General features: G+C 45.6%; 12 protein-coding genes across 24 annotated transcripts in view; 7 read left to right on the top strand and 5 right to left on the bottom strand.

Annotated features, from left to right (window-relative positions):
- Positions 1-6690, top strand: part of GTPBP2 (GTP binding protein 2) — a 10696-nt gene extending 4006 nt beyond the window's left edge. Inside the window, exons 5-13 of one of the 3 annotated variants that reach the window (XM_071576113.1) lie at positions 155-352; positions 637-811; positions 1450-1669; positions 2100-2235; positions 2636-2694; positions 3440-3611; positions 3890-4054; positions 4478-4681; positions 4782-6690. In XM_071576113.1, the coding sequence (XP_071432214.1) occupies positions 155-352; positions 637-811; positions 1450-1669; positions 2100-2235; positions 2636-2694; positions 3440-3611; positions 3890-4054; positions 4478-4675 (1323 nt within the window). In that variant the 3' untranslated portion in view covers positions 4676-4681; positions 4782-6690. Of the gene's footprint in view, positions 1-154; positions 353-636; positions 812-1449; positions 1670-2099; positions 2236-2635; positions 2695-3439; positions 3612-3889; positions 4055-4477 lie in introns of all 3 variants that reach the window. The other 2 variants (XM_071576103.1, XM_071576093.1) reach the window with 2 other exon arrangements.
- Positions 6691-8757: 2067 nt separating this feature from the next.
- On the bottom strand, positions 8758-18678 carry POLH (DNA polymerase eta). Of its 2 annotated transcripts, none has more exons than XM_071548013.1 (10): positions 18501-18678; positions 18279-18413; positions 17990-18201; positions 17433-17602; positions 13810-13913; positions 12800-12919; positions 12080-12203; positions 11381-11446; positions 10560-10723; positions 8758-9784 (listed from the first exon to the last, which is right to left on the bottom strand). In XM_071548013.1, the coding sequence occupies exons 1-10, from the start codon at positions 18635-18637 to the stop codon at positions 8935-8937; spliced, it is 2082 nt and encodes a 693-aa protein (XP_071404114.1). In that variant the 5' UTR covers positions 18638-18678; the 3' UTR covers positions 8758-8934. The 2 variants fall into 2 exon arrangements, with proteins under 2 accessions (XP_071404114.1, XP_071404115.1); XM_071548014.1 differs by having other exon boundaries at positions 18578-18595.
- A 216-nt stretch (positions 18679-18894) lies between these two features.
- On the top strand, positions 18895-48925 carry XPO5 (exportin 5). Of its 2 annotated transcripts, none has more exons than XM_071576056.1 (33): positions 18895-19068; positions 19310-19431; positions 20056-20128; positions 20718-20855; positions 21154-21336; positions 22285-22326; positions 23157-23180; positions 23468-23653; positions 24337-24413; positions 24854-24953; positions 26697-26780; positions 27182-27307; positions 27552-27642; positions 29061-29189; positions 29900-30015; positions 30960-31115; positions 31522-31563; positions 32135-32224; positions 33468-33667; positions 34291-34390; positions 35265-35446; positions 40245-40345; positions 41426-41522; positions 42056-42192; positions 42791-42888; positions 43356-43402; positions 43593-43687; positions 44560-44622; positions 45105-45187; positions 45948-46055; positions 46229-46366; positions 46526-46690; positions 47233-48925. In XM_071576056.1, the coding sequence occupies exons 1-33, from the start codon at positions 18964-18966 to the stop codon at positions 47371-47373; spliced, it is 3639 nt and encodes a 1212-aa protein (XP_071432157.1). In that variant the 5' UTR covers positions 18895-18963; the 3' UTR covers positions 47374-48925. The 2 variants fall into 2 exon arrangements, with proteins under 2 accessions (XP_071432157.1, XP_071432148.1); XM_071576047.1 differs by having other exon boundaries at positions 23154-23180.
- Positions 48926-50684: 1759 nt separating this feature from the next.
- Positions 50685-54449, bottom strand: POLR1C (RNA polymerase I and III subunit C). The gene is made up of 9 exons (XM_071576069.1): positions 54337-54449; positions 54183-54254; positions 53588-53695; positions 52917-53049; positions 52678-52797; positions 52315-52467; positions 51989-52138; positions 51339-51455; positions 50685-51005 (listed from the first exon to the last, which is right to left on the bottom strand). The coding sequence occupies exons 1-9, from the start codon at positions 54403-54405 to the stop codon at positions 50887-50889; spliced, it is 1041 nt and encodes a 346-aa protein (XP_071432170.1). The 5' UTR covers positions 54406-54449; the 3' UTR covers positions 50685-50886.
- A 6-nt stretch (positions 54450-54455) lies between these two features.
- On the top strand, positions 54456-59667 carry YIPF3 (Yip1 domain family member 3). The gene is made up of 9 exons (XM_071576080.1): positions 54456-54603; positions 54682-54888; positions 54971-55077; positions 55664-55709; positions 55996-56088; positions 56431-56562; positions 57079-57192; positions 57646-57769; positions 59162-59667. Exons 1-9 carry the CDS (start codon positions 54514-54516, stop codon positions 59281-59283), a joined length of 1035 nt encoding a protein of 344 aa, XP_071432181.1. The 5' UTR covers positions 54456-54513; the 3' UTR covers positions 59284-59667.
- A 4149-nt stretch (positions 59668-63816) lies between these two features.
- Positions 63817-70158, top strand: LRRC73 (leucine rich repeat containing 73). The gene is made up of 6 exons (XM_071548012.1): positions 63817-64426; positions 64852-65012; positions 66037-66159; positions 67327-67427; positions 68011-68194; positions 69741-70158. Exons 1-6 carry the CDS (start codon positions 64155-64157, stop codon positions 69809-69811), a joined length of 912 nt encoding a protein of 303 aa, XP_071404113.1. The 5' UTR covers positions 63817-64154; the 3' UTR covers positions 69812-70158.
- A 1278-nt stretch (positions 70159-71436) lies between these two features.
- On the bottom strand, positions 71437-112535 carry TJAP1 (tight junction associated protein 1). 3 transcript variants are annotated; one of them, XM_071576019.1, is made up of 12 exons: positions 112401-112535; positions 111321-111395; positions 88507-88601; positions 86369-86422; positions 84180-84338; positions 81692-81720; positions 80424-80585; positions 79719-79785; positions 79221-79250; positions 77869-77976; positions 77093-77176; positions 71437-75403 (listed from the first exon to the last, which is right to left on the bottom strand). In XM_071576019.1, the coding sequence occupies exons 5-12, from the start codon at positions 84303-84305 to the stop codon at positions 74087-74089; spliced, it is 1923 nt and encodes a 640-aa protein (XP_071432120.1). In that variant the 5' UTR covers positions 84306-84338; positions 86369-86422; positions 88507-88601; positions 111321-111395; positions 112401-112535; the 3' UTR covers positions 71437-74086. The 3 variants fall into 3 exon arrangements, with proteins under 3 accessions (XP_071432120.1, XP_071432135.1, XP_071432126.1); XM_071576034.1 differs by lacking the exon at positions 79221-79250; XM_071576025.1 differs by lacking the exon at positions 112401-112535 and having other exon boundaries at positions 111321-112376.
- Positions 112536-122573: 10038 nt separating this feature from the next.
- On the top strand, positions 122574-132875 carry DLK2 (delta like non-canonical Notch ligand 2). Of its 2 annotated transcripts, none has more exons than XM_071548011.1 (6): positions 122574-122665; positions 125190-125291; positions 126879-126942; positions 128762-128892; positions 129501-129645; positions 130166-132875. In XM_071548011.1, exons 2-6 carry the CDS (start codon positions 125219-125221, stop codon positions 130941-130943), a joined length of 1191 nt encoding a protein of 396 aa, XP_071404112.1. In that variant the 5' UTR covers positions 122574-122665; positions 125190-125218; the 3' UTR covers positions 130944-132875. The 2 variants fall into 2 exon arrangements, with proteins under 2 accessions (XP_071404112.1, XP_071404111.1); XM_071548010.1 differs by lacking the exon at positions 122574-122665 and adding an exon at positions 122941-123075.
- Positions 132876-133063: 188 nt separating this feature from the next.
- On the bottom strand, positions 133064-149979 carry ABCC10 (ATP binding cassette subfamily C member 10). Of its 2 annotated transcripts, none has more exons than XM_071576008.1 (22): positions 149955-149979; positions 148935-149131; positions 146630-147998; positions 145121-145348; positions 144754-144910; positions 143967-144106; positions 143427-143506; positions 143110-143281; positions 142030-142128; positions 141614-141803; positions 141161-141238; positions 140577-140768; positions 140015-140150; positions 139418-139613; positions 138325-138668; positions 137998-138167; positions 137539-137699; positions 136883-137136; positions 136431-136576; positions 135859-135956; positions 135563-135675; positions 133064-133562 (listed from the first exon to the last, which is right to left on the bottom strand). In XM_071576008.1, the coding sequence occupies exons 2-22, from the start codon at positions 149093-149095 to the stop codon at positions 133427-133429; spliced, it is 4620 nt and encodes a 1539-aa protein (XP_071432109.1). In that variant the 5' UTR covers positions 149096-149131; positions 149955-149979; the 3' UTR covers positions 133064-133426. The 2 variants fall into 2 exon arrangements, with proteins under 2 accessions (XP_071432109.1, XP_071432102.1); XM_071576001.1 differs by lacking the exon at positions 149955-149979 and adding an exon at positions 149672-149877.
- A 7833-nt stretch (positions 149980-157812) lies between these two features.
- On the top strand, positions 157813-185475 carry ZNF318 (zinc finger protein 318). 2 transcript variants are annotated; one of them, XR_011699592.1, is made up of 11 exons: positions 157813-158291; positions 162880-163025; positions 167717-168350; positions 169466-170890; positions 173337-173436; positions 174609-174898; positions 178743-178946; positions 179415-179514; positions 180530-180648; positions 181055-184374; positions 184490-185475. XR_011699592.1 is itself a non-coding variant. In XM_071575984.1 (10 exons), exons 1-10 carry the CDS (start codon positions 157926-157928, stop codon positions 183707-183709), a joined length of 6039 nt encoding a protein of 2012 aa, XP_071432085.1. In that variant the 5' UTR covers positions 157813-157925; the 3' UTR covers positions 183710-185475. The 2 variants fall into 2 exon arrangements, 1 of the variants encoding a protein (XP_071432085.1); XM_071575984.1 differs by having other exon boundaries at positions 181055-185475.
- Positions 185476-197605: 12130 nt separating this feature from the next.
- On the top strand, positions 197606-215958 carry FAM98A (family with sequence similarity 98 member A). Of its 2 annotated transcripts, none has more exons than XM_071575963.1 (9): positions 197606-197698; positions 198063-198141; positions 201218-201366; positions 202956-203090; positions 205903-206087; positions 208348-208428; positions 209742-209858; positions 212419-212586; positions 214087-215958. In XM_071575963.1, the coding sequence occupies exons 1-9, from the start codon at positions 197671-197673 to the stop codon at positions 214837-214839; spliced, it is 1695 nt and encodes a 564-aa protein (XP_071432064.1). In that variant the 5' UTR covers positions 197606-197670; the 3' UTR covers positions 214840-215958. The 2 variants fall into 2 exon arrangements, with proteins under 2 accessions (XP_071432064.1, XP_071432072.1); XM_071575971.1 differs by lacking the exon at positions 197606-197698 and adding an exon at positions 197811-197881.
- A 7338-nt stretch (positions 215959-223296) lies between these two features.
- On the bottom strand, positions 223297-280105 carry RASGRP3 (RAS guanyl releasing protein 3). 3 transcript variants are annotated; one of them, XM_071575938.1, is made up of 17 exons: positions 279940-280105; positions 251868-252059; positions 250463-250563; positions 249796-249860; positions 248511-248642; positions 247090-247237; positions 244907-245080; positions 244378-244494; positions 243796-244071; positions 238332-238409; positions 234237-234353; positions 231903-232018; positions 230985-231132; positions 227744-227780; positions 225341-225466; positions 224531-224895; positions 223297-224034 (listed from the first exon to the last, which is right to left on the bottom strand). In XM_071575938.1, the coding sequence occupies exons 2-17, from the start codon at positions 251935-251937 to the stop codon at positions 224026-224028; spliced, it is 2079 nt and encodes a 692-aa protein (XP_071432039.1). In that variant the 5' UTR covers positions 251938-252059; positions 279940-280105; the 3' UTR covers positions 223297-224025. The 3 variants fall into 3 exon arrangements, with proteins under 3 accessions (XP_071432039.1, XP_071432030.1, XP_071432049.1); XM_071575929.1 differs by lacking the exon at positions 279940-280105 and adding an exon at positions 269337-269420; XM_071575948.1 differs by lacking the exon at positions 279940-280105 and adding an exon at positions 269337-269420 and having other exon boundaries at positions 234237-234350.
- Between the last annotated feature and the right edge of the window lie 650 nt (positions 280106-280755).

The following is a 280755-nucleotide window of genomic DNA, read 5'->3' as shown; positions in this document are numbered from 1 at the left end:
GCTGTGAGAGAGAGCAGAATCTGAGCAAGATTACATTGCACAGTGTCCCTCATCTAGGGAAGCTCTTTGAGGTGCATCTCCACTGCCGTGAAGTGCTCATGCACACTCAGCACAGCAGTGGCTAAGTTTCATGATTTCTCTCTTTTTCCTGTAGTTCTTAGACCTTCGAGTAGCTGTGCTGGGGAATGTGGACTCAGGGAAGTCAACACTTTTGGGTGTCCTAACGCAAGGAGAGCTGGACAATGGGCGGGGCAGAGCACGCCTCAACCTCTTCCGGCATCTCCATGAAATCCAGTCAGGAAGAACATCAAGCATCAGCTTTGAGATCCTCGGCTTCAACAGTAAAGGAGAGGTGAGAGGAATGGGCTGCTGAACTCGGAAAGCTGGAGGAAAATAAGACTACCCTCCTATTACAACTGTGAGTGGGACACAAGAGAAGAGAGGTGGCACAGCTCTGTCTCTTTAGCTGAACCTAAGTGTTCAGCTAAAGACAAGAGTACTACTTGTCCATTTGCAACAGACATGGCAGATGAGCTCTCCTTACTGAATCTGAGATCAAAGTGGACAGATAAGAGCTGGGTTTTCTACACTTGCCTGCTGGGGCTGCCTCTCTCACCAAGTCTTTCTGTTCTGCAGGTGGTAAATTACAGTGACTCCAGGACAGCAGAAGAGATCTGTGAGAGTTCTTCCAAAATGATCACTTTCATTGACCTGGCTGGCCACCACAAATACCTGAAAACAACCATCTTTGGCCTCACCAGCTACTGCCCAGACTTTGCCATGCTGGTGGTTAGCGCCAACACTGGCATTGGTGAGTGTTGCCCTGCCTGCATGGGTGGACAGCAATATGTGAGGAGAAATGGAGAATGGGGGGAGTGCCTCCTTGTCTGCTGGGAACAGTTGTCAGAAAAAAATATTAGTCTGCAAAGTCTGTACTGATTTCTTGTAAGCCAGTGCCAATGAGTGCCTGGGAGGGGAGTAGATGCGGGATCATTTAACTAGCTGTAGACTTCATTAAACTTCACCCTGGACAGAGAGGCTTTGTTTGGAATTTGGGGCTGTGTTTGTCGGAAAAGAAAACAACTTTGAAGTATACTTAGGGGTGCTGAATCCCAAAGCCTTGTAAAAAGGCAGCAAGAGTTCTTCCACATCTATCTTTGACATTTTTGTGGCTATTTTCTGGCAAACTCTAGCCCAAGAATGAAAACTACTGCATCTTTCTGAAGCAAACAGATCAGTTATAAAATTCTTGGTGGTTCTTATTTTTCTGGACCGATGGGGTTTGTTTGTTTAAAAGAGTGATTTTGCTTTTTCTCTGCCTGATGTACCAAGCAGTTACAGGGAAATCCCTAGAGTGGGCCTGTGGGGTGGCCAGGAGACACAGCCGTCACATGAACAAGCAATAGTGATGACTGCTGCTGCACCTACACTCTCACTTGTTTCCTGCAGCGGGCACAACTCGAGAGCACTTGGGCTTGGCCATGGCCCTCAAGGTCCCCTTCTTCATCGTCATCAGCAAAGTTGACTTGTGTTCAAAGGCCACTGTGGAACGGACAGTGAAGCAGCTGGAGCGAATCCTGAAGCAGCCAGGCTGCAACAAGCTCCCCCTGCTTGTGAACTCAGACGACGATGCTGTTACAGCAGCACAACAGTTTGCACAATCTCCCAAGTAAGGGACTATTCCTTTCTTCTGGTGGGAGCAGGCGATTCAGGCTGGGCTACTGTGCGGAGCTGCAAGGGTGACCACAGGGGAGCTGACCGCATCTTAAACATGTCGGCTCCTTGTCAAGTTTCCTGCCTTTGCATTCCTCAAGAAGGCATTTTCCTTTCCCAGACCTTTTTCTGGGCTCTGGGAGTGGAAGGTGCCCAAGTCTGCATTAGAGTTACTTCTCCATGACTGATGTGTGGGCTGGCAGAGGATTGGTGCCTCAACCAACTATTTGAGGCAAGGGCTACTGCAAAGTTGTACCTAGCCCTCCTGTTTTAGCCACTTACCACTGTAGCCTCTGTCCTGCGGTCTCAGTAGATTCAGAATCCCAGAAACGTTCTGCAGCTTCTCTCTGGCCTTCTGCTTATTTCTGTCTATTTGTGTCTGACAGCATCACCCCAATCTTCACGCTGTCCAGTGTTTCTGGGGAGAACCTGGATCTGTTAAAAGTCTTCCTCAACATCCTCCCTCCACTGACCAACAGTAAAGAGCAGGAAGAGTTAATGCAACAACTTACAGAATTTCAGGTGCGTAAGGGGTCATTTCTGGTACTGCAGTCATTGCTGTGCCATGGGAGAAATTTCTGGGGAATATGGACACCATGGATAGAGATGTGGTGAATTCCTGGACTATTGGGAGACATTAAGGAAAGGATTTGGTCCTTGAGAAAAACCTGATAGGCTGGGCTCTGTTGTAACCGAGGGTTATCTGTCTCGGGGATAAGATCGTTTCTTCTGGTTGCTGCTTAAAAGGCAGATACTTCTCTAATGGGAAGGCAGTGGGAGCTGATGAAGCTCCTAGATGGTGTCTGATGACTAGCAGAGAGCTCACCTCCTTTCACACAAGGGGCAGGAACCTTGCCCTCATTCTGGAGTGCTATTTCACAGCTGTCTGTCTGAGCAACTTATTCCTGTTGCCTTGCTACAGGTTGATGAAATTTATACTGTGCCAGAGGTGGGAACTGTTGTGGGAGGAACTCTATCGAGGTAAGTGAGGCTAGGCAGACAAATGTGTATGTGAATGGTTGCTGGAGTTCCCTCAAGGTTAGACTCATCTGCTGCAGAAGTGGAAGCTGTGCAAGGCTCAGTCCTGACTGCTGCCAGATGACTGAGCCAAGTGAGGGTAGAGCCCTGCAGGGTGCTTGGAGGTGCCATGAGCAGACTATTGGTCATGTGGTGGCAAGCAGAGAGTGTTCCCTAAAGTTGTTAGCTTAGGAACATGTACTGTAGCATGCTGAAAGGTGTCCAGGGAGCCTGAGTTGACAGAGGTTAGCCATGATCCCAAGGTGTTGCTTTCCTCCTTCCTTAAGCAAGGGGAGGGAATGTAGAGGGCAAATCCTCTGATTCCAGCAGGGCTTAACTGCATGCTTCCCCATGAAAAGGCAGCTGTCCCCCCATGTTCAGGAGCAATTGGAGCAGTTTGGCTACCAGCACATCCACACAGAACAAGAGTGTTCTGAAGTATCTCCACCAGAAACAATGCGGTGTGGCAGAGCACTGGGGGCAGAATGGCCCCTGTCTGTACCCAGGATTCCTGGGAGTGATAGTATGGCTTTCACTCCTGCTGTAATCCGTGTTCTTGCCAGCTTTGTATCTCTCTTAGCTGGTTACAGATCATAGTCCAAAGGCACTCACCTCCTTGGCCCTGGGGAATTTGTGCAGGTTGATCTTGGAGGGTGAAATGTCTTTCTGTCTTCTGATCAACTGTGTCCTGCTCTTCTACCCTGGGCAGTGGGATCTGCCGAGAAGGGGAGAACTTGGTGGTTGGTCCCACTGATGATGGGAAGTTCCTCAGGCTAAAAGTGTGCAGTATCCAACGAAACCGCTCTGCCTGCCGCGTGCTCCGGGCTGGGCAGGCAGCCACTCTGGCCCTCGGACCCTTCGACCGCTCCCTGCTGCGCAAGGTGAGTCCTGCTGTTGACAGCTTGTTCACTGGTCCAGTGAGCAGGACTGGAGACTTCCCTGGAGATCCCCCATTGGTAGGGTGGGAATGAAGTGGAGATGTTTGCAGGAAACTTGCTGCAAGGGGAGAAAATGGACAGGCTACAAAGTAGGATGAGTACAAGGCTGAGAACGGGATGCAAGCCCAAGTCACAGAGTGAAGATGTGTCTGTGGATTTGCAGGCTGTTCAGAAGCAAGGGGACTGGCCCTGCCTGGTCTGAACCTTGGGTTGTTTTGCAGGGCATGGTCATGGTGAGCCCTGAAATGAACCCCACCATCTGCTCAGTGTTTGAAGCCGAGATTGTGCTGTTGTTCCATGCCACAACTTTCCGGAAGGGGTTTCAGGTGACAGTGCATGTGGGGAATGTGCGACAGACAGCTGTTGTAGAGAAGATCCACGGAAAGGTAGGCCATGGGAAGGAAGGGGAGAAAAATGAACCTGCCCTGTGGGATTTGTTGGGATTCTACCATGTCCTCTAGTAAAGTTAAGGGCTACTGTTACTTTGAGTAGCTGTGTCCTTTCCTAGGGGCACACTCCATCCCTTTATCCTGCCCCTTTGGTTGCTTTTCCTCCCAACATGTTAAAGAATTCCCTCCCACAAAATAAACAGCATGATGTACTACAGCAAGACTGTAAAGAGAGGTGAACTCTTCAGACCTTGTGTCTTCCTGTCTCTCCCTATACATACAGTAATGGGAAGGGCTCAAGTCATGCAGTATGAGGGAGGCAGTCTGCTCATTTGCTTCATCTTGTTACCATCCACATGCATCTCTCCTGCATGCGTTGGTTTGGAAGGCAGGTCTAAGATATCTTGTTTTTCTTTTCAGGACAAGCTTCGGACAGGAGAGAAGGCAGTTGTCTGTTTCAGGTTCATCAAGCATCCTGAATACTTGAAGATCGGAGCCAAACTGCTTTTCCGTGAAGGGGTCACCAAAGGTATTGGGCATGTCACTGACCTCCAAGCCATCACCACCAAAGAAAACGGCCTGGAGGAGTCTCTGGGGCCTGGACAGCTGAGCTTCTGACTACCAGTAGGTCAGAGAAATCTCTGCTCACCAGCACCTGGGGAGAAAGATGGGAGCTCCTGTGGCTTTCTGAGTGATGCCTGGAGCTGCTTCTGTCCCATTCTAGCATGGATGTCCCTCCTCTGCACTGTGAGATGGAGCCTGGGAGAGTTTCTCACATTCAGTGCCGTACATGGGACAAGTTAAGCACGTTCTCCAGATTGCCTGTGGCTCTCATTACCCTGCCCTCCTTCAGAATAGATCAGAGGCACCTGCAGACCTGAGCAGGCAAGTTCTGTCTTTGTTTACTCTTTGAAAATTGCTGGTTGGGAGGAGCAGAGCCCTTGGAGATGAATAGTGAAGGGACGTTTTTCCATCTCTGACTCAAGATCTGGTCCCATTTCTGCTCTCTGAGCGCTGAGTTGATAACAGTCCTCTCTCAAGTCATCCTGCAGCACATCCTTCTGGGCAGGGGATGGAAGAGGCCATGCTACCTGCAGCAAGGCCTTGGCTGAAACTCTCAGAATGTGTTCAGGACACTTTTTAACTGTTTGAATCTTGGTTGGCTTTAACCTTCTGTGTGTCCATTTGTGTGTTGGTTTTGCATTATTCCAATCTGAGTGTCTTACTGCTGGACAAATGTCCTGTTCCCACTTACATGTACACATTTCTTCAGCATCCCGCTTTCTGACTCCCAGGAAGCTGTGGCTGCTCTGAGTGGCACAACCCCCTGACATAATGTCATGAAGGCAGTTTGTACTTGCATCTGTTCCTTGCAGCAGCTGAATAAGAGGCCATTCTGTGTAGCAGATCAGGGACTGGGCCTATGCTGGTGTGAGCAGGTTGTTTCCATGGATGTTCACCTGGTGGTCATCTGCACATTAGTAGCAGTGGTTTGCAGTGGGCTCCCTGGTGTGGCTGTTCCCAAACTTGCTCCTCACACGCTGGCCTTAATGCATGAGAAGGACAGGCTGCATTACCTACACAAAACCAGGTGACTTCTATTGTTTAGATGTGATTTGACAGTGGCGTGATTTTATTTCTGCTTCTCCTGGAGGACAAATTCCTTTCTTTCACTTGCCACTGGGGTTTGTTGTCAGGGGAAAGCCAATGTTGCCAGCAAGGACTCTGTACATAAAAGTGGAGCACATTTGTCTCCCACTCCCTGTTATGCAGCTCTCCTCTGTAGCCTGGAGGGTTCAACAGGGTCTGTAAAGCTGTAAATAGGCTTTTGGTTTTATTGTTGACTGTTAAACCAAATGTGTCTGCTGTGAGCAACAGGCCTTCAACCAGCCCTGTAGCGTGGCGTGGTGGCTTGCTAGCCCTGCCTGAAGAGAAGGGTGAGGACCTGTGATAGCACTTGGACACACAAACAGCCCTTCTGCCATCCTGAGAGCGAGTTCTGCTTCTGGGCTGTTGGCACAGGCTATGCCTGTGGGGCTGTGCGGATCTGTGGGCATTGCAGAGCCCCACTCTGTGCTGGGATGGGCTCTGGCCCATGAGGAGGGGGCAGCTGCACTCTGCGAAGAGCCTGCCAAGGTGTGGGAAAGATGATGAAATTGTGGTATCAGTGAAGGGCAGGCAGCTCAGGAGTAACAGAAGCAACCTGTTCGTTGGAGGGAGAACTGATCCAGCTGAAAACTCTGCTGCATCCCCATCAAGCCAGCAGTGAGAAAGGAGGTGCTGGCTTAGGGTCACTGCTTAAGCAGGATCCCTTTTTTCCTGTTCTGGCAGCAGTCCCTTCCCTTTGGTGCTAGTGGGTCACAAAGCTGCCGGGGGTGTGGGGAGGGACTCCAGCTCTTTGCAGCAGCCCCTGGTGTTTTCTGCCCCAAAGTGGGCATGGGGTGCTGTGACCTTTTCTGAAACAGCCAATGGCTGGTCTCACCTCATCCCTGCCATCTGTGGCATGACTGTTCTTGGTGCCATGCTCTTCATAATTGCTGTTTTGTTGTCTTTAATTTTTCTAATGCTGGGGGGTTGTCCCTGTTCCCCAAGCACCTATACATAAATGTACAGAATAAAGATGTTTTATTGAACTTGCTGGCTGAGTTGTACAATAAGTGAGGGTGGAGCTGGGCTCCTACCCTGCTGCCCTTGGAGCTGAATCACAGTTGGAGATGGCTACCCTTCACCCATTCGTAAGCTTCCTGCATTCAGCCCTATAAATACCACTCTGTGGTGTGGAAAGAATGCACGCGCTCTGCTGTTTACAACCGTGCACTCCCGGCTTATCTGAGTAAGCCTGGGTGTGCAGCCTGAGGTGACAGGCAGCCACGTCACCCTGAGCACAGCACTTTGGGCTCCTGTGGGCGGAACAGCCTGTGGCGAGAGCTTCCTCGCAGTCACAAATTCCTCCAGAGCCTAATTAAAGGGATGCTTTCTAGGGCACACGTCTAACCAGTGGTTTGTTTTTAAAATAGCTTCAACCTTATCAAGGAGTTTCCGACTGCCTTCTCTCCATAAGAACAGGTTGTTCCCTTGGGACAAAGTAGAGGCAGAAAGGCTTCCCTGTGGAGGTGACTTGTGTCACTGAAGGGATTTGCCTCTTCTAAACTTGTTTTTGTGTCAGGTAGTGGCACCTGCAGAGTCCGGTCCTGCCAGACACTTAGGAAATGAGACGTGCCACTGTCACAGGAGCATGAGGCAATCTTGCCAGACTGGTTGCTGTTTCTCTTTATGTGAGGACTTAAGGAAACTTGTCACTTTGCAATGTTAGGACTGTCATTAATGGGAGTGACTCCATAATTCCTTCCTCTGATGATTACCAGCGGAGCTGCAGGCACCAGAATGAGCTTCTTGTGCTTCTTGAAATCTCACAATTGAGTTGTCAAGTATGGACCCCCCCCAGACAGCAACGTAACAGCTTCCCAGCGCAGGCTGTTAGCTGGAAGAACAGCTTAACGGTGGCAATTAGGGTAGTGCAGTTCAGAAAAGAGCACATGCAAATAGGGCTGAAGTTTGTATCATTATCTGCTGCCTCGAAGGCTCTCTCCCCTCTGCCCGAGGAAGGGAAGCCTGCAGCTGATGAAACTCCCTGCAATGTGTGTTTCCTAACCCCACCCCGTGCTGCCTTGACGTGGCACCTTCCTTCCCCCTGCCCTATGAGCCAAGTTCAAATTACTGGCAGCAATGCTTCTGGCAGCTCGTGGTGTAACACAGAGCTGAGCCCGGCCAAGCAGCTGAGAGCAAGCACTGCTCTTGCCCTGGAGCCTCTCACCATCGCTTGGTGCCTACTTGTCCATTCCACAATATTCTATTTTGTTGACTGTTTTAATTCGTGGAGTGCTGGGGCAGCCACTGTGATGTGTGCTGTGTCCCAGAGCTGAACAAGTCATTTGGCAGAGCACAATCAGAACAGGTACCTGTCAGCAAGTTGCATCTAGTATCACTTAGTCTGGGAAGGAGGAAAAATGTGGTTACATGTTTTCTGTGACAAACAAAAGCTTTCACAGTGGGCTCTGTGACTGGCATGTTTTCCACCCCTGCCATGAGGACTCTAGTAGACTGTTTACGTGTCAATAACAATTATTAGGAATTTAGAGCCAAGATTTCAAAAGGCCCACCAAAAATTATGCCCATGCAGCTACTGCTTCCTCAAATCTTACGACAGGACTAGTCTCTCTTGTGTGCTCCTGAGCTCGTGATAAGCATCACGCAATAGGCTGCTACACAGAGGGAATTGCCAAACTATAACAAAAATCTGGGGGGGCACGAGGAAGGGAATAAAAATCAGTGTCTTCCAGGTGGAGAGGCACAAGGAACCACAGGGCCAAACTACCATATACAAGTTATACAGTAAGGGCAAGGCCCGCAACTGCAGCCAGAGAAGAACTACTGTGAGGGCAAGGTTTCACACTGACTGGACAGGGGTTCAAGTCTACACTTGGCTGGAGGTTCCCTGGAATAAGGCATTGTGCTAACTGTGGCTGCCTTTTACAGGAGAACCAATTACTGAGCAGTGATGCTATGGAAATACCTATGGCAAGAGGTATAGCTGCGAGTACAATGCAGCTTGTAGTAGCACTAAGCAGGCAGAGGCAAGCTGACTGCCACCAGCTAAACTGGATACATCTAACATATCATACACAATTCATGAGTTCCAGTTCCCCTTAGACTTGGGGTAGAGATAATTTATTAGACTCTTCTGCATTAAAATCTGACAGGCAGTATAAAAATGTTTAACTGTGTTTAAAAACTGATTCTTTAGAAACACTGATTCTTTGAAAGCACTGGCTCCTTAAAAACACTGACTCCTTAAAAACACCTGATGTGGCTGTGAGTTAAGGAGGTAAGCGCTTAAAGAAAAAATCTAAAGTTCTTGTCACACTTTCTTTGGGTTGTTTTGCACTAGATCCTGATGGAGTCTTGGGCTTGTTCTTTGCCTTGGCAGGAGATCTGGAAGCTGCAGCCTTTGGGTTGGGAGCTGCTGCTAGATCCGTGGGAGCGCTGGGCTCTAGAAATGAGCTTTGCAACTCCAGAGCAAAGTGGTAGTCCATGTGCTCTGGGAATTCCCACATCAGCACAAGCTGGCCACACTTCTCACAGTGCTGCTGGTCCCCTGGAGAAGCAGGAGGCAGCGGGACAAGCTTAGGAGAGGGTGGCAAATTCTGCTCATTTCCCTCCATAGCTGGCTGTAATTTCAGGAGAGTCCTGAAGCCAGGTGGAGTTGGTGTTTGTGTGGCATCTGATGGCAACTTCTCGCAGGGAAGCCTCTTGTAAGAAGTAGGGCTGGCATCACTGGGGTTCTGCTTCACTGGGGACTCCAGGTCACACTGCACAGAGGCAAGTCCAATGCCAGCTCTCTCTTGGTGCTTTGGGGAGCTGGGCACAGGTGACTCTGCAGTGGTAGCAGTGGGCAGGCTGGTTGCTGCTGCTGCCTGTGACGGCTGCCGTTCTGCTGCCTTTTGGAAAAATGACTCGATGGCATTGGCTGGCTTTTGCCTAAGCTCTTTGCTTGGGCTTCTAAAGAACTTGACCTTGGCCCTCCCAGAAGATGTGGCATTTTGGCTGGCAGTGGCAGTGCCATCAGGCTGGGTATCACCCGTCAGGAAGGTGGCAATGCCTGCAGAGAGGGTGGCAGGCTCTGAGAACTTGCTTGCCGAGAGATGCACTGATATCAGTGGTGGAGACCTACAAAGGACAGACCAACATCAGCTCAAACACCAGCCTGGGAAGCAAGAAGTCTTTTGAGGTAAGACTTCAAGCAACATAAAATGCTCACAGACAGTGAACTGTAGTATCTGGCAAGGGGTGGGAAAAGACATTTCCTCTTGACAAAATGTTAGTATTGCTGCCTCCAAAATAGATATAGCAGTCTGAGCAGAGCAGAAGCCCTCTTCCCAGAACAGCAATTCCCAAAGGAAAGGGCACTAGAGCAGGAGCTGCCAGCCTGGACTTCCAGTCCACTACAGGCTGGAGCTGCTGTGAAATGAGGGGGCCCTAGGGGGAGCAGCAGCCTTGTCAGAGCCTAACAGATCAGACCTTCTTGCCTTCACTGAAGAGAAGGAAGGAAGTAATGTTGAAGATGGGAGCTGTGCACTTTCGTTTTCTTTTATGCCCCAATGACCTGCTCCCAAAAAGCATCTTTGTCCTTAGTGTAGGAGAACAAGGCTTCTCTGGCCCAGTAGGGCCAGGACAGCCTTACTCCAGCTGGACAACCCCCAGGCAGTAGCAATCATCAGCTCCAAGTACAGAAGTCAGAAGTGTCTCACCCCATGTGGGGCTACAAAGAGGCCAGGCTTTCACAGCTGTGCTCCTGATAGGAGGTTGCTGTGCTCCACTGTGAGGGTGCTGGGAATCACTTTTTCCACCTCTCAGCATAATCTCACAGTCTGGCTCATCCAGCACCTCCCATTGCAGAACCTGCCCCCTGACAGGGAAATGGCCCACGTTATCTCACACTCACCATGCTGACTGGTGCACTCCAGCTGCGTTGCAGTTCTGGATGAGGGCGAAGGCGTCATTGCACATTTTCTGTGCGTCGTAGCGGGACAGGGCACAGTAGCGCGATACGCGGGTGTCCCCTTGCTGGCGGACAACCACCATCAGCTGCCGGGCCACACGGTGGTTCTGCGGGGATAACAGAGAACTGAGCTGTGGTTCCAGCGACTCCTGCAGGAAGCGGCAGGAACGGCCACGGAGACCATCCCCTGCCTGGAGCCCTACGCCATCAGCGACTGCCTTCCCACAGTGCGGTGGGACAGCATGTCCTGCTCGGCCTGATGGCAGAGGGATGAGATACACAACAGCAAGTGCTTGCACAGCTGTGCCACACAGGATGGGAAGCAGTTGAGGGAAGCTTTGCTTTCCCTTAAAGGCAGCTGCACTGCTTTTCTTGGCGCTGCTGCAGCGTCAAAGCCGGCGGATTACTCTCTCCCTGGCCTGCAGCCCACCATCCAGCTTGGGGTGTATTGCTTCCTCCCACAGCCCACAGGCACAGCTGTGTCAGCAAAGGGCTTGCAAGGGAGCAGCAGTACACCAGGAGGAAGATGCAGTGGCTTTCAGGTCCCTGCATCCTCAAGTACAGGACAAGGCTTAAGCTTAGTCCTGCAGTGTTCTGGGACAAAGCCATCATTCCCAGCCACGTTCCTGCATGCCTCTTTGCTTGGGGCAGCTCAGTGCATGGGCACACATCTCTGGGCAAGCAGATTTCCTACCCTGCCACACACCACCCTCAGCCTCCTGCAAACCACTCACTGTGTTGGCTCCCTGCCTCTCCCCTCTTACCTGGCTCCGGTCCTTGTTCAGCCTGCATTCCAGCTCCAAGGCCAGCTGCAGGAGCCAGTGTTGCACCTGGACAAAACAAAACCAGTGGTAACAGACAGGTTGGGCCTCTGCTCACAGCATTGCCACAACACAAGAGCAACACTCCCCACACTGGGGAATGCTGGAGGGCGATCAGTCTGGAATGGACAGAGACTATCACAAGGCCCCCTATCTGTAGTACTCCTGAAGAAATCAGTTGAGGATTCAACACTGCAGGCAAGAGAACTAGAGATACCACACAAGCCTTGCGGCATTACTACTAGACTTTGCCAAGTAACCTCGAGGCTCCCTGCCCTGGATTTCTCTTTCCATCTTCCTGCAGCTCAGTGGGAACCTCGCTGCAGCCAACAGGTAAAGTCCATCCTCCCTCTTTCTTTGGCCTAGTTACCTTCTTTCCGACAACCATGCTCTTGAAGCTTGGCACTGTGAATACCCCCCGGTTTTGCTTGTGGAAATTACAAGGTTGGACCCATTTGTGCAGGAGTCTTTTGGTCCAAGAGGGATTTCTAGGGCCCAAACCACCTCCATCCACTGAGCCCCTAGGCTGAGTTTTAGGGCACAATTGTGCAGAAAAGAAGTTTTGCAAGCTAGTCTCAGTTTTAAGCAATTTCTTCTCCAGTAAAAAAGACAAGCCTTATGCTAGATGTAGGCTTCTCCTACCGCCTTCTGTGTAGCCAGGGCTGTCCTCCCAGGGAAGTTCTTGCTGCAGCCAATAGACTGGGGCAGGTACCGGTTTTTGACAGGTTCCTCTTCAATTCCTCTGCACAAGTCATAGAGCCATGACCTGAAAGCCACAGAGAAAGCATTCGATGAAGGCAGCTACAGCATCACTGAGCAGCACATCAACCTTCTGTGGAGTCATGCTTTCTGCCCTGTGTAAACTGTGATTCTGCCTCTCATCCCCAGCTCTGTAGCTGCAGCTACAGCTGAACAGGCAGGATTCCTTCAGGTCACAACTGCCTGTCAGCATGACTCCTCCAACTCTTCCTGAAGTGGCAACAGTTCACCAGTCTGCAGGGCACCCCAGCTGCTGCTCTGGATTCAGAAGTGGTGTTTCAGGCTCCAGTCCAGCCTTGTAATTTACTCTGTGATGTGACTGTCAAACCTGCCCTCTTCCCATCCTGTTGGGAGCCCTTCCACAGCTTTGCCCCTCCTTGGACATTATAGAGGAAGGCTGAGGAGCTGGCTGACAGGCAAAACATTATCCTGGAGAGGGTGCCTGGGAGAAGTGAGGTCGAAAATCTGTTGTGGACCTGCCAGACCATTGCTTCTCAAAGATGTCACTGGAGTTTTACCTTTCAACCTTACTAATCACAGCAGAACCCCCTGTGACCAAAAGAAGTCTCAGTTCCTGCCAAGAGCCAAGTTGTTCATCATTACCCGGTTTTATCTCCAAAGTGAGACTGGAGCTCAGTCTCACTGAACTGTGTCAGCTGCCCGATGTATTCTACTCCCAGGATGTCTGTGATAGCAGTCCCAAGCTTGCCTCCCAAGTTACGGCTATAGAAGAGAAAGGAAGAAAAAGAGAAAAGACAAATGAAGGATCATGTGGAGACTGTTGACAAGTCTTCTTGAAGCAGCTGTTCCTAGATTAGGACAGCAAGAAGCAGTCAGAAATTAGCAGGGCAAAAGGGGACACTTGGCACCTAACAGCTCTTCTGCTCATAGTAGAAGAACATACAGGAGTAGAGGTAGGAACTGCTCCTTGGATCACCCAATTTTAGTCCTTCTCCCTCAGCTCCATCTTCAAAATGTGATCCCAAACCATGCTCTGACAAATGCCTCACATGTGCCCTGCTTCCTCCTACACAGACAGGACCCTCCCTCGGACACAGCCCCCTCCATCCCCAGCACAACACTGAAGACAGAGAACAGCAGTGCAGGTCTAGAAACCAGGATTAGGGATCTATTCCTCTGGAGCAAGCGATGCTGGTAATGCCTCCCTACACCAGGACAAGCATTTGTGCACAGTGTGGGTGCTCATAACCAAATACATCTGCTCTCTGGGAGCACAGCTGTCACTCACACTGGGAAAGAGCTATGGCCTCCTTGCCCACAGTTGCTCCTGGTTTACAATTTGCACCACAGCAATTATTTTAAGCACAGTCCTGCCCGGGGAAAGAATGCCCACAGGCTAGTAATGACCTCTTGGCTTGTGGTCCCTTTATCACCATGGCTGCAACTCCCAAGCATGCTCCTCCTGGACTGTGGTTAACAGCCATGAGGGATTACTGGCAGGATTCCCTCTATTTGTTACAAGCATTGAAGAGCAGATACTGTGGAGTTCAAAGCCCTTGCTGGCTGCTGTCAGTGAGCATCAAATTGCTCTGTGCTGAGGTGGCCAGGAACAGCCCCAGGCTGCACAAAGCAGGCAGCTCCCCAGTACTTACATGCTGCTGACGGGCAGTTGGCTGAAGAGCTGCGGCACAAATCGTGCAGACACCAGAGTCTGGCGGTTGGGCTTGTTTAACCCACAGGCCAGTTTTGCCAGTGTCTGTAACAGAGAAGAGGGTGGAAACCCTGTTATTACACACCATGCACTGACTTAACAGCTTGTGCTGCATCACCTCTAAGAGCTACCATGAGAATAGCTGCTAGGAAGATGGACAGGTTGCACCATTCCTTGTTCCCAGGCAGTATCCACCTCAGGAGCTGACATGCACTGTCTGGGTACTCTGAAAGCAAAGCTGCTACCAGACTTCTATCTCTGCAAAAGGCTGGAGTCCTGCTCCAGGCAGCTTAGGGGATCTCAGTCTATCACCGGTTCTGGCTGGTTTAGTTTTCCATCAGGCAAGCATGCTAGAGCTTCCAGAGCATCCCCATAATCCTCCCCCAGGCTATGTCTCTCACTGTGTCTTGGTCCTTCATCTTCTTCGTTTGTCTTGCTTCTTCTCAATGTCACTACTTCCCCCTTCTCTCTGTGAGGTCCACAAAAGGAAATCTACAAAATGCAGAATTGCTAGCCTGAAGGGATGTTCTCCAGCCTATCTGCCACACAGCTCCCCTTCCAACTCTAAGCTACCACAGGATCAAGAATACACAGGCCAGCTTGAAATACATTTAGTTGGGTGTTGGGGCTATTTTCGAGCAAGTCTAGTAGTTTCCTCTTTCACTGCTTTGCCTATAAATAAGCAAAATTTCTTGCCTGTCTATTGAGCTATGACCTTTATTAATAGCCTGTTTTACATGTTTACATACAGTCAAACTCTTTTCTAAAGTAGAACCCTTTTTAGATGTCCAATTTGTTTTTTCATGTTTCACTTTAGACTCTTCCAAGTTTACCCACACTGTTCACAAAGTGAAGTGCTGCAAGCCAACCCAATCACTGAGACTTCACAGAAATAATTTGCTTTTTCTGACACCTTCTGTAAACCACACATGCTGAAACAGGATTTGCCATTTCTGCAGGAGTACTCCTATTACTGACTCATCCTGTTGCTTGTCCTCAATAACTCCAGGCTGCTTCCTGACTTACTGCGACTTAGCCAAAAACCTGATGGTTGTTTTTTTCTATAAACCACAAAAAGCCTGTGAGGAGCATAAGAAGCACTGTATGGTGTAATTTCACCTTTCAGGATTCTCACAGCACAGGCCCTGAGCCCCATCTATGCTTAGCATCACCTGAATTCATACAGCTGTTTCGTCTCTCTAGGCTTCAGTAAAAATACTGGCTCTTAGCAGACCTCGGACACAACTTCCCAGGATCCCATTTTAAATATCCCGATGGGAGTGCAACTCCCTGAACAGTGTCCTTTTAGGAAACAGTAAAATTCTCTTCAACTAGATACATGCCCTTCAGACAAGGCCAGTCAGGTTGTGTTTTGCTACAGTGTTATCATCAGCTTATGCAGCTCAGTGTAAGGTGTGTTAAAAACCTTAAGGTTAACACCTCACATTTGCAGTCTCCCCTGAACACTCAGCCACTTATGCTGTCAAAGAGAGAACATAAATGGTTTGGCACAAGTGATTCTTCATAAAACCCCACTGTTATCTTCCAGGTGCTTCCAAATAACTCAATTGTTTGGTCTCATGTATCAGCTGAGTTCCTGGAACAAGTTACCTCCCTGGAAAAAACCCTTGGCAGAGTTTTCTGGAAAAAGACCATTAAGATGAAGGAGATAATCTCCACCCTGAGTTTCAGATAACACTGGCCATAGCCAGAGAATGGTTTTTACTGACACAAATTCCCAGTGACACTACCAGTGTGGGGCACTGAGGTGGGTTGGGTTGCTTTTCCTCTTTCTGGTCACTCAGCCTTTACCCTGCTGGCTGCACTTTGGGTGATGCTCAGCCAGCTGCTGAGAGCAGCCACAGGAGCACTTGGTGCATGACAGCAGCTGCAGAAACAAACGGACTTGGATGCTGCAGCTACAGAGGGTTTCCTGCGGGGTGAAATGCAGGGTAGTTTACTGATAGCCCCTAGCACTCATTTTGTTTCACTCTGCAGGTTTGTTCTCTGTAGGTTTGTCCTGTGGTATAATGGTGAGCACTCCGGACTCTGATCACAAGGTCATGAGTTTGAGTGTCAGTGGAGACCGTACTGGGCAGTTAAATGCCTCCCTGCCATCCCATCCCGTCACATCTCGGATGCTCAGCAGGGTCAGCCCCGGTTAGTACCAGGTGCTGTGACAGTCCCGAGGACTTCCCTGTCACTGTCCAAGCTCGCTCAGCCGTGGCAGATGGACCTCAGGACTGAAACGGTGGGGTCAGTTCTGCGCACGCTGTGCCTCACCTAAAACATCCACTGCGCAGGCTGGAAGGGCACACCCACGTGGGGAGAGCCCTGCCCAAATCTGCGTTCGCCAAGTCTGGCCATACATACATGTGCCTACAGGGGTGAGCTGGCTGTGGAAGCACATTAGCATGTTCTGCACAGTCACCTGTAGGCTTTGGTAATGTTTGCATTGTGGTCGCTGCTACAGATACACAGTTCTTCAGGAATAGCACAGTACATCACAATTTCCTTACTCCCTTAAAAAAATAAAATTGCTGGCATAGAAAGTGGAAGCTGGAAGAAGCTGCTAGGAATATCTGTGATGTTCTCTGCTATTCTTGATTAAAGAGAGCAAATAAGAAAACTGAACATCCCTTCCACTGGAAATTTCACCGGTGATCTTCCGCAGCTAGCTTATTTCTGCCTCACAGTCTGCTGTAGTTTCAAAGCAAGCCAGTGCAGAACAAGCTACAGTACCTGTGTACAGCTGGGAACAGTTCCGGTTGTTTCTGCAGCAGTCTAGGATGAAATTTATCTTCCTTAAACAACAAATTATCAATTTAGTCTTTATTTGCTTGATTTTTTTTTTGGTCAGAGCCTGCATTTTTAAAGTCATAACTATATAGATAAGCCCCTTTTCTGCAGAGTGAAAGGGGTGGTCTCAGTAAACTACCATGCATTTCACCCCACAGGAAGCCCTCTGTAGCTGCAGCATCCAAGTCCGTTTGTTTCTGCAGCTGCTGTCATGCACTAAGTGCTCCTGTGGCTGCTCTCAGCAGCTGGCTGAGCATCACCCAAAGTGCCGCCAGCGGTGTAAAGACTGAGTGACCAGAAAGAGGAAAAGCAACCCAACCCACCTCAGTGCCCAAAGTGGTTGTGTTCTGCCTCTGAGTCGCTGGGCATTTGTGTCAGTAAAAACCATTCTCTCGCTACAGCCACTGTTGCCTGAAACTCAAGGTGCAGATTACCTGCTTTAAGCTTGTGGGTTTTTTATAAAAAACATTTCTGGGGGACTGAAACCCCTTTTGTTCCTAGTGAGTTCACTCATTGGGGTACATCAGGAATCCAGGCAGTAAATGAATGAAGTGCTGACTGCACAGGTCACATCTCTGGGAAAACAACTTCTCTCATTTCCAGATGTCCTATAATTTCCCTGAAGGTGTGATCACACACAGCTGCATTCCTCACTTGGCTCATCTTCTATATAGGAAACTTGTAAATGTGCATAGGAGACCATCTACAGCATTTTGCCACGACCACTCAGAAGAAAGAAACCAGGCTGATGTGCTGTGTCCATACCTTGTTGTGAGAGATGCCAGCTGAACACCTGAATCCGGTGGCTTCTTCTACAGCCACCCTAATTTCTTCCACAATCACTGCCCCCATGGTCAGCTGCAGGTCAGGACAATCAGGGTTATCGAAAGACAGCGATTCCAGCCACTCCTGCAAGCCACGCTGGCGCAGCTCCTCTACAAAACAGACACAAAGGGGATCACAAGGGGATGTAATGTGGGTGTTTCTTCCTGAGCCCAGCAAAGAGACCGGTAGCATCAGCCAGCCCCAGCCAGCAGCCACAGACTTCCCTAGCCGCATGCCAACCACAGGGAGGAAAAGCAGGCACTTTAAAAGCCATCCACTGGGGAAAAGAGAGACCCCATTTACCATGCTCTTGATTCAGAGGGAGTCAAAGCAGCCCTGCCTCTGCTCATGGCACAGGGAGCCTCACCCACGGAGCAGAAGAGGACAAGACGGGTGGAGGGCAGGGCTGTGGGGGGCACAAAGGGGCACTGGACTCCCTTCTCGCTGCGCTTTGCAGCCCCAAAGCAAAGCGGGTCCGGGTGCGGGTGGGTGCGTACCCTTCCCGCCGGGCTCGGGGCCGGGGTCTCCGGGCAGTCCCTGCACGAAGGTGCTGGGCAGCAGCGCTGCGGGCAGGGGCCCGCCCCGCAGGGCGCGCAGCCGGTCCCGGGCGCTGCCGGTCAGGTCCAGGTACGCCTCGTCGATGCTGGCGCGCTCGATGGCGGCGAACCGCGACAGCACCTGCATCACCTCCGCGCTGGCCTCTCGGTACCTGCCGGGCGGCGGGCACGGGCTCAGCCGCCGCCCCGCGCCGGGAGGAGCCCCCGCCGCCCCCGGCCCCGGTCTCACCGTGTGAGGTCCGCCTTGCCCCGCGCCTGCGGCACCCGCGCCAGCGCCAGCTCCGGGCACAGCGCCCGCGCCTCGGACGCCCACATCCCGCGGGACACGCCGAAGGCCCGCGCCTCGTAGCTCACGGCGATGATCCTGCCAAGACACGGAGGGGCGGTGCAGGGGCGGCGGCGGGGGCGGGAGAGGGAGCCGGGAGAGCCACGGCCGAGCCCGCCGACCTACCCGCCGCCCTGCCACTCAGTGTACTGCACCACGGCGCACGGACGGCCGCGCAGCTGTGGGTCGAGGCGCTGCTCCACCTGCATGAAGAAGCAGTCCATGTCCACCAGGGCCACCACGCGCTCACGGCCCCGCGCCATCCCTGTGCTGCCGCTGCCGCTGCCGCTGCTGCCGCCGCCGCCGCCGCCGCCTCCCGCCCGACCGAGTGAATGACTGAGCGACCGCCCCCAGTGGGGCGGAGAGCCCTGCCCCGCCCTGCCGCGACGCCTCGCGGCACCCGTAGTTCTCCGCGCGGGGCACGCTGGGAGTTGTAGTTCTAGGGAGTGCATGCGTGTCCCCGCCCTGGCGGCACCGGCGCGTCCCTCGCCGTGCCCTCCGTGCGCACGGCGCATGCGCGGAGCCGCGTCCCGGCCGCCCCGCTCGTCCGCCCGTGGGTGGCCGGTGGCGCGCGCCCGCCGCCGCCGCCATGTCCGCCGAGCAGGTGAGCGGCCTCTGCGAGCAGCTGGTGAAGGCCGTCACCGTCATCATGGACCCGGCCTCCACCCAGCGGTACCGCCTGGAGGCCCTCAAGGTACCGTCCGGCCGGGCAGGGGCGAGCGGACGGAGGGCGCCGGGCTCCGGCCACGCGGGCGCCGCGTCCCTGCGGCCCCGGGCTGGGCGGGAGCGGGGACGGGCCGGCCCTGGGCGGGCCCCGGGGTGCCGGAAGCCGTCGGCAGGCGGGGGCAGGTCGCGGGACGGTCGTGCTGCCCCAGGGACGGGGCTGTAGCTCTGCCCCGGTGTGTAACTGCGTGTGCCGGGTCTCCCTCCCGCAGTTCTGCGAGGAGTTCAAGGAGAAGTGCCCCATCTGCGTGCCCTGCGGGCTGAAGCTGGCGGAGAAGACGCAGACGGCCATCGTCCGGCACTTCGGCCTGCAGATCCTGGAGCATGTGGTCAAGTAAGGCAGCTCGTCCTCGCCGCCGGGGCAGGGCAGGGGCCGGGCCTGCCGCCACCCATCAGCAGTCGTGGGGTCTGTGCACATGCCGGTGTCTCCCGCCCTAGGGAGGCACTTCAGGGACGCGGGGAGTCTGTTCTGCATCAGAGGACAGTTTCTGTCCGGCTCTGATTCTTTTCTCCTCTGTTAAAGAAGGAGAGAAGAGACTGGCTTTCAGGCAGGTGGGGGAGGTTAATTCACAGAGCTCTAAGACACATTAACATCACAAGATGAAACTGAGCCCCCTTGGTTGGTTACCAGTAGGTTTTTTGCAGTGTTCTCTATCATTAGCCTTGTGCTAACAAAGAGGCTTTGTATTAGTTCAGTTCTGAGATTCCTTTCTCAGCTGCCTCTATAGACATGATGGTTTGTGCTTTGCTTTGTGCTTTTGCTGCTGCTTCTCGTGTTTCTTGACCTTGGTGGGACACGCCCATTTGCCAGCAGTTTTAACTCAGGGATTGGGTGCTGGCAGAAGCAGGGAGTTGTTGTGTCTCTAGTTTAGGTAAAGAAGCCATGGTTTGTTGAGAAACAAGTCAGAGATCTTTACAAATGTTTTGACTGGGTGCCCTGCTTGTTTGGTTTTATTAGATACCGCTGGAACAATATGCCTCGCCTAGAAAAAGTTTATCTAAAGAACAACGTCATGGGCCTCATATCCAGTGTAAGTACTTGCTATGCTAGGCTGTTTTCTGAAATCCGAATCTTTCACTTGGAGATAAAATGTGGGAGCAAAAGGAAAAAATACTCCAGTTAATTAGCATAGAAGACCTGAATTTAGTTCTGTGTTTCATTCCTTTTTTGCTGTGCATCTCTGGTTGTTTCAGTGCTTTTCTCTGTCTTGTCAGGTGAATAACCATGTCACCTCACATGGCAGGAAGTTGTGAGGCTTGTATAACTTACATAAGGTACTTTTTTCTTCCTTAGGAGGAAATTCGGTAACTTTGGATGTTTTTATTCTTTACAAGAATGCTAAAGTCATTATCTTAGTTTCTCTCTTGTTGTGATTGCTCTCATGACCAAGTGACCTTCTTTTGAGGAAAATCCTTCTGGTACCCAAAGTTCACTAGCTGTGGATACGTGGGAGTGTAGGAGTGTCATCTAAGGTAGCTGCAATGAAAAGCTGCCCAGTATTGTGTTTTGTTTTGTTGTTTTTAGTTTCCATGGTTTAGAAAATTGGCAAACACTGTGCTTCCCAAGTCAGAAATGCCTGATGTTTGCTGTTCTGTATAACTGCCCCCTTTCTGTCACAGGGAACTCAGAGTATCCTGGAGGAGGAAAGTCACATTAAGGATGTTCTGTCTCGCATTGTGGTGGAGATGATCAAGCGTGAGTGGCCTCAGCACTGGCCTGACATGCTCAAGGAGCTGGATACCCTCTCCACACAAGGGGTATGAGTCACAAGTGTCCGTTCTCTTTCCCTTGCTCACAGTATGTGGTTCAGTCTTCCATCATCCTGACTCACAGTCAGGATAGACAGGCTGATGATGGACTCAAAACTCACTATAAGATTAACCTAGTCTAAGAGGTGACTGTAACACAGACAGGTTCATCCTCGTGTCTTGTTTTCCCAAGATGTGACTTGTATCTTCGTGCATGCTCAGTTTCTCTCCACATCTTTGAGCTAGCCTTGACAGATTTTAATGTTTGGACTGTGCTAATGGAGCATATTTCATTTTGGGACCTTAGGAAACCCAGACAGAACTGGTGATGTTCATCCTCCTACGTTTGGCAGAGGATGTAGTGACTTTTCAAACTCTGCCTACCCAGCGGCGACGAGATATCCAGCAAACCCTCACCCAGAACATGGAGAAGATCTTCAGCTTCCTGGTAAATGCCCTGCAGCAGAACGTCAACACATACAGATGTGTGGTAAGTGTCTCCTTTCCTTGGGTTCAGTCAGTGCTGGTGGCATTTAGGAATTGGGGTACAACTCGCAAATTCTTGGGGAAGCAAGTGCAGAAACTGTCTGAAATCCATTGCTGTCACTCTGAGGTAGGGATATGTGCTGATCCTAGACTGAGCACACAAAGTTTACAGGGTTAGTGTTGATAGTTTGATATTGCTGTTGTGAATGGCTTGGATGGATGCGCGCTTCGTCCATACTGTTGGAATGCTCTGCTGACACTAGGAGTGTAGGGCTTAGCAAAATGAAGGTGTGGTTGTGGTCAAAACAGGTGGATTTGGTGTCATCCCGGACTTGTGTCTGCTCTCATGCTGCAGCAGTGTGTTTGAGGTGATGCACCAAAACACATGAGTTTCTGATGTCTCAGCATGCGTTGGGCCTCTGGTCTTTTTCTCTGTGAGGTCAAGTCAGGAAACCCCTTTTTTTGTCAAGTTGTAGTGAGGAATGTTCTTCCCTCTTGTGTAAAGAGAGTTTTTTCCTCAACTTTTACTTAGAGTTAGAGATGTGAAGATTGGTCATGATGGATGGCAAAGGAAGTCTCTACCCTAGTGTATTCCTGTGAGAAGGACATGGATTTAAGAGTGAAGCACAATTGAGAAACCAAACTAGCAAGAAGTTGCTTAGGTGTCCGTCTTGTGCTTTTTCTTTCATGATTTAAAATCCAGAGTTACACTAAATGTGAAACTGGGAGCCAAAGAAAAACCCTCTCCTACCTGACTTCTTTCATTTCCGTGATGCACTGACAGGCTGAACAGACCCACCTATAGAGCAGTGCAGTTCATGGTGGTGGGTGGGTGACTGCTGTGTTTTGTAGTCTGGTTGAAACGCATTTCCAGGTGAGGTTTGCATTGCAGTGCTTGAGACTGTGAAGTGTGGTTGCTTCTGCTAACAGTGGAATCTTTCTGATTGGCAAGGTTGGAGCACCCCAGGAACAAGAAGTCCTCACCACTCCACAGGTTAGCTGATCTTTGGGATGTTTATGCACAGTGTAAATTCTGAGGGTTGGGTGTTCACTTACTTGTCTGCACGCTGAGACTGGGGGAGATGATTGTCAACTCCTCAAGACCATAATAATCTGCCTATAAGTACAATGGATTAATAGATAAGCATGTTTATAAGATGGGTCATTTATTAAATGTTTGGGACAGAAGCTGATTAACTTAAAATCTCTGTAACAAATAGATTGATGGACAGAGTTTCCAAACCTAAACCTTCCTTGTGGTGTCTCTGTCTGAAAAGCAAATCAAACCTGAGTGTCTGAGTGACTCTTTTGCATTAGGCAAAACGGTGGTGCAAGCAGTGCGTTGTTGCTGTTAAGTGTCTGGGAGTCAGGCTGTAAGCTGTTGCCCCAGCAATCTCCAGCTGCCTTTCTGACCATGGACAAATCACCCTTTTCTGACCTGAATCTCAGCACATAAAAGCCACTCCAGCATCTTTCAGAATCTTGCTTTTGGATGTAAAAGTGGTAAATTTCTTCCATGGAAGGCTCCAGAAAGCACCAAAATGCCTTTCCTTCTTGTCCCCGATGTCTTTCTGGTGCCACCTGACTGGAGTGTTACCTTTTGGATGAGAAGGAAAGTGTGGCTTAACTTGCAGTTTAGAGTCCTATTGTCTTACCCATCAGGTCACTGTGGAGGTGGCTTTGTTGGCTGCAGCAGTGTCCTGAATGGGAAACTGTGATGCAGCCTCTTCCACTAGGGAGCTGTTCTGCTTGCCTGTCCAGCAGCAGCTGGGGGAAGTGTGTGCTGTAGCTGCTTATTTAAACTCTTGTTTTCTTTTTCAGAAGACTGATCTGGCTCAGGAGCCAAAGGTGAGTAGAGCTATACAGGAGTTAGTGCATTAGTCATTCTTAGGATGAAAGTTGCATAGAACTAGTCTTTTCTCAGGCTTTGGACTCCATTGCCTGCAGGTCTCATTTACAGATTGATTTTTTTTTACTCATAATACAAATGCATTGAGAAGTGAGGGTGGCAGTAGAAGAGTCCAAGTTTTTTGCTTTGTCAACGGAGTTCTTGGCACTGTTATTCCAGGGAGTGGATGGTTTTAGATGGGAGTTGGTGTTTTCTCTGGCTCTGACCTCTTCCTCTCTGTTCACAGGCCCAGGCAAACTGCCGTGTGGGGATAGCAGCACTCAACACTTTGGCTGGCTACATTGACTGGGTAGCCCTAAGCCATATCACAGCAGATAACTGCAAGCTCTTGGAGATGTTATGTCTGCTCCTAAATGATCCTGAGCTCCAAGTTGGAGCAGCAGAGTGTCTTCTGATTGCTGTCAGCAGGAAAGTGAGTCCTTCCTCCCCAGCTCCTGTAGCTCCCTTTTATTTTCCTCCTATTCTATGTAATTCTTCAGATTGAGCAATGATCTCTTTGCCCTTTTATTTAGAAGACAAAATTCAAATTTGGCTGATTATGTTAATCATATTTGGTGCGAATGTCATGCCAGCACAATACATACAGCAGCTGTTGGAACCCTCTCCAACTTCTGTGCTCGCCTCCACTTGGAGTTGGAAGCTGGAGGTCCCCACTGACTTTTTGCCCCCACTTCCTACCACTATGAAGTGGGAAATACTGCGATCAGCTGTGTCACCTGGCAGCTCAGAGAAATGACAGCAAGATCTACAAAGGTGATTTGACCCATACATGCACAAGCACCTTAGTGTCAAGGCTGAGTGTTTATCAGCTGTCTGTAAGTAACTAGCCAGTCTTCTGTGAAGAAGAGTTAATGTCTCCGGATCAGTTTTGTGGTTCAAAGTTCTGTGGTGAGATTGCAGAATTTTTTTAGATCAGAAATACCTTAGAATTTTTTGAAATTTTTACTTAAATCATATGTGGAGTGTAAGCCCCTCCCCAGATGGAAGGAAAACTGGGAATCTCCTAATTTTGCTTGCAGATGGAAATGAATAGTTACGTAGATGGGAATAAATACTTATGTTCTAATTGAGGCATTTGGTGTATTTTACATGTAGGGTAAGCTGGAGGATCGGAAGCCTCTAATGGTCTTGTTTGGAGATGTTGCCATGCACTGCATTCTCTCTGCTGCCCAGTGAGTACCATCCTGCTGCTGTGATTTCACACAAAACTGCATCCAAATGGCTTTGTAGGTGGAAAAGATACTGCTGTTTGACTGTGGGAAGCATAGACTGGATAGGAGAGAATGAAACCACCATTTCTTTTGCAAAACCTGAAAAACTGCACTTTTTTTCAAATCCCATAATTGAAGGACAAAGAGGTATAAACATCACAGCTTCCCTGACTTTCTCTTCTGTCCTGAAACCGATCAAGAGGAGGGACTCTTTCAGAGGGGCAGTTTCAGTGGTTTTAGATACCAATAAAGCAGTACTTGATAATAGCAAAGAAAATCCCACTGCAGTAAAATCAAATTGCTCTAATCCTCTTTTTATCTGCAAAATAGACAGTAGTGTGCCCATTACCTACAGCATGAGTGACTGTGATCCTGTTTTTCCCTCCTCTCCTCGTTCCCAGGACAGCAGATGGAGAAGGCCTGGTGGAGAAGCACTATGTTTTCTTGAAGAGACTTTGCCAAGTTTTGTGCGCGTTGGGCAGCCAGCTATGTGCGTTGCTAGTAAGTCTTTATGAATATCAACTGCAGCCCTGACAAGGCTGGTTTTTAGGGCTGGGGCTTGAGGCAGCCCTGATCTAAGGTATTTCCCACACATTTGAAAAAGGCAGAAAAGGCTCTGCTTTTAAGTGGAATAACTGTAGTCCTGCTAAGTCATAGGAATGTAGAGTGGAGGGACCCTGACTGATTCCAGGGCTTTGCTGTCATCAAGAACATTCTCCTATAACCTCTGTAAAATGCTAAAACTTCATTGAAAATTTGTCACATTTCCTGATGACTACTGCTACAGAAAATCTACTCCAGGAAATTACTCTTCTATTGAAAGCCTTTCAAGTATGGCCAAACTTCGCGAACGCAGATTTGGGCAGGGCTCTCCCCACGTGGGTGTGCCCTTCCAGCCTGCACAGTGGATCTTTTAGGTGAGGCACAGCGTGCACAGAACTGGCCCCACCATTTCAGTCCTGAGGTCCATCTGCCACAGCCGAGCGAGCTTGGACAGTGAAGTCCTTGTGACTGTCACAGCACCTGGTACTAACTGGGACTGACCCTGCTGAGCATCCGAGATGTGACGGGATGGGATGGCAGGGAGACATTGAACTGCCAGGGGACAGTCCCCACTGAGACTCGAACTCATGACCTTGTGATCCGGAGTGCTCACCAACTCCCCTATAAAAATAACTCAGAGTATACCTGTTTGTTCTTCTACAAAGATTCTCTGAAGCCAAAGGAAGAAACAGGTTTTGTTCCTGCTGTTCATCTTTGTGATGCTTTGTGTCAATGTTGAGGTGAAGATACAAATTCATGCTATTCATGCCTTGCTGGTTGCTGAATTCCCACTCCCTCCATTCAGCACAGTGCTTCTACAATACAGAGGGCAGGCACGTTGAGAGATGCTGTTTGAGGGGACATTGTGGCAGCCAGCCTGTAAAAGTTAGAGAGCCAAGTAAATTCTCAAAGGGAGAGAAAGAAAAAAACCAAAACCAACCTTTGAGAATTTATTTCTAAAAAGAATCAACAGCAAACAAAAGTGCATTATTTTTAGTGACTCCACTAGAAGTAGGAGCTGTCTATCCCTAATGAAGTAATGACAGGGAGATTTGAGTCCTCTCATCCAGATTCACTTGAGAGAGGCAGCACTGAGTTGTCCAGCTTCAGAACAGGGATTTTGATGGCACCAAGTCATGTTAGGATTAATGGGGAGCAGCAAAACCTTAAATTCGTGGCTCCAGGCAAAACTTATTTTCCTGACAAACTTTCCAGAAACTTACTGTTGTGAGTATCTATATGTTAAATACAGGAAACATTTAGAGAAATGGGAGTGAAGTTGTCTGCAGTATTTCACAGGCAAATACACCAGTTTGAATTGTTCCACTTGGTACCACTGGGTGAGCTTGACCCAATGGGAGTAAAATGGTGATTCATGGCAGCAGCAGTGGTCAATGGCAGCAGCAGCAGTGGTGGTTGTGAATTTGGTTTTAACAAAGCTCCACTGTCTGAGAAGTCACCCTTTACTCTGGCATGAGGGTGGTGTGGTGTCCTCAGCACTGCTAGGATAGTCAATAGAACTTGACGCTCCTTGGGCTATATTGGTTTCCAGAAAAAAGTTGCACAGTGTTTTTGTCTCTGCTCCTTTACCATCTATAGCCTGGGATGTAGTGCTCCTGCTTTGTCATGAAACATACCATCTGTGAGCCCAGCCTGCCACAGAGTCAATAGTTTGTCTGAAATTGTTCATCTTCCTCACAGGGCTCATGTTGTGATGTAGAAACACCAGCCAACTTTGGAAAATACCTTGAGTCATTTTTAGCCTTCACAACCCATCCCAGCCAGGTATGTAAAGGGCTGAAAGTGTCGTGTGTCTGTGTAAGGCTGTGTGAATGCATAAGTGAGCTAACTTACAGACAACTGCAGAATTTCAGCTGCCAAATAGTGTTCTCCATTTCAGCAGAAGACCCAAAAGGCAAAGTTGTTTCTACTTCATTACCATCCCATCAGGAACAGTGGTTGACACAGAAGTGTTGTGTAGAAAATGCAGAATTTGCAATCAGCCCTAGGATTTACTGAGAAATTTTTGGCATTCTGGAAATTTGCATTGTGCCTGCAGGGTGCCTTGGCCTCAACTGAATAGTCAATATAATTTGCTGATGCTTTCTGATAGCAATGCTTAATGTTAGCAGTTGAAATTCCAGCACTGAAATCCTTCTCTGTTCCTCTCTTTATTCTTTCTCCAGTTTCTGCGCTCTTCCACTCAGATCACATGGGGAGCCCTCTTCCGGCATGAAGTTCTGTCTCGTGACCCCTTGTTGTTGGCTATCATTCCCAGGTATCTCCATGCATCTATGACCAGCCTAGTGAAGGTATGTGGGAACTGTGACTGGTTGGGTGTGACAAGGTGCCTGGGTGAACTTGACCTGCGGGTTGTGGAGGAGAAACTACATTTTTGTTGTGTCTGCCAGAGACGATCTCCAGGCCCCTGAGCAGACAGTTCTGCTCAGCGTTTTACTGTCTGCTCATTGGCTCCAGCTTTTATCTCCTTGAAGCTGGTATTAGCTGTGATGGGTGACTTCTCTTCCTTCCTGACCTTGTCTGCTTTGTCTCCAGGTGGGCTTTCCCTCTAAAACAGACAGCCCCATTTGCGAATACTCCCGCTTTGATTTTGACAGTGATGAGGACTTCAATGCCTTCTTCAACGGTAAGTTGCCATCACCCTTTGTGTACTCTGTTGTCTGTGGCTTTCCTCCTACTGGCTGAGCTTGGAGCCTACCATACTGGTTTAGCAACTTTCATTTGTCTTGATTTTTTCAGCTTGGATCTTATAGTAAATTAATTTAGGATTTTCCTGTGACAGCTCATGCATTGAATTTTACTTACTTTTTGCTATTATTTCACTTGCTGGCCAGGCATATGGCCTAGCAGTACTTGATACCTCATGTTAAAGAAAATGTGCCTCTGGGTCACTTAGGGGAGGAAATGAAACAACCTGGGGTCATGCTCAGGTTAGCAGAGGAAGGCAGCTTACAAAAGACTTTAAATGCCATTCCAGAAAGAAAATCTGTCTTGGCCCTCATAAAAAGCTTCTGGTTCAGTACCAATAGCTAGAGTTGAACAGTTAAAATAGCCAAATTTAATCATGACCCTAAACCAACACTGGATATTAATAATTTTATTTTTTCTATTGTTTTGTATTTTACTTCCCAAAATATGTTGGTTCTCACTGACTGGTGTAGTTTGATAGTGGGTGCATGGGAGGATATACTTAATAAATTGCAGAAATTTTTACTTTTTCTATATATGTCTGAAGATTTCAAGTGTTGCATTTTTTATTGCTTATTAAGTAGTTTATTTTTTACTTACTGGAATAAATCTGTTTGGGTAGAAACCATAAAATAGCTAAATGCACAAAGCCAGAATTGGAAATAGTTTTAGGGAGTTAAATATATTGAAGGTATTATATGTATAAGAAAATATAACTGATTTGAAGCATAAACTAAAATTACTTGATGAAACAACTTCATTAAAAAATGCAAGTTGTATTTGTAGTCAGCAGAGCTGATTCTTTTGTGTGATCATGCACTGGAATATTTTTAAACAAAAAAAATTCCTGTTCTATACTTTGCTTTTAGTGTCATTGAAATGGAAAACAAGACGACTGGGGTTTTGAGTTTACATGAGTTTGTCATTAGGTGAATAATCCAGAGGAAGTGTGTTTAGCTGAAGGAAGTGGTAGTTACCTAATACTGGTTTTCTATCTCAGTATCCCAAGATAATTGTATGCAGCAAACGTTTAGAGTTTGAAGAATTTTTTAAATGAAAAATAGAGGGCTAATTGTAGTAAATCTGGGTTTAGCATAGATTTTCATAATTCATACTGCATTTTAATTTCACTGTTTTTTAGTATTAAACCATAATTTCTTTAGTCCACTTAAACCACTTCAAAAATTGCCCATCCTGTTGCACCTGGATTATTGACTGTGTGTCTGAGCTTACTACACATCTATTGCCAGAGCAACAGTCCATAATGTTCCCAGGCCTGCAAAGCTCCAGGTGGGCTTTTAGGGACGAAAATTTGTAACATCAGCTGGTTTCTTGGTGTGTGATTTTTCCCTGCAGCTTTCCGAGCCCAGCAAGGGGAGGTGGTGAGGATGGCTTGTCGTCTGGACCCTCGAACAGCCTTCCAAATGGCCGGCGAATGGCTGAAGTACCAGCTCACAGCTCCTGTTGATACTGGACCCACGAACTGTAGGTTACCTGGAAAAGAGTAGGGATATGGGATTTGTTGAAACTTCTTGGCCTTTTTTTTGTTGATGTTGTTGGGGTTTTTTTAAAAGAGGACCAAGACTCCATACTAGATTTTTAGGCTTTAAAAGTCTTTGCAAGTTAAAAGTAAAATTAAAGCAAACCCACCCTCCCCTAATTTAACCCTTTACTGTCTGCTATGGAATAGCTAATGTAAAGCCCCTGGCTTCTCCTTTCCTCCCTCCAAATCTCTCTGCAGAACAGATACAGCTATTCTATTAATTAGGCCATTTTCTCTCTATAACATACTGATTATTTTCGTTAGGGAAGCTGTGCCTGTCTGGCAAATCCCTCTGTTATCTTGCTTTCCTCCTGTGAAGGCAGGCTGCTTGATGCTCTGCACAGTCACACTGAGGGCAGTCTGGCCTTCAGCACTGAGTCTAGGCATGTGGTCTCCCTACTTTTCCTTTCTGTGGTTTGTTGATGTTGCTCTGTATAGTATCTCCAAGGTCAGACTTACGAATCAGGAGCCTTCACTTGAATGAAGCAAATCACGTGGGAGTATCTTAATTGCTCCCAGTGGATCTCTGCAAGACATATGCAGGGAGAGCTGTGTGCCCAAAATATTTGAGTGCTAAGATGTTACAGTGTGGGAGCTTATCAGGGTGCTGTTGAGGGGCATGGTGAGAGCTCTGATGTTCTCTTCCTTTCAGCTAAGACAGGCGAAGGTCTCTGCTCCATCTTCTCTCCATCCTTTGTGCAGTGGGATGCCATGACCTTCTTCTCAGAGAGCATCATCAGCCAGATGTTTCGAACCATGGATAAAGATGTATGTGTGGCCAACGCTCTTGCCTACTCCTGGCTTGTTCTGGGTTGACACAAGTGGGTTTTTTCAGCTGTGTTGTTCTTGAAAAGTTTGTAGCAACTGGTTATAGTAACTCCATGCAAAAACTCATATTATTTTGTGAGCTATTCTCATGAGGACCCTCCTTTAGATGGGACCAAACTCATACTAGCTTTTTCTCAGGTATGTTTTGGTTCTGGACATAATGCCATGAGAAATCAGAGGAGAATGTTCAGGTGACATGCTTTGGCATAGTGCCTTGCTAGAGGGGAAGAAGGCTGCCTAAGGAGAAATTTCATGAGTTCATTCTTTTTGATTATCCCCTCATTAGATTTTTTCAGTGTTTTTTTTTAACTTCTAACTAACAGAGAGAAACTCATGCCTAGGGAGTAGGATCAGAAGCATTTTGTCTCTGCTTTTTATTCAACAGAATAAATCAGAAGGAAAGAATTTTTTAGTCAGTCTGATGTAGACTGACTTGGTTTTTTTATTAGATAGTCTGCTCATGCACTTATAGTTCATCAGTTGAAACACAGTAGAATATTTATATGGGTGTATAGACTTGGTTAAGCATGGAATCTGTTGGACAGACTCAAGAGGAGAATTGGGAGCCAGAGAGAGGAAATTTGCCTTTCCCAGAAGTGCAAGCAATGTATGGGGACTAGAAACTGATGTCTCAGGACTGCCCTGCCATCAACGGCAGTGCTGCTGTCCTTCCTTCCTCAGCAAGTGCACATAGCACACAGTTGCACTGAGTTTTCTGCTACTTTTTCTGCTTTGAGAAAGATGTGTTCAGCTGAGAGGCCTGATAGGGTGGCAGCAGCTACATGGCCTAACCCTAGGTGTTGTAGGAAGTGTCCTGCAGGCTGAAGTATTGAGTCTTGCCTCCTTTTTTCTTTCCTTCTTCTTTATTTTTGCTACCTTTGTAGGAAATCCCAGTGAATGATGGCATAGAGCTGCTGCAGCTTGTCCTTAATTTTGAAACAAAAGATCCTCTCATCCTGTCCTGTGTGCTCACCAATGTCTCTGCTCTCTTTCCATTTGTCACTTACCGACAAGAATACCTACCCCAAGTGCTTTCCAAGGTAGGTACATGCAAAGCATGCTAAAATCGGGTGGGCGTTTTGTGGTGCAGCATTCTCGTAACTAAACATCAGGAGCTAATCGCCTTAGTGTTACTTGGTGTCAGGGAAGGACAGGTCGAAGATGGGAAAAACTGAAACTGAGGCTTTTTCAAGAACAATAATGTCGAATAACTGGAATTTCTTAGCCTTAAGTCTTAAAGCACGTGCTCTAGCCAGTAAACACCGTGTTTTATTTCAAGGTCTCACTGTAATGATGATTCGTCTTTCAACTTAGTCAAGGGGTCTTTACTGTCTTTGGTGAAATTGTGCTAAAATCTGATGATCTATCCTTGAGCTCAAACAGATGCAAGTGCTAGATATTAACAAATTATGTGAGTTTTTGGATTTTTCCTCCTTTTTCTTGCAGTTGTTTGCTTCGGTTACCTTTGAAGTTACAGAAGAAAGTAAGGTACGTCTGAATTGCTATCTGCTAATGAGCTGTAACAGTTGGATCAAATCATACTCTATTGTAGAGCGTACTGAGTCCGAAAAGACTGCTGTACTATGTTTCTTGAGTATTGTTCTGCTCCTGGAAAAGCTGGGGAGTCTAGATATTACTGATCTTTTCATGGTTGTCATAGCCTACCAAGCTTTGGCTCACAAACTTAGAAGGCCACAGATATGGTGTAAGGCCAGTACTCTTAGCTCCCTGGTCCTTCACTAGCTGTCAGTATTCTTCAGTAATTGGTATACATGGCTCTGAAGGATGCGAGTGCTTGGAGTCTTGAAATAGTAAGAGCCATGGCATCCTCACTCCTGAAGTACAACTTGTTTGAACATGAACTTCTTGAGCTGGCTACTGCTTGGCAGAGGAAATTTGATTGCTGCAGGATTATTTGGGGAAAGGACACATGGAAATGTTTTTTTGATCTGTTCTCAGTGGTGGAGAAAACAATATGTAATGCGTTTGTTTCTTGAAGATACCCTGCATTTATCAGAACTTCTGTTTCATTGCATTGATGTTTGTTATGTCTGTCCAGGCTCCTAGAACTCGAGCAGTGAAGAATGTGAGAAGGCATGCATGCTCCTCAATCATAAAGATGTGTCGGGATTACCCTCAGCTTGTCCTGGTATGTAAATGCAATTTTGTCATGAAGAGTCTTGCCTCAGTTTCAGTTGGATTTTGTGGGATCTTCACCTTCCTTGCCTGCAGTCTCTGCTTTTCTTGCAAAAAACATTCCTGCTGCACAAATGACAATGTTTTATTCCCCATACCTCCCTTCTTCCCCCCCGATAAATATCCTGCCTGAAGAGTTGAATTGTAACGTGATTAGTTAAATGTAAAAGGAATGAAGAGGAGGATGCAAGCAGCACTGCATTGCTTTTATAGGAATGTTTACCAAATTTCCATGTTGTCACCTGGGATGGTCTCAATTCATTCATTAGCTAAAGATGCATGACTAATCTTCCTAGACTTTCTTCTGTTACTTAAGAGAATGTAGGAAGAAGAGGAGAACAGTTGTTTTCTGAATGAGCTTGAGGAGATGAGAATTGACAAACATTCCAAACCCATGAGCCACCTTTTGTTTGTTTTGCCAAACTCAACAGCCCACATTCAGCATGAACTGCTTTTAGAGATGTTTGTTTTTGTGAAGGGGGCTCTAGAATTATTTTAAACAAATGTGTAGTTAAAGGATGCTAATTAAGGTTATTTAGGGGTTCTAGTCTGCATTCCGCTATAAGATGCTAAGAACTGGTGGGTTGGTCTTTGTTCCACTTTACTGGTCTTTGGGCTGTAGCTATCTTTTTCTCATGGCCAGCCAGACATCTGCACTGGAAAAGCCAAGAACCCAGGGCTGCCCCAAAAGATGTTAAGAGGACTTTGCTGAAGGGGAATGACTGCTAATGCCAAAATTATAGGTAGATGTGATTGCAACTAGAGAAGGTAGGGAACAAACTCAAGAATTCCTGTGGAGATAGTAGTATTCGTATGAGTTGTTACTTATGTCGTTGTGAGCAAAGAGATGGAAGAGTCCTAAGTCACTTTCTGTGAATAAAAGCAGCACAACTGTTTTGTGGTGTGACACTGCTTTAAGGGGTGTGACTGCCTAGAGAGAGATTTCCTTTTTCAGTCATTCTTGAGAGCGAAAGGAAACTGGATGCAGGATAATGATAGAAGGGCAGGGGAAAAAAATAGAAGTTCTCTTAGTCTGAACAATCAGAGAAACTTGAGTCTGAGGAGGAGATGACTATGTAGAGAAAAAGTAACAGACATGCTTTTCCAGCTGTACAGTACACCCCTTCTCTGCTTCCCCCACTGGCCCTCCTCCACACCAAATGCATGATGCTCTTCTACTTGGATATGTTTTCTAGCCAAACTTTGAGATGTTGTACAACCACGTGAAACAACTGCTCTCCAATGAGCTACTTCTGACGCAGATGGAGAAATGTGCTCTTATGGAGGCCCTTGTCCTCATCAGCAACCAGTTTAAGGACTATGAGCGACAGAAAGCTTTCCTGGAGGAGCTCATGGCTCCTGTTGCTGGCTTATGGCTCTCCCCAGAGATGCAGAGGTATGGGTCATTTTTCTGAGCTTTGAGCTGGAGATGTTCCAGAGGTAACATTATGCCTAATAAGGGAAGACACAAATGAAATGAAGGTGGTGGAGTGCCTGATGGCCTCCTATGCTCTGGGCAGTCATTGTGATAATAGCTCTCCTGCAGTTGAGAAGCTGCCAACAATCCAAATGCTGTTTGCTGAAAACTGCTAGGTGAGACTTGTTTAAGGTAATGGGGGAACATTCCTCAGCATGCCCCCAAAGCATTTGCAAAAAATAAGAAATTAAAGATGCCTTTGCTCATCCCTAGGAGAAGGTACAAAGCTGAGCTCTCCTTATTAAAGCTGAGGTGTCCTGCAGCCCTGTGTAGCTGGGCATGTACGAGAGTTTTCTCAGCAGGGCTGTCTTCATAAGAGATTCAGAGGTTTTTGATCCCCATGGCCCAAGAGAACTGGAGATGTTTGGAGAGTGTATACATCTCTGGTGCTTTTTAATCATGTCCCCTCACACAGGATGGAGCACTAGCTAGTCTCTCTAGCCTGCTTTTTGTTTGTTTAGATGTTTATTGCCAGTGCAAAGTTCCATGCAAATTCCCTGGTAGCAACAATAATCCCCACTGCTGTCTTTTGCTGCTACCAGAGTCCTCTCGGATCCTGAAGCCTTTATCTCCTATGTGGGTGCAGACAACAAAACTGCCAGTCCAGTCTTGGAAGACCCTAGTGGCCTGAACCGCTCTAGAGTGAGTATCATTACCAGGAGAGGTGTAATTGTTGGTGAGGTGAGACTTGCCTCCTTCCATCCCTCATTGCTGTTGTGATTACACACAAGGTCTCCTGATCATCTGCTTCTTTAGAATGCAGATCAGTAGTCTTGTCAGGTTGCAGAATAACAGGCTGACTTCTGCTCTTTGAGCTACAGGAAAGAGCATATAGATTATTCACCAAAATGAATTAAGCTGTTCCCTATTCTTTGTGTAGTAGAGTTTGGTTTTGGAGAAGCAATGGCTTTGTGGAGATACAGCTCGGTGAATTGTGCTTTTTGAGCCAGGCAGAATGGCAGACATACTGAGACTGCAGCATGGAATATAATTTCATCCAAGAAGATTCATGTTTGAGTTGTTAGTGGAAAGTCTTCACTTAGACTACAGATGGAGTTGCTGTCTTTAGGTCTGTAGAAGACACTGAAATGCAGTCCACAGACCTGTGCTTGCAATTTGAGGCTAATTCAGTTGGATCATTGTGTCATCATGGATCTCTGCATCTGTCCCAGCACATGAAGGAGATGAGGAACTGATGGTGTAGACCCTTGCTTTTAGAGGGCACCCTACCTAGCTGTTTGCATACTTGTGAGACTGTGTGCATTGATGCTTTGTCTAATAGTGAATTCCTAGGCCGTCCTGCCATGGCCAAGGCTCTCTGAAGATGATGGAATGGAGTATGATAATTTGCTACATTTTTTTGGCAGCAAACGCAACAAAGGTTGATTCTGCCACCAGGTTAGGCTCACTGTAGAGCATTGCCTTTGAGATAGGATGATGATGAGTTTCTCTGAAAACCTATTTATTCAGACTGTGCTCTCGCTAAGAAATGCTTTCTCCACATTTCTTGCTACAGATAAGCTTTTGTGTGACCACAATTATGGGAGTTGTGAAACGAGCTCGCTGGCCTGCTGCTCTTGAAGAGGCAAAAGCTGGAGGATTCTTTTTGGGATACCTACCCAGTGGAACTCCAATCTACCGCAATCCCTGCACAGAGCAGGTCCTGAAGCTTTTTGACAATTTACTTGCTCTCATAAGGTGGGTTAAGTTGACTTGAAATAATTTCTGTTGTCTTACCAATCTCTGAAAGCCAAACTGCGGTAAATACATGGAATGCTCGGAGCATGTTTTCCCAGAGAAGCCAGTGGGAACACAGGCTGGTGCAGGTGCCCCAAGTACTGTTCCTGACTGTTCTCAGTGGGGAATGGCACTGGGGAAACTGGAGCCTTCTAAATATCCATTGGCCTGGCCTACAAGAGTCCATCAAAGCCAATGGGAGCCTGGGCTGGGGTTGCCTCCCCCACCTCCACTGCTATAAATCTGCCAACCCACTTAATGATTTCTCAACTAACATCTCTGCTCTGCCCTCAGCCCCTACAAGGCCACCTCTCCGGTCACCACCAGGGCAGTCCCAGCTCTCATCGCATTGCGTTGTTCTCTCTTCAGTGTTAAATTAAGCTGGTTTTGCTGAACGTGAACAGCAGCCTCCTGAAGCACTGTCTGCTCTGGCAATCAGTGGATGCATACTCTCAGGCTGTTGCTACCATGCAGTGCCTCTCTGCGTGTCACTGGCATTATGTAGATCTGGGGCAGCCAGAGGAGGGAGCAAGAGAAGGCAGAAAAGGGAAATCCTGAATAACACAGTTCCCAGAATTATAAGGGAGGAATCTGTCTCAGGATAACTCCTGACACTGGGATTTTGCCAGACCAGTGGAAGAATTTTGTGCCATAACTCTGCATGTTACATACTTGAAAAGTTGAGGCTCTGTCCATGGCAACGGCCTGTTGGGAAAGAGCATTTTCAGAGATTTTTCATCTCGCAGGTGTGGGAGGAAAAAGGCCCTATTACTTGAGCTCTATTCAGTCAGGTATGTTCGGTAATCACTGAGCTCAGGAATGTGCTGCTTCAAGTGAGAAGCAACATGCTGGGCTGGTAGGACAAGCGCATGTTGCCTTGGCCCACCTGAGCGGTGGTTCTTATCACTAAGCTCTGTGTAGCACAGTGTGTGGTGCTTTGGCCAGTGAGCAGGTACAGCTGCAGAGTTGTGCTTGAAGTGTTTTTGCCTTTTTTCTGGAAGGCTGAAGATCCTGCTCATGAACATTTGGGAGAGGTTAGGTAGAGTTGCTTGAGTAGAGGTAGCCTCATGCCGTTTCTTTCAGAGCCTGCAACATGTTTCATAGTGTAAGACCAACACTTGCTAAGGTCTGAACAGACTGCAACAGACAGACTTTTTGTTCATGCAGTCACTGTTCTTGCCAGAAGCTTACACGTTAGTAACAACACTTGAGATCTCTGTTACAAGCAGCTTAGGAAATTATCATCCAACTTGTATCACTACTTGTGAAGAAGCAGAAACTCTGTGCCTACCTATTTACCACTTCCAAGAATACACAAGCTATGTTCTATAGCAAGTACCTCCCCATGTACATGAAGAAAGAGGCTCCCTGGCTGATTCGCATTTTTTTTTAGATAATATATCTGTGGTGTTCAGACTTCTCACCTGCAGGCCAAAATATTTTCTGAGTTTGAGGTAGTAACATACATGGAGCAGACTGTACTTTGACCAGAGTTATCCAGCTTTTCTTAAGGATAGATGCTCCAACAAGAACCAATGGATGATGTATTATGAGCAGTAGAACTTTATACTTCATATTTTTTTCTTTGCTGCTGCTGGATATAGAGGCCTCTTTATATGACAACTGCTAGCTCATAGTTGTTCGGTGCAAATGTTGATGACATGTCTTTTTGGAAATGTTGGATCTTGTGCTATGAGCTCTTGCTGTGTTCTTTGCTGACTTTTGGTGCCTTTTCCATGTACTGCTTCCTCAGGCCCTTTTCAATATGGATAACACAGGAGAATATGGAATCTCAGCAGGCAGGAAGTACAGGGATATGAGGAAAGCTTGCTGGCAGGAATGCTGCCTGTTTTGAGAATGCCTTTGGGGACATAATTTCATTACTGCTTGGGAATAGATGCTTCTCTTAGCTCTGTGCCGTTACGTAGCTCTTTGTAGGGATAGGCGATGTCCAGTGTTGCTCATGTGGGACAGAGATGTGGAAGTCCCTGCAGATTTGGTTTCTTTGTGAACAGGTCTGCAAGTGCCAGCAGCATGGGTCCTGCTGAGCAGCTAAACTGAGCACTAAGTCAGGCACCAGTGTGCAAAAAAGGGGCATTTTTCAGGCTGAACCAGGTGGGTCTGCTGCTCTCTGGGTAGTGTGTGGCATTCTTCTGCAGTGTTAGCAGACAGAAGCAGTGAAAGCCATTAAGCCACTGGGCCTTTTCTAGGGTCGTAAGTAGCCTGAAGTTAGGTCGTGCATGAGATCGAAGAATGACACACTCCAGGTAACAAGGAAAAAAAAGGTAGTTTTGAGTGGCATCTTTTTGTGCATACCTGTATTTGTCTCTGTAGTTTTATTTACTGAACTATTTTGAGGTTGTTTTGTTAATCTGCTTGCAGCTTTCAGAGTGATGATTCTCCTCTCCTCTGTGGTACCTTATTTCATCTAAGTGTCTTCTAGCTTCTGTCTTAAAATGTTCACTCTTGACTTTAAACTCAAATCATAATTTTCAGCCACCTTGAGAAAACGGTGCTTTTCTGCAGTCAGTAGCTGTGTGAACTGATTGGTCCAGTGCCTTTATTGTGCAGGGATTTGCTCCTGTTTTGTTACACATGGACTGGTCAGCCTCAGCAAACGCTTTGCATAGACAAAGGCTTTTTTGAACCTCCTGATGAGGAGATGCTGACATTACCAAAGCATTAATGCTGGTGGGTGAAAGAATTCTTGGATACACATGGATGCTTTAGGCATTTTCATTGTGTACAGCTCCAGCTTTGGAAAAAGATTCTTCACTTGTGGGCAGTCTTAAGGGACTCATCTTCTGGTCTTCAAGCCCATCCCTCTAGGCATCAGATGCTCTTTTTAGCAGAGCTGTGACCACTGAAAATTCTCCAAGTACTGCCATATCCTTGTCTTTTGCAAATCATAAATGTCCCTTGAATTTTTTTGTTTACATGTATCCTGTGTATGGGATGCCCAGGAGTGCTCAGAGTCTAACCTGGAACATGACTAGGGGCTACATCATCATCATCATCATGTATAAGGGCTGTTGGATGTTTTTTTAACTCCCTTAGGGAGCAGTTGGTTGGCCATTCTCTCTCTATTACCACTGGGAACTTGCTAAAGTATTAAGGGAGATCAGCCGGTGAGTGAACATCTCCCCTCTCAACTGTCAAACTTCAGAAAATGCTTCAAGGACTCTGAAACAACTAAGGAACGTGACCACACCTTTAGGATATGACTGGCCCATCCTGCTGGAGAACAGTGAGATTTCAAGGTTAACCACTGCAATTCGACAGTCCTTTGGTTTGCCCCACTGCCCAGCATGAAGCAAATCCAACATTGTCTTGGAGCTGGCAGGAGACATACAAGGGATTATTTCAGTAGCCAGGTTTCAGGATAGCATCAAGCAGAAACTCACAGTTTTCTGAGATAGTGGAATAACAGTAACCAAACTTCAGTGGTAGCTGGGCTGTTGCCTGGCTCTTCTTGGCAAAGTAGAATCAAGCTTGTGCCCCTTTGAGGCCTGTTGCATGGTGTTAGGTCCAGCCCAGAATGAGAGTATGAGTCATTAAGAACTCACTTGTGTAGCTCCTTCCAGTGAAGCTTACATACTTGCCTTCCTCACGTGCAGTGAACAAGAAAGTATTTAACACTTGCAGAGAGAAACAGGATAGTTGCTGTTTTGGAGCGAGCTTGGGCTTTCTGCAAAGGCAGGCAGACATCACTGCATCGGGGTTGCCAGGATTTTGAACATAGACCTTAAAAAAAACTAAAAACCAAACAATACATGAGTGAAAGCTGAGACTGGAAAACATACTGAAGTCTGTCCACACTCCCTTCCCCCAGCCATTCCCATGTACCCCCCTGCTTTGGGAAACGCTGCTTGAGGGGGAGATACTGAGTTGCCCTTGATCACCTCTAGCAGCAGGTACAATGGCATTGCAGTTTTGGAGGAGGCTGCAGGATTTGTGCTGTGTGCAGCTGGCGACACCCACAGTGGAGGTCTGAGGTCTCAAAGGAGAGAGGTAGGTGAGACAGACACCCCCTGCCAAGTCCAGCTCTGAGTGTCAGTACCCTGACTAAGAGGGGGGACCCGTTTTGGCCTGGATGGCAAGAAGCAGCCACCCATGGCTGAATTGGTGTCCCTTGCAGAGAGCTGACTGGGGCCACCTCCTGATGATGCGGAATTGTTCGCAGCTGGATGTGTTGTCCAGGGGGCACATGTGTCTGCCACGAGTAACATCTAATTGGACTGATGTTCTCACTAGTGTCCCTCCAGTGCCACCTGCCATTCTGGGGCTTGTGACCCATCCCTGAGGGGCAATGTGTGTATTTTGGAGCTGAAAGAGCTCTTCCCTCTGAAGGGACCTTAGGTGCAGAAGATGTTTTGAGATTATAGAATCCATGTCTTGTCAGTTTAAAAATAACATTCTCTGATCCCTTTGGCCAAGCTAATAAGCTGTTCCCAGCATCAACTGGAGAATTGCTGGGTGTTTTTACTGCCAGTGTTCGCAAGGGGTGGGAGGAACTGAAATAAGTGAAAGGGGCAGCCAAGAGATTCAGGACATGAGATGGAGTCACTCCATGTCTCTGTTGGGTCAGTTTCCCCAATATTTTTGCAGGTGGGGAAGGGGGATCCCATGCACATGTGCTTGGTCTCACCTTCCTCATCATCTGCCTCAGAAGAGCTGTCCACAAGCTGGAGAGGATCGCACTGTCAAGGGCAAAGGTATTGACTTACATGAGTATAAACCAAGTGCTCTTCTATTTCAGGACTCACAACAATCTCTACATGCCAGAGATAATGGCTAGGCTGGGGGATACATTTGCAAAGGCCTTAGACATGCTGGAGGTGGAGAAGAATACCCTTCTAGGTAAGAGCCCTCTCTTCGAGAGTAATGTCACAGATTCTTCAAGAGTAGTCCATCCATAGCAGTGGAAGTGAAAAGGAGCTGGAGAGCCATTTTTTCATAGTATATGCAGCTTGGCTATGATTTGAACCTGCCGAAATTAAGGTGTTAAGTTACTGGTCTCAGATAAATTCACTTCCTCTGCATGAAAAGGGTACCCTACCAAACTGCTTATCCCAGCTGGGTGGTGGTCTCTGCAACATGGCGTATCGGGTTGCAGGGCCTGGGGGTTGCTCCAGCTCTCTGCCTTTGAGCAGTATTAGTGCTCAGCAGAAGCCCCGAGTGCTTGTGCAGAGATCTGTTCTGGAGGGCACGAGCCAAGTTGTGCAGTATGGCCCTGTCATTTGTTTCCAGACAGAGCATTAGAAAGGAGGCTTTTGGAACCATCTTAAAACAGGTTTGTGCTTGTGAGCACAGAAGCTTTTCCAGCCAAGCAGAAGTAAGTGTGTGGTCTCGTGGATAAAGGGTGGATCATGACTTTGGAAATTAGGGTTTAATTTCAGGTTCTGACAGAGAAATATTTTGGGGAAGCTGCTTTGTCTTTCTTATTTCCATTTCATATCTGTAAAATGAAGACATGCTTCCTTTACGTGTTCTCTGTGATCTGAAAACTGTTTGTGAACACCTGCACATAAAGCAGCAGGGTCTTTATCTCTGCTCTAAACTTCTTAATGTCATAGTTCAACAGCAGCTTGTGTCCTGACAGAGACTACAAACCTGAAGGAATGAGGTGTTAGAGAAGCTGCACAACTGTCAGCTTTGCTGCTCACTGAGTTCTGATAGCTTAAGTTTTACTTTGGAAAAATGAGGTGGCTATAACAACCTTAGTGGAAACACCTCTGCTCTGAGTACAACTAACCTGAACTTGGCTGACCTCTGGTCAGTTCTGACCCAGGGTTGCTGGACCTCTTCCCATTTGGATGCATGTTGTACTTGCCAAGATCTTCCCTCCCTGCCATCAAGCTGGCCGGGGCCTGCCCAGGATGTCCTGAAGGTGCACCATGCTCTCTCATTAATGTAACTGAAGTCTATTCTTTACCACAGGTCTCCCTCAGCCTTTGCTGGAGCTTTATGACTCTCCTGTTTACAAAACAGTCTTAGAAAGGATGCAGGGCTTCTTTTGTACCCTCTACGACAACTGGTAAGAGCACCAGATTTCTCACACACAATCCAACATTGCACAGCTGGAGCAGTAGGCTCTCACTGAGTCCTGACTTCTTTTAGAGTTAGACTTCGGACGCAAACTGTATCCTGTAATATCCAAGTACAAGCTGCAGTGGTGGACTATACAGAATGGTTGTGCTGCTTACATATGGTACAGTCTCTGGAAAAAGTGCCTGAAAACGTGGATCTGCTTTTAGCTCTTCCTGCAGTTAGGTAGTTGGATTGGAGCACTTAAGTGATCTAGTTTGTCTCTTCTGTCACTTTTAATTACTTGTTGGGATACGTCAGCACTTGAAAGTACCTTGTGGTGCTTCAGTGCTTAATTCATTGTCCCTGTGCAGATATCCCAGAAAAAAAGAGATACAGTGCTAAAATTCCTCTATAGTATTTGTTTAGGAACATGGCAACAGTCTAATCTCGAGGTGATAGTACTTGTAGCTTTTGCAGGCCAGAGATATGGTACCTGTTACCTAGCAGATTTGCAACTAACTTGAGGTTCTTTTGTTGAAGTTTTCACATCCTGGGAAATGCAGGCCCCTCCATGCAACAGGATTTCTACACCGTTGAGGGTCTCGCCACCCAGCTCCTCAGCTCTGCTTTCAACAACCTCAACAACATTCCTGATTACAGACTGCGTCCCATGCTCCGTATCCTTCCAGCACTGTCTCAGGCTAGCTAGGGAGGCTTTGAATACATACACTGAAAACCTGCATTGCTTTCAGTATGGCTGGAGGCAAAGAAGGGTGATTGAGAAGGTAAACAAACAAGGATACACCTGGTATGGATGAGGCGTGAGCCCAGGAGGGTACAAGCAGAAACAGCAGTGCATGGGGTCAGAAACAATAAATGCAAAGGATTTGTGTGGTTCTGGAGGCACCGTGAGAGATGGGTGGTGCCTTCTGGTGGGCAAGGGAGTTTAGGTAATGAAGAGCTTGGCAGTAGGGTTGCCTGTGTGCGAGACCATGTGGGCTTCCCAACCCACTTTCCAGAGCTGTCTCACAGCAAGGAAATGGGTGCTAAGCATCCTCAGCTTTCTCAACTGAACTGTTGGGGGAAGTAGCTGAATACCTCATGTTCGTCCTGTATAGAGATGCCACTTGTTAATTCACAGCTGCAAGAAAATGGGCTTCAAGTTGTCTTTCCCTTGGCCTCTCATGGTGGAATGGGCTTGTTTGGGCAGTGTGCTACAGTCTTCCCTAGCAGCTGGCCTTATTAGCTAGATCTTCCTTAACTGGTTCTGTGCAGGTGTGTTTGTGAAGCCCTTGGTACTCTCCTGCCCTTCAGAATACTACGAAACCCTTGTCTGCCCCATCCTGGGACCACTCTTTACTTATTTGCACATGGTAAGAAAACTGTTTGATGCCTGTTCCTTGACAGCCCAGCTATTAAGCAGCTGACAGCAACATATGAGAATGTCTCTACAGAACAAGAAGAGACAAGGACAGAGCCTTGATGCTTAATGATTTTGATGATGTTTAGGGGAGCTTTTGATGTGGGTTGAACTCCGTCTGTTGCACAGCACCCCTTGCTGTGAATTCAAACCCATGGACACTGACTCCTGAACCTGCAGCCCTGAGAATTTCTGTGGGGGTTTTTTTGCCTGTCCCCTCCTATTTTCCTGACACCTTATTCACATTCCTGCAGCCAGCAGAGTTGGTGGCAGTTCTTTTGCCATTCAAAATGGGTCTTGGCATGAGAGCTGTGTTTAAAGCTTTTGTGCTTCTGTCAGCAGCTATTGCTTGGGTCTCCTTCCATTGTGTCCAGTATGGCTCCTAAGAAGGTATTGAATCTTTCCTTTTGTCTTGAACAGAGGCTGTCCCAGAAATGGCAGGTGATCAGTCAGCGAACCATGCTCTGGTAAGCTTCCTCCCCTTGGTACAAAGAGGGAAATGGGATGGAGGTTTGCTCTTTTATGTGGCCCTTTCCCCACGAACAGCCCTGCCAGCAGAGGGCTGGAAAACACTGGGGTGACTCATTCCCTTTACTTGGACAGAGGGGATATTTTAAGGCATTGGCTCCTTTCAAACTATATTTTTTTTCTCCCCAGTGAGGATGATGCTGCAGATGATAACCCTGAGTCTCAGGAAGTGCTTGAGGAACAGCTGGTCAGGCTGCTGACCCGAGAAGTCATGGATCTTGTCAGTAAGTGAAATTAGACTAGATCTCATGAAATATTTGGGAAGTTTACCCTGGAGAAGAGAACAGGAATTCCCAATGTGCAGTAAAATTTAACTTTAACAGTCAGTAGTGTTTAACATAGTCTGTAGAAGCCAGGAGTGTGACAGTTAGCCTTGCCAAAATCTTAGCTAAAACCAAGTAAGAGATAATTAAAAGCCTTCAGAAGGAAGTTTTTTCCTTTTGTTTTGTTAGCCTTTACAGTTTCATGGTTTTGGCACTGTCCCTGTAGGAGTAGGAGTCCAGTCCTTTGGAATCTGGGTTCTCTCTTTCTGTGCCCTGGAACCCAGTATGGGGCATGGATTTGTGGACAACTGAAGTGTAGAGTAGTTTTGTTGCTGGCAATTGCCATGTCTGTAGCCAGACAGAGGGAATAGTCCCCCTCCAGATCAGTCTCCCTTCTGTTTTCCCTTTCTCCAGCATTGTTTTTTCATCAGTGTGACTTTGAGCAGAGAAGCTGGGAAAATTGATTACAGATAGAGATTACAGATCCTCAGTCTTCTGTCTCCTTTTCTTGATTGGCCTTTTGCCTTAAAATGGTGTTCTTCTCGGGTTATGGACTTCAAATGGTTTTGCATGTTCCTTGTTCTCATTAGTTTGATGCAGCCACTGTGCAGCAGGTTCCACTGGGGGAAGGTGCTGTGGGTGGAGTGTTACAGCCTTCCAGGGAGTGCAGCATTTGGCTTTTATACTGGGCTTTCTGATTCGTCAGATTCTGTGTAACAGCTGGGGGAGCTTGAAGCACATGTGAGCCCATCAGAGTCTGTAGGATAATCTGTGCATGTTCTGAAGTAGTATTTTCCCTTTTCTACTTCTCTGACATGCAACTGTTTTTGCAGCTGTTTGCTGTGTTTCTAAGAAAAATGTTGAACATAACACTACTGCTGCTGTAGATGGAGATGGTGAGTAAATGCCTACATTTGCTTTTTCTGCCCTTGGTGTATACAAGCACTTTTCCTGTTTCTTAAGGGAGAGACTTGCCTGTTGATGGAAGTTCTGTGGAGGGTTATAGGCCTTCAGTTCTGTCCTGCCCACTGTGTCTGGGGGCCACAGAAAAACCCAGTCTTAGCCTAGAAACAAATGTGCTGTAGGGTTCACAGGTGTCATGCTGGAGCAGCTGATTGTTAAAGTTCTGAGAAGGGCTAAGGAGAAGAGGGAGCTCTACAGTCTTCCCAGGAGCTGAAGGGGGCTAGTTGGGTATCCTTCCTGCCCCACAAAGGGTAGGTGCTTTTTGTTTGAAAAGAGATATTCTGGGCAATCTTTGCCACCATTCTGGTTCTGTGTGCTGTCTCCTGACTCCCAGCTTAGGTCTTGCAGCCTCCCTGTGTCTCCCTCAATCCTTGGGAGGCCATGTTCACAGTGCTGCCTTTCTTCTTCTCTGCAGATGACGAGGCGATGGCCACAGAGGTGACCCCCTCTGCCAACGCAGAGCTCACTGAGCTTGGCAAGTGTCTGATGAAGCAAGAGGTAAGAGCACACTGTCTGACTTTCACCATGCTTTCTCTGTACTCTGTCATGCTTGTCTGTTGTGCAGCCAAGTGTTGCTGCAGAGATCTAGGCTGCTGGAGCGTTCCCCAGTGTGTGAATCATCTCTTGGGAACATGCATGATTTTTAAGGGCCTTGTGGAAGCCACAAAGCAAATGAGGGTTGGGATCCAGTATAACACTCAGCTAGAGTTTCAGTCCTTCTGGGGGAGAGACCCCTCAGCATTCAGCCCCCAGGGTGCTCCCTGGCTCTGCCTTTATCCTGGGCTCCAGTCTTCACAAGGAAGAACTTCATCCAGAAGCCTTTGTTTTTTTCTATAAAATCTGCCTGAGCTGGTACAGAAGCCACAGTGTTAACACCACCCACTGTGCAGAGTACCTTCATCCTGTTGCCTCTGTACTCCTCTGCTGTGGAAGCCTCAGAAGCTCTTGCAGAAGCTATTGCAGTGACTTGAGAGTAGCAGCTGATGGGAGAGTCCGTGAGTGCTTTGGGGCCTTTCCCTGGGAGATGAAGGGAGCAGGTTTGCTTGACATCGGTCCCTCATGGTTATGATGGTGCATACTGGCTGCCTTTGGGTGCCTTTGAGCACCTTCAGCTGGAGCAGCAGCAGGATGCAGAATTCTCAGAAGGTAGCCCTTAGGAGTTCTTGCAGGGTGTCTCGATTGCCTCTTGGCTCCCTGCAGGTTTGAACACTGGAAGTGGAAAGTAGTTCCTCTAACTGGTCCTCTCTGACTTTTTCAGGATGTTTGCACTGCAGTGCTGATCACTGCCTACACATCCCTTTCCTGGAAGGACACCTTGTCCTGCCAAAGAACCACAACACAGATTTGCTGGCCATTGCTCAAACAGGTACCTCTTGGGAGGAAAAAAGGGTTAGTTCTGGCAGGGTTGGGAGAGGAAGCTCTTCATGTTGTGAGAAGCATGACAACTGGGCACCTTCTCCCTCAGGAAGACCAAGCTGTTGCAGGAATGCAGCCATGTATCGGTATCTTGCTTCAGTGCTGACAGTGCCTCTTCCCCAGGTGCTTCCAGGAAACCTCCTGCCTGATGCCGTGTCCTGGTTTTTCACAAGTGTGCTGAGGGGCTTACAGGTACACGGGCAGCACGATGGCTGCATGGCAGCCCTTGTCAACTTGGCTTTCCAGATCTACGAGGCCTTGGTGAGAAGTTCTGTCCTTTATCCAAATGTGAGGTTGGCTGGGGAGTGGTGGAAAAGTAATCCTATGCCTGCTTGGGTAGGGGCAGAGGAGCTGTGCTCCCCCAAGGAGGGCAGGGCTGCTTGCCTAGCAGAGCTGCATTAATTGTACTTCTTCCTGCAGCGCCCTCGCTACACTGAGCTGAAGGCAGTGATGGAGCAGATCCCAGATATCCAGCTGGACTCTTTGGAGCAGTTTGATTCAAAGCTTCTCAACCCAACACTGCAGAAGGTGGCAGACAAGCGCCGGAAGGATCACTTCAAGCGCCTCATCACAGGTTGCATTGGGGTAGGTGATGTCCTGGAGGAAAATGAAATTGTTTCATTTCACACTGTATGCTGCAGAAGTGATGGGGTGTGGCCTGCCTCTCACCAACCATCCCCCTTCCCAGCCAGGAGGCTGTTGCAGCATGTTCTTAGTGTTTGTTCTGCCTCTCTTCAACATGGAGGTACAGCAGACATGCACAGACTGAGCAGCCCGTTTAGCAACAGCCATTGACTGAGAGGCAGTGGGTACCTTGCACAAGGGTGCCCAAGGGAACAGGGTGATAAAATGTTTCAGGGAGGCTGCTGTGTCATCTCTGGACTTTTGTGAGGATGGTGGTGTTGGAGCTTTTGGCATTGCATTAGAAGCTGGGGAACTGGTATGTTACCTCAGTGCCCTGGCACTTGGGAAAGGCCAGGCCTAAGACTCCTCAAAATGCAAGCACAGGGTCCAGGTCTAAGGGTTGCTCGGAACCTGGGATCTACCTTTGATCTGCAGGCTGCCCCTGAGCTGAGTGGTGGTATGAAGACAGTAGTGACTGATGCCTGTCTATCTGTCCTCTGCAGAAGCCCATTGGGGAGCAGTTCCGCAAGGAGGTTCATATCCGGAACCTTCCATCTCTCTTCAAAAAGGTGAAGCCATCATTGGAGACAGATGTGCTAGAAAATGAGGATGGAGAGAGCTTCAACATACTCTTTGAACCGTGAGCCTGGGATGCTGCAACCGTCTCCTCCCTGACCTTATATTTTGTCTCTCCTCCTAGTAAGCACATTAGATTCTCCTTGTCACACCTCCACAAGCATTCATTTGAATAAAGCCCCTTACGGGTCCTGTCCCGTTCTCTGCCCTACACTGGGGTGGGGCCTGCAGTGGCATTTGAACTGGTCTGTTAAGCTTTTCCCCTCATTTCTTTCCCTTCATTGGATGAGCATCTTTAGACCTCTGCTACTCTGCAAGGTGGGAGCTGAGCCTATAGTCTCCATGAGGTAAAGCCTGGTCATCTTACAGCCCTGGGTTGCTCTTGCTCCACCTCTTCATCCCTTGGGGTTTAGGATTAATGCAAAAGGCAGAGTAGTGTGCCATGTGAAAGGGGCTACCCTAATCTTCCTCTGGGTGCTAGTAGCCAGGCTTTGTAGGGAACACATCGTACACTCCTGTCATGCTTACCAGCTCTTGGCACTAGTGGACTGGTACTCTGGTGAATCAGTCTCCCTCCAGGATGCTGAGCCTTGGGCTGAGGGCTGTGTGCCAGGAAGCCCAGCAGTGCTCTAGGATCTCCCGCGAGATCAGCCTTTCTAAGGTGCAGCTGCTCTCTAGAAAGAGGCAGACACTGTCACACACATATGTATACATGTATATGTATAGATATGATCATACAGCTTGTTCTACCCAGAGACAGATGGAAGGCTTTTGCTTTGTGCCAGCCTTTCTTGGACATCTCTCAGGGGGAGCAGGACAATTTTTATTTTTTTTTCATTTTACCATGCCCTGTAGACTAGAACTTGGCTAGTGCAGGGTACACAAAATCTGGACCAATACCTGAAGCACCTGCAAACCAAAAGGGATCTCCTTGTCCTGGTGCAGTGGAGGTGACAGTAGCCCGGTTTTACCCAGTCTGGTCCTTCTTGGAGAATTTCATGCTGGGACAGGAGGGGTGGGATTTATACTGCAGTTCACAGGGGGGAGCCAGGTCAGAAACTGGGTTTTAAATGAGGTAGGACTCTATGAAGTCACTCCAGTCTGCAAAGCTGGTTCTTCTTACATGATGAATAGTTCACACAATCTATCCTAGTGTTAGCACAGCAGTTGGGAGGGTCTGTCCAGAGCACTACCTGGTAGTTTTGCCATCCAGGAGACAGAACAAGTAACAAACTCTAGTAGATGGAGAAGTAGTGTCTCCACAAGGACAGACTGGACAAAAAAGCTGGCGCTGGAAGGCATGGGAGCGCAGAGAGGAAGAGCAGGCCTTTGGAATCCATTCACCCTCCTGCCCCTGCTGTTCCACCAGCACTCTCCACTTTCCTTCTGGCCTCAAACTTTTTTAACCTCTGAGCTAACATGGCTCCTGGCTCTAGCAAAGGCTGGGTGTATTTATTGTGTTGGGATATTTTTAACATTCTGTGACTTCATGCTAGACACAAGGGAGTTTTTTAAAATGGATTTTAAACCTTTTTTGTAGGAATGTTTAAATCCGAAGCTGTCTCTGAACTGGTTGTGTTACACCTCTGAATGTCAGTAAAGCTATTCCAGTTTCATATACACAGTGTCATGTTTCATTGTTATTCTTTTATCTCTTTCAGTAAGATCTGAGGCCTCTGGTCTGCCCAGCCTGCCTGCCTAAGGATTGCTCAGCACTCCTTATTCCAGCTACCAAACAGGGGGCACCTTTGCTGGTAGTCAACATACATTATCAGGCAGGGGATGAACCATTCCAGACTACGTTAATTAAATTAGAAGGTGAGGGGAAAATTGCATTTTAAAGTACTTATATGTCACTCACAGCTAGTTTCTATTAATTCTGGGTCCCAGTTTGCAGCTTGAGGGGTACATGTTGCCAAAGCAAAATCCTTGGGCTATTCCAGGGTGTGTTCTATAAGCAGGATGGGACATATGTGAAGCAATAGCAGAGAGGTGCATATGCTATTGAAGTAGCCTGCAAACCCAACCCCAGCTATTGCTGGAAAGAGCAGTATATTGAGACACATATATACGTGGGTGTGTATATAAATATTAGTATCTTGTGTATCTATTTACATGCATATATATACATATATATATACACAGACACACACACACAAATAGCGGTAACTTGTGATACACAGACCCAACACATGCATGGGATTGCAGCAGTACAGTGACATGGGACAGGTTGGGACTGGCGCCAGGATGCCACCTGTACCTAACACCTGTAACGTTGTTTACAGTTTAAGTAATTGTATCCCAGTGAAACAAGTAGAGAAAAAGCACCATTTGCTATAGTGAATTCTGCCATGATAGTGTGGATTGACTTAAGCAACTGGGACGTACCACTACTCCCAGACATTTTCTGAAATTCCAGTCCCTTCATTAGCTTGTCGGGAGACTCACAGGCCAAGATCTATCTGGTGCTGAATAACATTAGTGCTCACCACTATCTTGCCAGTCCTTCCAGGGTGGAGAGGTGTTTGACTGTCACTTGCCCTCTGTTACCCAGTTCTGCTTCAAAGTCAGGCCTAAGAGTAGTCACTGAATGGATGAACGGAGTAGACAAATCTAGCACCTGGGATGAAACACCTTTCCTTGAGATATTTGAGAAGGGAGAGCCAGTCCTCACAGAGCCTGTTTTAAATTCCCACCTTTGCACAAAGAAGCCAGGTGCTGTATCATAGAATCAGACTTTTTTTCCCTGGAAAGGACTGTCAAGGATCATCTAGTGCAACCCCCCCTGCCCTGGAGAGGGATACATTCCACTAGACCAGGTTGCCTCATGCAACCTGTCCTTGAACACTTCCAAGGATGGGGTATCTACAACTCTGATCAACCTATTTGCCAACTTGCCTCCCACCCTCACTGTAAAAAATGTCCTATGTTCAATCTAAGTCTAGCCTCTTCCAGCTCAAAACTGTTGCCCCTTAGCCTGTCACTACAGGCCCTGGCAAAAAGTCTTTTCTCCACAATCCCTTTTATGTGTTGAAATGCCAGAATAAGGTCTCCCTGAAACTTTCTGTTCTCTGGGCTGAACAATCCAAACCTTCAGTTTCTTCACAGGAGAGGTTCTCCAGTCCTCTGACAGCACAGCCTTTTCTGTACCATATTAACTACCCCAGAGCTGGCCTGATAAACTCGCAAAACAGCCCTGCACAGATAACAACCTCTTAAATCTCACTGACCTGCTATGAAGTTCTTTACCCTTCGGCCATATCAGGCCTCTTTACATACTACATACAATCTAAAATAAATGCTATTACTCATCTTTAGACCTGCTGTCACTTTCTTCTCCATGGATTATGTTTCACAATTGTGAACAGCACAGAAGAAGACAGGTTTAAAGAAAAGCTTTTACTCCAACACATCTCACTGAGGCTCATTACCAACAGAAAACAAATCCAAAGAGATGGTTCTAGGACTCTTGGCAAGCCCCATTTCATGCTTCTTGCCTATGGAAGAGGAATGACCTCTACAGGCAGATGCAGGAAGTCCAGAACAGCAGGGCAGGGATATGCTTTCCAGCAACAGCCTGGTCACTCCATAGCCACAGAGTCCAGCTCGTTCAGGAAACGCTGACACTTTCCCATCAGGATCTTGATGGCTTCGCTCACCAGCACATCTGGAGGCAAGATACCTGTCGACTCCACTGAAACTGCACAGAAACACAGGTCAGCACAGCTTCAGACCACACTTGGTTCCATGTTTCTGTCCCTTGCCTTCCCTTACACCACATTTGTGACAAAAGGCAGATCCCCATAGCCAAATAGGTCACATTTCACAACAGGAAGCACAAAACAGATTCAACCCCAACCCCAACCCCAAAGCAACACCAAACCACAACCTCAGTAGTTACCCACTGGAACATGAATGTATGCATGCTGAAGGGGTAAGGTTGGGGGGAGGCAGAGACCCAGCCATACATGCTGGCCCATCTCTGCTTATTTATATAAACCAGGCAGGGCTCTGGGGGGAACAGGACACTTACAGATGTAATGGTTTCGTACTCTTGCCAGGCGCACAAGGTTTTTCAGACCCTCATGGCGGAAAACTTCTCTGCTGAATGTGTCCAACCGTGCATTGGCTACTCTTGCCACCTTTTTTCCTAAAGGGAAAAAGATGATATGAGCAAATTGCAGCAGATGGGTGCCCAGTGGTCACTGCCAGTGCTTACCCCTCAACAGGCACTCCCCCATCAGAAAAGGCAGGGAAGCCACTGACAGAAAGAATTAGCACATACCCAACGTGAAACTCCAGCATGGCAGAACTAACCCAAACACAAAGCCTGCACATACCCCAGGGAAGGACACAAGAAGTCTTCTCCACACTCAGCTACTGGAAGAAGTAAGCTCACTACCAAGCCTTACAACTGAACAGCACTGGAAGCTGCAGTCAGCTGCTGCAGAGCTCTGCAGACAGGTATCCAGTGTCAGCGTTTCAGGGAGATCCTAGTTCATCACCCAACACATGCATGTGGCAGCCACTCACCCACAGAACCAGGCTCAGAAGAGCATTAGCCATTGCTGACCAGCAAGGCAACACCACAATGTGGTTTTGTCTCTGTAATGTTTGGCTCTAATCTCCAATCAGTCTCCACTAAAGTTTGTAAGGAACAAACTCAGAGCAGGCAAAAAGTACCTTTGATATTCTGGATCTCAATGACTCCAGGGGAAAAGCACTTCTGCAACGTCTCAGCTGCTTCATCCTCAATAGGCTTCAGGAGGGTAATGTCAGGAAGCAGTCGATAACTGGCTGTGGCCACAGGAGAAAACTTGGCATGATCTTTACCTGCATGAAGAGTTAAGAGTCAAGGATGAGAGCAGGCTTCGGGGAACAAGAGTGGAAGGATGTCAGGGCCTAAAGTTCCAGGGAAAAAGCCAGTTCTCCACCCTTCCCCTTCACAGAGCAGTGCCCTAGTTCAAGCACTCATGTTCCTCCTTCCACTGCCCCAGGACTCAACTCACCTATACCCTTGACACAGTGCATAAGCACATCTATTTCCTGCCCAGGTCGCAGCAGTGCAATGAGGATGTCATCATGAACAGGTCGGAAGTCAGCATCTGGAAAAAGGTCTGTCTGATTCCCCAAGGGCACCCATGTCATATGTTTACTGTACACTGCAAAGAGAAGCCACAAGTGTCAGCCAGCTGCTGTCTCAAAGCAGGTCACTGATCTGTACAGGACTGGAGATGACAAAAAGCAAGTTTAGCAGAATGGAATCAGCTCTTTCCCAGTGCGCAGACAGGACAAAGAGAACAGCCCAAACCTTATCTTGCATGACCTAAAAAAAAGAAGAGAACAGCACCTATTTTTAGGAGAGATCTCACCTTTGTGATTGAAATACAGTTCATCAGGATCAGATGATTCCTTGGCTGCCTGAGGATTTCGACTGCATTTTATTTTCAGCTGAAACTGCAGAGTATCAATTTCTGTGCCTTCTTGATCTCCTGGGAAGGGAAGAAACCCATGAGCCTCTATGAGATCACACTTCTGCTCAGTCTACATGACCCTGACTTCCTACTTTGAAGGAAACCTTCAAAATGTCTATCCAGTCCAAGATTCTCACCTTGGTTTCTATACTCAAAGAGCCGAGGGTCAGCTCGGATAGGGATGAGGCCCAACCGATGAGCCAGAATTTCATCCTGCACAATGGATGTGTTGTTGTACACAAAGACCTTCTCTACAGCCATTGTTGGCACCTCAGGGAGACAAGAGATGAAGTCAGCATTAGACAACAGTTGAACTACATGCCAAGAGATTATCCAGATAGAGTGTCCCTCCTCTTCCACAAATAATTGCCATGCAGAGTATTTTCAGAGGTATTTCTATTTCTGCCAAAGCGGGGTACCCAATATACCCTTACACCCCCATATATCCCCTTCCCCATTTTTTAAGCAATGAATTACAAGAGGTGAAGGGCAAGAGAAAGGGCTTTGAGGCAACCTTAACCTTTTACTACTTGGCAGCATTATGTGGCTTCTGTTTCCTTTGCAACACAGCTGTGTCCAAAGGCCTGACCTGTAGACACTACCAACAGCACCCCTAAGCCAACAGGTGGTACTGCTAAGGCCCATGCTCTCCTTGGGCTCCTAGCACACATGTGGAATGAACATGTGCTTCTCTTCCAAACCCTGCAGCTGTCCGCAAGGGCTGACATCAGGCTGGAACTTCCCCGCTCCCCACCACGCGAGTCTTATGCCGGCATCCCCAGGCGAGCCTCGCCTCGAGCAGCGGTACCTCGGCGAGCAGGATGCGGCGGAAGGCGTTGGCGATGGCGGCGTCGATGCCCACCATGTCGAACTCCAGCGAGTCCCCCTCCTCGCGGATCACGTCCACGCGGAACGCCTGCAGGAGCCGCCCACTGCGTGTCACGCATCCCCACGCACCCCCGGCAGGCACCGCATCCCCCCGCACACCCACGCGCACTCCCGGCAGGCACCCGCATCCCCCCGCACACCCACGGAAACCCCGGCAGGCACCCGCATCCCCCCCGCACGCCCACGCAAATCCCGGCAGGCACCCGCACACCCCCCACATCCCTATGCACACCCACCCGCACCCCCGGCAGACACCCGCATCCCCCTCGCACACCCACCCGCACCCTCGGCCGGGCCCGCATCCCCCCGCACACCCACCCACACTCCTGGCCAGGGCTCGCATCCCCCCGCACACCCACCCACACTCCCGGCCAGGGCTCGCATCCCCCCGCACACCCACCCGCACCCCCGGCCGGGGCTCGCATCCCCACGCACACCCACCCGCACCCCCGGCAGGCACCCGCATCCTCCCGCACACCCACCCGCACCCGCGGCCGCCGGCGCAGCTCACCCACCTCCTCGAAGCGCCGCTGGTCCCAGGCGTCCTCGTAGCCGTGGTAGTTGCCGGGGAAGTCGGTGGTGTGGACCTGCGAGTAGAGGGCACAGGCGGGGCTGTGAGGGGGTCCGTGCTGCGGGCGCGCCCCGCCTGGCCCCGCCGCGCTCACTCACGTTGCGGACGCCGAACTCGCCCAGTACCACGCGGTCCCGCATCTCGTCCGCGCCCCGCGGGGCCGCCATCGCGCCGAGGGGGCGGCACTCGGCGGCACCGGGAGCGCCTCCGCGGCCTTCGCCGTCACATCCGCTCCCGCCCATCCGCGCCAGCGCGGCGGGGCCAGGCCGGGCACCATGGCCGCGCAGGGGACAGCGGGCGGCGGCGGCAGCGTCAGGAGCGGCGCCCCCGCGGCAGAGTGGGGCGGCTTCGAGGACAACATGCAGGTGGGGCCGGGCCGGGTCGGGCCGCGGGCGGCGGGGCTGATCCGAGCGGGCGCTGACGCTGTGTCTGCCCCGGCGCAGGGTGGCGGCTCCGCCGTCATCGACATGGAGAACATGGACGACACGTCGGGCTCCAGCTTTGAGGACATGGGGGAAATGCACCAGCGCATGAAAGAGGAGGAGGAGGAGGAGGCGGAGGGCGAGGCGGGCGCCGGCGAGGAGGAGGACGGGGAGTTCCTGGGCATGAAGGGGCTGCGGGGGCAGCTGGGCCGGCAGGTCGCTGACCAGGTGAGCGCGGCCCCTCGGCCCGACCCGGCCCCGGGCACCCCTTCTGCCGGCCCGGCCGCTGCCCGCCCCCTTCTCCCCGCAGATGTGGCAGGTGGGCAAGAGACAAGCCTCCAGGGCCTTCAGCCTCTATGCCAACATCGACATCCTGCGGCCCTACTTCGATGTGGAGCCCGTCCAAGTGCGAGCCAGGTGGGCAGGGCCCGGGGGCGGCAGGAGGCGGGCTGGGCCAGGCTGGGCTGGCCTGGGCTGTCTCGTCACCTCCAGGCCAGCGAGCAGGGCTGGGCTGGCAGCCCCTCGGGAAGGGGCACGGATGGGGAAACACTGTGCTAAAGAGGTCCCGCGGCTGTGCTGGCAGCCCTGTCGGTCGGCATTGCTGCCTGGGGCAGGAGAGGGGGCTCTGGGGCATCTGGCTCCATTGTGTGGCATCTGTTGGGTTTGCAACACAGCTGAGTCCAAGAGGGCAGTTTTCTGAGCCTTTGTGAAAAGTTGCCTTTCCGTCCTGCTGTGCTGTCAAAGATCTCTTAACCCTGGATGGATCCCTAAACATGTTCATCGAATCTATCCCCCCAGCAAAGTTGACTCACTGACAGTAGGGTTTTTCTTCTTTAGTGACTTCGTGTGACCCTTTAGAAAGAATCTTGTCCCCCAAGGCCTGTGAACAGAGCAGCAAATACTGATAATGGGTGTATAGGATATTTTAGTTATGAAGTATTTTGCTAACCATCCTATTGTCCTTCCTGCTGCTGCTGTCATTACCTGTGTTCCTGTGATGCAGGCTCCTGGAGTCCATGATTCCTGTGAAGATGATTAATTTCCCACAGGTGAGTTCCCTTTTGCTGAATCAGACTCCAGGGCCAAGTGACTGTCCCACCTTGTAAAACTGAAGTAGTCCATGTTGTTAATGACCTCAGTTTGTTAGGTGTTCATCTCTCTGAAAATGCTGGTGATCCCTTTCCTGTCATTCCAACCTCAATGTACTTTCACTTAAGCTGAGGTAATAACCTCGGTGATAAACTTCATCCAGGACATTTCTCACATCACTTTTGGTGGGGACCCTGGCATTCAGGAGCACTAACCAAACTTTCCCACATCTGTCTCCTCCTGCAGAAGATTGCAGGCGAGCTGTACGGACCCCTCATGCTGGTTTTCACACTGGTGGCAATTCTTTTGCATGGAATGAAGACCTCGGACACCGTCATTGTACGTCAAGTTTTGCTGATAAGTTGTGGTTTGACTGGGCTCTGGATTGCTATAATTACACTAAAAATGGAGAAGAAACCCCTTCCATAACTGAATAAGCATTTTGCTGAAAAACAGGTGATTTGAGGAAGAACTTTTTGGTTTGGGGGTAGGAGGAAGGACACACCACAAAGTCTTGACACTGTGCTGCTGGGAGAAGTAGTGTGTAGGTCATGTGGCCCCCTGAACACTGCTATCCAGCTATTTGATAATGCCTAAAAAGGCTCTGGGCTTCTAAGGTGCAGTTTGGGTGCTGGCAGGTCACTTCTTTGAGTTCTCCTCATCCTGATGCTCTCTCCACAGAGGGAAGGCACACTGATGGGCACAGCCATTGGCACCTGCTTTGGTTACTGGTTGGGCGTCTCATCCTTCATGTATTTCCTGGCATATCTGTGCAATGCGCAAATCACGATGGTGCAGATGCTGTCACTGTTGGTATGTACAGGTGAAACTGCCTTGAGATGCACATTGGCTGCATGGTGTTGTTGCAGCCCAAGCATGTCCCAAAGAACATGAAAAGTCCGTGTAGATCATTGATCCTAGGTAACTGCATTTGGACAACTTGGAATTCCAGAATGCTCTTCAGACCTGCCCCATTCCAGGCACAGCAATAGTGCACGGAGGCAGTTTCTTCACACATCCTGCTTTGCACTTCCTGATATGAGAGTTTGGTGGGAAAAACCCAGGAGACTCCAATTTCTCTGGAATCAGAGAATGTTTCCTGTTTCCCAAGTTGTTTCAATCTCTGACATGATAGTGAATCCTTCAGACAGACTATCTGAATGTGAGACGCTCTTAAAATTGTTTTCTGGTTGACTCTTTGATGTTGAATGAGTGGTTTGTGAGACTTTGTCTTGATGCAGTGTTGCAGGAATAGGCTGTATGTGCTCTTGATCAATGGCCCTTTGTGTGAGACTGACACTTGTAACATGGACATTTTTGTTTTGTCAGGGCTATGGCCTTTTTGGACACTGCATCACTCTCTTTGTCACCTATAATATCCACTTCCACTCCCTCTTCTATATCTTCTGGTTGGTTGTTGGAGGACTCTCCACACTACGAATGGTAAGGGACAGGCAGCCTGGGGTCCTCTTCCTGGGACAAAAAACATGAGGGAGGTGTTGCTTGGTTTCTGAAAGTTCCTTGGGCCTGGCAGTTCATTTCACAGCCAGTCAGGCTGCTGTGAAGGACAGCCTGATGCTCCCACATGATTCGGCCACCGGTGTATGGGGGCGCCACTTAGATTAATATCCTTATCCACTCTAAGAGCTGTGGGAGCTTTACTCCCTTGCAGCACCAAGCCTGGGCATCCTGCACTCTTGGCAAGACTGAGCAAGGTTCACCTACCCAACACAAAGTCCAATTACTCTAAATTTATTGGTGAAGTCTGTGAAAAACACTCAGATTAATGTTGCCACAGATTATCCCTACTTGGCCCATCCTCCTATGTGCTCCTGACTGCAGTGTGAGAGGCTCAGGTAGCAGCTACCCTGTCTCTGATCTCCACCTCTCTCCTAGGTTGCTGTGCTGATATCCCGCACCGTGGGACATACCCAGCGGCTCATCCTGTGTGGGACTCTTGCTGCTCTGCATATGCTTTTCCTCCTCTATCTGCACTTTGCTTACCACAAGGTGGTAGAAGGTAAGCAAAGGAGATATGAAGACATCCTGTTAAATGCAGGGAAAGAGATGTTGCTTTTTGCTCTCTCTGAGAGAAAGGATGGACAGTTTAGATCTGTACTTAGGGCATCTGTGCCAGTTCCCAGCTCAAGAATGATCAGCACTAAGTTTTTTAGAGGAAGTTGTTAAAAGCAGGGCAGCAGGTAGACAATGGGGTGCTGTCTGTGCCCTGAGTTTTAGCACTTACGACCCACGTTGTGAGGCAGGACCCTTATTATTTCCCAAATGAAATGACTGTTCTTGCACATAGATGTCCAGCCCCTTCCTGAATATTGCTGAAGTCAGGTTGCTTTTCTCTGATCAGGAAATGTGTGATAAGTACTTTTCCTTCTTTCTTTAACACCTTTTTTTATCTTGTGTTGTACAACACAGATTGCAGAAGCTGCCTCTTCCCCAGTTGGTACCATTCACCTGGCTATGCATGTTCAAATCCCTTTCTGTGGCTGTTTTCTCCTAACAAAGTCTCAACCTCCTTTAAAAAAAAAACCACAAAAGTCTTCTCCTACCTCATCTCTAGAGAGCTTCCACGTCCCTAAATATGTGATTCTGCAAGCCTCTTTATGAGCTTAGGTAGCCAGACCCATTGATGATATTTCAGATATACTTGCATAATTAGGGGTTATAGCATAGCATTCATTACAAGTCCTTCTAGATGTAAATCCGCTTTTTTCTTTGATCTGTTCTTATGGCCAAGGTTCTGAGCTCAGATCTTCAATTTTTTTGGCAGGTGAAATAGATTAAAATACACTCCAAGCAGTTTTCTTCAAGGCACTCCAAGACTGGTGATGAGTCTTGAGAGGCTAATTGACAGGAACTTGAGGCATCGGGACATGTATTTGCTGCCAAGAATGGTCTATGTTTGCATTGCAGTGATAAAAATTCCATATTGCAGCCCAGCTGCAGCTCCTGATGTGAGTCTGCAAGTGTGTCTCTGAATAAAAGGAAGCAGTTGGTCTAAGAGCAGGATCTGTGCTGGGATGAAGTAGGAACAGGATTTTATCAATCTGTCTCAGCAGAGCAACGTTTCTGGCAGTGGGATCCCAGGTCAGATGGCAGGGGACTGGATCTGACACCCTCAAAGCAAAAGGATCTGTGTTTCTCTTGGGAACATAGAGTTTTCCTACCCCAAGGACAAGCCCTGGTCTGTACCCTGTGGTTTTTGGATGGCAGTGTTTACTCTTGCTTAGTCTTTGGGGCTAGTGGTCTCCTCCCATGGTCTGCAAGCACTGTGCATATCCTGGGCCCTGCCACCATCAACCACTCCCTGGCCAGAGAGAAAAGCAAGACAAAATGTGCCATTTGCTGTTATCTGAACTAACTCTTTCCTCTCCCCACTGTTTTCTGTTCTCTGCAGGTATTCTGGACGCATTTGAAGGACCCAACATGCCACCCTTTCAGAGAGTTGCCCGAGACATTCCAGTTGTTTCCAATGCTGTACTGAACACAACAGCCAAAGCCATTGCATTGACCCTGTAGTTTCACAGACTTGGACTCGCTTCCTTCACTACTTTTGGGGCTGCATAGGGCCACAGTAACCTGCTGCCTCTTAGGAACAGAACAGAACAACAAGAAGATTACTTGGTTTTGTTTTCCTGGTCCTGTCCTTTGGGTTACAGTTTTGGGCGGCTGAGTGGACTCAGCTGAGGTGAGTCGCACCTCAGTGACTCAGAAGAACTACACTCTTCCCCCACCCAGGTCTGGGCTGTCATGAGAAGAGTGGTTCTGTTGCCTGCATGTTTAGCTGGGATTTCCCAGCGCAGTTTGTCCCTTAGCCCTCTTTCCACTTGCTGATGTAACTCCAGGAGTATCTGCCCTGTTCCTGTCCTGAAGAGGGAAGAATTAAATTGATGTTGGTGCTGAGTGATGTCTTATGTTTGAGCCTGCTTGTCTAATGGGAGAGTGATGTTGGGTCTCTACAACTTTCACTGTCCTGTTCTAGACTCAAAGCAGGATTCTTTGCAATTTTTTGCTGTCCTGCTTCAAATGCTCTGTGACATGAGGCCTGTCTTGGGCACCTTTCTGTAACCCAAAAGGCATAAGAACTTCACTTTCTTTGGAGATTTTCAGGACAGCACAATGTTTAACCACATGATCTTCCTTGTCATGTTCCAGATTGATCCCTCTCTCTTCATTTGGTCCAAGCTGCTATCTCGCCTCACCATCCCTTCTCCTGTATACATCAGAAATCTTTCTGTCCCTGTGCTTTCACAGCACTTTTTGTTCTTAACACCCTTCTGCCCATGTTGCTCTCTGGGCCATGCAGGGGCAGCATGTTTGTGCATAGTCTTCTGTGGGTATTTCTATTAAGAGGCTGGTTCAGCCCACCCTTGTGCTGCTTGCCCTTGGCCCTCCCAGCAATGGGACTGTCACCTCATTACTCAGAGCAGGAGTGGCATCCTGCTCCCCCAGACACCCCATCTGCTGTGTACTGCTTGGCTTTTCAAGCTGAGTCTAGGCCTTATTTCTCTGACTCCTGAGCCTTGAGGGTCTGGCAAACTTTTCTCCAGTGCATCCATCAAAGGGAGACGTAGGAGAGTGTGCCGTGGAGATGGAGTTGGCACATTTATCTCCAGCATACTGACACAAGAAAGCTCCAGTAAGGATGGGGAAGCAGAGCAGCCCAGGCTGGGCTTACATGTGCTGTAGTAACTCACAACGGAGCAGTTCAGCCTTCCCTCTCTGCTCTTAACTTTTACTGGTCTGAGAGTGGAAAGCTTGCGCCTTTTCTCTCCCTTTCTAGGAGAGAAGCCACCTCTCAGAGAAGCTCATCCTTAAACTCAGGCAGAGAAAAAAACACAAGATGTTGCCCTTTCTTGGCGTACCCACATACTAGCTGTGCACAAGGCAGAGAGCATGTCAGCACTGCTCTCTTTGGTCTCTTGTTTATATTAAGGGGAGAGGGTGCAGCTGTAGTGGCATTCAGACTAGTGCCAAGGTGCAATGAAAGAGTAATATAGTGCCAGTACTATCATCAGGCTGGTCATCTGCTTCAGTTAAAACAAAAATGTCTCTGGTTGTGAGCATTTTCAGTCACAGACCTACTTTCCACTGTTTGCTCATTCCCACATTCATAGTTTGTTCCCTTAGCAAGAACCTAACAATCACATGCATAATAGACATGTTCCCTCACTCTCTTCTCCCCTTTCTATCCTGCCTGCTCCTCCCCCTCTTTGGGGAAGAAGAACAGCAGTCAGAGCAAGTTATTTGGGGGAATTGTTAATTATTTGGGCTAGTAGTCTCCACAGGGTTTTTTGACCAGTAGAACCACTTTAAGCTCCTAGAATTTCTATTACTTTGAAACTTGAAAAAATGGAAGTGTTAGTTTGTAATGCTAATTCTGGTATTTCCCTCTTTATATCTCTGTGGGAGGTTGGTTTCTAATTCACCGTTCTTGCCCTGCCAGCCTACAATGGATGTTTGTCTTGGTCCAAACTCTGGAAGCACAGGCAGCGGGGGAAGAAACAGAGACAGTTGTCACTAGAGTTAGTCCAGCTGAGAAGAAAAATCATTCTGCACCAAACTATCACTGCTGATCTACAGAGAAAGTCAGAGAACAGCTGTACTCCCCTCCCACACTGAGCCACTTAGCTGAGCTAGGGGGGTGAAGCTGTGTCCTGCGTTTTCACTCAAAGCACAGAAGGGAGCAGCAAGTGAACTCCTCATTCTTCCCCTTGTGTGTCATGTCAGCCGGGGACACAAACAAGGTGACAACCAACCACTCTCTTGGAACATGTGGGGCTTGCTCTGCTCCAGTTCTTCAGCCCAGATTAATTCTCTCTGCAGCAGCAGCTGGAAGCTGAACTGCTCTGTACTGCCAGAAATTCAGTACTTGACTGAGAGCCTCAGCATTGCCTTTTGCTGACAGAGAAGGACGCATTTTTTCAGGGAAATGTGTGCATGTTGCAGTTCCAGGGAGCATGCTGAGCATGCAGCCTTAGTAAAGTCCTTGTGGGAGGGCATCTCAGCGCTTACCCAAGTTCTCTAGTTATCAGGACAAGCGTTGCAATCCTATCATGCAAGACTATCTCTGCCTTTATTTCCTGCCACACCTCTTGCAGCAAATCTAAAATAATTTTCTCCCTTCCTCCCTTGCAGAAAATTTAAAATAATCTCCCCCATCACCACACCCTTTTGAGTGAGGGTAGCTCTGTGAAATCTTAATGGCATCAGTCTTTGTGCTTCCAGGAGGTAAACAATAAGCAACCTTCTTAATACCTGCTGGGTAATTGCACATGACAAGGAAGCAGTATCTAGTTCTACACAAAATAGTGTTGCCAAAGTCCCCTCTGCATGGCCCTTAACTAGGTCTAGGGAACCAGAGCTTTGGACTGTTAGCTCCTGTGCCACTTTTTCCAATGTATTTGAGCATGAAGCAAGGTGGGATGCTTGTCTCCTGAATATGCTCTTGCTCCTGACAACAGGCAGTGAAGATGCCAGCACTAGGGCATCTCCATCAGTGTTTCAGGGCTGCTGCTGTCAGTGGAAGTGGGACAAGTCCCAGGGGCTCTCCTGAAGCACCTCTCTAATAATAGTCTGTTTAAAAAGGCATGGGTTGATTAGTGCCTGGAGGTAATTGAGAGGTGAGACTGAGCATAGTCTTCCAGTTGACCTGTATGCAGCAGCAGCTGGGATTTTCTTGGCCACCCCCTGCCCACCATTCTCAGATCCAGCCTTTGGCCCCCACTGCCCTTCAACATGTAGGATCCCATTCTCACCTGGGTCATTTGATGTGACCTGAGAGATCAGTTGCTCCTTTTGTGAAAGCCATCAGCTGTACCACAGCTGGATGCTCGCAGCTGCTGCTCATACACCAGCACAGAGGAGCTGCCAGGCCAGTGGTCTGTTCTTGGTGTATCTTGCAGGATCAAGGTCATGCATTGCAAAGAAAAAGGGGTGTGTAGATAGCTCTAGAGAACAGCAGCAGATTACTCCAAGAGCATGGTGATACCTACACTGGAAGTTAGATGCTGCAGCTAAATTCTAAAACCTGACATGAGTCCAGCTTCCTATCTGCCTCTCTCCTTGCCTCATTCAGGACCCAACTGCACTCTCAGCTCAGGTGATCTGGTCCTCCATTCCAATGGAGGAGAATCGATTCACATTCCCCACCACATCCTATTTTTCCCTTCACTTTCCATCCCCTCTCCCCCACCCTGGCCTTCAAACCAGGCAGAGGAACCTGGGTTTGTCCCAGTGTTATCCACTGGGCTGGAATTCACTTTAGCACTGCTATATGCAGCAGCCAGATTAGGTACGTGCAGAAAGCTGCCTACTTAGGCGGTTTAACCTAATTTCCACATCACTGGCTTCCTTTTACAGCTCAGTGGAGTTGAAAATTCAGGGGCCCTGCTTCCTATTTCTCTCCAAGTACAGGATTACCCAAGGAGAGGAGAGAAGTGAACAAATACCTACCCGTGCACGCGCAGGAGGCAGGATACGCCCCGCACACCCCAGGTCAGGCTGAGGGCACAGGCTGTGCTCAGGGAGAACGGAGCCTGTGACCCTTCCCAACTCTCCAAGCACGGCTCCGCGGCCATAAGGAGCAGCTGACACCGCCCTCGCCATTAAGCCGTGGGCACAGGTTCCAGGTGCAACGGGTTTAAGCATAAACGCCACGGAGGGCACGGAACACCGCAGTTCCTCAGACCAAGCACCCAGAGTGCGTCATGGTCCCTTTCCCAGGTGGGAGCGGGACTGGCAGGGGGAGCCCTTCCCTGGGAGGCTTCTCCCACCCTCGCTCCCCTCCTGTACTCCCTCTGCGCCGGGGCGAAGCCCCAGCAGCCCTGGCCCCGGCCCCGGCCCCTCCTCCGGGCAGCAGGCAGGTGCCATCGGGCGCTGCCTCCGCTGCTCGCAGGCTCCGAGTGGCGTCGGGACCGACGATGTCGGGGGATGCCGGGGTGGGATGGGGGCCCTGCGCGCCCCCCCGTTCCGCGGAGAGGCAGGGCCGGGCGGTGGGAGGGCGCGGAGCGGGGCCGGGAGGAGGCGGGGCGGTCCGGCAGGTGCGGGCGGAGCGGGGCGGGGACCCGTAGGCTGCCCGGCCCCCGCCCGGCGCTGCGGGGCGGTGCGACCCCGCGTCCCGGTGCGGATCAGCCCCCGCTGATGGCTGCCCTGGGTCCCGGCGCGCCGCCGGGCGGAGCGGGCCGGGGCGGCCGCCGGTGAAGGCAGCGCGGGGCCGCCCCCGGGACCGCGGTGGGCCGGGCCGGCACTGCCCGGCAGCGGCAGCGGCGGCGGCGGCGGCGGCGGCGGCGGCAGCGGCGCCCGCCCCGGCCCGCAGCGCCCAGCGCGGCTCCCCCCCGGCGGCCGGGCGGCGCGGCCCCGGGATCGGGAGCTCCCCGAGCCGGGGGAAGATGCTGCCGGGGTCCATTCAGATCTCCGGGGAGACGCTGTCGGGGGCGGAGATCCGGGACATCTGCGAGAGCCTGCGGGAGAACTCGGTGCGGCTGCTGTCGCTGCGGGGCTGCCAGCTCTCCGAGCGGGACTTCGGGCATGTCTGCCGCGGGGTGGCCGAGTCCCGCTCCCTCGCCCAGCTCAACCTTAACCTGGGCATCGTCTCCAACATCAACCGCGTCAAGCAGCTGGCCGAGGCCCTGAAGACGAACCGCTCCGTCCAGTCCCTCTTGTGAGTACAGCGGGGCGGGGACGGCTCTCTCAGGGACTTGCAGCTCCGGGCCAGCCCCTGAACTTGAGTCTTGTCGGAGGGAAAATGCCCTCGACACTGTCCAGGATAAGCCCCCGCCCGTCACCTGGCTGGGAGGGAGCCACCTCTGCCCCCACCGACTGGGCATGGCCCTGGCTTTCAGTCCCGGCCCTCCAGCCTGGCTGCCCCTGCCGCGCTGGCATCCCCTGCACCCCCTCGTCCCGGCCGGGAGAGGAGGGCCACCGTAGCGGCCAGCTGATCCTCGCAGCAGAGGCTTCCCAACACTTTTGGCCTGCTTAGGGTTAGTGTTTGTCATCCACCTCGTTTCGTCTGCTTCCCCCTCCCCGTCAGGTTAGTTAGCCCCCAGGAAGAAGGCTCCGTAGTAATTTTCCCTTTTACCTGCACAGCCTCCATGGGAGTCCCCTGACAGATGCAGGCTTGGCCCTCCTCAACCCTGCTCTCTCCATCCACCCCTCGCTGGTGGCTCTGGATCTAGGAGACTGCATGCTGGGTGATGAAGGCATCAACCTCATCTGTGGGCTCCTGCCGCCTGATGGGGCCAAGTCCGGTAAGCACCAGGGGCTGTGGGCTACACAATGACTGGTGGAGCTTTCACACAGATCAGATGCATTTGGCAGTATGTCCTCAGTCCCGGAGGAGGCAGGCCCTGTAGTTTGCCTCGGCTGAAAAATTTCTTTTTCCCAACTTAAGTAAAGCAGAAAAGCCAGGCAATAAAGAAGCTGTTCCCTTGGGCAGGCATGGGCTTTCTGCAATTGATCTGTTGCGCTGCCAGATTGGAGCTCAGAGACCAACAGGTTGCTTCTGGTTCATGTCAGGAGCATTTGAAACTGGAGGAGGTGACAGCTTGGACTTTGAATTTATTATTTTGCATTTGAGTGTTGATAGTGACTATAGATAAAATAAAGTGTGCCTCCACCTCAGCACTTGGCTTTATTGCCAGTGCATGGGAACGGTCCCTGCTTGTGGGTGCGCTGTGTGACTCTGTAGTTGCATGGTCATAGCCTTAGTGCCAAGACTCAGGTCTTTGCAGGGAATAATCTTTGGTGATGTGAGACCAGTGAAACAGTTAAGCTGAGAGCTGGCATTTGCTGAGGTAATATCACTCTGTTCTTCTGACTCTCTAAGTGCTTTCCACCGCTCCCCAGCACCTCTTCCTCTGTGTGCTTACAATGCCACTGATGCTGTTATCCCTGCTGGTCACCTTTTCCAGGTGCAGGCTTCAGAGCCTTCTGTCCTTCCTATTCTCTCTCCAGCCTGTCACCTCTTGCCACCTGCTTCACCCAATCACTTATCTCACACACCCCTTACCTGTTTCCATTGTGTTTGCTATTTAGGGTAAGCAGGACACGGGTTGGGAGAGCAAATAAATGAGGCAGTCATAGAATGGATAAATGAAGGGCTACTGCTGAAGGCAGAGAAATATTTCAGTGATCTCTGAAATATGTGATGACAGTTGTCAGAGTAAATCAAACCCTTAGGCCCCCAAACTCAAAACTGGTGAGCTGAAATAATTCTCTTGAGACTACTTTGGTGATCCTAAGGCTCTGGTTTGGATTCTCTCTCTTCTCCAGGCCTCAAAGAGCTAACACTGAGCGCCAACCCAGGCATCACAAGCAAAGGCTGGGGACGCCTGGCCATTGCTGTGGCTCACAGCTCACAGCTCCGTGTGCTGAACCTGGACTACAACCCTCTAGGTAAGCTGGGGGCCAGGGAGGAGGAGCAGGGGATGCTGCACTCCTCTCTCTCAGCGTTTGTGTGACTGGCACCATGGGTGGCTGGGGACCAAGCTCTAGAGGCAGTAGAGCATCAACAGTAGGATGGGGCAGTTCCTTGCCTTCTGATCTCCAGCAGCAAGTTCACCCTGCTGGGCACCTTCATCTGTAGGGAAAGCCACACTCACTGCTCTGCACCCTCTGGGTGCAGAGAGGTGCAGAAAGGAGCTTGTGCCTTGCCGGCTCCACTGCCTTTGTTGTCATGTTTGACCCTCCATGTCTCCCTTATTCCTGAAGAACTGTGCACCAAAGCTGGCTTGGCAGATGCAGTATGTCCCCGTGCTCCCTCTCTCATCTTCCTGGAGGAGCAGGGAGGAGGAGGAGAGCCTGGCACTCGTTGCCATAGAAACAAACTCTCTCCAGCTCTGCTGCAAGGTGGTGAGGAGGAGATCAGGCCATGCTTCTCTGAGCATCAGCATGGCACTTCCCTCCTCACCCCATCTGCAAACAGAGCCTCCGTCTAGGCCCTCTGTTTGACTAGGTGCCTCCTCTTGGGCAGGAAAGACTCCAGGGTGTTACCTGACAGCAGTCTGTGTTTTATTTCTGAAGGTGTCACAGCTGTATGACATCTTGGTACTCATGAGAGAAATGTCAGGAGAACACACTGAAGTCTTGTCTCTTCACCAGCATTTATCATTAATGCCCCTCATCCTGCTCCATCCAAAAGTTTACCCCCTTTCCAGGAAGACAGTCCTTCACCTGATGCAGATTCCTCTGTCTGGCTCCAGTCCTCCCCTATACTCAAGTATTTAGCCCCTATTCTGTGTCTGGGATGCCTTACAAGGACTCTTAAAGGCCCTTGCATCCTTGAGCAGGAAGGAGATTTGGGAAGATATGGTTCCTTAGGGAACAAAACCAATTTCACTCTGTTCCTTCGTGTTCCCCCTGACAATCCACAAAAATGGTGCACCTTTCCTTGTCTCTTTTCTTAGTTAACAGCTTTTTTCTCCCTGAGGAACAGATTCGGAGGTTGTCTGATGGGAGAAATACTCAGAGGAAGTCTCCATGACAGTCTCAGGCCCACGAGGGCATGTGGTATTACATGGGGAAAGGCAGGCACTGCTGACAGCCCTGGTTTGCTTCTCCCAGGTGACCAGGTAGCAGGGATGCTCGCCGTTGCTGTGGCCTCCAGTCGAACCCTTGAAGTTCTAGACTTGGAAGGAACAGGACTTACCAACCAGTCAGCCCAGGTATGAAAGCCCACAGTTACTCTACAGCATCACTGACATCTTGGAGGCAAAGGATGGGGATCTCTGTAGAGGCCCCAGGACCTACACCTGTCTCCACCCTCTGCCCTGAGTCCACAAGCACCCCCTTCCCTCCCAGTGTTGGGAGGGAACCCTGGACCCAGGCATGTTCTTGCTTTTCCCTGTCTGTTTTCTTGGAAGAAGTAAAAAGGGTTGGATTTTTGACTGAGGATCAGAGCTAAAGCTTTGTGAACATATGGGGGCCAAGGCTCAATAGCATAGGCTCTCCTCTCAGAGCCCCAGCTCCCAGTGTTAAGAGGGAATGAGGCTGGATATTTGGCAGCAACAGGGTGTACAGCAGTCCCTTTAGACAGAGCAGGAAATTCAAGCTCAGCTTTTCCTACAGAAAAGATGGGAAGTCCTAAGTCTCTCATAAAGCCTGACAAAGGGAGGTCAAGGCCAAGGGAAGGTAGAGGTAGAAGAGGAGAGCTGGAGTTTGCAGGGAGACAGAGCATTGATGTTCTTTCTGCTCAGCCTGGCTGCTGTTTGTGCTGCTAGTCAGCCTGTTATCTCACTCTCCAACCAGACCTTGCTGGACATGGTAGAGAACTACCCCACAGCCCTACGGACACTCATCCTGGCGGAGAACAACATTAGTCCCGAGCTGCAGCAGCAGATCTCTGACCTTCTCTCAGAGGGTGAGGAAGAGGAGGAGACGGAGGCTCACGAAGTCACAGCCAGGGAGAAGAACCCCTGGATCTGCCAGAACAGTAAGAGCTCTGGGAGCTGGGCTGTGGGCAGGAATTGGGGTGTCTGGGGTGTTTCCAATGTCACTGGTCTCTTGTGGTGGGGTTGGTGAATGGGATCTGTCTTTTCCCCTGTGAACTGGAATACATACAACCTCCAGGTGTGACCTTCATGTTAAACGGCATTGGGCTGAGCTGCTTGTGGAAAGGCAGCCTCCAAGGACAATGCAGCTGCTGCAAAGAGTGGAAACGGTACCTCTGAGGCATTTTCCCTGATGCTGCAGGAATGAAATCTTTATGCAAAGTCTTAAAGCTCAAGGGCAGGAGCGTTAAAGATCTTGGGGGCCTCTGCCAGATATTGTAGCCAAAACTTGTGTCATTCCTCACCGCTTCCAGAACCTCCCTGCACTCTGCACAGCATCAGCTATTCCTATCTCTGCATCCCAAATGTGTGAAGGGTTAGCCAGGTGCCACAGCCTGTCTGTTCCTTGTAATGGAAAAAAGGTATATTATGGAGATAGCAGTAGCCTATTTGGTATAGTTTGTATATATGATATTGTATATTGACATGTCTACCTTGTGATCCAGGTGGTTTGAGAGGATTCTTTTACATTCAGTTGTCCTTCCGCCTCACAATTCTTGTATCAGACCCACAGCAGACAAACACAACCACTCCATCAGCCTCAAAACATCTGGATCCTCAGTTGTTAAAGCCATAAAAATCGTTCAGTGACAGTTTTGTTCAAGTTTTCGATCCAGTTTCCAGAATTGATCCCCAAGATAGAGATCCCATGCAGCAGCTTTGAATGTTTAAGACTGCCACTAAACATCTCCTCACTCTCATTCAGAAAAAAGCAGATTTTTTTTTCTGTTTAAAAAGACTTCTGGATGTGAGGCTGGTACCCTGCTGAGTTTCTTACTTGCTATGCATGCCCATCCTCCTTGCATCTGATTCACTCGGTGTGGGGAGTCACAGTGTTCCTGGCTGGTGCTCCGTGCCATCACAGAGCCAGAAAGCTGCCCTCACCTCCCTGAGGCAGGCAGGGAAGGGCTGCACAAACCCTCCATTCATGCTATGCAGTAAGTCAGAATTTCCAGGCCTCTGCTGCTGGAACATGGCTGATTGCCCACTGCCTTCCCTGCTCTTGGGAAGGCAGCATTACCCCCCAGTGTGAGCTTGGTTTACTTGCAGCCTGACAGTCCGCCCTACCTGGACACTGTCTCTCTAGCTGAAAAGGCACTCCATAAGTGCAGATTTAAAGGTCTGCGCAGGGCTGGGTACAGGCACGACTGGGCCAGCACAACCAGTATCACCTGCATGTGGGGAGGGTTCAGAGCTGGTGTTGCTCTGGGCTCTTCCTGCTGCCTCTGCTTTCTCCCCCTCTCCAAGCATCGATTCTGTTCTGCTGCGTGGCCAGAGTAGGCCTAGTTACTACTTAATCTCATGCTTCTCTCAGCAGTTCTCTTCCCACATGCGGTTCTCTAATTCCTCATCCTCACCTCTGGAGCACGGCCCCGTCGTACTCTGGCAGCCCAAACGGCTCATGGTTTTCTCCTTCTCTCGACACAGATTCCAGCTCCCAGATGGTCCTGATGACGTCAGGTCTCGGTGACAGCCTCTTAGCAGAAACAGAGATGTAGCTGGGCTACCCTGCCTGCCTCCGCCGAGAGGAGCACCGTGCACCGAGAGGCTCCCCAGCCCACTGTCACACATTTCACCTCCTGCAGACGCCTCGCCCGGCTCTGAGCGCCGGAGCCTGGTCTGAGCAAATCTCTACACACGTCCCTGTGTTGTCACACGCCCGGTCGGCCGCTTGTGATTGTCCTGTCGCCGCATGTGTAGCTCACGCCGCCCCCCACGCCCGGCTGTGCCCGCAGGGCGCAGGCTGTATTTATTCAGATGTGTATAAGAGATGTCCTTTCTATCGCTTGCACTGCTATCGCGATGAGAGTTTTATAAAGGTCACAGAGGTGGTGGCCCACTCGAAGCAGCGTCCGCTTCCGTCACTGTGCGACCCCGGCGGGGCGGGGGCGGCAAGGACCGGAGGGACCGCCAGCAGCCGGTGGGTACTTGAAGGTATCGGCAGGTGCAGGCAGGCACGGGCGGTACGGGCAGCCAGCAGCAGGGACCAGCGGACAGGGTGGGACGAGGGAGACAGGTAGGGACCGGGGGGCCGGCAGGGGACAGGCAGGGACACGCTGCCCTCGGAGCAGGCGGCGCTGAGCTCCCGGAGCACCGGCAGGTGCCGCCAGCCCCTCGCTCCCTACTGAGGCTCCGCGACACGGGGACAGCGCAGTGACAGCCCAGTCCTCTGTTCCCCGGGCCCTCCCTCGGCCTAGAAGGGAGCGGGTTGAGCTAGGCTGCCTCTGCAGGGAGTTTGGCACCAACCGGGCACCCTCTGGGGAAGGCTAAACCCGCACCAGCACTGCGGGTTTCACTGCTCGGCCAAGCGTCCCTTGCTGGAGGAGGACAAGGAAGATCATGTTTCAAGGCTCAGATTAGGCTACAAGATCAAATTGTGGCCACAGCTGCTATGCTACTCAAGGGAACAAGGAACAAAATATTTAGAGGGACAAAGAAACAAAAAACTCTTCCAGTGTTACATTTTGCATACGTGTAGGTCAGAAAGGCACCAGCAGCATAACACTGGAGATGGAGGGAAATTCATCCCCGCTCTGCACCATTCAACCTGAAAAGGAAGCACTTCCACGTGTCCATAACAGCATCCTGTAGGAACTTCCTGTTTCATATGTGGATGACTTCCTGGCTGGGGTATGTTCAATCAATCCTGATACTCCCTCCCTACATGCAATACTGACCCTAGAATTAAAAACTCCTTAGAAACTCTGACACGATGGTATGTTACATGGACCTACATAACTCAGTTTTTGAAGTCAAGAACCGATCCTCTCAGCATTGATTCCAAGAGCTGGGGCTTCAAGAAGACCAGCAGCTATTAGCTACACCTCATCCTACTCTAGATCAGCATGTGGAGGTCTGCCAAGACACAGATCAGCCAGGACAGTCAGCAATATACTTGAAACAGGGTAGGCAGAGTCTTGTCAGTATCACTGAGGCTGCTTACAACACAAGCTTACAGGCCACAGGGTCGCGCTCCCTGTGAGAGCTAATGGGTGGCACACACAGTTCAGCAAATTTGGGACACTGTACCCTGAGTAGCTCTGCTCCCTCACATACTCAGAATTGTCCCTGTCAGGTCATAAGCAGCATCAAGGACATTATAGCCATTGCCATCTACTTTTAAAATAGTTTATTTCTGGTCTTAAAATATACATCAGTTTGAAAATCTCAGAAAAAAACACATTAGTTACAGATTAACAGTCTGGAGTTGGGACACTGGAAGGGGGTTGAGCTCAAGGTCCCAGAGCCAATACTGCTGGAGGTGGGCAAGGAGTGCAGAGGCCACGAGGCCCACAGGGAGAAGGCTCTGCTCCTTGAGGCACCACTTCCTCTCGACCTCTGCCAGCAGCCTAATGCTGCAAAGCCCAAGTGTATGGTGAGGCTCCAGGCACCCTTTTGCCACCCCTTCATTTCTCCACTGTTTTGCTTTGCAGTCTACCTTGACCCAAAGCAGAGGGAGGCTGGCTCTGCCCAGCACCATCAGCACCAGCTGCCTCAACAAGAGAGGGTTTTGTCTCCTGATCAGCATGCCAGGATTTGGGGGAGATGGGGCTAAGCCCTGAGGGCAATGCCTCCCCAACTGCAGGCCACCAGCAGCCTCAGAGCCAGAGCAGCTCACTTAGTGAGCATCCAACCCCAGGTGACATCCATGAGGCAGGATCTGGCAGCTGCTGCAGCTGCAAACCCTCAGCACTGCTGCAGAAGAACAGAAGAAATGCAGCAGTGGAGCAGGTGATGACAACAAACATGAGGACCCTGCCACAGCACCTAGGACAGGGGAAATGAACACTATGCAGGCTCAGAGGAGGCTCCTGCTCTCAGCACCAGCCTGTCCGCACAGGGACCCAGTGAAATACTGCAGTGAAATACGGAGTCCCACCTCCCCACCAGACGGTAGCATCCAGCTCCACAACTGTGCCAGGTGGGAAACAAGGTGAGTGTGTAGAGGCTGCAGCTCTAGCCAGGGTACATAAAGCAACCTACAGCTGCCAGAGAGGCCTGCAGCTCCCTTTCACTGGCCCTGGAGCCTCCAGGCTCGAGCTGAAGCCCTGGCTGGCCCCAGCTGCAAGCTGCAAGCCCTTTGCAGAGACAGGGGTTTAAAGGAGAGAGGAGCAGGGCCCCCAGGCAGCTCTTGGCTGCACATCTTGATGTATGCATATGAACAGAAGCTCCCCGATGGAGAAAGGGATGCTCTCCTCCAGCCCAGTGAAGAGCCCTCATTGCGTAGGTAGGAGAACAACACAAACCCAACTCAAAAACCAGAAAGTAGACTGAGGGCAGCTGGTGGGGTTTGAAGGAGGTGTGGTGCAGGGAACTGGGCTGTTCTCTGCCTCACACTCCTGGGGGAGCCAAGAAACACCAGACAGACAAGGGCACAGGACAAAATTAAAACAGGAGGTCTGGGCTTTATAAGCCCTCAAAAAATACCTACATCTACAGACTTCTCCCCTTCCCTCCCCCCGCAACAAGACACTGAGCACACAAGACTGAGAAGAAAAGTCACACAGTATCACTCTACACTAGGAAAAACACGTGGAGAACCCTATCCAGAAGGGATGGCTCCAGAGAGGCAACAGAGCCAGTCTGGAGCCCCCCAGAGAAGGGGGAGTTCAAGGAGACCCTGACAAAGGGATGCTGCTGAGCCGTGAGGTAGTGCGCCTACAGGGAGCAGCTCCTCTGCATGCTGCCCTCACATCCCTGCTGGCCCTGCACCAAGCCCTGCCCAGAAAAGCTGGTACCATCCTTCATGCCTTGCTTGCCCAGGGAAAGACCTTGTTCTTGAGCCTGGAGGGGTTTCTGCAGGCTAGAAGCCAGGATCAGAGGCAAGCGGACCTCTGATAGCTGAGCCTCCCCAACACACCCTCAACGCAGGTATCAGACTGGCTGCCAACAGCTGTGTCTGTTTATGAGGGGTGAGGAAGAAAAAAAAATACACCCCAAAACCAAAGGCTTGGAAAGAAGAAAGAAGCCCACCCAAGAGCAAAGCATCAGCACTGTTCAAACAAAACAACAGCACAGAGAGCGGAGGAGGAGGTGTGAAGGGAGGAGACACACAAACACAAACCCCAGCGCCCAGCAGGCAGTGCCTCCCCAAACCACCTCAGCAGGCAGCACCCGTGCATTGCCTCTGTGGGGACCAGGTGCTGAGACTAATGCTGGAGATCTGCAGAGGCAGATTCTGGAGAACCACCCGGGTGGAAGCTGGGGAAAACAAAACCGAGCCAGAAAAGGAGACACCAGCAATCCCAGCACATCCCCACGGCACTCAGCCTGCTGCTGGGAGAATCCTTGTGCCCCACTCATGGCCCCTGGGGCTCCCAGGGATTCAGACACCACCACACAGGCTCTTTGCCCTGTTGGCACAAGTTAAAAGAGAGCAGAGCGGCTGCGGGCAACCAGCACAAGATCACCCAGGGCCTCAGGTACCTGAGTGGGAAGGGGGAAGGAAGATGAGAGCGTAAAGAGGCACAGGCACCAGGACAAGGGGTACCAAGAACTAGCTCTGGTACAGGCACCAGTGTGAGGCTGTGGAGAGCACTGTGAGCATGTTGGGGCAGTGGGTGTGCTTCTGCACACTGTGTGCTAGTACTGCAGGTCTGAAATGCTGGGGAAGGGAAACCTCAGCTCTTCCAGGTAGCAAAAGGAAGAGAATAAATACAAAACTTCAGAGCAGACTTGCCCCAGGAGGAGGGTACTAAGGGAGGTTTGTCCTTCAGGTGGACTGATGGAGGCATCCTACAGCTCTGCAGCATATGGCTGCTTCTTGCTCTGCCTCAGCTGAGAAGGTTGCCTTGCTCCTGGGCCTGCGTCAGACTGTCCTTGCGATGTAAGTGATGGACCCCCATCCTCTTGGGACTGCGATGCAGCCGACTGAAGGGAGGCTTGACCCTGCCTTCTCCACTTTCCTCTTGGGCACTTCCTTGGTTGCACTCCTTGTTTTCCTGGAGTAGCATTTCTCTTTCCTCAGCTGGGCTGTCAGGCAAGACAAGGTCCACATAGTCCTTGTGCTTCTCTGGTGAGAGGCTTTCAGGCTCAGCGGTGCCTCCACTGCTTTCAAGCAACAGCTTCTGGGCTTCATCCTGGGAGAAATCTGTACCATAGTCTGAGGAGAAATGGCTCCTGCGAGCTCTGGACTCCGTGCTGTCTGTGTCCACGCTTGAGTCCCGGCTCATGGTCCAGCTGCAACTCTGTGCAGACTCCTCACCGTCTGAGTAAGCGGAGGCTGCCCTACCCAGCTCCTGCATGGAGCGGCTGAACCTCTTCTGGAGCTCGGGGGCCGTGTCACGGCTGAATGCAGTGCGGTTCATCAGCACGCGCTCTGAGGTGGGGGGTGCCTTGTCCACAAACATACGCTGCCAGTTGGCCAGCAGGTCCTCCTCAGAGCTGGCAGAGCTGGCAAAGGCGCTCGGGATCTGGGGAGGGCTGCTGAAGGGGCTGCTCTGGGAAGAGCCATGAGCTCTGGCTGCCTTAGGGGACTGCTGACAGGAACAGCTGGAGGCTGAGCGGCGCCCCTCTGAAGCAGGGCTGTTGGGGAGTGTCCGGTGCCTGTCACAGCTCTCATCTTCGCTCTGTACCAGGCTGAGGGAGATGGCCTGGCGTGTAGCATACGTACAGTTGGGCAAGGGGCTGTTTTTTGGGATCTTTACCTTGTCCTCAGAGAACTCAATCACTCTGCGCCCTGGGTACATAGGATGGGGAGGTGAGGGAGTAGGATACGGGCTTAACTTCTCAAATGCAGGCACATCCTCAGGCACGCTTTCCACACTACTCTGTGGCTTGCAGCCACCATTCTGCTGTTTCCCTGTATCATCTCCCTCTTTCCCCATCTGCCCTGAGCTGTTGCAGGCATCAGGAGGGGCTCCACTCATGTCCACATGCACAAAGACATCTTCAGCCATGGGACAGCTGCCACTGCTAGACTTGGCTGAATTCAGAACCAGAGATTCTGGTTTCTCCAAGACCCTGGCGATGACCGAGGTGGGCACAACATCAGATGGAGCCAAGGTGTGGGCTGCCTCTTGACCAGGGCCTGCAGACTCCTGAGTGCTGTGCAAATGCTTATTGACCATGTCCTGCAGCTCATAGGGAAGCTAGGGAGAAGGAAAAAGACATTAGAAGGGGGCTGCCGTGCAAGCCATTTACTTCCAAATAATCTGCCTTTTCTAACCAACCTTCACGTGTACTTTGTACTCCTTATCTTGACCCTAACATTCACCTCCTTTGCCTTGAGAAAGGTACCTCTTTTCAAATCAAATCAGCCTCATGAGGGACTACCAAGGCTCTATAGCTCAAGGCCCAGTTGTGTTTCCAGGCCATGGTTCACAGGCCCCATTTGGCAAAGAGAAAAGATGGCACATGTACTCAGTTCAACATGCCTGTGAGCAGAGACAAGGCCCAGCCAGTGCACGCTAGGAAGAAGTCTATTGATCTGTGGAAAATCAGTCGGTGGTTGCACTGCAGTGACTCTACAGCCCCCAGTGGTTGGATCCGCAGTGCGCCCTGAATGCATAATTGCAGCCATGCTGCCTTGGCAACTTGCCCACAGACCAAGATCGATGCTTTCCCTTGTTCCTACCAACTCCACCACATCATCCCACTTCCTCACTCTCTCCATTTCAGAGAGGCAAACAGGGGGTTTATTACTAAAGCTGCAAGACTTTGGTCTCACCATGGCATAAGCACCACCCCTTGTCCTGAAAATGGCCACTACTGCTCTCCCTATTACCCTACCAAGCTGCTCTCACCTTGGTCACCACATGCATGCACTGCCATCAGCTGGAGGGCAGAGGTCCTCAAGACACTCAGTGGCATAGCAAGGTCTGTCCCATCATAATCAGAAGGAAACTGCATCCAAAGCTGGGGACTCAGGGCACACTGCATGACAACAGCTGGCTGTGAGGTGGGCTGTCTGCACAGCTGCTCAGCACCAACCCCTCTCCAGTGGCAGTCACATGGGACATGACGGTCTGGGGCGCAGAATTCAAAGCTCCAGAGAGGGGAGACAGCTGGGAGAGAGGTCAAGGTTAGCCCTACGGTAACCGATACATTGACCTCAAGAGTGCTAATTTGAGACACAATGGGGGAGGGTGACATATTTGTCACCCGCTAAGTTAAAAAAGACAAGCATGTGGTTCTGCTGAGAGGAATATAAGAAGGGACAGAAGCTAGAGGTATGCCAAGGAGAGTGGGGTAAGGGCTTGAATGTTACTTTCAACCAAAAAAGTGATGCTACTAACATGAAAGTACTAAATCCCAACTTTGCTCATCCTGCAGGCAGGATATGCTGAACTCTCCCACAGACACCATTCCCCACCACAAGGGGGAGTATAAGTTGGTATGATCTGTTCAGAAGGCCTGGAAGACACCCTGAATGCTGCCTCACACATTTCTCCTCAAGGTAACAAGTCAAGCCAGGCTATACTACTGCTGCTTGACACCTTACGAGGCCCCTCCATGTGGCCAGGTGAGGAAGGGAAAAGGATGGAGGAGGGTAAGAGAGAGATCTGTCCTGCTGCCAGCTCCCAGCACACACCCAGTAGGATATCAAATTCAAGGTTATTGTTCTTTTTATAACAGCTCCTGCCTGAACTGTGAAATGGAGCTGTCATGAAAGAGGAGCTGGCAGAAGCTCTGTGCTCCCTTCTCAGTGGAAGTAGGAACAGGAGCCTCCCCCAACCTCTGAGGCTGAAGGATGAGAAGCCAGCAGCCCTGTGGAGGAAGTAAGATGCAGGCATAACCCATGAGCCCTTCTTCCCCACCTCAGCAGGATCTCTACTCACATCAGCAAACTTGTGGTTCCTGAAGTGAGACTTGTTACATTTGAGCAGCTGTACTGCAAGGTTACAGTCCTGTCGATAGCGTTCCTGCAAGAGAGGGCATAGGTGTGCAACAGTGTTAGACTGACCTGATCTCTTACCCAAAAAGGCCCCACCTGAACAGATGCTGCTTGAACAGAAGCCAGAGATGGCATCTGATGAACTGCTCATGAGGGCACCTGTCATTCCCTCCTCCCCACACCCCTGTGTATTTTCTTACAACTCAGCCAAGGTGCCCTTTTCAACTCCAGTCCTTGCTCCCACCATATACTCTGCATCAACCTGCTCTCCCTCTGGGGATTTTAATAATCTCCAAAAGTCCTACCAGATTTGCTTTCCCATTCCTCAGCTCTCAGCCATGCCTGATGATGCAGACAGACTGGAGGGAGTTGAGAGCAGTTAATGGAATTCAACACCAGATACAGGAATTTCTATATTAACGGTATAGAAAAGGCATCAGCTCTCTCCCAGCTCTAGAGTAAATGACACCTCTATCGGTACAGTCTGGACTCAGGTCAAACCCTAAGCTCAAAAGAGCAAATGTATCAAACTTGAATATGAGTTTTTCCCTGCTCAACCTCTCAGACCCTTTTCTGTTTGTCTCCCTACTGTTGTGTACAGCTCCCACCCTTTCATACACATTCAAGTAATTCACGTGCTCCTTTCCACTAATGACTTTGAACAAAAGGAAAAACCCTCGCCTCACACACTTCCACAGCCATTTGCAGACTCACACTTACATTGAGTTCCTCCAGCTTATTGATGGTGGTTTTGGCATCAAGCAATTTATTAGTGAGCTCTACAATCTCCCAGTCCAGCGTCTTGCGGTCCATTTCTGCCTTTTTAATCTGGGATGCAAGAACACCAGGTGTAAAACTCCCTAGCACAGAAGAACCTGGCTTCACCACCCACCTCGGTCCAAGTATAGCACAACGAATGTTCAGCTGGGACACAAAACACTTCCAGACAGACAGACAAGGGAGACAACCCTCTTCAAAGGGAGGGGATTCCAAAGGCCAAATGGAACCAGCCATTTTCCCAGCCACACAGACAGTATGGGTGAGTTTGAACCTTTTTATTGCAGTATCGCTTCCTGCACCAGCATGTTTCCCCTCTGGCCTAGTTCCCATGCTGCCTGGTATAAAACTTAGCAGTTTTTAACAATCAATCTCAACTTGCCACTGGTAGCAAAGACCTCTGAGCTTGCAACACCCAGCCATCTTCCTTTGGGCAAGAAAACAAGAATGCTGCACAAAAAGATCCAGCAGTCAATGCTGAATGGACAAAGAGGCTTTTTTGCAGGAGGAAGGCACCACCTTGAAAGAGTTTAAGCCTTGCTCTAGTAAGGAAAAGGATCTGTGTAGCATCACCTGGAATTCAGCTAATGCTGTTCCTAAAATAGGCAATCTTGCCTCTTTAGACTCTCTAACAGTTCAGGTACAGAGCAGACAGAGATTCAGATGCAACAGCAAAGAGGGGCAATAGCCCAGAATAACCAAGCCATTGCTGTCTCATGGAGTTCTTCCGGACTACCCAAGGGTGCTGTGAGGCTGTGACCACCAGGGCCCAGCTGTGTGTCAGGGGTACAGCTCAATGACACACAAGGGAGTAGGGGAGGACAGTACTTCCCAAATATGCAATCTCTTCAGGCACCAGTGCAATAAATAACTGGGGAATGAATATTAACCCAAGAAATTAGAGTGCTAGAACCAAAGAAATCTCATCCTGGGCTACACAGAGGCAATCACCATCTCAGCTATTTGACTTGCCTGCTCTCAGACCAGAAGGGGAAGGAAAGGGAGCAAATGAGGCTCACAGCCATCCACATCTCGTGCAGTGCTGCAGCTTATGGGCACCACTTCCCAACACGCCATGCTCCAGCTGGCTCAGAGTCAAATACTCTTAAGATGGAGCACTGCAAGCTAGGACCTGCTGCATTTGCGGGCAGCTGCTGGATACCAGGTGAGCCCTTGGCTGGACGAGGGCTGGGGCCCCTCCATCTGAGATGGTGTATGTGGGACTGACAATGAAACCAACAGGCTGAGACACGTAAAGAGGAAAAAGGAAAAACACACAAACGAAAAGACGCAACTGCAAAAATCCAGCTTTGGCTGAGAGAGGCCTGAGAGGTGAGTGCGCCCAGCGTGTGCCAGCGGCAGCATGGGGAGGAGAAAGAGAAAGGGGGGGAGGGAGAGAAAAGAAACAGCCATGAGTGTTATGAATGCACACATCAGACATACACGCACATTGGCTCTGCTCTGACTGCCCCCATCCTCCCAGATGACCACCCCAAGACTGGCTGACACATCCGTGGCATTTGAGAGGGACTGACTGAAGCAACATGACGGAATATCATGCAATTATGTTGTGAGGAACCAAAGCTCACGTGCACAACCAAGTAGGGGCTCAGTAAATCAAGAGAACAGTTCATGACACCAGCTAGAATGGGGAGTAGATGGTCATAGCCAGAATCTCACCCCTCACCCATTGCCACACCTGCTGCATAATGACAGGGCCCCTTTCCCCCATCCACTCCGAACAAATAGGTCTCTTCCACTCATCTCCATAGTGACTTAACAGGGACACTTACCAGGGCATGCAGCTTCTCCTCCAGATCTTGATTGGTTCTCTGGGAAGCAGTGTAGCTGTTCTGCAACCTGCAAAAACAAGATTGTGAGCATGGGAACAGATCTCAGGCACCTAGTCAAGTTGCCTTCATAGCTGCCAAGCAAACCACCAACTCCAGAACTCCAGAAAGACTGCTGTTAAGACAACCAGGCATATTAGCTATGCCTCACTTCCATACGGGCTTTCAGATCCCACATTACTGGAGGCAACATGAAGCTGGCTGGGTGAAAGGATCCTGCAGGAGAGGATGTAAACTACTTTGAAGGACTCCTCTGAACTACGTCATATCCAAGCACATGACCAGTGCTTGGCGCCGATTTTTAACTGAAGTACTTTTCAGGTGAAGCGGTGATGTACTTGTAGCCATCAATGGCTTCTTTTGCATATGTGGGTTAACCATCCAAGCTGGATCCTGCCTTACATCCAACAGTTGAAGAATTCCCCACTGTCAGCCTCTCATGCTGGCAGCACTCCTACGCTGTAGCCTGGAGAAAATAATGGCTGCGGAGCCTTTAGCTCCCCCCTTACAGTCTGGAGGTGCAATTTTCAAGGATGCAACGTGCCTTTGATTTATGCAACAGGGCACAGCCTGCTCACACCAGCTCAGGAAGTCCTCAGTGGGAGGGATATCTCTAACTCTACCCCTTTCTTGTTTTCTTTTTCATACCTACGGAATTTGTCCTTGAATTTCTCCAGCTCCTCACGGTTCTGACCCAGTTCCATCTCCAGGTAGTCCTGACCTGACTCCAGTTCCCTCTCCATCGCCTCCATTTTGTTAGTCACATATGTCAGCCGTCGACGAAGCTCCTCGTTCTCGTGCTGCAGTAGCCTGGGAATAGGAACAAGGTACTGCTGAGCTGCACAAGGGGTACTCCACACCAGCACCCTAACCCTGCTACCCTGCACTGAGGCCCAACACTCCACACAGGAGCCCCAGGAAGGCAGGATCTGAACTGTCAGGAGACTCCAGCACATGAAGCAAGAGGGGCACCTCTGTCAGGACAGAGGCACTCCAACTCTCTCAGAGCAGGGGCAAAGAAGCACATGCCAGCTGGCCAGCCATAGCTCCCAGCTCCCTCTCAGGTTACAGTGCTTGGATAAAGCCCACTAGACAGATGAGCTGTGCGGCTCCAGTATCCCTGAATGAAAAACACTCAATAATTTATCCCAGTCCAGGTTAGAAGAGTTGAAGGCAAAAACAGAAAAATCATCTTATCCTCCCCTTAGTCTGTTTAAAATCCCTCACACCTTTAATACATGGTGGAAAGAGAACTCCATAAAGCCTTAAGACCAGAAGTAGACGTGGTGGGGTGAATTTACAAATGGGATCATGGCTGCCAGTCAACCCCATTGCATCACAAACTGCTCCATTCCTCCCCAGCCAGGACATGTCTGTTGATCAAAAGGATTTCCTGTTGTTTTTCATTCCTTTGGCTCAGTTGCTTTGAAAAGCCCAAAAGCACAGCTTCTCTGGCAGTGCAGGTTTTCTCCTCACTATGGCCTGGAGCTCAGTGCTAGCAGCTGAGTCCCACAGTGCCACCAGCAAAGGGCTCAGCTCCTACCCTCAGTCAGCAGCACACCTCCGCATACTGCTTCTAGTGGCTTACACCAGAACAACATGAAGGATTAAAAAATGGCACTTCCATTTTCACCTGTATTAAAGACCTCATCTACTTTTCTTTCAGACCCACAGTTCCTCTCCTGCACCTGCACTGGAGGTCTGTGTTCCCTCCTCCAGGGGAACAGACATGCAAGGCAGCACTTGGCAAGGCACAAACCAAAGCTCTGCCCACATGGCCCCAAGATGACTGAAGATCTGAGAGGAGCCCACAGAGCCAGTCAGCTTTGCTGTGCAGGTGGCACAGGCAGGATGTGAGGAATCAGCACCCACACATTTGCAGTATGACAGGCATAAAGGGGGAGCAGGAGACTTACTTCATCCTTTCTGCATCCGTCAAGGGTTCCTGCACAGGGAAGAAAACATCTGTGAGATTATTTCAGAGGACGAGTTGGTCTCTCACACTATCTTAAAGGGCAGTCTTGGTTGCTAAACCTTAGCTGTGATTCTTCCTCACCTGCTCTGACAGGTCATACTAGGCAAGATTAGAGCTACAAGGATCTATAGACACCACTCAGCTGTCTGATACCAAACCAGGCTGTGTGTTCTGGATCAGAGCAGAAGAGACAGACTACAAACCACCACACAAGTTAGGTGACTTTATCCTCCCATGGTGCAATCTCAGCATCTCTTGTAAATCATCATCTTAGTTGGTGTTTCAGCTTCCTCCACATCCACAGTAAGTGGGTAGAGTAGGAATCTCACAGGCCAGCATACACAGGATTAAATTGTCAACACTGCAATCACTTGTGGGGCCCTTGGAGACCCACAAAGAGCGAGAGAGAGAATAATTTGTGAGATGAAAAATGTGGTTACCATTTACACCACCCAGATTGTGCTTTGAAAATGGTTTCTTTCTGCAGACCTGAAATCAGCCACTGTAACTATTCTATGACAGCAGAAAAAACATCAAAGGTCAGAAAAGCCTGTAAAAGTAATTAATGTTATGGGCAGGACCCCCGAGATGGCTGGAGCAGGGCTCTGCAGAACAAGGAGACATGAAGCAGTGACAAGAGCACACAGCTCAGCTACTTTCACTTCCTTTGCACTGTGTTAACTCATCACCTTAAACAGCCATCATTTGGTATCCCAAGACAGCCAGGCACAGGCCACAAAGCATCAGGAGCATTCCAGCACCACCTGACAACTGAGCTGCCTGCCTCTTGCACACGCCTACTGCTCTGCAGCCTGAAGGGCTTCCAACCAGCAAACACCTGGGAAGCCTGCAGAGGGGAGAACAGCACCAATTTCTACCTTCTGTAACTCCTGAGGCTACAGGGAAGCTGGTTACTCCCAGGAAGATATATCCAACCTGTAGCACACGTACGAGTGGCACCCCCACTAGAGAGCAGCTTCTGGTGATTAAGAACCCACAACACGAGGTCTGGGGCCCTGCTCTCACTCTCCTCACTGGCATCACAGACTAGATGAGATCCAGGTAGGGGCTTCCCCTGTCTGCAAGCTGGTGACCCTGGCACCTACCTTGTTTAGTGCCAGGCTGAAGGAAGGGGAGGATCTAGATGGGGTAGGCCCCTCCTCCCGACTCCAGCGTGTTGGAGTGGAGCAGGATCCTTTCTCTGGGTAGTTCGGCTCCACTGCACGCTTCTGCCCAAGCTTATCACACTGATGGTGTGGCTGTAATAGCTGTGAACAGGGACTGCTTTCATCCCTTCTGCCCTCTGCACTGATTTTCCATGAAGACAGTGAATGCTGCTGCCCAGAGGATGTCCCTGCCAGCCCCAGGTCTGCCAGCTGCTGCAGCTCATACTGACACAGATCTACTACCCTTCTCTCCAAGGAAAGTTTTCCCTTACTGTCCTTCCTCCCAAGGACAGGTTTCTTTCTTAGTCTGGAAACTCTCCCAGCTTCCTCAGCACACTTTCTCAGGCACGAAGCCATTCCCAGTCCCTCACATTTCTTTTCTGTTTTTCTTCTGCTTGGGCAAGGGGATCTTTCAGTTGCATGCTTGGTTTTGACCCCTTGCAGGTGACCTTCCCTTTGGCCTTCTGGCACAGAGCTTCTGGGGAAAAGGGGAGAGTTCTGGTCTTGTACTGCTCTCCTGGTCTCTCCCAGTGAGCGCAAGCGGCTGGGACTGAGCACCCGCTGGGTAATCTCATCCAGGAATTTGGAGAACTGCAGTTTTTCCTCTGTGATCTTCTCCCTGCGCTTGACAGAGTCAGCGGCACTGCTGCTGCTGTGCTCCAGGGAGCGCTTCTCCCTAGGGCTGAGGCAGAGCTGAGGATCACTGTATTTGCGTGAGCCATGGCCACGGCAAAGTGTCTCTACTGAGCAGGACTTGCATAAGCTCTCAGGACATGAGCCTGTCATGTTGGTCTGCTTCAGGATCCCTTTGAGAGGCAGGTGTGTAGATGAGACACGAAACTTCCTTGGTGTCAGGACTTCAGGAGGCTCTTTAAATATAAGTGAGCGTTCCAGGCTTCTGCTCTTAAAAGAGCAAGTGGGATGGTGTCTTTCATCTCCAGACACGAGAACTGTCTCCATGCTACGGCTCACAAATTTGCTGCGGTGCCCACGACTGTGGTTTGGGCACCGCTTCCCGCTTCGCTGCCCCATCTTCCCACTACGTGGAATTGCTGGTGAGACAGTCTGGCTCTTGATCTTCAGCTCTGCTCTGCACCCTGCCACTTCCTTCTCACTGCTGGACTCCAGGGACCACGATGAGGAGAAGTTCAGGTTGCAAACCTCGAACCCCTCTGCCTGCTTGAGCTCGCCTGCCTCGGTGTAACTAAACCCTGTTTGCTGGTGCAATGGTGTTAAGCCCTTTGTCACCCGGCAAGTTGTTACCTGACTCTGCTCAGCCAAGATCACTCCATCCTGGTCGTCACGAATGATGGGTACTTCATGGCGGATTTCGCGATGCTGCGGAGGCGCCTTGCGGTAAGGCTTCTTTGACGGAGCTGTGCTCGACATCCTCCCACCTGCGTGGCTCCGAAAGCGGGTTACCTACCAACAGCAGAAAGTGCACAGAAGGGACAGTCACGGGTGCTCCATCGAACCCTAGGAGTGACCCAGGAGGAATTCAGTTCCCCTGGAGTTCCAGGGCAGGTCCCCATGCAGAGTGCTAATAGAGCAGGGAAATGATGTAGCCACAAGCCTTGAGCAGCAGCTGCAGGAGAGGGAGCAAAGTAAGAGGTAGCTGTGTCCTTCTCCCAGCCAGTGAGAGCAGAGAGCTGGCACATCCTCTCCCCCCTCTACACACGCTCACTCACGTAGTTTGTGTGTGTCCGGATTATATATAGCAAATGAGAACAGACCTCACAGCACCATATTGATTAGGCTCTTTAGGAAAGGCCTTTTTCAATATGGAAACTGCAAGCCTTACAGGCAGCAGTGACAGCTGGAGCAGAGGTTATTGATCATGTCCTGTCCCTGTCAGCAGAGACTATGTGGGAGGAGAATTCAGCCATTAAAGAGCCCAAACCCAGAACCTTTTGGTTTACATTGGAACCCCAGTGCAGCAGACCCACAGAAGACTTGTCAGAAAGAGGTACCATAGAACTGCTCACTCTGTCAGAAAAGACAAAAACAACTCCCAAGTCAGAGGTGGTATCAAACCAAGGACCAAGGTCATTGATGTTGGTGCCTAAGGCCAGATTTTGTGACACACAACCACACAATGGCCTAAGTTGGAAGGGACTCCAAAGATCATCTGTTTCCAACTCCCTGCCATGGGCAGGGAACCTTCCAGTAGACCAGGTTACTCAGAGGTCCATCCACTCTGGCCTTGAATACCTCCATGAATGGGGAGTCACAACCTCTCTAGGTAACCTGTTCCAGTGCCTCACCACCCTTAGAGTGCCTAAGTGCACAGTATATAGACATGGAGGAAGATAAGTCCCTTTACCCCATGCTGGGCAGGATTCTTCCTACCACAGGAGCAGTACAGGAGCAAAAAATAGGGTAAACGAAAAGCAGCTATATTATACACATGGAAGAAAAACCTTCCTTTCCACCTTTTTGGGTCTGCAGTAAAGGGCAGGAAGATTTCCCTGCAAGCAGCCAAAATTTCAACCACCCCACTCTGCACAAGACAAGAAGTCTTGGAGATGTCAAGCAGATGCTGCAGAGCCTGATACCAGACTCGTGCCAATGATAACATGTGCCATCATTCATAGCTGCCTGATATTTGGAGTGAACTCCCAGTTCTCATTCCCCTTTCCCCTGCAGGAACCTAACACTGATCACGCCTAGCATCTCTGCAATCCTCAGCACCTGACCTGCAGCACTTCAAAGTGCAGGACCCACATGAACTCAGATCAACTCTGTCCCTTCTTCTACAAGCAGGGCCATGTGACTCCCACTCACACACCTGCAGTCTATGGATACCACTGGGCCAGCGACCTAGCAGACTTCACTTGCATTCCCCAAGAATTCTCTCCAATTCTTAACCACTCTCACCTAGCTGCATCTTCTTGACACTTTGAGTCCCCTGAGAGGACTGGAAAGTGTTAGGTGGCTGCACCAACATTGGATTGGCTTCAAGCCATACAAGGCTTTCCACTTCACAGGTACATTTGCAAACTATCCTTCACCCTGCTATAAATACAAGCTCACAAATGTTCTCGCACCTTTCCACAAACACAAACAATTTCTAGGATTAAGCTGTAAATCTCCCCCATAAAAATGCAGGAAACTTCCCCTTGCTGCAGTCATTCCCTCAAGGTCCCTCTTCCTGAAAAGGCTCAAGTAGGTGAAGAGGTCTTTAATACTGTAGAAAAATCACATCCAGCATACTGAATGCCCATTTCACTGCATTCCCAAGCAAACCAGATAAGGTCTGATTTGCTGGGAAGACATTTCACTTTTGTCAAAGAAATGCTGCAAACCTCACCAAAAGCAGGTTTGTAAACACCCCTCTATCTAAGGAACTCTTCTGTCAATTCCTAATAGGCTAAGGACAGCAGATGCACATGGAGATAACCCAAGCTGAAATCACAATCATTTCTCTAGTTCCTAAGGACGTGAGCACTTACCAGCCTGGGCTCAAATTCGAAGCCTCATGAAGCAGGGACACTCACTCAGATGCTCTGAAGAAGAGAAACAAATAGCTTCACATCTACCACAAAAAAACTTTGAAATATGTAAGGAATATGGAATATTTATAACCAAGGACAACTGGATGGCCACCTCACTCCAGGTATCTGCTCCAGCCTACATAAGATCTACTGAAAGTAAAGAAAATGAACTTAGAATAGTTGGCCAAATAGCCCAGCAGGAGCCAGAAAGGCACCTGGACAAGGACATGTCCAAGGCACAGAAGCAACTGGGATCACACAGACTCAAAATTCATGAAGCTTCAAGGGAAACTTGTTCCAGGAAGGACTGAACAAACCTCCTATAGAATGGGATGCGCTCCCAGCTAATCTTCCCCGCCACTGCAGAGAGATGCTAACTGTCAAGCTTTCAGTACTGAAGTTTGGTAATGTTAACAATTCCCTCACTCATTCTTTTAAGTCAGTGCTTCTCACTCACAAATGAGCTGGCAATTATTATGCTCTTGTTTGAACCAAAACATTATGTCCTCATGCCTACAGGTGAGATAATCCACACCTCCAGAAGAGGAGAAGCTACTCTTTGACTTCCATCAAGCACCTCATACTCTATCTAGCTGCTAACAGGCTTCTGTAAAATTGCATCCAGCCAACCAGGGACAAAACACACGTTTAGAAACAACTTTCTGCTCTGTTCAAAGCCCCTGCTTTTTTGTACTGGTTTTGAGCACTGTACTGGTTTTATTTGGGACAGAGTTATTTTTCTTCCTGGTGACTGGAACAGTGCTGTGCTTTGGATTTGGGATGAGAATAATGTTGATAACACACTGATGTTTTAGATGTTGCTAAGCAGTGTTTACACTAAGACAAGGATTTTTCAGCTTCTGGCACTACCCCACCAGTGAGTAGGCTGCAGGGCACAAGAAGCTGGGAAGGGACACAGGCAGGACAGCTGACCCCCACTGTCCAAAGGGATATTCCACAGCATATGGTGTCAGTATACTGAGCATATGCTCAGTATATAAACCAGGGGAAAAGCTGGCCAGGGGCCACTGCTTGGGAATTGGCTGGGCATTGGTCACCAGATGGTGAGCAATTGCACTGTGCATCACTTGCTTTGTACATTCTAATTCTTTCATTATTATCCATTCATTTTCTGTCTTACTAAATTGTAGCTCAACCAATAAATTTTACTTTTTTTCCCCAATTCTCTCCACATTCCACTGAGAGGTAGGAAGTGAGCAAACAGCTGTGTGGGGCTTAGTTGCCAGCTGGAATCAAATCATGACAGGTACCCAATCACCACAAGAGGAGAACTGGGTTAATCTGGGAGCCAGCTATGAGTGTAGCTCTGTGACCACCACTGTCACTGGCATGAAAAAATACTGCAGTAAAGCCTTCCCTTCCCTGACATACTTCTGCTATGCTACTTTTCTCTCATCCATGGCACCAAGCCCTGGGACGTGAGACAGGAACACAAGGTGTGGAGCAGTTGTACACACACAGGGAAAGCCAAACTGAAGGTGAATGGAATAGGCAGGCAACCAGGACCACACAAACTTGAGCTTTGCCAAAACAAACTGAAGAGGTGCCCTTGTGCTGGCCCTGTCCCAACAAGCTGTCTGGCCCCTTTCCTTACTATAATGCTACAGTCGGGTCTCAACTAGCACAGGGGAAAACAGCTTCACAACAGCATAACTGCTCTGTGGGGCAAACTGTAAAGGATGGGAGGAGAGACAGGGAGAACATGAACCTCCAGGAAAGACCAGGCCAGCATAGTTTGAATCTGCTTTTCCATCAACTTCCACCAGCCACACGGGCTGGCAGACAAACAGAGGCTTCCAGGAACAGCTGCACCCATGGGTACATGCATGCTTCCACTGCAGCTGTGCTAAGAAAGAACATGCCAAAGGTCTGTCTCTCAGCACACAGTTCCTCAGGCTCTAACAGGATTGTCCTGGTTCCTACTCTGGAGGCAGCAACTATGCCGCCTGCCATCTCGTCCCCACTTACCTGGAAAAGATACCTGGATGTGAATCCTACCCTCATAATCTGAGAATTTCCAAAGACTTAAAAACTCACAGTGCCTCCAGGCAACTTTCCCTCAAACAAGGACTTACAGATCCAAAGTGATGATGTGTCCAAACATTTCTGGTCGCTTGCCTCAGAATCGGCCTTCCCCTGTCAGCATCCAGCAGCATCTGGCCAATAGCTCCTGAAACATGAGAAAGGAAGCTTGGTGTCAGTCACCTGTCAGCACAAAACATGGAAACAACCAGGCATGCGCAGAGCAACCCACAGCCAGGTGCCAGGGCACAAGTCAACAGCAAACTGCTGCACCATCCGGCTACTACCTAATGGCAGGTTTCTTCACTGTAAAAGCTACATATCTTCACTGTATGCCAGAAAGGAAAGGTCTCCTAGCCATCTCTCCATTAAGCAAGATACCTGTGCAGACCAGCAACTAACCTCAGAAAGGCAGCCGTTTTTTCTAAAAGGCTCCAGGGGCCCCTGCTTTCCCACCTGCATTTCTGTCAAACAGCAAGAATCCAGTCTCTGTCATTCTGTTCCAATCACTCTGCCATACCAATCTGATTTTATTTTGCTGACATCCCTGCACTGAATAGCACAGTAAAGGCCTCCTTGTCTACAATACCTGAGCAACCCTTGCTACTGCAGAGAGAATCCTAAAACGGTTCAATTCACCACACCTCTGTTCAGAGAGGAGCAGATACTCTCTGCAAAACAGATGGACCTTGTGCTCCAAAGCAGAAATGGATATAGGTAATAGCCATAAATAGAAGGTGGCACCAATTCTGCTCATCATGCTATTCACAAGCCTCTCTCTGAAGGAGCTTGCTGTCAAGTCCATGTTATGACTACCCTGCAGAAGCTCAATTTTAGCCTGGACCTACAATAGGAGGCAGCTCTTCAGCTCTTCTAATTAGCACTGTAATACAAGATGAAACTCAACCTCCTGGTTCCTTTTATCTGTCTTTTCCACCTCTCAACAGTAATGCTCCTTAGCATTTACAGTCCTCTTTCTAGCAGCCTATCACCTGCAGTAGCTCCAATTCTACTCTTCTAGCTCACCCACTACTTGCCCACTGTCGTACTGACTGATTTCTAAGCTCACTGACAGTTACATCTTCACTGGAATGGCTCACTGAGGGCCACAAGGTTCACACTGATCAGCATGATCATTAGTCACACCTTACAGGCAGACACACAGGAACACACTAAGGGGCAGAAGTAGTACAAAGTAAACCTAACATTTTGCTTTGTTAATGCAAAAAGCTGAGGATTCCTTCATCCCCTCAGAAACACACACAACCTCTCTCCTCTTCACAGTGACAGAATGCAGTGACAGTGTGTCCTGGGTTTGGATGGCATAAAGTTAATTTTCTTCCTAGCCGCTGGCATTGTGCTGTGTTGCGGATTTGGGATGAGAATAATGTTAGCAATGACAATACACTGATGTTTTAGGTTTCTAAGCAGTGCTTACCTTACACTAACTCAAGGGTTATTGCTCATTTTCAGTTTCTCATGCTCTGCCAGTGAGGAGATGCACAAGAAGCTGGAGGACACACACTCAGGGCAGCTGATCTGAACCATCCCAAGGAATATTTTGTACCATATGGCGTCACGCTCAATGCCTCTCAAACTGAGAGACTGAGCTGGGAGGGGCTGATTGCTGCTCAGAACAGGCTGGGCATTGGTCAGCTGGTGGTAAGTAATTGCATTGTGCATCGTTTGTTTTTTCTTGCATTTTATTCCTCTCTCCCTCTCTCCATTAGATTTACGTTATTTCAATTATTAAACTGTTCTAATCTCAACCTACAAGTTTAACTTTTTTTCCAATTCTCCCCTTATCCCACTGGGAATCATAGAAACATAGAATTGATTGGGTTGGAAAAGACCTGAGATCATCAAGTCCAACCCTTGGTCCAACTCCAGTCACTTTACCAGATCATGGCACTCAGTGCCACGTCCAATCTCAGTTTAAAAAGCTCCAGGGATGGTGAATCCACCACCTCTCTGGGCAGCCCATTCCAATGCCTGATTACTCTCTCTGGAAAGAATTTTTTTCTGATCTCCAACTTAAATTTCCCCCGGCAGAGCTTGAGCCCGTGCCCCCTTGTCCTATTGCTGAGTGCCTGGGAGAAGAGACCAAGCCCCACCTGGCCAGAACTTCCCTTCAGGGAATGGGGGGGAGAGCAACCAAGCAGCTGTGTGGTATTGAGTTGCCAGCTGGAACTAAACCAGGACACAGTGGCAGAGTGCAGCTGCAGAGGCAACATCAAGCTTGACTCTGGTCCTTTTTATCAGAGAGCATCCCTCAGTGTAAAATCCACTTGCAGAGTAGCTATGTTTGCTGTGTGATCTGAGAATGGAAAAACCTTTACCACACACCACAAACAGATGTCATCCAGCACAGAATTGCTTGAGAGAGTTCTGTGGGCCCTGTACAGAGTAAGCTGTCACTTGGCATGCATACAAAACCACAACGCTACCCATGAGCATCACTTCATCTCCAGTAGCAAGAAAGAGCTTCACAGAAGAAAAACAAGGTCCAAAAAGGAATGCTTTGGACAAAAAGAGAAAGAACAAGAGAAAAAAATAAAAGGCACACCTACTGTCTTACAGATATTTAACAAATCCCTTGAGGCCTGAGGTAGATAATAGTTAACTTTGGTCTTAGGATGCACACAGCTTCTATCTGCTTGATGTTGCAGCAGCTGTGAATACTTCCTGCAAAGAGGCAGAGGACTTTTGACTGGATTTTTCTCACCATCACTTTCTCTTGTGTTGCCTCCTCTGACCTTATAAAACAGCCAGCTTGCCAGTGCAGTCCTTCCTTCTCAACAGAAATATGGTGATCATGGTCCAGAGAATGTTTCTTATTTCAGGCATTGTATCATCTTTCCAGTCTTTCTCTTACAAGCAGCATTTCTTTAACCCTGCCATTTATTCAGAAGGGTAAACTTGTGTGACTGAGAAAACACATTTCCTAACACAGTTGCAGTCACATTTGTTTCTAATGCAACACTACAGAAAGATTCTGCAGTGGCTATCACAGTGAATGAACTCCAAAAACCTGCAAGTGCAATACCCACAAGTAAAAAACCCAAATGTCATGTGCCACATACCTGAAGCCCACAGTTACCCCAGAATTTTCACTCTCTGTGGGCCAACCTACACTTTGTATGTATATCCAACATAGGATACTGGCACATCCTGATTTAGGAGACAATGTCTCCTCACAGGCATCAGAAGAAGCAAAAGCAGGAGAGGCTTGTCCAGCTATCATCCTGTGCTTATGGACAGAGGCAGCTTTAGCTTTCACAAGTCTCAAGACAGACTTAGTGTGAACCTCCTGCAAGAAGCCTGACCAACTAATCTGCGAGATGGATGATGTAATAACTGCATCAAGGGATGTCTGTCCAGGACAGAAAAGCAAGCTGGGGGAAGTTAAAAGCAGCACCTGTAGATTGGTGGTGTCGAGTACAATGGGACAGGCCTCTTTAACATTTAACAAGAGAGATCTTTTCATTTAGAGAAGGAATCTCAAAAGAATGTTCAGATCCATTTTGCTGCTGGCTACTTTGAAGCTCAGTTTAAAAGAAAAGGATGACAGCTCCTACTGCAGAGACTCACATGTCAGTTCTGCTTGTATGTTAATGCTCACAATTCAGATCTGAGTAATAGCATTACAGTGACTCTTGGATTAAAATCGAGTTTCAGAAGGATTACTGCTCATTCCTGCTTTTCCATACCAATTAACCTTGACTATTAGGCAGAAACCTCTGTTCCCTGCATGGGAACAATTCCAAGAGCTATCAAGAAAAAGGGATCAGGCCAGCTATTGAACAACAGTCCATGTAACAAGCCCTACTTAACACCTAACACATTTCCAAAGAAAATGAAATCCCTGGATTCCAGTTGTACATAGTTCTTGTTGAATGGAAATACCACAGGACATACCATGTATCTATCATATCCATTGCACTGTGCAGAATTCTCTTAGAAGTTATCATAATCTCACTTTTCTTACAGTCCTGTTCCCTCATTTCACAATACAGAGCTCTCAGTACCCCTAATTCAGTTGCACTCCGTACCCCTAAGCATGCAACTTATTATCTGCTCTCTGCTATGTTAGAGTAGCTTCGCTTCCCTAAACCCTCCATAAAAGCCAGGACAGGTCAACATTGCCCAAGAAACACTAACATCACTAACATGTAACTGGAATAGAATGCAACAGCTGATTAACATCTGAACAGGAACAGGACAGGAAGCAAAGGACCCGAATTCAATCCCCAGAAGGAATGTTAATGGAGAATAAAAATACCCTAGGGAGATTTTGACCAGGAAATGAACACCGGCTTTCTAATGCCTATAAAAGCATAGAAACATCTTTAATAGCTACACCTGAAATTGTACAGGAATCAGCTCAGCAAAAGGTCATTTACCAAGTTACCTTTAAGCAGGGACAGCTACATGGAGGGCTAATGACAGCTGCTCATTCAGAAACGCTGACAGACCAGAAGCCAGTTTAGTTTGTTCAGTGATTGTGTTAGCTTGATCTCTTTAGTTTGCTCAGTGATCCTTTCAACTCTATCAAGGTGGTTTAAGCCTACAAACTTTGAGAGTCTCTTCTTCTTTGCACCCTGGCTTTCATGTCCCTCCCCACTCTGTCTTCGTACTTGTGTTCTTTGAAGATTTCCATGGGAAGAATTCTGGAGTATATTGCTCAGATATTTAAAGAAATACCAGAACATTAGATAAAAACTCATGGAGATTAGGAGAACTCTCAAAAGTTTCTAAAAGTGTCTGGGCCAAGCTAGGAAAAGGAAATCTTGATACTCTAACAACATATTCCAGCAAAAAAGGAAATTTGGGAGTCAAGGCCTTAAACCTTCTCAAACAAACATGGGAATTACTACCACAAGTAAACATTTGAAGAGAAGGGAAAGAGGGAAATTCCTCTAGAAAATTAATATGCAGGAATACCCTTCCCAGACCTCTGGCATCTCCTGCACTGAGCAGGAGGGGAAGAAAAGAAGAAAAATCATACATTACCCTCCTAAAACATAAAATCAAAAGGCATTTAATAAGAACAAGGTAGAAACAGCTTAACATTTTCAACCACTGAGAGGCAGACTCTCAGCTCCTGTAAGTATTCCCTTAGTTTCACACAACCCCCAGCAATAAATATCAGCACTCCTCTTGTTTCAGCCTTTGGTTCAGAGGTTCTGTGAAAACTACAGTCCCCAGCTCTTCCGTGCCAGGGACTGAATGTCACTGAGTTGACCCTCTAGCCGGGACACAGAAATGCCAGAGAACGCTCCACTGCTGAAGCATTCAACTCTATACTTGCCTCAACCCGCTCTCCAAAACATCCCCTCTGTCTGTGAGTCTCAGATATGCACAGATGGCTGACACACTATGCAGTATCTACACAGCAGGACAATGGAGCAGAGCACATTATTTGCATTATTTACAGAGGACAGATGGACAAGTTGCTGCAGTGACCCAGCCCACAGAGCATCTGCAATGCTGAGGAGGCGTTAAGCCCGCCCTGATGCTTGCAGGTGCTGACAAAAGCAAATGTAAGAAAAATAAACAAGCCGTTTTCAGCAACCAGCTTTATTCTGAAATGTTATCACTAAAAACACTCTTGCAGAGTAATTCACGTGATGGTTCTGTTCCCATTGAGCAGAAAACACAAGATGCATTGACTAGATTTATCTTTACCAACAAGAAAGAAAACTGACATCTGCAGGACTTCTTCCTCAGCCGTAAGTTTTGTATGTGTGTAAGTCACCATATAGAGCACATACATAGATAGGCACAGACCAGGAAACAGCATTAAAATTGGGTGAAATTTCGTACAAGCTCTGCCTAGCTGTAGAAAAGTCCAGCTCAAATCTGCTCAGCCATCTGAATCTTTTGGAATCTTAAAGATTTGTGAAATGTTTAAGATATTGCTTTTGCTGTCTAAACAGCACACTAACCTAGTCTGAAGGCACTTTTCTTAGCAGGCTGAGGAGGAAACTTAAAATAACATTTCAGGGGTCTCGCATCTGTTCTAGACAGGAAAAAGCCTGATTTACAAGGAGGAGCAATCTACTTTAATCTACACTTTGGATAAGAATGACCAAGTAGTACAAATGCTTGCAATGATCAGTTTGCCCATCCTCCACCAACATGCACCACAACAGGCTCTTTCATTCCACGATCACATGGCTGCAGCAAAACATGACAGACTGTTCAGCAAGTAATAAAAAGGATCAGCTTTTTCCCCAAGGCCTTGTCAACATATACACTGTACTAAATTAAATTGACTTAGAAAGTAACATAAAGCAGAATAATGCTTCTGGACAAATGTTCTTAATTCAGTTTAAGAGCACTTTACATTAAAACAAGTTCAATAGATAAAGATACAAACTAAATTAAGGATGCCTATACAAGAACGCTGCACTAATATAATCACAGCTGTTTCTAATCTGATTAAGTTAAATCACTACAACATCCCTGCAATGGCAAAATCCTTACAGACACGGAAATTAACCCTTTTTTGCCCCTTTCTACTTTCAAAGCAGGTTTTTCTGGGTCTTGTGTTTGGTTTTGGCATTTTCCTTAAACAAAAACAAAAAAAAAAGCCACAACAGTGTGACAGCTCTCTCTCAGAATCAAAATAAGCTAACTACACTAGGCAAGGTTTATTAAGGTACTGAAGGTATTGACATTTATGTGGTTTGAAGGTTTTATTAATCCTATGCCAAATAAACATCATAACAATGCTCAGAAGCATAATATTTTCTTTACTTTCCCCAAGCAGGATGGGAAGGGTGATCACAAATCCTCGTGCTGTGCCCTACTTTCCATACACCCACACAGCTTTTGCTTGCTGATGACCAACGCACCTGGAGCAGTTCCGGGAAGACAATGCTCCCCACTTGCTCATTCCTGAGCATATGGCTCACCAACAGTTTATCTGAGCCAGCTGGAGTGTGGAGTTAGGGCACGTTATCTAACTGCCCCCAGGCATGGTCTTACTACTGACCCTCTCTTCCACAAAAATGTGAAGCTCTCCTGCTTACTGTGGGGTTAAGCACATACACAAACCAAGTCTGAGGTCACAGACCTAACATGCTATAAATCCACACTCTAAAATCACCTCTCATCTCCGCAGTTCCTACAGAATTTCCCCAGGAAACATACTTGTCAAAATCAAATTTCAACAATTCTAAAATTACTGGTGTTTTTCCCATTCCTCATTCAAAACTACTTGAACTCTTCCTCCTGAATATCAAGACTGAATTTAACCTCATTCTTTTGGTACTCTTTCATCTCTACCTGCTTCTTCAGGCTGGCCTCTTGAGCTTAATACAGTCTTTCTCACATCCCTGCCAGCAATGCAACCATCATCCCTCTCCTCAGGGCCACCTTCTACTGCTGCCTCTGAGCTACCATGTCCAGAATGAACTTCCTCTTCAGTACAAGTTTGCCATGTTTAGCACAGAAAGACAATAGCAAAAATTCTCTCACTGGCCTTCAGAAACTAAAGTGTGCCAACACTCTGAACAATGTGGTGAGCTGTCACTTCTGCTGAGTACCATCAGCAGCCCTGAAATCAACCAGAGTTTTAAGTTCCTTTTTTGTTTTTTTTAATGAAAGAGCTGTTTTGAAGTCCCAGTCACATGGCAACATGGATTGTACATACACAGAAGAGTTCAGTTGTTAAGGGAATCACACTTGCACATTTTCCATTTTACAAGATTTGAACTTCAACTCTCAAAGGGCGGCAGGCACATTTTTGCAATAAACTCTCTGGTCTTGAGTCTCAGATTCACACTGGCAGCTTGTGCAATTATAAAAGGTTATGTGGATCCACATCAACTCTAGGATTCATGCTCACCATCAATATATACAATGAAGAGGACAGGAACAATTTCCATTCCACAATGAAATTGAAGCACTAGGAGAAAAAAACCCCAGCTTTGTGCACTCTTATTTGCTTTAAATTGCAAGTTAAAGAAAATCAGACTCAGCTGTTGTAAGAAAGGAACTGCATAAAAACTCAGCAAGGCACTTCTTGCACCTAAAGCAAGAGTGATCTGAGATGGAAAAGAGAAGGAAAGTGTACATGAGCTAAACACCTACCTGACAGCAATTGAGTTGAATAGCCTGCAATTCTTTATAAGTACAAATAAAGATGCAATCCTGATCCAGTAGTAGTAGAACAATATTTGTACTATACTCAATTTTTTCTGCTGCTGGGTTTAATCTCAGCAAGAATCGTTTTGGTTTAATTAGCTTTGCCCTAGCAGATGGTTAGATGTGAGAGGCAGAGAATGGTACAGGCTTAACTGCTGGGTGATTGTGCAGCTGCATCTGTAGCTGAACAGTTAAGCATGTCCAGGGGTCCAGCTGTAGTTTGCACGACACAGTCCACCTACTCCATTAGCCAAATGCCAGCCTCCTCTTTCTACAGATTATGTATCAGTCAGAGGCATTATCCAAAGGTAGGCAAACAACTAACATGCAGTTTCACCACCATTCCCTTTCTCAGACAAAATCCTCAAATCTTAATCAACTGGAAGTCCCTCTTTCTTTGGTGACAGAAGCACATTCAGAAGCATTGCCATGGAAACTTGAGCCATCCTCTGTGCTATTCATCAGAGAAGATCTAGCACAGAAATATTTCATGAACTCTCTAACACTGAATACAGACAGTCAGTATAATGAAGTAAAATTAGAGACCCCAGCACAGTGTGAAGATAGCAGTGTGTCACTCCTCAACCTTCAAGCTGCCTGAACCTTGAATCACCTACAATGATGTTGTTATCAACTGGCAGAGAAAAGCAGTGTAGCATCGAGAGAAGCAGAAGTGATGTAGAGGAATAAACCTATCCAGACAGAGGGATAAAAGAGAAAGGGGGTCATCGCAGCCTTTTCTCAAAGCTGATTATATCCTATCCCTTTCCCTTCCCAGAGGTTACAAGTGATGTTACGCTACTGACTCCCTTGCAAAGCAGGATTCCAACCAGGCACAGGCACCTTCTGCTTAACCCAAGTCTCAGCCCTTGCCTACTCTGGAGACCACACCAAGTACTACCCATTGACTTCCACTCAATCCCTGCACCCAGGCAGGATGTAGAGTGTTAGATCACATCTCCTACACACTGTAGTAGTCATCTCAATGGGACACAAAGGCAGAACAAGAAGATGCCTTTCAAAACATGGTTTGGGCCTAGCAGATTCAGAGCCTGAGCCAAGGGCAGGAACAGGCACAGAACTTGTCTCAGCTTTGTAAACAACAGAGCAGAATGGCTCCTGAAGCAGCATGTAATCCTGGAGCACCTCTCTTTTTTGTGGTAGTAGTTAATCTGCCTCAGTTTGCCTCCTTCAGGGTTTTTGTGCTGTATTTTTTAAGCTTTTTCTAAAATTATTCTCTTAGTCTTCAGCAGCACTGAACTACTGAGAGATTTTATTCTGAGAGCTCAGTCATAAAAATATAATATGGCTTAATCCAGCTTAGGAAAAACAAACAGATCCACCCACCCATCTCATACTGGTGATCTGTGTACAGCACGCAACTGACTGTGGCTCCTCTCTCCCCCTTCACCTAGGCTCCAGTCAGTCCCTTCAAGAGCAGGACCCCCAACAGAGGGGACCCACAGAAGGGGGGGGGGGAACCCACAGCGGGGGGGGGGGGGGGGCACCCACAGCGGGGGGGGGGGGGGGGAACCCACAGGGGGAGGGGGCACCCACAGCGGGGGGGGGGGGGAACAACAGCAGAGGGGGGGGGGGAACAACAGCAGAGGGGGGGGGGGAACAACAGCAGAGGGGGGGGGGGGAACAACAGCAGAGGGGGGGGGGGAACAACAGCAGAGGGGGGGGGGGAACAACAGCAGAGGGGGGGGGGAACAACAGCAGAGGGGGGGGGGAACAACAGCAGAGGGGGGGGGGGAACAACAGCAGAGGGGGGGGGGGGAACAACAGCGGGGGGGGGGGAACAACAGCGGGGGGGGGGGAACAACAGCGGGGGGGGGGGAACAACAGCGGGGGGGGGGGGGGGAACAACAGCGGGGGGGGGGGGGAACAACAGCGGGGGGGGGGGGGGAACAACAGCGGGGGGGGGGGGGGAACAACAGCGGGGGGGGGGGGGAACAACAGCGGGGGGGGGGCTCGCCTCTGCCCCCTGCCCCACACAAGGAAGCTGCCTGTCACCTGCAGTCACAGGCTGCACCACTTGTCCTTCTGCACATGCTGTATTGCACCTCCTAGGCTCACCTTGCTCCTTTAGTGGGGTGGATAACCACAGGTGCCCCGCTTGACACTGAGCTGGGTTGCTTTAGCTCTTCCCTCAGACGCAACCTCTCTTTGTGGCAGAGTCAGAGCTCTCATCAACTATATCCTTCCACATCTTGTCATCACTGCTAGTACCAGTGTTGTTCTTCAGCTCAAGCTAGTAATGAGCATCAATTGTCCCAAGGGGCAACTGCAGTGAAGGCCCAGCACTTCAGTTTTACCACAAGGTCAGCCTGTCCAGACTAGCTCTACATGCCCTGCCTGGCACTGCTCTTGTAAAACTGAAATGCCTTCACTGCCATTATCCTCTGGGATAGCATAAGCCTGTTAATTAATCTAAGGTTAAGGAAAAACACCTTTTAAGTCATGTTAAAAAACAAGCTCTTCCCCTCCACAGGTCTCCTCCCTGCAGACCTCAGCCCCATAAGTAAACTCTATGCAGCTCTTCAGAGACCAAGCTGGGAATGAGAGACAGTCAAGCTGCAAGTGAAGCCACCTATCCTCAAAGGGGATCAATAATTGATGCCAGAAATCCTAAAGAAAGCAAGCCATTTTTTTTGTCAAGTATCAGATTCAACAACCCAAAGAGGTAGCAGCTTGCTGCACATCTAAGGGCTAAGACCATGGAGGAATTCCAGCGTATGGCCAGGCAGATGTTGCAAGGATAAGGTGTTTGCTCAGTACATCAAGCTGTTCACTCAGGCCTTCAGCTTCATGCAGCTGCGTGAGCTCAGCTCTACAGAATCTGTGACTCTGGCCTAAGGAATGTCTCAAATGGACAACCACCACTTCTGGTGCCAGCTCAAAATGCCCCAGGATCAGACCAAATCCCAGTTTTAGCACCCAGGTGTAGCTGTGCCTTCTGCTCCCTGTTCCAGCAGGGGGAGATGTAGCTACTTGGGAGAGTTACAGATCTAGTCAGAGGAATGCACTGCCTGGAGAGAAGTGTTTGGGACTGGACACAGGAGCACAGCGACCTGGATTCCTACAGTCTTGAAGACCAGCAGAGAAGTCCAAACAAGGAACTGGTAACTTTCTCTCCACAACACATTAAAACTCACTGACAGGATGGAAAAAGGCCAAGAATCACCCCTACTTCCTCCTTGGCCAAAGTCATCCATTTCATTCTGACTCTCTCACACCTTTCCTGGCAATTGGAAAGTGGCAGCAGAAGTGGTATGTAATCCTAAACAAGACCTCCATTTTTGCAGCCATAGCCCATATTGCATGACAAAGCTGAAACACCCACTGATTACAATGATTATACACACTTAAATGCTCTATCAGTAACATTCCACAAAACCTTTTCAGACTTACTTATATTTTGCTACACCTCCAATTGCCACAGGGCATATTTGTCCAGTTTGGTACTGCAGAACAGAGGATGGGAAATGAAGATTCAGGCAACCCACTTTCTCATCAACATCCAAGCCCTTATAGGCAGGTATGGAGTCAGAGGCAAGTAGTTAGAAATAAAATGCAGAGTTTACATGAAATCAAAGGAGAAGAGAGCCCAATATGAATAATTTCCATCTGTTTCACAGTGCTAAGAGTCTTGCAACAAGTAAGATTCCTTTAATCACCTGTCACTGAGATTCTGCTTTGAGAAGTGATACATCCTTCTGGAGAGAGCGTGGCATGGACCAGTCTGGTAATGGGAGCTCCGCAGTGACTCACCCAGAGACTGGATCAACGGCTAAAAAGCAAAAACTATTCTATAAAGCCAAAGCACTTTTGAGAGCCAATTCTTTCATTCCTGCTACTGGGTAAGGATGGCAATAGGGAGGACTTCTGCATAGACTAACTTCAATATGTAAACGACTGACAGGTCACAGAATTTCAGGCTACTAGACATTGCCAAAAGGGAACCTGCAAGTCTGAAAGATCCAAGCAAACAGTGTAATGGACAGCACAGGGCTTATCTGGAACACAGAAGATGGTCTGCTGTTGTTTCCACTAGCCTTGCCTATGAGCTGCCCATACCGACGCTGCCAAAAGGGATCACTTTTCGCTGCTCCAGGCACAGGAAAGACTTGCATAAAGAAGATAAGGATGGTTTGCATGGTACGAGCATAGGAAACTATGTAACCATTTTCACACACACCACGTCAAGGATCTCAAAATAATACACCTGCATCCTGATCCACCATCTTTCACCAGCCTCCCTGTCCTCAGCTTTTGAAGTTCCAGCCAGAAAAAGAAACATTTTCCAGAAGAAGCTGGAGGAGCTCAGCTTCAGCACAGAGGTATGAGAACATTTGCCCACCGACTGGAGAAGGACTCCTGACCGGGTTAAATCTGAAGTCATTCCATCTTCAGGCAGTCATTTTGTGCAGTTTGCACTGAGTAGAGCTTGATGGCACAAGCCACTCAATCATCTACTGATTGTCAGGAGCACACAGGCTGCAGGGGGGACGAGTCAACCTTAATTGGCCTTATCGGTGTAAATTAAACCGTACAACACACCCAAGCAAACAGTCAGTTCCTTTGCAGAAGCAGGCATGAGTTATTTTGCTGCAGCTATAAAGGAAACATTGCTGCTAGGACATGCCCCTGGAGTGACTGTGCCGCTCAGCTCTGCCGCTGCATTCCTGGGGTTGTTTAGCATGGACTCAGCTCCAGCCTTTCCACAAGCAAGAAGCCTGAACCCTGAATGCCATCTGCAAGCACAGCCAGACTCCACCTCCTGCATGCCTGCAGGCCACCAGGTGTGGCCAGGAATGGCACAAGCTACACACTAAACACACCTTTGATGTGGAGCTGAAAGCATGTAGCCACGGGGCATGAACAGCACGCCGCCCGCCGCCGTGCTGACTCCCACTGCAGGAATGTGGCTGCAACCACAGGCCAACGAAGGCAAACACACCGCATTCCTCACTAGGCAGCAAAGGAAAACAAGCAGCAAGCCCACACACCCACCTCGCTGACTCCCGCCGCGATCCCTCCACACGCCCCCACGCTACCTGCACCCCCGTTGCTGGATCCCAACAACAGCTCCAGCCCCAAACTCATCTGTGAGACAGTCCAAGTTATCCAAGCAACTTCTTGAGCCACTGGGCAAGAGAAACAAAGCAAGGCAGGAGAGTTCTCAGTTGGGAATGCAAGCCAGAGGGAGGAGAGCTGCCATGACGGCTGGGAAATAGCCACAGTCCAGGACAGGAACAGCTCTGTCTGGTAGCCTGGGACGGGAATTTCCCTGACTCTTCCTATAAGACAAAGGGCAAACATAACACCAAGACTTGTTGAGCTAAGGGAGCAGAGCTGAATAAGAAGCTGACTTTGAGCATCAGGGGTGCTTGGAAGGATCCAGGTATTCCATCCCCAGGAAACCATTCTACCTTAAGTAGCTTTTTTGAGATGCAGGCATTTCCTCATTACCCCAAAATTCTTCTGTAAACCTTGTGTCCACTGCCCACAGACTGATCTGAACTTCACTGTACATTATTCACCCTATACAGCACTGACACCGGGTCACTTCGGTGATCAAAAGAAGAAAAACTCAATGTACAAAAACCCAAGACCTAAGGTAACCTCTTGTCTCAGAATCTCACCACTTTAGAGTTGCAAAGAGAGTCTTATGCTCTAGTCAGAAAACCCCCACTACTTCTCCTTTATGCGCCACTCCTACAAATCCCAAAGCTTTCCAAAGAATTCACAGTTCCCAAATATAAAGCTACTCTGATTGGAAAACGATGATGATGCCTCAGGAGGTGAAACTGTCACCAGAATTCTCAAGTCTGTATTGTGACCCCCCACACACATTCTGAATCTGCACTTACTTTGTGCAATATAACTAAACACTATCCCACTCCTAAAAATTCCAAAAATCCATCACCCAGTGCTAAGGGCCAACTCTGAGACTTAATAGCCAATGCTCTCTTAGCACCAAGCAGGAAAGACAACACTCTCAGGAGCACTGCTGTGAGAAAATTTCCAACTTCAATCCAGCAGTGTCAGAAAATTCAGAGAGCACCAACTAAGGGCTGAAACAATGTAACCTCTGGGGAACCTGAAAGGGGAAAGGCCACTGTAGCCATAAGCTCTAGAAACATGCCTATCCATCTAGCAAGCTGCCACAGCAGGGATGGTTCCTAAGGCTTTGGCCCAGCTGCTCCACACCCCACATGTGCATTTCAAGGTCCTCACCGAGGGGAATTATCTGGTATTAAGTAACAAGAACAGACCAGACAAGGTCCAGTAGACTTTCCCATGCCTGTTAAAATTCAAGGCACCGGGCTATCTATTCACTTCTAAGCCAGCCAAGGTAAGCTGCTGCAGTAGCTCCAGTACTTGGAAGAAACAGGCATGAAAGACCAAATTTACCAATAGATTTATATCCGAAGATATAAATAGAAGCCTGGCAGGATTTACAAAAGCACCCAAACAGATCAGGTGTCTAAATCACTGCATGTGGAAGAAAGGGCTTCTCCCCTTCTAACCACTCCATACCTCTCCAACCCCAACCACCACAAAAAACCCATTTCAGAGAGGACAGAAGCCCCTACTGCTCCACACGTTGCCAAAGGCCATCCCTGTGCAATCCACTTCGATGGTGACGGCACCCAAACTCCCACAAGTCTCAACAGTGCAACCTGCAATGGCTGCAGCTCTCATAGAATGTAGGTCTGCCTGCTTCCCAGAATAGGAGCTGCCTCTTCAGCCTCTCCTCTCCCTTCCCCCACTCCATCTTTACTTTTCATAGACTTAATACTGTTTCAAGGTACCCTCATCCTGCCACTGGTGGGCGGGTGAGTGGGGGAAAGGGGCCCTTTATAATTGTAGTGTTGCAATCTGCCAGCCCAGCCAGGCAGCCTGTTCCCGCCTGCACTGTATTAAATACCTTATAACTGATTACACCCCCATGGGGCATGATTAGGAGTCTTCAGAGAACAAAGTCTACTTTCATAAGAATAAGAACAGACACGTACTGCTAACCTACTACACAGCTGGGCAGGTGAGGAAACAGGGAAGAAAGGAGGGTGTGTGGGGGGAAGAGTTAACAGTAGTGCTAACTCTATTCCGTCCTTCCCTATCCCAGCTAAGTTGAGACTTCCACTGCCCTGAATAGTGGTACCCTTCAGACCTACCCCATAAGGTTCAGGTAATGTAAGCTCATAAACAAACTGATGCCTGTGGAAGTCAGGCAAAGTCCTAACTTGGAGAGGTGAGGCCTTGAGGCAAGCAGAGTGAACTTTGCTCTGGGCGACAGCAATTCTTTCACACCAGTTCCCAGGAAGAGGGAAGGGTGAATTCCAACTGCAGCAACAAAACAAAGAGAAGGAGGGAAGGCTCAAAACATGATCACATCCCCATGCCCCTCTTTAACCTCTGTATACCTCTGGAAAATCTATATAAAGTAACAGCAAAACATCTAATTCAATCTGGAGGTTAACAGTTCCCCAGGTGATTATTTTTTTCTTGTGGGCAGAGAGGAGGCAACAAACAGAAGGAAAGCCCTCTCCATCTGAGATAGGTAACAGGGATCCCCAAACATTCACAGTCCATAAGTATTGCTGCAATAAAGAACCAGCCCAATGGAAACTTAGCCAATCTGACATGAAATGACCCACAGCTCATTAGCAAAGTGCCTTCCAAATCTCAAAATGCCCACACAAAAGGCCACAAATATATTTGCTGCTATCTGGCCTCCATCTCAGCAAAGCACAAAGAATCAGACTGCACAGCCTTCCATCAAAAGCAGTAAGAAAAATGGAGGTAACTCTGAGACTAAAACAAGCCTAGGACAAGCCCTTCCAGCTACTTTCCCCAAACCTACGAGAGGAGAGCAGAACAGAAAGCTCCGGGAAAATGGTCTTATTTGAGATGCCTCTGCAGCAGCTTCAACAAAATAGTAAGAACTCTCCTAACTCTGTTGTTTTAGAAACAAATTACCTGCTTTACCCAGAGATCTCTGGCTTTGCCCTTGGCTCCATGGATGCTCATGATACAGTCTGGAAGCACTTGTGTTCAGCTGATGCCTCTGGAACGGGGCACCTTGCTGACACATTCCACCTGGATTCTCACTCAACCCACCCAAGAAAGGATTTGTTATTGAGAAACCAACCTAGCTGAAAATGATCTACTTATATCTGCTTTACTCAGCAGCTGGTCCTTCAGGCAGCACACAGTAGATCTCTGAACTGTACTGTAGAGCAAAATCTGCCTATTTTTACTACAGAAAGACTTGGAGGCACCAACTGAGTTGAGGCTCTGATGTCCTTGCCACTGATGTAAAGCAGCAACACCTTCAGAGTTACCAAGGGGACTGTGCTCTCAGGGTTTGGATAAAAGGGAGCTTTCACCATAAACACAAGCTAGTCATTAGAAGCTCCAGGAGGTAATTTAAATTATCACAGCCAGCACAAAAATAGATTTATTTGGGGAGTTGAAGTTGCAAAGCTATAATAAATCCTAGTAGCACAGTAAAAGTTCTTATAAAAGCTTAAAATTAGTTGTGAAGCCCCAGATGGCCTTGCATATAATTTGATTCTACTACTGTGGGCTAGCAAAAGGGAAACGGCTCTTTACACTGTGAAAAAGGGACCCAAAAACTCTATCTTCCTTCAGCTCCTAGGAGACAGAAGAGGTAGGCTTACATTTTGAGTCTATATATGTGTAAAATACATACAAATGATAAATATAAAAATAAAATTTAAAAACCACAGTTAATGTCTTGTTCAGTTCCCCACTGCGCTGGGCAGCTATTTGTGACTCCAACTGGAGCACTGCAATCCAAAGCTCCCTCCTGGCTGCTGGACCCTCACAGACACCCTGCACCCACCCCCCACTCCCACAGTAAATTGCCTTCCCCTGCAGAGAAGCACTCCTGCTATTCTGATACCGGCATTCACCACCAGAGAAGGAGACCCTAATTTAGCCCCGCACGGGCCTTCTGCAAACTGCTAATCCCCGACACACACAGCTGTTTTTCAAATGCACGGGCATGAGCAAACCATAAACGATTTATGGCGCGTGGCAGGAAGGCTCCTGGCTCCCTGCGTAGGCGGGGTTTGGAGACAAGATCATGCTTGGACTAATGTTTATATTGCACACTGTCAGTCAGGTAGTAAATCATCTCTGGAGCTGCACAGCAACACAGCTCTCCCCATCCAGCTGAGGCCTCAGTGACATCAAATTCTGTTATGGCCGTTTCAGATACACCTGGGGACCTGTTTGCAAAGGCATCATCTAATCAAGGAAAAATGGATACACTTAAAAAGTAGATCCTACCAAAATGCTGCAGCCCAGCAAAAGTGATTTCAGGAATTGATCCAAATTGGTATGTTTGCCAAAAATGACACACTGTACTAGTCTTAAAAAAAATGGGACTGCGTGCCTAGACAGACATCTACTAACAGACTGTATGGCCAGCAAAATGCAGTTACCTGCAAAAACCCTTTTGAGCAAAGTTTTCACCTCCCAGTAGTCACATGACCACAGCGCAAGCAATGCTTAGAAATTAAATTCTAAAGGCAAGTAAATATATCTGCATACTTTTGTTCATCAGACACTTTCTGCTGAGAAAAATAAGGGCACTTAAAGAAAGGATGTAAACTTGAAGTCCGTTCTCAAGAAAAGTCACTTAACTCTAATTTTAAAAAAATATCCTGTCATTTTCCATTATTTTCTTTTCCCCCATTTGAGAGGAATTTTCACACAATACACTGGGTACTGATCTCACACAGATAAAAGGTAAGGGGGAAGAGTTCTCAATAAGGAAAAATTATAAATAAAAATGCACAAGAAAAACAGTAAAATTATCTGCAATCACTTTTCAGTTACGTGAGATACATCAGATTTCAAGTCATCTCCCTGGAATATTTTTAACCCTTCTGTCTGGCAGCTGAAGAGTCCTCACTAATGGACAGCAAAGCTGAAGGAAGAAATCTGATTTAGGAGACAGAGCAGCACAGCATCTTTCAAAACTTCAGAGAGCTTGTGCAGCAAGACATATGCAGGTCTAAAACCACTTACTCTGAGTAGCACATGCTATAACAATAGTTAAAAAACTTATAGCAACAATGATTATCTAATTATTATCTCGGGAAAATAACTTGCAGAAAAAAATGCCACGAAGTAAAGCTCACCTAAGGCTTTTTATGAACCTGTGTGTAATTCCTCAATAGTTAGAGAAACCAGCTCATCTGTCCCTTTTGATTACAGATCCATTTGTGCATGACTGTTACATTAATGCAGGTGGACAACTGAGACTTTAAATACAAGACCAAGAATATCCAGTTATGACTCCCACAACATTGCCAAAGCCAGCTTTATCACAGAGCCAAAACACAAAAATAGAACTCAACTGAACACAGAGCGGTGACTGTGGGGCTTCCAGTTCTGAATTTGCTGATTCTCAGAAATCAAAAATTTAAAGCAGTTCTCTCTTGCCACCAGCAGCTGGCCAGATTCTCTGTGTCTAAAAACCAGTCCAACTTTACTTTCCAATCCTGACCCATTTCACTTTCTTAGCAACACAAAACCTTTGTGAAAGTCAGTAACCCTTTACTCACAGCTGTTAGGCCTGCCACAAAAGGGTTAAGTGTTGCCCTAAAGCACACAGTTGTTTTCAGAAAAGATCATAGGGAGGGTATCCACTGAGGGATCTTGAGGTTTGCATGACTTGCTCCTAGCTCTGAAAAGCCACACACACACTCTTTCTTTCAGGAGTTCCCCTTGCATTCAGGCAAATATTACAAAATTACACCTTTTTATACACAGGCTATATGAATCAAACTGAATTTATACCTACTTGACCAAGCAGCACTGATGATTCTCCTGTTCCTCTACAGACTGGACATGAGCAGAGGACACAGGGTGTGTCTTCATGGACATTACTACATTGAGGCTCATGCTACAACTAACAAGAATTCACCTGAACAGCCTTAAAGCCCTGCCTTTCAGCCACCTTCCAGACTAAAGTCCACTACAAGACTGCAGCGTGGAGAGGCCAAACTCCACACATTCTTTTCCCTCTTACGAGCAAAGGCAAGAAGCACAAAGCACTTTGCCCGAGCACTCAACATGAAGAGACAATAGCTACATGTCTCCACATTTGACAGTAAGACAGTCTTCATCTATGGACTGATTGCACTATCGTTCCAAGGGTCCTGCTCTTTGGCAGCTTAAAATCCTCAACCACCAGGCCTAAACAGAGAAGCTGGAGTGCTTTGTGAGTTTTTTGTTTGGTTGGTGGGTTTTGGCTTCTTTTTCCCCCTAATGCAATTATCACAAAAGGCAAGGTCAGTGGACAAAACAACACAGCAAATAAGTGTGATTCAGTACCTTGTCCCCGACACAGGCCAAGACATTAAGGTGGTTTAGTAGATGGAGTGAGAAGCCTCAGCAAGAAATTATGCAACACACTGCCCTTTCCTCAAACCTTTACCTGTTAAGAGATTGGGCTGTGTCTGAAACAAGTTCTTTAGCTCAAGCAAGTCTGAACATTCCCACTCATAAGTGCTTGATCTTTTCTGAATCCCGCTCAGCTCTCAGCCTGAGTGCTATTATGTGGTAGTGAATTTCCACAGATTAGACATCATGTGAAAACACTTTAAAATGATTATTCAATTTGATGCCTATCAGTTTCACTGAATTGCATTTCACCTCAACTGAAGAACACATTCCAGCTCCTTCACCTCTGCACAGCAGTTTTCCTCAAGCTTGGCACCCAGCACTGTTGAAAAGCAGAGGAAAACTGAGCCCACCCAAGTGATGCTTATTCGGCATTCCAACCATTGCAATGCTATTCTCACACTCCTACACGGCCTTCCACGCCATTTCCTTCCTAAGCACAGCTCCCAGGAGGACACCCCAGAGGAGGCCTCATGTCATTCCAAATATGAAATAGCTTGCATTTGGCCCTCTCTGTGCATATTAACAATAAAACCATACATGAACTTCATGACAAGGAAGAGAACAGTTTCCGAATCTTGAACAAAGGAGCAAAAAAGAGAAAATATTAATTTAAGTAAAAAAGATTCAGTTAGACTAGGTGTAACTTGTGAGCAAAACAAGCAAACAGTTCCTAGGAAAGCAAAAATGGTGAGGTCTGAGAGTACTCACTTGCCTTAAACAAGGCAGGGCCTGACTTGCATTCCATACCGATTTTACCATGCTACAGAATAGACGGGACAGGGGATAGCATGGGGGTCTGCTTCATTCTGAAGTCATGGCTTGAAATATCTTTTTCATCTCTCCTCCACCAAGCTTTACTAAAGCATTCAACACCACAGTATCCAAGAGCCTATACACTTATAGATTCATCCTCAAATCCTCACTAAGATGGGCATTAATCATATCTCACAACCAGGGAATGAAGAGCGAGAAACAGTAACAACTTGAACACACTCACACAACAAGTATGTGGCAGAAATTAGGTGTCCTTCAGAGCACAGCTCATCCTTCCCCTCCAACCAGCTGGAAAGATATTTCAATTTAAAAAGTAACACTCTTCCTACTACAGTTACAGATCCAGCCAAACTATATCTAAGGAAAAGCCCTCAGGTAGAGGAACTAGCCGGGAAACAGGATGGAAGGTTTTATGCCCTAAGGCATTAGCCATTTGCAGAGATTACACACAGAGTTCCTTTGCAGTCCTGCGTAAAATGAATTTCAGAGAGGATCATATTTACCCAGGAACTAGTGATTTAAAGTACACATAAATGCAAATAAGCACTCAATCTTCACAAAGCTCAGGGTGTCATACAAAAAGGAGTTATCTCCCCAACCAAAGCCTTCAAGCAAGGAAATGAATATACCCACCTCCAGGACCTTAAATTTACTATCAAACCCCTAACCAAGTCTATCAGTTGAGAAAATCTGCTCTATTAAGACAATTCCAGATCCTGTCAAAAGAGCAGAGATAAGTCGAAAAGGTGTCAAGCCAGATCCTCATTCTTTAGTGTAAGAATCCAACCCTCAATCTGTATCACATGCAGGTTCATTTGAGACCCTTACATGTTGTATTTCTCCCAGCAACATGAAAGACAGAGCACTATTAGCCACCACTACATTACTGTTGTCAGTCTGTGCTGTAGAAGCAAAGCCCTTGATAACATATGCACACCATGGTTATTTCATCAGGATCAAACCTCCAGAACTACTTCTTGGGATGACACTGTGATATAGTGACAAATGGAAATCTTGGAGCCTAATTTTCAGTGGATCCTCCATAAAACATAGCAGATGTTTTGACAGGTTAGGGAGCTCACCTTCACAAAAATCATCAGCCTCCAGGATTCACAAGCACCAAATCCACTTCAAAAAACTGCCAAAAATACAGCTGCCTGTTATTTTGCTACTGTTCAAACAGTTTTCTTCAGATTTTTAAAAGCACTTTATATGCCTCACGAGCTGCTGCAAACCCTTTCTCCAAGCCAGCTCTGGTGTCGTTCAGGCCAGCACACTGACCAAAAGTTATTCATTCCATCTGACTTGATTTGTTCTGCTCTGGGACAGAAAGCAGGCAGACTTGCAAAGGACTACACCTCTTTCAAGGCTATAGCCTATTTCCCCTACATGCTACACCACAGGATTGTATTAAGAGTGGATGGCAGAGATAAGAATTCAGGGTTTGTTGGCTGCAAAGCAAGTGACTTAACAGCAGCCAAAAAACAACTTGAAACAGACTGGAAAAGCACACAAGGTCATCTTTAGTTCAGAAGGCTGGTTTGAAGAGGAAACAGGTCTTGGCATGTAACTCCTCCTGACCCAATGCCTTGTTAATATTAAAGATTAAGATAGCCATGGGCTGCACTTTGGAACTCCACTGGCCCTGCTAAAATGCATTCCCATGATTTCAAGAGCTCTGAGTGCCTGGGAAGGAATGAAAAGCCAAAAACACCTGATACCACAGCTAAGACCTGACAGCTTAAATGCTGATTTAACACCTGGAAGCTAAATCACACTGCATGCCAAGCACTGCTGAGATGTGTGTGCTTTTTGTAGTGATTCACTAGAAGGCAAAGGAAAGAAAAAGGAGTTGTATTAAAAGTGACTTGACAAGTAATTGAAAGGCATGAGCAAAAGAAGTGCTGCTGAGTACCAACAACTGCACCTCTAACCTGGATGTCAGCAGTGAGTCTGGGAGAGGACACAAAGGCCAGCAGTACACCTGCATCACCCAGCAGGGAAACATTTAAAACATGGGTGGATAAAACAATGTGGTGAAAGAAATAACCTGACAGAACAGAGGGTGACTAGAACCACTTAACTTTGACATCACAATTATTGCAAAAGCAGGTTCATCAGGGAGGATTTCATTTGGATTATGTCTGAGCAGACCTCCTGTGGATTATAGAGGGAGCACAGCTACTTCAGCACTCACAGAGCAGAATTCAGACTGCTTCTCCAAATGGCATGTAAAGAGCACTGGCTTACAACTTTCATTGAACTTTTCTTCCCAGGAACTCTTACTGAATTCCTCAGGGTCACTCCCATTTCACTGACACCCCTGCCTTTCAATTCTGTCAATGCTGGCCTACTATAATGAAGAGACCACCACAGAGAGGGACAGTTTTTCAGGTAAGTGGTTCACAGATTCTCAAAAAATTCCAGCAGTGGGACCAAAAGAACACAGTCTGACTCTGCATCAGTTCATTCCTGGCTTTCTTACCTGCTGTCTGATGCTTCAGTAAGGATTCACTGCTTCATCTCATGTAGGCCCTTTATTCCAGCTCCTTCTCTGAATCTGTAAGAGATGCATACCTCTGAAAAGCTTTCACTGGCACAGAACTATGTACATGTGAGGGATGATTCTGCTCAGTGGACAACATCCACCTGGCATCTCTCCGATCTGGGTCATTCTCAGCCTTGCCAGACTTGCACATCATTTGCACACCCTGATGCCTGCCAATGAAACCTCCTGCCCATCTAAAAATCTGTGTATTAGCACTCAGTCTTTTACTCTGCTCCATGCAGTATGCTCAAGCTCAGAGCCAGATGCAGGTCAGGATTTACCGTTCACCTGTTCCCAGAGGTTCCTCACTAGTTCTACAGTGGGAATCAACCCTTGCACTAGAGAGAATGTCCAGGCTAGTAGAGAATTTCCCACTAATCCCTGCTGACCCCGACACCAGAGAAGTGATGATTCTTCCCTTCCAACCCTGCCTCTGCCACTTATACTCTGGTTCTTCCAACACACGTGCTGGCCCAGACTTGTTCCACTTCGCAGCTCCTACTCCAGCACTGCTCCCTGCACAGATAGTGCCTTCTCATCCTTCACACCCCTTAACTCTCCATCACCCAGACACGGCTACATCCTGCGTGTTCCAGGTTCTGCTGCCCCTTCCACGCCTGTGCTGCTCCCCAACACCGGTCTGCCCCCGGGAAGGAGAGCTCCGTAATGCCCTGCTGGCGGAAGCAGTGGTACTAACACCCTTCCCCACACGGACCGTCCCTTCCCCGGGGCCGAGGCAGTGGCCCCAATGCCCTCCCTCACCCGGCCCCGGCCCCGGCCCCACGGGGCTGACCCCGCGATCCGCCCACGCTGCGACCCGCCGGAACCTGCAGTCCCCAGGGCACTGCACGATTCCCCGCCACACACGTGGGCAGGAAGGGTCCCCCACGCTCGCGGGGCTCCGCCCGAAGCCCGCCCGGGAAGGCCGGAGAGGCGCAGGGAGCCCCACCCGGGGCTCGGTACCCAGACGGTCGCATTCCCCGCTACCCGCCCCCGGAGCCCCAGCCCGGCTCTGACCCGGTCGGGCTCGGCTCCACCGGGGGTCCCAGTGACTTTACGACCGGTTCGGCACCGCCTCGGGCCCGCCCCAAACTTTGCCCCTGCCCGGCCCCGGCCCCGCTCTCTCGCCTCAGGCCGCCATTTTGCTGCGGGGCACGCCGGGTAATCCGGCGGAATCCCCACGCAGCGGCGCGGCTGCGTCATCGGGCGGCACGCGCGGGGGGCGGGGCCGGAGCGGGGCAGGGCGCGCGCAGGGCGGTCCCGGCGGCGCGAGGGGCGGAGCGAGCGGGGCCGCGCGCCTGGGCCGGGAACCGGGGTCGGCTCCGGCACCGCACACGGACACGGGTTCCAGTGCCGGGATCCGCCCATGACCCCGCACACGGACCCGGGTTCCAGTGCCGGGATCCGCCCGTGACCCCGCACACGGACACGGGTTCCACTGCTGGGATCGGCCCGTGACCCCACACACGGACACGGGTTGCAGTGCCGGGATCGGCTCCTGCATCTTCCCACTTGCCCCGCTTCCAGTGCCCAGGATCAGCTCCTGCAGCTTCCCACGTGCCCCGGTTCTGAGAAACACCCCGACAACCCTGGAGATATCCCAGCCTGTCAGTAGGGAAGTACAACCCCAACCATAGGGCCAGGTGGGGAGAGGAGGAGAGTAATAAATGGAAAATCCGCCCCAAACCCCCCAAAGACAGCTGTCTGCTTCTTAATGGAGAGGAGCTGAGGACAGCATGTACCAGGCAAAAATTAGTCAAACCCTGACACAATTTGGGAATGTGCTTTGGTATTTATTTTCAAAATCTTCCACTCTATTGTTCTAGACTTGGGACTTTGACAAGTCAGTACATTTAAATTTTGAATAAATTGACTCATTTATTCCACTCTGAGCTCAGATGGGTACTTTTTCCATTGCTTCTCATGCCTGGTGCATAGACTTACCCTCTGCTTCCCTTTCATGTTATCCTTTCTTTCACATACATCTCATGAATAGATTATACACACAGTAAATAATGGAGCCTGGTCCAGAGGAAATTTGCCTGGTTAAGGAAAGTCCTGACAGTATTTGCATGATGTCCTCCAATGTACTATTGCATGTGCAAAGCCTTCAGATTTGCATTCAGGTAGTACCAGTCTCACAGCACTGCAAACTGCCCAAATGGTGCCCTCTCTTACACAATAAAAGACAGGTGCTCAGCAGGACCCCACTTCCATGACCTTGGGAATATTGTGCAAAAATGTCTGCGGTGAGCCCAGCAAGTGCTGTCTGCACCACACCACGCGTCAGCCAGGGATATTTCAAGAAAGCCTTCGGTACTTGTGCCCCCATAAATTCTCCAAATCCTCCCTGTGCTGGAGTCAGATAACAAGCAGAAGGACAATAGCTCCAAGAATCCAGGCTGCCCATCTGCTCTGCACTTCCAGATTCTTGCTTCCACAGCACCAGCTGATGAAATTTTCATAGCCGATGGGGTTTCTCGTTTCCACCGGGTCTTGCTGCCTTGGAGCCTTCACAGTTGTGGCCTGTTCAGGTTTCCGTGGGTGCACACTGATGGCTGCAATGATGAGAGTACTTTGCTTTCTTTTGGTCACTTGTCAGAGTAGGATCATCAAGATTTTTGTAAGTCTAGGTGAAATAAGCTCTGCAGGAAGGAGAGAGTTTGATTTTCAGATGGCCTTGTCATTCACTGCTTCCACTAAACTCAACTCTTCTCAAAATCGGATCCCAAGATCAGACCCCCAAAGGGAGACAGGAATTGGACTTGGGCTGGCTGAGTACCAGTCACCTGCTCTGAGCACCGAAAAACACTCTCTCCTCAGATCCCAAAGGCCTTGATTCCCAATCCTTCTCCCTCTCCGCATATATCCACCCTGCCTTTCATCATATCTGATATGATTGTGAGCTGGACTCAGCACTGCCCTGAGCCCAGAGATGTGGCATGATGCGGAAGCATGACGTTAGGTTACATTATGTTCATTTATATAACACCATTAATACCAAAGTGCAGCTCCCTGCTAGAGCCAGTTGCTCGCTAAAGCCTCTGAAGTTCAATTAACAAGCACCAGGTAATCTAACACTTGACTCCCAATAATCCTTTTATTTTAAGGGGCCTCTGGCGGATGTAAAGCCCTCAGCAAACAGTCCGGGAAGTACATTTGAGATTCTCTCAAATACCAGCTGAATTTATAACCCTTAGTGGAGAGCAGGGAGGAATCTCTTCAAAATACTTTCCAGCTGGCAGCACTTTATATAGACCCTTGTAACTGAATAAAAGGAACCCCTGGAGGGGCAGGTGCCACCCTGTGGAGGGACAAATCCCTCTTAAGTGCCTGCAGTCTTGGCTCGTGAAAAAGCAGATGCCAAAAGTAATGTCTCCCCGCCAGAAGAAGGCAGTGCAGGCTTGGTCCTCTCAAGTTTCTCACCAAATCAGGTCAAGCAGGGAAGATTGTGGGTGCTGGACCACCCCTTGGGGGCTGAGTTGGAGGCTGTCACCTGCCAGAGAGTTGCATGAAGTCCCATTTTCTCCAGGTTGGATGCTGCAGTGCTGAAGAGATACACTTAGGAAACACTTGCCTCCTTCCCTAACTCCAGCTGCACAGGGTATTCCCCAGTAGACCTCAGCTGGGAAACCTTCAGAGGTTCCATGGATGGGCTGAGCCCACCAGAACCAAAAAACTTGAGACTTACTTTGAGCAGAATTTTCACTCAAAGATATGCCAGTACAAGAGATGCTCAGCACTCAAAAATAGCAGCACTTCAGGAACAATAAGATCAGTGAAACACAGCCAGCCTGGGACAGTCAAACAAGTCTGTGGATGCCGAATTGGACAGCCAAAACATCCTGCCAGTATGCCTGGAGCATACACCTACCAGAAAAATACACCCTGCCAATAAAACAGTTGCTAATAACATACCCACGTGTATAATTCAGTCCATCCCACTACATAAGAGTGAGGGTTGGGACTCACTTTGAACTCAATTGAGATGCCACACTCAAAACAAGCCTGGAGTCTTTTCACAAGCAAACACTTTGCTCTCAGGATCCTCAGTAGCAGTGGCTGAAGAACAGAAGTGCACTGATCCATCCCAACCCAAAGTGCTGTTTGTCTTATGGGACTGCCTAAAGGCAGCCATCACGGCTGAGATGTAATTGTGCTGGGCACTGCACTGAAAGACAAGCAGACACAATATCCTGCCCCCAAGGCTTGACTCTGAATCTCTTGAATCTCTCTCAAAGCCTTTCTGGTGATACAGAATGAAGGACAAAGGCAGAACTGAAGAACAATGACAGAAACCCACCATTGCAATATCGCAACACTTGGTGTGGCTGGGTGGTTTCATGCCATCACAGGGTTTGAGCAAACCACGATGCACAGCCTGCACCTCTATTTCAGACATATACGGGGCACTTTCCCCCAGCTCGTATACTTGGAAATTACACTGCACATCAACACTTGCCCATTACAGTTCCTGCCTCTGCATGTTTTGTATATTTGTAAATGCGTATGTATAAAAATAGAATAAAATAAATACATATCGGTGACCCCTACTGGCCATTTCTAGCTAGCCATAAAATTGTGCAGTAACAGCGAGCTCTTGCCTCTTGTCCCAGTGCAGTATTTCAGTGTGGGCAGGGAGTGCAGAGCCTGGCAGTGGTGGATTTGTACTCTTTGCACTGTGTGCTGGCTGCATCACTCCTGGGGGCAGGTAGCTGAAATTGGGATTTTCTGACCTCAAGTATTTGGTTGTGGCATCCCACTCATTTCTATGCTCACCACCAGCTCCACGTCACCATCCCAGCTCTTGCATTGAGCCCTGCACAGGTGCCTCCAGCTTTCACTCTGCATGGCTGTGACCTTATACAAGGTATTCTTCCAGAAAAATTCAGTTCCTACCTGGGACCCACATCACAGATGGCACTGCTCCTTGAGGTGAGCTCCCTACTGAAGGAGCTGCTACAACACTGCACAATTTCTCCTCCCAGCAACTTCACCTGAGCCCCACCAACATTCACTGTAAAGCCTTTGCCCCAGTGGGTGCTAAATCCAGCATGAGTGCTGCTGTGCAAGAGGAGGCTGAAGGGCCCTCTCATTCCGGTGATTTACCCTGGTGAAGGAGTGAATACCTGACAGGCAGGATGGCTGCTCCAATGCAAGGCAAAACCCCATGGAAAGCAAAGGCTGGAATCATGGTGTAAGCCTCAGACCAAGACTCAAGGGGCTCTGCCTCCCTTCCCCTTCGTTGAAACTTGTTTAGCTTGTCATGCTAATGAAGTGTTTGAAATGAACTGAGTTCAAAGTATGTGGAGAGAAAGGGGGAGGATGTCTCACTGGAGCATATGAGGAGGTGGTGGAGGGCTTAGGTGTGACACCAGCTCTCCAGATGTGCAGGCAAATGGGGTGTCGCCCAGGTTTGGGCAGAGTGTTCCCCTGCATGCCAAGGGGAGGATACCACACACTTGGGTGTTGGGGTTGGCACTTCACCACAGTACACGAATGGGGAGGGAGGTAGGTGATGCCCCAAGCCTTCTGAGGGCAGAGCAGGGACTCACAGACTCTTTCAGGTAGAGGCACATGGCTGTGTGTTGTATCCCAAGGAGCCCTTCTGCATGCCCAGCGCGTGCATCAAGCTCACAGAGACCTTTCTTTTTGGTGAAATCTGCAGCACTGCTCTCCTTGAGCAGCTCTGGTTGTTTATAGGGACGGGTCCAGGCAGGCTGGGGAGGAATTACCTTTCCCTAGGACACGCTTGGTTCTTGGCTGAGAACACTGCTTCTCTGCTTCACGGGAGCTGCTGAAGGCCAAGGAGACAGTCTGCAATTAACCTGCCCCCCAACACTCGTCCACATCCCCTGGAGCTTCTAATTACGGACTCCTCTGCAACCAGGGTTCAAGTCTTTCTAAGCATAGGCCACAGTTTCATAAAATGACCTTGAAATTCTCTGCAACAGGTTTGTCTGCCAGGTTTCACTGCAAGCACCAAACTACGCCAACATCTGTAAATATCCATGAGCAAGCTCAGAGGCAAGCACCAGGAAAGCTCAAAAAATTTGTTTTAAGATTTTCCCATTAAATGGTCATGTGCTCCCAGTAAGACTGGGAGGTTTTGTTGCTAGAGCTGCCAGCTGGAAAGGCAAAGGGAGACAGCATAGCTGAAGTCAGGCTTCGAGGCACCCACGAGTGTGTGCCAACAAGAGAAAGCCTGGCAGACGTCTCCTTCCCACTCCTGTCCTTCTAGGTGTCCTCTCAGCAGCAGGAAGCGGGTGGGGGGAATGGATACACCCCTGAAGTCAGTGCCCTTGGGAGAGCCCTAACATTAGCCATCACACATGCTTGTGGAGGGAAGCCAGAAATAACAGGGCAAAACAAGATCTCACACTGAGAAGGGATCTTTGAGGGGGTTGACTCAGCTTGTTGAGCTGTGGGGGCTCAGGCAAAATATCTTTTCTCTAATCACCCTCTGTACATACCTCCATCTCTTTCCTTCCCTCTTCAAGTCTAAGTCCTTTTGCCTTCAGTATTTAATCTTTTATTTTCTATTTTTATTTTATTCACAGGTGGCTTTGTCTTGTCTTTGATTGAAGTACTGAGGATGGACTCAGGGAATTTATATCTCAAAGGAAACTGTGACTTAAGTTTACATTTCCAGCTACTCACAGCAAGTTTGGAGGCTGTCAGGTACTGAGCTCAAGCCCATTGCAATGACACATTCATTCTCCCATATTCTGATTTTAGCTAGTCCAAACAAAGCAGATGCCTGAAGGCCAGAGCAGGCTGCAGACCACCCCTCAGGAAACAGCAGCCCTGATGATGAGGGACTCCCTGCAGCTGGCTCAGAAAGGAGGCGAGTCAAGCTGGTGATCAGAGGCTTGGCTCTGAACACCTGGGTATTGCCTCTCCTGGACATTTTGGGCACCACTGGAGCATCCTCACAGTCCATCCTGCCTTGGCCTTGGTGACAGAAGAAGGGGCTGGGCCACTCCTCTGTTCAGTGCATATGCATGTATGGTGCCTCCTTATGCCCAGCATCCATCCTCTCCCAGGACTGGGTCTACACAGCTCAGAGGAAGGTATGAGCATTGCCCTGCACAAACTTACTGCAGAACCTGCCCTTGTGGAAAGGTACTACTTATTCCATGGCCTAGAACTCATATTCAATGCCCTGGAGCAAGAGAGTTTATAGCTTTTTGGAGTTCATTCCTATTTATTCTTATTGTCTATATAAATGTCTAGTCAGGTTTTTTAATGAACATCTTTTCTTGTTACCCAGTGGCAATGAGTTGCCTGGATCATCAGCGTTTAGGATAAAAGCAATCCTACCTGTCATTCATTTTGATTGCACTTATTTCTCATTTTGCCTTATGTCTTGGCAGGTTGCAAAATAAGCAAAAAAAGAGGCTCATGCCAAGCCTAGGCAGTGTTCCCAGAGACTCTGGGGTCACAGGGAATATGACATTGGGTTTGGGCAGCATTCCTGGAGCCTTTGGGAAAACACAGTATACATCCTGGGGTAACCCAGTGTGGCTACCCCTTAATGCAATACTGAAACATAGGAAAGTGAATCCAAAGGCAGCTGCCATTCACTGAGTCACCCCTTGCAGAGCCACCAGGCCAAGGGAATTGGGTACTTCTCTCCACAATGGCATTTCTGGTGGCCTCAGTCACCAGACCAAGGAAGGTTTGAGGGGCTTTTGGAGGCTGAACTTTTCTACCAGAGAGCAAAACTTAGAGCATGATGACAGGATAGATTCACCAAGACCATAGCTTGTCCTTTTCTCCATCATTTTCCACATATGTCACCAGTTCCACTGTGGAGTGCATACACTGTTGCCTGCCAGCCCAGCCATGCTCCAGAGAGTGGCAGCTCATTGAGCTGATGCAGACTGGGAGAGAAGAGCCAGGAGGTTTTCCACCTTTGACCTTCACCCTCTCCCTACTTCTCTTTCGCCTGCCCCCTCCACTTCCCCACTGAAGGCACAAACACCTACTGCCCATGGAAGCTATTTCTAAGCAATCCCGGGCATCTGGGGAATGAGGCTCTGAACAAATATCAGAGCGTGTGTGTGCAGAGAGTGCACACACGCGCGCGCGCGCGCACACACACACACGCACAGCCACGGTGCTGCTGCAAAGTCAAATATAGACCTTGTGGAAGGGGAACAATGGCTGGGGTTGGGTTACATGGCTGTAGGGCCAGCGAGCTGCTGTTTGTTGTGGGCTGGGGTGGAATGGGAAAAGCACGGGGGGTGGGATGGGGGAGAACATTTGTTTTAACCTAGAGACCCCGAGCTGGTGTCGTGCGTAAGGCAGAGAGGGTGACACGGAGCAAGAGCTGAAGAGGATGATCATTTGAGTTGGCATCTCAGAGGTGTTTGCAGTCTTTCTCCATCTGGTTTGTGCTGCTTTTCTGCCTCTCTCAAGAGATTAGAGTGGGCAGGAAGGGCTGAATTTCTCTGGGATTCTGCATAAGGAAGAGGTCCTTTACCTCCCTGCTCTGGGAAAGGCTCCTCAGTGCAGGAGAAGAAGCAGTATCACCTGTTCCCTCAGCCCAGCGTCAGCTTCTTGCCCCCGATGTCTGGCTGCCTCCAAGGTGCAGGTTCCAGACGCTGGAAGAAAAGAAAGCAGCTCCAGCTGGTTTTGACAGGTAATTCCTCCCTCTGTCGTTGAGTGGTGATGGTGTGTTGAAAGGGCGGCAGGGGAGGGAGTCTGTGTCTGGCATGCATTGGAAGGGGAGAACAATGCAGAAGTGTCTCCAGTTCCCAATCTGGGTCCCTGCTTTGTGGGATTTTCTTCACCAGAGGGAAAAGCCATGGAGGGACTCTTATGGCTAGGAAAAAATCCTTCCTAATTCTGACCCAGCAGCTGTTCCATCCGAGACGCCTCTAGGGATGGCATAGCAGGGATCAGAGCCCAGTAGAGCAGGGTCTAAGCCAAGAACGGGAATCCCCTCCCCGACATCCTTTTCTTGGTTCTGCAATTAGAACTGCTACACTTGAATCATACTGGGAAGCCCAGGGTCTGACCTAGGAAGCCTAAGACTTGGGATTGTTCCTGGAGGTGGGACAGAACCCCTTCAGTGTGGAAGAAGGAATGCACCCAAGCTCCACATTGCTCAGGGTTTCCTTTTGGCCCCTTCTCCCTCCTCTGTACTCACCTTTTTTACTCCCATCCAGTCCTGCCTGCTTCTGTCTGTGATACTCACATGCAAAGCCAAACCACAAAAGCCATTTCCTCAGATATGCCCATATAACCTCTTTTGAAATCCCAGCCTGGTTTCTGTTCTTCATTCCCCTTCTTTGGCATTCAGATCTTCAGCAACAAACTGGACAGCCCTCACCCCATGCATGGCTCTCATCTCCAGGAGAAGTGGCACAGGGAGAGACACGTGTCCCAGTCCACTGACTGTAATCTAACCCCATCTCCCTCTGCCACAGCATTCATGCTGTGGACACAGATACTTATGAATATCAACATAAGCAGGGATTCCTCTGCAGGTGCCCTCCTCTCTGCCCCTTCAAATGCACACACAGTGTCCAGAATCCTTTCTTAGGCACATTTAACCAAGTGAGGTTTAAGAGCACCCAGGCATGGCTGTGCAATGACACTGCAGTACAGCACAGTCAGGACGGGGGCAGATCCCAGCAGAGGAGTGCAGGAGCAGGTGAGGATGTTGCAGGAGGTGGTGTTGTATCTGAGACAGTCAGTATAGGTAGTAGGATTTCAAGGAGCAGGTGAGGATGAGGCTGAGCAGTCTGCACTCAGCATTGGAGGTGTCACCAGTAAAACCTTGGCCTTCAGCCATGACTGGCAAAGAGTGCAAGGCAGGGTGCTATGGGGGCCAGGGGATAAAGGTGGATCCTCCCAGGTTCTAGAGCTGCAGTGACTTAAGCAGAGGCTGCCTGGTTGTAAACCAGGTACCAGGAGCTATGCTTTGTTCTCAGCCTCTCCCTCTCCTTTTTGCTGTAAATCCCAAATATGGTAGGAATCAGTGCTCAAAAGCGGGCTGAGCTGGCTGTGAAGGATCTGGGGCTGAGAATGGATGGAGAACCACAGGAAGCATCTCAGAACAAAGCTGGTGCACACCTGTCTCATAAGTACCTGAAGAGCTGATGGAGCAGCCTCAGCAGCAGGAGGTTTGAATCTGTCTGTCCCTCATGAAACAGTCAGGAGGGGTGATGGAGACAGGAGGAGGCAGCAAGGAAAGGAATGGTGCTTCTGGGCAACAGGAGAGCAGGAAAGAGGCAGGAAGAAGGCAGCTCCTACAGCAGTGGGCAGGGTGGTAGGCCCCCATTGTATTGCTCAGTCATGTTACATTGTCCAGACCTGCTGAGGATGGAGCAAGCAGGGGACCACAGTGAAAGCCAGCAGAGAGCTGGGCTTTGATGGGGCTGCTGGTTGTTGGGCTCTCCTAAGGTCCTGGGGCCCGCAGAGCCATCCACAGCTGCCACAGGGTGCATGGTGCTGGGGTTAGGAACTGCAGAGGGTGGGGAGAAGGGGGCGGGCTGGAGAAGGTGAAAGCAGGGATGGATTGAGCTTTGTCCAGTGAGATGAGATGGAATGTGGAATCATCCACTAAGTGCCTGTAGGACATAGTTCTTTCTTCCTGGTGGAAAACAGCAAATCTCGAGGGGTGCAGGTGTAGAAGAGGGCTAGCTGAGATGAACTTGTAATCTAATTAAGGATTGCTAGGACCTTTGAAGGCGACAGATATGATCTTGTCAAGTAGCAGAAAGGCCATGCAAGGTGAGAAGGAGAGTGGGCAGCTGTTCCCTCTGAAGATGTGACAGCCCAGACCTTCTCTCAGGGTTGTTTTATTGTTCACCGAGATGCTGGTGTCCATGGCTTGTGAGCAGCAGCGAGAGAAGTGCTGGGGACCACATCTTTCGCTGAATGGCTTCCTTCCTGTGGCACGACCATTCAACATGGCATCTTTAAGGACTGGGCTTCTTAACGCCAACAGTTTAGACAGTGTAGGTGTGTTAGTGGCCCCCGAAGTCATTCGGGGGGGGGTTGCAGGAAGCTTTGTTGCCTATTATTATTATTTCAGATAATCTGAGAGAAATTAAGGCTCAAATCATCGCGCACCTATTTCTGGGAGAGACATCAGGCTGGGAGGCGGAGTGCCCCGCGGGCGCCCGGCCGCGGCGGGACCGAGCCCTACCCAAGCCAGGGGGGCGAGCGCTGCAGCCGCCCCCGAGCCCCGGGCGGCGGTCTCCCCAGCAAGGCCAAGTCCGGGGGGGTGGGCCCGCCAGCCCGGCACACCCCTCCATCCACTGCGGGTCGGTACCGGTGAGCCCTCGCAGAGGCAGCCCCCCCGAGGCGGTGGGGGGCGGGCGGGCTCGCGTGGGGCTGTACCGGGAGCCCCCCGCCCCCGGCGGCGGGAACAGGGCAGGGGTGAGCGGGCAGGGGTGAGCGGGCAGGGCGGGCCGGGTCGGGGGCTGCCTGCGGTTTGGGGCGGCGGGAGGCGGGATGTCCCGGGGAGGGAGCGGGGATGTGCAGGCACACGCAGCCGCTGGCAGGCGGCCGGGGCTGCACGGCGGCGGCGGCGGCGGGCGGAGCGGCGCGGCACACGCGGCGGCAGCTCCCTCCGCAGCCCCGCGCCTCGCCAGCCCCGCCGCTGCCGCACCGGGCATGGCCGCCCCGCGCCGCCGCGCCCCGCGATAGCCCCACGACACGCCGCGTCGCCGAGGTGAGCAGGGGGATCGGCGGGGTTCAGCGCCGCAGGGACCGGCAGCCTCGCAATCCGGCCCCGCTTTCTCCGCCGCCGCTCCGGCCGCAGGGGAACCGGCGGGGCTCCGTGGGGACTGCTCTCCGGGGACGGCCGTGAGGTGGCGTGAAGAGCGAGGCACCCCCGCGGCCGTGCCCCTCCGCGGGGCACTGGGGCTTGGGGTGGTCCCAAAGCCGCGGGATGAGGGGGAAGGGCGGCGGGGGGGCTGGAGCTGCGAAACGCAGCGGCGCGGCATCCTCCGGGTTCGCAACCCTGTCCCCGGACACCCAGTCCGGAGAGGTCCCGATAGCTCTCAGACTAAAGACAAGGTCTGATACTCTCCGTCCTGGGGCTGTCCCTGGTAGCCCCCAATCGTACAGAGGTTTCAAATACCCCCGAGGGGGAGGTTAATAGACCCTGGAGGCATCCTCGCAGGCACTGGAGGGCTGGTGGCCCCCAACTTGCTGAGGCAAAGGAGTGGGACAGAGGGAGCTCCCTCTCTCTTTGGGTCCCTGCGTCCCAAAGCCAGGCCCGCCCAGGTGGGAGCTGCTTACACCTCTCTTGGGCACCAGCTGCCCCCAGGATGCCGGGGTCCGGGGCGGCCCCGCGGGGGAGTTGGGAGCAGCGCCCGTGGAGTGGCTACCTCAGGAGGATGTCTGAGAGGCTGTGCTTCGAGTGGGGAGCCATGAGGGAAAGTGCCTTTGCAATGACATGTGGTCAGAGGTTATGCTCCTCATAGTCCTGAAGGAACATGATACTGGTTTCAGCCCCAAATTGTTTTAGTAGTTTCATAGGAATTGCTTCACCCTTCCCTGAAATGCAGCAGCTGTTTGCCACTGCCCAGTGGTGACAAGGGAACTGTGGGGAGGGAGAATGCAGCAATCCATGATGGGATTTGGCTGGGACAGTGACAATAATGTCCTGTAGTCCCTCTGAAAATGCCGCATCCTTCATGGGTGATGGTTTTGTTTGCTGGAGAGATGCTTAGAGCAACATTCTTGCTTTTGAGAGCTATTTTATCTGGTTCACACAAGTGAAGCTCTTAGCAGGGACCCCAAAACCTCTTCCTGCAATGCATGTGTATGTGTAGGTGGGTGGGAGGACTTCTGTCCCCATCTGAAGAGTCTTTCAAGCAACTATGAACCCAGCACAACCTTCCAGAGCTGAAAGTGGAATGGCCCCTGTTCATCACACCCACGCAGCTGGATAGAGTCTGCTCCATACCTCCACCATCCTCCTAGCAGAACTGTTTAACTCCTCCCATCTCGTTACAGTAATATATTTATGATATCACTTTCGAATTTCCTGCCTTTAACAGCCCTAGAAGGCTGGGAGGGAATGAAGCATTTTTGGAAAGTATTTAATGTTACTTCAAGAGCGCAGGAGGCAGTCAGAAAATAGATGGGTACAGGAACCAAGCTTGGACCGACGGGGCTCTCTGCAGGACAGCTGAGGAAGAGGACTGCACCTAGTGAGAGGCGCGTGTTCACCTCTCCTGCCTCGGGCTGCAGCCCAGCTCTGGTGCCTGTCGCTTCACTCTTGCTTGAACAATGAAAGAGGGCTGCTGTTTACCACCTGCCCTTCTGCTAGATCTTACTTGACTCCCTGCTCTCCTACAGGGTTTGAAAAGCAGCCTAGGTGCTGTAAAAAAGATTCAACCCATCTATTCATTCAAACATGCGCAGGAGGGACCTTGTTTAACACAAAGCTGAAGCCTCCCAGATCTAGGGAGGGAAGATGAAGGTCTCCACAGCTGGGCTGGTATTTCTGAAGGTTTCTGCTCTCTTGACAGCAGCTAGGAGGGGCAGGTGCACCAAGATGTGGGGTAACAGCCTAAGCTACTATATGCTCAAGACTGAGTGTGCTCATTCAGTTCTCCTGTATATACATTTTTAAAGCCTTTTTGATTCTTAATCCTCCAACACTGCCTTAGAGAAAGGAGTCTGGAAGGACAGAGAAGAGTGTGGTGACACGCTTGTACAAAATGGGATGTTTCAACTCAAAACTCCCAGGCAGCAGAGAGGAAGGGATGTGTGAAGTGAAGCTGCAGTGTGAGCCAAGGGGTTTTGCTGAGCTTTCTCTTTTTCTCTCTGTAGGTGTTCAGCTCGGTGGGGCCACACTGACCATGCTCAGGAGCTTCTGTCTCCAGCTCATGTCCTTGATTTGGATCCTCTTGGCCCATCATCAGCTTGTGCAAGGTGAGCCTCTGTAGGCATGGGTCCTTCTCTTTTCCATCCATCTTTCCAAACCTGTCCTTAGCACTAATGAAGTCTCTTCAGTTTCCCATGCAAATAGAGCTGGCCTGACCTGGAATAGCAGAAAATGCTGCTTGGTCATCAATAACCTGGGGGTGACTGGTGGCAACTGTAGAAATCCTTGCCCGGGTATCCACAGGGGTGGCAGTGCCTGAGCAGACTGGTAGTGAGAGGTCCTACTGCTCTCTCACCGTGAATGGAGTCCTGAACCGTTCAGCCTGTTCAGGGAGGCAGGATGAGGGGAAAGAAGGTTCCAAAACTGGATCCAATGAGACAAAATCCCTTCCCAAATATTAGTTTACTCTCCCTCTACTCCAGATAAGCAATGAATTCCCAAAACCATCTGCGAGGGGAGATTGTTACAAACAGGAAAGATGAACGTACCCAGGCTTGGGGCTGAGCAATCCCAGGATGCTGCTCCAGCTCCACAGTGGCTTGTTTTGCAAGGCTGCTATCCTGAGCAGTGGGACCTGCTGCCTCACTGCAGGAAAATCACATGCACAATGGATTTCTTCCCCTGCTCACTTTTGTTGGCAGCACAAAATGCTGCTTGGGGAAAGCCTGAGCACTCCTCTTTCCACAGGAGCTTTAACCTGTCCCAGTCCAGGATAGAGGAGCTTAGCCAGGTGAGAGTGTTCATCTCCTGGACCTGGCCCGGGATTGCACTGGGCTTCTGGAGGAGCTCCCTGCTTCCTGACATTTGCTCATGTTTTACTGCTCATGGAGCCGAAGTGAACTAGCTCCCCTGTGGAGCTAAGATGCAAGCAAGTGATGGGAAGAGGGGAAGGTGGAGATGAAAGAGGACACCTGGCTGGTGAAAGCAGGCCAGCACCAAGCAGAAGATGAGAAGTAGCATAGCGAGACCACAGCTCAGTTACAGCTTTTGTGGCCTTTAAATAAATAAACAGAACTGGATACATGGCTCCATGTGATGGTCAGTCCTGCCTCTCATGCTGGAAGAGGAGTGCAGGTAGCTGGGTCTTGGGGGAGGGCAGGACCCCCAACCAGACTGTCCTGTGTCAATAGCTGCCCCTGGGGGTGGCAACATCCTAGGAGATAAAGAGGAAGCATTCCTTCCATTTTTATCCTCAGTCCCTTTGTGCTCCTTGCAGTACCTGGCCCTGAGCTTTCCCACCATACTTGCTGCATGACTTTGGAACTAAGGTCCTAGGTGGGTCAGCCCCTATTACACAAGTTGCCTTAATACACAGGCAATCCCAGCTCTTGCCTAGAAGGGCCCACAATCTAAGGGAAGAAGCAGAGAGAGGGTGGGGAAGACAACCAGAGACTGGTTAGTTTTGAAGCAGGGTCCCATTTCTCAGTAAAGACAGTGTTATCACTGCTTGGGTTAGTGTGAAATCCTCATCTCTTGTGTGGCATCCAGATGTTGAAAGGGAGGTCCCCCACCTTAGGAAGGGCAGGATGAACACTTAGGAAGGAAAAAGAAGCTGTGAGCCAGCAGGGCCACAGGCAGATCTGGAGTTATCTGTAGTCTCTGCTTAACCCAACCCCATCTTACCCGCTTTGTAGGTGATGACTGCAGTGAGCGCTGTAATCTCGCCCATGGCTGCTGTGACCAGGATGGGAAGTGCAGGTACGGCTTGTCTTTAGCTCTCTGCTGCTCCTGACTGTAACTGCTCTGCCTCCCTTGTTACTTTGTCCCTGGTACCTACACCCCTGCCCTCTTCCACTCACCCACACCTAAAATCGAGGACTCTGCTCTCTTCTTACCTGACACCCTCTAGAAGGGGCAATTTTGATCCCTTAGCCTCTTGCTGGTCCCATCCAGCCTTTGCTCCACTTTTTCCAGGTTCTCTACTTTCACACACTGACCAGTGTTGTTCTGCTGAGCCCTTTTCGTGTAGATGGGAGCCTAGAACAGCCCAGCCATGCCTGGGTGATTGGAGACAGCCTTCAGGTTAAGGTGCAATGGGGAAAGTCACTAGGCAGCAGGGCAGGCATGGGGGTTGCCCAGCTTGCTTGGCCTCCTCACTGGCTGAGGTGGAGATGCTCTCCCTGAGGGCATGGAAGAGAAGAGCTGCCAGCATGCACATAACTGAGGGCATCAGTGGTCCTCTCTCAGCAGCCTGGGCTGTGGTGAGGATCTCTGGATGTTTTCATAAAGGGCTTACCAGCAAGTTGGGGGCTACTGCAGCAGAAATATATGTGGGATCCCTGGCATGTCAGCTCCAGCTGGTGACCAGATCCCACAGGATCAAAGCTCAGGGAGACTTGGCTGTTTACCTGGCCCACTCCCTGACAATTTTTAGGTTGGTGATCTTCCTTTTAGAGAAGGGGAAGAGTTGATGACACCTCCTTCCTGCAGGTACTGAGGGGTAGGCGTTATCCTCAGCCCTGTGTAAGCTCAGGGCTGTCCACGTACAAGTGCATTTTCACAGACTCTATCAGGCACATGGTATCACCTCCATTCCCATCAAAAAGCCTCTAATTAACATACATATTTATTTTTTAACCATTTGCCTCATTCCTCATCTCTTTGGAACAACATGCAGTGACAACAGCCAGCCCAGGTGTGAAAGTGCAGCCTTGGGCCAGACTGACAAAGCTGCAGGCATCACACATGGCACTGAAATAAGCCACAGCCATGAAAATGAACCCCCTTCCTTACTCTAGAAACTGTGTTGGTTTTGTTAGGTTCAATTTCATGCTGGTTTGAGTATAGCTTTTGTTGTGGTTTGGTGCCACCTCCACTCAGTTTTAATCTTGTTATCATTTGATTTCCCCCTTGGAGCTGGCAGGTCTGAGGGATGCCTGCCACTGTAATTGCCACTACCCTACTCTCCTGGGACCAGAAGGCTCATGGTGTGCTGCAGGTTTTACCACTGTACTGCCCTTGTGAGCTGGCTAATAAGTCTGTTCTGTACACCAGCCATGGCAAGCAAGGTTTCACAGTTGGATTACAGTGCACTTTGGACAAAAAAATGACACACATTATAATGCAAAGGGGTGCAGTGAAACACGTGGATCTAAGGGGCCTCTTGTTGCTTTTCCTCAGGGAGTTCAGGGTTAGGGATAGGCTTTTCTGTGCCTGTCAGACTGGCTGCACAATGAGGGAGGTGCAGGAATTGCTGAGCTAATGCAGTGGTGTATACAGAGCAGCTGGCTGGAGGAAGGCAGAGGGACGTGGGCAGTAGAAGCTGTTGAGCTCTGTTTCTGGCCCCTCACCCTCCCTGGCTGCAGAGGAAGTCTGCTCCTGCTCTGTCTGTTTGCTTCCTTGGAAAAAGGAGGTGTCAGTGTTGACCTTCCCTGGAGGAGGGAGTCAGCAGGTCCACAGGGGCCTTTGGGAGGGTTTCTGAGCACTGCCGTATCTGCAGTGACCCTTCAGGGCACACAGGCAGCTTTTCCACAGCACCTGACTGGGTCTTATTGTGCTGCTATGTCCTGTTCCGCAGGTGCGATCCTGGCTGGGAGGGAGAGTACTGCGAGGAGTGTGTGCGTATGCCAGGGTGTCTCCATGGGACGTGCCACCAGCCTTGGCAGTGCATCTGTCACACCGGTTGGGCCGGCAAGTTCTGTGACAAAGGTGAGTCACAGGCTAGACATCCCAGCCTCTGGTGCTGAGGGCAGAAGCCCAGCACATACTGCATGGATGTGTGAGCCACCATAGCCAATATAGCCAGAATCCACCTGGGCGATGCCGCTTGGGCTGCCTGGGAGATAGGATATTGCCTGGCTGCCACAGCTGGAACCATTCCCTTCCTGCAGAAGAGGTCAGGCTGCCGGCACCTGCTCCCTGGCTGCATGACAAGAGCTAGCATAACACTGGTCAGCTTCAGGAAATGGAACAGATGAACTCATTGCATTTCTCATGCTGTGACAGGACTCCAGGCAGCTTCCCCTGCTTCCCCAGAGCTTCCTGCCCTCAGCAGGTAGCTGGTGGACTCCCCTTCTTCACCCTCAGAGATTCCTTTTCAGCATGGGGTCTCGACTGTCCAGAGAGATGGCATGCACAGCATCTTCCATGACCATGTGGGCACTGCACTGCTGTTGCTGCAGGTGCCCATTGGAGGGGAGGAGGGAGAAGCTCCTTTCATTTCTCCTTCCCCAGTGGGTTTGATGGGTTGTCTTCACACAGTTGGCCACATCAACCCTCTTTTTTGCCTAATTCTCACCTTTTTCTTTCCCCCTCAGACATACATATTTGCGAACACCAGTCCCCATGCCAGAATGGGGCTCAGTGCATCTATGATCGAGATGGGGAATATTCCTGCTTGTGTCCAGAAGGTTTCCATGGAAAAGACTGTGAGATGAAGACAGGGCCATGTGAGAAGGCAGGGTGAGATTACAGACAGCATTAACTTTGGGTCACACACTGCCAAGTGGAGGCCCAGCTTAGCTCATTATCTGTGGATTTCCATGCACCAATGGAGTTAAGTCAAAATCATCTTTGGCTTTGGTTTAGCAGTGTGTTCTGCATGGTCCCACTGGAACAAGGTCTTTGTTGCAATCTGAATAGACTCCTGTCCCTCACTGCTGTAGGTGTGATGAGCCGACACATGTGATGCCTTTGGGGAGCATCAGGAGAGTGTGTTTCCTCATCAGATCATTTGGCTGAAGACCTTCCCTGGTGGGTGGTGGACCCATGGAAGGCCACAGCCTTTAAGGAGGTCCCACAACCTCTCACTCAAGGCAACAAAAATTCCCACCTGGTCTTCTCCTTGAGATAGCTGCCCCCATGGAGAGACCTGGTGCTGGACACACTGACCATGCAAGCAGTACTATGTGCTTGCCTCCCTGGGGTGAGGGAAGTTGCTTGCTCTCCAGGGCGATAACCCATCCTTGCTTTCTTCATACAGATCTCCATGCAAGAATGGTGGACAATGTCAAGATGAAAATGGCTTTGCCAGCAACTTCACCTGCCGGTGTCTCGCGGGCTTTGTGGGGGCTCTCTGTGAGCATGACGTGGACGACTGCCTGATGCGCCCCTGTGCCAATGGTGCCACCTGCCACGACGGCATCAACCGCTTCTCCTGCCAGTGCCAGGTGGGCTTTGAAGGGCGTTTCTGCACAATCAACATCAATGACTGCGCCAGCCAGCCGTGCAAAAATGGAGCAAAGTGCTATGACCGCATCAATGACTATGACTGCTTGTGTCCTGACCGTTTCACTGGCAAAACGTGCGAGATCTCCGTCCCTGAGCCCACCTGGTCTCCTCCCTATCACTCTGTAAACCATGAGAATGGCGGGGCTGTGAAAAGCACCACCAGCGAGATGCCAGGGGTGACACAGCCGGAGCCTGTCAGGACCGTGGTCACAGGGCGGCGTGTGGCTAACCACAGTGAGAAAGAGCCGGGGGGAGGGTTGTTGAAAATCTCTGTGAAGGAGGTGGTGACCCAAAGGGACTCAGGGCTGAGCGAAGCCCAGCTGGTGACGGTGCTGGTGTTCGGAGTGCTGACAGCAGTGCTGGTCCTCATCACTGTCCTGCTAATGCTGAGGAACTGGCAGAGGGGCCGTCAGAGGTCAAACTGGTGCCAAAGCCCTTCTCAAGCTGCAAGGAAGCTCCAAGACCAGGAGTGCCAGGTGGGCATGCTCAACACCATCTTGATTGAGCCAAGGAAGACAACAGAGCTGTGAGCTGTGAGGACTCTGAACCAGGTGCTGGGAGGTCATCATGCTGGCTAACCCCTCAAACTGCATCCTGGGGAGCCACACTGTCACCAACCAGGCAGCGGGGAAGAGGTTCCAGGGCAGCGAACACATCAATGAAACCCTGGGTGTTAAGCATTGGTGTGATGGACCTGCTTGGGTCTGAGCTGTCTCCTGCCTGGCTGGCTCAGCTGGCATCCATGGGCATCTGAAAGGGCTGTGCTGGGCCAGACCTGCAAGGGAGCAGTGGCATGCCACTTGAGGCAGCCCATGCCATGCAGTGCAAGTATCATCAAACGTGAGTGCTCAGAAACAGGACAGGTAGTGCTGAGGAGGGCACAGCCCTCTTGCAAACCGAAATACTGCCAGGCCCTTTATAACTCCTCTCTGTGACTACTGGAAGGGGCTTGCGCTCTTTTCTGCTGGTGTTGGGGTGTTTCTTCTGGGGCCTTTGGGATAGTGGCCTCCCTGCCCCAGTACTGGATGGGGTAGTTCCTCACTGTTTCTGGAGGCTGTCATTTCAGATGCCATGGCCCCAGGGACCAAGCAAACATCCTTTCTTCCTGGCCTTGTGGTTCTGACCCAGTTCAAAGAGACTCTGAAGATCATCTGATATTTCCTCATGCCCTTTTGCCTTTGTTGATGCCCCTTCCTCTTGCTGTCAGACTTGGCATTACAAACACGTTCCATACTTTCCTCCTGATGATCCAGGGGTCTTTTTGACCCACTTACCAAGCCGTCCTAGCCATAAATGACCAAGCTCCTTCACCTCTGCAGTGTGCACTTCTGCCTCACTATTTGCTCCCCTCTGGGGTCCCCTGGGCCTGAGCTGGTCCTTTTCATATGTCCTCATAGGTGAAACTGGAGACAAGGCTGGAGCTGTGTTGTGACTCATTCAGGAGCAATACAAGATCCAGGTCCTCCTTTCCTCTCCAATTCACTCTGAGGCAGGCAGCTGGCACCAACCTTAAATCAGCCACTGTAGCATTTCTTGATAGAACAAAGGCTAAGCTCTCCACAGTGAATGTCAGGACAGGCTACCAAGCCTGGAATAACCACAGGAAGCAGGCATGATACTGCCTTTACCACTGTTGCTCAGGCATAGCTAAGAGGCAGTAGATGGTCAGGTCATTTAGCCTTTGTACTAGATCTGTTTCAGCCTGTGCTGGTCTGGTGTGCAGCCATAAGTGCCTCTCTGTCAGGGCCAGGGGTTTCTGTGCCTCCTCACAGGTACAGAGGACTAAGCAGTGGGGAAAAAAACCTCCCACAACCCAAACCCTACTACTGGCTTGTAGGGTTGCAGACCTGGGTTCATCACAGTGTGAAGAGAGCCGAGAAGTCAGCACTTAGGCAGGAGGGAGACCTGAGAGAGGGGACTGCAGCTTCATCAGAAAGATTATTTTTTTAATACATTGATGGATGATGTATCTTTATCCAATAAAACAAGTACAAGCCCAGAAACAGTGTCAGAGAATCATAAAATAATTCAGTTGGAAAAGGACCTCTAGACATCAACCTCCTGCTCTCAGCAGACCCAAGTAGAGCAGGTTGCTCGGCTACTTGTTCTTGATGAGTATCTCCATCACTTCCTTCAAGAATGCAAACCCAGACTGTGGCTGCAGGGGTGGAGATAGCTCCTGCAGCCTCAGGGAAAGGAATGGCACCTAACTCAGGACAGCATAGCAAAGGTGTGCATAGACTAGGCATTGCCATTAGAATGTTGGGAATAAGGGGAAAACCCAAGACTAATTAAAGGGTGCTGATGGGAAGCGCAATATCCTAAAACTGAAAGCAGCTGTGGGTTTGTGCAGCTGGGAGCAGGGCAGGAAGGACAGTGAGTTTCCCTTGAAGAAGTGGTCTTGAAATAAACTAGCCTTAGAAGCCTTTAATGTAATTTCATTCTGGTCCTTCAGGGGAAGGCTTTCTCCCCTGTAAACTGGAGGAAAAGCAGCAAGGTCCCTGGATGCAACCTTCTGGGCTTGGAAAGGTCAGTGCCATCTGAAAGCAGAAGGGAGCATGTCGGGTTCTTCGTGCAGAGTGGGTGGGCACTACTCCTGTATCTCACAAGGAAGCATGTGTCAGGAGAAGAAAAGGGACAAGGACCTGAATAACACAACTTTGCAAGGATGTTTCCACTTTATTTTATATTGCATATGTGAGACTAAGTCTCAAATGAGGAGTTACTGATTCTTCAGTGAGTCGAAAATCCCTCTGTAATCTCCAAGGGGAGCCTTAGAGGGGAGCCCTTTCATCCGCCAGGCTTGCATTACTCTAAACACCAGATTGTATCTTCCCTGTTAAGGGAAAGGCCACAGTCCATGCTCCTGTTCCTGAGGACACACATTGCTGTCTGCAGGTAGGAATAAGCCCTTCCTTCACCTCAGCGGCTCCTGGTCCTCCAGGGACAGGGCTGGTGGTTGAGGTGAAAGAAAAGCCTGGGAGGGCTGCTTGGGCTCAGCCCAGGAGGGAGGTCATTGCTGCCTGCTGTGCAGGAGGTGCTGGAACAAGGAGCCGTCTTTCTGGCTTAGGTGGGTGGGTGAATCCAGCTCTGCCACTCTGCCAGCTTGCATCACCAGCACGCGGTCTGAGTCCAAGATAGTGTTCAGCCTGTGGATAACAAATGTGAGGAGACACATTGGTGGATCTGAGGAGAAACTTGGGACACTGCTTCCCCTGCTGTTAAGGGTGGCCCAAAACATGCCCAGCATTAGGATCTGTGGAGGATCTCCCTCTGCACTCAAGGTCACAGTGCAGTTCAGCTCCCCAGAGAGCCTCTGCACACTGCTGAAGTGCATCACCTCTTCGGAGACCACAGTGATGCCTTCCCGTTGTTGGGCAGGGCAAGGCAGGGCACCAGGAACACAGAGAGTTCTGTGGGGGGAGAGCTCAGGTCATACCTGATTCTGGGGTTGCACAAAATGTCTCTAATACCACAGGAGTCAGTGAGTTGCTTCCGTTTGCCCCTACATGTCCTCCCCTACTAGCTCCTGAGAGCAGCAGAAAGATTTGTACATCAGCTGTTAATCCCCAGTAGTGTGGCATCTTTGCTTATGCCACCACCACCAGTGCCAGACTGCCAACTACAGGACCCACTGCGCACATATGTGCCCAGTTCTGCCCAGAGTGTTAGCAAGGCAGCAACCTCTGGCCTTGGGCAGGGAAGACAAGGCAGGAGGAATGCCTTTGCACAGTCATGCATTGTTCAGTGTGAAACTTCAGCCCTACAAAGCTGCAAGTCACAAGGAAGACACTGCACAGGATTTGAGCTGGTAAAAGGCTTTATGGAGTTTGGGACTCTGATTACACTTTCAACCCCTAGAGAGTGCAGACTGAAGCACTGGAAGTGACTCGGAAGGCTAAATGACAAGTAGAGAGTCACTTCCTACCCTAGATTTCCCCCATCCAATTAATAGTTCACCCAGAGCTGAACGGCATGGAAGACCCAGGGGTACAAAACAACCCCAACATGACCTCTCTCTCCTTACTGCTCTCCCTTATTGCCCTTCATCCCAGGGAAAGGGGCTGGAGCCATCTTCAACTCAGTCTTGCTGCCATGCTTTCTGCCACTCCTTCCTCTGCTGGTTCTCCTCTCTAATTACTCCTTCATTAGAGGTGGCCTTCCCACACCCAACCCAAACACACACCTCAGCCCACAGTGCCCTTGCACTTCTATTTATGTATCATATCTCTGGTGTAGGGACCGCATTCCCTTCACACCCCTCCTGCTTTCCTCCTACGTGATGTATTTAACAAGACCCATTTGATTCACTTGCCAGGCCCAGCCCACCCTGCCTGTCATCCATCACTCCCACTTCTGTGCAGCAGGACACCAGCCCCTACCACCTGCTCATTTGGTTTTTATTTTTGTGGTAACCTCTGCTTTGAAAAATCCCTCCATATAATTGCATAACTCTCCTCCAAATTCTCCACTTGGCAAAAGTAAGAGCAGAAAACCACCTAATGCTGATCCATCCCTTCTCTGCAGTATTCATGTTTTGCCCTCCTCCCTCCAGCTGCAATCATCTACTGACCCTACTCTTACACTAAAACTCTCAGATGTGGGATGATCACTGTTGCCCTGTGCTGCCTGGGCAGTGCCTATCTTACTGGCATCAGGTGCAGGCTGAGACCAAAACTCAGGATTTTGGAAAACAACTATCCAGAAGCTGGCTGCAGCCTTTGGCTGCCGCCTGTCCTGCAGTGCCCTCTACTGAGCCGGAGACACCTACCTGCTCCTCCCCAGTCCCCACACAGCTCTTTTCCATAGGATACATAGTTCTCCATTACTCCTCGCCCTAATCTGGCAGAACCACAAGGCCTAACTCACCCACTCCACTAAGCCCAGTAGGCAATGCTCAGGAAGAGCAATTTGTGATACAATGCAGCATTTTGCTCTTTGCTGACACTGATTTCTGGGTATGCTCTCACATCCAATCATTCCCAGCACCCAGTAGAAAAAGCAATAGGCAAGGTCCAGCTTCTGCATTTCAAAAACCTTATCACAGAGACCTCCCTGCTCAGTTCAAGGCTCAGGCACGGCATGTGCAGCCACCTCTACCCATGAGTGGTAGGATGAATTCAGGCACAGAGTGCTGCTTCCTCCATACCTGTGTGCAATCGTCAAAACAGTTTTGTCAGCGAAGCGCTGGCGGATGGTCTGCTGCAGCAGCTGGTCTGTCTTCTGATCCACACTGGCTGTGGCCTCATCAATGCACAGCACCTGCCAGGGACAGAGAGTGAAGGGAGCTGCCAAGCACCACAGCGAAGACCTAGAGACAGCCTGAGAAGTTAGCACAGGATGCTCCCATCACACCTCCAACTTCACAGCACTCTCCTCTGCTCTTCCCAGACAGTCAAGCACAGCTCACCCTTCCCCTTGCTCCGAAGGAGGCAAGACACTCACCTTGGCCTGTGTCAGGAGGGCTCTTGCCAGACACATCAACTGCCTCTGTCCCAGAGACAGACTTTTTCCCCGCTCTCCCACCTCGCTGTCTAGTCCACCTGCAGGCATTTAGAACAGCAGTCACCCCATGTGCACAGGGTGGGGGTGCACAGGGCCTCAAACAGCTCCCCCAGTCCAAGGTTTTCCCCGTAGAACACAAAATCCCAATTCTGCTCAGGCCCAGGCCTTGGGAACAGGAGCAACATTTGGCATGGAGATGCCATGCTCCCCCAGAACTAAGGCCTGGCTTACTTTTCAGGCACTGCTCTAACATTCACTGAAGCCTGGTTTCATCAGCACGATCTTACCACCCAATTCATCACCTGCCAGTCCCTTGCCACTAAATCTCAGGGAATGCCACTGGGTCCCATTGAGCTATTTCCATGCTGGTCCTGGGGTGACCTTTCCTAACCCATTGCTGATTGCATCCACCTGGCCCTTTTCCTCAGCTCCCTGAGTGCGCTGAGCCCTTCTCTCCTTTCCTCTCCCAGTACTAGTGCTCACCATCTGCTTCTCTCTGGGTTCCGACTCACCCATCTGAGTAACAGCATCCTGCAGATGGCACTGCTCTAGCACTTCGTGGAGCTCAGCATCTGTCCGCTTTCCCTGGGGGTCCAGGTTCTCTCGGATTGAGCCACTGAACAAAAATGGATCCTGGGGGATGATGGCCAGCCTAGATCTGCAAGCAAACATAAGCTGAGGGCTCATAGGATGGGTTCTGCAGAAAAGCAAAGGCCTATTTTTTTCATGGGGTGACTTAAAATTCTTAGAGGCACAGAGACATGGGTCACATATTCAGCCTGGTTTCCTTAGCACAGCTGTTCAGAAACAATAGAGAAACTCACAAGAAGCTGCCACAGTCAGACAAGAGGCTGCCACAAAGTGAGTCCTTTACTCCTCACTCTTCACTTTGGCAGCCAACCACTGACAGCTCTCAGCCTCTGTGCCCCATCAGCTCCCCTTCACTCTGCTCAGCCCTCCATACCTCAGCTCCTCCAACCCCACCAGCCGGCTGTCAACACCATCCAGGAGAATCTGGCCTGATTTCAGCTCCACCATACGGAAAAGGGCCAAGAAAAGGGTGGATTTTCCAGATCCTGTGCGACCCACAATCCCCAGCTTCTCTCCAGGGTAAACAGTGAAGGTCACACCATCAAGTGCATTAGGCAAGCCTTCTCTGTAGGCCAGGACCACATCCTGGAACTCCACAAGCCCTTGGCTTGGCCAGTCAGCAGCAACCTAAGAGGAATATCCAGGTGAGAAAGGGTATGATAGTGATTGACTGTCATCTTCTGCCTCACCTTCCCACAGACCAAGCCCCCTCCCTCCCTTCAGATGGCAGAACCAACAGACAGCCCAGTTCCAACTCCAGACTGCTCCTAGGCTTCTTTTCTCTCACAGCTTTTATCTAGCACCTGTTCTTCCCCTCTACTCCGTCCCATCATTCCAGCTTTCACCAACTCCTGCCAGAGATTCATCCTCCCCAAGGGATGTACTGGTAAAAGCTAAGCGATCACAGTGGTTTCTGTGGACAGGGACCCTCTGCTCATTCACTGGAACCCTGTGATCTCCACAGAAGGAAAGTGCAGGGAACAGAGCCAGAAGATGGGCCAGTCCCTGAGAACCCATTTGAGCTTTTACCTGGACCAGTTTATCCTGGGGCTCCATGGGGATGTCTGTGGTATATTCCTCTGTCCGCTCCACACTCACCATCATGATCTCTGTGTGAGTGAAGCTGGAAATGAGGATTGAAAGCAGGTTTGTGACAGACAGGGCATATGAGAGTGCCAGGCCCACAAGTCCTGTGAGGACAAAAGCATAAGCAAGAATGTTACCAGCAGGAAAGGAGCTGTAATCTTGGTGGCTGGACAAAAAGTGCAAAGAAAGGATCTGGAGTCTAGGATCTCACTTGAGGATGGGGATACACAGGAGCAGGGACAGGACCTGAAGCATCATACTGTGGGTGACTTGCAGAGGAACAGGGAGCAGGAGCTCTGGATCTTACCCCAGTGTAGGAAAATGTACAGCTCTGGGCTAGGAGGGGAGGAACCCCTAAGCTACAGCCAAGGAGTGGACATAGATCAATCCCTGGAAGTCTACCTGGATTTCCCAGTTGCTTCTGGTGCTGGATGATGGCAATTCCTGCAATAGCAGTAACCACAGCAACGCCAATCATCTGCAAGCGGATGTCCAGCCACTCCATTGCTGTGTTGCTGGCGAAGAGGCAGCGCTGGTTCTGCTCCAGGCGCAGCTGATTCTCCAACTCAAACCTGTCAGGCACAAACCAGAGGTTTGCTCTGCTCAATCTCCATTCCTGTTGTCCCAGACCAAGGGCAATCCAGCCATGCCATAACCAGCCCCACATCAGGAAGGCCATGGCTATAAAGCCAAAGCTCTGTCTCTTGGGCACTTGTACTTTCCACTCACCTCTGTGTTGCCCGCATGGCTCTGATGCTGCTCAGTCCTGAGAGGGTCTCTGAGAAGTGAGTGTAAATGGGAGACAGGGTGATGCTGTAAAGGCGCTTGAGCTCCCGGGACGTGCGTCGGTAATAGTGTTGAAGGGAGAAGTAGAGTACAGTCAGAGGGAGTAAGACCAGGCCAATCCAAGGGAGGCCATAAGTGATTATTACTAGCATGCCCAAGAGCTGGTATATGTTGGCCAGGAAGATGTTGAGGATAAACGGCAGGCTGCTATCCACGCAGTACAGGTCTGAGGAGAAGCGGTTCAGGATCCGGCCTGTTGGTGTGGTGTCAAAGAAGGTGACTGTGCCCTGACAATAAAGGGAACCAGAAAGAGCGAGCCAGTCAGCTGCAGTGAGATCCAGCCACAGAACAGTGTGCAGAACAGCAACACCAAGGGAAGCAGATAAGACCACAGAGGGGTGGCCACCACAACCCACCTCCTTTCCTCAGCTGGAGAAGAAACCTTAACCTCCAAAGCCAGCACCCACTGGCAGCCAAACAACTCACGCTGTTTGCATGGTAAAAGGTACAGCTCTTCTGAAGCAAATGGCAGACAGCTACCGAGCTAGCAGTCACTCAGATGCCGTACTGGCCCACCAGCAGCAAGTGAGGCAATTCTAGCCTCTTATCCAAACTTCCAGTAATTGAATCCTAAGTCTAGCCTGAGGACCCAAGGAAGCCCAAAACATAAAGAAAGTTAACTGGTATATGCCAGCATCAGCCCTAAATCTTGCTTAATAGCTCCTTCCAATCTCATCTGAACCTGAGCTCATGATCCCCCAAAAGCTACTTTGACTCAATTGGTCCTTATCTTGGCTAATGAGTGAACAGATGCAGGTGACAGTCATAGAACACCTCTCCATGGAGTGAACAGGGCACATTTTGAACCACACCTCACTAGCTGCTTGTGCTAGCTGTGGTGCAGCCCTTTTTGGATATAGTCTTACCAGCCAATACAAGCAGAAACCCTCATCTACCTCCCACACCCTTACTCCCAGATATGTGAAGAATGTCAGCTTGCAGGAGCCTCGCCTGCCCTGGAGTTTCTGCCCATTACCTTTAGAGCCCTCTGGAGCAGTCGGTTGTGAATGACAGTGGCAGCACGGAGAGTGCCATAAGCAAAGAGGAATGCACGAAGAATTGTGAAGAGGGAGTTGGCCCCTGCAATGCTCCCATAAACTATCAGGTAGAAATTCACATCCACTGAACCATTGGAAGGGACTGGAGTGGTGTCCAGAGCTTGAATGGGGGAGCTGGAATAAAGCAGGAGAAAGATTATGAATCTACCAAGGTTCCTTGACAGTAAACTCACAGACAGGGCAGGAGAACCCAGAAGCATACTCAAAGGGAAACTAGGATACTTTAAGCTGATATTCCTGTGATACCCCTTTGGTATGTTGGGACAAACACTCTGATTACTACGCAGCTAGGGGTCTTCCATCAGCTCCTGGCAGAAGCCCTTTGAGCACCTAATCAGGTCAGAGATTTTGATTCTCTTTGTCAAAGAGACACATCATTCCACAGTGTCCCCAGCAGCGAGGTGCTCAGCTTATCTATCCCTGCTCTCAACAAGGATCTTCACAGGGAATGCACTTAAGGGCAAGATGGATGTGTTTCCAGCTTCCTTTGGCACCTCCAGAGCAGATTCACTTACACAAGCCCAGCAGCAGAGAAGAGAAGTAGCTCTGGGGAAGGCGGGGAAGCTGAGCAGACCATCACAGAGGTATTTGCTGTCTGGGATATGCTGGAGATCCAGTATGACAGCCACCAATCTGAGATATTTCTGGATGCTACAGAGAAAAACAGACTACATAAAAAGGAATTCAACTTTTAATTCAGCAAATATGAAGCAGAAAAGCTGGAGGAGAAGCTGCTGGACAATTTTTGGATTGCCCAATCTACTCTTCCCACTGTTAGTAGGAGAGCAGGAACAAGGGAACAGCCTTAAGCTGCAGCAGTGACAGAGCACTGCTAGAGGTGTGATAATGCAACTGCAGCAGTAAGACACCAGATCCTGTTCCCACATGTGCCCCCTCCTTACTAATGTAGCCCCTTGAGCTACTTTAATTTGGAGAAGAGAAAAGGGGTCTTCCTGCTACAGGGAGAGTGATTAAATTCCCAGGCCCTTTCCTTCCTTGGACTCCATGCATCCAGAGAATGAGGCAAGAGGACAGGAATGTCAACAAATGTGCTGCTGGGCCACTCCCTCACCTCACCTTGCATCAGGAGCAGTGAGAAGAGGATCAATAATGCCAACCACGTGCCCACTGCCAGCCAATAAGCCTTGTACACCTGAAAAGCCACTGCCCCTTCTTTCTTTTCTTCCTCCTTGTACATGAGATTATTGTTTTGGGTTAATTCTTCTTTCTCTGTCTCCGTGGGCTCTTCTTGTCCCTGTTCATCAGGAGCTGTGGGAAAAGAGGCAAAAGCAAAGATCAGTGTGATATTAAGTTCTTCCTGCAACAGCTCCTTGCTGTGAACAGGGCAAGTCTAGGCTATAAAAGAGGCTTTTCTTCCCTCCGTTCTCTTTTAAGACAGGTACACTAATCCCAGCAATTCTTCATCCAAAGCTGGACTACAGGTGGAACAACAGGTTCAAATACAGCTCCAGATCAATACCCAATGATATGTGGGCCTTCTCTCCCTCTGTGTACACACCACCCACAGATCAGCATTGCCACAGCAGAGCAAGGTGATGGGAGCTGTACCCTAAGGCCAGCAGCCATCAGATACAGGTTCTGTCTGGATGGTCATCTGAGCTGTGGTGCCCCAGTCACCCTCAAGCTCGCCAGGAACAGACCTTTATCCTTCTGCCTCTTGTCCATATCCTTGAACTTGGGGAAGGCTTCAACAAGTGGCAGGATATCAGCTGGTGTGCCTGCAAAGACAGACATGCAAAGGCTTTAGCACCTGTGAGGAATAGGTGTTAGCTACTCACTGCCTCTTGCTCTGAAATTACCCAGTTGCATTCTCTCATAACATTCTCTACATTATGCAGCAACTGTACCCTTGAAGGTCCTGCTCCATTCAACCTGTTATGGCCTTCTGCCTTATCAGCTCCCCACATCTAGGGCTGTCCTGTTTTATCTGTGCAACTGCATGTTCTCTTCCACTCCATCTTTGCCCACATGCAGTGTCCTCAAGTTCTTTTATCACTGAGTGCACCACTAGTTCATCCTAATCCCACATGTCCACCTCTGCTCCAGCCATTCCAAAACACCAGTACAAATGAATGCCTGAGAAGACAGTGTACCTGTCTTAACCATCCTGCCATTGTCTATCAACAACAAGGCATCGGCCTTCTCTAAAAACTCCGTCCTGTGGGTGCAAAGGATCCTGGTCTTGTGTTTGAGAACTCCAAGAATGCATTTCTGCATAAGATGGTTGGCTACATCTGCATCAACAGCAGCCAGGGGATCATCAAGGAGGTAAAGCTCTTTCTCCTGAGAGGGAGACAAAAAAACAAGGATACAGTTCCTGGCCCTGCTGGAGCAGGCAGTGCTGTAAAGTGCAAATGCCTCCCTGTGGCACGCTGCCAGCACCTTTAGGCTAGCATGATGTGCTTTAAGACATGCTGCCAGAGCTCACTGTAAAGTTGGTGCTTCCAGACTCTACATCTGACTTGGCACTGAGTAGGATCTGCCACACAGTAACTCTTTTGTTATTTACCTGGTAAACGGCTCTGGCAAGGGCTATTCGAGCCTTCTGTCCCCCACTGAGTGTCACACCATTTTCACCCACCTCTGTCTGGTCACCTGCTGGTAAAATCTGAAACATTCAAGAAAATCCATTTAGAAAGGACAGGAAACTGCTGGGAACCCAAAACCAGGACTCAGGGGTCCCTCTCCAGCCTCTGGCAGTAATTTTTAAGGGTAACACCTTATCAACAATTAAATAATGCAAGAGACTACACACTGGTTCTACAAACTGGCAAGCTTAGCATTTATGCAATCAAAATCTCTTACACTCCAGAATAGGGAGGTCACATCTGAACTACCCATTGAGAGCAACTTCTGGTCCAACATAATCCACATGGTAATTTCCTGGGACAGCAAGAGCTGTTGCCTGCATCAAAATCATGCCAGGGTCCTTCCAAACAGTTTAGCAGTAAAAACTACAGAGTTTCAGTGGCTGGAAACAGTTGCCTCTTAATTTGGTAGCATAGGCATATTCTACTACATCTCAAATAAAAATCTTGCCTTTACAAAGTATTCATAACTCCTGACAAAGCCAAATGGAGTTGCTAGTGCTTGGAATTTCAGAAAATCAGACATTGGCTTATGAACTAGGAGAAGGTTAACTTCCTACCATATATACAGCCAAGTTTACTGGCTAATATAGATATAAGCCTCCAATATAGGATATGTGTATTACTGACAGGAGTAGCACAGACTTATCCCTTCCAGATCTCAAGGAAGTTGTTTCTGATCCAAAAAAAGCTGCTCATAGATTATGCCTCAAAAACCCAACAGCCATCAGCTCTGCAAGAACAAATTTCCTCAGGATCAAGTGCTTTTGGCTCAGCAGAAGAAGCAGCCATCCAAAGTGCTACCAGAGTGACTTCAAACCTTGAAAAAGTATGAGGATGCCAGGAATAGTCTAGGATTGGTAATCAGAGTAACACTGTGTGATTGGGACATTGGAAAAGCAGTCTATACCCTGAAAGAAAGAACTGCTCCCATTGAAGCTCAGTTTGGATGCAAAAGCTGGCCAAGAAGGCCCAGGCAGGTTGACAGTTTAGCCACTCACATTCAGGTCCTCGGAGAGGGCACAGGCCTCCACCACCTCCTCATACAGCCTGGCATCATATTCCCGCCCAAAAAGGATATTTTCCCGCACAGTGGTAAACTGTATCCAAGGCTCCTGTGTGGCCAGACCAAATCCTTGCTCCAGGTCACAAACATACACTCGCCCACCTTGTCTGCAAGCACACCGGAAATGGGTGAAAAGGGCAACAAAGGAAAGCCATTGGCAGATTAAAAGGTTCTACAAATAGGGATAGCATTGGACAGTCCCCTGCTGTGGCACGAAAGGACCAGGCAGGGAGAAGTCTCTAGGTTACTCACTTAAAAAGCTCTCCAGCGATGGCTGCAAGCAGAGAGCTTTTGCCAGAACCGACCTTCCCAACAACCCCCAGGAGCATCCCCTGCAAAGGGAAATGAAAAGAAGCAACCTGATGTGCTATTACAAGGTTAGCATGTCCATATTTCCTGAGCCACATGTGGCTTGTAAGGAAGCTGACTGCTAGGACTATCTCACAGGTTCAGCAGTGGAGCTGGGTACAGCTGGGTAAACCAGACTCCTGATCTGACAGGATACAAATTTGCAAGCAGTCTTAACTCTAGAGCCCTGCTCTGTTCCCTGTCCAGTCCTCTTCTGCAACAATAGCAGAAGGAAAGGGAACTAGTTTATCTCCTGTTTGTAAGCTATGCCTGGGTGCCCTCTAGCACCCTTCAGCTCTGAGATGTGATATGTCCCGAGCCCCTTGACCAAGAGATTTTGATGCATGGCTCCTAAGATGAGGAAAACATGCAAATATGCCATCTCTGCTCCATTATTTGGCTTCTTTACTATCATTCTGTGTTATCTCCCGTGTCCTTGCTCACCTTTCTCAGTGACAGGTTCTCAACGTGCAGCTGCAGAGTGCCTGTGGGTAAGGGCTGCCTGGCGCTTTCCTCCTCAACTGGCACCCACGAGAAGGCTGCACATCGCATCTCCACGGCAGTAGCAGTATCTGAAGGGCTATCTGCAAGTGAAAAGCAGAAGGCACCTGGCTTCACAAATAGTATCAGCTTTGTTCCCAAAAGCATGAGACCATGGACACTGCACTGCCATGATGTCGCCCCTGACCCAACCACAGAATGAGACCCTTGCCTATTGACTTGCCCTTACACTTTTGTCTCCCTTCCTCTAACCTGTCTGTCTCCAGCTTCCCCCAGACACACATGGCTGTGAGGGAGACACTGTAAGGATTTAACCTGGTTTTATTATTGCTGAAGGTAAAAGAATGTCAAGAAGCTGGCAAAAGGCAACAAAGGAAGGTAAGAGAGCTAAGATGGCTCAGGAGAGGGGCAGCCACTCAAGACTTTCTGCCAGGCTTCAATGTCAGAATAGCTTTGGTCAGAGGACAGAGCAGCTTCTTCTACTGGGATACTAATGGCAGGGCTCTGTGGGAACAAGCAGTGGCTTGTTGTTGGTAAAGTGGAATGCTATAGCCTTCTCTTCTGTTTTCCACAGAAATGAAGTGTATTCACTCTGCCTCTGACAATATTTTGAATTACAGGGGGACAGCCAGCTGCCTTCCAGTACTGCCCCTGGGCCTCACACCTCAGCTCTCTGCTCTGAATGTCTGCTGTGCAGGGTCCCAAGCCTGGCAGCTTCCTTCACTATTACCTATGGCATAATAAGCTTCCAGGTCCTGGTCCATAAGTTCAAGGAAATGCTGGATTCGATCCAGAGAAACTTTGGCTTCCAAGATCCCATTCAACACCCATGGGAAGCTGTTGAGAGGTAGAATAAGCATCCCAACAAGGGCCAATGCTGTGAACACCTGTATGGGTAAGCAAACAGCCATGAGTTGGAACGAGTACCGCCCTTGTCTATAGCATCCTCCCTACAGCTTCACCAGTGAGAGCCTGCAGAACCATGGGGATACACAAGCTCAGTTTATCTCCCAGAGAAGATGCCTCAGGACTGCAGCCTCACTGTACACTGTGCTCTTCACAAGAGAAGTTTGGAGCTCTCCCTGCTACCTACTCACCTTTGTGGCAGTGAGCTGGTGACCCAACTGAACATAGGTGATGAAGATGGCAATGGAGATAACAACAGGCAGTGCTGCCCACAGGTACACGCACACAGCATCCAGGTAATTCATGGCCCGTAACTTCTGCAGCTCTTTAGCTCGGCAGGCATTTATCCTGGTGCTGAAATGCTTCTCCCAGGTGTAATACTTGATCACACGAATGCCACATAGGAATTCTGTCATTAGCTGCAGACAGTGAGGAAAAGCACATCAAGCAAACATGAACCTACGCACCCAAACACCAGCCAGGCACCTGGACTGTGGCCAGGTGTGCAGTTGTTTCCTGCCAAGGGTCAAGCTGAGATACCAGGAACCATTTATTGCTTACAAAGACATATACTCAAGTAGCAGCTACTGGGAACTTTGTGCTCACTCATTCCATCAGCTTCTTCAGCCACCTGTGCTGTGTTCAACACAGGAAAAGGCAAAATATTACACCACTTTCCAATTGAAAGATGTGCAACGCAGGTGAAAGGATGTGTGGAATTACTAGCTCCAGCTGGATACTATTTACCTGTGTTGACCTGACACAGCCTTGAGATAATAACACCTGACTCTCAGGCCTGGTGCTGCCTGATACAGCTAGTCTGTACCCAGAGCCTGGCTGGCTCATTTCCAGCAACTCTGGTGCCCCTGTAGGATGCAGTCCTCTCATTTCTGCTCTCAGGTCAGCATGTGCAGAGCAAGCTGACACATGTTCGTGTCCAGCATGAAAGAAAACTACCAAGAAAGAGTTCACTCAGAAAGCCAGTCTTACAATATTTGAAGTCCAGCATAATCACATGCAACTCTATCACCTTCTGTTGTGAAAAGAAAATATTTTTAAAGCTCAGAACAGTTCTGACATGGAGTTGACTTATGTTTCATGCTTCCAAAGCATGACAGAAATTTCAGGTGAAACTGGTATCCCCTCAAATTAGAGATACAATGCTAAAAGGTGGGAATCAAATGCTTGACATGTGCTGAGGAGAGACATGGCAATACAAATATGTAAAAAGCAGTGGAAAAGATGACTTAGAGTGCCAAGCTCAGAGTGATATAAAATTACATCCGTGACCATTGCCTTTGTCCAGACTGCAAGCCACTTTACCATTCATGGCACTGCTGGAGCAACAGGATGGAACCATTTCTAGAGGAAGCACTTGGGAGTCCTACCTGAACTACTACACACACAGAAAAGAAACTTGCAAGGGAACCTGAATTAGCCCAAGGAGCAAGGTTATCAGAGGTTCACTTTTACGGATGGTGAAATGGCATCACCCTGAAACAGCTCTGAACAGTCTGTGTGCATGTGTGCGTGCGTGCATGCGTGTGTGTGTGTGTGTGTGTGTGTGTGCGCGTTTTTCCCAACAGCTGTGACTCAATTATTTGCTTAGGATCATGACAAGTGGCCAAAAAGCCAACATTTTGAGACAAATGGGGAAAAAATACAGCAACAAACTCATAGAACCACCAGCTGCCCCTCACCTTGACCCGTGTGTCCTTGTGTTTCAGCATCTCCTTGCTGTTCATCATGATGCGGTTAGCTAAGATCTTGTTGACGGGCACAAGCAGCAGTGCCAGGGCCAAACCTCCCAGAAAGGCTACCCCCACTTGCTGGTAGAGGAGATAGAGGGTAATGGCAAACTGGAAAGGCAGACTCCACAGTTCATGGAAGCTGAGGCAGAAGTTGACCAACCTACTGGTGTCTGTGCTCATGAAGTTGACAATTTCCCCTACGGTGAAGCGGGCGAGGCTGGCGCCGCTGACACGCAGAGCCTTGCGGTAGATGGCAGAGATGATGGCAGCCCGTACCATCAGTGCTACCTTGTTCATCTCGTAGCTGAACTGGTTCCGAAAGAGAGCAGCCAGGAAGGAGCCAGCAAAGAGCCCAAGGGCATAGAGCACCCCGTGGCTCAGGGGCTCCTGCCGCGACTCCATGAAATTCACCAGCAAATTCAGAAGCAGAGGACCTGAAAAACTCAGCAGCTTGCCAGCCAGATGGAGAAGTCCAAGCGAATAGAAACGAAACCCAAAGGCTGCATGAAGGACTGAGAAGAGTCGCACAGTCTCCTGGGCACAGTGCAAGCTGTCCGGAGCATCACTACTCCCATCACCTCCAGCAACCATTGGGCTGGTAAGAGACACTGCCTCCTCCTCTACTTGGTGCAGAGCTGCCTTCTTCTGCCAGCAAGAGTAAAACCGGTCGCAGACCCTGGCAGTCTGGAGCTGGCGAGGAAGCATACAGATATCCTGTGGCTGGTTCAGCTTCCCCTGATAGCCACGCTTCATAACAGGGTTCATCCAAATGTAAAAGAAGCGCGAGAGCCAGCTCTCACCATCTTCTGCCACTGCCAGCTCATCAGGTGCTGGGATCCCTGGCTCTGAGACAAGCTGGTCTTCTTGGCACGAGCTATTGATGGAGAGGAAGTCTTGTCTGCCAGCAGTGGGGAAGAGGTAGCCAACCACATAGGCAAGCAGAGAGGCCAGCTGCAGACAGAGAATGGCAAACCTGGAGGAGGTAGCAGGGTGGGCAGGGGACCAAGCTGTGCCACTTTGGCAGTACCACACCAGTGTGATGATGAAGGAAGGTAGGGGTAAGAGGGTAAGGAGTGCCAGGGCCACAGGGCCCCTGGTAAAGCCGTGAATGGATCTGCACAGCATGACAAGAGCAAGACTGTGCACAAGCCATGTCAAGGCAGCAGTGCCATTGGCCAGCACTTCCAGGTACACAGGGCCCAGCTCCTGCTGGGAAATGGTGACTGGGACGATATCAGCAAGGAATAGGCCAGCGAGTACAAAGGAGGTAGCAATTCTGCATCCCCAGCCTGACCTGCAAGGCACACGAGAGTCAGACCTTGAGGAAGAGAGAGCAGTGAAAAAAATTAGAGTTGAAATTCCACCACCTTTCAGTCAGTACTATCCTTTCTTTCCTTTTTGCCCCCATTTAATCATTCACGCTTCCCTAACCTCCTGGATTCACCTCCCTGGATTTGTAACTTTTTCTGACTGTAGGCATTGTTCAACTACATTAGGTCAATATAGCCCAGTCTCCAATCAATACTACAGATCCAGATGCTACCAAAGAATAGCATTTCTCTATGGAAATTTCTTCGCAAACTGTGATATTTTGTGGTCAAATCAGACTCCAACCCTTGAGGATTAACAGCAAAAATAAAATTCTATTTAGCCTCTTCAATACAAATTCTGGATGATCAAATTCTGTGTCACATCTTTGATCCTTGATTTCCTTGTCTATGCGATATTTTTGTCTACAAACATTACTTTATCACTGTTGGTTTCAGTGATGCTGTGTATGGGGAACTCTATAACCTGTTGACCAACAAAATATTTCATTACCACTTGAGTTATTATCATTTGTGGCCTTTCCATATCAGTGAACATTGCCATGCTTACTAATTTCAGAAAAGGGCAAACAGCAAAGCAATTTTTGGTTTCTCTGTGTCCCTTATTACCTTATATACTCCTTCTATACCATGTCACATGTATATCCTCTCTCAGAATACTCCAAATTTTCCCAAACCCCATTCACTGAAATTATTTTTAATTACTTTTTGTGATTTTATGCTCACTAACCCCTCTATTCTTTTTTGATTCCTTTCTGTACACCATGTTCTGTACTAGGACAGATGGTAACAAATATATCAGCATTATACTATCGTGCCTGTCTGTAATTACATATTCAGCACATTATAGAAAAATGTAATTTCCAGCTTTTCCACCCCACCCCAAGTCCCGCATAATAAAGTGCTAGAGAAGTCACTTGTCATACCTTGGAGTGCCAAGGAAGCAGGCACTGACCACTGCAAGGATCACATGAGGAATCACATTTAATGTCAGCTGGTTAAAGCAATGGCCAACGCTGCCATGAACCCACACAGGGAGTGGATCTTCTGGACTGGTCCCACACAAACCAGCCAGGATGCTCTCCATCCTTTGCTGGTAATTCAGTGTGAGACACAGGAGGTCCTAGGGTAAAGAAAAAACAGCATGAGGTACAGAATGAAGGAACTACAGCCCCGGTCCAAGAAGGACTGTGATGAGAAATTAACACAGAGCTGGAAGCAACTTCCTGGGTCATAGTCCAAGCCCTGCCATTGTGTACTTGCTATCATATAATCTATTTCACAAAACAATCAAGCTCCAATTTAAAATAAATTACATTGTTCATTCCACTGAGTCACCCTGGGATCTCAATGCTCTGTGAATTGAAGCTTTCTGCTTATTTTCAGGCTGATTTTTCCCATGGCAGGTTTATCCTTTGAAACTAGCATATGGAAATATGTGCCTTTCTATTGATCGATTTGAAGAATGCTTTGAGGTGCTTAAACAATAATTTATCCATTTCATCTCCCTGTGCACACCACGTCCCACAACGGTATTCCTTAACACAGCGTGTAACATTAAGGACCCTGCGGATGGCAGAGGAGGTTGCCGGTGTCCATCCTGAAGAGCATGGGCCTGAGTAACCGGCCCTCTTTGTGTGCCGCCCCGCGGACTGCAGCACACCTGCGAAAACCTCAGCTTTACAGTGATTTCTACTCGCCCAGCAAATCCCACGTCCAGCCCGGGCCCGTCTGAGCGCTACAGGCGGGGGGCACTGCAGCACCAGGGCTGGCGCACACGGCCCCGCAGCGCCAGACCCCCAGCGCAGCCCCGGCCCAGGACAAGCCCGGATACCAGCCGTGCCTTCCCGGGCCGGGCCGGGCACGGGCGGAGCGGCCACCACGTGGCGGGGCGGGCGCGCCCCCCGCCGCTCCCGCCAGCCCCCCGCGCGCCCGGCCCGCCCTACCTCGCGCCGTCCCAGCGGGACGCGCCCGCGGCCCTGCGCGCCCCCTGCGGGCCCGGAGGACGCGCCGCAGCCACCACCGCATCGGGCGGGGCAGGCGGGCAGCGACTCGGTCAGCAGCAACAGGCAGAGATGAGCAGGAGAAGCTAAGGAATCCAACAGGCACAGCTCGTCCAGACGTCTGTCTTCCGGTTAAAAAAATCCCCAAACTGAAAATCAGTCCCCAGTCATAAAAAAGGTGGGTTTTCACAAAATTCCCTTAGTGCCTTCCTGGTGATCTTATCCCTCCACTCCTTCTCCTATCATATTGGGTTTTTACACCAACAGACATTAGATGCACATTTCAGACTTGCAGTGTCACTGCGTTGACCAGCATAGGAGTATTTATGTACTGCTGTGGTATCCCAATGTCACCACAGCAGGTATAGCCCAGGCAGTGCTTTTACAGCTATAAATGTGCTTTTACAGGTACAGCATTCTCTGCTCGGGAGGGGCGTTCCCGTGGTGTAAAGGAGAGCACTCTGGACTCTGAATCCCAAGGTCCTGAGTTCGAGTCTCAGTGGGGACCGTCTCCTGGCAGTTCAATGCCTCCCTGCCATCACATCTCGGATGCTCAGCAGGGTCAGCCCCGGTTAGTACCGGGTGCTGTGACAGTCCCGAGGACTTCACTGTCACTGTCCAAGCTCGCTGGGCCGTGGCAGATGAACCTCAGGACTGAAACGGTGGGGCCAGTTCTGTGCACGCTGTGCCTCACCTAAAAAATCCACTGTGCAGGCTGGAAGGGCACACCCACATGGGGAAAGCCCTGCCCAAATCTGCGTTCGCAAAGTCTGGCCCTACATACATACATTCTCTGCTCGGGGCAGATGACGTTACCACAAGAGCACTTTGCCAACAACAGACTTGGCACTGTAATAGCTGTGCACAGTGAGACCACGATGTTACCCTAACACAATCATCTGAATAACACAACCTAAAAAAATCCATTCCATTTCACCTATGTTCAGTTACTATGTCTGTCTGGAACATAAAGACAAACATGCAAGAGCAATCCCAGACGTGACATTCAAGTCTTTACTGTAAGAGTATGTTGCACTGAGGGGGTGAGTCAATGCACAACTGAGAGAAAAAAAAGTCGCGAGGACATCCAGTCTCATCCCCTTTGGACAATAATACAAGAGCGTGCAGTAAACATTACCACATCACCTGGCAATTTTCACTGCTACTGGTGGTTTTTATAGCAGTTCTTAATGCTTCATTGTCCCAAACCTTTCCTCAGTACTCTCTTGCTAGGGGAGTGTATTACTGTAAATAACGTATGAGGGGACGTATGAGGCTGGAGCCTTCACAGAAGTGAAACTGATTTCAGATTTCATGGTTCTCGTATTTATTTCCAAAGGAAAACAAACCAGTAACAAAAATAAAACCGAAAACCCTCAAGCAAACCACCACTTTCCCTGTCTTAATAAGATACCAGAGAAGTTCTCACATATCAACAAAGACCATTCTTTCTCCCTTGAACTAATCACTCTAAGAGCTTCTCCATTCAGCCACATTGTGTTTGAGAATTCTCATTTTTCACATACTGCATTCTGCTTGCTCTGTCTCCTAACCTCTTCAGCTTCAAAACCATGAACTTTTCCATTTTAACAAAAAGATGGGCAGCTTTCTGATGTCACAGACTCCTTTGGGTCCAGACAGCATTTCCTACACTCTTACAGGAAAACAAACACAAAAGGAACCCTAGAATACCAATCCACCCTAACCACTCTGAAATCTGCCTGTTCTGCTTAAGTACATTTAAATAGGAGCATAGCAAGAGTTTAAATAGACATTCCTCCTTTTTGGCTTCCTTTTGGCTATATTCCCTCCTGAATATTGCTGCCCATGACATTTACAGCTATGTATTTGACTGATTTAAGATGTGTGCCATGTGGAGTACAGGCTTGTGGCTATATTGCTTACCAAGTGCCTTGTGCACTATAAATAATCATACACCTGACATTTATAAAAAAATCAGAGCATTCAAAACAGGAAAAAAACCCCACTATCATCAGGTTTAATTTAATCCACTTGCATAAGCTATGGAGGCCAGATTTATTAATTGTCTATTTTCCAGAGTTTGTTAATGCTCTAGATTGAAATACTCACAGTGAGGAACTGCTGTCTGGCAAAGGGAAACTGCCCCTCCTTCTCTTACAAGTTTGGTAACAGATTACTTACTATGCTTGGGAAGACTCAGGGAACCAGTGTAGGCTGTATGCCCATTCCACTTCCCCGCTAGAAGTAAATATTGAGCTGAAACAGAAGCCAGCTCAGGCAAGCCTTAAATTCAGAAATATCAACCTTGTCATTACAGATGTAAAATCTCTGAAAGCAATTGTCTGTTTGGATGTGTCTTCTGTGCTCCCAGCCAGGGCTCTGCTATCAGCTGAACCATCCTCAAATTCCCAGACGTTGTGGCCAAGGAAGGCTTGATTACTTGGCTCAGTCCAAAATTTTTCATGTACAGGCTGCATTGCCTGAACCTGATGACACAAGATACATATTGTGCCCTGTTTTCCAGGTAAAAATTAATGCTAAGTTCAGAAGACAGGAATATCTGTCATTGTATCTTCTTACAAGAACAAGAACTTTTGTCATAAAAACACAGGAATTGTCTTTGTTCTTACTCATAGTCTGTCCATTTAACATTTCAGGGAGTGCTGCATGGTTGTCTCATGCCCTTGGGTCTAGTCTTGACTCAGACATAAGAAGGTAAAAAATTATAATTAAGGTCTGACATTTTTCTCTGTTACTGTTCTGATTGTTAACCCAATGGTCCAGCCTGAATTAACTTCAATTCTGATTTCTGTTTACTCATTCATACTGCTAAACTTTCTCATTCTCTTCATTCTCAACGTCTTTTGCCCCCCAACTTTCTTATTTGAGGCCCTAATGAGACTTCAGAGACACCTTATTACCCCAGCATTGCCCTCAGCATCCAATTAGCTAAAATCTCACCAAGAGCAGCTAATTGCAAGTTCAACTCTGAGCTTTGGAATTCCAAAGAGGAGCTTGGGAGCTGAACTTATAGCAGAGCAGACTGACTGGCACCTCTTGTCCAATGAGAGTCTGAAGCACCAGTCACAGGAGTGGTAGAAAAACCTCCGCAAAGCAGGTAAGGACCTTGCCTGACTTTCAATCTCTGAGACAAACTTTACTGCTTGCTCTGCACCATTCAGCCTGGATTTCAATACTGATTTTAGGAATAATTTAACTGAATACTACTATGGATACTCAGTCCCTTTAAAAACTTAATAAGGCATTGCGGGGTGATGGTCCCTCTGATAAGGCCTGATGGGTTGAAGGAGATGTCTCAGCCCCTGAGGGGGTGCTCCAGCCGTGGACAAAGTCTTTCAAACTGATAAGATTAACATAGGGTGGAGTGTTGTTTAAGGAATGACATGGCCCCCTCTGCGATATCTTCCATAACTGCTCAAAGGAGCCACCTCACCTCAGGCATCTCCATCACCATCACCCTCCCAATAGATTGACTTAGCCACAAAAACCACATGGAAGGAAAAAAAAGGTATAAAGAGAGTTTGGAGTTTAAACTCCAGGAGGAGAGGGAGAAATGCCAATGTCTCTGTGAGGGTAACTGCTGCAGTTCCTCTTGGAACAATGTAGGGGTGAGGAGACCATGGGCTTTCTATTTTTTCTAACTTTACTTTCTTAACTTTCTTTCTTTCTTACTTTGATTCTTACTTTATAAGCATTTCCTTCACTAAATGTGTTTTGCTACCTTAATACTAATAACAGTAACTTGCTTCACACTTTGCTACTTTATATTATTTATTGCTTTTTGCTATTCCTACTTTTTAAGAACTTGCTTCACACTTTGCTACTTTACTTTCAAGGTGCTGTTTCTTTTTTCAACATGTATGTTGATAAGAAGCAGCTCTGCTCTTTCCTTTTGTGTTACAGAGAGAGTGGTGTGCAAGATATTTTATCGTCTTATGTTACTGAAAGAGTGTCTGGATAAATGTTTTAGGTGGCTGTGTTTTTAGTTAGTAGTTCTTTGTTGCTAGTTTCTGTCTGTTGTGAAAATGAGATACATTGCTGTATTGTAACTTGAGTTTAGTGTGTTTGCCTCTGTAGAATGTGTTTTGTGCTGGTTTCTTTTGGGGTCTTATTATCAATTAAATACAATCTTGCAGCTGAACGTTATCACTGGCAAAGCAGAACCCACAATAACTGTCACAGATTTGTATTAATAAATGTTATTTCGGAAGCTGTTGTGAGAAAAGTTCTTTTCTGGCATTAAGTGTGGCTTCATTTTAGAAATCAGAATCCCTTCCAACCTGTGGGCTGTCCGTGAGTTGACAGACAGTGTTGGGGAACATAGGGCTCTGATTGTCTAGAAGCGCTTATTGCTAATATTTCTCCCTGGTTGAAGTGAAGCTTCACATCAGAGGTCAGAACCATCCTGTGTGCTGTCAGTTAGAGGACAGACAGTGTTGGATACATAAGGATCTGATTGTCTGGAAGCACTTACGGCTAATAACTTTTAATTAATACAGTTAAGACTAGAAATCTTTGCATTTCTGTCTCCCTCTTCCCTTTCATGTGACAGGCATGTGATTGAAAAATGACACCACAGCTAGCTCAAAATGTGCTTATACATTGCAATTATAAATTGCAATTGTAAAGTGATGTTCAGTAAGATGACAGGGTGGCACAAGATGCTAATGAGCACTAGTCAATCTCCAACAGATGGAATTTTTCTCTTTGGAACTCTTTTAATACTACAAGATACAGGGTGTTTGCTTTCTTTTTACCATTTCTCCCTTGAGCAACTTACTCACTGGTATGTAGATAAGACATTTTAATGAACTTCTAGATTAGTTTTTGGTATCTGTATTCCTTCACCTTACAAATGCCACTTAAATCTATGACCAGAAACCATCTCCTGTAGATCTCCTTTGGACATAAGGCAAAAAGAAGTTAGGAAAAAAATCAAGTTCTGCCATTTTGCAAAGTTTTTAGATGTGTAACTTTTATGTAAAACTGATTAAAAAAAGAGAGAGAATTTGGTGAGTTTCTTGGGTTTGTGGCTTTTTACTCTTGACTGCTTTGAGCCCTAACTGTGGTTTAAAACTGACGTAAAGAAAGCAACAGCATGGAAGAGATGTCTAGAACCAAACAACTTCATTTTCTCACTCTTACTGGGCTATTTTTACTTACTTCGGTTGGTGAAACTGAACACTTGATGTGGACACCTGAAACTAAGGCATGAAAATGTGGTTTTCCTTTTAATGAAGAAACAGAACACATTTGGGATAACAGTATATTTCTTACAGCAATAAACTACTTGGATGGGATCTATAGCAAAAAAAACCAACAGAGGGGAAATCCCTATGTACACATCAGTTTTATATGCATATTAAAGCACAGCTTTGTGCCTCTCTAAGTGTCACTGAGCCTGCTGCTTAAGGTTGTTAACTGGAACAGGTTGAGCATCCATTGCCTCCACCTCCATTGTGATTTGCTCCCAGCAGAAGTAGATCCACAGTCTGCTGGGCATCATCAAAGGTAAAATTCTTATCCCAGGATTCTCATAATTGAATTAAGGTCACTGATAAACATTGTCAGCCTTAAGACAGAAGGGGAGGAGCGGATGATGGCAACAGAAAACAAGTGTCGTTATACAGCTCATGCTTATTTTGGCGATTGGTGTAACTGAGCGCATTTCCTGAGCCTGAGCAGCGAGGCACTCACTCAGAAAACCTCCAAGTGGGTCAGTTGGCCTTCGATTTGTGGAAAGAAGACTCTGTACCCAGTAAGGTTATAGAGACATACGTTTATTTGAGGCTTGGGTGCATGGGGGATGGCTCCTCCCAAAACATGCACACCTGGTTGAGTTAACAAATGGTTTAAGTTATACATATTTTTTATTTCTTCATGCATAAACATTATTACCTTAGAGAAGGCAGGGTTATTATAATGAGTTTCAAGAACTGATTTCCATTTTCTCCACCCTGTGCCATTCCTTCTTGCGCCTGCACCTTTCCTCCTGGTAATTCGGGGCAGGGGTCTTTGGTGGTCTTTGGGGATGAAGTCAGTACTCTTCCTCCCGTGAACTTTTTACCTTTGCTCAAAACTGCTTCAAACCAGATCTGTTGGCAACTGTAACTGGTCTAATTGGTGAATTTCTCTACTTATCTCATTGTTTTGACAAATCTTCTGATTTATCTTCGTTTCATAGGGTATCCTGGCTGTTTTAATTAGTCCAAGGGGCCTCTTGGTATGGCCTCTTCAAGGACAGGTCTGTACCTTGTGATTTTTGCCATATGCTACACAGTGAATTTCATAATAACTACTAAGCAAATTCTATGGTAAGTATATCGATTAATAACATTATCAGTTAATAACCATAAGTCCCCCCAATCACCTTAATACAATTGTGCTAAACCACTCCCTGCAGAAATACCTTATTACAGCATCAGACAGACCCCCACCCATCAGCCCACCGCTCTTTGTTGCCACTACTTAAAACCAGCATGCTTCAAATGCTGTGCTGTGTTCCAGCACACACATTCCCAAATGCATTTGCAAAATTTCATCCAAGCCTGGAAAAATTTGAGTGGGTCTTCAAACACATGCCTTCACATGTCATCTAGCTAAAAATAAATTACAAACCTAAGGCCTGAAACTTCTCCCCGTCTGTAAACAAGACCTTAAAACTCAGGAATTTTGGAAACGAGTTTTATGAGAGCCTGAATTTCTCTGCTTTCACTTCATTCCACTGCTAGCCTGCTTTAGTTAATTGGAGACATTTCTCCCCGACAGAGCATCCACAGGGTCCAGCAGGATAAATATTCATAGAATCATAGAATCAATTGGGTTGAAAAAGACCTCTGAGATCATCAAGTCCAACCCTTGGTCCAACTCCAGTCTGTTTACCAGATCATGGCACTCAGTGCCACGTCCAATCTGTTTAAAAACCTCCAGGGATGGGGAATCCACCACCTCTCTGGGCAGGCCATTTCAATGCCTGATTACTCTCTCTGGAAAGAAGATTTTTCTGATCTCCAACTTAAATTTCCCCTGTCAGAGCTTGAACCCGTGCCCCCTTGTCCTATTGCTGAGTGCCTGGGAGAAGAGACCAGCCCCCACCTGGCTACAACTTTCCTTCAGGTAGTTCTAGACAGTGCTGAGGTCACCTCTGAGCCTCCTCTTTTCCAGGCTAAACAACGCCAGCACCCTCAGCCTCTGCCCATAGGACTTAGGCTCCAGCCCCTTCACCAGCCTTGTAGCTCTTCTCTGGACCCGCTCCAGCCGTCAGACACGGGCCGAAGCTCCACAGCCCTTGGCCTCCCCCGAGCATGGCGGAAGCAAGTGGGGAGAGAGAGGGAAGGCGCGGGGAGCCATTCCTATCGTGTCACCCTCGCCCCCGGCGGACCGAGCTCGGAAACCTGCTCAGGAATTTTCTGAGCTGGAGGCTCAGCCTCGGCGCTGCCCCGTGGAGCGGCCAAGGCTTGCTCTTCAACACACTTCTGCTGGCAGGCAACACCCGTTCCAACCAGCTCCACAGCACAGAGCGGAGGAAAAAAAAAAACCCAACCTCGACCAACCCTATCCGAACGTGCCTCAGCCCTCGCCCCCGCCGCCGGGAGCCAAGAGCAGACACAGCAGGGCCAGACCGGCAGCAGTTCCTGCCCCACCCCCAACTGTGACGGGGGCGGTGCGGCCGCCATTTTGTGCGGGCGTCCCCGGGCACCGCCCCCGCCCGGCGCGCGCTCCCCCCGCCTCCCCCCTCCCTCCCCCCGCCTCGGGAGCGCGCGCGGGGCGGGCGGCGGCGCGCGCGCGGGCCTCGGGAGCGCGCGGGCCTCGGGAGCGCGCGGGGCGGGCGGCGGCGCGCACGCCCGGGCCGAGGCTGGGGGGGGGCCGGGTCGGAGGAGCCGCCGGGACCCCCGGACTGCCGGCGCCATCATGTACCGCTCCGGCAGCGGCCGCTCCGGCCCCTCGTCCTCGTCGTCCTCCCACCGGCTGAAGGAGGGCGGCTCGTCGGCGACCCGCATCTCCCGCTTCAGCACATCGTGGCCGGGGCCGGGCCACGGGCGGCCTCCGCCGCCGCCGCCGCCCGCCGCCGCTGCCGCCTCGCCGCCGCGCTCCGCTTCGCCCCGTCCGCCGCCGCCGCTTCGCCGGCACCGCTCCCCGTCGGGCCACCGCGGGCCCTGCCGCCGCTCGCCGTCGCCGCACCGCAGCAGGAGGCTGCCATCGCCGCCGGGAGCAGCGGGGCTCGGCGGGCCCCGGAGCCGCCGCGGCAGCGAGCACGGAGACAGCGGCAGCAGCCGGGTAAATAAAATACTGCGGAGGGGCCGCCGTGCGGGTCCTGCCCCTGCCCGGCGCGCTGTCACCTGGCCCGGCGTGGCCCTTGCAAAACTGCACCGGCCCCGCGCTCTCCCCGGGCGGAGAGAGAAGGGCGATTGACTCCCTGCTCCTTAGACAGCCAAATGGAAAATTAAAAAAAAAAGTATTTGATTCTCATTTTTAGCGATGTCTATCCTCTGATTTCCATTGCATTTTGATTTCTGTCTTACCGGCGAGAGCCGTTTTAGATAAAGCTCAGAGATGATGCTGTCGTTTGCTAAGGCAGAAGTTGTAACTAGTCACCTCCGTTTTACATCGGCTTGTGTTAGCGCTTAAGTATCATTTAACTAATGGAAATAGAACTTTTTAAATAGGATATTGAATGAGGAATTTGTGTGAATTCTTCCTGCTGTCATGGGCGTAGAAAGAAGACTCTTCCTGATTTATATCTTTGAGAGGTATTCTTTGATAGCCACTGATTTGTAGTTGGAGCTGTGCACAGGGTATTCCAGTCGATTCTTGGCAAAGTCTGATTTGGGCATGTGAAGCTGTTTTGGCATCTGAAATCATGCATTCTTGGATGCAGACACTTTCAGACTAAACCAAAATGTCAAGACAGATTTTACTTTTTAAGTGAGCGGCATTCACTCTGGTTTTCTCTTGTTGCTCCTTGGTTCAACGATTGTTTTGTCTGATAACTGTAAGCTGTGGGATGTAGTAGGTTAATTATGCGTTTGTATTGCACTGAAAGAAGAGATTTTCATGCTGGAGTAAATTAGGCAGTGGTTCTGTGGTCACTCAATCTGGCACACACAGAGTTGGGAAGAATGGTCTATTTGCTTTTTTCCTCTTGCTTTGTAATATATTCTTCCCTTGTGCTCACACTTGGCTTGTGAAGTTGTAGGGTGAGCTGATTTGAGGAAATGAGGTGGTTGAAAGTCAGCCCAACAAAAGTATATCGTGTCCTGATGGGACCCCAAGAGAGAATGTCCCTTTCTGATGTTGGTACAGGGTCTTACTGTGTTTCTTTGGAGCTGCAGCCATAGAAGAGGTCACAGCCTTGGAACACCTTACAAGTGATTGTAGTGGAGTTAAAATTCAGGTGTTGGTGTTGTTTCTTATGGAAAGGTGAACTGCTCTGAAGATACTGGAAGATAATTTTGTATTTGACAGCAGCTGAGCTAAGCCAGGCTAAGAAGCTTGCCTCTGGCCATTGGGTTTTGTGTGGTATTTCACCTTTATCAACATTCTCTAAGTTTCTTGTGGGGTAGCCCTGCAAATTGCATTACTATTAAGATCCAGGTTGAAAATAAGTAATTTTTTGAAAGGAAATACTTCTTTATCTGATTCACGTCGCGTGGTGGTGTGTGGCTTGATGGACAATTGCATGGTCACAACGGATGGGGTGGCAAAACTGGGACAGACAACAGAACTTTCTTTACCTTCACCATCAGTCTCCCATTTCACGGTATCCATGACAGGCTGTAAACTGGTGCTGACTGTAACAAAGCTTCAGTGCTGAATGTGTTGGTGGGTCAGACTTGGAGAAATTTGATCTAGGAGTTTTTCATTATAAGCCTCCTGCTCCTCCTTTGGTGTTGGGGGGGAAGGCACCAAAACACCAACTTTGCATAAATATTATTCTTGACAAACACTACAAAAGTTCGAAGATGCAAAGTGTGCAAATGTGGAAAGTTAGGCAAATGTGTTAGTGAGTGGGAATTTGGACACAGAAAGGACATGAATTCAGACAGAAGCCTGAGGAAGAGGAATTTAAGCTGCAGTAAGGAAAGAGGACTTGGAAGAGGGGAGTATATGCATAAGGGTGGAAGTATAGTGTATGGAATGAAGGCACTGGTGGGGTAAGGACTTGGGGTTGAAATACAGGAAAGATTTGAGTACCAGCTCTGGGTTAATGTCTCTATCCCTCATATGAACTGGAGTATGAAAGGAGCAGCCTTAGAGACTTCTGGCTCCGTTTTCTTGATTCTGGGAGTTGTTTGGGGGGTTTGTTTGTTTGCTTATGAGGTAGACTGTATGCATTTCCAGGGTCTTAGCATTGCTGCACGTTTTCTCACAGGTAGCTGGGATGCTGACTGCCAGTGGAGCTGTGTATTGGGCATTTTAAGTATGGATGGTTTTAGTTTCTTAGTAGTTGGCCAAAACTTTGTGGGGATTGAAAGAATGTGGAATGACAGGAAAGCTTTGGGGCAAGTATTGAAAAATGTAAGGGAGGAGAGGAAGGTCAGGGCTTTACAGTGAGAGATTTTGGTGGACTTTTGTTTGTTTTTGCAAGGCTTACACATGCTGCTTTTACTTATCCCTGCTGACCCGTGTACTTGTTCTTTTTATAGTTTCAACTTCTTTGCTTTCTTTTAAGAAAATTGGCTGAGATTAGAGGACTGGAGCACGTTGGGTCAACAGAGAATGGAGAATTAATGAGCAGGTATGCAACCTGTTCAATAATATGGCAGCGGTGACTGTGGTTTAGGTGACAGAACAGGAAGGGAGAAGAATGCAGTGCAGTGCATAGGTAGGAACGAGTAGTGGTGGTGTTCAGTGCTCCAAATCTTTTAAAACTGGAATTTCTCAAACTAGGGGGAAAAAAATGAAGTTCAAATATGTACTACTGTAACTGCTCTCTCTGTGCAACCTGTATGGCAGTCATAGGCAATCCTAACATCCCAAACTTTCTTAATGTAAACTATTTATTCCCTTTGTCCAGAGTTTGTTGTCAAATGTGATCATCACTTCTCTGTCTTCATTGGGACTGTTGTCATATATGTGCCAAACTTCCCAACAGGCTTGATGACAAGAAGATGCCCTTGAAGACAGTCACTTCTTGGGGCAGCCCTCAAAATTCAGTGTCATAGTGGGCCCAAGTGAGCCTTACAGAGTGTGTTTGCATGAGACAACTGCACTTGTGTATGTTGTATCTCAAGTCAGGCAGTTGCAGGACCATACTGTACTATACAGCACAGTTGGTCTTAAAAAGTAATTAAAATGTGTTCTGATAAATGGTGGGATTCAGATTAATGGAACAAAACAATAATCACTAATATGTTACCTTAGAATAAGATTATGTGCACAGTGGATTCTGGTGCAGATTTGTACTGCAAGTGACTTTTGTTCAGGCATGTGTGAGGGAGTTCTTTGCTTTCTTGTTGGAGATTATGTACGATTCTTTTGGTCTCTTGGAGGATTGAGCTGAATGTGCTGCATGTTCTCGGGGTGGATGCAGATGACACAGTGCACCTGCTGGTTGTTGCTGCAGTTTTCTGCAGTGAAAGCAAGATGCAGTGCACGACTGGTTTGGCGAAACTGAAGCCAGTGCGTTCCTTCCTGTTAAGCAGAATCTTAATTGTGTTGGTTTAAAAGCAAATCAAGTATCTGTCTTCAGGAAGTGTCATCTGTTTCTTATGGAACTCCCGTTACTTTGGTCATTCCTATATTCTAGTGCCATATTCTGGAATAATGTGAGGTGTCACTAGTTAACCAAAACTGACCGGTTGGTCTACTGAGCATGTGTCCAATGGAAGGTCAGTGCAGAAACAATTAGCTCAGGCCTTCTCTGCCTTAGATTTTTCAAAGACAACTTTACTTAGCTCTGGTTTATCTTTACTACTAATAAATAATGGTAATGAGAATTCTGTTACAGAAGGTATTTCTAGTGTCACTGGTGTGTTTAATATTTTGTTGTGCTTATCTGTTGAAAGCAACACAAGGTGAGGAAAACTGTTGAAAACATCACTGCTAGGAAAACCTTTGTTTACACTGGTTTATACTTTGGTTCATGTTCTTTATAAAGTTGGAAAGGACCAGAAATACAGACACTTTTATTAAGAAATTCCTGGCACTGATTTTTATGCAACATTTACTTAGCTGCTGCTTCTCTGCAAAGAAAGGAGGACAGCAGCAAATCTGGGACTTTGTGAACTTCTCTTTGTTTTCACAGTTCTGAAATGGTTCTTTATGAAATGTATTTTAAGTTGAAAATATCTCTTCTAGATAATTTAAATATAGATCATGTTATTAGCAGCTGGGATGAGAAATTAAACAGAGTCAATGCCCTCCCCTTTCTTTAGTAATTAAAGACAATGGAAATATTTGGAACAGTTGTTTTCTAGTTTGATTTTTTAGTTAGAATCATAGAATCGATTGGATTGGAAAAGACCTCTGAGATCATCAAGTCCAACCCTTGGTCCAACTCCAGTCCATTTACCAGATCATGGCACTCAGTGCCACGTCCAATCTCAGTTTAAAAACCTCCAGGGATGGGGGGAATCCACCACCTCTCTGGGCAGGCCATTCCAATGCCTGATTACTCTCTCTGGAAAGAATATTTTTCTGATCTCCAACTTAAATTTCCCCTGGCAGAGCTTGAGCCCGTGCCCCCTTGTCCTATTGCTGAGTGCCTGAGAGAAGGAACCAACCCCCACCTGGCTAGAACTTCCCTTACCTTGATCCTTCCACCCCAGGTCTCATTTGTTAAGCACAGCAGAGTCACTTGCCTTTCTGTAGCTGAGATTAAAATTCCCTGATTGATGGGCTTGCACTCTCTCTTCAATTACAGAGACGCTCACCGAGTCTCCGCTCTGAGTCTTCAGTGGAACACAGTTTGTGGATTACTGTTGGTAATGACCGGTATTGCACCGGCACACCGGAGCGGAGGAGGCTGCCAGATAGACTGGGCTCACCAATTGATAACCTGAGTGACAGGTATGGTGCTCCGCAGATGGGCATTCGAGTGGGTGAAACAGCGGGGGAGTGGCTCTGCTGGGTGAGCCCAAACGTCTCATTAGCCCAGGGAATGCCTAGGGAATGAGGGTAAGCATGTAGTGATGCTTCCTGGGAATACTCCCGCAGCCTCTGGCAAGTTGTGGTGCAGGCAATTCCTAAACAGAAGTCTCTGCCTGTGTTGATAGTAACTAAACAGATACTTCTTCTCTAACTTTTGTCAACTGCTTCTAAATCCCATATAAACTAAACGTGCACAGCATATATTGCAGGAGGGAGGGTGACGTTCAACTCCTGGGCACTTCGTTCCCCTTAAGGGGTGGGATGTCACAGGGAGATGCTTCATTTGACACTTCACTGCTTCAGCCACCTTCTAATTCTTACGAACTTACCTGGCCCATACTGAAATGAGGCTTGTTTCGTATAAGGAGAGTGTAAAGCTTCAACTTTCTCATTTATTGGGAGGAATCATTTACTTTCCTGATTTTTGAGGGTAGTCTATAAAAAAGTTCTAGAGCAACTCGAAGAAGATTATTATTTTGACTTTGAAAACTCTGCAGAAGAGAAGTGAATGTAGTCAAGACAGTCTTATACATAATAAAACATGTATTAGAATTCTTAGGGTCCTTTGACTGAAATTGGAGAGAAACAGTTAATGAAGAGTCTTCTTTTGTATTAAAAATACCTCTGTGAACAGTGAAGTATAAATATTAGTAAGTGCTGTTTGGAAATCTTTGCCTTCAGTAGTAGGAGAGGTACAATCTGACAAAAGAAATAAAATCAGAAAGCTTTGTGCAAGTAAAGTAATTCTCTTTGTCTTGAATTGTGAAGTTAAAGATGGCATAGTTTGTGCTCCAGAGCACACAAGTTGCAGTTTCAGGTCAGGGGTAAGAATCCAGCACAAAAACCCCCACTGTCACTTCCCTTTCTGGTACACATACCACCAACTGTTAGAAAAAAGATCAGGGAGAAGGAAGTGAGCAGAATAAGTGAATTTCCTGGCTTTCTCAGGTGTAAAGTTAGGTTTCAGCAGATGTAGAAAACCAAATGAGAGCTCAGTTTTTGGTACTGTCACTTTTATGCCTTTGCCTCAGTCCTCCTGGGATCAGTGTTCAATCTGTAAATCCCTTGTGCAGTGTGCAATCCTCTGAATGGAATGAGTTTATATGCCAGGGAGAGTACAGTGATTGGAAAGAGAAGGAAACAGTATGTAGTGTAGGAGAACTGGCACTTCTCTGGCAAGTGAACATGTGGGGGTGGGAAGTGGGGATGTTGTCCCATTGCTTCCTTTTCTCAGGTGAGGTATTACATTCGTGGTGCATGGTTAGAAGCAACATCAGATATAGTGGAGTTTATTTTAATGTGAGAGTGGAAGTCACAAAGAACTTTGACTTTACCTCTGTTACAGAACCCATAGATGTAAAAATCTTGGTTAGAATAGACTCCAGAGAAGGTATAAAAGTGACAGTTTAATCAGAATAACAAGAGAAAATGAGACCATGTAGACTTTAATTTTAAGTGACTTTTTGTGTATTTGTTGTGTAAGAATGCAAGAACTTCATGTTGTTACATTTACTTTTCTTTTCCCTGTCTAATCTGCCTGTTCTGGCTGCACTTGTCTGAGCAGTGCCCATTGTCAAGAAGCTTAAAGTATGTGACAAACTGGTCATCCATTAGCTTAGCCAAAATCATGTAGATACTGCTGCTGAATTTCCCATTTCCTCCCTGCTAGCCATTTTGGTTGTTTTCAAAAGACATTTGGTATTGGGTTGAAGACATTGCTTATCGTGTATTTTTCATCATGTACTTTTTTCCTCTTATCTGAGAGCCTGTCCTGGTACTGGGACACTGACTTTATATCTATTACTGGGTTTTAAATTGGTCCTTATTGTGAGTCATCATCGGATTAAATGCTGGTCATATCACATTCTTATTTGGCGTGTGGTATGTTCTCATTCTAATGAAAAAACAAAAAACAAAACAAAAAAACCCCCCAGAAACAAATAAGAAAATTAAAAATAGAGTGTTTTCTGAAGATGTGTCTTCAAATTTTGAAGTAATTGAAGCAAGTAATTCTGAATTTAGTTATTCTCAGCTATTTTTGCTAGCTCCTCTACTTAAGAGATTTCAAACAATCACTTTGACAAATTATTCTCTGTAAGTAGTAGGGCCTTGGGATGGTAGAGAGGTTCATTAGCCGATAAAAAAAAGAAAATACTATAGGATGGAAATCAGGGGTGCTTTTAGAGTCTCTTGCAGCAGTGGATTTTCAGGATGCCCAGGGTGAATTTCTCAGGGTATGTGTTCACATACAGGTCCATCCTGAAACATCTGTAAGAACTTGCCCCAAGTTTCCAGAGCAGCTGGCCTCCTGCACATGTGTAAGTAGGCATATTGTGTGCTGCTGGGCTGTGTCTTCAAGGTCATCTGAGCAGCTCCAGTCTGTAGGAAGATGCTGAAATGAATTCCAAAAGCAGCACTGGACAAACACCTTAAAAAACTCAGAGACTCAGCTGAAGTTTTAAAAAGCAGTTTCTGGTTCTGTTACCCTGCCTGCGTTTCAGTTGTGATGGGTCGTTGTCCACACCCTGCCAGTTCTCTTTGTGTCCAGAGGCCTTTTGTTCTGGTGATGGGCCAGCTATTGGGCAGTGCTCGTCCCCACTCCGGTGCTCTGGTGAGGGCTCCTTGGCCCTTCTTCCCTTTCTGTTCTGTTATCCGTCGTGGCTGGGGGGGGGGGGGGGGGGGGGGGCGGGCAGGCCAGGGCCCCAGCCAGCCCTGCCCCTTTCCAGTTCTATTGGATAATGGACCTTTGACCCTTCCTTTCCCTCAGTTTTTACCCAATCCTGCCAAACCTGGGGGCCGCCCCGAGGACTGGACATTACCTTGTAATAAACAGATTGTTCTCTGCCTTGCAACTACCTGGAACTCTTGTCTCTCCCTCCCTTCTCTGCCGGCATGGAACAAAGGGGATAGCAGGGAAACCCTTCTCCCTTTCCCTCCACGCTGCACAGAAGAGACCCTTTTCCTTAAAACCTGTAGTTCAGAGTGTATTTGGAACATCTTTGTAAATATAGTAGGTTTATTGTTCCTTTCTTTCCAAAGTATGATTAAGTACTCCTCCTGCTTTGTCATTGTAGTCAAAGTATTTGAATTGTAGGTGGCAGTTGCCAGGCATGCATTTAAATAATTTTATTATGATTACAAAAATCAGGTGAAGGTATAAGGTGAAATACATCTGCTACTCCACCAGGTGTGTTCATGCAGCTTGTACAGGTTTAGCAGGCTCTCAGAAAAGGTGACACTGGGAATAGACGTATCTTTATGTAGGTTCTGAACAGCAACATTTATGTCTGATATCTGATTTTAGCTACTTTTTGGATATTTTTTGCTTTTGAAGGAGGTGAATAAGGATAGTTTGCTGGAAAGATACCATCTAATATGGTGGGTGCAGGTGTTTGCCACTGATAAAGTATCTAATAAGTGCTTTGCAATGATGCAGCTTAGAGATGAAGTTTTGTGTTGATTTGGTTCTTAAATATGCGTGTGTAAACTGTGAAGAAAAAAACCTCCTTGTGCATGTTGGTTATTCCTTAGTGTGATTTAAAAACTGGTGCTGTGGTTTATCTGCAGATTTTTTTGAAGGTGTCTTTTGGCATGGCTTGATTTGTCTTTCTCAAATCTATGGGGGGACCTTTCTGAGTAGGAGGGAGTGATTTTTGAGGATATAGGCCATCATACATAGTTTATCTCAAGTTGGTATCTTGACCACTCAGAGAAGTGTTTTCTGTCCAGATCTTGCTAAATTTTGAAATAAGAGTGAGTAAAATCAGCCAGCAGCTAGTAAATTTGAAGTGGTTTGGTTTGTTTTTGCCTGATCCAAAGAACAGTTCCAGAGATGTTAATAGGGGAGGAGAAAAAGGCCTTAGTTAAAACAGTATCCCTAGTTGGAGGTACGTGTAGCAATTGGCCCACACGGAGATATGCCAAGAGAAGAAGTTGGTTACCCTGGTGGTGAGCCAGTTGCACATCCACTGTGTGTAATAATGCAGGGGCTGGCACAAGGGAATGATACTATAATACTTATTCTCCCTGGCTCATATGATATCAGAAATGGTGCTTCTTTTGCGGTATAGCCATTAATGTGATTAGTGATAGTCCTGTCTATTGATCTGTTGCAAGAGAAAGTGTTGCTGGAATTTGTGGTCCTTGTCCACAGCTGCTGATAAAAAGAGGATCTGGCTGTATTTGCCAGTGTGAAACTGAATTACATCTTGAATAATCCGTGTGAAATCTGACCTTGGCATCTTGCTGGGAGAAGTGAGGAAAGGGATTGTGGTCTGAAATATGATAGTAAGTTTTTAAAAAAATGTGTAGTCTTTCACATTCACGGAAATAAATCCATCCTATCAATTTTTCAAGGCTCTTACTCTGCAGTATAAGTTGAATTGTTCATGTCACTATGTTTGCAGGCAAATTCCTATTGCAGGTAACAATACCATTAAAAATAAGTCTCCCTCTCTACTCTTATGTTTTACATACATACAATGTTGGTTCTGTTTAGTGATGGATATGTTGTTATGAAACTGATTTGGAAATTTCTTACCCTTGAGTAGGAGTAAGATAATCTATTCTTATTCAAATACTTAAATTTATTCTGTGCTTCTCTTACACAGGGACGATATGGCTGATGGTCCAATATTCACTAGAAGCCTCACATGTTCTCGAGGCCTTGAGAGATACCCATCGCATGAAGATCAATCTGCAGGTCCCTTCACTGTGAGGCACGATGACGATTATCGCAGCCGAGATGTTTTCCTCCATCGTTCAGATTACAGTCCACATTATGGCCGTCGAGAAGAGCTGCCCCGTGGATCTGACAGAGATGGTGACAAACTGAGGAGATCCCCCTACCCACTGAGGCCAGAAGAGAGGGGACGAGAAATAAAGCGTCCACGGTACGAGAAGGATGAGAAGATGCATGGTGTGAGTGGAGACCATCAGGGTTTCTCATCAGGAACTCGGAACTATCGCAGACGAAGCCGCAGCCGTAGTAGAAGCCTGAGCCCATCGTACCTGAATGAAGAGTTCCGAGAACTTGAGCGTGCAAGGAGGAAAAGAGAAGAAGAAGAGCGTAGCAGAAACTTGAATCATGATGTTTCAGGCAGTGGCTATGTGATCCCTGGCTTGACTAACACACTACAGACTTCTGAGCCTCGATATACATACAGGCCTGAAGAAATCCCTCCCATGCCCAAAAAATCTATTTTGAAGAAACGAGTGGAGATGGAAGTAGAGTCTTCTGTTCAGGTTTGGTCTCTGCCTGTCTGTATGTTTCTATTTTTCAAAGTAGCTCATGATAGAGAATGTTAATTTGATTTCCAAAACAGGAAAGCCAAATCTTTGCACTTTCCTGTCTTTAAGAGGACAGATGTCTTTTTGCAGGCCTATACAAGTTAGAATTGCATTAGAAACTAAATGGTGAAGACATTTCGTCAGGAATGAGATATATATCTATATATACAATCTGAGGCAGAATGAAATGTCTTCATGGAAATTCAACCCAGGATGCTGAGGTCTGAGCCAGCTTTTATAGAAAAGATGACTCTCCTAGTACCACAGGCAGTCAAGACATTGATCGAAGCTCTTTGCCTGTCAGTGTCTCTTTCTTGTTTCTTCATAGACTTAGAGAACTAGCTGATGCATCCCCACTACCTCTGTTCATCTTTTGAGTTTCCTTTTCTTTTCCCCTTTGGACTGTATGGTGGGATCAATCCACTTGATTTGTGCCCAACTCATAGCAATTGAGTGTCAAAATTCAAACAATGGAAGGATAAATGGCTGTGACCAATGTGATAAATTGGCTTTTTTTGTGTTTAACACATCACTTTGATTTGCCTGTTGTACTGATCAGTGTTGACTTGACAGTGACATGTTTATCTCAGGAGTGCTCCAATCCTGAGGATCCCATTCCATACCTATTATTGGAAATGCAATTTAGCATGGCATTAATTAGGAATATTTGAATAATTTGCTGGCAATAACCCTAGTGCCATTGTTTTTAACTGTATGAAGGTGTTAAAATCATATTTGATTGTGACCAAACTCGAAGTGTATCCAAAATTATGTTACAGGGTTTTAATTTAAAAGTTAAAGATTTTTTGCTTGAAAAATACCTGTGAAGTTTAAGTGTAGTTTTGTGTATTCTCTGAGATAAGCGTTCATTGCAGGACATGTCATTACAGAATCATCAGGCAACTTGGTTTGTAATCTTCTGTGTTCTCTCTGAACTGTGTGTTGTCTTTTCTAACTCTTTTATTCAGCTTGAACTCAAGGGGAAATTAACACGTTCTTTTGTTTGTTCTGTGAGGTGCTTAGTCCCCTCAGATGGCTTTGTAGTGAATAGCATCTTCTCTTTCTTTCAGCCAGAGGGTTTTTCAAGCAGTCCAGCTCCCAGCAAGGATCTTCCTCCTCTTTCTAGTCAGTCCTCTTTGCCCCAGAGCAACAACACGGCTCCTTTTGCCTCTGAAGTGGAGAACTTTCTCAAACGGTTTAACAAAGACTCTCTTGTGGAGTCTGCAAATAAGGAGTTGCGTGAAGGTTTGTACGAATGGAGCCCGCTTTCTGGGCCTCCCAAAGACACTTTCACATTTGAAGAGAAGTTTGGAAGCTTCTTAAGTCACAAGGAAAAGGTAGAAGCCAAGTCAGAGCCCGCTGATCGCCATACTGACTTCCTGCTACCTCACGAGAGGGCCAGTCAGGATGGCAGTGGTTTCTCACGAATTCTGGGCATGATGGCTGATTCCGTCAGTGCTCAGGAGAAGAGGAGACGTAGCTTTCCTGACATTGAGGATGAAGAGAAATTTCTTTATGGTGATGAGGATGAGGAGACCAAAATTGAATCTCTCCCCATTCAGAAGCCCACAGTGAGTTGTGACAATGAGATAATAGTTCAGAAAATGAGCCCACCTCCTTCTCCTGCTCCAGCTGTCAAGCTGGATCCTTTAGAAGAGCCAAATGCAGAGTATGCAAAGATCCATGACTTACTCAAAACGATTGGGCTTGACATTGGTGTTGCTGAAATTGGAAAACTGGCTGTTCGCACCCAGGAACGCCTTCATGGCAAAAAGTTGGCATCTCGTTCTCCAGATCGTCGCTCTTCAGACTCTCGCAGACTGGACCCCTGGGACTTGCGTCGCAGCCGGAGTGACACTCGTTCTCCTGAGTCAGGCCAGCAGCATTCAGCATCACCTCCCGTCTCTTTCCAGCAGTCCAAAGATGTGTCCTCTCTTCAGAAATCAGAATATACTAAGAACAAGCCAGTGGGACAGAATATACCTCCATGTGCACCAGAACAGCCTCTTCCTTCTGTCTCTCTCATTCCCTCGGTTCCACCAACTCCTCCTAGTTTGCCACCTACACCTACTTCTGTTTCCCAATACCAGATTCCCAGCTATTCCCACTACACTCCCACTCAAATGCCCCAGAACTATCCACCTCCCACAATGGCTCCTCCAGGATACGATGCATATGGACACTATATGGCGTATGCAGCCCCTGGGTGGCCCATGTACCCCCCTGCCCAGCAGCCTAATCCTACACTGCCAGAAGCTCATGGTCTTCTTACTATGGCCATGTCAGCAAACCCCACACGTCCCAATCTCCGGGTGATTGAGACAGTCTCCTTGGGAAAGGATGCCTCTGATGTAAAAAGAGATGGTTCTGTGCTTGTTCAAGTCCCTACCACTCCTTCTCATTCCAAAGCGCCCCTTCGTCTGTCTTCACACCCTCTCAAAAGTACTGCAGAAAGGATGTCGGATGAAAAAAATCGAGCAGCTCAAAAGCAGAAGGTATGTTACATATTCTGGTACATTAAAATGTGTTGGACTGCATGGTAGATGGGTGGAAGCTTTTCCCCCTCAGCTGCACTTTTTTTTTTCCTGAGTGGCTCCACTGTAAAAACAGCTGGACTAAATTTACCTCTGTTAAAGATTTCTAAGCATTTTTATGTATGAATCTGTTACAATTTTAAAAATGCATTTTAAAACCCCCGAAGTTGTACACCAGGGGCTGTGGCAGAACAGATGAAATCAAACCCAAAGTTGATTTTTTGGACCAGCCAAAATCTTAGAGAGAATTTACATAGTGGCCACAGCTTAACTTTATTCCACTGAGCTTTAGATATTGAAATACCTGAAGATATCTAGAGATATATAAACACCTGAAGGGACTGTGTAAAGAAATGGAAACTGGGCTTTTTTCATTGGTGTCCAGTGGCAGGATGAGAGGCAATAAATAGGCACAAACTGAAACATAGGAGGCTTCATCTGAACATGGTGCATCATACAATAATACCATGGTTATACCTGCATTAGACATTCTTAAATGCATACTAAAGGATGTCATCATTCACCATTGCATAAAATTTTCCCTCTACATTTATAGTAATTAACTCTTACAAAAGCCATGAAATGAGAAGAATTTAAGTGAAACTGTTCTTTACTTCAAGCATCAGACACCAGGTTATGGGTGTTAATGTTTTCATCTTCTAGTCACCTTGGTTTGTACAATAATTAGAGAGTAGTGGGGAAGAAAGGATTTTGAAATTGGAAACTGTGGTTACATGACTGTCAAAGAACTGGAAGATTCCCAGAAGTTGTTTGTGTTTTCAAACTGGTGTCCACTCAGTCTGTGTTGTTAAAATGGGGGCATAGAATGATTTGGGTTGGAGGGTAGCTTTAAAGTTTGATCATCAAGTTCCAACCCCCTACAGTGGGCAGGGACACCTTTCCACTTGACCAGGTTTCTCTAAACCCCATTCAGCCTGGCCTTGAACACTTCCAGGGATGGAGAATACACAGCCTCTCTTTTGAAAGGCCTGTTATGATGCCTCACCACCCTCATTGTAAGAAAATTCTTCTTTATATCTATTTTAAATCTGCCTTCTTTTAGTTTAAAATCATTGTCACTTGTCCTGTCACTGCAGGCCTTGGTAAAATATCTGTCCTCACCTTTTTTCCAAGCCCCCTTTAAGTATCAAAAGGCTGCAATAAGGTCTTCCTGGAGTCTTCTCTCTCTTCACTTACACAATGTGCTGCAAAAGCAAATAAATGAGCTTTTACTGCTTGCAGGAATAATAATTTCTTCAGCTGACACGGCTGAAATTTTGTTCTTGATGAAACAGTACTTTTGGAAGAGCTCTGTTGGCTAAAGGTGTCTGGTTTTCTCCTTCCCTGACATACTCTGGTAGCTCATCTGTGCATCTTGGTAGAACTTCTAGGACTTTGTCCGCCCTACAGACATCATTGACTTGGGCTTAGCCCACCTTGTTTTTCTGTTGGGATGGCGTGGAGTATAAAAACTTGAATGCTCCAGTTGATGCCCCTTTGCTGCAGAAACCCAGAATGAGAGAATGATGGTTTGGTGATAAAAAAACCAGCACACAGAAGGTTATGGCATTGAAGATGTAGCTTAACTGTGTTGGTAGAACTACTTTAAGGGCTTACTCCAGGAAGGATCTAGGGATCCTGCCAACATTTACATTGTCATAGTGGTCATAGTTGTGGGGGGAAGTCAAAGCCTTGGGTAAGTTGTAGTTTGTTTAAGGGAAGAGTAAATAGTAAGTTTTAAGAGCATTGTGAAGGTAAAAATTGGGATTCGTCTCTTGAAAAATGAAGCTGGAAAAGGAATTGAAAGAACTTTCCAGGTTTCATTGTAGCAAATTGCTTTGTTTCTTTCTGTGAGAATCAGTGAAAATCAGTGAAAAATATATTTGTGAACTCATTTTGCTCTTATTGAGCAAAAAAAAAACTTCATCCTAGTGTTTCATTTTCAGACAGTTATGATAAGATTGAAGCAGAAACCTAAATAATAGCTAAAATTGTCCAGTCAAAGCAGGAGGCAAAGTGAAGGTCCGTAAAAGCTGATGGAACATGCTGGCTGTAAAGTCACTGCATGAGTTTTGAAGAGCATTGATCTTGCTGAGCCCTGTAGATAACAATCAGCTGAGCCCAAGTACTTTGGGAAGTGGTGCAACAAACAGAGCAGTTTTGGGGAATATGCTGCCCAAAAGAAAAAAAACCTACCTACATAGAGGGTTGAAGCATGACCACACCTTCAGTAACCTTCAGATGCAGATGAAGAGATGTACATGTGGTGTTAAAATGCTTGAGAATGTTTTGAGAATAGTGAGCGGTGTTTGGTGTCTGGCAGACTGAGATCTTGCTGCCATTCTTGCAAGACGGATTAACTTGTGTTGGGAAGAGAAGAAAATCCACACCCCTTCCAATTTTTTAGGTGATAGAAGAGAGAGAAAAACTGAAGAATGATCGAGAAGCACGGCAGAAGAAGCTTTACTATCTCAAGACTGAATTGGACCGGCTTCGTAAACAGCAAGGTAAAGTGCATTACCCTCCCCAGCCCCTGCTTCTTTCCAACTGGGATATGTCACAAGTCTTGGTACCTACTGGAATTGGAGATAAAAGTAATAATAGTCTGTAACTTAGTATTTTCATACTCCTGGCAATGCAAAACTCTTGGGAAAGTAGTAACCTAATTATTATATTAGAATTAAGTACGTCAAAATTTGGCTGTTGCACTAAAGCAAACAGTTGCTCTTGTGTCTTTGTTTTGCAGCTTATTAAGTTAAATGAGTTGCACTTTGTGCATTTTAGTGCTTCTTTATAAGAAGTGAGAAATAGTAACTGAAGATGTCATCATGCCTTTCACTTTTTCATGAATCTTATCTGGAGGTGGAAAAGTCCTCTCTAGACAAAACTCATATTTTTTTGTCTTTATCACAGAATCATAGAATCGATTGAGTTGGAAAAGACCTCCAAGATCATCAAGTCCAACCCTTGGTCCAACTTCAGTCGCTTTACCAGATCATGGCACTCAGTGCCACGTCCAATCTCAGTTTAAAAGCCACCAGGGATGGTGAATCCACCACCTCTCTGGGCAGCCCATTCCAATGCCTGATTACTCTCTCTGGAAAGAATTTTTTTCTAATCTCCAACTTAAATTTCCCCTGGCAGAGCTTGAGCCCGTGCCCCCTTGTCCTATTGCTGAGTGCCAGGGAGAAGAGACCAACCCCCACCTGGCTAGAACTTCCCTTCAGGTAGTTCTAGACAGTGATGAGGTCACCTCTGAGCCTCCTCTTCTCCAGGCTAAACAACCCCAGCTCCCTCAGCCTCTCCCCTATTTAAAACCTAATTGATCCAAGTAAATACTAATTTCCCTCACTTTTGGAAAATAGTACTTTCAGGTTAGAATATACAATTTAACTTTTGCTTGTTTGGTTGCACAGGAAAATAATGATAATTAAACAGATGCTCTTGAGGATTACGGTTCCTGTGTTAGGGTGCATATTGAGGCGGTCCTTATAGAGGGGGATCATGCAGATTTAGTGATGCTGTACCTGAGAGTCAGTTCCATCTTTACAACTTTGTAGTCAAGATTCAGCTGCAATATTCTGTATTAATTTTTTACTTGTTGCTGGAATTGTTGTACAGATCTTAAGTCAATTTTCCTGTTGCATTTCTGACTCTTCTACTTTCTTGTCTGGTTCAGGAGAGATGTTGAGGAAAAAACGTCGTGAGAAGGATGGACACAAAGACCCCTTGTTGATTGAGGTGAACAGACTACAAGAGAATATTATGAAGGAGATTGCAGAGCTGCACAAAGAATCTGATGCAGCCGACAAGAAGCAGTCTGAGCTTGACAAAGTAGCACAAATCCTGGGGATTAACATATTTGAAAAACCCCGGAAACCATCCGTGGAAATGAAAGATTCCTCAGAAAAGAACAGCAAGTCAGAAAATGTAAAATGTGTGGAGAAAATATCTTCCTCTTCCAACAAGGTAAAGTGTTATGGCGTGTGTGCTAATGATTTTCCCACTAAGAGAAGAGGGCACTGGAGAGGCAGCTGGTCCCAAACACTAACTGGAGGATCGTTTGATGTCATTTGTTATCACATATCATACACTGGCTTTGATGGTGCATGCAGGTGAGAGTCAGTGTATTGGTGTTTATAATTCCCTCAGGATTTGTGCAGTTCAGTACCACTGACAGGTTTTTATCTTGGTTTTGCTGATGTGTTGGTTGGATTGAACAGTATCACGAGTGTTTGTAGCTGTTTGGTCTCAAATGCTGTACCAGGAGGATAGACTGTTTTTTCTCTACAGCATTTCTGGCACGGCCTTTCAAGGAGGAGTGTTTGTAGCAGCAAAGCTCTCTGCAGGTGTGCAGCATGTTGGTCTTCTCACTAGATAGTGATAGTAACAAATCTCAAGACTTACATATGATTTGTCAGCGTAACGTGATTATTATGTATATGCTACATATTCTCTCTTAAGAAATGTCAGTATGCATCAGTATGGTCTCTCTTACATGGTCTGTACCACTGAGGGCTGGATGTACCAGAACAGGCTTACTGCATTCCAGAGGATAGTTTTTACTTTGGACGTAGTGTATGATACAATATCTGAACGATTATGCATGTATTCAGAAAATTAATTATCCTGATTTTCAGATGTTTATTCAAATATGAAACAGAAGTGTAGCTGATGGAAGATTGTAGATGCATTTTGTGTAGACCTTGTATATAATTTTTTACAGAAAGGAAAAATACTAGTAGGGTAAGAGATATAACAACTGAGAGGGCACCTCATCACTGTCTATAAGTATCTGAAGGGAGGGTGCCAAGAGGATGGATCCAGGCTGTTCTTGGTGGTGCCAAGCAATAGGACGAGAGGCAATGGGCCGAAACTGATACACAGGAAGTTCCACATGAACATGAGGAGGGACTTCTTTACTGTGCAGTGACCAAGCACTGAAACAGGTTGCCCAGAGAGGTTGTTGGAGTCTCCCTCACTGGAGATACTCAAGAACCGTCTGTACGGCACATCCTGTGCCATGTGCTCTTAGGATGACCCTGCTTGAGTAGGGAGGTTATACCAGATAAGCCACTGTGGTGCCTTTTGGCCTGACCCATTTGGTGATTCTGTATTTCCTACAAGATCACTCAAATCTGTGTATCCTGTAAACTTTTCCTTATGCTTTATCATGGTCTGGTTCAGAAAACTCTAACTGTATATCTTCTGTATAAAGGCTTGCTTTTGTTTCTGTTGTTTCTTGAAACTTCAGTGAAGTTTACTGTCCACTTACTTTTACAAATCATTTGTTTCAGCCACGCCTTTGTAAAACTAAAGTAGGCAACAATGCCTGTGAAATCCTACATTGCATTAAGTTATATTGCTTTCTTTTCTTGAGGTATGGTGTGTGTGAATATATTTTTCATTATTTTAACTTGTATTGTTTGTATCATCCAAACCCATAATGACTTGGTCTCCTTTTCATAGTTCCTTAGTTTAACATAGAAAATTGTTGAGTTCTGGACAGGAATATCTTCATGCATCTGTAGGCACGTAGGACACTGCCTTTAGTCTCTAAGATTCGCCTTGTAATTCTGTGTGCTGGTTTAAAGGTGAACCAGCAGGGGAGATGAACTCACCGCGAGAGAGATTATAAGTCAGACGCTAAACTTTAATAATAATATTACAGTAAATACACTGACACACAAGGGAAATTGCTTTCAACTCACAAAACCCCAGCAGTATAACCCAGTGTCCTGGGGCACAAACCCAAAAGGGTTTGTTAGCCCTTGTGCTGAGACCCGTGTGGCTCCCCCCAAGTCCAAAGCAAAAAAAAAAGTGAGAAACCTATTGGTGCAGGCAAGGGCTGTAGGTTGGGCGAGAGCGGTGATCTCCTCCTGTCAAGGTCCTGCTGCTCCTCTGGATCCAGCGAGAAGTTCCCAAGGTCTTACCTACCACTTATATACCCTCAGGGAGCACCCAGTCCCTCCCCCTGGGTGGGGACTCACACAATGGGTGTTTAACTCTGGGAGCCAGGGGGTATTGTTGAACTGTTGATGGCCCATAGCAGCCACACCCCCTCAGGCTGAGTATGAAGGTGCAAATGACTCCCTGGGCAGCTGCTGCTAATGGCCCATTGTCCTTGGGGAATGAATAGAGGGGGTAGAATACACAGCTTTGAACACCCCCCCCCACAGTGTTAACTGGTCCCTCCTGCTGAACTAGGACATTCTGATGGTTAACTTTTTGTTTCATGAAAATAAAGATGGTGCAGGCTTGTTGACACTGCGGTTGGTTGACTCTGCCAACCTAAGGGCAAAAGCAGATGCCTTTCTGCTTATTTGCATGGTATCTCAAGGTCCCTTGCTGCTGGACCAGTGTCTGTAGTAGTTACATGGTGCTGAGGCCAAGACAGCATTACTGTGCTAAACAGACAGATCACTCTATCTGGGCTCTAAATAGCAGCAAATAATAAAGGCCTCTTTGAGCTGGGGTAAAGCACAAACTGGAGCTAAGAGTTGGCTGTCAACCTATCTATGTGAGAAACACTGTCTTTTAAAGTTCTGATCAAGATAGTATTTTTATAGGATAGATTGGGTGGGTGTTTGTCTGTGTTTGATTGGTGCTTCTCAGACATCATGGACAACCTTCCATGCACTTCCTGCAGGCCATAAGTTGACCTCATTGTTTAAGAGAATGTCAGCTTTGCCCTGTTCTTGCAGACTGAATACATGCAAGCATTCACTGGTCACTTCCTACTCTTGCTACCAAGAACTAGATTGTGGGATATCTGTGGGGTGCATAGTGGCCTGAATGGCTCTTCATTTCTTGATTTGCAATGTATGTTCTCTGGGGTGGTGTTAAGGAGTAAATTAAGCAAGGCAGATATTTAGCAATTTTGAATCTCCTTAAGTAAAGTTGTTCAAAGCTCATAGTGAATAACTTGGAATCATGCAACCAACTCAAGTCTGCCAGTTAATAATGCTGTTCTTTCCTGAGTGCCCTGCAGGTTTCAAATGATAACATGATGGGCTTTCAGCCATTGAAAATGTAACTCAAAACTCAAAATACATCTAGTACTATTGTAATCTAAATTAGCAGGGCTCATTTGTGATACATTTCAGGGAATATTTGTTTTGCTGCAAGTGGTAGTTTAGTATTAATTTTGGGTAGAGTCCTGAGTCTGTATATCAACATACGGCGTCTTTCTGTACATGTAAGTGCAAACATCACATGTTTAAATCACAAGATTCTTCACCTTATATGCTTAGGTCATTAACAAAACAGTATCTTTCTATTACCACTAAATGACGAGTCTTCTGGAGAATTCAGGAATGCTCAAATAATCTGATAAAGCTGATTGAGTTTAATACTTTAGTCAACTATTTTTTTACTTCCTTTTCCATTCTGCTTTTATCCAAGCTACTTTTACAGTAACTTGTGAATGCTTCTAAGGGAACCATTTTAGATCTTCTGGGCACTATTTGGCTAGTATGGTAAATTGGAACTATTCAGATTGTTAAATGAAACCAATAAAGTGGGAAGGGTGCATGCCATGGGGAATTTGTTCATTTGGTTCCTTGGTTACTTACAACCATCCAGCCATTACATCTGGGAACCTTATTGGAAACTCTTCACTGCAGCCACGCAGCATCTTAATCAGCAATACCAGCTCTCTTGAAACAGTGGAATTAGCCTGGGCGCTGAAAAGCAGGTGATATATTTTTTTTTGTATGTGTGTGTGGCTTCTGCTGGAGGCAGGTTCTGAGTTCTAGAACATTATGTCTGTCCTGCCTTGTCTTAGAGAAGTGTTTCCTTTTGTTCAATTTAGGATTCAAAAACTACTAATGAAAAGTCCAGAGGCAGAAGCCCGAAGCCAGCAGAATCTTCTTCACAGTCGTCCAAACATCCTTTCCAGTTGGCCAATATTTATGAATATTATGATGCAGGGAACCACTGGTGCAAGGACTGCAATACCATCTGCGGAACCATGTTTGACTTTTTCACACATATGCATAATAAGAAACACAGACAGGTATGTTGCAGGCTTCCTTCAGTAAGTGCATTTCATATTGCTGTAAATATTAACACTAAAACATACATCATTGAACTACATTTTCCAAGAGAACCTGAAGTAGTAATAATGAACCCAAGAAGTTGCTTATCAGATTATTTTTCTCTGATACTGGACTTGAGCAGTTGAACAGCTACCGGTGTGTTCTGACTAGTGTAAATGGGGCCTGTGTTCAGTTTGCTCAGGTTTGCCACTTGTGTTTCATATATTTACCTGTCCTTTACGATCATTTACATTTTACCCTTTTCACAGGTTATTTTGTCATTGTAAATTGCAAAATGGGAGGGGAAGGAGATATTTCCTGTAAATATTTGCACGTTGATTTTAATGTTCAGTGTTCTAAAAGGATGTTAAAAAGGAAAAAGACAAGTGTCCTTGCCTTGCTAGTGTAATATATGAGCCTGTATACCTCTGTCACTGTGCAAATAGACCCTGGATCCTTACAACAGACCTTGGGCTTCGAAGACCCAGAGTGAGACCAAACAAGACTCCATAAAACGCATTGATAAGATAACGGTTCCTGCCAAAGGTATGTTAGTTTTTATTAACTTGAGTGTCATCCCTCTTTGCCCTCCAGTAGGTTCCAGTTTCTTAGAGAAAGGAATTTTAAAACTTTAGTATAGGAGCACATATTGATACTGTATTATTAGGTAAAAGGCAAATAATTTAATTTCCTGGTCGTTCCTGTGGAAAAAGGCATGAAGCAGGAGCGTAGGAAAGCAGCTTTTGGAGTTTATTTTTTTACTTTGAATACCAAGTGACTGTTTCTTTCTTCAGTGTAGATCTGAAGAGATTTTTGCTAACATATTAGAATGCAGAGCATGACCCCAAGAGTTTGCTGTGTTTGGGCAGATCTCATGCAGTACTGCACATAGTCTTGCAACAGAATCTTTCGTTAGTACATTCTTAGCAGAGGTCACCCTGAAAAATTACTGAGTACTTGGTATAGTGTGGGTACAGAGAGTCTGAGAAGGCCATATGGAAGGAGCTGTAAGTGATTTGAAAATTAATGCAGGATTTAAAATCTGAATGTCTAAACAGGCCTGCCAGTGATCAATCTTATTTTAGTTATCTACTGAGTACTTCTAGTAGTGCCCTCTAAAGAACAATCTGCAGCATGTCAGGTAACAGTAGCTGGTTCTGTAGGCATAAGGATGCAGTCTTGGTGAACTTCAAAGAAAATGCTTGTATTCTTTTTATAAACCAGGTGTTTAGATTTGAAGAGATTATAATCACAGAGATAGAAAATAGATCAAGACTGTAGGAAATGTTAACCTACATGAACAGTGCCTTCCCTTAATACGGATGAAGAGCACTTAAATAATTTCTTGAACCACAGTAATCAAACTTCTTCACTTCAGATGTTTTTTTTTCTGGTAGTGGTGGTTCCTATACTATAACCATAAGAAGAGCAACATTTACTGTTCCAAAAAGAATATTGCTGGAGGTTTTGCTATTGTTCTTTGATATGTTCATCTGACTTCATTAAGAGCTTGGCATTTATTAAGTTTTGTTTCTCTGATAATTTTCTTTGGCCTTTCCAGGCTCTGAATTTCTGATTCCCATCACTGGATATTATTGCCAGCTCTGTTATGAATTTTTTGGAGATCAAATCTCAGCAGAGCAGCATGTGAAAAGTCATCCCCACAATGAGAAATATAAGGTTGGTAATTGGTGTACCAGGAGCGAGACATTCCCTATGGCAGCTTCTACTTGTTCCATCTTCCTTTCCTGAAGAATGACATTTCACTCCTTGGAGTATATGTATTTGGTTATCTTCAGTACACTCTACTGAACTAAATTAAAGAGAGCTTCCCACTACATCACTACATAGAGACTAATCTTTTATCTGCATGAGGTTGAAACAGTGTCTTCTGTAGAGTGACAGCTCTGCTGAAAACACAGAAAGTGGAGTTTATAGCAGCTCGGTGTCTTGGTAGGAAGAAGTTCTCTGGTCTCTTAGTGTTGAGATGGCACTCGCCAAACAAGTCAAAACTGTCAAAGAGCTGAATTTATTTATTTGTTTTTCATGGAAACAGTGGCTAAAATTTTGCTGTTTATTTCCACAGAAATACATAGATGAAAACCCACTCTATGAAGAGAGGAGAAATCTAGACCGTCAAGCTGGATTGGCTGTAGTTCTGGAAACAGAGCGCAGACGGCAAAATGAGCTGAAACGGAAACTAGTTGAGAAACAGAAAGAAGAGAAGGATGAGAAAACCCCAAAAATAATAAAGAAAGAGGAAGTAAAGAGCATCCCAGAGTCTGGAGAAGGGAGTAATGAAGCTCAAGGCAAAGTAGATTCTCCTGGGCGAAAAATGGGTATCATGGTTAAGCTGAAGAAGGAAGAGAAGGTGGAGGAGAAAAAAGAAGAGAAGAAAGAGGAATCTAAAAAGGAATCACCAAGCCAGACTTCCTTTGGGAAATTCAGCTGGAAAAAGACTGAGAGAGAGGATAAAACCCCAGGAGGAGCTATTCCAAAGGAGGAGAATACAGAAGGAAGCAAAGAGGAGAACAAATGTCAGTCTGTGAAATCCCATATCAAGCCCATTGAAATCAAGCTGTCTGGGAAAACTGTTATTCCACATACTAGCCCATGGACACCAGTTGTTTCCACATCAACACCAGCAAAAGTTCTCCCCAATCTACCGGTCCCCACCATGATTTTCAGGAAGTCTAATACTGCAACAGTTAGTAAACCAGCACCTTTGAACACCTTTTTATCCATAAAATCCTCTGGAGCTACCACCAAACCACTGCCAGTGGTAAAAGAAACAAATGCAGATCTTTTACTGCCTCCAGATATCATCTCAAAAGCTTTTGGAGGAGAAGAAGTAATTTTAAAAGGGGCAGAGGAGGATTTGAAAACAGCAGAAAAAAATGAGTCTTCTCAGACTTCAGATAGACTACCTGCATGCCCTCCACCAGCAGTCCAGCAGGCAGCTCTCATCCCTGCAGATGAAGTAGCTCCAGGTGTGTCTGAAAGTGAACAGACAATGCTGGCAATGCCTGTGAGACCACCACCACCTTCAACTGCTTTCAGTGAACAGGCAAAAAAGATAGAGAAACGAAATTCTTGCTTGGCCACAGCCAATGCTAAAGATCTCTATGGTATTTTCTACAGTAGTGGTGGGAAGGGTTCGGCTGACAGTAAGCTTGCAAGTTCTGCTCTTCCAAATGGAGAAAACCCTAACTTAACAAAACCTGCAGACTTATCTGCAAATGCTAGAACAAATAGTAACTCATGCTCCTTGAAAGAGGATTCTCAGAATGTGGATTTCTCACAGTGTAATAATCAAGTTACGGGGAGTTTGATTCCTGATGAGAATCAGGCTGAAATGAAGTCACTTCAGCCTCACCTGTCAGAAATGTCTGTCACAGAATTGCCAGAAATAAAAACTGTTTCTGGTAACCAGATGCCTGCAGAAATTGGACTTGTTGATACAGGAGGTGGAGAGCAGGCAGGCAGTCAGGAATTCTGTGATCTACAGAAAACTGAGGTCCAAGAGAAAGTTGGACAGGAAGATGCAAATAACACTGCAGGTACAAACACAGATGTTCCTGGCACCTTGGAGAAAGATGCAAAGACAAAAGACTGGGAGGTAAAAGCAGTAAATTCTAAGCATAGCTTGCAGCCAAAGACTTTGTTACCTGAAAGACAGAATGAAATTCAAAATCTGGGCAATTCCCATTTGGTAGAGGAAAAGTTAATTGATAACTGTAGAACTCACTCAGAATCTGATAGTCCAGACTTGCCCTGGGACAAGTCAAGAAGTAGTAATGGAAAAGAACAGGTCATCACCACTGAATCTTGTTCTAAAAGTGGTGGTGATCTATCAGATGCTCCAAATGCGGAAATAAAGTCTAGTTCTAATGAGGTTAGGGCTTCAGAATTGCAAACCCAGAGGCAGGAAGCTGAATGGTTAGGCAATACGTGCTCAAACGTTGTTCACCTGAGATCCAACCCAGATTTAGTCACAGAAAATGAAAAAAAATCATTAGAACAGACTGGATCTGATGCAAAATCAGATAATATTTTTATCAAGAGATCCTCAGAAGATGTGAAACACGTTAAGACTCCCTCACAGAAAGCAGACCTTGAGTTCAAAAGCACTGATTTGAGTTCGGGAGACAACAAGGTAAAACATGAATGCTTAAGCATCCTTACAGCAGGCCCTTTAAATGAGAATACAGAGGAAGTCCCAAAAATAGAAACATCTATTAGGCTGGAGTCCAGTAAGCATAAGAAAGTGGACATTGAAAAAACAGTGAATGAAACAGAGATTACTGATTTTGCTACATTGACTTCTGATAGTCAGGAAGATATATTTTGCACACAGATTTCTCAAAAAGCTCTGCTGCAGCCTGGATCGCAGACCTCAAATAATGGCACTACAGAAGTGGTCAAGCCTGTTCTAGAAATGCAAGGCATTTCTCCCACATCTGAGGTACTTTTGCAAGTGGAGGAGAGCAAAGCTGGCTCTGTTGAAATGCTGTCACTGAGTTGTGACAGAGGCAGCACATACAGTCAGTCTTCTGAGTGCATGGAAACTTTCATTCCTGGGCCCAGAGAAACACATGGAAAGGTGGGTGGCTCAGGAGGCACAGGAATGTGCACGATCCAGAGCAAGAAGACTGAGCAATCAGAAGCTGCTGACAGTAGTTTGGAAGCTACAGCACATTCAGGAGTTGCTAAAAGTGTAGCAGAAAGCCCAGTGGGTTGAAGTAAACCCAGCCAGTCCCAATATTTGAGGAGCCAAAGCTGGGATTATGTATATGTTTTTTGTTTGTGTTTTTTTTTTGTTCCAGTTGAGAGTTTTGGGTGTATTTTGCATTCTGTGGTAGGACTTGATTAAAATGAAACCTAGATCATCAGAAGGCAGAACATACTTTATTTTGTAAATAATTAATTATGTAAAATGTTTTTTCATGTGAATTTTTTTGCCAATTTCTTTTCTACACTCTGCTATTAAAATGAAATCTCGTTTATAATGCGTGCGTCTTTGTTCTTTATTTTGGGGGCTTTTATTCTTTGGCCGTTCCTGGATAATTTCCAGCTCACCCTGTTTGTGTCAGTAGCACTATGAGTAGCCCAACTGTTGGGGCAAGCTCAAGAACAGCAATTGGAGACTTGCAGAAGAGCTAAAACTGAAAATTTCCTTGAACTGCAGTGTCTGGGTTTGTTTACTTTTGTTGTTTAAAATGCAAGAATGTGATTAGAGTTGATTTTTGTTGTTTGTTTATCTGTCTCTGTGAACTGTAATTACTGTTGTATTACATCTGTACTTAAGCTGTTTCATTGTATTGTATGAGCACGTGTGTGGATGCCACTTCACTAAGCAAGGGGAGAAAATCTGTCTGACTGGCTTTTGGAGCAGAAGACTAATCGGTAAGGCTCTGTGGCCTGACACCTGGACCAGACATACTGAGGTCACTTACATGATTTGAATTGGGCTTCTTTTGTTCTATTATGATCCAGTAACTGTTTGTGTTAAATCATTTAGCAGCTGACCAGCCCTGAAGAAATAGAAGATCAGAACCCTGATATCAGGAATTGGACTCGCTTCATGTGATACAGACACATGCATGCCTACCCTGAATGGTCCTTGAGTCACCAAAAGCTCTAGTGTGATGGTTCTCATTTGTATAGCTTGTTAAAGACTAAAGTATTAAATGTGTTTGCTTGGATAAATATAACATTTTTATTTGTAAATTGTTTAAAAAATAAACATATGGAAGACAACAAGGCTTTCTTCTTGTCTTTTTTTGCTTTAGAGAAAGTGTTTTATTTCAATTAGCTTCTAACTCCTGTAGTGTTTGATAAAACTGAGAAACTGTAGAGGATGAAGATACTCCACAGGTAGCCTGCTCAGTAAAAAATTAGTTTGTTCTCAGCTAAAGTCAAGGGAAGAACTACTTTCAACATCATCAGCAGAAGTTCGTTTGAAGTCCAGAACCCAAGGTAAAGCTCAAGCTGAGGCATCAGGAGGGGACCGAGCAGAGCTCACATTTCTGTAATGTTAGTACCTGCACGTGGACCTCCTGAGGGGGCAAAATTACCATTTTTCTTCAGTTTCCATGACTGTGTTTGAAGAAGGTATGAGACATTTTTCAGTGTGCTTACAGTGGTTTTTGTATGAGAAATGTAAGAGCTGTCCAAACTGAATTTGGAAATCCAGTATAAATGGTCAAGTCAACAGAAGGGAAGAGAGTTTTGAGAAAGGCTCTTTGAGCTGGTTTTATGATGTTAAATAGTTACTCCATTGAATATAAGAAACCTTTGTTAGTATTGTTGCCTTACTTTGATCAGAAAATGATTTGCTGTCAAAACCAAAGAAAGCAAGGTTTGACACATTTTGATAGTAGTAAAATGAAGTTGGGCAAGGAGCAGAGAGATTGTTTAAATCCTGGTTTATAAAAAAGTCCTTTTTAGTTATTTCTTGATTTTCTTCTGTATTTTTTATTAAATACCTGAGTTTATTGGTTTACATTTGACAGCTAAATTTTTTTCCCCATTTTTTTCCAATTTCTGCAATGAAGTGCTTGGTCCTTTGTAAATTCACAGAGGAAGAGGGGAACTGATTTTCTTACCTGCCTTGTTATTGAGGGATATCCATGCAGGGAAGGTGATATTAAAGGGAAGGCTGAATTTTTCTACAGTTCTGCATTTAGCTGGTGCTGTTACAGAATACACATATGTGTTAGTTTCCTTGTGTTTCCCTGTGCAGCTTGGTTTGTGTGAAGGTCTCTGCATAAAATGGCAAACAATTTTTACAATTGTCTTCTTCAGACCACCTTATTCAGTGGTGTGTTATCTGTGTGGGACATACTCGTAATTAACTTTATTTTGGTGGAAAGGACAATATGAATCCATTATCCTTTTTCTGTTTTCTCCTGCAGTTGATTCTACAAGTAGTGGTGATGGTCAGTGCTGAACCTGGCTGGTCAGGAATTGAGAGGAGCTAGCAGCAAGGGCAAGCAAGAGCTTTACAAAGGTGTAATTGGGAATTCTTACCCCGTATTTGTTTAAAGCTTTCCAGAATCTGAACATTTCTGTGGTATAAATTAAATATTACTTCTCTTCATGCCCTTTATTTAAATTGTTCTATCCTTGAGTGGAGATAGGGCTCCTCCTGAAAAGAAGGTTAATTGGGTCTCTTTGAGGAAGGTATAAAAGGTACCCCTTGGACCACCGTAATGGACAAGAATGTAACAGGTGTTGTAGGTGATGACATCTAGGCAGATTGGCAGACCAAGGCATGAATACTGTAATTTCATGAAATGGCATATATTTTTATTTATGTTTTTTTCCCTTTCTTTTTTTTTTCTTTTTTTTTTCCCTGTGGTTTCTAGAGGCATGCAGTAAATGATTTATCCACTGTACTGGTCCCTTGTGCTGGCAGAGCTGTAGCATAGTGCCCTGACTTGGAAGCCTAATTTCTAGGCTGGCCTTGGATTCTTCCAGATCCTCAGGAGGAGGGGTGAGTTAATGGGATTTTACTTGTGTGTTTGAATGGTGCAATAAAGCATTACCTCTCCTTCCTGACCTAGTTCTCTAAAAACTGCATAAAGCATAAGAAATTACCTTTCTCCCAGTTTTTAGAAAGCTGCTGATAGGGTGGAAACAAACATAGTTTGAATGTTTCTGTCTTTACACTACTTCAAACCAGGCACAGATACCTACTAAATTCAAAGGACAACTCTAAGCCTTCACTCGGTGCTGCAGCCTTTAGTTTGCCATGATGGAGGCTGGCACAAATGCCTTTTCTCCTGGATGAAGTTTGTTGCAAAACCAAGCTTGATTAAGAAGCAGTGGAAGAAGAGCCATAGAAAAGCTGCTGGGCATCCTGTCAATCTGTTGTAAGTCCAGGTGGGTTTTTAATCCTTCTTCCAGTTTCTTTGAACATGTGTCTGGAAAGGAGAAGCAGCCTTCAAATGTTTGCAAAAGTAATGGTTTAGATAAAATACAGTAATTATTTTTCCTGGGATAGTCTCGTGGGCACGTGAGTCTTGCTTCTAGCTTGCTGGAATCGTGTCTTTGACTAAGGTTTAACTAAGGAACAGAAAGGCTTTGTGGGATTCTTTAAATGACATGTGAGCATGGAAAAAATGCATCAACCATCATTCACTTAGTAATTTTTTTTCCAAATGCATTTCTGTCTTAGTGGTAAAATGTCCAAGTAATAGATGAAGATACAAAATCTCTGTCATTTGGCAGAGATATTCCAGAATTGCCATCCCTGGAAGTGTTGGAAAGGGGTGTGGATGTGGGTACCTGGGAACACAGTATGGTGGCAAAACATAGCAGTGCTGTGTTAATGGTTGGACTCAATGATCTTGGAGATACTTTCTGACTTCAATGACTCTATGATTTCTTTATTCTTGCCAAGGGTGGACATAACCCCCATTTCTTATCCAAGAGTAGTTTCACAAAGAGCTTATATTTTGCTCATGGAAACAGTAAGAAAAGTGGACAAAGGCCAGTTATTTTTTGATTCTGGTAAACCCCAAACAGTTTTCAGAAATAGCTACTGAAAGTAAATGGAGATAGCAGAAATCTCTTTAAAAAAACAAACCCACAACCATCCACCAAACTGGTACATCCCAAAGCACAACAAAACTGTATTTCTTTAGTGCAAAGGTCAGGAGAGAACACCCAAGACAGGTTTTTATGTGGCGCTTGATGTTTTGTTTTATCACTCTCTCAGAACATTACAGAAACCTAAAGGGATCAAAGTCATTCTCTGAAACAGAATTCAGCCATAAAATTTATTTCACTTGACTCCTCTGCCTCTGTCTAGCATGAAGCTTTGGCCACAACAACCCCCTGCAGCGCTCCAGGCTGGGCACAGAGTGGCTGGAGAGCAACCAGGCAGAAAGGGACCTTGGAGTACTAACTGACAGGAAGCTCAACATGAGCCAACAGTGTGCCCAGGTGGCCAAGAAGGCCAATGGGATCCTGGCCTGTATCAAAAATAGCGTGGCCAGCAGGACCAGGGCAGTGATCCTTCCCCTGTACTCTGCATTGGTGAGGCCACACCTTGAGTACTGTGTTCAGTTCTGGGCCCCTCAGTTCAGAAAGGATATTGAGGGGCTGGAGCGAGTCCAGAGAAGAGCAACAAGGCTGGTGAAGGGACTGGAGCACAAGCCCTATGGGGAGAGGCTGAGGGAGCTGGGGTTGTTTAGCCTGGAGAAGAGGAGGCTCAGAGGTGACCTCATCACTGTCTAGAACTACCTGAAGGGAAGTTCTAGCCAGGTGGGGGCTGGTCTCTTCTCCCAGGCACTCAGCAATAGGACAAGGGGGCACGGGCTCAAGCTCTGCCAGGGGAAATTTAAGTTGGGTATCAGAAAAAAATTCTTTCCAGAGAGAGTAATCAGGCATTGGAATGGCCTGCCCAGAGAGGTGGTGGATTCACCATCCCTAGAGATTTTTAAACTGAGATTGGACGTGGCACTGAGTGCCATGATCTGGTAAATGGACTAGAGTTGGACCAAGGGTTGGACTTGATGATCTTGAGGTCTTTTCCAACCCAATCGATTGTATGATTCTATGATTCTAAGAAGAGAGATACGCAGGTTATGGTTGCTAGACTATTCTTTCTGTCACCTGTTTCCAGCCAATAGGGTGTATTAATGATTGTAACCAATTTGAGCAAAATAACTCATCTGCAGACTGTTACATTCTGCCTTAGAGCAGAAATCTGAGGCTTCATATTTAGAATTTGTTTCTGGGATTTGTTTCTTACCCCACCTCCATCTGTTCCTGGGCTGTCTTGCTTGCAATGAGAAGGCTGATTACCATATATTAGTAGTTCTGGGCTCTGGTAAAATGAATCAAGCTTCTATTGCAATTCCCATGAAGCTCTCTATCAACGGGGGACACAGAGAGCAGAGCCATTAGAATTGTTCAGGCAGGTGGTGGAGAACAGTTGAATACCTGCAAGAAATAAAACCTGAATTCAGAGCTGCTTCAAGGGAAACTGCATTTCTTTTTCCAGCAGCCTGACTGAAGAATCTTCATTTTACCAACAGTAAAGTACCCACACAAGGTAATGTTTTCAATTCTTAATCACATAAAATTTTTCTCCAAGAAGCTGCTTTTGTGGGAGAGTGTCAGCCAGAACCTAAGTAAGACTGAAATACTACATGTCATTTGGGATACCAGCCTGTTTAATTGGCGTACAAACTTCAGGTGAATATAGAAACAACAGGAGCAGTGGTAGCTGTGAAGAACATGAAAAGCACTGTAACAGGTATCCGGTAAAGAAATGGCAGGGATGGTCCTCATATCAGTACTGACATTGGGCTTTATTCGTCTTCTGTCAGAGATGGAAAAACAAATGAAATGTAAATGCCAAATAATTAGATGAGAGAAAGACTTGTAGCGAGGCACTTCCAGGATGAGTATTTAGACATGCTTGATTAGTGGGAAAAAAGAGAACAAAGTCCATTAGCAAAGGAATATCAGTCACTGCATTTTCTCCTAAGAACTGAAGGCTTAATGCAATTAAACCCATTTAAGATTGTGCTTTCCACATAGTGTTTAAACTTCATGTCCTCTGCCAGTTAGTTTCATATATTACTTTTTTTTTTTTACCAGTGGGTGGTCCTGTGGTGTAAAGGAGAGCACTCTGGCCACTGAATCCCAAGGTCCTGAGTTCGAGTCTCAGTGGGGACCGTCTCCTGGCAGTTCAATGCCTCCCTGCCATCACGTCCCGTCACATCTCGGATGCTCAGCAGGGTCAGCCCCGGTTAGTACCGGGTGCTGTGACAGTCCTGAGGACTTCACTGTCACTGTCCAAGCTCGCTCGGCCGTGGCAGATGGACCTCAGGACTGAAACGGTGGGGCCAGTTCTGCACACGCTGTGCCTCACCTAAAAAATCCACTGTGCAGGCTGGAAGGGCTCACCCACGTGGGGAGAGCCCTGCCCAAATTTGCATTTGCGAAGTTTGGCTGTATGATACAATTTTTTTACCAAGTGTATGAGAGAGGTTCAAAATCAGTGTATCTCTTTTGTGTCTCTAGACATACTGTCCAAGATAGGATTACTAAAGTAATTCACACTTTTATGTTCAGTGCACTGAAGTCATGCAATAGATTCAGTTTGGCTGGCTGTAAAAAAACCCCCATATCTGCATTTGCTTTAGTCCATCATTGACAATGGAATCTGAAATAAGATACAGGCAACGGACAACTTGCATCAAGCTACCTACAATGTCAACTGAAGAAAAATCCAAGATACTAAATGACTGGTAATTACTTCTTTGAGAGTTGAATTTCTGTTTCAGAATGCAAGAAAGGCTTCCAGGTTTAAAGTTTATTTCAGGTTGTTGAGATGAAACCCTCTGCTTTATATGGTTAGCATCCTAGATGAAAGCATCAAATACATAGCTTTTAGTTATCCACTTCTTACAAGTCCCTTCTCCTAGGGAACTACCTACATTCACAGTATGTTCAATGACAGCTGCTTTCATTTTTTATTAAGCTTGTGTTACAACCCGCCCCTGAAGGCAGGGTAACTAAGGTTCTTGTTAATTATAGATCCCTTGGGGCAGATTAGAGTGAAATGATGGGTGTTTATATATATGGCAGGTTTATTTCAGGACAATTTTGTTGCAATGGAAAGGAGGAAGTATGTAGCTGTTTTGGTTATTATCTGTAGAAATACATCAATGTAGAAGCATAAAATTAACACTTAAATTGTATAAGGAAAAGAAAGAAAAAGAAAGGATAGGTGGAAGGCCTCAGAAATTAGTCTGGGGGTGCTTCAGGAGTCTTTGATGGTTTATGACACCTTTTAAGACATGACAGCTGCCTCTTATATCTGTAGTTGAGCTGGTTATGGCTCATGAGGAGGGATGAGTATCTTCAGGCCTACGTGTGAATGTGAATATCCTGATACCTCCCCATCTATCCCACCTCCGCAGGGTCTGCTTCATATCAGCCTTCTCCCTTATCTGGCTCAAACCCAGCTGGTAGCCTCCGGCGGTGAGTGTGCACCCCCTCTGCCTCTGGGCTATTGCCTTGCACATAGTCAGCAAAGCAGCTGCTTTCGCAAATGGCCGGTTGTTTGAGCCAGTAACCCTTAACATTTTGGTCTCTCACAGCTTGCCACATTTCTTCCAGGCTAGCTTTTGGTATTGAAAGGTTTTGATGAAGAGGGGAAGAAAGCAACTAAAAGCTTAAAGGGCCTCAGTTTTGGGAATGTAACAGTCAAACCCACCAGATGCTCAGCAAGCTGGATTTTAGGATGAACATAGAGTTTATTGTAATAAGCCCATTGTCTTTGCTGGCTTTTGATTATTTTCCACAGGAGCTAAGAAAATGTTACCTGGAACTGCTGGACTTCAGTAAACCTGTTCTGAGAAGGTGAGTGTAGATTTGCATGACTGGAATGGTATCTTTTTATCCTCTCTTTGGTATGAGGGCACATTCTTTTCATTATTACTAATTTGATTAATCAGTAAGGCTTTTTCTAAATTCTTACTGGTTAAACCTGCGGTTCACGGGTTTGTCTGTAATTTAAGCTCTTTTGCCAGCATCCAAGAGGACTTTGTATGTGTGGGTTCCTTTCTCTTGATAAATCAGTGTTATTTAAAAAACAAACATTAAACTTTTATGAAATAACACTGGTTCCTGAGTGCTGTTTGTTTTAAAATTATTCTCGAAAGAGGATTAAGAAAGTACAGGCTACTTTGAGGTATTCATAGTTTTGAGAGAGGGCACTGGATTCTGAGGTTTCTTGATTCCTAGGACTTTTATGGCCCTGCAGTAATGTTGTTTCTGTGTCACTTGGAAGAGCTGCTTAAAGTAGGGAAAAAGACTTTAAAGCTCGTCTCTGTACTTAATTTGGAATCTTCCACCTATTTTTAAACTCAGCTATTGTGTTAAATTATTTATGAAAACTTTTTTGTCATGTGTTCACAGAAGCATCTTGTTAATTCTTTTTGCAAGTATTTCACCTGAAGGGAGATGGTGCCAACAAAGAATGTCCTGACAGGAGCTGCCAAGCATGCAAAAGAATAAAGACAACAGACAGCCTGCTTTTTTGTGCAGAGATTTATCATAGCTGTTTATTATTCTAGAAAACAGTGTTTGAGAGATTGCTTTACAGTATGTAGGTAGGGCCATCCTGCTTTATATAAGATGAAAAAACACAAACTAATTTGTTGCTGCTGCTCAGGGAAGAACACTTAAGAAGTATTTATTTTATCCACACAATGCTAGCATGTTTCCTAGCAGCAGTGTCTGCTAAGTTGTACCCATCAGGATAATTTTAAGTATTGAATTGTCAGCTCTCACCTTGTAGTTGTGTTGTAGATCATCTTTCTCCTTAATTAATTTGCTCCTGCAGAGGCTGACTGGTAAACTAATTACCATAGCACTGATATCCTTTGGCTAATAGAGGTATAATCCAGGGATGGATTCAAACACCATGTCTAGAAGGGACAGCCTGTACTTTAATTGTAATTAAAACATCAGAGTAGTCCAGCTACTCTAGAAAATCCAGTAAGCATACATTTCTACTGATAAGTTATTCAGGAACATAGTACAGTATAGCTGGTGACAAAATTAACTGCCACACAAAGGCTGCATTTTAACCATGTTCTTTAGCAAAAATCATCTCCTGCCTACAGCCTGTTGCTAAACCTGGTAGCCTGACAGACATGAAGCTGCCTGCATCTCCATCTCCATCTCCCAGGGCCCAGCCAGTATCAGGGCTGAGTGTGTACTCCCAGTGGGCACACACACACCAACACATCTCTGTGTATGCACATGGCCAGCCACACAGAGGAGCACATAAAAACCCAGGAAACAACACTTCTGCAAATGGAAACAGGATAATGTCATAATCCTGTTCTGCTCACTGGAATGAAGGTCTGTCGGGGAACATACAGAGTGACATACAACATGAGTCCCCACAGTAACAGGACTTAGATGCTCAGCTATCCTGTGGCTGGCCCCGCATCCTTGGTCTCTCCAGCTGCAGGCACCTGGGCATACAAGACCCTAAGGCTCACAACCAGGTCATGTTGCTGGCACTCAGACCCCCTTGCACCCACGGGCACAGCGACACACAGACTGGATCCCTTCAACAACTGGCCTTAGGCAGCCCACCCTCTAACCTGGCCCCGGTGCCCTCTCATCTCTTAATTCTCTCAGGCAGAACCTGATGGCACACCAGTAAGGACTTAAGTCTGGAGAGCTGAAGTAGTCAGAAGCTGGAAGAGTATTAAAGGAAGTTTGATACGTCATTGTCCTGCTCTTGATCTCTTCTTGTGGTATCTGGTTATAATCAGTACTACCAACAGGCTATTTGGCTACTTAAGAGCATGGTCTGGGCCAGAACTGACATTCCTACACAAATGGCAAGTACAGCTGTGTGTCTGGCAGCCAGTGGGCTTTTAGCTGCAACACAGTCACTGGATTCTGCTGCATCCAGGCACTCTGAAAAAGCTACAGCATTCTCAAATAAATTAGTAAAAATTTGGTTTTGGTACTACAATGATTAGCAGCAGTTTATAACACTCTGCACTTTACACTCTGTACTTTGTAACACTCCAGTGTGTTTAATGCTGTTTCACAAGTGCAAATTTCAGGATGCCTCTGCCATGGGGATTTTTCACAACCACTGAACAAACAGACAAGACCTGAGGTGGGGTGATGTAAGCACTGAAAACAACTTGGCTGTAATGAAATAAAAGCTGCCTTAAAGGTTATTGTCTTTGGCCAGGTTTCCCATGAAAGTGAGGTTTAAACCATCAGGGTGTGTGTCTTCAAACTCAGTGACCTGGGCAAGTTCATCAAGCCTTCTCCACAATGGTGGCAGGTTCTTTTGGTGCAGAGCTGAAGGAGGGGCTGCAATTGCTTTGTTAGATATGAGAAAATCTACTCAGGAGGAAGTCTCCTTTATCTTCAGTCAGAGCTCACATCATCCCAGACACCAAAACCTGCCAATCACAAAAGGCACAGAATACTGATTGTTAAATGACAACTGGCATCCAAGCAGGAGAGCATCTCACACCTCTCAGAATAAATACTTTTGGGCTGTGGAGCCTCAGGCCATGTATAGGCTGAGCAATATCCACCATACACATCCACATCCCTCCAGGGCTAGGGCAGCCAGAAGGGGTTTGCAGGGAATGGAGAGAACAGCAGCAGCCTGGGCTGGTTTGCTGCTTCCCATAGGGGAAATCGGTGTTCCATGGCTTTTCCAGTGCTGGCTCAGTGCAGGCAGTCATGTGTGGCTCCAGCTCTGCTGATGGACTCCCAGACCTGCAGCTCCCTGTCTGTGAGGATGGGGGGAGGGAACCAGCTGTAGCAAATTCAAACCAGGGAGAGAACAAAGAACAGCTGAGCTCAGTTCTGCAGGTTGACAAGTCCTCAAAGCCTTGTATGTAGCCCATGGAATCCTACCCCAGTCACAGCCCTGTGGAAGCCAACAGCCCAAGCAGCTGCTGCTCCCAGAAGTAACCATTCTGGAAAGGTATGGATCTCACTGCACAACAAACTGCTTGGGATAGCATTAGTTTGTTCAAGAAGCACTTGTATGCCAAACAAAAAACTAACTGTCCAGTGTTCAGATTTCCTCCAGAAGGGCCAGGATGCTGCACAGTTGCCATTCACACCTCCCATGCCTCCAAAATTTTGGTGGTGAAAAACCCTGTGTAGCTAAGAAAAGAAAAAATCACAACTGATGAAACACAATGACAAAACAAAGCTCTCTTCCCTGTTCTCGGGAGAAATTTGTAGCTGCCTGTTCCAGATTAGTGTCATACCTCCAGTTGTTCTCTCCAGTCACAAGATCTACGTGGTTTTCAAGAAACTGCTGGTTCCCACAGCACAAAAAGGACAATAATGTGGTTGTGGAACTGAAGGATACAAACTGGAGAAGATGCCTTCTGAAGTGTCCCTACCTTGCAGTATTGGCACAACTGAACCAAAGAGAGAAATTTCTTTCTTTTTTCAGAAGGCAGATGTCATTAGCTGAGTGCCAAGATGAATACAACCCTTACCCTGTTCCTATGCTTATCTGACTCATCTGAGTAGTGTCAATATAGAGCTTACATGCAGTAAATGCAGATGATGGCAAATGCTTCCATGAATTCAGCACAAAATCCTTCCTTCTCAATGTGTGCAGATTCAGGAGTGGATGTAGAAACAATGTCCATATAAGAAAATTAATTGTTTCATGTACTGCTTGCCTGTGGGCAAGAGAAAAGGAAGGTTCGGAAATAAGGACTAGGGGTTATAAAGAGCAGAAGCAGCAGCAACTGAGGAGCAGGGCCAGGCTGGACATCCTGCTCTGCTTTGCACACTGACAGCTGTGCAAGCAAGGTGAACTCAACCATTACATTAATCAAACAAACAAACCAAACTTTCAGCAGAAGTGTTGAACTTGTGAGGAAAATATCTAATCCCCCAAGCCCCCAGCTTAGACTACCCACCAGGCAAGGCTCCCAGGCAGAAACCTGAGGTTCTTTGAATAAATCCAAAAGGAATGGACTAGAGGAAAAGCAGGTAACTCTTACAGCAGTCATAAAGCAACTTGCCAGAAGCCTTGGTTTTTGTTTTTGAAAAAACTTGAAGTAGTCTAAGGCTACACTTTGCTAACCACTATACAACTAGAAGCAAATACACAAAAAGTAAAGCCGGTATTATTCCTTTCACATTAACATTTTAGACTTTAGGAGGCAATTTTCCCCTAAATGTGTAGCTTGACCTGTCTTTAGCAGCAGAAGTGGTGACTAAGCTGTGTTAGTGAAGAATTTCTTCTTTTCAGCTGTTGGAGGTAGTTTCTTTATCCTTCTGCCTATCTTAAGGCTACAAGAGGCTTTGCATTTTGACTGCAGTGTTTCCTCTTTATACTTGCCAAGGGCAATGCTGTAAGTATGGGACTGCCCTCCTGCAGCAGGAGCACCTCACAGCTGGTGCCATAGTGGGATTACCTTTGACATGGGAGCTTTAGGCTCTCCCTGGCATGGCCCAGCCATCCCATCACAACATAGTAGTATAGTATAGTATGGCCAGGCATGGCAAACGCAGATTTGTGCAGGACTCTCCCCACGTGGGTGTGCCCTTCCAGCCTGTGCAGTGGATTTTTTTAGGTGAGGCTCAGCGTGCGTAGAACTGGCCCCACCGTTTAAGTCCTGAGGTTCATCTGCCACAGCTGAGTGAGCTTGGACAGTGACAGTGAAGTCCTCAGGACCAGAACCTACAGCCCCCAGTATTCCCAGGAGGTCTTCCATCCTAGTACTAACTGGGGCTGCCCCTGCTCAGCTGCCGAGATCTGTCAGGATCGGGTGTCAGGGTGGCATTTAACTGCCTACCATCCAACATACCCTGCTCCTTAATCCATGCCTCCTCCCCATGGGGTGGTGCTGCCCCACGGGCAAAGCTGTCCCCTGTAACCCTGCAACGAAGTTTCATGTCATTAGTGATGGGTCTGTATCCACGATGAAGATGCCGCCAGTGGATTGACTGGAAGAAGTGAAGAGCATTACCCACCTTGCCTGCCACCCAGAACTGGGGATGAATCATAGAATCAGTAGGGTTGGAAGAGACCTCCAAGATCATCAAGTCCAACCTTAATCCAACCCCACTTTGATTGCTAGATCATGGCACTCAGTGCCACATCCAGTCACCTTAAAAAATTCCAGGGTCGGAGAATCCACCACCTCCCTGGGCAGGCCATTCCAATGCCTGACCACCCTCTCTGTAAAGAACTTCTTCCTCATATCCAACCTAAACCTCCCCTGGCAGAGCTTAAGCCCGGGCCCCCTTGTCCTACTGTTGGTTGCCTGAGAGGAGACCAACCCCCACCTGGCTAGAACTTCCCTTCAGGTAAGGTGTATACAGTGCTGAGGTCACCTCTGAGCCTCCTCTTCTCCAGGCTAAACACCCCCAGCTCCCTCAGCCTCTGCCCACAGGACTTGTGCTCCAGTCCCTTCACCAGCCTTGTTGCTCTTCTCTGGACCTGCTCCAGCACCTCAATATCCTTTCGGAACTGAGGGGCCCAGAACTGAACACAGTACTCAAGGTGTGGCCTCACCAACGCAGAGTACAGGGGAAGGATCACTTCCCTGGTCCTGCTGGCCACGCTATTTTTGATACAGGACAGGAACCCACTGGCCTTCTTGGCCACCTGGACACACTGTTGGCTCATGTTCAGTCAATCCAAACCTCCAGGTCCCTTTCTGCCTGGCTGCTCTCCAGCCACTCTGTAGCGCTGCATGTGGCTGTTGTTTATTACAAGTCGCTGACAGAGCGCTGCCTCGCGGGCTTTCGCTGCCGGCGCGGCGCCTCCAGGTTCGCCGAGCGCCGCGGCCGCTCCGGGGAGCAGCGAGACCCGCGGGCCCAATTTATTAATGGCACTGATCGATGTCGCCTTATCAGAGTCGCTCCCGCGAGGGCCGCGCCGCGCGCAAGGCATGCCGGGATCTGTAGTCCCGGCAGCGCCCCATGCGGACGCGTTCCCGCTCCCCGGCGCGGTTTGGCCCCTCCGCCGCCCCGTCCCCCTCCCCGCCCCCGGCCCGTGCCGCCGCGCCGCTCCCGCAGCGCATTCCAGCGTGGGCTCCGCGGCGGGGGGGCGTGTCCTTCTTCCGGGCCTGCCCCTCGTACTGCCTGAACAGAAAAGTGCGATCCTCTGCTAGCGACGGGCTCCTGCCCCACAGAAACAACCCGATGCCCGCCCTCGCACCCGCGTCCCAGTGTAACAATGCTGCTCGGCTCGGCGAGGGGGCGGAGACCGGCGCGGGGGGAGGCGGCGGCGGTCGGGCAGGGAGCGGGCGGCCCGAGAGAAGCCGGGTGAAGCGCGAGGCCGGGGGCCTGCCGGGGCTGGGCCCCGCCCTGACATGCCAACCCGGCAGGCGGCGGCGCAGCAGCTGCGAGCGCCGTGCGTGGGGCCGGGCGGGAGCGGGAGCGGCGGGAGGAGCGGGCAGGGACGGGGGCAGTGGGGCTGGGGCGCCGGGGGCTCCCGTCACCGCAGGGCTGAGCCCTCCGCGGGCCGGGTGGGCTGTAGCGGGGCTGGCGGGTGCCCGTGGGTGCCGGTGGTGCTGAGTGCCGCTGTCGCGCAGGTCTGTCCCCCGTGCCCCGCCGCAGGATGGAGTTCGAGCTGCTGGAGAACGACGTGCTGGAGTCGCTGGAGGACCTGGGGTAGGTGTGCAGGGCTGGGGGAGCGGGAGGGTGGGACGCGGCGCCGCTGCCCGCCCCACAGAGCGCGGGCGGTGCCGCCCGGCAGGGCCGGGGTGTAGGTCCCTTTCCGTCAGAGCTGCCCCCAGAGCGGGGCCGGTGCGGATGCCCCGGGACCAGGCGGGCCGGTGTTCAGCTGTACGGCCTTGGCTGACCTCTCATCTCTCCCTGCGCGGAGTCTCCTTGATTCATGCGGTGCCGTCTCGTCGGTAACCCCTCTGCTGGACAGAGCGGCCCTAGCTGGGGGTGGGAAGGGATAAAGAGGCTTTTTGAGAGAAGTCATACAAGAAGAAAACTTCCAGCTTTTATATTTAGTGGGAAAAAAAGTAAAAACAATCGCACATGGCAGAGTGTTTTTCCCCCTTTTTTAAAATTATAATATCGCACTGAAAACTTGTGCTGTTTAAACCTGTTACTTCCTTGGTCAGTAAAGGTTGTATACAAATGAAAGGGAGAGCACAGAGAGCACAGCCCTGCTGTGAGCTCCCATGTCTGTTGAGAGTTCAGAGGAGAGGCAGCTACAATTTCACTGCTGCTGGTTCTGTGCAAACAGCTGTATTTACTCACATTGGCTGCAGTCCCATAAATCACTTTGTGGCTACAGTCATTATGCTCCAACAAAGATTATATTTCCAGGCTAAGTTGGTGATGATAGTTCCAAAGCCTGACAAATAGGCTTCTGTTTTGGCAGGTATTTCTCTGCCTGAAATGTGGAAAGGTCTCTTTGCACTGACAAACACACTGTGATTGGTTCCTTTTTCCTGTTGTGTGTTAAGAAGGATATCAGTGGCCTGAAGGAGTTGGGATTTGTGCTCCTCTTCTTTGCAATTATAGACAGAAAATGGTGTCGATTTTCAACATCAATAAATAGAGTGAGCAGGGAAAGCAGATGAACAGATAAGTCATTTCAACCAAGGCTGGCAACAGGCAGTGAAAAGAAAATCTGGAAGACCTGAGATTTCAAAAGTATTGGTAACACCTGGGAAAACTACTGCATGTGTCTAAGGGACTTCTGTTTCCTGGTGCCTGGAAAGACTGGACTGTTTGAAGTTCTGTGCTTTGGCTCTACAGTTCTTCATGGTTCAACTTATTTTTTCTAATCAGTTGCTGAAGACATTTCTAGTATATTAGTTGATTATTTTTTAATAGCTCTTCATGTCTAAGAGCTGTTTCTTTTTGCAGTTTGCTCCAGGTGCTCAGACGTGTTCTCTTGCCTTGCAATACAGTTTGTTGAACTCCTGAGAAAGCAAACAGACCAGATAGCACAATGTTACCAACAGAGAGGTGTAGCTCTGGAACATGTGCCATTGGCAGGAATGGGAGGAAAAAGCTGCTTGCAGTCAGGAATCTGCAAGTTGGTTTATTGGTCAGATACATGTGTAGCTAAAATCATAATTATCAGGGATAACACAGTCAAGATGTCATATCTGTCAAAGAAAAATTCTAGAAAAGGGGTCTCTGGCATGACCAGTGACATAAATTGTGATCCTGGCAAAGAAAAAGGCTTGTCATCACTTCCTTTCTACTGCAGTCTATACCTGGATGCTTCTGTTTTGAGCCCCAGATGTTGCTGTACACCTGTGGGTCTGCAGTGTCTGTGGGATGGGTCTTAAACTTGCTCTCATTAGCTGCTTGGAAGTGTCTGGCCTCCTGTGGTCGTGGAGTAGGGTTGTAATACATCAGATTAGAGCTTCCCACCACCTGCTAGTGATTAACTCTCAAGTCAAGCTGCTCTGTGAGGTAAAAGTTATTTTTGAGTGTGGCTTCATCATTTTAGTTGACTGAAGTAACAGGCCATTACAGCAAAGGCCAAATCCTTTCTATGTGATGGTAAGCACAAGAGCAGAGTGAGAAGAATAATCTTTCAGCTTGTGCTCTCAAAGATTTTTTTTGCTCCTGAGGTTGGCCAAGGGTTGCCTGGACTCGCTGGATTGTTGTGATGTAGTGGGTGACTTTACCCAGAAGTTTCAAAGGGAGATTTCTGTTGGTTATGGACATTCTTCAATGTCTTTCTGGTTTGGGTGCAGTATATTAAAATAGTATTGTGACTTTTAAAAAAATACTCTGGTAAACTCTGTGCTTCCACCTGGTTGAAAAGCAGTCTGTTTTCTACTCTTCCTTCTTCCCCTGAGAGATCATCAGTACACAGGTGTCCTGAAAACTACATCTTCTAAGACATAATCAACAACCCCCTGCAGCGCTACAGGCTGGGCACAGAGTGGCTGGAGAGCAGCCAGGCAGAAAGGGACCTCGGGGTACTAATTGACAGGAAGCTCAACATGAGCCAACAGTGTGCCCAGGTGGCCAAGAAGGCCAATGGAATCCTGGCCTGGATCAAAAATAGCGTGGCCAGCAGGACCAGGGCAGTGATCCTTCCCCTGTACTCTGCATTGGTGAGGCCACACCTTGAGTACTGTGTTCAGTTCTGGACCCCTCAGTTCAGAAAGGATATTGAGGGGCTGGAGCGGGTCCAGAGAAGAGCAACAAGGCTGGTGAAGGGACTGGAGCACAAGTCCTGTGGGCAGAGGCTGAGGGAGCTGGGGTTGTTTAGCCTGGAGAAGAGGAGGCTCAGAGGTGACCTCATCACTGTCTATAACTACCTGAAGGGAAGTTATAGCCAGGTGGGGATTGGTCTCTTCTCCCAGGCACTCAGCAACAGGACAAGGGGGCACGGGCTCAAGCTCTGCCAGGGGAAATTTAAGTTGGAGATCAGAAGAAAATTCTTTCCAGAGAGAGTAATCAGGCATTGGAATGGGCTGCCCAGAAAGGTGGTGGATTCACCATCCCTGGAGGTTTTTAACCTGAGATTGGACGTGGTGCTGAGTGCCATGATCTGGTAAATGGACTGGAGTTGGACCAAGGGTTGGACTTGATGATCTTGGAGGTCTTTTCCAACCCAATCGATTCTAGGATTCTGTGATTCAGCACTGCAGATGTGTTGAGGGTGTAGTTCCCAATATGTGTTCAGCATAAAATAAATCTATCAAAGGACATGGTCACAGTAGACATTAACAAACTCTTCTTTTGTTTTACTTTCCAGTTACAAAGGTCCATTGTTGGACGATGGAGCGCTGGCTCAGGCAGTGTCTCATGGAGCCAGTTCCCCTGAGTTCACCAAACTCTGTGCTTGGTTGGTGTCTGAGTTAAGGCTCTTCTGTAAACTAGAGGAAAATGTGCAGGCAACTAACAGTAAGTAGTCCTGACTGCAGCACAGCCATGCACTTTATATGTGTTCTTGTGTGCTCTAAAGATGTGGGCTCACAGTATCTGTTGTAGCAAGGAGTGTTGTGTGCATGCTGTCAGATTTTGGATATTTTCCTGCTCAGACTTCCCTAATGAACAGCCAGTAAAGACTGGAATAATAGTGGCAATCAATCAGTCTTTCTTCTGGAATTAGCTTTTTCTTTTATTTGCTCAACAGTGGAGTTTTTTAAAGTTTTTAGGTGTATTTAGGGAAATGTTAATGCTTGCGGGATTTTTATTAGATCATGAAAATACTTTTATTTCAATGCTTCTGTTTGTAATTTTTGTGTAAGAAATACCTACTGTTCAAGGTAACATCCTCATGACTACAGTAACCATATTTTCTTTGTATTGTTGGTTACCTTTGCTCTGTGTATACAATGTATTTTTCCTTCTTCATGAAAAACTCTGAGAAGGATCCTGAAAGCATTTGTTTGTTTATCATTTTGGTAGAGTAAGCAAGCCTTAGTTTTCAAACAAATGGTACTTTTTCATCAACTGGTCATGGCATTCTACTGATTAAATTGTTAATTGGTATGATAACCCGCATTTCTGAATATCTGATGTATTAACTCATAATGCCTTTATGAGCTTAACTTTCTATTTACTCTGTGGCCAAAGGTTACTGCCTTTCACCTCTACATCTTTTCCTCTTTCTCTCTGTTTTTGACATGTTCATCCTTTCTTTGAATGTGTTTCATTCCCTTTACTGTAACAAAACAGCATCTCACCTCTTCTGGTAGTGTAAGGTTCCCACTGTATGTTTTGTGTGAAAATACAATCCAGTGGTGTTCTAACACCTGTTCCAAATTCTGTAAATGCAGAGATAGAAACATGTTAGCTGACTACCATCAAGTCCTGCCTTCATTTTGTGTGTCTTGAGTTTGTAAATAACAGACAATTGGGGTTGAAGTCTCATTTCAGAAGATAAAAAATGTTATCTCTAGTTAATCACTGTTTTTTTATTTATCAAACTTGGATTAGTTTCCATAATTTTGGACAGAAGTATCAGACATGGGTTTGGTTTCTGTGACTTAATTATTTTTAAATGATATTGGTATGAAATTAAAAACTCCATTGACAAATCTGAGCTTACAGGTAGAAGTAGTAAAAACTGTAAGAAGAGCTCATAAACCTTGTTTGTTATTCATGACTTTGTCAGAACTATCTAATACATTTGTAGTGGGAGAGTTAGTTGATATTTAATGTACACCAGTAAAATCTACAATGCTTTTAATGTCACATTTCATTGTGGAAGTTGTCAGTATCTGTCTGTTGTAGCTGGGAAAAGCTGTCAGTGAAATGTAATTTTACAATAATGGAGCATGTTATGATTCCAAATAGGTTGTGCTTTGTCTTTGAGGAATGCATTTGAAATGTCTTTGAAAGAAAGCATTTGTCTTCCATTAAAAGCAGGTTTTAATACTAAGTAGCAACTGGAGCAAAGCATGTATGTTTTTTTAAATAGCTAATTCATTCTGATCATAGCCCCATATAGATCAGCTGTAAAGAAATTATTATCCTTTTTTCTTAAGGTCCAAACGAAGCAGAAGAATTTCAGCTTGAAATGAGTGGGTTGCTGGCGGAAATGAACTGTCCATATGCATCATTAACATCAGGAGATGTGACAAAACGCCTTCATAATCAAAAGAACTGTCTCTTGCTGCTTAGTAAGTTAAAAGGGCGCTTGCAAACAAATCTGGTTTTGTTCAAGATTCATTGCATTGTTTCTTACACTTACTGAGATACCATTTTGTTTACCACAATGCGCCACAATGTAGTTACCTAAAACTATGCGCTTTTTTCTGTAATTTACAGCATCAGAATATCATACATTCTGTGTTTATCAGTCAGTATATAGCCAGTATATGATGGAAAGTATTCTATTAACCATTTTCATATTCACTTGGAAAAAGCCTGTCCTGTTATTTCTCAGAAGGTACACAAAGAGGGAATAATTCGAACACTTCTGCCAGAATTTAGCCACTGAATCCCATTTAGAATGGTGGTAAAAATGACCACTAACATCAGCTGTGTCATCATTTTGGAGCCCCCAGTGCAAGGTGCAATAAGACCTTCATTTTCCTACGCTGGCAGCAATTGGAATTGTGATAAAGAGAAAATGTTTTATCCCAGCTCACAGTTCTTTTAATCATCTTCCTTTGTAAATAGCTTCAGTGGTGCTTTCTGCTGACTGAAAGGAAATTAACATTAGCAGTGGTGATGTCCTCTGTTTTCCACCCAGCAGGTCTCAATGGCTAAATTGGTTTTATTTCTGCTTGGAAAATATTAGAGGCAAAGAAATAGTATTTGAATTTGTGAAAAGTGTGTGATACTGATTCACATTAAAATAAAAAAAAAAGTGTCAGAAATTGTAGTACTAATTTTAATCTAATCTTTTTCATTGCTTCCTCAGTTGCTGCTGATTCTTTAAACTTTCAAAACTGAAATTTAGTTTTGCCTTCAACTGAGATATAAGAACTTAATTACAGAGTAGGTTCCTGTATTTCAATAGTAGGAGGATTAGTAGACTTAATCTGAATTTTTTTATTATATGTTCAAAAATGTCAGATGAAGTGAGATAGTTGTTGCATTTAAGCTATTTTGTAGCTCAAACAATCTGCTTTTTAGCTTAATTTCTGTAAGCCAAGCCATTCAGTAAGTTTGGCTTGCCTGTGACACACAGTTTATCCCAGAGGTCCTCTGTGATGTACGTTTTGGTAATATAAGGCCGTGTTCAGGAGCTGAACTCTGGTATCCCATCTGGTAGGAATGCTGTGTTTACTGTCAAATGTGAAATTCCAGTAATGCCAAATTCCTTTTTTGTGTACCATGATGGTTGCACAGCTTTCTTTAACTGCATTCAGTGAACTTATTAGGTGTCCTCTTGTATGTGAGCCATAAAATCAGGGGTTCTTTTCAGGAGAAACAGAATAACCCTCTGTAATGAAATGCCCCAGGGTATTTTGTGTTTTAACACAATTCAGCACAGTTTATGTCAATTGGAAAATGTAGCAGTATTGCTGGGAGGGGAAAGCACCAAGTAAATGTAAGTAGTTAGGATTGATTGTCTGGTGTGCAGCATGACTGGAATACAATATTAAGTACTGGTATCTCCAAAAATAAAAAGTACAAGTTTCAGGTTGGTTAAGAAAAGATCTGCTGAAAAGACTCGCTGTCTGAAGAAAATTTGTCTTACAGTGATAGGCTTAAAAATTTCAGTCTTTGTCAGAGGAGGTTGAAGGTCACTTAAATGTGATCTCTGGATTCTTCAAACAAAATTCTGCTGTTAGTTTCTTTTTCAAAAGGCCTGAAAAGAGTATAAATAGTTGAAAGTTCAATGTAAGAAAAATCTGTATGAAGTAATCTGAAAGAATTTACAAGGAATTCTTCACTGCTTTACATATCCTAAATATTTTCTAATTTATAAGGTGTTCTGTGCCTTTAGCAGAAGGTATTCTAGAAATTTAGAAGAAATTCTAGAGATCGTTAAGATTCTGGGTCCTTTTCTTGATCTTTTTATCCCAATTTTGTAAGTAGTAAGCTGCTCATGCATAGCAGTGGGTTTACTTCCTGCTCACAAGTCCATCTTCAGTATCTGTTTTTCAGTCCTTATTTTTAGAAATATTTATTTACATTATTGTTATGGTCACCCAGTGTGGTTCATAATAGAAGTGTTGGTTAAACATGTGCATTTTTTTTTAATTCAAGCTGTAAAGTTGTGACAACTGCAGAAAAGGCTGTTTTATCACTGTAAGTTTATATCACTGTAACTGATACCTGATGCTGAAATTTTGGGTATATATCATGTTCAGGAGTGGTGATGCTGATTTTTCTTTTTTTGTTTGATAAAGGAGTTCTAATGTGGTAGGCTCTCGCAGTTCTGATGTTGAGGAGAACTGCAGGCATTGTAGTTTCTATTTTCATTAGTTAAAGCCTGTCTTACTGAAGTTATTGTAAACTGGAATTCTCAATAGTACCTTTAAGTGGGATTAATTTTCCACTACATTTTGCCTGGGGAAGTAGAGGAGATTCCTTCAGCATTTCACTTCTCTTTCCTTGTTGCTTTGCTTTATTTCCTAGAGCCTCCAGGAGTGCTTGCTTGTCTCCCCTATAGTGCATATCCCAGTCACTCATCTGGCTTGTTTCCACGTTCACTGTTTCCTGTCTTTGCTGGGCAAAGCCTGAAGGAAAAGACCTGTGCTCCTTTGAACTCCGGGATGAATACCTGCTGGAATCATAGGGATTTTTTCCAGGCTTTAGTTGGTTGTACTAAACCCATCCCCTGTTGTTGTGTTTCTAGCGTTGAACTCAGTGATGATTAGAAATGAATGTTCTGTGGATACAAAAGTTCCAGCCCTCTCTCTTTCTAAAACAGTCCATTTGCACATTTGTTGGTTGTAAGTGCTTGAGTTTTCTCTGGTTCTGAAATAATTTATTTCTGTGTATCTGATGCTCAAATCTAATTTTTCTTAACCCCAGCATACCTCATCTCAGAACTGGAAGCTGCCAGAATGCTGTGTGTGAATGCCCCTCCTAAAAAAGCACAGGAAGGAGGGGGCAGTGAAGTCTTTCAGGAGCTGAAAGGAATATGTATTGCTTTAGGCATGTCCAAGCCTCCTGCGAACATCACCATGTTCCAGTTCTTCAGTGGAATTGAAAAAAAAGTAAGATCCAAAGAAAGAAAAATGGGAATATTTATGATGTTACTGTTTTGATGGAAAATAGTTCTTGTACCTGGGTGAGACTTGCTGCTTGTGAAACTCTGGTGATTGAATTGTGAAGGAGAATTAGTTTGTTTTACTGAGTATGCTGAGAGCTGGGACTTTGAAAATTAATTTAAAGGCTTTTTCCATGCCAAGGCACAACGTCACAGGCTACTGCTATTGCAGCCTTCCAGGGTGGCTGCTCTAGGTTGAATGTCATTGCAGAAGACCTGGAAAATGCTGAGCTTACACCTCAGGAAGAATGTTAAAGAGAAATATTCTCCAAGAAATAAGCACACTAATTTTTACAGGAACCCAATGTTCTAAAAATGTTCATGTTAAAATGATGGTGTAGCTAAAGTAAAGTTTACACCTTTTCCGTAAGGCTTCATCAGTTCTTGTGATTCCATTATTTTTGTTTTTTACATGTGTGTGTCCTCCAGGCTGTTGTGATTTTTTTAAAAAGAAATTTACTTTTGTTTGAGTAATTTTTATAAAGCAGAGAAATTAAATGGAATGGACTGCCCAGAGCAGACACAAAGGGTGGCGGACTGAAAGCTTTTAAGTCACATTTAGTAACTGAACAGCTGAAGAGAACCTGTTTAAAGAACAGATATAATTGCAAAGCTCCCCCAAATACTGTCAGAGTGTGACTGACCTATTAGTTGCATTGTACATAAACAAATCCAAGCAACTGACATAGTGTTCCATTTCTTTCCAAGATATCAGTTGGGTTTGACTGATTTAAGAAGAGGAGAAGGATAGTTTTCCATCGGGACGATGGGTTTCCATCAGGAGTCCAGGGTGTAGAATGGAAGCAGTTTCTTTGCAATTTTGGCATTGTGATGGGTGCTAAATAGACACACAAGAAATCTGTACTTCCATTTTCTATAAAAGGTAGAAAATGTTCCTACCAATGAACAATGCTAGTGAGCTTTGCTGTTTAAAGAGACTGTAAAAATACAGGACATAAAATTCTGTTACATTTTAGTCATATATTTCTCTTTCACATTGTTTAGTAAGGTTAAATGAATATTATGTCAATGACATATTAAAAAAGCCCTACACAGGCCACATAGCCTAATAAAACACACCAGGAATCTCTAACCTACAGGTTTTTTAGAAATTGTGTAGTGTTTACAGTCCACACACCTCAGATGTTGGTATGATTTGCGAAAAAAGTAAATCTGACTAATAACTGAAAAACTTAATTCACTTTGAAAATACATCACTAAGTCGAGCAAAATGTGAAAATTTCAATAACAGGGTGAAAATTTTGCTCTTGACTGTAAGATGATGGTTGTAACAAGAGATCCTCCTGAAGTTCTGTTGTTTTTAAACAGCGAGAATGACAATGTTCTGATTTAACCTGTGAAAATCAAGGTTCCTTTTTCTTTACACATACATAGTACACTTTGAAGTAGGATTTTTGTGTAATTGAGTCTCTTTGTTAATGATCCACCGCATTCAAAAAAGGAACTGCTCATACTTGAATGAACTGCTGCCTCTGCTGTTTGAAAGAATTTAGGTTAAAATCTTCAAGTTAAGTAAATTTGGCTCAGCAGCATTAGAAAAGTTGGTCACTGGGTGTCTTAAATCACTTGCTGGAATGAACAGCAAGCAAGTTGAAAAGGTGGTTTTGCAGCAGACAAGTGAAGTTATTTTGTTTGGGTTTTCTTCCAGCCTACTTTGATCCAAGTTTTTGTCACTGGTACTCCATTTCTTGCCCCTGAAGTCCTCAGAGATTTTGAGATGCGATGATGATCTAAATTGTGCCCAAACTTTTAAAATACAAGTTAAATTTAAAAATTTTCTTCTTTTAATTGCAAAGAGGGGTCCTTTATGTTGTGCTGTATTTCACATAGTCAATACAACCTTTTTGATAGAAGTGTGTGGGGTTTTCTGAATTAAAGAGATGATGTATAGAATAATCCCTCTGTCTTCAAGAGAAGCTGTAACACCTCATGGTACAGTTTTAGCTGTAGATCTACTCTATAGTCACTTCTCTTAATTTCTAAATAGTTATAGCTGAGACTACCAGATAGATAGAAGTGGCTGCTTTCCAAAAGAAGTGTGCTTGGTTCTTTGTTCTGAAGAAAACAGCTTGATACTGTAGGCTGCTCTATCATGCCTTTCATTGTCCAACAGTCCTCTCCTTTAATTTGAATCTTGAAAAGCCTTTTTTTTTAGCCAATGCTTATATTTTTATGTCTCCTAACAGCTGAAGGAAACTCTAGCAAAGGTTCCACCTAATCATGTTGGAAAACCTTTATTGAAAAAACAACTGGGGCCAGCTCACTGGGTGAGTAGTTGCAGGTATTAGAGCCTTATTGCCCTCGTTCAGGTATATGAAATATTCATCTTGATTCCATGTGTTGCAATGTGATTTTTCTCTTTCTGAAGATAGGACAATTTCTTGCAGTATAACACATATGTTGGTACAATAAATGTTCAGCATATGATAAGATCTCAGACTCATGAATCTGTATGTTCAGGTGCAGGCTAAACTTTTCCAAAATAAGGGAGATTTACAGTGATGGTGCTGACCAGCATGCTTGTGCAGTAGAGTAACCCTTCCTCTCCTTCCCTTTGCCAGCACTGTCTGCGTGACCCAGCCTTGCTGAGATGGTGTCACATCTCCTACTGTGGCTTCTTTGTAGCTAACTTGTGGGTCTGTTCATAATTTCCTCCTCTTTCTCTCATTTGGAGTAGTCTCCTTCCTTCATAGCCTCTCCAAGAGGCACTGAGGATGCAGGTGGGAGCTGGGAGGGGCTGTACACCAAGGCTGCAGGGCTGTGATCGTTTCCAGCTGGGATTTGTCACCTGCTGCTGTAGGAGGATGGTGCCTGGGTTAAACACTGCTGCTGCACTGGCACAAAGCTATGGCCACTGCTGCAAGACTGCAAGTCTCTCTTGTGTCTCTTGCTCATCTACTCCCAACAGTCTCCTTCCATCAGCAGTTGTTGTGAGACTAAAAGTGGGCCCCACCACCCTAGTCCAGCCAGGCTACAGTCAGTACATAAATTATTTCCCTCATGTCACCTGTTGTTCTGACTAGACCATTGTCTGCTACCAGGTGTCTTTCTTATGAGGTGGCTTTACACTGGCCTTTTTTATGTAGGGCACTTTGTTGTCTTGCCTATATGCAGGTTGTGCTTTTATCAAGATTCTCTTACAGTACTTATTTTTTTTGCTTTATCTTTGCTCTATCCTTAGGCTTACTTCTTTTTAAGAAGGCAAGGACACCCTGGTTTCACATATGCCCTTGCTTCAGCTTGTTGCATGTGGTATTTTCTCACTTTTGTTTCTCTGAGCTGATCAGTGTTCAGAAATGCCTCAGCAGTGCATGCAGTTTTTATGGCCCTTCTGAAAAAGACAGCTGTGCTGCTAGAAATTGTAGGAGACTGAACATGAGGATTACAGAGCCTTTGAAGCCTTCAGGAAAACAGCATCAGCAGGCGTAGCTTGGGCTGCGAGTCCATTTGACAAGGCAGATACTTGCAGTCTTAAGCCCTGTGTGTAGTGTCTCTGTTACTCTCTTTCATCCATGTAGTTTACTAAGTAGTAACATTTTATCTGTAATCTACAGGTTATGTTTGCACATTTTTGTTTCAGGAAAAAATTGAAGCAATTAATCAAGCCATAGTCAACGAATACGAAGTCCGAAGAAAACTGTTAGTCAAACGTTTGGATGTTACTGTGCAGTCCTTTGGCTGGTCAGACAGAGCTAAGGTACAAACAACTTGCTGTGAAGTCCTGGTTGGTGGTAATGCTTTAATCTCTGGAAAGCTGCATCATTGTTTCATCCTTCATGAGTGAAAAATAATCACAGGAGTTGTCTGGTTTTGTTTTGAGTTTCTGAAGAAGTTTATGGCAATGTAAGATGACTAAAAAAATTTTACTTAAAACTGATTTGTTGGATTTTAAAACAGTATGTAAAAGGAGAAGGCAGATGGTGTGTAACTATACACCAAAGCCTTTGGAAAAAAATAGAGAAGATCCAGCCATGTGCATTCAGAGTACCATAATGTGAACCATTAAGTGCTGTCTCTGTGTGATGGTAGAAAAGCATCTTCCTGTTGACCATCCCTTATCTTACTTTGTGCTGTCCACAGTGAGCAGATATCCTTATCTCAAAGTGTGTCTGCAAGCACAACTCCACAGATGCACATGAGAAAAGCTGCTAAGGCACAACTTGTTCTTACCTCATAGACAGGGTAATATTTTATGTGCTTCTTTTGTCTTTGAACTGTGCAAGTGGCTGTGACATGAGATCTGTTCTCTCTTGAGTATGTGGTACATATTCTGCCTTTAAAAATAATTCCATTGTTTCCTTTTTTCCTGTGCTTCATAGTGAAAAAGAAATGACAAGATTTAAAAACCAGTACATATAATTTATTTTCTGGGACTAAACCAGATACACTAGCGTGCTGTTAGTTATGCTGCTGACTGTTTGAGACTGAGTTATTAGTGCTAAACTACGACACGCAGAATCATCAATTGTTTTTTCTTGATAAATTTTTTAATCAAAAAGCAACTATAATACTAAACTGTGACCTGTCCTCTTTTCTGTTTCATCACCTGAGTAGGACTTGTACTGGTGTACTATCTCTTGTATTTGTCAGGTTTTATGGTAAATCATTGAAGAACTAGCTGATTGTTTGAATATTTTAATAGTGATTAAAAATCAGCAGAAGCATGGATTATGTTTAAAAAACAAGAACTTGTAATTGTGTTATAGCTTTGGCATTCATAGCCGTTCATGGTTGGGTTTTTTCCTAGGAGAATTTGTAGATGTTTTTGAACTTGACTAGCTACAAGAAGTCATTTCACAAAACCCACAAATTGTGTGCGCAAATTTATATCTATTGAAATGCAAATCTATTTTTTTCCCAACAAAAAGAACAAAACAACAATACAAAATTGGAGAATGTGACTATAGTATTCCACATGTGCCATACAAATTATCTTAAAGGTAACTTTTATCATGATGGTAAAATTTTTTATTTGAGAAGTGTTTCCTTTTTGATTTTCTTTTTTGTTTGGTAAGTATCAGAAAGCAGTAGTATGACTAAACAGCTGCTTCTCCAGATAGTAGAAACAGGGGAAAACCCCTCCTTTGTAGCCTATTATTAGGGTTTTTTAAAGTTAAAATGTCAAGTTTCATCTAAAACAGTATCATAGCACCAAAACACTGTGCTCAGAGCTCAGTCAAACATGCCAGGGAAAAACATACTAGTACTCTGGTGAATACTTTTGCTTCTCATGTCTTTAGCCAGTGTCATGTTCCAGTTTTCTGCCTTTAGGTGAAAAATAGGATTTTAGGATTTTAAAATGTGCTCCTATGTTTTTTGCCCTGTCAAGATATGCTGGAAAACCTGATTTGCCTGTCCTCACTGCCATCATCTGGGGTCCCGACAAAAAGCACTCCTTTTGTGTGTATTCAGATTGCAATCTGGTTTATCCTAACTATAGTATAGCTGTCCTAGCTAGTGTAATGTGCATCACACACTATACTCTGTTGATACCAGAAGAGAGATGCAACTTGTGTTTCAGCTTATGACTGGTAGCACAGATTTCCGTTATGTCTGTCAGCTTGAAAACTTCTGAGGTGTTCAAAAAAGCCAGAATAGTTAACGCTGAAAGGCAGTAGAGAAAGAGAGACTGCATATGAGGCAAAGTTGAGTGTAGGATCTCATCTATAGTTTGGGCACTACGTTTTCAATACAAAGGACTGAATTAGAACAAGCACTAGAAGGCTTTAGTTCTGCCTGTACCTCTTGATGCCTTGTCTGTATGAAGAAGCTAACTGGAATGAAGAGTGGAAAGAGTTAACCCTTTTCTGCTGGTCCAGTGTTGGAGATGGGGTGATGTAGCCTGACTGGAATGGGTGGAGGTCTGGGTGCAGGCACAGGAGGAGGTGTGAAGGCTAAACACAGATGTTGCACTTTCAGTATCTTCTAGACATTAGCAGTAATTCGTATAACAGTATGGCACACTTCTATTCTGTTTGACTCCCTGAAAGCTATACAGTCTGCATGTATATATTGTTAAAATTGTCAACTCATCAGTGTCTTGACAGTAGTTCAGTCAGAATAGTGTTTCCTGTTTACTTACAGAATTAATTTGACAAATGCCAGCTTTGTTGCTGTAATTCTTAGTTACAAGGTGGTTGCGTATTAGCTATTTGTTCTATCTGCAGTAGTGGCTAGTTCTTCAGTGCTGATTTGATTCTTTTGGTGAGGTGTCCCATAGCTTTAGCTGACTGTTTTGTTTTTCTTCTCTCCAACAGAGTCAAACAGAAAAACTTGCTAAAGTCTACCAGCCAAAACGTGCCCTCTTATCTACTAAGTGCTCTATATCCATTGCAAATCTCTTGGCAGCTCGGCAAGATCTGTCAAAGATTATGAGAACAAGCAGTGGGTCCATCCGAGAGAAGACTGCATGTGCCATTAATAAGGTACCTTTGGTGACAAATGGCTTCTTCTGTTGGGAATATTTAAGTAATTTGAATGCAGCAATAAATCCTCTTTTTTTTTTAGGAATGTAAGTGGAATTTTGAAATAAAGGATAAAAATTTGGTGTTCATATATACTCCAGGCTATGCATCAGTGCATTATGAACACTGCAATTTCAGCTGTTTAGGTTCAGAGTGCCCCTTCTTTAGGGCAGTAGAAAGTTGCTGAAATGTCTTTTATTACTTTTAGTGGGAGTAGGCCTGCTCTGTCTGATCAGAATTACTGAAGTCATTATAGTGCTGCTACCTAATTTTGCCACTGTGTCTTTAAATAACACCTACATAATAACTGTGCTTCTGGTCTGTGTAAATAAAATGTATTAAGATCACAAAGCAAGGATCCTACAAGTTAGATTGCCATGGTTACACAAATAGATTGTAGTCAAGGGTATAGTTCTAGTAATGATGTAGTAGGAACAGGATTTAGACTAAACAATTTACCTTGTTTCAAAGGTTGTGATTTTACAGGAGTAACAGGCTCACAAGCAATAGCTGTGTACAGCAGGGCACTTGGTGCTTTAACAATTGTGGCTGTAGGTGCATGCTTTTCTACCTTCTGAGTACCAACTGTAGTTCAGCTAAAGCTCTAATTAATTTATGAGAAAATGGTAGTGTGCTGATTTGACCACAGCCCATCCACCCCAAACAATTTTTGCACCTTTTAGTGTTTTTGGAGTGTGGAGTGTAAGAAATTAAGTGATAAGACTGTATCATCAAGACTGTGTGTATGTTTTACTAGAATACAATACTGCCCTTCTGGTGATCCATATTCTATTAATTTACCTCCATTATCAATTTTAAATGTTTTTCCAAGACAGTAACATAGAATAACAAAGTAGCCTACTTCCCTTGAAGTTTTTTTGTTACATTGTTTTAAAATTTGAAGCAAGTGTCCTGTTCCATTTTAAGTCTTGCTGAATTCTTGAGTCACACCATCCTTGGACAGCTGAACACTTGTAGAGTCTTGCTCAACTCTGATTAGTGCTGTGTGACACCTCTCTGTTGCTGTATAAATTTTTGCATGTCCTTACTGAAAAATTGAATTCTTTGCCCTTTCTTTACCAAACCAGTGGCTTCTACAGCAATTCAGAGCAGTAGTTATGAGTCTGTGTTGCTCCTGTACCTGTTCTTGTTTGAGATTAGACAGCACTGGTAAAAAATTAGGTGAGAGACTGCATTGATGCTGCCCATGCTTGTGTGCCTGCTGTGTGAACAAAAAAGACAGGTCTTCTGACTTGCCTAGTTAGCAGCACTTCAAGCACTAGGTAATCCCTGTTTAAATTTTTTTATGGGAATCAGAGGTCTGTCATGCTCAAACAGGCAGAAATTTCCCTCTGGATGTAAAAACTTTGAAGTGGCTGCGGTTTGTGGTGTGTTTGAGTAAATGTGACTCTTCAGGGAGGTGTTACAACTCCTATCACAGTTCTCCCTTTCCCTTTGCAGGTGCTGATGGGCAGAGTGCCTGACAGAGGAGGGAGGCCCAATGAAATTGAACCACCACCTCCTGAGATGCCACCGTGGCAGAAAAGACCAGAGGGTGGTCCACAGCAAGGAGGTGGCAGAGGAGGAAGAGGTGGCTATGAATCTTCCTATGGAGGGCGAGGAGGTTACGATCACGGGGGTCACGACCGAGGAGCAAGAGGAGGCTACGACTCATCATACGGAGGGCGTGGAGGTCATGAACAGGGAAGCCATGATCGAGGGGGACGAGGAGGACGTGGTGGTTATGATCATGGTGGCAGAGGAGGTGGAAGAGGAAACAAGCACCAAGGAGGCTGGACAGATGGCGGAAGTGGTGGCTACCAGGATGGCAGCTACAGAGAGAGCAACTACAGAGATGCAGGTTTTCAAACAGGTGGCTACCATGGTGGTGGCGGCGGCTACCAAGGAGGAGGCTATGGTGGCTACCAGTCGTCTTCTTATTCTGGAAGTGGCTACCAAGGGGGTGGTGGTGGTGGCTACCAGCAAGACAACAGATACCAAGATGGTGGGTCCCACAGTGACCGAGGGGGTGGGCGTGGAGGAGGGAGGGGTGGCCGTGGCGGTCGTGGTGGCCGTGGAGGTCAAGGAGGAGGCTGGGGGGGCAGAGGTGGGCAGAACTTTAATCAAGGAGGGCAGTTTGAGCAGCACTTCCAGCATGGAGGTTATCAATATAACCAATCTGGCTTTGGACAAGGAAGACACTTCACCAGCTGAGGCTGCTAAAAACTTACACTTCAGCAGAGCTCACATAATAGAAACCTGGTTTCAGAGGCTTGACTTAATTGCTGCTTCAATTAGTACAGGTTTGTACATGGCAGGGAGACTCTCTTTGAGTGGAATATTTTCTATTAAGTAAAGTACAACTTTGTGTAGACCTCCCTACCTGCCTCCAACCTGTCTGACTTAAAACCCTCATCAGTACCCACTGCACCCTAAACATCAACTAACAGCCATGCTTTTTGGATGTTAGACTGGTTCCCTCTGATCAAAGCACTTTTGTTCTGAACCTGTCTGCTATGTTTGCCTTCCATTTTGATTTAGAAAAATACCAAGACCTGTCAAATTTGTCTGTTGTAAACACTAGAATTTCTGCTTTTTCCCCCCCAAATCGTTGTTGAATTACGTGTTCTAAAACCAGTTTGAAGTATTGCTTTTTGACTTGCTGACCTCTTGTTCTAGTCACAGTGCTGTTACACACACACGTGTGTGTGTGTGTGTACCATGAACTCCCTCTGACAGAGGTTTTTGTCTATTATATGAGCTCTGCTGTGGATGCCATGTTCAGTAGCCTTATCTCCTGCTAAACAGTTTTCCCACCTGCTCAACTCTGAAGACTGACCGCCGCCAAAATCTGCAAAGATCATTTCAAACTTAGCTAAATTGTGAACCGATAGTGTGTGTAGGCCTGTAGTTAGGTGTAGCAATTCAAACTGACCTGCATCCATCCAAAACAAGTTGCTCCTCCTCCAAACCTAATTTTTACTTGAAATCAGCTAGAAGAAGTGACAAACTGAAGTTTATTTTATTTGCAAGTTAATACCACTGGCTCAGCAAATGTAAGGCAATTTGTTTTGGGGGTTGTCTCTTTAAGGAAATGCACTACGGCCTGGGAAAATTAGTTCCTGCCTGGAGGAAGCCCTTTTATTATTGCTGCAGAAAACAAAACCTGGCTGAGTTTGGTGTTCTGATGTTTGAGTTTTTTTCTTTACTGAAAGCCACATAATGCTTCTTGCTGGGTTTTTTTGTGTACATAAACATTGTCAAGCTGTGAAAGAAAATGGCTGAAGGTGTGCTGTTGTACAAAAGGTGAGCAATAAAAGTATCTGTATGTTCCTTTTGCTTTAGTTTCTTTTCCTTGGTGTAGTAAAAAGGAGTTGCTACAGTTGCTGGCAATTCTTGGGGTTTTCTGTCTGCTTCATATATTTTCCATTTTAATCTATTTTAGATTTTGTAGTTATCGCAGCTGTACTGTGTGTTCTGCCCTTTGAGAAGCTGTTGTAACAGGAGTAGATGGGAGGAACTGATCTTCAGTTACTCTGAGTTTGTGCTGTTCCTCCCTCTGAACTGGTGTAGCAGCATGTAATACTGTCTCTTGCTGTATAAAATTCTCAGGCTATGTGAGGACCTGCCTCTCAGTTTTTCTCCTGCCTGCCATGTGAACATGGTATGCTGCTTGTGGGAATTCCCCTGATGCTTTCCAGCCTTGTGGAAAGTTCGTGCTACAGTGCTTAGATCATGGCAGAGGCCATGCTGATGGCAGAGTCTGCCTGACGTGTCCATGGAGCTGAATCCAGGTTGATGCAGACAGAAGTTCCTTGGGTTACAGAATTTCTGTAAAGCTGGTGCTGCTGTAATTCAAGCTGATCATGTAAGTACGCTGATAAACATTGCTTAGAGCTAATTTGCCTGTATTTCTTTCCATGGTCAACCTGAAAATCTGTTTAATTTATTGTGGCCACTAGATGCTGCTAATGATTCACAGGCTGGAAGCAAAAGTCCCTGTGAATGGCACTTGGGAATCTGACTTAATGGCTCTTCTCCTTTAGTGTTTCAAACAAATTTAACAAGCCTGATGAGGGAAGAGCTTTCTAAATTGAATCCAGGTCTTTGAGGATCACTGATAACAGATCTCTCTCTGCATAATACCGTTCAAATTGTGAGCATCTAAAACTGAATGTTGCTGCTTCACAAAGGTATGGATGGTTTCTTACAGCAGCCTACTCCAAGAAGGTATCTCCCTTGTAGTGTTATACCTTTCTGTGAGCATTAATTGGTGACTAGCTGCATTCACACGAAAATAATTAGTGAGTTTTTTAAGGAATTAAGATGCCTACAGCTGATTCAGTCCTGGACTTGTAAATGCAGAGAGACTGACAGAGTTAAAGAGCGTTTTGCTGGGAATGTAATGTCTTCAAGCTGACAGCTTCTGCTTTTCTTCACACTTCTTACTGCAATAGGCTGGTGTTTTCTGTCAGTGCATTAGAGTGCTGTAAACTTGTCCCTAGAAATGGGGAGCCCTGGAGGCTCTTCAGAGAGCCCCTAATTGAGTTACATCAGCACCTTCAGAGATTTCCTTCTGTGCCAGAGCTGCCAGTCCTTCTGTAAGGCTATGGCTGTTGCTGCAGTGGACAGTCTCACCTTTGCACACTATGACTTGATGCTGGGGTGGGAGTGTAGAGCTTCCTCATTCCAGATAGGTTTTTTCTCATCAAAAAGTGTTGCTTCTCCTCCTTCCTCTTCCAGGACTTAGGATGAGCCGAGTCCCACTTTATTGTTATTTGAGGGGGAAAGACACAAAAAAAACCAAAAAACCCAATCAAACAAAAAAAAAAAAAGAAGGCAAAACAGGAGGCTTTACTTTTCCAACAGGAAAGAAAACACTTTGCTTCTGCCAGCTGTTGTTGTTTTTCCTTACTCTATTGTTTCCTCCTAGTGTGCTGTGACTTCTTTGTTCCCCAGAGAAAACAAGCTTTGTATATGTGGAGAGAGCAGCTTTGATTAATGAAAGAAAACAGCCACTGCTTTGTTATTGTCTGTATGATACTCTGATATTTACTGTTTTCCAAACATGATTCCTGCTGCACTGGAAGGAATCTCTTAGTAGAAGCTGGGAGAGGAGAGATGGGTTGTGGAGATTATTAGACTGTGGTGAATTAGATAGATATGTGCTCAATTTCACTGTACATCATGACTGAAAGCAGAACTCCAGCAGATCAAGAAGGCAATTAAGTAAGCAAGCATTTATACAGGGGCAAGTGTTCATCCTTTTAGCCTTCCTCAAGCTGATTTCTTAGCCAGAGCATGTGGGTAACCTGCCTTAACACTTGGACTTTTTGTCTCCATTAAAATCCTGTTTTCATCTGAACTGATGAAAGTGGCAAGTGCCTCAACCAACCTCTGGCTTAATTAGAACCTAGATGCTTGTCAGTCAGGTATCTAAGGTAGGACTGGGAAGAAGGGAAGCAAGATTTATGTCAGTATATGGTTAGGAGAAATGTTTGGAACTTGGACAGTCCTGTAAGAGGTTATGCACCTCGGAAACGAAAATTAAACTGCTGAAGTGGGAAGAGAGGAGTAGGGGGTGAGTAAGAGAATCATAGAATCGATTGAGTTGGAAAAGACCTCCGAGATCATCAAGTCCAACCCTTAGTCCAGCTCCAGTCTGTTTACCAGATCATGGCACTCAGTGCCATATCCAATCTCAGTTTAAAAACCTCCAGAGATGGGGGAATCCACCACCTCTCTGGGCAGGCCATTCCAATGCCTGATTACTCTCTGGAATTTTTTTCTGATCTCCAACTTAAACTTCCCCTGGCAGAGCTTGAGCCCCTGCCCCCTTGTCCTATTGCTGAGTGCCTGGGAGAAGAGACCAACCCCCACCTGGCTATAACTTCCCTTCAGGTAGTTCTAGACAGTGATGAGGTCACCTCTAAGCCTCCTCTTCTCCAGGCTAAACACCCCAAGCTCCCTCAGCCTCTCCCCATAGGGCTTGTGCTCCAGTCCTTTCCCCAGCCTTGTTGCTCTTCTCTGGACCTGCTCCAGCCCCTCAATATCTTTCCTGAACTGAGGGGCCCAGAACTGAACACAATACTCAAGGTGTGTCCTCACCAATGCAGAGTACAGGGGAAGGATAAAATCTGATGACACTTTGGGGTGTCCAAAAGGCTCGTGTAGGTTCTTAGGGTTCTCAAACTTAATACACTCCTCGTTAGGTTAGCAAAGAGCAGCAAACAAAAACCCTCAGACATCTGCTCATTGCACATGATTTATTCTTAGTTCTGCCATATTTGGGACTGCAGTAGAGGGTCCAGGTGTTGCTGCTAAAGACTGTCAGGCTTGTGATTTTACTTCTCTGAACTTATGATTTCCCTGGACAACAGGAATGTATCTATATATTTTTAGGGTGTTAACCGTGATTTAACAGTCCCAAACAAGCTGGCTCCTGCTAAACTCCAAGCTTACTTTATCAGCCTTCTAGCATGCCCTTAGGTTAGAGTCACTGAAGAGCAGTGCACTGAGGTGTTTCCCCTGTGTAGGTTCAAAAATACTCATGTGCCTGCTTGTTTCAGGTTATGCCTTTTCAAAGGGACACAAATTGAAAAAGCAAGTGTGCTATTACCGTTTGTAAACACTGCCTTCTCCCCTCTTTGGCTGAAAATAAGTCACACCTCTAATGGCTTAACAAACAAAGGTAGAAGGGGAAAAAATATTTTTCCTTTGTGTTTATTTTGTGCTTTTTACAGCTCTGAGTGCTGTCAGTGTCTTTGTTTCCCCTTCATTGTCCAGTAATTTCCCCTCTTGTCCACGTGGGTCTTTCCCACAACAGAGGAGAGAAAAACAAGTACAAAAAGTAGGAAAACACTATTGTAAAACTAAAGAAAGAGAGAGTCTCTCTGTGCTGTGGGCAGGTGGAAGGTCATAACTCTTTTTCACACATGAAGCAAAGATGAAGGTGATAAGGACTCTTTAAACTTTCCGGCATTAGTTCAACTCATGGAAAAAGCAGACTTTTTGGCTAAATTTCATACTGCCCCAGCAGTAGCCTTTTGCTAATGGCTTTTCTGTCTCTTAGGACCAGATTGTCAGCAGCTGTAAATAGCACTTTAAAGTTCAGCACACAGATTTTCCAGTGAATTTAGCCTGTAGGCTGCAGTGCTTATTTTGAAAATCCAGTTCAAATCAGTGCTTATAACTCAAAAACTTTTTCCAAGGTTATATCCATTTCTGCAGTGACCTTGTGTGGGCCAGCTCTTTTGTTAAGACTCCCTGGAGAAATACTTGGAGCTATTTTTGGTGCTGTATGGAGGCCCATCAGTTAACAGGCTGATGCTGAATGAAGCAAACCTTGATTAGATTTTTTTTTCTATAACGATCATGAAACAACTGGTTTTTGTCTCCACCAAATTTGCATTCAGGTCTGCTTCCTTTCTTCCTTCCTCCTCAGCTTGGTGTCCATTGGGATCTCCTTCCATTCTTGGTATCACATAGAGAGGGAGAGGTCTCTTAGTATATACTGTGTCTTCCTGCGTTTACTCCCCATCTGTCTTACTTGTTCTCTGGTTTTGGTGGTAGTTCTATCTTGTTTGCTTTATTTTGGTGGGATTTTTTTTTTGTTTTGTTGTTTTCTTTCCCACCTGTGTCCAGGATCCTTCACATGCAGCTATTTCCCATACAGATGCCTAAAGCTTCTGGAACTGGTGTCCAGGGTTGTAAGGACTCTCCTGTGGCAGCTCAGGCTGTCTCAGCCAAACACTTCCAGGCTTCCTCTGGGGACTGCATAGGGCATGCTTTTACTTTGGCTTCCACAGAGGAGTCCCTGAGCAACAGTCCACAGAGGTGACAGGCTTTTCCATTTTGGAAAGATGTAGAATTTTAGGTAATGGCTGCAGCTCAGCTTATGTTCCGTACTGAAAGGAAAACGGCTTACCTTTCTCAGCTGGGGAAAATCCATGTTTCAGCCTAGTTCTGGTCAGCAAGCTTATTCTCCCCTCACCCTGCCCAAGACTTCAGCTGCCTGAGGAAAGTGCCTCTGAGGAAATAGCTTCTATCTAGGAAGATGTTTCTTTGTAAAGCTGCTTTTTTTTTTCATTTAAAGCCTAAAAACTAGGTAAGCCTGGGGAGGGATGGTGGGGGGCAGAGGAGAGTGAGACTCTAAAGAGCTCCAGAGCAGAGGAGAGAGCTGCAGTTCAAACCTGACTTTGCATTTCACTAGGAGGGAGCCAGGTGTCCCCATGACTCTTTGAGAAGTGCTCAGAGCTACTCTATAAAGCTGGAAGCAAAGCTGAAGCTCCCTTATGTGCAACATGAGGCTTTGCAGAGGTTTTACACAAGCACAGAAAGTCCTAGTGTGTTAGGCTCAAACAGCCAAATAATCTCATATGTGGTCTATCCAAGCACTAGCATTTTTCACCTACTGTCATTGCTTGTATTCTTTGGCTTTTGCAGACCAAGCTGTAAGTAAGGTTTGACATAATCTTCCTTCTTTCCACTGTGTGGTGGTGTTTGGGGTTTGTTTGCTTTGTTTTTAAACAACCCCTCTGTTACACACACCCCCCCTCCCCCTCCCCTCCAGTGTTTCGTAAAAGATCCCAAAACAGGAGAGAATGATGGAGTGGAAGTATCCAGCATAATTTGAGATTGTATTGGACTTTGTCTACTTCTTTAATCCAGCACTCTTGTCATTATGACGCACTTTCTCCTGGACACTCTCCTGGAATTGCTTTACTTCTAGCAGGCAAGAGTTCACCAAGACCAGTTCAGGCAGGAACTCTGATGGTTGATGCTTTCTGCATTTTGTTAAGTCAGAGGGGCTGAACAAGAAACTCTTTGTTCCTTTGTCTAGATTGGGGAACTAAGATTGTTTTTTGCAAAGAAAAGCCTTTCCCATATTCAGAAGAAGATGCCAACTTGAAATAAGGAGAGAAAAAATTTTTTAATTTTACATATCCAGGCCTCCTCACAGGTAAAAAGCTCATGTTATACCAACTTCTTAAAATACTTGGTCATGCCCTGTCATCTCTCCCTACTCAGGTGCTTGCTGTGGAACTAGAAGATCAGCATTGTGCTGCAAACAGCCTGTGAATAATAAATTATTATATTGTCTGTGATGAATCTATTCTATTTTGGGCAGCAAGGTGTGTGTATGTGAAAAAAAGGCTGTATTTCTGCCCAGTGTCTTGTTTTCCAATGGTTGTGAACACTTACAGCCAGCAACACGCTTTGCATTCCCCTTCTTGAAATGCCCGAAGCAAAGAGTTTCCAGCAAGAGCAGGTGCTTGAAATTTTCACTGAGTCCTTGATTTCAGGAAGAATTTCGTCATGTACAGCATTTTAGGCATTGGAATGTGGTGGAGTCACCATCCCTAGAGGTGTTCAAGAAATTACTGGATGTGGTACTTAGTGCTATGGTCTAGTTTATAGGGTGGTGACTCTTTGAAAACTGGATTTGATGATCTTAAAGGTCTTTTCCAACCTAAATGATTCTGAAATGATTCTCCTTGGAAGCTGCCATATTTTTCTTTAGAAGGAATAACTGTGTGAGCTTGCAGTCTATGCTTGATCTGCAGCTGCTGCAGAGGGAAACACCTGATTGAAGTTACCAGGCTTGCAAGAAATTTATTGGTGACATCAATAAGCCAAGAGCTACACCTGACTTAAAAACCTGTAATTAATTGCCTGAAGTCTACAGACTAAATGCTGGTCAAAACTAGATGATGTTGCACATGAACATTTAATTTATAAAGCATTAAAAGGCTTATCTCAACAGATCCATCAACAGCCTGGATCATAACCAAATTTCTCTATTCAAATTCTCTGCCACATCATTTTCATTGTGTGCAAGCCGTGCTCTGTAACGGTAGCTGTGCAGTCAGCCAGTTGTGACCTGTCACCTGACCCACCACAGGAAACAAAGACCATGTTTTTGCTAATGCTTCTTCTTTGCCCACAGCAGTAAGAGTGCAGCATGCTTCTGGCCTTCATCCTACTTTGCAAATCAGTGCTCCTGCAGTGCTTATTTCTCTTGATTTGAAAACAATCAAAGCATGTTATTTTTATTTTTTTTTCTCCCCACAGATTTACCATTGTTACTAGCTGTGCTGGAAAACAAAAAAACTGGCAGGATTAAAGATGCCTGAGCAGGCATCATGTAGTCCCAGTGCAGTTTACAGTCAAATTACAATAGAGGAGTGCAGCTGTCAGATTTGGTTAAGGAAGTCTGTAAAATTACTCTCACCTTGAAGGCTTATAACTTGATGAAGGCCTCAATAACTTGAATTTTTAGAACATCTTATAACTGAGTGGCTTTAGTCAGAGTGTGTGGTACACTCTCACACCACCCTCTCCCCCCACAACATACCTATTTTTGTGGGAAGATGGGGTAAGCAGACTAACACGTGTGCCAATGTGGAACATATATTTCAGGGTTGAGTTTTGTCTTGTTTTGTTTTGGTTTTCTCTCTTTTTCCATGAGGGCTGTGCTCCTTGAACAACTTAATGCTTCTGTGAAATGCAACTTCAAACCTGCTTTCTAGACCATTCTGGCTTCAGTTGCCAGATCCTATATCAGCAAACTGCTAATTTGGAGATTGCTCTTCAGTATATTTAGTCTTAACATGTACAGTTGCTAACCAGAGAAAAATCCCACATGCACATATACACACACACACACACTTAAACTAAACTGTTTATTGCATGCTAATGTTACCATAATCAGTGCTGGCAAAGATGACACCTCTCCATTGTGATGTAACCAGACAAACACACAGTGTCTTGGAATTCCTTCACTCTGACATGCTGCCTATTTGAAGGATCCCCAGTCTGGGAACTGGTATCACTGTGCTGAACACCAGTGCATTCACTGTAGTAATGTAAACACAGCCAAAAATCACAACCCCAGGTGTGCAAAGAATTTCAGTATTGAGGACTTTGTGAAAGGTTTTCCTTTGAGATTTAATCAATATACACACCTCTTTCTTTCCTTAAATGATCATTACAAGCCTCTGGAAAGGAGTGTTATCGAACTAACTGAGATGCTTGGCTTCTGTCCTCGCCATTGTTGTTGCTGGCAGACATACCAAAATGATGCAGTACATTGAAAGGAGGCCAAACATATCCTCACTGGCGTGTAGAGGAAGTTTCCACAGAAGTCATACAAAAGAAAACACGGAGTGCAGAGATGCATTCTGCTCTGTCTGTGCAGTGTTCATCCAAATGGTTTACTCATGAGAAAATAAATAGTTCTTTATAACACCTTTCAGCTGAGAAAACAGGGCAATGGTTGGATTTAAAAGTACGAGGTATAGGAACACTTCTCATGGCCCCAGGTGGTCTGTGACAGTCCAGCAATGCTTGCTGTATTACAGTTGTCATCTTCAGTTTTCTGTGCTTCAGGATGAGCAATCAGCTATCCTGTAAGCAAAAGAAAATAGGCATTTACATGCTGGCAAACATGGTCAATGAAAACAAGAGGCCTTGGAATTATAAACTTTATGGGTGACAGCAAAAGAAATCAGGCCAATATCCTGCCCGAGCCTGGACTCCTGTATTTATCAGAATGCTAATTGTTGTGAAGCCCAGAACTGTGCACTGCAAGGGTACAGCAGCACAGAATTTGGCCACACATCTACCAGGCTATTTTAATGATCTTCAAAATGAAAAGTACCCAACTCCTAAGAAACACATTCTGACACCAAAGACCAAACTCCCATTTTCAGTGTTACAGGAAATGTGCACTGCAGTGCAGAAAACATGTAGCTACACATGATTTAGCATTCTTCTGAAAGTAACTCTTGTGCAAGAAACAATGACAAATTTGAATAAAAAAGCATCCTGAGATCCATAAAATAACCTTATGAGACCAGGCTGTAGCAGATTTTAAACTGTCTTTGCTTCTTCTGGAACTCACCTCAGCTTCTTGTCTTTCTGGGAGGGTTTCTATGCCGTTGTGATCCTGTGTATGTTGTGGGGCCTCGGCTTCCAGCTCTACATCAGTCTGTGTGCCAGGCTTTTCGTTTTCCCACTTTGCAAAGCCTTTGTTCTTCCCAGCTTTTCCATGGAATTTGGACTTCATTTTGGGGAAAGTGTGAGAACCTGAATCATTCCAGCCTGGCTCATGCCAGAGTGGTTCTGTCTGTGTTGCTTGGCTGGTGGTCACTCTCTGCAGCCGCACTGAAATTTTTCGTGAAGATCCAGTGACGAGAGTGATAGCTCTGCCATCAAGGTCCTGGTGTTCTGCAGCCACACTGGGAAATTCAAATACTTCATCTTGGACTGGAAGAGAGGGTGGAATCAATTATATCAAATATTCTACTTTGAGATATTTACAAAAAGATGGTTTAGGCCTGGGACGGGGAAGTAAGCCCTTATATGAAGCAGTGGTGTAATTAGCAATATCCATATGCTGCTTGGAAACTGTTTCTGGCCTTGTGTGCACAGGTTTTCTTCTCTCACCAACTGTATGCTCAGGGAAAAGACAGCACTAGAATTGTGCCCTATGTCTCCTTGCTCTTAAGTGACAGATAATGAGAAGTACAATTTCATTTCTTTGCAGCTGGGGTGGGGGTGCCATAATTTGAGCACTGAACACAAGCCATAGCCCAGCGGAAAGTACATGTGCTGCTCTGTGTGTTGATACAAAGGAATAACTAAAAATGGCAGCAAGGATACATGAGAGAGGGTTCCAAAAGGTTTGAAATGAGAGCAAAATTGCTCTCACCTGGAGGCAGAGATGGACTGCTAGGCAGAGAGCCATGGTTGCTGCCTACTGACGTTCCTCTGGAAAATTTCCTGCATGCCAGCACAAGCAGGTCTCTGCATTGCTTATGACAGTTGGCACCACAATCTGTAAAGAAAGAAATTGTCACGTCACCAAATGGAAAGCCACAACTCTGTAGTAATCCCTTAAGGCTATTAGCAGGCAGATACCAGAAGGGACTTTGAAGGAACAAATAGTTTGACAGAAGGTGTGAAGGGAGTTACATCATTTGGTGTGAAACTGATCATTTGGTGTGAAGGATATAACAAAAAAAAAAGATAATTTTTATGACAACTATTAATAGAAAAATGGCAGCAGAAAGAAAAAAGGGGGATGATATTTTAATCAGAAATGAGTCTCAAGGGAGAGATGGGGAATTACTGGTATGATCCTGTGTATGCCATGCATAAAACTTCTGCTCTATTGCTTGAGTCTCCAAAAAAGGGGAGGGTTTATTTCTTTGGTTGTTTTTTATTTGACCCAGCAAGCCCATTATAGTAAACATGTTTGGTCAGAAGACACTGGAGCATCCATACCCAAAGCCTCTGGAAGGACAGCTGGAGGTCAGTGTAGAACACTGTAGGTTAAAACTAGTCTAAGTAGCTCAGTAAGAAACAGAAGCACACAATAATGTCTATGGATGGGTATCATCCACCTGGATTAAACTGGCTCAGTGCCTGCACACCTGGCCTCTGCTGGGATTTGCATCCTACAGATACACTCATCACTAGGCACATTTATCTGACATGTGGCTTCAGTATGGATCTTATGTGCAAGAAAGGGCCAAAGGGTGGAGGATGATGGGTGAGAGTTCTGGTTTCTGCCATCACCTTGTTTATATGACTAATACAGCAGTACCTGCCCAACTATGGTTTTCTCTGTCCTAAAGATAACACTCCCCCCGTACCCCCAGATACAATAAAGATCTCTCTTGAAGTGGAGGACCTCTTTTATCACTTGCAGACCACACAGTCTAGCTTGATCTCACTACCCACAGTGCTTTGGTAAGCAGCAGACCTGAACAGATGAACTCCCTCCCTCTGCCTGTTCTGTCAGAGCACAGCATCAGTGGTTCAAACAGAAGATGACAGCTCTGTGTTCAAAGGCAGAAATCATCCCTAATGGGTGCCACACTCCAGTGATGCTGGCATACAGAGCAGCTGGGCACTGCTGCAACAAACACCACTTACCCTGGTAGACCACTTTAAGATCTGAGTGAGCAGCTCAGCTCTCTTACTGTCATGCTCCATTGCCTATAGTTTTAACTTTACAGAACCACTTTTGCTCACTCTCCACTGGGTCACTGTTACAGGCAGTGATGCAGGACAGAGCTCAGCTTTCAAATCTCAGGTTGAGTTTGCAGGTTGCTGTGACAAAATTTTATCTTCCGTCCTTCATCCTACCAGTAAAACTACAGACCACAACCAACCCTTTTGAAGCTGTTCAGATGACAGTGATCAGGAACAGCCAAATTGCATAAGTTACTTTAGCCATGGACATTTTTCCTACCCCTCTCTCTGGAGGAGAGGTTTGTGGGTGGAGGGAGAGACAGGAACACAGTGTATCCTGAAAAACAATACTGTGGATTCTTAATCCTCCTTGAAGTCAGTGTAAGATTAAGGGAACAGAGTACATACAAATATAACTATAAAGTCCCATCATCAATTCCCCTGTGAAAAATTGAGCTGCAGCTACAATAGTGCCTTTCAGTCAGAGCTGGGCTGCTTGAGAAATAAATAAGCCCAGGATTTTAAAGCCAGTGAGAACCATTACAGTGTCCTTTTTGGTCTGACCTGCTCAATATGGTGCAAGTGCTGCATAAGAAATTAAACGTTTTATCAAGGCAAAGGAAAGGGGTGTAAGAGCTCTAGGATTTTTTTTTAAGTTGCTGGGCACTCTAGGAATTAAATATTTCTCTTCTTTTAGCTCAGTCACTATTGCATTGCAAGGCCAGCTAGGCTTCACTACAGGCACATGGATGTACCTGACAAACAGCAGTTGCCAACAGACTTTTTCCTGACCGTAATCTCAGGGGATAAGTTTCAGGATGTGTCAGTGTTAGGATGAGAACACTCAGTTTTCCAAGATGCAAGGTCTTTATTGGTAGAAACTGACACCTCACAGAGTCAGTGGCTGCTTTGGACCTTTAGCTCACAGAATCTATATGTTCCTACTGGTTGCTATTTTCTCTAATGCAGTGAGACTTCATAGTGTACCAGCAGTCATTGTTCATGGATAATATGAAATGTAGATGCAAGATTGGGTTGAACATATGTCATTTTAGTTAAAGGTATGGCTGAATGACTTGTGCTAAAATCCACCACCTATAGCTTGAAAAAAAAAATCCATGTAATATTTATTTACCTTTGCATTTGTAGCCTTGTTTGATTATACCCCAGAGCTGCAAAGAAAGACAAAAGAGCGTCAAGGAATCAGAAAAGAAAGCTGGAAGGAAAACAAGGTCACAATGAGGAAGTACCAATGGCTACACAAGCACAAACAGGATACAACTGCTCTTAACACCCTTCCTGCTAGGCAGGCCTCCCCCTCTAATTGTGATAAGGCTTGTGTGGTTTCTCCCGTATTTCTGCTACTTACTAGTCGTAATGGGACTACCAGGGGAGGAGAGACATAAGATGACATTTACTTCCTGGAATGGATGAAAAATTGCCATTATATCAAACTTAGTGAAACCAGCAGAGCACATTTTGCTTCTAGGCTCACTTAATGTTATCCGCAGGAGAATTTCCAGTGTACATCCATCCCCCAGATACATGAATGACCCATAACATTAAAACACAGCAGATGAAAATGCCATTGGGGATAAAGATCAGCTTCTTGGTTCCCATACTAGCACACCTAGCCAGAGCAATCTGATTTGTCCACCTGAATTTTTCCATTAAAAAAAAGAAGAATAGAACAGGCAGAAAAAACACTAAATTCCATCTTTGCCTCCTCTCAGAAGCTGTTCTTATTGAGATACATAACAACCACAGGCTAAACTTCTAAAGGCCAGTGTGTGCAGTCCCACCTTTGGGAACCTTTCACTGCAACATAAGCAGGATTGCTTGGAAATAGGAAAATTCCCTAGCAAATTGTTTTCTGTACACTCAGAAGTGCTGTACCTACAGCCATGGCATTGTGAAAACAAGTATTTCCACTCTGAGAGGCAGAGAGAGGGAAAAAAAATCAAATACACTGCACTAAAGAATTTACAAGGAAAAATGGGGGCCTGGGGAAAGCAAAAACAGATTAGACAAGGTGAAAGAATGGTGAACAAAAGAACAGAAAGGACAACAGTGGAAGCAGGGTCCTTGGAAAGCCTTCTTGTTCTTTTCCGCTAATGTACAGCAAATGCATTTGCTGTGGTCAGGCAGCAACAGTGGAGCATCCCAGTCTCCCTTGAAAGAACAGCAATGGCCTATTTTCCCAGGTCTCTTTTACAGGGTGTAAAAGACATGGATTGTTGTTTATTTCATTTAAGCTCTAATCTGTTCCCACTGAAGTGCTTTCTCCTCATCTTCTTAGCTCTGTACCATCCTCCTACTCAAATTTGGCATCACTGTTGTGGTTACACACCACAGTGAAAGCTTAGCTGAAGTGTCATGTCGTGAAGTCTGACCTAAAGTTCTGAATCTGTCTAACACAGCTCTGCTGCAAAGCTGGCTTGAACCAGCTCCGAGGTAAGAGGATCTGTGCAAATTCAGATTATAAAGCTTAGCAGGATGGCCAGTCACCTACCCTGCCACGTGGTGCAACTCAAGCTGTGAGACGGAACTGTGACTGGCCATGGGCGTATCAATTTTATGCTGCTTAATGGCATTAGTTTTTAGCTTGACCTTTAAAGTTCGTATCGTTTTAATAACTGTGTGCATTGTACTGTCATGTCAATTCCTCCTGCTACACGATCAGCGCACATTATTTTGACTGCAAATCAGTGCATCAGTTTGAAATTAGGTCTCCACCTGTGGATGAGCAGCCTGAAATGCAGATCAAATATGCAGCAGATTTTGTAGTCAGTTCCTGTTCTATCAGTCCAACTCATCCTCAGAACAATGTCAATGACTGCAGTGACTTGACAGGAAAAATGACCTTATTTCCATTTCCTGTACAACCCCTTACTCATTTGTATTACTGCGCTGGGTGTAATCAGGGACATGTGAAAAATCTAACAATGGCCAATTAGCAAACTGATGCGGGAGAAAAATATCTGGTGGAGAGGGCATCGTAGGGCAGTCCTCTGGCCTTGCTTTGCTATGGAAGCCTTCCAAACACGCCCTGAATGTCACAAATGCAGTGAGGTCCTCCCAAGGCTGCAGGCAGCCTGGAACAATAGGCTCTGGCCAGTCACCAGCACTGCCCCTTTGCGCTGCTGGAGCTGTCAGAAGCTCCAGAGTCCACCACCACACTCCTGAATCAGCACTGACCCTTTTACCTCCAAAGCTTCGGCAGCTCTAGCAGCAATAGGTGGAATTCCCTCTTGCCCATGGCCATGGTCAGTGTCAGTGGTTGCGATAGGGACCACAAGCATCTGAAGAACACTGACATGTTGTGAAAGAAGCAAGTGGAAGATGGGAGCATGGAAGAGCAGGAACACCACAGCTGGTGTGAAAGAAGGCACAAAGTTTTCATGCTGAACAGTGCTGCTGTTAATTTCAACCATGAAGAAATATTACCTAGTGGAAAAGTTCATGGAATAAAGCTAGAGATTTTGCCACTGATAGCAGAGGCAGATCTGTTCTGGAGAACAGGGGCACAGTCTGAGTTCATATGCTGTTATATGAGCCACATATAAGCAGAGGACATGGCCCTCTGCCCTTATTGCTTTAGCTGTCTAAATGTGGACATTTCGTTTCAGATGAGTGTGTCCATTAATGTAACTTTTATATTACAGTAATTCCTTTTTCTTTACTATATTTTTTGAAGTGAAAAACTTAGAGGAGGTTTACAAGCAACACAAATGTCCACAAAACCAGTCATTTCCCAGCTATGTGCAGAGCACTCTTAAGAAGTGGCATTTTGTAAGTTGTGGCTGAGAGGAAAAGTAAATTATAAAGACCCTCAACAAATAAATTTTTAAAATTATCATTGTACAGAACTGTTAGAAGCACTTTTGATTTCTTTACCAAATGAGAAGATCTGTTAATTCAATAGAGAAAAAATTAGTGCTGTTACAGCCATTCAGAGAATTATGAACATAGCTGTGTTGCCATGTGCAATTTCCTGAGAAAGAGCAACTTTTGCCTCATCTACATCCTCTGTTCCAGACATCCATTTTCTCTTGGGCTTGTTTACAAGGGAAATTAAGCCAAATTAAAGAACTTAAGATAAACCAAATAAAGCCATTCATATAGTCTTTCATATCCTTTAGCTAATGTAACTATATTTCCCCCCTGCAACAGAAATTCTTACAAATGCCAGGATTCAGAAACAACTAAATCAAAACTGGATAGCACAGCTACAACATGAGTGTTTTGTGCTTCTGAATGCCATGAGATATTATTCAGCCAAGGGACTTTAGCAATGCATGGGGCCAGTTTCACCCCATCAACATTAAAGGGTAAAAATAGTTTTTAATATATATTATTATTAAAAACATACTTACAAATCCTGCACAGTGCTCGCAGAAAGTTGGTTTAAGATAGGTCATTTCCTGAAAGTTATGAATAAACCCTGGTCCCATTTTACACTGGAACTGTGATTTAGCTCTCAGAAAGTAAGCCATCATTTCTTCTTTGCTTATAAGACCATCTCTGGTTAGGGAAATAAAAAGCAGAGTAGATCTGTCACTGCTCATGGCACTGAACAATTCAGGCTTTTCCCATTGCAGAAAGCATGCAGCACACAAAGCACATTCTTTGAAAGAGCTGCAACAGTCCTGGCAGGAAAAAACCCTTAAAGCCTTTGTGGTTATTATCTCTCTTTAAAGAGCAAACACTGAATTTACAGCCCAGACCTTGTTTTCTCACCTGTTCATGGTATCAGAGCACAGACCAGGCCATTAAATGAAGCATCTCAACTTGCTGCTCACACAGACCAAGTGGTGATGCATCTGGCTGACCACCAGCCTTCACAGTTAGAGATGCTGAACAAGAGTTATCAAGCCCAGCTGGCTAGGAAATATATGCAACTCCTAGAATATTTGTTACCCTCTCTGCTACATACACTCATTTTCCCTGTACTGTACACAACTTATTTGTTTCATCACTCTGATGCCTGGTCTGGACACAGAATTTCCACTGTAATTTGAAGTACTCTAGGGTTTTGACTCAGTCCCAGCAGGAATTCCTCATTAAACTATTACATAAGTGATTTTTAAAGTAGCAGGTACAGCAGGACTCCAGACTGGGTGGACTTAAAGAACTGATTACTACATAAGAATTTAAATGATAAGAGAATTCAGCCTTCAGTGATCTGACACAAGAAATTTGGGAGACACTGTTACTTAAATATTTGATTTCCACTGGTTTTTAAATTGAGGGAAAAAACCAAAGACCCACCATAAATAAATCTCCAAACTTACTGGTCTTTGTCCAGCACGCAGAAAGAGTCCAAAAAGGGGAAGTTGGCAGCTATACTTTCAAAGTCTTCCTGAGAAATATAACCATCGTGGTCATGATCGTAATTCCTAAAGACAGACTGGGGAAAAAAAAAGAGATTGTTGTACTAATATCTAGCTTATCCTGAATCTACACCAGCCTTTTCAACCATATAATTACATGGCTCTGCTGCATCTGTTTTATTAATTTTATTCTTACAGGGTATTTCAACATGCATATGTATTGGAGTCTGGGGCGAAAATGGCTAATTTTTAAAGAAAGCTTGACCTCTGTATTTATCTAGTGATGGTTCTCCACATCTATTCACACATAATTATTCCTGCTTTATTTTTCTTCCTTATTGGAAATGTCACTAAATTATACTTTTTAATCACAAAAAAAAAAAAAGAGAAACAAAACAAACCCAACAAAACAGCAGCTTTCCCATGAGTATTTCAGATGGTTTGGGCTTCACGTCTAGTTGGTCACCTCTACCCTGTCACAGTACTGTTTCAATCTGATTTGTTTACTAATACTTTGACCTCCACATCATGAGCACTTTGGATCCAACAACTATTTCCTTCCATCAACCTACTCCAGTTCATCACTAGGTAAAAACAGATACAGGATCAAATTTAAAAGGTCACATAAAGTTACGAAGACCCTCCTTAGCTGCTAAGGAATTACTATATTCTGTCTTACTGTTTGCAGAGATGTGTAAGCAGTGTTCAAGCTATGTGAGAAAAATACGAGTGTCAAAGTCAACATGACTATATGAAAGACACATAGTGAAGTACAAACTTTTATTAGATTTAAATTTTGTTGACAAAGACATTAAACCAATATACCAAGATCTCTGAAAAGTGTTTGCATTTTACTTATTTTGACAAGAACCTGACAAAACCAATTTCTAAGTATCTTTCAAAAAACCTGTAACTGATAACTGGCAGACCTCAAAAATGCTCAGTTAAGGAGCCAAAGCATAAACCTGAGAAGCATTCAACATTTTTTGTGATAAAAGCAATGCCTTAAATCACAACTGAAAGCAGCTAGTAAATGGCAAAGACTGGCAAAATGAAAACAGCTGTACAGAGTGGTGTGAGCCTTTTTGTAAGCTGTATGTGTAAAAGTCCCAAACCATGTTTTAATCCTGTCAAACTCAAGATCATACGTCCTGTACCAGGCCAAAATTGTGAAATGGAGGACTGCATTTTCCCCAATCATAGGAGCAAGCACAGCCGCCCACCCAGCACATTCTGGAAAGATTAAGGAGTTGTGACAGACTTCCTATTTAAACAAGCTATCAGAGAGAGATTTGGATATGGGGTGAATTTTATCAACACATATGGCACTGACAAAAGCAATACAGGAACAGCATGTGCATTTCTGGCATCCCACATTAAAAGAAAAATGGAACTGTTTATTTAAAAAAGAACATGTACAAAAAGTAAGCTACAAGATATATTTGAAGTCTGAGAAAGAGAACTGAGGGCTTTGTTTAAGTTATGTTAAAAACATAACGCCAGTTAATGATCTGTAACACAGACAAGGTCAGAATTTAATAGTTCCTCCCAGACTTAGTTATTAATTTGTAAAAAGCAGAAGGAAATCTTGCTTCATTATATACAACACATTCCTGACTCCTGTGCATGCTGCTCTCATCACTAAAAGTCCCTTACACACTACCATGGCAGAGTTTATTCTCTCCAAAGCAATCTGATAGTGTTTGGTTTTGTTTACATTAGCTAACACAACATATCACCTTCCAAACTGAAGCTGGAAGGGCCCAGCTGGAACTCTGCAAGACCTCATGTCCACATTTTTAAGGTGACATCAACACAATGCCATCTTTATCATACACAATATGCTCTGGACAGTCAAATAACAGCATGTTGAAAACCAGAACTCGAGTTTCTGAAAAATTTCTCTGGACTATTAATGTGTAACACCTTATTTCTGAGTAGTTCTATTTCCAGCTCTCTGTTACCAGACATGAACTTGGTGGCTAGAGCTGTAAAATCTCTGCTTTGTCCTCTGAATTTGTATTTACTAGTCAAGCCTATTGAACTGCAGCAAGAACTTGGACACCCCTGGAGGTTTGCTCCTTTGCTTCCAGAATCTTGTTTACTAATCCCATTGCTGATTACAGGAATAAAATAAATATTTCTGAACCTATCGGCAACAGCTCAAGTTTGTTATCCTATGTCTGAAATTCACCCCAACCATAACAATCTCTTCGTAACCTTGAAATTAATTATAGTGATGAAAATATCAAAGCTATCATTCTCTTTGACCAGTACATTATTCCAAATACTTACATCCACCAGTTTTCGTATGTGCTTGTTAATGACGGTAGGGTCAGGTTTTGGTACTACTCCAGATGCCCACTCCAGTGGCACTACTGGCTTGTTAGGGGTCGTTGGGGAGGTAGGCTGCTGAGAGAAGCATCAGAACACCAGGATTTTCAAAACTGAATTAAGAAGTTGAATTTCCCATTAAAAGCAGCTATGAGAGTCAGAGCTACAAGGACAAACTATTGGAGTCCCCATGCTGTAGAAATGTGCTTAGCAAAACTTCAGGTAAGGTTTTAAAGGGTTGCTTGCCTCCACTGACAGCTCCAGTTGGGCTCCCTGGGGCACCTTGCAGCTATGCCAGCAGCAGCAGCGGCACTCAGTCAACTCAGGAGCAAACCCAAACAGGCTTTCCTCACTGACATCTCCAGAGGCTCCAACAACAAGACTCAGAGTAAGAGGGAAGGAAGGAGGATCTCTGAACATGGCATTAGAAATAGGTAAGTCCAGAAACCTGCTTTTCTCCTTCCCAGTAAAGCCCTGAGGAACTCTCCACTACAACTTAGCCTGTCCCCAACTCCCTGCTGGAGGGATCATGCCCAGGAGTCACACAAGGCACTGCCATGGACTGAATAAGTGAATGCTCCTGCTCTGTGCAGTACCAAGAAGAGAGCAGGATGCAGGAATGGAGGCAAAATTCTGCTCAGCAATCCCAGTGGTTTCTAGCTGAGATGCACAGCTTAATTTGTTTAGGCATCCTGAATGTGCTCTGCAGATAACACCAGCTAGAGTATTTTATTTTGAAACAGCTTGGTCTTGACAAAACAGTAGCTGACAGCTCACTTGATGCACAGAACTTGCAGCTTAACTCCCTACACACCACTATGGTGCTTTGAGAGTAGCTCTGGCATGAAGTTCGGCTTCCTCAAGTAGAAAATATAGGACAAACCCAAACACATTTTCAGGTAAGGATTCAAAAATAATCAGTTATGAAAAGTGCTGCAAGGCATATTGGCCTTTTCCTGCATCTGCCACTGGACATCTAGAAGGTGAAGGAGTGTCAAGCAATAAAAACTCAGCATGGTTTGGGTGAGAAAGGAGAGAGTCTATAGTCTCAGAAGGCTGCTGTGTTTGCTGATGCACAAAGAACCTGAATCTCATCTCTCTGTCTCAAAATTGATGTGAGTTAAGGGAGAATATTAAGACATGTAAAGATGTTAGTTATCATTGTGTATAACAACGACATTGTAGACTGACTGCAGGATGAAAAATCGTCACAAGTTCATACCCTATTGTGTTTGGTTGGAAAAGAAAAGAAGGATTTGTTAGTAGGTTGCTTTATTAATTTGGCTTTTTAAATTTTTAGAACAGCTTTTATCAATGCCTCAGTGGACTTTGACCCATACAAATGTGCACAAGTAAGTTTGGGAAGAAAAAAACGCCTGTATCAAGAGAAAAAACACCTGTATCAAGAGAATTTAATTTCAATAAGAAATACAGTGAACCTAGATATCCAGCTTTGTATGCCAAAAGCACTGACAGACTGTTATAATTCTGAAATTAATGTCACTACACAGTGCGGGACCAACATACTGGTAAGTGCTTTTGCTTTAAAAATATGCAGAAATGCATCAATCTTTTAAAAATGACAAGTTACATGATAACATGTAACAGGCCAATATCGTTACAGTCTGACACCTATAGTCAGAAAAGAAATCTGAAATATGCCTTATCTTAAAAAATAAATCTTAGACCAAAGGGAGTGAAAGCATCTGTATCAAAAGTGCCAGCATGATGCTAGACTACCAAGTCCTCACAGAGAGCGTTTAACACCTGCTGGTCTGAGTGCACAGTGGCAGCTGAATCCACTGGAGCCTTGCCCTTTCTTTGGGAATATTTCATTTGAAGCCTCATTCAATTTTCATGACTTCTTACAATTTGCACTGAAAACTGCATGTTACTGCTTGCTACCCAAAGGGAAAAGCTGGTTCCTTCTGTTTCACTTATAGATTCATATGAACCACTCAGATCTTATTTACATGTTTGAAATGCATGCTATGAGGAAAGGTCCTAACCAGTTGTCTGGAGGCTACCAAGGGGAATTTGCTGAGAGTTCAAAAACATTGTATATGGTCATGTTGTTTGTGATTTAGTGTATCTCCCATCTATTTCACCAGCACAGGGATAATGGTATTGTAGACTGAGAAAGTATTTTCAGATGGTTGCAAACATCTGTGTATTTTGGCTTTGAAATAAATTCTGGTGAAAAGCAAAAAAAAGTCTAAGTGTTTCTTCACTGGCATAATTGCACCAGGCAGAGTTGTCTTCGAGACAATAACTATACTAGTAAGAACTCCCAACAAGATCACTAACGTATGGGAAAAAGCAGGACACTGTGACAGGGAGATGCTGTACTGCAGCTGTCGATGATTCTTCAGTGTTATTTTAGGCAGCTACACTGAAGATTCTCCTCCCAGTTTTAGCTGGATGAAAGTCTTGCTCAAGTCCCTGTTGGCAGCAGACTCCTATGCTAACAGATCAGCTCTACTTCTGCCTCAAAAATGACTGCAGCAGCATGAGGCACTTCCTCCACAGTGCACCTGCATGGGAGTGGTACCCATATAACAATAAATCGAGGAGCAGTTGGAATGATATAACTACGCTGCCACGTTGCCTGTGACAAATTTTTCCACATACAAAAGCTCAACAGATTTTTTCCCCTCTAATATAGCCTGTGTGCTTTGGCACTCCATCAAAGAGAAATAAGCTTCAAATAGTCTGGCTTCTGTCGATTCAGCTGCAGCTTTTTATCCATCAGGGTGCTGCAACAGCTCAATGTCACTGGTTATTCATTGATCCTTATGCAGAAGTCTCCCACAATTGCTGCACACTGATAAAGTTCACAGTACTGTTTACATTGTTTTTGTCCTGGTTAAAACTCAGGCTGGAGAGCAAAGCAACAACATGACAATTTTCTTCATTTACAGTAGTGGTCCATTAGTCCTTCTGCAGCATAGGGCTGTAATCCTTCAACTCTGAAGGCAGTAATAAGAGCAGGAGGGATCCAAAATGATTACAATAAATGGGAACTGTTGTGGACAAATCATATCCAAAATGACTGGAGGCTCAGTAGTGAAATTCCAAGTGTTCAAACTGAGCTAGTGCTGGCTATGGAAACATTCATTAACTTCCTTACTGTTGCCCATCAGAAACAAAGCAGACACACAGAGTCCTCAAATTGATCTCCAAGAACGATAAACTATCTTAAAACACAGAGAAATCTTGTACTTGGAAATTAAGGTGTTCTGCTTCCTTGCTTGCTTTTAAGAATACTTCAAAACCTTAAAAAGCACTGCAGTGCATGATTTCAGACTATTGGTCTCTGCTCTCACATCCCACAAAGCATTTCCAGCCACTCTGTTTCTGCTGGTATCAGGCTTGAGAGGGCTCAGTCTGAAAGCATCATGTGCTGGATATGGTGGGTAATAAATATGTTAATGCTCAGAGGGAAGAGGAGTCACCAAACTTTGGCAATAGGAAAAAGAGTAATACTTAAAATGAAATTCAACTAATAATTATGAGATTTATCTATATTCTCAGACTTGCAAAGAATAAAGAAAAAGGCATCAATGAAGTATTATCTTTAGTTGCACATAACAAAACCCAAAAAGATTAATATCTATTCTGATGTGTTTAAACATTATTTTAGAGTCCAAGATATAGTACAGATAATCATTTGTCTTACTTTAAACAAATCTTTTAATTCAGGATTGTTTTATGTAACTGTACCTTCATGCAGAAAATGAACTAAGGGTCACAAAATAAATAATTGATGAAAACTTACAAAGGATATCTATACCTAAAGCAGAACTCCTGTTTTCCTGGACTTGCAGAAGTTTTGTTGAAAAATAATTAATAATGGAGTCTGGCATGTTCCCTTATTTACCTCTCCCAAAGTGCACAAAACCCCATAAACAATGACTATGTTTTCCATACAAGCATAACACTAAAAAGCTTCATGTGAATATGAGTAAAGTAACACATTAATCATCATTTAAAAAATAATCAGCTGCATGCAGAGAAAATAAGCAATATGTCAAAATGCAGTAAATGATGACCTACAGATTTGGAGTTCCTTGGTTCCAGCACCAGTGAGAGCTTGTAGATGTCATCCTCAGTGTGATAGAGGTCCAGGGACAGCTATAAGCAAGAAAGAGGGAAAACCAGTAATATTTATTAGACTGGGTCAAAAATGACAGGCTTCTAAATAGAGATATACCTCCCACTGAAGCTAAACAAAATGTTTTGCTACTCGGAGCTTGGTATACACACCAAAGAAGCTGTAACAAATATTGTTCATGTACTTTTTCAGTGACTATTCGGAGGTTCCTTGGTGATGTAAAATAAGCAGAACTCAGTCAGAGCACATGATGTTATCGGCTCAGGCTGGGACTCAGAGAAGAATTGCTAGTTCCGAAGGCAGTGTCCTGTTCATATGAAAGAGCAGTTTTCTCAGCAGGCCAGATGAACAGGGTGTGGATTTGGGAGTGGAAATGCATCAGTATTCACTGAGCAAGCTTGTATCTCCCCCCCCCGAATTATGTGACCCTATCATAAGCAGCAGTTATAACCTCATTAGGCACAATGTGTAAGCACACAGTGGACAAGGTGTTGTCTAGTTCAGAAGTTTCATAAGCTAGCAAAAAAATTACAAGCATGATGATTATGCGGTTATATAAGTACTCATTTTATATTTTATTTACGGTTTTGCTCTGATAGATTAACTGTAATAAGAGTTTTCCTAAGACAACCTTTACAACAAGTGGCAGTTTTCATTCTACTTTGACTTTCATTGCTCTCCTATTTATTTCCAAGCAGTTTGAAGGGGTACTGAGAAGGGTAGGGGAGTGATCACAGGTGCATGACTTACTGAACACAAATTGGGAGGGTGACTGGTGACTTTCCATTTGATTGTTTAAGTGTTTCTCATTTTTTTCGCTAGACTGTACAAATGACTGGGACTTTCCAGTCATTTGCATATAGTCTCAGAACAGGTTAGATAAATAGCTGTTAAGACCTAAAAATAGTGGAGGAAAAATGGTGGCACCAAATGAGTTCTAACACAATTAGTATAAATACTTTGTGGTCTAGCTGAGAGTGAGATCCCCTTCCAATCCACAGAAAGTAATGCAACATTTACGCACAAGCTTTTATTCACATAGTGAAATAAAAACAATGTGAAAATACTGCACAGCAGGTAAGGAAATCCCTTCAGCATCCTTACCAAATATAAGTTTTCTAATGACAAAAATGTCATTAGAGTTGTTATTCCTCTCTGCTCCATGGCCAAGCTCATGCTGAGTTCCTCTTTTACTAATTCTTAGCTTCATGTTTTGGAACGCAGGAAGTGCTACAGAACTGGATACAAAGCCAGTGGAGATAGAGCAAGTGTGGCCAGTAAGACAGGAAAAGACAAATAACCACACAAAGAGCAAGAGCGCACCAAGAAGTGAGTCCATGTAACACACTCCGGCTCACCTGCAGCTGAGTTGTGACACATTTACTTTGCTTGCCCATGTAACTCAGACACATTTACAAAAGGCAAGGGAGGACTTGCTTTCCCCTGAGCTTTTGCAGTCTCTTACGCTGTTAAAGCTGGCATGTGTGCTATTGCTGTCCATAGAGCAAACCTTTCCCTTATTCATGGTGTGTTAACTTCCATGCAAAATATTGGCTTCTTTCAGCTACTTGTTCAAAGCTAATGTTCTTGAGATAGAAGCTGATATTTTATGCCGAGAACAAGATGGAGTGGGGTGGAGAGGGTTGGGGATGGGAGGAAGCAGAATTCCAGGTTTGTGTGCAGACATTTAACACCAGAGAAAACCAACTTTCCAAACTGCTGGCCACTCAGCAGCTATCACTGAAGCCAGAGATCTATTGTTTCCCATTCACCCTTTTGGTCTATACACAACTGAAAAATGGCTGAAAGCCCCTTGACCAGGTGGCCTGAAGTTTACTATCAAGGTTTTGCACCAGCATTTAAGTCAAGCTCTCACTTCATAGCTCCAAACAGATTTTCCCCCAAACATCACAATTTCCAAACCACTTAAAAGGTATCAGCTTCCCCAGAGCCAATGGGGCTACACCACTGAGTAAAAGAAAAAACAGGGCATATTCCCACATGCCCATGAAATATCCATTTTATCTTTTTGTGCTAGTTGTTAGACTAGCAAGCCAGCACCCAGTGATTTACTTGTCAAGCAAGCACAGACCAGGCTGTTAGCACTTGCTAAGTGTGGTGTAAAAGGCAACACTGCAAGGGAGGGAGGCCAGGCAAGACATTTATGCATTGCTTATCAGGACAAGACACCTACTAAAAGCTTGCCCAGATAGAAGCTGCTTAATGGAAAAACAGCAGAAGTGACCAAATAGTTGGCTCAGCCGATTCACATGTGAATGAAAAGCACTCTATGCTTTTATGTGCCTTCACTGGACTTGAAAGGGAGTTTCTGTAAATAAGGTAAAGATGTGAAAAAAAATCACACTTTACATTAGAGAAGAAAGACCTAGAAATAAAATGAACAGGTAATTATTCAGGCTCTGAAAAATAAGATGGCTTTGGTAGCAAGGGAGTCTAAATCTGTTAAAAGACCATTTGCACATAGCAAGGTCAACTATTTTTAGTTGTCAGTTCTTGTCAGCTTTGGGTTGCAATCCTTTCCTTCTCCTTTTTCTCTGACTGTAGCCTATACTCTAAAACTTTCTTTTCAACAAGAAAATAGTCAGAAACATTCAATGTAAGCCCATTATTACTGTTTAAGAGACCACTGTTGGGAAAATAAGGTGTTGTATTCATACACACAGATGAGGACAAAACCTTTGTACTGGAAGAAAAATGAGAATATTGATATTATGATATGTACCAAGATTCTGGTCCAGGAACTGTTTGTAGAAATTTGGTATTTTTCCTTTCTAGGAGTCACCATCTTAAATGAAGAATCCCACACTATCAAATGTACTTGATCTACAGAAACACTTCCAGTGACTAATATGAGGACAGAACTATCCTGTAAAGTTTCTAGGACACCTACAGCTGTCTACCTTGGATATCCAAGGCTGTCCCCATCATTACATAAAGGTACCACCATAAAATGTGCTAACAGATAAAAAGCAGCAGTGATCAGCCCTGAAATCAACACTGCAGCATACAGCTTCATTTACTACAATCAGATTGGTTCAACTTAACAAAGTCAGCAGAGTTATATTATGAATGAATACATCAGAGCATCGTAAGTGAGCAAGTACTCATCATGTACACAATTACTTTCCCTGGTAAATGAAAGACCCTGAATTAGATTAAAACAACAACAACAACAAGCAACAACAACAATAACAAAAACCCAACAAAAACTCCATGTCATTTTGCTGAAAACAAACAAAACCAGGAAGATGTTTTCTTAAAAAAAGGAAACCCAGATACACTGTATGAACTCAGGCTGATACAATAATGAATATGAACCTGCAAAGTCTTAGAAAAATCTGAAACTTTTTGCTCCTTTTGGAAAGCAGGCCGTCATCAAAAAAAGAGAACAGCTAATGAAAGTGGCAGCAGCAGTTCAGCTTCTATCTCTCACTTCACATTGTGTAATTTCTGCCCTTCTGGACTCACTGTTTTATTGCTCAGTTCCCTAAAGCCTGAGGCTCCACTTCCCCCAGTTTACAGCCAAGTTTGTAAGAAACAACCAGGAAAGGGAAGAGTGTCATAAGAAAACAACTCTCAATCCCTACAAAACTAAAAAGAGACAATAAATACCTGACTTTATAGTCCAAAATTTAAGTTTAAGAAGTGTTGCAGTGGTCTCTTCTCTTCCCTGTCCCACCAACCAGGATTAGGATGTGGTCCTAGATGGTTCCACAAAAGGTGCAAGCGGAGAAGGTTTTCCAATTCCCCCAAAATGTCCCAATCCTCATTACAATGAAGCCATGGGTATAGCCACACCAGCTTGGTAGCTCTAAGCTCAGGCTCATATTTATCAACCTCCATAGCATAAAGCTGTGTACCTCATCAGTCCCAGCATAAATCCATCACAAACTATAATCTCTGCTTACTTTCTAGACATGCACATTTTTGAGCATTTTAAAGTAAGGCATGGAGGGAAAAAATCCAAGGCTCCTCCCAACTGGACTCCAGTAAAGGCATTTTCCTGGAATGAGTTACATAATTATAGTAACCTCCTGTCTGTGGTGTGAACATGACTGAGGAAAAACTGGAATTTGGTTTCCACCTCCCCAGGAAGTGGGGAACAACACTGAGACATTGACTGTTCTGGGCACAGTTATTCAGAGATAGTCAAATTCTTTCTCTGAGTTTTGATCTAGATTTTTTCTGTCTTCTAAAGAAGAAAAACATGGTCTCAAAAAGTTCATGACATTCAACAAAATGAACACTAGAAAAATTCTCAAATTTTTCCTATTTACATGCAGACCCTGTTTAGTTCTAAGTGCATTTTTAAAGGAATTGCATTGATTTAAGGAAAGCAAAGAAATTCTCTTGTACAGATTAGAGATATGAAAGACAAAAATAAATAACAACAGAAGCAACATGAACTGATTACATATTACAAGGGTCCTTTATCTAGCATGACATGTTTCAGGCTACTCTCAGACTAGCAGGTGACTTTTATTCACTTGCAAGATCAACTATTTTATAAGAAATTGTATGACTTTTTCTTCAGGTTTCACAGGTTCTATTTTTACTTCCAAGATATTAGGTTTTGCCCCTGACCTGGACAAACTGTGGTGCTGAGTCAAACACTGCTGCAGTTGATACCAGTGCTAAAATGACTACATTCAAATAGGAACAGAACTTGGCCTGATGATTTAGGCTCCACACTTCAGTATGTTTTAAAATAAAGTGTAATATTTCTCAAAATGACATTTTTTGCTTTTAAAAAAGAAAAAAGGTTTTACACAGTCTTTTTGAAATCTCACTTTCCTTTGGTTTGAAATGGGACATTCAGATCCATATCTGTAACTTGTGTGTGCAAGTTTCAAACCTCCTCAAATGTGGCCACTAATAAGGGGGAAGGAGAGGGGAAAGGAGTAGGGTTTGCAGCAGCTGTTTAAAAGCATTCAAGAACATTTTTATTTACTGGATAGGAAAGATCCTGTGTCACATGGAAAGCTCAGGGGAGCAAGAACAGAGTGATGCTCAAGTTGGAATCTCACTTGTATGTTCATGTCAGACTGTCACCCAACCTTTGCTCAGGAGAAATAAACCTCAATTCTAAGTAGTCAGAACTCAGTTTTTGCTTCTCCAAACATAAATACAGCCCTCTTTCTGTCATTCCTAAAATAATTAATTTATAACAATCCTTATGCTGCTTCCATCCATCACATTCTACAGTAACTCTCTGTGACTTTATTAAAATCTCATGTGAACTTGTATCTGTTTTGTACTCTCTCCCTTTTCTTTTTCAAAACTGGTATAATGATATGCACTTATCTTTATATATATATATGAATGTTTCTACTGACACTCAACAACTGAATAACAGCAGTGAAAGGAAACATGCTCAATACTTACGGTTAGCAGGTTAATTAAATCCATATTAGGCTCTAAATGATGAGAAGCAGTTTGCAGGGAAACCAGTTCACTCAAGGTGATGGAAAGCTGCTGCATTTTCACTATGTTAACTTTGTTCTCATCTATCCAATCAGGGAAAATGACATGGACAGCAATCAAGTCTTTCAAATGGACTCCTAAAATAGGAATTTTGAAGCCAACACAGTCAGCAAAAGCCTTGCGGTAGTTGCAGTAGTTTCCATTGGAAGAGACCAGCTCTGTCATTTCGTTCCAGTCCTACAAATAGCCAGAGAAGCAAGTCTCTGTGAAAGCATTCATAGCATTTCCTTAACCTGTTTTAAATGAGCACAACTCATGGCAGGGTGTCGACAGTGTTAATTTCCTCTCTGGCACAGGCAATCACCCAGAGGATCTCTGTGAGTTTATCCTGCTTCTCTGAGAGGAATGCAACCAAAGTGCCTTTTGGGATGCCCTGCCATAATCCAAGTATTGTGCTGGTGAGACACCTGCAGTGCAGAACCCATCAGACCTCACAGAGGTGATGTTAGGCTAAATATGTCTGTATTCTGGAGTCCACCATACCTTTGTGACTTCTGAAGACAAATGAGAATGAGTTTCTTTCAGGCGAGAAATGGAGCTGTGGCTTAGACCTCCCACAACTGCCATCAGTGTGTTGAAGTTCTGGAGGTGAAGGAGCTTCTGCAGGACAGAATGATCATGCATATTTAGAAGTTAAGGAAATGCATATATCAGGTCTTCAGGGTCACACACAACATGCTAAAGGAGACAACCTATCATGGCTGAAGCATAAATCACTAAGTCAGGGATGTAAAAGAATGGCTGTACATTTTGGTTTTAATTAGCTCAGCTCAACAAGACACACACAGTAGTCACAGTTGCCAAGTAGAATACAACAAAGACAAATTAATGTATAGTTACATCTGCTAGTTAAAAATGCAGAGGTGCAACACTTGAACAAAACCTCCACTGACATTGAGCAGGCTATTCACTGAGGAAACAGCGCAAAGAGCATCAGTTGATTTGTTTGCTGCCATCTCTATTTATATTATTGTTTTGTAGTGAGAGAAAAAGAGTCACATGCAAGACTTACCTGTGCAACATTGATAAACTTTGTGATTACTTCTCCTCTTTGCTGGGGTGTTGGTTTGCTGAGAACCATGAGCTGGACCCATTTGGAGATACCATTAAATAAAGCAATAGATCTCTCCAAAGTTGGATTGTTCTCTAAGCAGCCATGGATCACGTAGCTTTGGTAGTCTGTGAACTGTCAGAGAAGATGCATTTTCAGTAAAACGGTGGGCAACTGAAGAATCAAATTGGAACTCTAATATTTTTTTCTTTTTAAAGCTCCTCTTGTTTAGAAAATGACCATGACTCAGGGTCAGCAGACCCCACTGCACAACAGTTCTTTCTTAAAAGCTGTTTGTTCTTGGTTTGTTTTTTACTTAAATGTCAATTTGCGGCTTGTTTGTTTGTCAGAAAATACAGAAGCCTGCATGATAAGCATGATGAGCATGATTACTACTTCCATCTTTCCCCCATAATTTACTCAACACAACATTTTATTCTGTGTAGTTTTATTTGATATCCTCAAGGCACGATACTCTATAGACTCCCAAGAATTAAATTTCCCTAAATGTTTGGAAAGCATTTTTCAGCTGTCCCTTAATGAGAGATTTTCAGTAGCTTATGATACAACTTCAACTTGTGTAGGAAGTTGCTGGCAATGCCAGGCAAGATGGGATTCTTGGTCTGAGCTGATCAAAACCAGCCTGTTAGAGGACATACAAGGGCATATACTCTAATGCAGCAGATCTTGTTTCATAGCTGCTAAAAACCAGTATTTCAGCGCTCAGATAATTTAAAATGATTTTGTTAGAGTTAACACTGCCCTTCTTTCTCTCCCTGTTTTTTTTAAATTGGTAAAACCAAGGACAGAATTCAGACTAATCACATTCTACAATTACATATATTTGAGAGAACAAGGAGTACAAGATTAATTAACTCTCATTAGTTGCAAAGAAATTTCTGAGATAGCAAAATTCAAGCTGAAGAATTGACAGACAAACCAGAAAGAGCAAGGAAAAAAGAAAATTCATTGCAGATTTGAGGGTTTTTCTGGAATTCCCAAAGGAATTAAAACACATCTTAAGTCTAATTAGAAAAAAGCATGCCTTTTTTCCTTGTCCCTCCCTCCTTCTTTGAGGTTAGACTGCACAGATCACGGTAGGGTGTTTTCCCATGATTTGAAGTCTAGAGCAGTTAACCTTTGAACATTACTAAACAACATCAAAAGTGATTCTATTTAGACTGGTCTCAGCTCCTCATTGATCTCTTTTTCCTTCCTCTCTTGAAACAAACAAAAAACTTCATATATTTTTGTTAGTTTTGGAATTTGATTTTTTTCCATGCTCCCAAACATTTTCAAAAAGTCTCATTTGTCATGCTGAGGACTTACTGCTTGCATTTGCCACCAGATACATCATGTGACCTTTTCATAGGGATATTTCCCAGCAGAAATCAGCTCCTTTTTTGCAGTTGGCTTACTCATTTTGTTTTGTTAGAGCTTCTACTTTTATTTATATCCATTTTTGCCTCTTAACCATGTACAATCCTGTGTGAAAAGAAGCAACTGTACCTGAACTTCCCTCAGTGCCTGTATGACAGAAGGAGGAAAGAGAAGTTGTGCAGTCTCTGTTCCTGCAGGGTTTCAAGACCCAAATGCCAAAGTCTCTAGGGAACATGATCTGTCCCAGAGCTGACACTGCTTTGGGCAGGGACCTTCCCTACAGGCCTCCTGAGATCCCTTCCAACCTGAAGCTGGCAAATGAAAGAACAGCTCCTGAAGAATTGACTAGGAGTGAACAGAGACTACAGAAGGACAGCGCATATTTCAGTCTTTTAAAAGACTCTTTGCAAAGACTCTGATGTTTACTGAAAAGTAATTAGTTATTTTCTTCAGAGGGAAAAAGAAAACAGCTGAAGATTTTTGGCAATACTATTAGATTAATCAATTGCTGTGACACATGGCTACAGTAGCTTTTATTAGTAATTTTTGCCCAGAATTTCTCCACAAAATTAACTTCTGTCACTAAAGGCATCAGTAGTGAAAAAGGAAATACTGGTACAGCCATTGCTACGTGCCTTATATGAGAGATTATAAGGATTTACTACACTGAAATCTTGACAAAAAAAGCCATAAATGTTAAACCATGTGAACACTCTTTAAAGACAGGCTCCTAATTGCAAGTGTCAAAGTTGTAGGCTTCTTACAGAAATTCTCCTAAAAGATTTATGCTCCAGAAAAGTGAGATGTTCAGCTAGCTCAATGGGCTCCAAATGGTCAAACAGCAGGCAGGCTTTTCCCTTCTTGGAAATCCTCTTCCTCTGTGTAACTCTTCTCATCCAGTCATAGGAAGGACTGCAACAGAACAGGTATAAGTCTCAATTCTGTTTGGGTATATGTGAGTGTAGCCCACAGCTGGAACATATTTGTGTAAAATTACCAATAGACAGACCATGAGTTTTCCAATCTGTAATGTTCAGCACACAACAAACACCGTGAGTAAGACCTGTTCAGGAGCATAACAGAAGATAAAGAGCCTTGGAGGCACTACTGCAAATGATAAATGACAGCAGGTTTCTATCGCAACAAAAGGACAATGAATTCTTCCCCATGGTACAGGCAGTCATAAGTAAAGATGCTTCGGAAATACAAGAACAGGTTACACTAAATTCTGAAACAGAATAAAAACGTACTTGAATAACATCAAGGATTAATTTTTACTCTGTAAGACCACAGGTCCCTGAAACAATGGAACAACAGAAACAGTCAAACAGCTCATAAAACAGTAAGAAGTGGGTAGAAAAAGGCAAATAATTTGCTTGCAAGCAATGAAATAATTTCTACCCATACGCAGTAAAAGCACTTCAGAGAGCAGAAAGATATTATACTTTAAAATGGTTAATATTTTAATGTTAAGGAGGACAATATATTAAAATGAAAATGTAAGGAACAATAGTCATGTGATTTCACTGGTACTGTTTTTGAAAGAAGTGTCGTAACCTTCATTGGCATTAGTAGTGCTGTCCTTCTGGGTTACTATGATATTTTAAAGTAAGGAAAAATCACTATGCGTATGTCATATTTTAAAAGATAATTGATCATGTCAGGGGAGATACAAGAGCCTGTCTGGTGATGTTTAGAAGGTAACTTTCATTTCAACGAGTCAAGGAAACAGTAGTGTAATTGTTTGGATGCAATACAATTACAAAAGTGAATGCTAAAGATTATCCAGTTAAACCATAGAAAAGAAGTACACAGAAAGCCCTTACAAAAATCAACAGATTACTGGTAAGAGAGCAAAAAGTTTCCCCGAGAAAATCTAAGATGTACACAGCATAGCAGTCACAGCATTGCTTTTTTTCTGTATGAAAACTTATAGAAATAAAAGTAATGTTAATCACTTCCTGTTATATGAAAAAATTACATACAGATAGGAATCTTCTCTTTACTGTGAAACTATAACTAGAATTTCAAATTTTTAGTAGCTTCAAATTTAAAGACAACGTATTTTGCAACTGCTTTTTTGCTTTCGCAAGATCAAGATGATCCTTAATACTTTTATATTTTGTACAGATCTAGAATTCTGCTGTTGCAGAGACAAAAATGTTGCAGCCCATAACATCCTTACATGCTGGAGATATCAATAAGCTGGATGTGATCCTCATATCCGAGCTGGCTGGCTACTTCTCGAAACTCTTCAGTCAAACGAATGAGACCAAGATCCAAGTTAAACTCTGCAGGAAATTCCAAAATCCAGTATCTGAAATCCACAGACAGCAGTGAAGAGATGCCCAGGGACTCAGGTATAACATTCAGTGGCTGCATACATGTACATACATTTTGTTTCCTAGGATGTATTTCAGATCGACTGGTCTGGGCAGAGTGTGGACTACCTCATCCTGTTGCTTCTGTAACTATCTGTGACACTGAAGTGGCAAAAGCCACATTATCTTGTAATTTCTTTTGCTTAGCTCACCACAGGACAACAAATTAGCATTCTATTGAAATGCAAAATTAAAATGATGTCTCAGGTGACACATACAAAAGGCATGTCCGGTGTCCTAACTGAGGCTGCCAGAATACCCAAATGACACTTGCACTTAGCCCTTGTTCAAGTTAGACACTTTGTTTGCACAGGAAAGATTTTTCAATGAAAATGAAAGTGTGAATTCAAGTAGCAGTTCTACCATGATAACCATGTAAGCCAGATGTAATTCATGTAAGCTTGCATACAAAGAATGTAAGCCTCTGCTATTTAAGGAGGTATGGAAAAGGCTTTGTCAATTGTGCTGTCCCCTCTCCCCTTTCTTCTCAGTGCTATAACAGTACAGAGGAAGGGGGGGAAAAACATCTATTTGAGGGAAGCAGATTATATCATGTTAACTTAAAAATTCATGCTTTCTCTTTTACAAGAGTATGTTACTGCACAAGAACAGCCTAACACAGGAAAGCTTTCCCACAGAAACAAAGGCGGAGCTGTTGGTGCAAGGTTCAGAACACACTCAACCTGTAACAACTTTGGTATCACTAACACACACCTGTCTTCATAAATTATGTAGGATTGCATGAACTGAAGCCAACAGCCCAGAGACAATCTTTCTTTCCCACACCAGATTACATCTGGAAGCAAAAGGTGTCTGTCCTCTGTGTGGCACTGAACCAGTCTCCCTCTAAGAGATGTCACACTCACATGCCAGGTAATTCATACCCCAAGTTTTCAGCCAGCTTTTTAGCTCGAGGCTGTTAAGTGTCTTAAAAGCTGGATGGCTCAGCTTAATTATTTCCAATACACAGAAATTCACTCTTCACTGCAGGCTGAAGATCAAGTGAAAAAACCAAATGAAACCAAATTACATTGATAGTATTACCAGAAGCAGAAAACCAAAATGCTAGGGGACTAGAAGTGCATTTACCTCATGAAGTAGCAGATTTTCAATCTGAATTCGTTGCAGTTCTCCCCATTGGCATCTCTATATGTATACTAGTTAAGGAAAGCTTTGTGTGCCTTGATTCAGTAATGTTCTTTTATTCACTGGGCACTGACATTAAACCAGATGAATTAAAACAGCATCAGACTTCTCTTCTATGATATTTCATTCACTTTCACAGCATCTTAGGGGTCAAAGACTGTTTCCTGGCTGCCACCTTTTTTTACCCTAGCAAAAACTCCTCTATTTTACTATTCTGAATCCTCTGCTGGAAGGTTTCTTGCCAACACTGGCTAACCAAATATGATAATACTTATGATTTAAGAGGTATAAGTGACATGTAAGTGCTTAGATACCACTCAAAGTTCATAGTACTGCCAGCCTGCTGTGATACCTTTGAAAAGTTGTCTTGGCCACGTATTTATTGAATAGTTATTCAAAGTTAATGTAAATTACTCATCAACATTCTTGTACATATGAAAACATCTACAAGCGGTAGCATAAGGAAGCTCACAAACTTCCATCTTTTAGGTTGGAAAAAAGTCACCTCTAACCCTTGTCACTTATTAATTGACATATTTTTACATGCAGTGACACAAACAATCTGCTTTTGATTCTGTAATGTGGATTCCAACACTGGTAAAGGATATGTGGAGAGAAGCTTGCCAGCCAGCTCTGTTGAAGAGAGGTACCACCGATGCATTAAGAGAAACGTCCTTGGCAAATGACTGGAGCACTGATTTCCTTTGTCATCTGCAAAACAGAAAAGTGAGTTAACCACATTATAACAGAGGGGAGCTTTTAGCATTCAAGTCGAGTCAGATAGAAAGGAACAAAAGTGGAAAAGTTGGCTCATTAACAACTACAGGCAGGAAACAAAAGCAAAGCACAAAAGTGCTCCTTTAACAGTAACTATTGCTAGAATGCAGTGACAGCTATTTAAATGGAGGAAAAAATCCAAATTAGTGCAGATAACTGGCCATAGCTAAAAAAACAGGGCATGGACAGTACTATGTTAAATATTATTACACTGCCAGTAACCCAAAGAACAAATCCAAAATTAGCCCACCAAAAGGGTGGGGACATGATTTATATACAATCACTTATCATATTTATTTTATTGCAGCTTTATAGCTTTAAGTTAACAATTAAATTGTTTTAAAAGGGATCTGCTTCAAGGAATCCAATGGCAAAGCACCTCACATCTGTACCCAGGGTCCCTTCTCCAGCTGTCTTACAGAGATCCTTGTGTCTTTGCACTGTAGACACTGAAACTACACCAAAGGTTATTCCCTGGCAGTCTGGAAGGCCATCAGTCTTCCCCAACATCTACAATCTTAGATTATTCTCTGTCTGTCACTAGAAGACAGGAGATGATATGATGTATGAAACAGGAATCACACATGGACTGCACTTATCAAGACAGTGTGTATACAAGAAGAGTTACTATTTCCAACAGACAAATGTATGGGCTCTGCTAATTCTTTCATTGAGTTCTAGAACAACAAGTTTGATGGTGGTCCACAGAAATGGATATATGAACTCATCTGACTGCAATGTGATATAGGTAATGATCAATGGTGTTATGGATCAAAGTCTTTTTAGTTGCTTCTTTCCCTCAGACCTGGTACATTACATTTTAATAAGAGTAAAAAGATTACATGAGCCTTAAGTCATACTCTTGCCAATTATTGCATGGTGATTCAGAAAATCTTTTAAAAAATGACTGGTCAGAAGCACAGCTGTGTAACTACTCAAGACAAAGATCAGTGCCAGAAACAACTCCTTGAATAATTCAACTAAACATTTCTCTTGGTGAAGGCCAGCATTTTAAAAACCACCATACCCACCTCTGTGCATTATCTTATTATGAAAATTTAATACAGTATGCATGTGATTAAAATCTGACTCGTATGATTCTTGGACAAATTGAAACATGGAAAATTTTACAGAACAGAAGTGGTTTTTTCCAAGAGAAAGACCTGCTAAATCAGAGAACTGCAGGATTTATGACATTAATTTCAAGAACAAGAAAATAAAATATTGAAAAAGCATACCAAACATTTCAATACAAGTGTTCAAAAGCTCGTCTAATGTTGCAGCCTTCCCAAGTGTGTTTGACCCCATTGTCCTTTACTCGTTGTCAAAAAATAAGAGACATTTTCACCACGTAGAAGGAGCTTCTTCAGATGCCCAGATTTTTCACTTTACTTTGCTGGTTGCATTCTTAACTGGACTTCAATGAAAATCTGAGAAAAGTAAAAGAAATCATTATTATATAATTATAGGGAAGATTTATCAGGATGCAATGTTTACAGTTCAACTCATCTTTTCTGTTAAATGTTTTTCCCCCGCACAATACAGAGCATGTGAAAGATGGCTGTAAGCTTTCCCTCCAACTTGTGTTTCTAAGTGTTGTTCAATTGTTTGTCCACTAGCACAAAATAAATCCCTAGCTAGAGTCATAGAACAGAAACCAGATGGTAAAGGAAGGCATGCACATACAATGACGCACGTTTTGTTCGGGTCATTCTTATTTACACTTGATAAGTCACTTTTCGTTAATAACCCTGCTTTTATGTTTTTAAACATAACCATTTTTTCCTGCTGAGGTTACTGGGTCATGGTAAAGCTAATGATCTTAATTGGCACAGACTGCATAAGTGTTTAATGAAGTTCATAGCAAACATTAAAGTAGGAGGCAATTTTTCAAAGCCACTGCAGATTTTTAAATAAATCTTTCCACAGTAGCTGAGCAGTCACTGAAAGCTGGACATATACAGAAACTTCTCAGTTTTACTATACATCTACTATGCATTTAAATACCAAATATCCATTTACCTGAAGATGCATAGAGCACTCTGTTACAAGTGTTCAGAAATAATTTTGCTGGTGTAGTTAAAAAATAGAAAAAATCAGTATTTTGTTGTCTATCTGTGACTAAGCCCCACTAGTGCCTGACCATAACAACTATTTGAAATGTGACAAACAATAACAATGTACATCCAACAACTTCAATATGAAAAAAGCCAAGAGTAGAACTAAAAGAGTCCTTGAAGCAAAATAATACAGGAATTTGGGAAATTCAGAAGTCATTGCCTGTAACATTAACTTTTTAAAGTTGGTCATGCAAAGCACTGTTGAATTAAACACCTGCTTGAATTCACCTACCATATCACAGATGTTGTACTACAAACTCACTCCTGGTAGGACTGGCATCCTTCATCCTTTTTACTAACCCACCCTGATCCCTCCCAGAGGCCTCTGTTACAGTGAGCATGAAGCATTCTGAGCTAGGTCTCTGTCAGCTTGCAGCCCTCCAAACATCACTGTGGTCCAGCCATGTAAGTGACACCAGGCTGTGGCAGCTTTACTGGCCCTGCTGGTGCCCCCTGAGCCACCAGCTCACTCACAGGTCAGGGATGGTCTAGCTGCACAAGACACTGCACCTCAGCACCTGGAAAAGTGGCCTGCATTGAATATTTATCTCTAGACCCAGCTTCAGAGTCCTGTGGTATTGAGGCTGCTCTGAGCATGCAGCAGTGGTTTGCATGCAAGACCTTCAAAATACACCATTCAGCCAAAGAAGCAAGTCTTATGAGAAGAAGCTGAGGTAGCTGGGGTAGCTCAGTCTGCAAAGGAAGGGAGACTGAGGGAAAACCTTATCACTCTCTACAATTCCCTGAAAGGAGATTGTAGAGAGGTGGGGATCAGCCTCTTCTCCCAGGTAACAAGCAACAGAGTGAGAGGAAATAGTGGTGGACCATAGTGGTGGACCTGGCAGTGCTGGGTTAATGGTTGGATTTGATGATCTAAAAGTTATCTGTTCCAACGTAAACAATTCTACAATTCTATTATACTATTATTTTTAGTTACATTCCTACAGCAAGGCTCTTTCTGGTCCCATTTGGATTTAGGCAAGACTCTTCCCCTGAGGCTGAGAGAAAGACCCTGTAGGATGTAAGCACAGCTCAGTGCAGTGAGTTTCTACACAGCAGTGCACATACAAAGCTGCAGGCTGTCAGCTGACAGATAACTAGAGCAGAGAGGTGCAAGCATTAAATCCTGCTTGTTCCTCCTAGCCAGAAAAAAGCACTTTCCTCTGAATTTGGTGGTGCAGAACCCACTCTTGACAGAACACTGCTTTTCCAGGAATCACACAGAGCTCCTACTTGTTGTGAATTGAGGGGAAACTAATCCTTTCACACAACAATAAGCAGTCAGACACTCACCTAAGAAAAAGGGGGAGGTGGGAACACAGAGGTCCTTGGCTTTGAACCCATGCTTGGCATTGTAGCAGAAGGCATCCTAACAACTATCTCTGGGACCAGGCTGGGCACACTCAACCCTTCCTACAAGAACTGGGCTATCACACAAACCCCAGAGTTGTCTGAAGTGCACCAGAGCATACAGAGAGATATGTGGCTCTCTAGCCTCCTGGTCAGTCCACAGGAGCCGTGGTTACTCTAGGTTCAATCTTTCCTTCTAAGCCTGTTTATGTATTTAAAGTGAAAAAAAAATGTAAGTAGAGCATTTGCTTGGTTAGAGAGTTAGCCAGCAGCTGAGCTGAGTAGCATTTTTCAAGATCAAAACTTTGTACTTTAGCACCTAACTTTTACTAGAATTCCACCTTGGGCATGTTTGTCCTTTTTGACCATCCCCAAATCCTTCTCCAAGTGCTTAAATTATTGGCATGATTTTCACAGAGCCAGCTATGTGGCTCTTCCAGTTTCACCTGACTTAGTGCTTTTTTAAGAGGAGAAAAACAACATAATTTTTGGTCATCTCTTTAAAAAATGAAATGGAGAAAAGCTATTGCATGTTTCTGTCTACCTCTTGAAAATTGCTGAGCATGAAAAGTAGGAATGGAAAAGATTTGATTTGACTTCTGAGTTTTGTTAGTAACCTTCATAATATAGCATAGGAAAGTATCATCTTCTGTTGACAGCAGGATAAAGACAGTCATATAGTAATTAACAAGTAATAGCCTGTGTAAAATTGCTGATTTGGCGGTTTTTTTAATTATACAACAACTACTTAAGTAGTAGATACCTGGGTCCTGACACTACAGTACTACCCTCCAAACAGCCTATCTGAATAACGCTTCTAAAAGAAGAATAAAATGTTTGCACTAGATGAAGAACTGTCTGCCTGGCTCTAAGACAAAACCTGCTACCACATCTCTTGACTGCAGACTCCAGCAATCACAACCATTACATCAATCGTACAATTAAGCACTGCTGCTCTGCTAGAACAATAAACAATTTGTCTATATAGTGCCACAATGGTATCCAAACACACCAGCACTTGCAGAGTTGGATGAGTAAAATACAGCTATAAATGTCATCTACATAAATTAAATAAATTATATTCTGTCAACAGTTCAATGAAAAAAAAGCACAAAAATAAAAAAATAAAATCATAGCAGAGTTTTTGTACAAGTAAAGAATTTAGAATGTTTGAAATATGGGGCTATTATTAAAAAAGTAATTTCCAAAGGTGCATTTAGACTTCCCAATACAGAAAATCTAGAGAATCTCTGCCCCCAGCTGCTTCCCAGTGTAACTCTGAAACATCTCATTGCCATCCAGCTGTTTCAGGAGGACTTATTAAGGCTGGATAAGAAAATCAGAGCTCATTCAGTGTGTCAGGGAATGATTGCACACTATAATGAAGATTAAAAAATAAATTTTTGCCTTATAATGGAATTATAAATCCTATAGGGTTTACTGTGGTTAACAAAAGCTATTAAGGACACAGTGGGCACACAATTCTCCACAGCCACCCCTTCTCATTTCTTTATCAAGTCACTTGGAATTACAGTCTCCACTGCAAGTAACCCTCCACATGCTGGGAAGGGGTTTCAGGGTAATAGTCAGGAGTGGGTGAAGGCTATGACAGCAGGAATATGATCTAGATAAACCTTAACACTCCCTTAAATCCAACAGCTTTGTGTAAGGGACCCCCCTCATTTAGGCAGTAGATACAGCTATAATATCCCTATGAACTAAGTGAGGGTATCAGGCATGCCATGCTTTATTTCATGAAATTTTTCTATTATGGGATGCGCACTCTCTGCTTAGGGGGAAAACAGAAACATCTGCAGTGATGTGCTCAGAGGTTGGAAGTTTGTTATGGACTAAACTACAAAACACAGAGTCCTTTCCAAGTCCTGCCATCACCCCAACTGCCACACACACAGAGTAACTTTGGGCAGATAACTTTCCTTAGTACTTTTGTGCAGTGTAACTCGTTTTTGTGTTCTACATTTTGAAAGTTTGGAGATGATGCTATTGTGGAGTGTCTTGAGAGATGACTGTAAACAATTGTGTAGGCTGTGAGCTCTTGAGACAGATGTGGTCAGGTGTAATGCATTAGTTTTTAGAAGAAACAGTATACCCTGACAGCAAACTTGTGGTCTTGTGTAAAAGCATCAAATGGTGTTAATAGGGTGGGCAGCATGAAGCCAGGTTTCAAACGTTGGCTACTGCCTTTAGTAAAACCAAAACATCACTCTTAACTGCTGGAGGCTACTAAGGGGAGGTCCACACCTACAAGCTAAGGCAGTTTAATCAGTATTAAAATGTAAAGCCAGTACGAATCCCTGTGGAGGGGCTTTTACATGGATTTCAAGCAAGTTATATTGGTTACAGCTGCAAGCTATACCAATAAGTTGGTTTTAAATAGGCTTAAATTTGTCATACAGAGTAATATTTATTTAGCTAAATGAAATTTAAACAGCTTTTTAGCCAGGCCAAAGTGAATGTAGATGTAGAATTTTCCCCATTAATTGAAAGTGGGCTATTTTCCTTCTACTTAGAGAAGTAAATAGAGCCACATGCAAACAGTCCAGCTTTGACACAGAGGCACCTCTATGGGTCTCAATTTATCCATAAACTTTCTAGAGGCCTGCACACAAAAGAATCATATTCTTTACAAGATTAGGGCATTCTTGGGGCTTTAAGTCAGACCTCCCCTCATTTCCCCCTCCTCCTAGGCTACACAACACATCATTGAATGCTTGCATTAAACAGCTTCCACGTGGCTGCTGGAGGAGTGCTCAATGTGAGCAGCTGAACAGGGAAATCAAATCAGTAGCAAAATGCAGAAAAAGAAGCTGAGAAGAAATCAAGAGTCCAGTGAGAAGGTTAATGGTAACTTGCTTTGCTACAACTTTTTCTGTCTTAATCTTAAGTCTAGGGCAAGCTCTTCAGGACAGAGTTCATCTGCTACCTTGTAGATGTAGTGGAGTCTCTCACAGTAAGACCCTTCCTTATGATTCCTCTCCACAGATATTAGTAATTACCATAATAAGAATCCTAGCTGGGAAATGTAAGTGCTGCAGCTTTGCCTATACAGGTTCAATCCAGACTTCTGTTTGGGCTCAAGTCAGCACAGGTCTTAGATCACCTACTGCATGGTTCCTGAAGTTTATTCTCTCCTAGGAATTATGTATTTCTTGTAGCTGGCCAGTACCAGTTTATTTATTACAGTACACATAAGTCTATTTCTTGAAAACTGTGAGCAAGTGACATCCATGGCCAGGTTTCTCCAGCGTCTAACACGTGCTGAAGCTGTGCTGTCAAAGGGCAGTGATGCTGGGCTGTCAGGCTACCAATTCTGTTCCAGTCCAGGATGGCACATCTGGCTTGCCAATGGCATTTGTCACATGGAGCAAGGACTCAGAACAAGGGAGAGATTGTGGCACTGCTCTATGAAGTAGTCGGGGGGGGGGGGGGGGAAGGAGGGGAATGGGGGGGGTGGAAAGGAAGGAGTGAAAATTAAAAGAGCTTGGGGTCATCTGATATGACTTCTTTATTCACTCACCTTTGCTACACACTTTCACACAGTAGTTACACAATAAACCACAGCAAATGTCTGCACTCTGTTTCTTTGATTCACTTTTTTCCTGGATCAAAAGGAAACTTTAGAAGACACTAAACAGAGTGGGACATGTGTGTCTGAAAAGAGGACAGGACGAGGGATGGTTAAGCATATGTTGCTAGTGGATGGCTAAAGCCAATCCTCATACTAACAACAGACACTGCAGAGGGAATATCAATGTCTCCACTGCTCTACAGACTCCATAGGTTGAGGTTTTACTTATTCCATGTAATTTACCTACCCAAAGCCAGTGCAAACTCTGTAAAACAATTGACAATTAGCAGAAATATTTAATTACTGATTTTTGTACCTGAAAACAAAGAAGACAAACTTTAAAACACATCTCCTTCCACTTTCCCAGGCTAAGCTTCACTCCAGACCCTGTCCTTCTCCATTGCTATTACTGCATGTTACACTAAGTCCCTTCAGTGGGACAAGGAGCAGTGCAGGAGGTCAGGGTCAATATTCAGCAGTTTCTCTCTGCTGCTTCTTCCTTCTCATTCTAGCCCTGCTCTCCAGGATGAGTTCTCTGTGGGCCACAGTCCCTTCAGAGGTGTACCTGCTGTGGCATGAACTTATGAATGGCCACAGTCTTTTCAGGGAAGCACCTGTTCTGCCACAGAACACCTTTTTGTTCTCTAGCCTTGTTCTTCCCTATGTTCTTTTCTCTTCCTCTATGTTCCCTTCCTCTCTTCATGTTCCCTCCACTCAGAATTTTCTGCCTTTTCATGAATATGTTTTTACAGAGGTGCCACCAACTTGGTTGATGGGCTCAGCTGTGCTGTGTCCCTTGCAAAGACAGCTGAAAGTGGCTGTGTCCAATACAAGACAGCACCTCGTATATATGTGGGATATATATATATATGTGGAATGTTTACATCCCATATAGCCTCCAAGAGGTATACATTTGTGCCTTAGCATGGAAATATTCAAGTTGCAAATTCTCAAAATGTATTTTATTGTACTTAAATTTTAAGGAAGGCTTCACTGAGCTAAATATTTACTTTCAGGTCATCACGGGTCACCCAGACTTCTACTCTTCTATGGGAACAGAGGTTAAATGAGTAGGGCTGTAAGTAAGAAACCAAGTGAGTATACAGACCCACTCATATGGACTACCAAACTGTTGCCTCAGAGCCATATAATGCCTTGTATAAGTTCATAAATTACCATGTGGGGTGCAATGCATGCTGACCTAACAGAAGAGAAGCTTACAGAAATCATGAGGAATGCTAATGGACAGTCACACGACCAAAATACTTTCAGTAATCAGAAAGTCTCTTGATTAAGGCTTGAGCTGCTTAGATAGCATTTTGTTTAGCATCCTTTCTGTGAAACACAACCAGAATGATTTCAGAGATAACACGAAAAAAACTCCCCCAGATTTCCTCACCTATAAACCCCCTAAAATAATACAGACCTTGATAACTCGATTTGTAAAAACAATAAAAGTTTCATTCACAACTGCAATTCTAGCATTTTATGGAACTGGTTATCTATCATACTTTATCTTTGTGCCATCCACTTCTGAATTTTTTTCCTGTATTTGCTTTGTTGGTGCTTCCCTCTGTAACTCCAGCTAATAGGGGCAGTAAAATCTGAGCACACATCCTTGAGTTATTCCACATACTATGCTGATGACATTTAATTCCATTTGCCATGTGTCAGGGTAGTACAATTGACCAGAATGCAACAGGTTAAAAGGGAAAGCCAAGGAAAACTTAAGCTTGTTTTCAAAAGAAGGAAAACTTCCAGCCATTCTTCTCAGTAGACCTGAGAGCAAAAATTGTTTTGCTATTCCCAGTAGAGTAAAAATAAAATTATGAATATATGACATTTGATTAACATGTGTGACACCAGGGGATGCAGCTCATCTGAGAATCTTTGCCCTTAAGACACTTAAGAGATCTCCAGCACCAAAATACAACCTGCTGGGAGAGGACAGCAACAGCAGTAAGAGTTCACTTACTCTAACTCAATCTTTTTCCAGAAGCCAGATCAAAATATCATCAGTACCTCTTACTAGTCATACTACTGCCTGTAAGTCATCAGAGAAATTCTTGGCAATTACCTCTGCTACTCAGAGACTTGCATACAGCATCTTTCAAGATGCTTTGTTAATCTAGTCAAGTCAGTAGAAAAAACCAGTTTATCAATATGTATTCTTGACTGGTTACACTATTACATGTCCTTAATGAGCCTGGGCCATCCCAAGAAAAAAATGGGGGGTTTAGTTATTTTAAAAAACACATGGGGAAATAATCAACCCTTTAGTTCTGAAAGACAAAACCCCAGTATATTTATCACCATGTATCTGTTACAATATATTTTAGCATTTTGTTATTATTTATATTATCCAGTTATATTCTCTTAAAGACAAACTAGAAAAATCACACTTATTAATTAGATTACTATGAAACCCCAGGCCCTATTCACCTAGACCTTCCATTATGTTCAGCTTGGACATCTACCTTTTCCCACACAAAATTTATTTAGGCTTATTTTTAACTAAACCAAAATTTTTCCATAGTAGCACAGTCCCTGGATAGTGACTTCTCTGAAGTTTTTAAATATTCCAAGAGTTATGACAGTTTTAAGAGTCAACACTGCTTTAAGTGTCACATCACTTTTCAATCAATTTTAAGACAAAGAAGAATCATAAGAGCATGTAACTTGTATTAAAATTCAGTAAGCTGGGTGTCAGGTTCTTGTCTGACAAACCTATAGCTTCCAAATTGATTTTCCCTCAGAAGAAGCTTTTCCACTCCATATTGTTCTGTAATTTCAAGCTATTTCCCACTGTATGGTATAGTATCTTCTATTTCCCCCCTGGGAGGCAGCCACATTGCAAACGTCTGTGCCACTCTTTATAGTGATACCACAGGAATACAGACACCTATGGAGCTTCTCAAGCCCAGTAAGATTTACAGGCTTGTGCTGGTCACCCAGACAGTGGAGATTATAGCTAAGTGTCCCAAAAAGCAGGATATTAAAACATCCCTCTTCCATTGGCCATCTCTGCAGCTACGTTCTATCAAGGTAAGGCAAAATCATCATCTGCAGTCACAGAAACCAGTAAGGAGATTTAACACCTCCTACTAACCTGCTATCATTTCCAGCATCAATGACTGTATTTGATTTCTCACTCTTTCTGGTTTCTGACCTTCCCCCAAATGAAGAACAACTACAGTTACTTTTCATTTACTAAAAGCAAGGGTATTACATTTTGAAAAGTGGCAGTTAGGTGCCTGTTTATTTTTAGTTCTTCAGCCCTGTTATCTCATGTATTACCTCACACCTCTCCCCATGAATCCACAACTTTTACCTATCCCACGTGAGGAGAGGACTCCCTGTGTAGCAGTTTTGCTGCTGACTTTTCCTCCTGTGTCTGCAGTCTAAACATAGGTTGGCTTCATGAGTATCTTGGCCACACATTTACAGCCTGGGAAGTACTTATCAGTGCAGTAAATTGAAGGCAGCAACTGGCAAAACAATAAAGGCAGGAAGAGGCTTTCAGATTCTTAAGTAATGGGAAGCTGGTTGTCTGAGATGGAGCAAGACAGAGTTAAAAGAACAGAGGGCAGGCTCCTTTTTCTCATTTGGCTGTTATGGTGCATTTCTAATCAGAAATTTCTTTGGTTTCCCTTTGATGAATGTAGAAAATGGTTCACATGTAACTGCTATTTCCCTGCAGACCTGTTAATAGGACCAGACAAGGAGGGAGGCTGGACCAGTTGCTAATGGGCAGTAACCCTGCTGACTCCCTGGTGGCAGCTGCCCATTCATTTGAGAGCAGTGGCTCTCTAAGGAGAGAATGCAAATTGAGATGGTACGCTAGAAAACACTGACAGACATGCATGACAATAGACTGACCTGCTGTGTGACTCTGGGAGCTCATGCAAATTACTGTCTCCTGCACACTCACACGAATCAGGGTGCCTGTCCTGTGTGATGCTATGGTTTTGCAGCTGCAGAAGTCACCAACAACTCACGACTCACAGGCAAACAGGCGTGCAAAAAGGCTGGTAGAGTGAAAACACATCCTGGAGGTCACGAGAGATCCAGTATCTTTCTTTTTGAAATTCTGTCAGCAGATGCTGGACATCAGAATACACAAAGCAGTTTCCTACCTCTAGTTATTTTTTGTGAGTTTCCCTTGGGAAGATGGGTGAAAGAGTGGCAGCTTCACACTTCTTAATGATGCAATGAGAATACTTTAAACATAAGCATACAGTTCTTAGGTCAGTTTAGAGTTTAGAGTTTTTTGAAATACTAAGCCTCCAACAGAGAAGAGCAGGAAAGAGATTATTTGCTGGCTTTAGTGTGTCTGACTGGATTTTGTACTTTTTTTCAGAAGTAACAAAGCAACAGTCAGTGAACTGACTAAACATTTTTTCCTTACTAAACAATCTATTCAGAAACACACACTGGTTAGTACACCCGTATGAAGACACAGCAAACCTCTGAAACTGTTTACAATACAAGAAGATGACAGAGTACAGGATATGACAACAGTGTCACCACAGTTCCTATATTCCTATATGCAGGCTTTTGGAACAGAGAGAGTATCCCGTCAGATCTCGGAAGGTAAGCAGGGTCAGCCCCAGACTAGTACTTGGATGGGAGACCTCCTGGGAAATGCCGGGTACTGTAGATTCCAGTCCTGAGGACTTCACTGGCACTGTCCAAGCTCGCTCGGCTGTGGCAGATGAACCTCAGGACTGAAACGGTGGGGCCAGTTCTGCGCACGCTGAGCCTCACCTAAAAAATCCACTGTGCAGGCTGGAAGGGCACACCCACGTGGGGAGAGCCCTTCCCAAATCTTCGTTCGCGAAGCCGAGCCACACACACACACACCTTCTGAACAATAAGACAGTTTGCAGCCAACAAGTTAAATGCTTTCTTTAAAAAACAGAGTAAGAAGGTGCTATATATAAAAATAAACAGAACAGCAAGACAACTTGAAAAAGGGGAAGGAACAGTATAAAAAAACCCCTTTCAAATAAAAAAAGAGGAAAAGCATCTTACAGTTCCTGCTTTAATAAGTAATACATCAAATAAGTAATTTTGGCCTTTCTTTTGCTAATATTATTTTGGTAGTTATATATTTATTGTATGAAAAAATATTTAACACAGGATTGCAGCTGCACAAATATTCCACTTCCACGACCACAAAACACATTGCTACAAAAGGACTTCAGAAAAACAAACCTTACCAAAACCCATTGGTGAAGTTTGCAATGCTCACATAGTAAGATACAACACTGTAATTCTCTAAAGCTCAAGCATGCCAAAGATTCACCATTATTTGAAAAGCAACAAGAGCAATTGCTGTAGCTCTAACAGTTGAGAATCACACACTCCACCAAGTACACTTCTGGCTGTGTAGATAAAACCCTTTCAGTAAATTGAGAGTGTAAAGCCTTTGCAGTGGCCACTTTAGGCCACCACAAGCAACTTGAAAGACACATTAAATTAATCCAAACCTATTTGATTTGTATTTATAGAGGAAACCCAAAGCTGTTTACTGCTTAGCATATAGTTATCAAATCTAAGGAGCTTTTCAAAATTTCTTTAAGTATCTGCTAAACTCCATTAATTGTTAAAAAGGTAATCCTGTGGCTATGTAGTAAAGCCAATATGAAGTGAAAAATGTGGTCAAGTAAGGAGAGAAAATTACAGGGTGGAAGGTATTGGGAAGATCTTGATTTAAAGCTGACATAGAGGCTTAGGGCTTTGTTCTCCCTGCTCCAGTACTTAACATTGAAAGACTGACTGCTATTGCAGTCAGGTTCTAAAAACACCTCAGTCCTTTTCAAGCTTACTTACAGAAAAAAAAATATTTCTAGAAGCTCTAGTGTACCAGATAACCATGTTCAAGTCAAAGTTTACACCAATTTCTTATTTAATATAGTTAAATCAGTGCAAGAATTCCCAAGGGAGCAGGTTTTGAAACATAGGCATGAAGCAATTTGCAAAAGAGCCTTTACTTAAGATACATTAATCTGAAAACCACCTCTCTCCTTTTAGTTCTGCATTGCAAGCTCAGAATTAAATGCAAAAGAAGGATTAAGAGCCCAAATTCTGACTCCCTTTTCCTTCTAGGGCCTGACTCCAGGGTTATGATTCTCAGACTGGTCTTTAGCTCCTCCCCTCCTCCCCTTAGAAGATGACTGCCTAGTGCTTGCAACCTCTTCCTGCATTTTAAATATTAAGGTCCAAGTCAGTAACATCAAGAAACTCCCTGCTTAGGTCAGTCCTAAATCCTTTTGAAATCTGTACAAATCAAACTCTTCTGTCTGTGTTGAGCAACCTTTAGTCATATCTAGCATGTCAAGCCACGAGGCCCAAGCTCTTTTTCCAAGACCTCTGAACACGCCTTAAAGCTATGGGAGATACAGGATCAATTAAAAAAGGATTGCAAATCTCCCACTATCTTGGCTGGAGCTGCAGAGCAGAATTACCATTCTCAGAACACCAACATAATTCCATGTCATGTCACATGAAATAGTGAAGTTTCTTTTGTCTGCATGGAGAAAGCAAGCAAGACCACAACTGTATAATTTAAAGAGAAGAGAACTCACTCAAGAAGAGGGGAAAAAAACCAGTGGATTCTAGTTCCTGCCCCAGTGCCTACTTAAGATAAAAATATATGGACAGTCATTAGGGCAGGGCCTGGAAACCAAGAGTTTTAGGAAGGGTGGCAGCTGTTCCAGGAAGTATGTGCTCATGAATTCGGTAAAGCAGAACACGAATAAGCCAGCTGAAGTAGGCAAGACATCTTTAGCAGAGGAGATTATTATTAGTCTTTTAAGGAAGCTATTTCATGGTGTGATAAGGCTGGAATGTCATGGCTATTCTGATTTGGATGACAAAAATCACTATATATCCAGACAGTAAGTTGACTCAAGCGCTAATTCAGCAAAGATTTTCTGATGTACTTTTCCCCATCAGTAATCAATTACATGGTTGCATAAACTGTTTTGTTTTTTTTTTTTTTTTACTTCATGCTAGCAACACCAGAAATTTCTGAACAAGCTCTGAGTTCAAACACTGAGGCACTGCAAACCAAACAGAACTTACAAGTGCATCCCATGTGAACCAGCACCAAGATCATGGATTGGGTGGACCTAAGTGAATGGAAGTCTACCTGTGATAATGGTATTTCACATTAAGGAAATTCAATGTGGTGAGACCAGAGTTTAAGCTGGAGCAACATTATGTCTTTTTAAAGAACATGAACAAGAATACAGCATCACAGTATGAAATATTGAATATATGCAACCTTTGGTCATGTGTCAAAAGCAGCCTTATCAACATGGTTAGGAAGCATGCAAATACACCCAGTGTAAGTCATGTTCAATCTATTTGACTGTATCATGTATGACTTACTTAAAGCCTCTAAGGCTGATTTCTACACTGAAACCCATCAACCTGTTTCAAGCATGGGGAGGAAAATATACTTCAAAAGTAATGGAAAATCCTTGTTCATCTCAGAGATCCTGCTCCCACACACACTTGCTCCACTCCATATTCTCTCAAACAAGGCCACCACTGCTCTGAGTGGAACAGGTTTCCAGAGAAGGGGTTGAAAAGAAAGGCAGTTCTAACAGTAGTAGAAGGAGTTTTATATGGAAATGTATAGATCTATAAATCAAGTCATATCTCTCTCTATATATATACATACCAGCTACTGTATATTAAGCTTGGTATGACTTTTTTTTTGTAATTCAAAGCAGACATACTGCTGAATCACTCATAATGAATTTGTGTTAATTTAAGATGATACAGTTTATTTTCTGTTTGCAGGAGCTAAATGTATCAAGTATCTGAACAAGAATAGCACAGGTTTCACTAATTTTCCATATATGATTATGCCTGGCAGTCCCTTGAGATGCTGAAGCCTTCTCCCTTCTGCCTGAGAAACTCCAGATCATTAGCAAAGAACACATGTAAAAATCACAGGTGGGAGAGTACTCTGTAGAGAGAGTCAAGCCATTTCACCTATTTGAATGTGGTCAAGGGGAAAAGGTATTCAGAGAAGTGAGACAGCAGATGGCCACCAAAACAACCAGAGTAGTTCTCAGGGGTGATTGTATTTTCTGCTGAGCTGTAAACATCCCTCCTGTGGGTATTTCCACACACCCACACTTTGATCCTGACCTCATACACACTTAGAGGTCAGCTGAACTTTCTGATGGGACCTCTCATGAATTCAGCTCAGTGAATACCTGTGTGTTTGCTGGGTTAGTATTTGTGTCTGAGCCAGACTCACCAAATCTGTTTTGTTGATATTGCCAGTGCTTGTATCTGATATTTGTTTACCTTCATTACCAGAGAAAAGTTCTCTCTTGCTGCAATACTTCTAATCTGAAGGTCAGATGGTTTTTAGATATGTTATACTAATAAGAAAACCTATTAATGAAAAAGTACTGCTGCACATGGAAGGGAAAAAACACAGAAAAAATTAAACAAGACCAAAAAACCAGAAGACCTGAGAATTTGTTTCAGGCTTTTTATTCAAACACTTGAGTATAAAACATTGTTATTCCTGACTTACAAGAGAGGGCCAACATGAAAATATGTTTATCAAATTTAGCAGTGAGAAGCGAATATACCACAAATATGTTAACAGAAAACATTCAGTGCCATTTGTTTAGAGTACCTGTACAAAAGTACTGCAGCCAGGCCCAGACAGCTTAGGGAAAAAAGAAAACCACAGAAGTACCCTCACAATATTTTTAAAAGTAGTTTCCTCTCTTTATTCGGGAACGTCCGAGGAGTGGCTCCACTGTATACTGGGCATTTTCAACCAGAGAGACGGGCTAGCAAATCTGTAGTTAGCCTTCAGCTAGATGTTTTGATACAGAGCACAGATATACCCATTCGGAGAACTGTAAGGTTGCCCTCATCATTTCCTCAGAGCAAAGGAAAAAGATTTAAGAGGAACCTCACAATACTCACAGTGATATGGGTATGTATTGAACTTCTTTGGAAGGACAGCAAATTCCAGGACATTTTCTGTTATGCACTGGACTTTCTAGAGATGCATCAATGGGAAATGCAAGGGCAGAGCACTTCCCTGAACAAAACATGTGAAAATTTAGTTATTGTACTTCATGCCTATGCAGACCTGCCTTAACTTACATGAACAAAAGGGGGATGTATATTCAAAAAGCTGTGCATGTGTTTTTATGAGATAAGGATATTATAAAATAATATAAAATAGTGGTGGTACAGAGGCTGTGTCTGCTGCTCAAGTGCAAAATCAGTGTGTGCCCCAGTAGAGTACCACTACTAGTGCTACAATAACAAATGTTGCAACTGAAATTAATCAGAAAATCCAAAAAGTGAGGGGAGCCTGAAGACTGCAGTGCACTCATTTCTCAAAATATACTGTCAGTTTAACAGAGTACCCCTGCCAATATAGGTTGGTGATTTGGTTTGAAACAATTTTACCCTTGAAAATCTGGTAGTGTTGATCAAGTTTTCTTTATTTTGTGGAGAGAGGATTTAAAAGTTTAGTTGTAAGTCTTGAATTTAATTCAAAATTAGACACAGAAATGACAGCTGGAAGCTGTAAATAAAACAGGGTTGTTTATCTTAAACTTTGCAGATCCAAGTGATGAGTTATTCTCCTTGATTGTAGGTGACCTTAATAATCAATAGTATAAAGGCACAAAACTGAGTTCTCCCATCACATTTCTTTGAGACAATTCAGTTACCGCTGTGTCAATGTGTTTTCAGACATTATTATCTGAAGACAAGCTCAGTAGTGCAGTTATCTAATGTTCACTATGTAATCATCTTTTTGTCCCTTATAATTCCCAGGACTGCCTGAGAATAAAACCAGCTGCATGATAGACACTTATGAGCTGGCTCATAATCCAGCTGGTGCAGAACCACATCACCAACCTTTTGCACCAGCACTGGCACAGCAGTTGTGCCAGAGACAAGGAAGAAGAAGTTATAGCAGAAACGGATGGAGCTCACATCTCTTTTCTGGTTGATTTGGGGTTTAACTGAGGTTCAAAGCACAGTCCTTCAACAGCCCTGGGCAGTTTACTTAGCAGAGAACACTCATTGCAAACACAAGCACAATGTCTAGAAACATGCACACTGTGGCACAGTCTTACTCAAAATGCAGATTGCCTACAATTCTGAAAAAACCCAAATTTATTCTGGGATCAGAATAGAAAGCGACAGCAGACCAGCTGTTCTCCCTGACCCAGATGGAATGGAGATGCAGACAGGCCAGAGGGGCCCCATTGCAGCCAAGGTTCCCAGGGGACTCCTGAGCACAAAGCCAGGCACCTCAGGACCCACAGGCTTGCTCAATTCATGGTGTCCATGGTATCTGTGTGTGAGGGCTGCAGTGTAACCATAACCGATAGTACTTCAGTTCTTGGTTCAGAGGCAGTCTACCCTTGAAGACATAAATAGGCAGGAACCCAGGTAGACTTCTGGTTTTGTGAACAATTGAAACTGATTGATATTTTCCTATAAAATTTCCAATTAACTGGCAAAGACATAAACTAGAGTTTAAGATAAAAATAAAAGTCTTCAGGGAGATATATAAAGTTTCACTTTCCTATGTGAGAAGTTTTTGAATAAAGTTTATTTTCCCCACCTTTAAAGCAGAGACTGCATGCAATCTGACAGTGTTTACTCTTGGACCTTCCTCAACAGGACCTCACTGCTCTCTACCTTTGCTCCTCTTTAACCTTCCCCAAAACACCTGGCATCCCTCAGTCTCATCACATATCAAGATCCATCACTCTTTCATTTGCTTGCATTCTTTGCAAGTCCTCCTTCAAAAAAACCCTCATTTATCTCTATGTAAATAATTGATCAAAAGTTCCTTTTATGCACTCTATACTCCAATTTTAAAAGAAAACTTCAGACCATAAGAGTAAAAAATTATCAGACAGGGAAATCAATCATTCATGAGCAAGAACACAAAAAATGCAAGTATCCAAAAATAAATTTAATCAAGAACTTGCAGATATTTAGGGGACTCACTCCCTGTTTTTCAGGGAGGATTTTTCAATCTTCACAAACTAAATTATCATCCAGAATGACTCCATAATATCTTAATCAGTGCATCTTAATTGTCCTTCTATATTTGTCTGCTTCTACCTTTTTCTTTCCAAAAATATCACTGCTTCACCCCCCAAAAGTGACCAGTCACAAGCAACTTTGTTCAGATTGATCATACTATTTTGAGGGAGTACCTCTGTCAGTTTGTTACTTGCATGCTTTTAAGGCAAACACTGAAATTGCTCTATACTCAAGTTGTTGCATCACTACCTATTGACCAGCTCTACTGAGAAAGGAAGACACAGTCCTCATAAACAACCTCCTCACTCCATCATCTGAGTAAATAAGCACAATTTTCTCTTCCTGGCTACTTTAAGGACAAAACACTGTACCTGCCTTGTTCCCACAAGAGCTAACACAAGGCTGTTTTTAATCACAGGTTAGAAAAAATATAAGCATTCTGATAATGAATGAATGTTTACCAATAAAGTTTCAAAAATACACCTCACCCTTAAGTGTTTTTACAAAAGGTCTAGGATGAAAATAGGAAAGCAGTGGCAGTTTAGGGGGAAAAAATAAAAAAAACAGGGAAAATCACTTACTGTACTTGGTTCTGCAGAGGTATTCAACACAAACATCACCCTTCCTTGTCCAGCTGCCAAGTGCTAAAGCATGAAATGAGCAGCTGTTTCCTTCAAGCTGGGGCTGTGTGTCTTAACTAGTCACATGCCCCTCCTGATAAATCTCACTGCTGTGCCAGGAGGTTACAATCTGAAGATCATTATTCCCCCTGTTAGAAAATCCTTTTCATAACAGCAGTCTTTGCTAAAGCATTTGACTGGAACGTGGCACTATGTGCTCCATAACTTTTGGGTGTTTTGTGGTGTTTTTTTTGGTTTGTGTGTTTTTGTGTGTGTTTTTTTTTTTTTGGTTGGTTGGTTGGGTTTTTTTTAACAACTAGCACCAAACAGGAGATAAGCCGTAATCAACAGTAGGGGCAGCACAAATGGAAAGTTAAACACATCCCTGCTGACTGCTTCAGGTTTGTTTCTGGCTTCACACTTTGCTGTGTTTAAACATAAGAATTTAAACCTAAAAATTCTAAAACCTTGGGAACAGGACAATTTGAAATATTGTGTTTCATTCATAGTGACTTTAAGACCAGATCACTCCACAGATCACGGAAAATAGGTGAACAATCCCAGTTTTGGGGGATTAGTTGTATTTAGGGGGGAACATCATTACCTTTCATGTTTGGACAGTAGAGTGATGAGTACCTTATTAATACTTGAGATCATTTTAATGTTCTTATCTAGCATTTTTCCAGCATGGGACAGATATTGTATAGTCAAATTGTGATAGACCTTCTGAGATAGGGACTATCAGTCTAAACAGAGAGAGCAAAATGGGAAACAAAAGCATTCTTATCCTCATGTTCCCAGATGTATGGCAAATGAAGGGGAAACACTGAAGTCAAGAAAGGAGCAGATTTTGATGGAATTTTCCAGGGTCATACACTACTGAAATTCAGCTAAGACTCAATGCCTAATGCCCTTTAGCTTGGTCACATACTTAGTGATATTTAGATATTTAAGACCAAAGGTATGCAGTCAATGGGATTTTGAGGGTGAGGTGCAAAATACCATTTTCTGAATTTCTTAAATTTCCATCCCACATATAGGACATACCATGCTGAAACTATGGCAATACTTTAAATTGGAAAGACTGAAGGACACTGGCAATTGCCATACCTCAATATGGGATATGGTAATGACATTTTATTGTTTGGTAAGCAATCCAGATCTTGCAAGACTACACAGTCTCTTTGGATTACAAAGGGCACTGTAGGGCATTTTTCTGAAATACAAACTGACCAATAGTTAGTACTGCAACTAAGATTTGGACAAACTCAAGGAATTGCTCAGAGCCAGGTGGCTGTTGTTAAAATCGTTAAAGTCTAACAGCATATCTAGCTGGCACATCTGTCAGAATCCAATGAACTCCTGGAAATCCATGAAGATGAGGGCTGCAGCAACAAAGGGTAACTCAGGTTGCTTCCTTTGACCTTCCCCAGCTCTTCATATTATATAAACTGGCACATGGTTACACAACCATGCAGCCACCAGCACTGCCAGCATAGCCTGGAGCAGGAAAGAAGCCCTCGTGTTAGTTATCCATGCCTGCCTTTACAGGCTTCTCCTGTTCTCCAGGGAAACAAGTTTTCATAGGACTAACTTCCCACATTACTTGGGCCCTCCCAGCCCAGCCAGGCATGGATATACCCAGCCCATTGGAGGGTCTCGTTGGCATCCTGAGAGGCAAAGGCACCCCAAGGCCATGGCCAGCCCTACAGTAGCTCCAGCACACCCCAGGTCCCCATAGCAACTGCCTCAGACTCCTCACCTTGGGGTTCTGACATGGGGGCTCTGCTTGAGGGGCTTGAGGTGAGCATGGTGCCTGGCCTCTGCTCTGTGTGGCTAAGTGGGGCAGTGCAGGGCGAGGAGGGACATCTGGGAAATAGCAGATGTTGGCTGCAGGTGTGCAACTCTGTTTTGTCACGGTGCACAACCAGACTGGGCAACATGTCAACAAGCTGCTCTTCATGGCCATCCTGGGAGGCTCCAAAGAGAGGGCACAGAGCGCTGTGACCCAGGGGACTGCAGAGCTGCTAGGGGGCTTTAAAAGAGGAGGTTGAGAAATCTCTGAATTTAAAAATGGAAAATAAGCCCATGAGGAATGAGTTCATTTAAGTTTAGGTCACTAGATGGAAGGTAATTTCAAAGAGAAACTGAGAGCTACCCTGGCAGAACTGAATTGGAAGCTCAAGGAGAACCTGGCATGGATGGCTGGTCACAGACCTGGGTGTAAACACCCAGCCTTGCTCAGAGAAAGGAGAGAGCATTCACTGTTCTCTAGGGCATTGCCCATTGACCAAACAAGTCATCTTTGAGAAATGCTATTTCAGTTCCCCTAAAAGACATTGAGATGAAGGGTAACAGAGCTTTACATGCAGCTTTAAAATTACTTCTAAATTTCTTTACAAACTTTGTTAGAAAATTACTCCCTTCTGATACTGAAGAAAACATGATTGAAATGTCTTCCACAATAATCTACCAGTCCACATATACCAATTCTATTACTTCATCCATATCTCTGATTATGCAATATCAACTGCACTCTTTTATCAAGACCCTTTAATATAATTGATTACATACTGGTAGTACCTGGGCCATTTGAAATAACACACAGTACAATGTCATCATTAGGCACTGAAAAGTTGTCATGTTTTTATTTGGTAGCCATGCTCCACATAGGAACATAATTTGATGATAAGGACTGAATGGCAATATTCCACAAACAACTTGGGATACACTCCCTAAAAAGAAAGGGAGCCTTTGTACTTTCTGAAATGAGTAGACAAATAAATTATTTTTATGGCTCAGTAAATATGCCATAAACTGATTGCGGTTTATGTGGGAAAAAGTTTATCTATCCTTATGTTAGACAGACAGTTTTAAGTCATCATGAAATAGAAGAAAGAGATAATTTGGATATAATTCCTGAAAATAAAGGTCTTAAAAGATTTGTGGAGTGCTTTTTTTCCTGTTCTTTTCTTATTTGAAGGAATACCAGCATACAAAGGAAGATAAGGTAGTTAAAGCAGACATAATGAATTAAATGTTGTGGTTTTAAACCTATCAGATGGCGTCTTCTGTATGACAAAACTTTGCTATTTGGTACACAACAGTATACTGCCTTCTGTTTCGAGAAAAAAAAAAGAAGACTAGATTAAAAAGGATATTTTTTTTCTATGTGGACATTAATGCCTCAAATAAAATCTAAGAAATGAACATATATTTTCAAACATGCTAGAAGAAATACTAAAAAAGGAACAACAAAAAATTAGTATGGTTAGCAATGCATTGTGATAGGGATGTGTGCATGTAAGGTTAAATTTTTAATGTCAAACAGAATGGGTAGCTTTTAGAAAAGTCTCAAAGAACTAAAGCAGGGAACATTTGCCTGTTTGGGTTCCGGTTGAGGTCCAGAAGTTTTTTACATTTATTGATAAATGGATCCAGAGCCTCTTGTTATTGTAGGAGAGGCTTTATTTTTTACTGTTGTTTCTCTTATTTTGGGTTTTTTTAGACATACTTGGCTATGTTGTGTTCATGTGTCATTTAATTAACTATCAGTGTATTAATTTATTAATTGATCACTGATAGAGAGCTTATCAGTGCTTTGATACAGTGCAGAATTTTGGACTATGGAGTTATCTTCTGCAAATGGCAATTTTGGATGCCTGAAAATGTCTTTTTTCCTGTTAGCATGTTCTTCTGGAGTTTATGTAATGGGAGGGAAGACTCTCAGGGGACATAAATATCAGGTTATCCTTACTGCAAGTCTGTAGCACATTTGTTTCCTAAATGGCTGCACTACAATTTGGCTTCTTCAGCCTTTTAGAATATATGGAACCCATAACTAATAGACAAAATGCTTTGTTTGCTGGTCTACCTCACTTCCCCAGATATTATATAGCTTTCATTATCAGCAGAAGTGAATGAAAGCAGACCATGGAAGCCATCACTAGACAGGATGTTTTATAAATACCTAAGTGAGATTAAAAGGACTACTATAAATAGTCCAACAACTCTTAACAAAGCTGCCAGCTGAAGGACATATGAGTGGCATAACAGACAGGAAATTTTGCTGAAAATACTGTGTGTAAGACTCTCAGCCTTACACTGCATTAAATCAGAGTATGTTACATCCCTAGCAATGTAAGTGAATTCCAGGTTGTTCAGTATAATGCTCTAGGGGGCACAGGAGGACTGCAAATGCACAGTGTACCTGCCTCTTTATACCTAAGGGTACACCCACCAGCCATGTTATAGGTAAGAAAGCAAGAGCTGAGAAGTTGAGTTATCAAATTAGGGCATCCCGACATATGACCCTTGAAATCAGTCCTTCCTTTATATCACCAATTATATATCAAAGATTGAATCTCTGTGTATACACAGAGAAGTCAGAAATCTATAGTTTCTTTGTTATATCAACAAATATAAGAAATTTTAATTATTGAAATCATTACTAATATTGTAAGACTACACTTTTTTGTTTGTTTTTGTTTTTATGGCTTGCTTTATTTGCTTTTGTTTCACCTTAAGGTACAAGGGTGGACTGACAAACACAAGTTACTCTACACTGTGAATACCAAAGGGTAGTGGCATCTCCACTGCTAAGAGACAGGGTGAAATTGTGCCATGCAGCCAAAGCAGGTGCTAAGGACCTCTTCTGTAGCAGTTACAATATATTCATAATTGTTTGAAAAACGCAGAAAACCAAAGCAACAAAAGTTATTCACTATTACCAACTAGATGAAGCAGGTATATTCCACAGGGTGGATAATCTTATTTCAGAAACAGAGATTGAAGAGTGTGTTCCTGTAACTCGAGCTGTAGGTGCAGCATCACCACTAAGCACAAAACCAAATCTGTCATAAATGATGTTCTTCCCACTACTGCCTTGATTGGTCTCAAGTTGAAGATTTCTAAACAGACATGAGCATTTAGAAGAGATTTGTTCCCTACGTTTCTGCAGCCATTCTCAATGTGAGTGATGTGCTGAACAAGGAGGGGGCATTGCTGCAAGGCTGAATGTACAGCAGCTCTCTGTTTTTGTTGTCTTTTCTGTGTCTGGTAAGTTTGAGCTAATCAGTAATTCCTTTACCATTTAAAAATCTCCAGAACCATGGGGTTTTCCACAGTTGGTGCAAATCATGTGACCAAGAGTATGACATCAACATTATTTTCAGAGCTTTTCATTACACCTTTTCTCAGACATTAAGTAAAATGATAGTTGTACAAAAAGTTTTCAAGCCAGTGAGTGTATATTTTATAACGCATTTATTTCTGTTTTACAGAAAGTACCTATCTTTCTGTATTTGACTTTTCTCCCTTGTAAGTTCAACTGCTTTTAGCTTTGCCTTATATAAATCATCTTTGAGTACACTTTTCACTTAAAATTTACATCAGAGAGAATGTTATTCTGCCAACTTTGCATTACATGTATATACAAGTATATGTGTATAAGGTATATACATGTATAATGTTTTGCTAACGGTTTGGTCTTTTCTCAGTGAGGCAGCACAAGCTGATACAGAGTATCTGAGTATCAGACTGAAGAAATACATTCCACATTGCAACTTGACATAGTCTATTTGCAATAAAATAACAAGAGTGAAAACAATGGATTGTAGTAACAGACACAGAAAACAGTGAAAACACAAGCCTGTTTCCATCCTTTCCATACAGAAAAAAGGTACTTTTTAAAAATAGTTTCCATCAAAATATTAAAGACTAATACACCACTCCTTTGTAAACAGCAGCACTTTAGGCTTGTGTTTGCACTCTAGAATGAGACACAAATGACAAATCCCTAACCTCATAGAACTGTCAGGCAGGATCTCCATTAAGTGCAACACAAAGAATGTTTATCAGTTAGACGATGGTATCACACAGCCTGAGATCTGCTGCATTGCATGCAATCATCCCAGGATTCATACTTCCAAGCTTACCGTGAGATGAGTGAATTTGGATCCATCTGTGCCTTCTGTGTACTCTATAAAGTACCCAGTCCAAAGACAAGAGAGAGGCTATTGCTTCCATGCTCATTAGTTGTGAGGAGATTTGGTCGTTATAGTCAGAACACTAAATATTTTTGTATGACCGAGCCCCCTGAGGCCAAGGTCTCTATATATAACTTCTGGATTTATTACATTTGTTTGAATCTGAGCCTTTCTCTGTTGTTAGTTCCAGTTTCATGTCTCTCAATGGTATGAGGACACTATCCTGCTTTTTTATCTTATTTCCAGTTTTAATTATTATTTAAGACAGTTACCTTTTAACTCTAATTACATAGATGTTAATGAATAGAACTATAATAGAATGATGTGCTGTGTCTAGAATTCCATATAGACTGTGTTGCAGTATAAAACCACAGCATTGTATGAGGTAGTATGAAGGTTCCTCAGAAGAGCTGAGGACTGAATATACCTCTACACAAGATTGAGTGTTTGCCATTTTCCCCTGCTGTGAAAAGCTGGGACAGGCTTCTCCTTCCCCTGGGGTACACCTCTGCTTCCCAGAAAATACTATACTGAGTGACAGGAAGATTGCCAATCCTGAAACTCAGTGTATATAGGGAGAAGACAAAGACAAAAATGCTCCTCAAAGCCAACATGTCTTTTTTTTTGTGCTAACCCAAGACAAGAAGATACCTGCGTAGTTACTGACAAAGTGAACTTGTAGTCCAAGACAGTCTTCCTTGTCCCTCTCCATTGGCTTTTGTTCTGACTAAATGTTGTACATACTCTTCAACAGCACTGTTCTTCTGCTGTGTGTTCAAGAAATACAAACCCATCATTACTGATCCTTGTAAAGGAGGCCTCAGGTCAAGTCCTCCATTTTTCCTCTTGTCTGTTGTTCAAATAATAAGTCCTTTTCAATTGCCTAGGAGTGTTCAAGTGATGATAAGAGATTTCACAAATTCATTTTTGTTGTATGTCTCCATTTGGTTAACATATCTGCATTTCATCTGCTCCTGAACAATGACTCTTCATTTTGTACCATAATTTGCACATGGGCTTTGGGAAATAAGAGAACTGAAGGCAAAAAATACAGCTGCACTTTGGCATAAAGATTGATTTTAAAGCACCTTTTTTATTATCCTTTCTTATGCAACAGTGCTTTTCTAGTCCACTAGAAGAGAAGCAAAACAACTGAAGTAGTTAATGGCTTTTTCTGATAGTACATGGACTTCTGGGAGAAACAGTCCATCTTCTACAGACACATCGACCTTCACCCTTGTGCAGTAAGTTGGTACAAAGCCTGTGCTACATCAGATTCCCATTTGGGGTAAGGAATTCATGTCAACTTGAACAATTCTCACTGTTGTGGGTTGCTACTCATGCATGTAGAACATTGTGATCTTGCCCTTAAACTTTTATCTTGAACATACTACAACCATATTGTTCTGTTGTAAAGCAGACAAGCTTTTGGGTGTTGGATAGGAGGAATAGTAGAATTAGCATTCTGTGTTTGAAGTCAGACTAGATGATCTAATGACTCTGCCAGGCTTTAAATTTTATCAGCCTGTTGAAATAATTTGCTTGAAATCAATGGGACTACTCACTTGCTTAAATTTAAGCACCTGCATAAACACTTGCACGAGTCAGGATGTTATTCAGCACATAGTTATGAGTGGAGTGTTTTAGACATTATCAAAGAAATGACTTTTTAGTACTAACATTTCTGTTGTGTTGAGCAGCTGCTTCTCTTTGTAGAAATATTTAATGTTGTCCAGTGTTGAATATTGAATTCTTAATGTGTTTTATCTGAGTTTTTTAATGTTCCCTCTCCCCCAGTTCAGCTTTTTGAGCGAGACTACTGTAGACTGTACATGTGTTCTCAAAAAATCTTGCTTTGACTGCCCCAAACAGACATAACTCCACAACTCTGCTCTTTTTTTCTTGTAATGTTAGCAGGCCTGACTGTGACTTGGAGCACAAGGCTTCCTTGTAAGAGTGTCTGGTATAGTGAAATAGGGGCTTAGGGAGAAATTTAGATCCTTACATTGGAGCAATTGCATGAGGAATAATAAATCTTACTAAACCTGAGCAGCTTTGCATAAAAGCATGTCATAGCTTGTCACCCAAATTGCATTACTTTTTAAGTCTTGTGATTTTCCTTTAAGTCAGTCAGCTTTTCTGGAAGGAGAAACCCATGCTGCTCACATAGTTGTGACAGTTGACTGAAGTGTTTATTTGACAACCCAAGAGTCCTTTATATCTCCTGGCAAAATAATGTCAGGTAGGAAGCCTCTGAACTTCCTACTGGGATATAAAATTGTGGTATTTAATTTTTAGCTTGGAGCTTTAACAATTGCAGCCCTGTTAGTACTTGTGAACACTCAACAACATTTTTATAGAAAGAGTCTCCTGCAGAGTAGTCAGACCCTAGCAGGTGGTGAGATTTATAAGGTGTAGGGGTGTAAATTCCATTCTAAGGCCTTCTGAAATGGTCAGGACAAAGCTCAATTTGCAAACTTTGAACTTATGAACATGTTAACTCCTGCAGTTTAGAAACAAATAATTTTATGTGTGTGTTTCTTAGTAGTATTAATTAGGCATTTAAAAGGACTAATTATAATATCTTTTCCACAGATAAATGTTAAAGTGCACCAGTACATTTTTTTATCACCTTCTCCTGTATAATTACTTTGTAACTGGCTGACTTGAAAATGATCTTCTCCTTATAGCTAAGGAATGGTCTGTGTTTTTCTACACACATGCAATGATACCAGGCTTTAAAATAATGTGGTGACTCTGCTGACCTGAATAAATCAGAATGATATAACATGGGCTGCTCAGTTGTACTGCAGGTGCTGTACAACTGACATTTCATACAAGTGATTGTATGTATTTAACACCAGAAATTGCAATGCTTCTTTGCTTGGGTGAGCATTTAAATGCAGATTTGCCTCCATTCCTTCTCTCCAGCCTATCAGTTTTAAAAAAGCTTATCTAGTATAATGATGGTTACACAGTTTAATCTAAATTTTTAAATCAAAAAACTTTTTTTTGTTTGCTTGTGCTCAGTTTTTGTTCATGGGAATGAGTTACTGAAATTGAAAGCAAGGAATGTTACCTGTATGAGAACATGCTATGTTAGTTACTGACACTGCAGTCTGAAGAGCTTTCTCTTGCAAATTCTTGTATGAGCTTCTAGTTTTACTACCATTATAGATGTTTTATCCTTCACAAGACCAGGCTTACAACCTCCTAGTATTGAGAACTACTGTAAATAATTGAGTACTTTGAAATCAGACAAAGAAAGGCCATGAATATGGACTAACATCTGCTTGGTTGGAATTGTTGCTTGGCACCTCCCTGGGTCAGATTTTCAGCTGACTGCTGCTGTTTACAGCTGTCCTATCCCAGCTTTTCACCTACATGGGTGACATCCTGCCTTGCTGTCGTCACAATAGCAGACTCTAAACAGAATAGCATCCTATGGGGATACAGTAGAACAACAACTCATCGCACTTCCTTTTTACTCACCAGCAACTTTTTACCATAAACCACTAATCCTAAGCAACATCTGAATAACAAATGAATAACCTCAATGGCATGTGTTTAAAAGTAACGTGGTAACACAAATGAAACAAATACAAAGATTATTCTCTAGATCATTCAAGAAAGATAGAATTTCCTTGATGAAATCCTGAATTTAGTATTCTACAGACCCTATTCTCTTGCCTTCAAATCACAACAGCATTTCCTTCATTAGAAGTGCAAAGGATATGCTGGAAATCAAAGAAATCAAACACAAACTTAATTTTCCCCTCTTAAAAGTCTGTCTTGTTGATGGCAACTCAGTGAATTAATATAGTTTCTATACATTATTCCATCTTTAAAGGGAGCTTTTTACACATGGAGCCATGATAGTATAACTCTGTACAGTATATGAAAATAAGCAGACTAAAATTTTCCACTCACATTCTATTGTCAGTTTAAATTAGACCTCAGAATGGCAACACACAGGATCGCTATGCAAAATCCCAATAAATAATATACACCTATTTCTATATATAGAGTACCTTTTCATGTGCATGCCTGCACACATACACAAAATACCTGCCATAATAAATGCTAAAACTATAGAAACTTTCAGGTGCTTTAATTCTGGATAAATTCCTATCTTCGTATGTACCTCATACAACTAAATTATTCCATTGTAAATCATATGCATAAATATGTATTACACTTTCTCTGTTTCTAAATGTGTATCTTGAACCTAATTCACTATTGACTTCATATTTTCCTTTGAGACATATATTTACCATCAACATTTCTCCTGTACTTAGTCACAGATTATAAGGTGAACAAGACATAAGTGAGGAAGACAGCAAAGTTATGTTATGGATCTACGGCAAAGGCTTCTTTTGCTTAAGAAAAGTTTTGAGGAATCCGCAACTGAATTCAGGTTCCTTTATCTAAAAATCAGATACCCTGCCAAATCTTTATCTAAAAGTCAGGTGCCATTCCTTCTCCAAAGCTCATTCTTGTTTTCAGTTACCAAACTGCCCACACCTGAAAAGATACGGAGCATGCAGTGAGCAGCAATGCCAGAAGGAGACACTTACCTTAATGTGCCAGGTAGCTAACCTTCAGCACACTCCTTTTTTGAAAGGGTTCTTCTCGCAGTGGTGAGATGCTGAGGTTATTTGCTGCCCAGCAGTGTCCTGTACACGATGCTCAGCAGCCCCGGCAGGTCCTGAAGAGAGAAGCAGGATTGTGCTCTGTTCACTCTCAGTAGCTTCACTGAAGCTGGGGCTCTTTGGAGCTCAATTAGTTCTAAATTGTTTGGCTAAATGGCAGCCACACTTCCTTCTATTCTTTCCCAACTTAGTTTTCCTGCCTCCAGTGGTGCTTTTTCCTTTCTTTGGACTATAAATAGGGCTGTCACAACACAGTCTATAGCAATAAGGAAGGCAGGAAATGCATTAAAACAAAGGAAAGATCTTAGGGCTTTTTGCCCTTCCCCACTAATTTAAGTAAAAGAATTTGATGAAGATTGCTCTGCAGGCACAGTTCTCTTCGCATAAGGAAAACACTTGCTCAAAAACATGATGGAATGTCAGCTTTTGCACTCTGCAAAAAAATGAGAAGACACAGTAGCAATAGGCCTTAGTCTCTTAAGTAATTATTACTTCCTTTAAGTATTAAATTTTGATTAAATATTGGAACTTGTTTGAGACTGGAGAGTTGGAACAAAGATTGTCTTTGAGTTAGAAAAGAGGACTAAGGTGGCTAACAGGTTTTAAGAAGACAAAATATGTCTTATAAGAGCTGCAAATTTTACATGCTTAAGAATGATGTTTAAAGTCTATGAATCATCATTTCATCTGAGTATTTTCTTCCTTAGTGAAATTTACCCTGCAGATGGAAGTGTTAAAGCA

The sequence above is a fragment of the Pithys albifrons genome, chromosome 2 (genome assembly GCF_047495875.1).
Source record: "Pithys albifrons albifrons isolate INPA30051 chromosome 2, PitAlb_v1, whole genome shotgun sequence".
Classification (NCBI taxonomy): domain Eukaryota; kingdom Metazoa; phylum Chordata; class Aves; order Passeriformes; family Thamnophilidae; genus Pithys; species Pithys albifrons.
This window is presented reverse-complemented; position numbering and strand designations above follow the sequence as displayed.

Excerpts from the sequence above, each read along its gene's own strand:
- POLH (XM_071548013.1), bottom strand. The coding sequence starts at position 18,637 with ATGGCGCGGGGCCGTGAGCGCGTGGTGGCCCTGGTGGACATGGACTGC. Across the intron at positions 18,202-18,278 it reads GGCAAGGCGGACCTCACACG|GTACCGAGAGGCCAGCGCGG; the intron begins GTGAGACCGGGG and ends GCCGCCCGGCAG. Across the intron at positions 17,603-17,989 it reads CCCCGAGCCCGGCGGGAAGG|AGGAGCTGCGCCAGCGTGGC; the intron begins GTACGCACCCAC and ends TCTGTTTTGTAG.
- XPO5 (XM_071576047.1), top strand. The coding sequence starts at position 18,964 with ATGTCCGCCGAGCAGGTGAGCGGCCTCTGCGAGCAGCTGGTGAAGGCC. Across the intron at positions 26,781-27,181 it reads TCACAACCCATCCCAGCCAG|TTTCTGCGCTCTTCCACTCA; the intron begins GTATGTAAAGGG and ends TTCTTTCTCCAG. Across the intron at positions 42,193-42,790 it reads CAGACTGCGTCCCATGCTCC|GTGTGTTTGTGAAGCCCTTG; the intron begins GTATCCTTCCAG and ends GGTTCTGTGCAG.
- POLR1C (XM_071576069.1), bottom strand. The coding sequence starts at position 54,405 with ATGGCGGCCCCGCGGGGCGCGGACGAGATGCGGGACCGCGTGGTACTG. Across the intron at positions 54,255-54,336 it reads GCGAGTTCGGCGTCCGCAAC|GTCCACACCACCGACTTCCC; the intron begins GTGAGTGAGCGC and ends CTCTACTCGCAG. Across the intron at positions 52,139-52,314 it reads GCACTGTGTCAAGGGTATAG|GTAAAGATCATGCCAAGTTT; the intron begins GTGAGTTGAGTC and ends CTCTTCATGCAG.
- YIPF3 (XM_071576080.1), top strand. The coding sequence starts at position 54,514 with ATGGCCGCGCAGGGGACAGCGGGCGGCGGCGGCAGCGTCAGGAGCGGC. Across the intron at positions 54,604-54,681 it reads GCTTCGAGGACAACATGCAG|GGTGGCGGCTCCGCCGTCAT; the intron begins GTGGGGCCGGGC and ends GCCCCGGCGCAG. Across the intron at positions 56,089-56,430 it reads AGACCTCGGACACCGTCATT|AGGGAAGGCACACTGATGGG; the intron begins GTACGTCAAGTT and ends CTCTCTCCACAG.
- LRRC73 (XM_071548012.1), top strand. The coding sequence starts at position 64,155 with ATGCTGCCGGGGTCCATTCAGATCTCCGGGGAGACGCTGTCGGGGGCG. Across the intron at positions 64,427-64,851 it reads CGCTCCGTCCAGTCCCTCTT|CCTCCATGGGAGTCCCCTGA; the intron begins GTGAGTACAGCG and ends TTACCTGCACAG. Across the intron at positions 67,428-68,010 it reads TTACCAACCAGTCAGCCCAG|ACCTTGCTGGACATGGTAGA; the intron begins GTATGAAAGCCC and ends CTCTCCAACCAG.
- TJAP1 (XM_071576019.1), bottom strand. The coding sequence starts at position 84,305 with ATGTCGAGCACAGCTCCGTCAAAGAAGCCTTACCGCAAGGCGCCTCCG. Across the intron at positions 79,786-80,423 it reads TTCAAGGACAAATTCCGTAG|GTTGCAGAACAGCTACACTG; the intron begins GTATGAAAAAGA and ends TTGTTTTTGCAG. Across the intron at positions 75,404-77,092 it reads GGAACCACAAGTTTGCTGAT|CTTCCCTATGAGCTGCAGGA; the intron begins GTGAGTAGAGAT and ends CCTTCTCCCTAG.
- DLK2 (XM_071548011.1), top strand. The coding sequence starts at position 125,219 with ATGCTCAGGAGCTTCTGTCTCCAGCTCATGTCCTTGATTTGGATCCTC. Across the intron at positions 128,893-129,500 it reads CGGCAAGTTCTGTGACAAAG|ACATACATATTTGCGAACAC; the intron begins GTGAGTCACAGG and ends TTTCCCCCTCAG. Across the intron at positions 129,646-130,165 it reads GGGCCATGTGAGAAGGCAGG|ATCTCCATGCAAGAATGGTG; the intron begins GTGAGATTACAG and ends TTCTTCATACAG.
- ABCC10 (XM_071576008.1), bottom strand. The coding sequence starts at position 149,095 with ATGGAGAGCATCCTGGCTGGTTTGTGTGGGACCAGTCCAGAAGATCCA. Across the intron at positions 144,911-145,120 it reads ACCAGCTCACTGCCACAAAG|GTGTTCACAGCATTGGCCCT; the intron begins GTGAGTAGGTAG and ends TTACCCATACAG. Across the intron at positions 135,957-136,430 it reads GGATGCTGTTACTCAGATGG|GTGGACTAGACAGCGAGGTG; the intron begins GTGAGTCGGAAC and ends AAATGCCTGCAG.
- ZNF318 (XM_071575984.1), top strand. The coding sequence starts at position 157,926 with ATGTACCGCTCCGGCAGCGGCCGCTCCGGCCCCTCGTCCTCGTCGTCC. Across the intron at positions 158,292-162,879 it reads GAGACAGCGGCAGCAGCCGG|AGACGCTCACCGAGTCTCCG; the intron begins GTAAATAAAATA and ends CTTCAATTACAG. Across the intron at positions 180,649-181,054 it reads CCCACAATGAGAAATATAAG|AAATACATAGATGAAAACCC; the intron begins GTTGGTAATTGG and ends TTATTTCCACAG.
- FAM98A (XM_071575963.1), top strand. The coding sequence starts at position 197,671 with ATGCCCGCCCTCGCACCCGCGTCCCAGT. Across the intron at positions 203,091-205,902 it reads GAACTGTCTCTTGCTGCTTA|CATACCTCATCTCAGAACTG; the intron begins GTAAGTTAAAAG and ends TCTTAACCCCAG. Across the intron at positions 212,587-214,086 it reads CTGCATGTGCCATTAATAAG|GTGCTGATGGGCAGAGTGCC; the intron begins GTACCTTTGGTG and ends TTCCCTTTGCAG.
- RASGRP3 (XM_071575938.1), bottom strand. The coding sequence starts at position 251,937 with ATGGGGTCAAACACACTTGGGAAGGCTGCAACATTAGACGAGCTTTTG. Across the intron at positions 234,354-238,331 it reads AACCAAGGAACTCCAAATCT|CAGCCTACCTCCCCAACGAC; the intron begins GTAGGTCATCAT and ends TGCTTCTCTCAG. Across the intron at positions 227,781-230,984 it reads GCGAGCACTGTGCAGGATTT|CTCTGGGGTATAATCAAACA; the intron begins GTAAGTATGTTT and ends CTTTCTTTGCAG.